The sequence below is a fragment of the Hermetia illucens genome, chromosome 4 (assembly GCF_905115235.1).
Source record: "Hermetia illucens chromosome 4, iHerIll2.2.curated.20191125, whole genome shotgun sequence".
NCBI classification, from domain to species: Eukaryota; Metazoa; Arthropoda; class Insecta; order Diptera; family Stratiomyidae; genus Hermetia; species Hermetia illucens.
Window position 1 is genome coordinate 166053760 of NC_051852.1, and position 288358 is coordinate 166342117.

Genomic DNA, 288358 nt, shown 5'->3' on the forward strand with positions numbered 1-288358 from the left:
TGTGTTTTATTTGTTCTATCCAGGAAAAATGAGATTTATTTCGTCCTGTGCCAGTGCACCACGTCCCGGTGGCTGCCTGGGAGAGGAATCACAGAACAAGTGACTGATCATAGTAATGGATTTCCACTTGCATGGCTTGACTTACGAGGAAAAGCGTTTCTTTGTTCTTTGTGCTGCTTCCCTGGAAAAGCGCATAACTCCCGTTTCCTTGGAGCAGCACCTCAAGTGGAATATAACACATAATTTTTTTCCATTAGAGCAGAAATCACTCCATCCCCATTATAGCTTTTACAAATTATTCATCTGCTCGATTTCATTCATCCACATTTTCATTTCCGCTTTTCATCCAGCCTGAAAGGGCGGCCGCCTGCCGCTGCTGTATCTTTTTTCCATAATAAACTTTTATTACCGAATCGGAAATGTTTTTTATCCAGCTTTTTCCGTTTTCTCTTTAGAACTAATAAAATATGGACAACAGGACGTGAAATTATATGTATGTCGACTACTCTTCAATGCTCGTATTTGGCATCCCCTTATCCTGAAAAATCGCTATATACTCGTACAATTTTTATTTATTTCCGTTAGCAGAATGGCATTCCTTCCCCCCTCCATCTGCAGTCCTCGCCTATTCATTTCTGCATCGTCTCCCCATATTAGTGGGCTGTGTCCTCTTGTTTTTTCGTCTCGTCCTCGTATTGATATTCGCACCCATTCTGCTGCGGCTGGCAAGATACTGATAGTCCTTTGAGCACGGAAATAAATCTTTTCAAACTGTTGCAAAAAAGTGGGACAAAATATCTCACTGCGTTATTTACATTTATTTGATCCCCTCCCCCTTCTATGTACACACAATTGTATACGTCCTTATATTGGAACATATATTAGTGGATAAATCTTGTGAATTTAGAAAGATGAGATAAAGGGAAGCAGGATCCCGGTTAAGGGATAAGCCCTTTTAATGGACGTATTCCCGATAAAAAAGGGAGAGTGTGGAACTAATAATATGTATGTGAAGTAGGGTAATCCGCTAGGAAAAGATGTTGCTTGTCCGGATCTAGGATGAATATCTTGCGGAAATCTTGCATTGTTTCAAGCCGTGCGAAAGGGAATCATTAAATAAATGGAACGGACTTAACATGCCAATCGGAATATTGTATGTGATCCACTGGGAAATACTCGTAATTTAAGGAAGGCAATCTTTCCCTGATTCAAGGACGGGTTCCTTTCAGCTCGGTATTTAGCTCGGATTTTCACTTATCTATGATATATAGCACCTTGCGTTTCTGCGAAAATCTTGAACGTGAATTATTTTCTCTGAAAACAAATTGGATCTTATCCTTTGATGTTAATGTAGCCTGGCGAAAACATGACTTATGTTTATGGAATGGAAAACTTTTCGACAAATTTCCACGCGTTGAGGGAAAAACATTGCACATTTTTAATGTAACAAGTTCAAGTTCGAAAAAGGTACGGATAAAGAAGTCCAAGGAGTAAGTCATGGTCTTCTTTACCCACCGTGGGGTTTGCAGCATTGTAAAGCGGCGACTGCACTTATCAGTCGTCGGATCAATAGCTGCAAAACATTTATATACCTCATACAGGAACCGTGGGTTGTTGGTGGGGCAGTCAGGGGCCTAAACTTCCAACATGCTGACCTATTGTATGCCAATGGAAGCGATCGACCCCGCACCTGCATGGTAGTCTCCAAAGACTTCCAGGCTAACCTGGTTAACGACCTATGTGATGGCGACACCACATAAAAAGTCAACAGGGAGATAAAGAGATACTATGGTGCTCTGCATATTTCCCCTACGACGCAGAAGACGTTCCCAGTGGAACATTCATCAGAGCTATCCAATACGTCAAAAGTAGAGGCATGGGGGTAATAGCAGGATGTGATGTCAACGCTCACCACATATGCTGGGGAAGTTCGAACATCAATGCAAGAGGATCGAGACTACTGGAGTATCTAGTAGGAACCGATTTGCAGATCCTAAATGTGGGCAATGAACTCACTTTCTTCAACGTGGTCAGGCGAGAGGTCATCGACATTACGGTGTCATCTCCTGACATCGCGGCTCTGATCGGAGAGTGGAGAGTATCAAACGATATCACACTCTCGGATCACAGACGCATTGACTTCGTTATGGGCATGGATCTATATCCAACCACTCCATTTCGGAATCCGAGGAAGACAGATTGGGTAATGTATCAAATAGAATTGAGCGCCCGAGTCACGATCCCTGGGAAGTGCATCAAATCCATTGCTGGAATTGAGAAGACAACCCAGATGATCACAACTAGCATGAGAGCAGCTTTCGAAGAAAGCTGTCCACTCAAGATGCCAAAGAAGGGTAAAACACCATGGTGGAACTCGGATTTGGCAAAACAGAGGGGAACGACAAGGATGCTCCTTAATCGTGCTCTGAAGAGTGAATCAAGCACTAGCTGGATTCGCTATAAAGAGGCACAGAAGGCTCTAAAGAAGAGCATAAGATCGGCTAAACGATCATCTTGTAGACGCTTTTACGAAGAGACTAACTCTCTTGAGGCAACCTCAAAGCTGAAGCGGATTCTGGGTAAAGAACGTAGCCAGAAACTGGGTTATTTACGTTTACTGAATGGGAAGTACACAGAAAGCGATGAAGAAACGGCAAATCATTTGCTTGAAGTACACTTCCCAGGCAGCATCCAAAATCTAATCTCGGGGCCAACAGGTGCATACAGCCCTCAACCGAGAGACTGGAATCTGGCATGCAAAGTAGTATCACTGGAGCGAGTGAAATGGGCATTTAATTCGTTCCATAGATACAAGTCTGCAGGTCCGGATGGCATCATCCCTGCGCTAGTAATAGAAGGAATGGATGCCCTGGGTCTACACATTCGGAATATATATCGTGCATGCCAAGCACACGCTTATATTCCAATTAAATGGCGGAATGTGAAGGTGTTGTTCATTTCCAAACCAGGAAAACCCACCTACACAGACGCAAAAAGCTTTAGACCGATCAGCCTAACGTCCTTTCTGCTAAAAGGACTAGAAAGATTAGTAGATCGGTTCATAAGGGATACACACATTCCTAAATGGCCACTTCACCATAGGCAGCACCCCTACCAGAAAGGCAAATCCACGGAGACAGCACTCCATGAACTTACGGCAAAAATTGAAAAGGCGATCTCCGATAAAGAATACGCCTTTGGCGCATTCATGGACATCGAAGGTGCCTTCAATTATGCCTCATTTGCGGCAATTTGTGATGCGGCGGGACAGCATGGAATCGAACCGCTGCTAATCAGTGGGATCCTTCACATGCTAGAGTGGAGAAAAATGCACATATCGGTCGGCCAAAAGTCTATTGAAGCAGGATGTCTCAGGGGCTGCCCACAGGGAGGGGTTCTCTCTCCACTGTTATGGCTCTTGGTGATGGATACCCTGCTGTGGCTCCTGGAGGACAAAAAAGTCTTCGCGCAAGCATTTGCGGACGACCTAGCCGTGATAATTACCGGCAAGTTTGCGGACACAGTATGTGACCGCTTGAATGCAACTTTGCATGTAATCCACAGCTGGTGTCTCCGCAATGGACTCACGGTGAACGCTAGGAAGACTGGACTAGTTATGTTCACTAAGAACGTCAGGTGGGGCAGCTATACGCTACCCACCTTAGCAGGGGCGGAAATGCAGTTGGCACAAACAGTCAACTACTTAGGAGTACATTTCGACTCCAAGTTAACGTGGAAGCATCATATCCAGGAACAATATCAGAAATCCTGCAGATTGCTCTGGTGCTGCAGGAATGCGATAGGTGAGACCAGTTTCCAGATTCGTCATTGAAAAGACATACACTGTCGTTATCACCGAAAGAGAAGAATGGTCGACAAGTGGTCATGAATCTTTTCAGATTACAGACTTAATAATCTTCACCGACGGGTCAGTCACGGAGGATGGATCGAGTGCAGGTGTGTTCTCGGAGAATCCGATTATAGAACTGGCCCGACCCCTCGGAAAAATGAAGGCCATATTCCGGGCGGAGATAAATGCCATTTCATTGGCAGCAGAAGAATGTCTGCGACAAAAATGGAGGGGTCGCACCATTCGAATCTGTCCGACAGTCGGGCGGCATTATCAGCACTAAATGGCAACAACATATCAAGCCAGTTGGTGTGGAGTTGTCATCAGGTGCTGCTGAAACTTGGCCGACTGAACGAAACATTCCTGATGTGGGTGCCGGGGCACTCTAACATGGCCGGTAATGAAGGGGCTGATAGACTGGCTCGCCAAGGGTCTGGATCCACAATGGTGGGGCCAGAACCAGCTCTTGGAAGCCGACTATCTACTGTCAAGTCTACTCTGAAGGGTGAAATTGTAAGGATTCACGCAACCGAGTGGAGAAATTTGGACTCTTGCCGGCAAGCGAAAATCCTTGTGAAGGAGCCTAGAGCCACTAGAGCGGCATTTTTGTTGTCTCTTAAGAAGTCGGACATGAAAACCCTAGTAGGGCTTTTGACGGGACACTGCCCCTTAAACTACCATATGGAAAAGATCGGGGTAGTGGTTTCGACTGTGTGCAGCCAATGTGCGGAGGAGGAGGAGACATCCCTGCACTTTTTATGCAGCTACCCGGCATCCTCAGATCTCAGACGAAGACACCTTGGCAAGGTTTCTTCAATGAAGAATCTGCACACTCTCTGCCTCTTGAGAATGTTCTCAGATTCACTAAAGCCTGCGAACACCGTAGGCGGGAAGCCATTGAATAGGCAACTTACGGGGATAGTACAATGGGCCTAATAATGGCCTGAGTGCTCGGAGCTGCGGCTCCCCCCAGTTAACTAAACTAAACTAAACTACTACCTACCGTGGTGGCATTCACAAGTTTTGTATTTTACCTCCTGAGTAAACTCTGAAAGAACAGTTTTACATGTAACTGCAGGGTCGCTCATGAGGACGAGTGATACGCATACGACCAGAAATCACCAGTGATCCACAGCGACTGTGCGACTTACTCCCGCTACAGTTCAGACACTTTTCAACAGGTTCACTTACGGATTTGGTTTACCCAGTGTCCGTAGCCAGTAACCGTAGCCAGTCCGTAGAGCAGGTGGTATGGTCTCCTATGGGACAGTGCCCTGAGTAGACCGCCGTAATCTTGTATGCATTTGCATGCGTCTGACACAGTTCTCGTGGTCGGATTTTGTGATAAGCGGGCCAAATCCTCCTTGACTTGGCACAGGTGGTGAGCCTTCGCCATCTGACGTCCGTGGATGTTAAGTAGTACGAGTAGATTCCACCCTTGACAGCCGCAGGGAGACACTGACTGCACCCGTCGAAGGACTGCTAAGAGCAGAGCCCCGTCTGGTTAATCCTTCAGCCCGCTCTCTATGTTCCTATGACCGGGAACCCAGAGGAGAGGGACTTTGAGCATGCCATTCAGACTGTTCACCGTGTTTCTGCACTGCCCCATCAGCAAGGGGGATGTCTTCGCTGAGTACAAGGGCATAATTGAATTTTTTAGTGTCGGTCAGAATGGCTATGTTACTCTTGGGACTCGGATCATGCTCCAGCCATCGACAGACTTTCAGTATCGCCAGTACTTCCAATTGGTATACACTGGCAAAACCATACGATTCGCTCGGATACACTGTGTGTATTCGAGAGAACTCCGCACCAATTCCACAGTCTATCTTTGATCCACCGGTGAGGAATACTGTGTCATAACCTTCCAAAACGTCACCGGTCTTTCACTCTGCCCTGGTTGGAAAATCCACAGCAAAGTTTCTCGTCAAGTTTGCGTGTCGCATAGTCCTTGGGGAATGTCCAGATTTCCCAAGGTACTTCGAATAAGATGTTACTGTGGCAGTAGGGCTTTGCTGTCCAGCATCCGGACTCACGTAGTTTGATTGCGGTGCCGTCAAACTACAACGTATTTAATGTGGAGGTCTAGAGGAAGGAGCTGAAAGAGTACATTGAGAGTATCTGCCGGGCAGGACTGCAGAGCTCCGGTGGCACCTGCACACGCGGTTTCTTGAACCCTATTAAGTTTCGTTCTATTGTACTTTTTGCCCAAAGCCTGCCACCAGACAATAGTACCGTAAGTTCTAATTGGACGTATCATAGTGGTGTACATCAAGAGAACCATCCTCGGCCGGAGGCCCCATTTCTTTACAAAGGTTCGTTTGCAAGCATTGAAGGTTGTACAAGGCTTCTTAGCCCTCAGTTCTTTGTTCAATCTACAATTTAGTTTTGGATCCAGAATTACACCCAGATACTTTACATTGGAAGAAAGAACCAACCCTTCCTCATTCAGCCGTGGTAGGTGGTGAATAGCATCAGTTCCGTTTTTCCGTTCCGTTTTGGATGGGTTTATGCCGAGTCTGGATCTTGTGGCTCACAAGCACATCAATTGCAACGCTCCTTCCATGATGTCATTCATGACGGAGGGAAACGTCCCTGACACTAATATCACCCAGCCGTCGTCATACGCCACTACCTTCACCGCTGCTGTCTAATATTCGCAAAAATTTCGTTCATCACTATTAACCAGAGCTCCAGAGATATGGCGCCCTCTGGGGTGTCCCTCTGTTCCCAGGTCTGGCCAAGTGTTGGCCTCCTAGATCCGATTAGATTATCCTGGTACTTAGCATGGATATAATCCAATGCGTAAGACACTCCTCCAATCCAATACTGATGAAGGCTTTCTTGCTGGCGTTGGTACTAGTGTTGTGGAAAGCCTCCTCTGTCTCTAAGATTCGCTGGTGCTTTCAATATTCTCACAATAGTCCAAACTAGACCGCCTCTTGGCGGTCTTAATGGCCGACTTGTACTTCTTCAGGCAGTCCTTTTATGGCTACCAATATTCATGCCTGTAGTAGATGTTGAGGATCTCCCTGGTCAGGTTGCTGAGACTGGACAGATCTTCATTCCACTACGGGGGCAGTGTCTTGTTGCTTTATTTAGCAGAGCACGAGACTTTAACGGTGGTATCGAATGCCTTTTCTAGAGCCTTTTCGTCTGTCGTGCGAATTTTTCTAATTTGCGCACCGGAGAGTTTTGACCAAACTTTCTTCAGTCGATCCTCCTGGGGTCTGTGAAGGGTTTGGAGACTTCTGCGGCGAGATCTAGACTGAAAAATATCCAATAGTGATCTGAGAACTATTTCCGGTCAGATACTCTCCAGTTATCCAACTTAAGCACCCCATTGTCGGTTAGCGAGGTGATATCAAGGGCTTACTTCCAATTATCACAGTTGTTGGGGAGTTGGGGAAATGGTAGGTTGGTATACTTCCTCTGTTACATATCGATAGGTTGTAGTAATAATAAAATTAAAGAACGACTTACCACTCTCAGGTTAGCTTTCTTTCTTGCTATGGTGGTCGTCAAATGTTGTAGTTCTTCTGGCGGAGCTGATCGGTTGTGGGTCATGTAAGCCGAGGAAATATTCACGTTCTCTGCTGGTCCGGACTCAGAAAAGTCTGCAGACTCTTCTTCGCGAGGATACATGCTCTAGGTCTCTCCTGATCAGCGTTTCCTATGCATATGGAATAAATTATAATATTTGATCCTTGGCTTTTTCGGTCACCTTCGAACCAATGCTCCTGTATTAATGCACTTCAAGTGCTGCAGATTTATCTACGTTATGCTCTGCTGGAGAAAAAGTTGATTGATTGTCTGCGGTTCCTCCTCTTTGATAGCTACCCAGTTGTCAATGGGAATCCTAAGGTTTTGAAGGCGCAGGGATTGGACGAGCTTGTCTTTATCCATCCGGATCTTTAGCAACCAGATGAATACACAGTTTTACGTGTAGCTGCAGGGTCAATCGCGAGGACGAGTCAAATGCATACGACCAGGAATCGCCAATGGTCCACAGTGACAATGCACCGTGCCACACCGTCATATTCGAAGGGCTGGCTCGGTATGGTGTTGCCACTGCAACTTACTCCCCCTATAGTCAACAGTTTCATATATAGATTAAGTATGTAAAATATTGGTTTGTATATTTTCAATTTCTTTTAACTTTGATATTCCACAGTGACTTTACAGTAACCAGTTGTGGCCAATGAATCTTTTATCTATCACCAACTGGTTAAATTTTTGGTGACATTCAACATCAGCATGGCATAGTACTTCTTGAAAAACATCGCATTGATAGCCTATCTCAAAGCTAATATACTGATCAACCTATCAGGTCAAACTTGGTTATCTCCGATTCTAGGGTCAGTACTACAAGAATGGTGAAAGCGGTCAACGCTTGTTCATACTTTGTTCTGGTCCACTTTTTGCACGATGAAGACTTCTGAAGTCGCTGTGGTTGCAGCGATTTTCGGAAAACACCCAGGCCATCTTTACCTGTGCGAATTGCTGATTATTGGAAGTGTTAGCAAACACAGCTGACAAAATCCACAAGGTGTATGCGCACCCGCGGTCAGTAGAGTGTCGCGGGAAGCCACAGGTCAAATTGCTGAGCTTCAGCGGACGGCGGCTACCGTGTCCAAACTAGCGGCAACAGTAGAATCTTTGCGTTCAGGTGGTAGGCTACGAACTCGTTCGCGGTCCGCGCTTCTTGCTGTATTTGGCAATATAACTACCGAAAGTAGTCTCTCGCCGCCAGCTAAGCATGATGTACTGCACCACACTGGCTCTCATATCTTCTTGAAGGTGCGTCCATTACCAATCCAGAAGCTGGCAGTTGCTAAGAAAGAATTCGACACTTTTTAAAGCAGGGTATTTGCAGACCATCAAATAGCTGCTGGTCTTCTCCGCTACACATGGTTCCAAAATTCCAACGGTGAATGGAGACCATGTGGCGATTACAGACGTCAGAGAATGCTGAGACCATTCCAGACCGCCATCCTATACCACTCATCCACGACTTTGCGCATAACCTCGCTAACTGCCATGTCTTCACGACCTTGAACTAAGCCAAGGCGTAACATCAAATCCCTGAAGCTCCAGAAGATATGCCAAAAACGACAATATGCACACCCTTTGGACTGTTCGAGTTCACATGGATGCCTTTTGGTCTGTACAGTGCGGTGCAAATTTTTCACAGGTTTATCAACTCTTCCCTGCAAAACATTAACTTTTGTTTCGTGTACTTGGATGATGTTTTGGTCGTCTCTTTCACTGAGTCTGAATATTTGGAACATCTCGAATGCATTTTTCAAAGTCTTCAAGTGAAGCTTTTAGGCCATATGATTTCCCCTGAGAGAAGCCAGCCGGATCCAGACAAGATTCAGACCATCGCAGACTTTCCACAACCTGAAATGGTCAAGGATCTGCGAAGGTTTTTGGATATGTTAAACTTCTATTGCCGCTTCTTTCCCAAAGCTGACAACATCAATGTCTGAGCACTGATGAAGGGAACAAGTGGTTCCCGAAATATCGCTATTTGCAAGGATAAATATCTGCACCAGCGAAAAAAAAAGTTTTTATTATTTCAAAAATCAATGTCTACTTGTTTGGACCCAAGACAAAGAATTATGCATGATTGCGTGGTTAACAGAGGCCGTCCAGCCTTTCAAGCTAGCCAAATGACAACTGGCGGACGCTATACTCCTGATATTCCCTCAAATAGTGGCATCCCTAGCCGTATTCGGCGATGCCTCAGGCATCGCAGTAGGTGCTGCCTTTCACCAAAAGGTGAACTAAATTGGCAGCCGATGAGCTTCTTTTCCAAGAAATTGAATACAGCTGAACAGAATACAGCACCTATGATCTTGAGATATTAGTCGCGTACATGGTAATAAAGCACTTCTGGTACTTCCTAAAAAGAAGGCCGTTCATAGTGTTCACGGGTCACAAGCCTCTTACCGTCGCTTTTAAGCAGAAGCCGACAGAGCATTCCCTGGCCAACTCCGGCACCTGAGCTTTATAAACCAGTTTACTTCGGACATTCAGCACGCGTCCGGCAAAGATATTATAGTTGCACACGTTTTGTCACGCGTTTTAGAGGTTCCCTCGGTCTACAAAGCGTTTTCATACGATCTCTATCGGCATTATTGGCGCCTTGCGAGATTTGAATGGCATCAAGTATTGCTTCACAATCATCCGTAGGTTCATGCGGTGGGCGAAACCAATATCTCTGGTTGACATTTCCGCACAATATTGTGATGAGGCCCTTTATCGGGAATGAATCCCATGCTTTGGAGTTCCAGCCGAAATCATTGCTGGCCAGGGAGTGCAGTTCGAGTCTGCCCTGTTTTCGGAATTAGGCAAACTCCTAGGCTTCAAATGCCATCGGACGATTGCGTACCACCCGCAATCCAATGGAATGCTACAATGCTGACATCGGACATTGAAGGTCAATATAATGGCACACCATTACCCTTCGTGGTCGTAAGTCGTGCCTTTTGTTGTTCTTAGCCTACGTACAGCCCATCGTGAAAAGTTTGCCGCCAACTCCACCGACCTAGTATGCGGGGGGAATTTGACACTTCCCAGTGAACCTGTGTTCCATACCAAGCCAGCGTTTTCCACCACTGGGTTTTTGCCCTTGCTTCGGGACCCCGTGACCAAATTAAAGTCATGATCGCCATCCCATCATTCTTCGACGAAGGCTAACACCCCCAAGGACAAGAACCCAAAGGACGTCTCCACACATGTCTTGGTCCGCGTGGACGCTTCCCCCAAGGGCTTGCAATCACCATGTGAGGGCCCATATGGAGTATTGAAAAGAGCGAAGCACTTCTTTGGGCTTGACGTTGACGGTAGGCCCAGGAATGTCTCCGGAGCTGAGGTCTCGGGGAAGAAAGGTGCACGGCGCAATTGCCCTTAAAATTTTGCGGACGAAGAGGGGTTTTATCGCTGAAACCCAGTATTATCTGGGGGTGGGGTAGTGTGAAGTCACTTAGCGGAGATTCATCCAAGCTCCACGCCAAAGTAGCACAATTTGCCACGACTGCAACCTCACCGGTCTGAGTATTTCGCCTACCTGTTGACAGCAGATTGACAGCCACGAGGCTGGTGGAGCAACAACGAAGAAAAAACAGTCTGCCGTCAACGAAAATTATAGAGAGTAGTCAACACCAATCATTTTTTCATGTTTAGGAACTTCTCTTAAGTTATTTAATTTCGTTAAGCTGAATATGAACATTTGTTTTCCGTTTAATCGAAATGTCTGAACGAAATACATTTTAAGGAATATTAAATGAAGTAAAATCACGACAAGGAGCATGGGGAGGTTAAAACTCCCCAGAGAAAAAAAGGAGGGAAGGTAATTTGAGAAGAAGGAGTTCCGACCAGCTGTCAAACAATTCTTCGTACAGATGAGAAGGACAAGTACAGGGGGCGTATATACAAGACACACTGAACAGGGTGAAGTTAGGCTGAAAGACACGTAGAGCAAGACAACCATAACGTGAACCAGAGGAAGAAAAGACCAGTTCCGTGTGGAGTTGATCTTTAATTGTAATTAGGATCCCACCGCCAGTTAACTTACATGACCCAGTACGGTCCCTGTTGCAGCGGGAAATGAAATTACCTATGGAAAGCTCCAAGTCCAGTATATTATCGTCAAGTCAGGTAACCGAAGTACAAATTACATGATGTTATTGAACCAGCGCGGATAGATTGAAGGCCCCCTCATTGGTTCTTATTCTTTCTTCTTTTTCTTCAGCCTTTGTCCCGTTCACAAGCGGGGTCGGCTCGTCGTGATCGGTTTTGCCATTTGGCTCTATCGAATGCCTGATCTGGCTTTTAAATTCCCATACAGCGTATCAAGCCACCGTTCACTAGTCCAACGTAACATCTTCGTCTCGATTACCGCAAGACGCCGTTCATTGTCTTTTATAGTTGGCCAACACTCAGAACCATAGAGGGCGACAGGACGGACAACATTGCGGTAAATTTTCGATTTGAGACGTTCGTTGATATGTCGATCACAAAGAACACCAGTAGTGGAACGCCACGCTGTTTTGATACACCCGCCATACTTTACTTTTCGGATCGTGGTAGAGTAATTGAACCCAGCGCATGAGCTTTTCTGGTACTAAGTGTTGTCTTAAAGAATACCAGATGAGTTCGTGTCGCACACGGTCAAACGCTTTCTCTAGATCCAGAAATGCAATGTAAAGAGGACGATGCTTCTCATGGTGTTTCTCCATAAGTAACCGCGCAGCGTGTATTGCGTCAGTAGTTCCGCAGTTTTTGACAAATCCGGCTTGATTGACGGTTATTTCAACGATTTCGCGAATACGGTTGTCAAGAATGCGTTCAAAAATCTTCATGTTATGGGAAAGTAATCGGATTGGACGGTAATTTGAACATTTTGCTGGACTATCTTTCTTTTTCCATATTGGAAAAGTGGTACTTTCTTGCCAGTCAGATGGTGTTCTTCCTTCCTGGATAACCCGATTAAAGAGTTCACTGAGCCACAGTGTTGGGTCCCAGCTCTTCGCTTTCCAGAGCTCAGATGCGATGTCGTCAGGTCCTGTGGCTTTCCCCGATTTCATTCTTTTTATTGCCTCCTCGACTTCAGTTGCGCTGATAGTTAAGTCCTTGAGTGTTTTACGTAGGTACCTGTCGTAGAGACTTAATCCTACGGTCTTCGTAGGACACGGATTGATTTTGTGACCACAATCCGAGCCCCGCTGTGACAAGCAACAACGGTATCAGTCTATATCAAGTGCATGGCTTAGTATTCATACTGGTGGATGCAAGACATATCTAAATCTCTACCGAACTAAGGAATACGGCACCCGTGTTGAAATGCAACACCACGCCGAGGCCCGAATGTCTCTTCTCGCTTGATCATAACCACAACCACCATGAAACTCCCACTAGGGGGCCTACCGCAAATAACCGAGTTGCACACACATACAACGGGAGTTCACCCGAAGTATAAGAGTCCAGGGGCTTTCACGGTTCCCATGGTACCAGTATACCCCTGGTAAGGTTTCGTGACCAATTTGCCACTTCAGATGAGTCCCCGTGCAGACTCGGGTCTGATCGCTCTGATTAGACCTTTGGAGCATTCGCCTACTGCATCACGGCCGGCAAGCCAAAGTGAGTACAGCGTCTCCCGGTGCCATCACTATGGAGGTTCTCCTCGGCCACTTGGTTTTGGTTCAGCCGACAGGGTTGCCGCCGAGTCTTCCTCACCGCCACCTCTGAGCACCCATTTGCGCTGACAGGTGGAACTGGTCCAAATGTCGGCAATGATTGCGGAAGTGGAGGATGAGCAAAATTTTCAGTTGAAATCTGCTATCCGTTGCGGCTCGACGGTTGGTAAGCAAAGTACGGTTCTTGTCATTAACGCAACAGAAGTGTTCAATATCCTGTGCACAGTTAGATACTAGACAGCTACCTCACTCCCCCTTGCCCCTCAAGGGGGGAAATCAGTGCGAGTACACACGATTTCAAATTGTTTTGCCCTTAAGCATGAGCGAGATGTACCGAAAACCTGATCAGCTGTGTTTGACATACCGCCCGGACTTGCCAATGTATTGATGAGATTGGCAAGTTTTTGCTTATGCATAAGTGAATACGTGAAACAACTTTTTGCTATATGGGTAGCACGCCGTAGTACCAGAATAGCAAAAGCTCACCGATCTCTCTCTTACCAATACGATTTGACGAAGATTATGCTTTTTCCTTGTTTAGCGTCTCTGATGTGTACAGATAAGCTTCTGCAAGCACATTTGCAAGTGGGGTCATTTTTGTAAGGGTACTGCCTATAGTAGATCTACTGTGATCCTGTGTACGTTCGTTACGGTTTGTGACAAGTCGATATAGATCTCTCTCATCATACCGAGTGTCCAATTTATCGGAAAGATTTTTGTAATGGTTCGCTCGGGTGACAGCGACCGCTTTCTTTGCTTCCCGGTTGGGATTCTTATAAATATGCCAATTAGCAGGCGTTTTATCGTCGAGAAATTTATAGCAGAGGCGTTTCTTTTCACGGACCTTCATTTCAACATCATCGTTCCAAAGCCAAGTATTTCGGTTGATGTACCGCTTACCGGGCTTGGTGACCCCGAGGGTTGCAGTGGTCGCTTTGTGGATCGTGTCTTTCATTTAGTTCCACGATTCTTTCACATTCGTAATGGTCCGCAATCGTATGAGTGAGATCGTTTCTTCTTTCTTTTCACCAAATCGCCACCATTTGATGCGCTGCGAGCTAGTGCGTTCCTCATGCTGTTTTATCGGTGGCTTAGTTCGCAGGACGGTAATCAACGGCCGATGTTGACGTGCGATGGTCTCATAGGGAACGACTTTGCAATCAGTGATGATGGTAAAAAGTTGGCGTCTTATGAGAATATAATCGACTTTCGTTTTACTGTTCCCACTATAAAATGTGGGAAGATAAGACAAATTTTGATAAAAACTTGAGGGGTGATTGCAGGAGAGGATTGTATTCTTCTCTGGATGCAGTTAAAATCCTGGCTTTACTGGCAAGTCATATTCCATTTTAGCTTAACGATTGCCTGATTACACTGTCAGAATAACATATTTAGAGTAATAGAACATTCTCCATCATTTCCAAAGAAAGTACCAGAGTTCATGTTTGAATAAATGTTTATTTATACTTTATTTTCTGTTTCATGTTTTTTTGTGTTTCTTTATTGTTGCCCAGTTCTTCTTCTTCTTCAATATTCTAATTAAGTTGATCCTTTGTTCACATTTTGCTTTCAGTTTTGCATGTCGGCCCTAACTTGGGATTTTTACATATTTAACTTTGCAATAGCCAGCAGCAATGCTTGTATTTTACTTAATAAGGTTTTTTTACAATTTCTTTTTACATTTTTATTTCACTTTCTGCGATAAATTTACATAATAAGAAAATAGCAAATGTTTTTTTTTAATAATTGTATTTTTTTTTTACTTGTTTTTGTATGCATATATGCGGTATTTTATGGTACATTAGTCTATCTCTATCTTATTTTTTCATCTTATTTATCACCACATAAGAATTTCAGTAATTAACAGACCTACTTATTAAATTTACTTTAATTTTAATTCAGTTTAAGAATTTTGTTTGGTAGTACAAAGGAAGAACGGAAAGCTTTCTCTCATTTTCTTATTTTGATTGACTTAATTCAAGTTTTAGTCTTAGATATAAAAAATGCACTTTCATCGCGTCTCTTGTGTACAATCAAATGAATCTTTAGCGAAAATAGAAGAAAGTCAAATCGATAGGTACAGATAAGTTAATGAAGTTTATACATTTGTAAGGTTTCCGTATTTTTTATCTTTTTTTTTATTGCTTGCAGGAGACTCAGCTAGCGCGTCCTAGTAAGGATGCCAGTACGTATCTGTTTCGAATGTGAAATTCTAAGTAAATCATGGATATTTTGCACTTGACTTGTTTTCCACGGGCTCCCGTGCCTACTCGCCTAATTCCTAATACCATTGGGTCATCTTGACAAGGGTCGTCACCGTTCGCACAGTTCTCATATTTTGATTTATTAAAGGTTATAAAAAATGTATCTTTCATAATATACAAATACGTAATGTTTAACTTTAATATTTCCTACCGTCGGACGATGTGTAGTATCAAAAAAGAACGTCGTCAAAAAGAACAATATTCGTATAGGAATAGAAAATCTTATGAATGCTCATATACATAAAATATAAATGTATCTGTAACGATTTAGATAATAATAAGAAAACTCTAATAATTTTTAACCTAGTTTTTTATAGTTATAATTAATATAACGATTATCCTTTAAGAGTCATACGTAGACAACGTGGGGCTTGGATATCTGTCGCGTATCAGGATAATCATAGTGGTCGAACTTTTCGTAGTGGTGCTCAGGCTCCTCCAGGGCCTCCTTGATGGGTAGCTCCCAGGGCTTTAAGGCACGATATTCATTGGCAATCGCCTGTGCCGCTAAATATCGTTCCAGCTCGAACTTGTCCACCTGCTGTTGGTGGCTCGAGTGTTGACTGTGATCCAGGTGATTGTGCTGGCTATGGTTGCGCTGCACTATCCGATCATTCACGTCAACAATCGACTTAAGGTTACGCCCCTCGTGCAGGAGTTTTCGCCGGCGCTTGACGAATTGCAAATAGAATAGTATGCTGACACCGGTCATCACTACAACTAGAATACTTAGAATTGCACACACTATCGTTACTATATGAGCGGGACACGTTATTTCACTCTCGTCCATAGTTCTTAGCAGTTTTCGGATTTTAACTTGTTCCTGCCAAATATCACAACCAATCAGATCACTGTCCAATTGCAAAGAGCTAGCACTGTTGTTCTGCTCTATCGTTCCAGAGGCGGCAGAAGCGCGATCGACCGCTGAGACGTCCGTTGGTGCCTCCTCGATGTTCCCTGTTACCAGGCGCCATAACCACAGCAAGGAGCAGTTGCAGTGCAGGGGGTTGCCTCCAAGTTGAAGCAACTGAATTCGGTCAATGGGGAACTGAGCTGCGTCAAGGGTTATCAGATTATTGTATTGCATCGAGATCTCCATGAGGTTGGGATTTCCGTGAAACAATCTGGGCGGCAGTTCCGTGAACAGGGGGTTGTTGTCCAGGAAGATGGATTTCAGGTGGGTGTTGTCCACGAACGCTCTGTAAGAAGAAAACAGTTTGTATTATATCTGAAGTTGTCGAATCACACCAAAATACACAAAGTCACTGAACAATACATCAAAAGTAAGTAGTAAGGCCTAGGGACACTCGGATCGGTCGTGGAGTTCGTAATGAGGAGGATCCAGACCTCGAAAGAGCCAAGGTAAGGGTACCCAACCTTGAAAGAAGAAATGGCGAACTGGCAAAGGCACGCGGAGATTTTAGAAATCAAATGACAATATTGATAGAGAACAAGTCGGGAAACTGGAAGTTGGAATAGTGCGATTTCTACCAAACTTGGCGGGATCATGCTCCATACTATAGCCTCTTGATTTTTTCAGATTTTCGGGTTGGGTAGTTTCTGAGAATGGGCGCATTAAAGAAATGATCACTTTCGACCCCCCGCACTCCCCACCTTTCAAGCAAATGTCAAAATTGGGATTGGCTTTGGAAATACTAACCAAGACCTTTCATTTGACACCCCACATGACTATATTTGGTGAAAAAAATTTATACCCCGTTTTGCATGTATAGGGACCCCCTTTAAATTGGACGTAGAAGAACGTTACTTACTGTATGTGAGACCGTTCACAGTTTCCACCTTTCCACCGAATTTGGTGTCAATCGCTATAGGCATTTCCGAGAAAAATGCGTGTGACGGACAGACAGACAGACAGACTTGTGTGTAGTTGCCCGATCTCCCATCAGGAGGGTCCCTTCGTGCGGATAAGGGAATGCTCGCTATGTGTAGGAATATGCACGTGTACGCATTTGGAGGTGTGCGTGTATTGACATGTTTATGCGCAGGTCGGGTAAGTGGAAGAAAAATACCCACCCGTGGAGAAAAATGACTATGGAAGAAGAAAGGAGAGAGAAATTTACGGTGCAGGGACCCGGAACCCCAGTACTGGTGGCTTTTGGGAGTGGGTAAAAAGGCTCCTGGTCGTCGACATCCTTTGACTGCAGTGCCTCGGTGGTAGATTACTTGTCACCGTTGCATCGGATACTACAAATAGCCTGGAGAAAGAGGCATTCAAAAGGAGTACATCACTCCTGAGAACGGCTGTTCGGAAAGATGCTCCACAAACTGGTCATTCATTAGCACATAGTTGTGTGACTACAATTGGCCGGAACATGTTGCAGGACTTAGTGTTCGATCCATTTAGAAGAAACTCGACGATCCTACGATCTCCTCCGAAATCAACGTTGATGAAGGAAGGAAATCAGGGAAGCTTTCGGAAGACTAATAAATATGCAAGTGCCCAGTGAGAAAACCAAACAGAGGAGCAGTGTCAAAATACGGATGAATCATCGTTTGCCCTACTCGGAGGAAAAATAGTAGAGTTGCCCGAATTTATAAAGGACAAACACAATGTGCACCACCAAAAACATGGTCCGTACCATTCGTGTACTGTACAATAGTGCCAAGGACGAATAAAATGCGAAATCAAGCGTCACCCAGGCAACACAAGTGACACCCCCTCAAAGTACAAAGGGCGGTAAATTTGAAAAGAGGAGTAGAGAGGGCGCGAACGATTCTTTCGGATCCTTGCAGGACGCGAAAAGACAAAAAGGCCTCCCACCGTCAAAGGGCAAGGCAAACGAAGTTACCAAATTTGTGGGAACTGTGGCGCCGGCTCCAATCAACCCAAGGGAGGTAAAGCCCCAAAAAGGAACCAAAGAAGCATCGATCAAGGGTGGCGGAAAGAAAAATGCGACACAAAAAAGAAGATAACCCGATATCCTCAGGAAGGTGAAATCCGATCCTGAGCTAATAGACCTTGGAGAAAACGTCAGCCGAATCAGACGCTCCAAAAAAGGAGATTTGATACTGGAGCTGAAGAAGTCTCCGGGCAAAACGGTTGAAAATTTCCTCGGCAAGTTGGAGAAGTCTTTAGGAGAAGAAGCAGAAGTACGGGGCAGAAAGTAGGAGATTGTTATACAATGTACGGACATTGATGAAATCACAACGAAGGAGGATATCCGCGACGCTTTAGAAAAGCAATTCGGACCATTTGGCTTGCAAGATTCCGCAATCAGAGAGTTGAGGAACGCATACGGATGCACGCAAACAGCAACTTAGGCTTACCAGCTGACGCAGCGTTCAAAATGCTGGCGGCTAGTAAAGTAAAAATAGGTTGGGTCGTTGCCGACTCAGGAGCAGGTGTCCCTCAAGGGTTGCTTTAGATGCCTGAATTTGGCCGGTGACTGTGAGAGGTCAAAAAGTTGCAGAAAATGTGGGTGAGAAGGTCATATGTTCAGGGAGTGCAAGGCTGAACTTGAATGTATGCTCTGCAAGGGGAAAAAGGGCGTCGAGTGTCGACATATTGCAGGCAGCAGCAGATACCCAGAGTTTAGGAGAGCCTTGAATGCAGTAAAGAAATGAGGTTGGCACAAATCAGCCTCAACCACTGCGAGGCAGCGCAACACCTTCTCTCGCAGACCATCTATGAGAAGGTAATCGAAGTTGCCATAATTAGCAAGCCTTATAATAATAAGAGCGGTGTCTAGACAGGAGATGTGACTGACAAGGCGGCAATATGGACGTGTGGAAATCAAGCCAAGACACGATGACAACGCCACTCGCTGACAAGCGTAGAGCAGCTGGCTGCCCTGCACCGTCAACGCCAAATCATACAACATAGGGGGCCCATACGTACAACATGCAAGAAAGAGACAGCAGCTTTCCTGCTTACACCCCATTCACACCTCATCACACGCCTCAACATACACACCAATTTCGTCAAATGTGGCTTGAGCTCGCGCAGGTGCGGAGCCAAGTACATGCGTTCCGCGATTGTGACTCCCAAGTGTGTCACTTTCTTCTGGTATTTCAATGGAACTCCATTGAGTTTAATACATGCCGTACGACGTAGGTAGCCTCTCAGCATCATCGCGACGGTTTTTTCCGTTAAGACCGCGACACCGACTTTTAAAGACCACGAGTTAACGATGCGCATGTACTCAGTACTCTGCTGCTCAACCTCAAGTCGAGTGTTCCCCTCAACAAGAATGAGGAGATCATCCGCGTAAGCAACACATTCAGCAACGGTCGAAAGCTCACCCAACAGTTCATCCATCATTAGATTCCATTTAAATGGACCTGCGATAGATCCCTGTGGGCAGCCGCGCTCCACGTTCACCCACACACGCTCATTGACACCTTGGACGAATGCTCTTCTGCCATGGAAGGTGGACCTACCAGTACGGAAGCCATACTGCCTGTCAGACGTCAGATGTAATGCTTTCACCCCCAGCCGCTGGACCATAATCCTCTCCAAGACCTTGCCAAGGGCCGGGACAAGAGATATCGCCCTGTACGACCGAGGATTACTCAGCACGACCACCCTGGCAGTCTTCCAGAATGCTGGGAAATAACCCTCCCGAACACAACAGCTAATCTCGGATGAAAATTCCGGGGGGTTTAATGTGAGTACCTACCGTGAAGCCATAATCCCAAGGTCCTCTTCGGGCACGGATTGATTTTGGGACCACAATCAGAGTCCCGCCATGCAAGCACAGCGGTCCTGGTTTATACTGAGTGCAGGCTCAGCATTCATACCAGTGGATGCGAAGCCTATCTAGTACCTCTGCCGCAACTAAGGAGTACGGCGCCCGAATTGTACAGCGCAGCTCCACGCTCGAGCTCCAAGGAGCTCTACCCGCGATATAGGCATAACCACGACCACCATGAAACTTTCACTAGGGGGCCAACCGCAAATAACCGGGCCGAGAACACATCCTCCAGGAATTCTCCTGGAGCATATGCTCTCAGAGGGCCATCGCGGTTCCCATAGTACCAGATAACCTCCGGTGAAGCTTCGTGGCAGAGCCATTTCAGAAGAGTCCCTTGCAGACTCGGGTCTGATCGCCCTCCTCGAGTACGTGGGGACGGAACTCCCCAACGGGTTAACTGGAGCTAATCTCGGATGCAAGAAGTCGAAATTCCAAGATCATATCGGGTGATTTCAACGCGTGGGCCGTGGATTAGGGCATTCGGAGTACGAACACCAGGGGCCGTATCCTGCTCGAGGTTTTCACGAAGCTAGACTTGGTGCTTGCCAATACGAGAAATGTTTCCACTTTTCGTGGGATGGGGTCGGACTCAATAGTCGATTTGACATATGTGAGTATAACATTGGGGAGGAGAATGACATGGTTTGTCGGTGAGCATTATACTCACAGGGACCACCAGGCGATTTTCCTCCAGATCGAATATAGGCCATGCATCGGTATGCGTTCCCGTGAAGCTGGAGGTCGGGCTGGTCTGTGAAAAGATTTGAGGAGGATGCATTCATAGACATGCTTTTGAGAGGCCAAAATGCCCCCAGGGCATCCATCATCATACCGCCCGATTTGCTTCATCGACATGGTAGGAAAGATGCTCGAAAGGGCCTTCTATAATAGACGGCTCCCTATCATTGAATATAAAGATGGACTATCGGAGCGATAATTTGGATTTTGACAAGCCCACTCAACGATCGACGCCGTAGACATTGTTTTGAAGCTAGTTCGAGACGCGATGTCGTCTAATAAATTGAACGTAAAAAATGAGTTCAATTCCGCTAGCTGGAAGTGAATAGAAAGCTCACTGGCTAAAAAGGGTGTCTCTAGTTATTTGACTAAGCTCCTCGAAAGTTACCTCTCGGAGAGGACACTTTGGTACGGATGAGGGATCCAAGCAGTACATCGTCATTACAGTAGTACCACGGGGCTCAGTATTGGGTCCTCCTCTGTGGACCGTGATGTACAATGGGGCTCTTGTCCTTCCCGTGCCAAAGAAGACCACGATAATTGGTTTCGCAAATGATCTAGCTGTGGTTCTCGTCGCGAAATTACCTGAAGACGTTGAAGTGTAGGCTAACGAAACCATTAGCGCCATAAAAGCGTGGCTGGACAGGGGTGATGATTGACGCAAAAATCAACTTCAAGGGAGAAAGCAGCAAATGCCAACGTATCATTAGCGCGGATGATGCCTAATATTGGAGGCCCAAGATACAGTCGCAAATTACTTGTGTCCAGAGTGGTTCGCTCCACACTATTATACGCGGCACCAGTTTGGGAGGAAGCACTAGAGTGTGAGAGTAATCGGAGGAGGGTAAATATGACTTACCGTTTAGTGCCACTAAGGATGCGCAGCGCGTTCAGAACAATATCAGGCGCCGCAGCGTGTGTTATAATGATCCCGATAGACATTCTAGCAAGTAAGACATGTTGCTTGTAGGAGAAAAGAGAAATGAATCCACCTGAAAGGGATGTAGAATACCGAAAGGTGGCAAGGCGAGAATCGCTGGAAAAATGACAGCAACGGTAGGATGACGTGCAGAGGGGTCACTGGACCCACACTTTGATTCCCTGTATTGATGAGTGGATCCAGTGACGACACTGCGGGATAAACTACCATCTGGCCCAATTCCTGTCAGAAGGAGCAGCTAATACCTAGGGAAGTGGGCCCACCGTCTCCAAAGGTAGCCAGGAAAACAGTGAAGTTTTCTTCGAATACTTCTGCAGCCATAGAGAAGCCAGGCTACCTTGAGGACGAACAAGTTTTTAGCAGCGAATCTGCCCATATGGAGGACGTAGAAAACCTTCATGCTGACGGTACGAGAGGCGGTGACAATGGTGGCGGCGGAAATGTCCTAGAAGGGGGTGCTAACCAGGCTGGTTACAGTAGTAATAAGTGCGGGGGTCGAGAGAGTCCAAATTGATGCGGAGAAAGAGCTCGATGAAGTGCTCAAAATGGCCTGAGAGACGTTAATGGAGGTCAAGTTCCTCTTAGTGTCGCCTTTTAGAACCAGGAGATCTGTTTTAGAAAAACAAATTTTGCCGCACTTCCTCGTGCTGATAAGCCCAGAAAGTCGGAGAAGCGATCTGATCGTTTAATTACCAGACAATTCGATATCAGCGCCTGCTGAGGGGCGAAATAGTCCAGTGCCGAAGATACCAGCGCTATGGTCACTCGGCACTGAACTGTCAAATAACCTTGCGATGTATAAATTACGGGAAAGACCATGCCGCAGCCGAATCTTCGCTGACCGAAGTAGAGGGCAAGGAAAAAGCCTTTTGTGTCAACTGCGGAAGCGAAGGGCATCCTACTTCGTACCATGGATGTCCCTCATACCGCAATGTTTAGGTAAAAAGGCAGCAGGCGCCAAAATCGGCCCAAAAGACGAAGGTGTCACCAACGTTGAACGGTGCCGTCCCTTCGGTACCAATTGTCCCGGGGATCCCGTTTGCAGAAGTATTCCGACAAGGGGAAGCTAAGAAGTCCTAACAAGATGCAAGTAACTGGACCGTCTGTGGACTACAAGAGAGGAAGTAAGTTACTTCCCAAGTCGCTCGAGCCGTTATCAAGTGGATGTCGACTCAGGACTCCCAGCATCCTCAACAAAAAAGTCCCAGAGGGATATTCCTCAAATTTAGAATAGAGCAATACCAGATAGAGTATAAATGCGAATTATATGGGTCAGAGAGTCCAACCTGGCCCAGGGCAAATTCTTATTTGGAGTTATACATTGCAGAAGCGCGCCTGAACTTTAATTTTAGGAATTTTTAACGGAATTTACAGGCACTTTCTTACGATAGTGACCATGACGCTATTCTTATTGAGTTTCTGTTTGATGGACGAAGAGCTCGCCTTCTGCCGATGGACAGTGACGTCCACAGGCTGAACTTAAAAAAAACGGATTGGAAGAAATTCCAAGGGAAGTTTATTCGGGGATATCGAGAGGAGTGCCTACCCCTTGATGGGGAAAACGATAGTACAATTACGCCAGGTCACAAGAACTTGACCAACGAAATATCTTCTCAAGCTGGAGAACTTGACGGTGGATATAATTGAACAAGACGTCCTTAAGATTAAACTTCGGAATAATATGGAAGGATATGAAACTGTAGCCATAAAACGGCTCAAAAAAGTGAAAAGCCTTTTTTTCGCTCGCGTCACCAAAATCTATCGGAGATATGGGGACTATCATTATCCCATACTGGTTGAGTTCAAATCACTCCTTAAGGTCGCGCGGGATCCTATCCGCCAATATTACATAAATGAAGTGAATTCCCAATGGCGGGAGAAGTTACATAAAGGGTATTTCACCAAGCGATGTTGTTCCGGAAGAAGTCACGAGTGACTCCTTCGACTATTACCAACCTTGTCGTGGTGAGGAAGCTCAGTAAGGAAGATCGTCTAGGAAACGAGAGGTGGCACCTGACGCCAAGCGGTAATCAAAACTTCAAGACAGAGTGTGACTACCATGCCGAGGGTTGACTGGCCACAGAGGGTACGATGTGGCCGAAAACCGTGAATTCTGGGTACTAGGCGACCCCTAGTTTCAATTAGCCTTGTCTCAACAAAAAGGAACTCTGCCAAGATCGACCTACTGACCCTGATAAAACTGAGGCCAGGCAATTATGAGAAAACAAAAAACAAAAACCTTTTAAAAACCTTCAATTAAATCTCGATCGTGACGATCTAACCCCGAGTGAAAAGGCAACCCTAAGCTCATCGATGGAAAATTTGAGTCAAGACTCAGATTCTCCACTTACTCAAGTGAGAATCAAATTAACTGGGCCCCAGTACTCAACGGACGAGCCATGCAGGCCCCTTCTGTCAGCACTCCTGACTCCAGGCTCCAATCGGTGCCATCTGCTGAGGCTAAAGTCTTGCCCATCGGTGAGTACCTGTTCATGGACAGCGAACAGCCTTCGGGTAAACCGCCTTCAGGCAAACCACCTCCGGGCAAGCCGCCCTCAGGCAAACTACCTTCGGGTAAGCCGCCTCAAGGCAAACCGCCTCCGGGAAACCCGCTTTCGGGCAAATCACAACCCAAGGACTGTGCTAAGTTTGAGGGGAAATGATCGTTCGGGGCACCTGTGGCTAAGGGGAAACCGAACCGACAGCGGTCGGCCAGAAGTCTATTGAGGCAGGATGTCCTTGGGGCTGTCCACAGAGAGGGGTTCTCTCTCCGCTATTACAGCTATTGGTAATGGAAACCTTGCTGGGCCTCCTGGAGGACAAAAAAGTCCGTTGATGATGATGATGATGTTAGCAGCTTCCTGCTATTTGCAGAGGCTTGGTTGCCTAAGTATTACTGGAGCAATGAGTACTACGTCGACTGCGGTACATTAAGCTATCCTAAATCTACCCCCTTTTCACTTGGAGGTGAAATAGAAAGTGGCCAACGACGCATATAGACTAGATACTGGCCAATCATACGGTCATACGTCAATCTGGAAATTCCTTGACAAACATTCGGTAGCCCTGATGCCGGCCGATAATATGGTTTCAAGATTCGTCCTTGAAAAGGCCTACACTGTCGTAATAACCAAAAGAAAAGAATGGTCTATAAATAGCCATGAGTCTTTTCAGATTACAGACCTAATAATCTTCACCGACGGGTCAGTCATCAGGATCGGGCGGTGTGTTCTCGGGGAATCCGATTATGGAACTGAAAAATGACGATCATATTCCAGGCGGATATATCTGCCATTTCATTGGCAACAGAAGAATGTCTGCGACAAAAATGGAGAGATCGCACCATTTGAATCTGTTTCGACAGTCAGGCGGCATTACCAGCACTAAAAAGCAATGACATATCAAGCCAGTTGATGTGGAGTTGTCATCAGGTGCTGTTGAAACTTGGCCGAGTGAAAGAAACATTCCTGATGTGGGTGGGAAGGCGCTCCAACATCGGTAATCGGGAACCCACTGGCTGGTAGGGCCAGAACCAGCTTTTGGAATGCGGCCATCCACTATCAAGTCTACTCTGAACGGTGAAATTGCAAGGATTCACCCAGCCGAGTGGAGAAATTAGAAATATGAACTCTTACCGGCAGGTGCAAATCCTTGTGAAAGAACCTGGGGTAGCCAGTTTAGCTCTGCATTACAGGCCGATCTCATACCGAGTGATGATCTGCTTGATTACTTTGTCTCATGTGTGGAGGTACTTTCCTGTTGAGAAGGGTAAACAATGAGAAATCATTCGGTGTGGATGGTATTCCCAACGTGGTCCTCAGGCATTTACCAGACGTTACTATACGTAATTATTGCATCTTGTTCAATGGTTTATTCTTTCTTCCTTTCCAAGACAATGGAAGCATTCATGTCTCTTCGAAGACTCTTTTATGCTCTACATCTTAGCCGGAAGGTTAACATTATTTGCTATCTCACTTTGGTTAGACCGGTGTTCACCTCCAGGTGTCCTTTCTGGTTTAATTTGAGTACTGGCCAAATGGAGAAAGTAAGGATCTTTGGAAAGATATGTTTGCGTTCGTGCACGGGACTAAATAGGACTGTTTCGTTAAACTATGAGCATTATGTAACTAATGAGGTTTTGCATGGTGAGAGCCCTTGGGTATCGCAGCCGTTCTACTCAAATGATGGGTATTTCGAGACAGGCTTCATTCCCCTCGAAGCTTTCGCGTATCTTGACAGGAATGGTCTTATTCTTGATTCTGCCATTGATCCGGTTATGTATCATATACATAGGCAAGCCACAGACAAAAGGATAGAATATCCCCCAAACTTGATTGTGGGGGCTCCAGAATTCGACTGGAGATACTCCAGAGCGAGAGCAACTGGTAAAAATGAAGAAATTGGAAAAAAAGGGAAAATCCTGGTACTGGTGTCTGCGTGATGCTGGTTAGCGGCGGCCCTGCTCAGTTCTGTCATTTGTATCTTGGTGGGGCTTTGTAAATATGTACACATTGAATGGGTCCTGTTTTTGTCTCCAGTTGCAACATATACATACATATTGTGACGAAAATCACTTTGGAAAATTATGTGTGACGTCAATGTAAATCGTAGTAATGACAATTGGCCTGGAAGGTGGCCATTCGATTTAAGTTATTTTTGTTAGTTCAAAAGATTGTTGCCTATTTCTTGAAAGTAAAAATTATTTTAAAAAAGAAAAACAAAAAACGTCAAACGTCAAAAATATGACAATTCAAAGGGAATATTTCCACAAAGGTATCACCACCCCACTCCCACCAGGTCTAATTTATTCGGAATTATAATGTGACGTCAGCATTCATTAAAATCAACACGAAAATGTAACCACATGTGTTCGTAAGGAAATAAATATGATTGATGACAACTGTTTGACTTCTCACCACAAATACGGGAAACCGAAGCTGACCTGCTGGATCGGTCCCGACAGTCACTCCGGTAAATATATGCTTTTACCATGACGAATTCTGTGCTGGTAAGTAACATGTCCTTTCTACGATTAGCTGGAATAATCGGTCAGGCGCCCTATCCTATCCATTTCACCGCACATTTACATAAAATTACTAAGCACATGAATTATTAATTACGAGCCTTACCCGCCTTGCAGGGACTTCACGGAGGACAAATGTGTGGCCACATATGCATGCGGGTAGATTTTGGTCTGCTATTTTTTTTTCCAGGGAATGCCATTGAACATCTGACAAAATATTTGGGATTTTGTGAATCGTGTTTTAAAGTAATGGAAGTACTTCCTTTTTTGGGGGGAAGCGGACGGTCGATGGCGAATATTTATCCCAAAAACTTACCCTGTGTGAACAGGGCCCAAATGGTAATTTGGCTTGGCTTTCATCGAAAGGGTTGAATAGTTGTTTGTTGATTTGCTTCCATATTTTTGGGATGTTTTCCTGCTGCGGACTATATGGGGTTGGATATTTGTTTATTCACTTAGTCCTGTTGTAAGGACCTGTTGTAAAAAGACCTCATTAATTAGGCCGGGTTGTGATTGCAATTAACCACATAAAATATGCCTCAAAGTCGTGAGTGGAATGTGATTTACTGAAGGACTAGTTTGAGGTGGAGCGGTTTGACACTGATGCCAACTTCGAATGATTAGATAGTTGTTGAGTTGAGAATTGTATAATATCCTGGCGCTGGACAAGCTCAACTTATCATGAAATCAAAGACCATCCTGCGATGGAGGTGGTCGAATAACTTGAGCGTTGCTCAAGGCTCTCGCTTTAGAATGCTCGGACCCGCACAATTCTAGCCTCTTTGCCGATTCTTCACATTTATCCTTGGCCAACAGCTTTGTCAGGATGGCGGCTAACATTGACTTTGTTGCATATGAGCTTTTTTTCCAGGAGGGTCCTCATCTGGTAGTAACAGAGTTGTCAATGTGCTTCTTCCTGATTGATTCGGAACCTGAACCTTGGTCGTCCTCGAACATTGTGATTGGCTCTCTTACTGAATTTTTCATCTCTAGATGGGAGATAGTTGGTCGCCTGGGGAGAAAACTGACGAATAGTGAGCTCCGCCGGATCAAAGCCACTTAAATGTAAAAGTGGATCGCGATTGTGTCGGAGATATTCTGTTTTCCTATCAAGTGTGAAAGTAAACGTGGTCATTTCCCATCCTTGTTCCCGTATTAGTGGTGATAAGTTGTGCGTTACCAGCAAATAAATGCGTCTCGCGCAGGACACTTTGGAAAGTGTCCGGCAATTTCCAATCGTAAACTCAAGAAAAATCGGGAAATTCAACCCACATGAGAGGTAGATTCGAGATTTTTTTTCTATATGACAGCCTTGGTGACCGTCTTGGTGATGCAAAGCGGGACTCTTATCGTAACAAGAGTTGGCGCCCAATGTGGGTCCGAAAGGAGGCATTTCTGCTATCCGCTATTCTTCGCTTGCAACTACTCTGATGCCTAAATGAACTTGGTCACCAGGTGAACATCCTTTTGCGAGTTCGAGCTTGACGCTCAAAACAGGGCTCTTCCGATTTCTTTGCATTCTTTGCTGAAACTATTGCCAAGGTGCCTAAGTGGACACCGGATGTAACATACACTCTGAGTGCTCCGGGAGGAGATCCGGGAATTTAGGTTCCCACAGGAGCACTGCACGGTTCGCTCTTCAGCGACCGCACCCAATGAAAACTCGCCGGGTTGCCGGTCGTATCGGGGTACTTCTACCCCTCGTGCTGGAGCATCGCATTTGCCATCCGCGAGTTCGGGTCAAAGACCAACTACCAACCTGAACAAATTCTCCAAAGGAGGCAATTACCCGGATGACCGGGTGGGTAAGATAGTGTCCGGATCGGGCCTGAACTTCTCTGACTCGATGCCGATTTGCAGTTTCGTGGATTGTGTGGCAACGCTGACGGAAAATATCCTGGGAGGGCCGTTTCACTCTCTAAGTAGGCATCTCCACTCGTTGTTAGCAGAACCTGCCTATTGGCGTAGTCGGCGGAGGGCTGGTCCTTTGCCCTGGAGTCGACTGTGCGACGAACTGCTACAGCGGTTCGGTCAGCCTGCCTCCGATGACGATAGATGGGCTCATGAGCAGTCGGTTTAGGGAGAGGGCGAGCCTTTCGACGAGTATCTCAAGCGCATTCTGCAGCGCGAGCAGGGATGAGCATTCCGCTTAGGAGAGCTCTCCTAAGACAGCGTTTTAGTACCGTAACGCAGCATCATCAGGCAGCTGGAGGACTGGAGTTCCTGAATAGGGAGTATCGATGAAAGGGGAGGTTTAGGACTTATCGGGGACCGAACCCTTCATTCCATCTCTCCACCCGTTTAAGACGCCAGATGGGAGTCCTCATTCCACGTTAGGAAAGGTATTTGCTGCGGACATGTTTAAGGGGTCTACAGCTGACCGGGAGTTCTGGATCATCCCCAGCCTTAGTTAGAGTCTGTCTTTGGGAGTTTATTTTGTTCACGCTTTCAATTTGGCACCTGGCCTTGTTTTGACAAGCGGTATCGTCGAGAGGTTTGGAGGCTGTGGATGACACTTGTGTTCAGTGGCATGTTCTGTCGTCGGAGTTGGTTTTAGTGGGTAAAAATCCCACACTCTGGCGTGCCCAGGCCAGACGACAGATAGACAGACGGATCCACTGCTAGTATGGCCCTGGCGAAGATGATGCCGACCGTGGGAGGGCTACGGCATACCTCTAGGTTGCTAATAGCCAAGGTGATGACCTCAATCATGCTCTATGCGACCCCAGTTTGGAGGGAGGCGATGACAGTTAATACCAACAAACGGAGTGCAGTCTACCGGAGGACAGCCCTGAGGGTATGCTCTGCCTTCAGGACTGTCTCAGATGATGCAGCATTCGTCATCTCTGGAATGAGTCCGATTGACATCTTGGCAGATAAGATGGCGAATATATACAATGCGAAGCCAATCTCTCCCTTATCGCAGACGAAAAACGCTGAGAGGGAGAGATCCATAAATAGATGGCAAGAGCGGTGGGAACGCTCGGGAAATGGTCGGTGGACTCACAGGCTCATTCCTGCCATCAAGGAGTGGTTGGAGAGACGACACGGTAAGATTAATTATAATCTCACACAGTTTTTCACGGGGCATGAAAGATATCCTCAATACCTGCACAGGTTTAAATTGTAGACCTCACCCGACTGTCAAAATTGGGATGGAGTCCCAGAGAACCCAGAGCATGTATTCTTCCACTGTCCGAGATTTGTGGAAGAAAGGAGGAATCTAGAGGAGACTCTAGGAGAGGTGCTGGTATCACATCAAGAAAATTGGGATGCGGTCAACTCCATGATCGCATCTATACAAACCAAACTGCGAAAGGCTTCCATGTCCCGGAGGGGCCCCAGGCGCGACAAGCCTTCTATGGACTGGTGGACGGCAGAAATTGCCGATCTACGGAGGGAGTGTCATAAGCTCCGCCGTTTGGCACAACGTTTGCACGCCAACGAGGAGCCATGTGCCATAAAGGCACAGTATAGATCAGCAGAAAGGAGACTCCGCAGCGTTATAAATAAAAGCAAAGCTCGCGGCTGCCAGAAACTTGTTAACGAGGTGAATGAGGACCCGTGGGGACTTGGCTATAAGATTTTCACCCGGAAAATCGGGGTGCTGCGGAGGCCCTGCATACTTAGTACCGACCAGATGGACCGCATTGTGCGGGCATTGTTCTCCAGACACCCTGTAGGGGTTGATGTAAATACCCTGGAAAGCGCCGAGGATTGAACCCTTTTCACAATGAGAGAGCTCGAGACCTTCGGGCCTCGACGTGGTGTTGCGTGTCAACACGGGTGCCGTACTCCATAGTTCGGCAGAGATTTAGGTAAATCTTGCATCCACCAGTATGAATGCTAAGCCATGCACTTGGTGCACTTGGTATAGACTGGTACCGTTGTGCTTGTCTCAGCGGGGCTCTGATTGTGGTCACAAAATCAATCCGTGTCTGAAGAGGACCGTAGGATTAAGTCTTCCCGACAGGTGCCTACGTAAAACACCATGGGCTTAACTGTCGTTGGAAAGTGGCCAGATTCGCGTTGATCAGTAAGGGTAAAGGAGACCCGGAGCTCCCGTCTGCATACCGACCGCTGTGTATGCCTGACACGGCCGGAAGAGTGCTCGAGAAGCTCATCGGGAGTAGACTCGCTGAAGTGATCCGCGTTGCCGGGGACTTATCCGCAAGGCAGTTCGGGTTCAGAACAGGGAGATATACAGGATGGAAATCACGTCGGGAGTAGCACAGGGATCCATCCTAGGGCCGGACCTATGGAACGCTTCCCACGATAGTCTGCTGAGACTCGATATGCACGAAGAGTCGTGCCTGGTCGGTTATGCAGACGACGTTGCGGCACTTGTTGCCGGACGCACTGTTGAACAGGCGCAAAGCAGACTTGGCATATTGATGCGACGAGTAAGCGGATGGATGACTGCTCACGGTTTCAACCTTGCGCTGGAAAAAACCGAAGTAGTCATCCTGACCAGAAAGAGAATCCCGACCCTGCGTCCCACATCGATCGGCCAGTTGACTATAGAGTCAAAACCTGTGGTTAAATACCTTGGTTTAATGCTCGACTCGAAGATGAGCTTCTTCGAGCAAATGAAAGCAGCAGCGGACAGGGTTGCAGCTGGATTCGCGGCCTTGAGTCGGCTAATGGCGAATGTCGGGGGCCCTATATCAAATAGGAGACGTCTCCTTATGGGAGCAACGCAGTTGGTTCTGCTCTATGGTGCGGACGTATGGGCTGATGCCCTTGACAACGAGGTGCATCGCAAACGCCTTGCTCAAGTGCAGAGGCGGGGAGCTTTGCGAGTGGCGTCTGCTTATCGCATCGTCTCCAAACCGGCTGTGATGGTGATCGCGGGAGTGATCCTCGTTGCCCTTCTTGCCAAGGATCGCAAAGCTATCTACCGGGGAAGGCGCGATCTCCTGATTGTGTGTTCTGCACTGGAGTAGTGGACGACGTTGAACACACTTTTTTCTCTTGCGAGAGGTGGGACGGCTTTCGTCAACAGCTTTATGCAGACACAGGGGGGCTATCTCCAGACAACATTGTCAGAGAGATACTCAAGAGCGCTGGCAGCTGGAATCGTATTGCGAATTATGTTCGGGCTATTCTTATTGCGAAGGAGATTGAATTCGACCGGCAGAGGGATCGGACGGTAAGGGGTTCCCTGAACTAGCAACTCTCTTCCTCCCCTCCCCTCCCGCTGGTGAAAGGAATTCCCTAACTTGAAGGCTTCCAAAGTCGGGAGAGCGGAAGGGTTAGCCCGAAGTAATGTGTCAAACGGTTTCAGATTAGTTCTCTGATGACAGGGAGGTGTTTAGTTGCTAGTCCGACAGCGTGGTGTTGCGGGAATCCAACACTCTGTGCGTAAACGCATTCACCTACCCAAAAAAACAAAAAAACCAAAAAAAAACTGCGAAAGGCAAAGGATTGGAAAAAAGCGCGCTCACGTGCGCCGCGTATAGAAGAAAGGTAACTAAGCTAAAGTGAGCTGACTTCGCCCCGCGATGTAATACCTTAGGGTGGTTCCCCGGGCACGGAGGGAGTCGGGACTGGTTTTAGTGGGTAAAAAGCCCACACGCTGGTGTGTCCAGACCAGTGTCTTTTGATGATTTCCACCTCCACAAAAAAAAAAGACGGACAGACGAACAGACGGACAGCCGGAGAGCTGGATATACGGACAGACACTGAACCGATTTGCATTAGGTTTTGTTTTGCAAACCGATTTTAATAAATTTTCGTTTTCAACGAAACCTTTCTTGGAAAAAAGGCAGACAATCATTTATTGAACCGATTTTAATGAAGTTTTGTTTCATAGCGGTCACATGAAAATTTTGCATGCAATTAAAGAGTTATTAAAGTTACTATTGTTCGCTTTAATTTAAACTGGAAGTAGGTGTGTAATTAGATGCATATTACAATCGAAGTCACTTCATTATCAATCGGTGGGAAGGCCTGTCAATGGCAGACATTCTCTGTATGCCCCCACCATGCCAGCAAATATATTAAACTGCCGCAGAATGTACAACACATCAGAAGGCAAGCAAATACATATGTCGTAATGTGTCCTTTAATATAACACAGACCAATTTGGATCGAATCGTTTTACTCCTGCTAAGTAAATTTTCATTATTCGTCAACTTGATTCCTGTAAGCCCCTGATATTAGTGTAATCGAAATAATAATTGATCTGTGCCTGCTTGCCTATGGTACCATCCAGATCCATATATTGAGGCTTAACCTGCTCTCAAAAGTTCATCAAATCGATTCCCGAACAGCTTGTGATACTCCTAAGACGCAGGCACTCATCCTTTAACCGTATATAATTCTAACTCAACCGGAAAATCTTATGGCAATGATCCAACTTGATTCGAGTAAGGAAACTCCCCACACGGTACCTAGGAGATGCTCGGCACATATATGCACATATCGCCTTGATAGGTTGTCTGTCTATGCAAACATAAAGTTTGAATCGAGCGTTTCTTGTGGACTTGTGTCAAATATTGATTTCGGGAATCAGGAATCAGGAATCAGGACTTGAGCTCGAGGACGTCCGCCCCGATATGGGGAGGGGGGAAGCCCCGCACTAGTAATTGCCAGTAATATAGATTGAAGTGCACGGATAAGCACTCATAGAAGCAGTCATTTTGATTCGGTGATATTTCTTATCTGGAACCGGATTACGACGTGTTCATGTGGAGGAGCCGACGTTCGGGAACAGCCTGGATGGGGAGGTTCGAGCTGGAATCGAATTCATTTTTGTGTGCGGATTCAAATGAAGTTGAGGAGTTTGCTAGAATAAATCTTAAGCAGGTGTACATATTGGAAAATGACTTGAAAAGGTACTCATGGAATTCGTATTGATTTTCTATCTCGCAGGGATGCTGGTAGTTCTGACGGAGCTCTCTCAGGAAGCTCGTACAAAACGCAATTACAAGTTCGTCAGGATATCAGAGTAACATTTTTAAGTGTATTCATTTGAAGAGCAATACATACCGTGAGTCAATCCGAACCAGTCGGTTGAGGCGCTCCAGGTGCAGTTCACGTAAGTGGAACAGGTTCAGGAGTCCTACCGCCGGCAGTTGTTTGAACTTGTTACCACTTAACGACAAATACGTAAGATTCGACAGTTTCGAAAGTTGTTGTGTTGGCACAATCTGCAAAAGAGAAAGTAAAACATCAGTCTGGAGCCCTAGAGTGTGGTGGAAGGATACGATTCAGGCAAGAAAGTTCCTCTTAACAATGCTGCAATTATTTGAACGTAGTCTGAGCAAATTCCCTGTGATCCTTTGAGCATCACTTACGTACGTGATGAAGCGGCGGTGAAGCTAGGAAGGCATGGTATGACTATTTTTCGCAAAGCTCAGTCTATTTGCACGGAAACATCAAATATTCAAAAAGTTCCTTTGCAAAGGACGACTCGTTACTCGCCCATGTAAACTTCGAACGCGTTCTTTATTAACATTGCGGAATACCTAATTTGCTGAGAGTGGGTCCCACAGCCGTTTGTGATGTTCCGCCCGACTAATACCCGCTGTCGGCTATTATCATAAGTCAAACTAAATTCTCCTGCAGTTAGAGGACTTAGTATGTAACCATACCTGTACGTACACTTGTTTCCTGTCGCAACTTCTACTGCTAAAACCTAAGGAAAATATTTGCTCTTGTGCTGTTCTACGCCGACGATCAACATGGCGGCAGTGTATGTTTGGCTTTTGTGCTATTGTGTTGACTGGAGGATCCAAAGCGTCAGGGATTTCAATTATATTGCTTGTATGCATCACAAGGACTTTCGATTTGTGCACAGTGCATAGTACATTACACACTTCCTATGCTAGGCAGAAAGGAACAGCTTTTCAAAAGGATTATGTTGAGGTAATACTGTTTGCTTATGCAAAAGAACAACATGCAAGTATGTGGGGCTTTTCAGGAAAAATCTAATTTAGATGCGGAAAATTGTGTTTGCATTTAATATGCTCCACAAAGTTTGAATTTCCATTTTCGGGAAAACTTTGGGCCATTTTATTCCACAGTCTTGCGTATGAGTGAAGAAATTTTTTCATGGAGCTAATTTGAAAGCCTGAAAATCTTAAAAGGAATCCTCAAAAGAAAATTTTATGAAAAGCGCCAAACATACAGGAAAATGAATGATCTAAAACTAGTGTTGAATGGGTGAAAGGATTGGGAGAAATTTGAGAGCGATAAACCCTTTTTGAAAAAAAAGTACATTGGGAAGGATTTCATTTTCCAGGAGTACCATATAAGAGGGTGACCAAAAATAATCAGATTTTTGTTAGAGAAAATTTATTTCTCCTTCAGTCGCCGTCAAAGTACTGTCAATTAGATGCGTTGCACTTCTCAAGTCTTTGAAGCACCTCCGGAATTCTTCAATTTTGATATCGTTCAGCGCCATGTCATGATGCCGTTTTGACCGCCTCCAATCGATCCAATCATAATGCTGCCGGTCTGTCCGTCACACGCATTTTACTCGGAGACGGTTGAAGCGATTGACCCCAAATTTGGTAGAAAGGTAGGAACTGTGAATGTTCACGCATATAGTGAGTTACATCCTTTCATGTCAAACGTTTCCGGGAAATTTCTAAAACAATAATATACTATTATTAACTTTATTTGTACAGATATTGGGAACGGGATGTATTTTGAGGCCTAGATTTTATAGATTCATTACTGGTAGTATGAGTGAGGCGGGGAGCTGCCTAAATCGAAGGAAGATTGATATCCTTTCTAGGCGGTATCCCGAATTACTGATACCAAGGGACAACATGACAACGAGGTTTTACTTCGATAAGAAGTTTGAAACACGTTGGAGTAACAAGGCAAACTGGGAGAGCGTGGCTGCGACATACGGCTTAAACCAGCAACTGATTACTTGGTACACTGACGGATCCCTCACAGCAGAGGGAGCGGGTGCCGGTGTCATTGGTCCAAGGAAAATGTACTTTGAGCCAATGGGCAGGTACACTAGCATATTCCAGGCGGAAATATACGCCATAGACAAATGTGCCGGTGTTTAATCTGCAAAGGAACTATAGGGGGCAGAACATAGCTATTCTCACCGATAGCCAAGCAGCGATCAAGGCACTTAGGTCCAACCAGGTGAACTCTAAACTGGTATGGGAATGCCTTGAGAGACTGAATACACTCGGCTCGTCCAACAAGGTCAGGATACTTTGGATTCCAGGCCATGCTGGGCTGGAAGGCAATGAGGCAGCGGATGAACTAGCCAAGAAGGGAGCAGGGATGCCTTTACACGGGTCAGAACCCTTCTGTGGAATCGGAAACGGTTTCATGGCTATGAATCTAAGAAATGAAGAGAAACGGTTGAGGGAACTATATTGGGCGGGCCTACCAGGGATGGAGCACATGCGCACAAAGGATTGCTTAAACCTCACCAAAAATAACCTTCGAATCATAGTGGGAATTTTCACTGGTCATTGTAGGCTGAACTATCACCTAGGGAATCTAGGGATATCTACGGATATTGCCTGCAGGTTTTGTGAGGAGGAGGACGAAACCTCTATACACGTCCTGGGACAGTGTCCGGCACTTGTGCAAAGTAGGTCGAGACATCTGGGAGAACACTTAATGCCAGATGCAAAGCTGAAACATCTGGAAGTGGGGGAACATACTAAAGTTCCTAACGGTTACAGGCCTGCTTGAGATACTATGATCAATAGGTACACTATAGCCAGTAAAAGGGGCACAATAGTTCTTCAAGGACGCGGTGCGACTTTCCTTTAACAGAATAATAATACTGCGATTTCTTTCAGATTTTTCGGTTGCATAGGTTCTGAGAAAGAGACCTGTTTCACTTTTTGGGGGATACATCTTGAGCTCCTATCTTTCCTACGTTTCATTCAATGTCAGCAATAGGAGTTCGAATTTCAAAAAGTATTAATCGAACCCTTTCATTTGATATCCCATATGGCTATATTCTGTGAGCAAAAATGCACACCCCCCTTTCGCATGCATGGGGAGCCTCCCTCAAACCCAGCGCAAAACGATGTCACTCGCTGGATATAAAAGGAGTAAATCTTGTATGACAGACTTCACACCGGTGTCATCGATCGCTCTGATCGATATAGAAGGTTGTAATGAACTTAAGGGAATGATTTTATGAATGAATTTATGAATACAAAATGAGTTGTAACTAATTTTTTTTTGATTTGAGGACTTCCTCCCTCTCTCTTCTTCTTTAACCCGTGGAACTTTATTAGGGACATCCTCTGAAATAATGGCTTGAGGATGTCAAGGTTGAAAGAGAACCTCAGGGGCCGCGCCTCAATCACGATCTGAGACTGAAGAAACCATGATCAGGATTGCGATCCGTCGTAGATCTTCCCTCTCGATCGCGGCACTCGAGTCCGGAGACTTACGGCTCCACGCGAGCTATCGAGCCGTTTTTTTTTTATTTTTCATTTTTAGCTCACGTTCTGGTTTTTATTAGGCTAGCACAGAGGCGTGCAAGAACGTGTCGACCGAGCACTTTGATGGAGCTTCAATCTTTGCGGGCGGACCTCTAGGTCGTTTTCGGCCACTTAGGATGATCGTCTGATCCTCCTACTTCCCATAAGTTCATTACAAGATGTCAGGAGAAAAGCTATATTGTCAAGGAATGCAATATGGATCTCAAATGTCTGTTGTGCGAAGAAAAGAAGGGACGGATAGCCAGCATACTGCCGGAAGTAGTAAATATTATGAATTCTGGAAGGTATTCACTGTAATGAAAAAATGAGGTTCATTCGAAAAGAACCTGAATTATTCCTAGGCCGCAGGGTCTTACAAGTAAGTAAACGATACAGGAACCGTCAGGGGGCTTATGGGTCACAGACTCGATTGGTAGAGCGGTCACTTGAGCTTGCGGTAGGCAAGCAGTACAGTGCAGCATGAGTCAGTCGTCCGATGGTTTGGTATGGGAGAAATACGTGTACAAGTGTTACGCTCCACCCAGCCTCACTTGTCTGAGTTTCAAGACATGTTGAACATGGGGGCGAAATACGAAGGAGATTACTGGCAATAGAAAGGGTGGTTGTAGAGAATAACGCAAAGGACCGAAATCTACTAGCAGTTTTTCAGTAGTTATTTCTAGTTCTGGCTAACGAAGGTAGTGTAAGTAAATACTTTTCGAAAAGTAGGTTTCGCTTCAATCGTAGACCTGACCTTTGTTAACCTTGCACTGACACGTTGTATGTCCTGACAAGTTAGCGAGGACTACATCTACGGCGATCACTAGGCATTTATTTTCGAACTATGCAGAGAGCCACACAGCAGGGAAACAGCATACCCAAAGCTGAGAAAGACTTAGGCTGGTCAATAAAAGTGTAGGATAAGCAACCTTTCATCGAACCGTGACTAGGCTATCCTTCTAAGGTGGCTCCACAGAAAAGCCTCTCCATATAACACAATGCGTCTTCAAGGCATGTGAGGTGTTGACGCCTAGGAGATGCACATTCCTCAGACCCAGCTACTGGTTGAATAGTGAACTGACCGGCCTCCGATCGGCCTGCCATCTGACCTGTTCACCTGGCTCGTTAGGTAGGATCTACCAGGTGTAAAAAGAGCATGCAAAGAAGGGAGTCCACAAAAATCTCAAGCTGGCCATCCAACGAAACAAATAGGGATGCTTTATGAACTCTGCTCTGAGGCAGATGTAAACCAATGAGGGAGCGCCTAGAAAGTTATAATGATACAATTCAGAGGCCAGTCACCTCTACAGATCACGTGACTTACCCTCTTGTTGAAAATCATCCAGAGGTTATTCCCCCAGCAAGAGAGAGACACCGACACCTTTCAGAGATTTCTGAAGATAGCGGAATCTCCGACAGTAATCACAGACAAGCTGTTGGAGATGTGCAGAAGAATAGGCTCCGGGTCTGGACGGAATACTGAATAGTTCGTCATGAAATTCAAACCGAACATCCTCGTTGAGTTGTTTGAAGCGAAGGCAGCGTTTCAAATCGGCAGTGTGGGTTCTGTAAAGACAGATCATCCATTGATGCTCTCAAATTGGTTACTAGCTTGGTCGCAGATGCAATACGGAAAGGGTATCAGCAAATATTGCGTTGTAGTTACCCTCGAAGTGAAAAATGCATTCAATCCGGCTAATTGGAGCCTTATGCAGAAGTCCCTCGTGACAGTTGGTGTTCCTACCTATTTCGCAGCCATTGTAGATAACCACTTGCGGAAACAAACGTAATGGTATGATACATGATGGACAAATGCCTGAGTTTGTCATAGGCATTATCTGCCTGATGTCTGAGCCACACTCAGACCTTTGTCTGATTGATACCTGTCTGATGTATGAGACAGACACAGACATTTGTCCAATGGAGAAAAAGATTTTGTCTGAAACAGACATCTGCCTGCCTCATGTCTGAAGCAAACACATATATTTGCCTGACACCAGTGCAAATGTTTGTCTGATACCGGGGTTTGTTTGAAATAGTTATTTATACGAGATAGACATTTGTCTGACACGGACACAGATATTTGGCTGTCTGATGTTTGAAATATTTTTTTTATGGTGTGGGATGAATGAATGCACAGAGTGTTGGATTCCCGTAACGGTACGTCGTCGCATCACCAACTAAACACATCCCTATCGTCAAAGAGCTAGCTGTTTGTCACATTACTTCGTGTTAGTCCTCGTATTCTCCCGCCTTGCGGAGCCTTCAAATCAGGGAATTCTTTTTACCAACGGAAGGGAAGAGGAGAAAGAGAATTGTTAGTTCAAGGAACCCCTTGCCGTTCGGCACTTCGACCAGTCAAGCTCAATCTTCTTTGCAACAAGAAGGACCCGAACCTAATGGGAAACACGGCTCCACCTGTCAGCACCCCTCAGCATCTCCTCGACACTGTTGTCTGCAGAGAGATACTCTGCGTTTAAATAGAGCTGCTGACGAATCCCATCCCACCAGGTGCAGGTAAGGCTGAAAACTTCCATGCCCACTTAAAAATTGAGTAAGGAAATAGTTAGTCTCACCATTCTTTCTTAAGTTACCAATGACCTGGGCAGTCCACCTGCTCTAGTTTCATTTTGCCAAGAGAGTTTCCACTCGTCTAGGTTGGGCCGTCGTTCTTCACAAGCAACCATCTCCCTTGCGCTTGTATACGGCTTAACCTTCCTTAGCAAGAAAGGCAACGGGAATCACAGCCGGTTGAGAGACAGTGCGATACACTAGACACCATCTGCAAAGCTTCCCGTTTCTGTACTTGCGCAAGACGCTTACAATATACCTTCTTGTCAAGAGCATCATCCCATACCTCTCCATTGTTGAGTAGGACAGATTGCGTTGAGTTCATCAGGAGACGTCGCCTGCTTGACGTAGGACTCCAAATATTTACCATTAGCCTCCTTAACGCCGAAACACCAGCTGCAGCTTTGTTCGCTGCTGCTTTGATTTGCAAGCTACTTGATCGCTGTTTTTGACTCGACTATCGACTTCCTGAACGATATGGGACGCAGGGGCGGAATTCTCTTTTTAGTCAGGATGACTACTTCGGTTTTTTCCAGGGCAAAGATGGAATCATGAAGCAACCAACCATCTGCTTACACGTCCCGTCAATATGCCTAGCCTTCTTTGTGCCTGTTCGACAAAGCGTTCAACTAGCGTCGCGACATCATCTGCATAACTGGCCAGGGGTGACTCTTCTGGTTTGTCGAGTTTAAGTAGATTCCCATAGATAGCGTTCCAGAGGTCCGGCGGTGGGATGGAACCCTGTGTTACCCCGACGTGACCTCCATCCGCCGCTGACCCTCTAGCGTTTCATAGAGCAGGGAGCGGCTCCTCAGATAGTCCCTCAATATTCGTAAGAGATAGTTCGGCACGCCTAGTGTGCGTAGAATGTCTTTCTATCTTGCGAAATTAAAGGCATTTCTGACGTCAAGCGTTACGAGGAGCACTATCCATCGAGTTCGGCGGCTAACGTGCCTCCGCTCGTCGAACGACGAACGGCGACTTGCATGACAGTATCAGCTGTGCATCTCCCTGCTCTTAAACCGAACTGCCGTGGGGATAAGTCTCCGACAGCGCGTATCGCTTTAGCGAGTCTACTTCTAATCAGCTTGTTGAGCACTTTTCCAGCAGTGCAAAGCGTACATAGTGGGCGGTATGAAGATGGCAACTCAGGGTCCCCTTTCCTTTTGCTGATCAGCGCAAGCCTCGCCACTTTTCAACGAGAAGGGAAACTGTCCTCTTTAAGGCAACGGTTTAATGCGTCGAGCAGTCATTCTGGCCGATGTTGGAATACCAGTTTGTATACCTCTTTTGGAATACCATCGGTTTGAGGCGCCTTCTTGCTTTTCATAGAGAGGACTGTCTGTTCCAGTTCTTTTATAGAGAAAAGTGGACAGTCCTCGTCGCTTTTCGCGCTGACGTCATCATCCCGTACAGGGGTGCGGGCCGGGCCACAACTGACCTGGCCTTGACTTCGGGTTACCAGTTTGTAACCGAGTCCCCACATGTTCTCATACACTTCGTCGACCACATGCTGCCAGCAGCGAGCTTTGATCCTGTTTATTGCGCTGCGGAGTCTCCTTTTCGCTGATCGGTATTGCGTCATTATGGTGCATGCCTCCTCCAGGTCATTTAGACGTTCTGTTAAGCGGCAGAGCCTGTGACACTCCTTCCGGAGCCTTATAATTTTCACCATCTACCAATACATAGATGGGTTGCCACTGTTGATCTTAAAGATGAATGCGTAGATTATAATGGGGGAGGGAATCCGCCCAGTCCAGTAACAGGACTTGACTTTATCAAAGCTGAGTTGCTTGGCAATCAGTAAAGTGCTACCTGCCGTAAGTGTTAAGGCCGGGGCGTCGTTTCTTATTTAAATTAATTTTGGAGCGCCTTTTGGTTAAATACATCGTCAATAATAGTTGAAAGGAAGCAAACAAAATTTATGAAAATTTAGCTGACTTAGTGGTCAATGTAAAAGCACTGAAATTTAGGGAGCACACAGAGAGACACTTCGAGAAGCTGCCGTAGTTTCCATTCCAAGGTTCAACTTTGGTCTTATTACACCATAAAAATTAAGTTATCTACGAACTAATAACCAAAGAAAACTTACTGTTAAATTATTGTCAGCTACTTCCAGATGCTTTAGACCAATAAGGCCATCAAAAGCTCCCACATCCAGTTCCGAAATAACGTTTCCGCTGAGGCTCAAAATCATCAATTCTTTGAGTCCTCCGAAACTTTCATTCCGCACGAATTCGATAAGATTATCGGACAGATCCAGTGATTTCAGCGATCGAAGATACTCCAAATTTGTGGCAGGTACATCTAGCAATTGATTGTTTCCGTACAGCAATATCTCCAGCGAAATCATATTCCTGAAGACACCGCCCTCCATGCTTACGATGAAGTTACTCGACAAGTCCAGTTCAATAAGGCTACTGAGATCGAGCATTGCGCTCGGGTGTATCGTCTCCAGACGATTGTAGCTTAAATCGAGTAGAAGTAGATTTTTTAATCCCTTAAAGGCGTCCTTGCTCAGACTCGTTATACTATTCCTACTGAGATTGAGGGTCCTAAGCTCATTTTGCAGCTCAAAGTTTTTCGATCCCAACGTTTCGATTACATTCTGCGAAAGGTCCAGCACTTCCAGTTGCGTATAAAAGGTTAAAGCGAAGTCAATATTGCGGATTTTGTTCAGCGTCAAATTTATGTATTTCGACTCAGGATTAAGCTGGATCGGAACCTCATCGAGGCTTGCACTTATGCATGAGGCACGTAGATTCGCATCCCCTACACAGGTACACTTTGACGGACAGAAGCTCCGGACCTGCTTCAGAAGCACTACGATGAACAGTATCGATTGCCATGGGTAGCAAAGATGCATCTTCGGGCGAGTGTTTCCTTTGGCCGATGGTAGTGGACGTGGTGGTCGAGTGCAGCAGCAAAGAGTCCTGTGTAAGAACATACGGCCGTGTGTTCACGCGGCGGTGGATTATTTCATCTGAAAAGAGAAGAAAACGTTCATTTGTGAGTAAATCCATTGAATGGAATTATGTGGAAGCTTGTCTGGGGGTCGTAAATCAATACCCAAGCTCCGGAAGCCTTGCGCAGCACAAGACCTGCCTCGCTGCCACGAGTATAACAATATCATATGCTCCTAATTCAGAAGAGATATTGTTAGTCTAACATCTCCATAAAAGATGAAACTATCTGCGGAGGATGCTTTTATTATCCGGAGGACAGGGTGAGAATGGTTGCTCTAATTACAAAGCTCCATGGCACAAAGTATGCACCTTCCGAGCTAACTTTTATTGCGGTAATAATCACCAGGAACTTCCTCCCAGCACTAGCTTTCTCCGCAACAATGATTGTTATCTCCAGACTACAAAACATCATCTCTCATAACTAATAGCGACTTTAACGATTTCGATGCGTCTACGAAGGCAACTCGCACATATGAAAACGCAGTCACCGCAGCGCTCCTCCGCTCGTAATAGATACTGAGCTATTAATTATGTACCCTACCATGTCAGAAGTCGTTTATGAGAACCTTTTAGCGTCGGGATTATTATTGGTTGGGACTTTCTTGAGAGCAGCCCGTAAATCATATTCAATGAGATCTAGCTTATCTATCCGAGATCAGAATTTAATTTAAGACGAACGATTTTCGACGATTTATCTTTTCCCTGCGACATAGCAGCTCTAGCCAACGAAACGAGCTACACATCTAGGCAGAAGCGTGTATGTGGATTTGGAATTTGATACCGCGAAGTTAGAAAGGAGTCAGAGTTATGATATGTGTGCGGTGGCGGTGTCCACGTGCTAAATCGCTGGGGCTCATTTTCCAGTGAAACTTTCCTCGAATATGCTGGGAACTGAAAACAGGTCGCGATTCGTTGTAGCAACAAAATCGAGTGAAATCTGATATGAACCCCTGGGGAAGCAAAGCATCATTTCCATGAAAGATAGTCCAAGTTAAAGGCAACCTACGAGTAACTTGTAAATTGGAGATAGTCAAGAAATTGAGCCTAGAGTAACGGCCTGTTTTCGCTCTTGTCAAAGCAAGGACTGCTTTTTCAGACGTCTCGGTTGTTAACTTGTAATGACAAAATGGAATTTTTCAAATGTGAATGGATGGAGTTTAAGGGAAGGCGGCCAATTGTTGGAGGATATCATTCGTCATGGACAAGAACCAATGACTTTTCTTTGATGGTGTGGTTCGATGTTTACCATTTTTTTTTTTGTGCGTACAGGGAGGTGGAAAATCTTAGAAGGACACGTCCGCCGCCCGAACGCCGAAACTACAGCGGGCGCGTGTGGGATTCACACCCACTAAAAACCACCCCCGGTCTCTCCGGCCCCAGCCCCGCGGGACCACCATTGAGGTATTACTTCGCGGGGTAGGTTTGCTCTTAGGCACTCATCCTTCTCCTATTTGCAGCTTTCCTCCTTGTTTGTTCCTTCAGCAACTCCTCTTGCATTTGGATGATTGCGGAGCCAACCGCAAGCCACTTCTCCTCGGACTCCAGCATCTCAGTAACCAAGCTCTCCGGGGTCCCGCTCCTGCCCAGCACCTGGTTTAAACTCCTTCTCTCCATCGCAAATCGTGTGCAGTGAAACATCACATGCTCTGGATCCTCCGGTATGCCATCGCATCTGGGACAGTTCGGAGAATCATCCAATCCAAAGCGGTGCAGATACTGCCTGTAGCAACCACTGTGTCCCGTGAGGAACTGGGTAATGTTGTAGTTGGTCTCCCCATGTTTTCGCTCAAGCCACACCCTAATGTTGGGAATGAGCCTGTGCGTCCACCGACCTTTCATAGACTCGTCCCATCTGCGTTGCCAGAGATCAAGCGACTCTGATCTTGCCGCATTTCTACCCTGTGCATGCCCCTCCATACGTCTTGCATTGTACATGACACTCATTTCTTTGGTCAGAATGTCAACCGGGATCAAGCCTGCCACCACCAATACTGCCTCATCTGATGCGGTTCTAAAAGCACTGCAAACTCTCAAAGCTATCCGCCGGTAAACCGAGTTCACCTGCTTCCGTCTCTGGGAGTTTGCAAGCGCCTCTGCCCACACAGGCGACGAGTAGAACAGGATGGAGTGCACCACTCCGGCTAGCACCAACCTCCGGCAATGTTTCGGTCCACCAATATTTGGCAACATTTTTGCAAGTGTCGTGGTGGCACTGGCTGCCTTTTGGCATGCATACTCTAGGTGTTCCCTAAAACTCAATTTGGTGCCAATTATTACCCCCAGGTATTTGATAGCCTGTTGATATTCCACAACAAGGGACCAAGTACCGATCCCTGTGGTACCCCGGCCGTGACAATGTACTCTTTGGGACCCTCATCCGTCCCGTACCAGAGAGTCCTCTCTGAGAGGTAGTTTTCCACCAAATTCGCTAAGTATCCGGGGACACCTATGTCAGCCAACGCCCGTTTAATTCTATTCCAGTTGGCCGAGTTGAATGCGTTTTTGACATCCAACGCCACCACGGCACAGCAGCCGCCAGAAATCAGTGCACCTTTTGCCAGGTTTACCACCATGCCAATTGCGTCCACCGTAGAGTGGGCGCGTCGGAAACCAAACTGGCGTTCCGACAAACCATTGCTGGCTTCGACGATGGGCAGGAGTTTGTTGTAGATGACTCTCTCCATCATCTTCTCCATTGTATCCAACAGGCAGATAGGACGATACGATGCTGGGTTTCCAGGTGGCTTGCCAGGCTTCGGAAGCAACACCAACTTTTGCTGTTTCCACTGGGCAGGGAATATTCCTTCTTTTAGGCACGCCTCGAAGGTGTTGGCGAAAAGGTCGGGCCTAGTCTTCACTCCCAGTTTCAAAGCTCGTTTGGGGATGCCATCCAAACCTGGGGCCTTGTTGTCACCGAACCTACCACATATTTCTCGCGGCTCCTCCACAGTTACAGGCGGTATTATGCCGTCATTTGGCTGGACAAAAATTTGCCTTCCCCTATTTTCGTGGTGAGGGAACAGAGCGGTAACAATCTGTTTCAGGAGGCGCGGACAGGTCACCTGGGGTAATTTCCGCAGCCTTTTCATCACCACTCTGTAAGCCTCGCCCCAAGGGTTTATGTCGGCATGGTCGCACAGCTGTTTGAAGCAGTTCTTTTTGCTCTTCCGAATGGCTTCCTTTAGGCGGCTACGCAATTGCTTGTGTGCCTCCTCTCGACCGTCGCCACCAGGTTTTCCCCTGAGCCTCTGGCAAAACCTCCTTGCCCGAAAACATGCGGCTCGCAAACTAGCGATTTCGTTGTTCCACCAGTAGTTGGGTTGTCTACTGGGGAGCAATCGCCTTCTGGGCATAGTAGCATCGCATGCTTCCGTCACCCATCGAGTGATCTGGGTGGCTTTCTCTCCAGTCGTACCATTCAGGGATATATCGGATTTGAGCACCGCGGAAAATGTGTCCCCCTCGAAAGCGTTCACTGTCCAGCCAAGCATACCACCCGGCATTCTGCGAAAACTCTTTTTCGAGCTCGATCCGCCTTTGATCTCTATGCAGATTGCCTGGTGGTCGCTATGAGTATAGTCCTCACTGACATGCCAAGCGATTCTACTGGCTAAAGTGGCACTCACGTATGTCAGGTCCACTATAGACCTCAGGCTCCTTCCCCGGAAAGTGTACGAAGACCCAACATTCGCCAGTACCACGTCTAGCTCCGCGAATGCTTCGAGGAGAATACGTCCCCTGACATTAATTATCCGGCTGCCCCATTCAAGAACCCACGCATTGAAATCGCCTCCTATTACGATCGGCCAACGTGTTCTTGCATCCAAAACAAGAGCGGCAAGCATCCGCTCATACTCGACGAGTGTAGCGCTGGGTGGAGCATAGCAGCTGTAGATGTGGATGCCCTTCACCTTCGCTCTGATGAAGCCCTCCTCTGGGTGCTCCATTATTTCGTCGAGGCTTGTTCTCCACAAGTCCACAGCGCTGCTTGGCCCGTTTGGTCTTTGACCCAAACGCTACCACCGCGGTTTCGGTATGGTTCACTTAGTATGGCCACATCGATGTTTTTCTCGCGGATGGTTTGCGCGAGCAGATCCTGCGCCGCCTCGCAGTGGTTGAGGTTGATTTGTATCAACCTCATCTGCGATTTGCGCTAAGGGCTCTCCTGTATTCCGGGCACCTGCTGCTGCCTGCAATGTCCATTTAGAAATGGACCATCAGTGCAGACATTCTGCTGACCAGTGTTCCCAGAAACATTGCAATCGTTCCTGGATCAATTGCGAATGAGAGAGCCATGAATTAGATACATCGGTGAGTGTAGGTTCAGGAATGGTGTGGAGGGGAGCACCTCTAATGAGTGTCCAGGCGTGAGAGGAGGAGATCATCTGGATCCTCAGTGAGAACACTCAGTGGTCGTGAGTTGAGAACGGCTTCAACTTGTACGAGGTACGTCGAGAAGTTTTCGTAGGTGAGGAGCATGTCGACGATCGTTCATTGCAGATTGTATTTTACGGATTTTACCCCTTGTAGTGACCGCGGCTGCGCGACGGGAGCGGAATTTCATTCGGCTCTTTCTTAATCAATTTGCTTAAACAATGCATTTAATAGTGTGCAATTGCCTTAAAGTTCGCCGCAGATTGCACATTATTCAATGTATTCAAGCGAATTGATCTTGACAGGAGGGGAATGATTTGCCGCATCCGCAGGCGCATGCGTATGTTGCCGCAACATTGCCTAGCGAGTGAGAAAGGCTATGTAGCGGGAATAGAAGCGGTGCACGAAAAGGCAGCGAGAATGTTGCTGGGAGGAGGTTTTTGGCGGGAAGAAAAAAACGGGGGAGTTTTGTTTGAGATCTAGAGGCGAGTGGTTGAAGGAGATTTGGATTGGATTTTGAGGAGTTGAGTGGAAGAAGGAGAAAAAGGCAGGAGCGAGTTTTTTTCCTTGGACGAGAGAATTTAGGAGGAGAGGGTGAATTTTGAGAAAAGAGGAGTTTTGGTTGAAGAGCTGTAGGAGCGGTTTGAAGAACGTCTTGGTGGAGGAGGAAGTTTTTTGGAGATGGAGAAGTTCTAGTGAAATTAGCGAAGGAAGGTGAAGTAATGGCAATTGATTCACAATAAAGAAGCAAAGGCAACTGGATAACTTTTCACCCGAAAGCAAAAATTGGAAAGGTAATAAAACATAATTGACTTAAGGAAGAGATCGGTGAAGCGTTTCGCTAATGATGTGATCAGACGAGCAATATAAGTGCCTCGATTTAAGAAATCGGTGAAGTGTTTCGCTAATGGTGTGATCAGACGAACAATATAAATACATTTATCTAAGAAATCTTTGAAAAAGTTGTACCTATATTCGGAACTAAAAAAAAAAAGAAAGTGAAACAGAAAAGCTGTAATTAACATAGTATCTTTGAATTCGTGACATAATTTGTTGTTTTTTCCTTTTAGAACCTGTTATACCAGCCGTTAACCGAGCTCGGCGTGACGACTAGAGTAAGTAATTGGTTGGATTTTTCTTTTATTTTATTTTATTTTCTTTTTTTTATTTTTTTTTATTTTTAAATTTTTCATTTGCCTTATTATTTCTTTTTTTTTTGAATTGGTATAATTGTATATTTTATTGTCAACTTTGTGTTAATAGATATTATCCTAGAATTTTTTTATAAATAATGAATTTTTCGTAATCGGAAGTAGTTTGAGGACTCCCTCTCCTTAGATCTCCTTACTCCCGCGGAATTCTTACAGAAGGGACATCCTCTAAAAGAATAACTGGCCGGAGGATGTCGAGGAAGGGTGGGAACCTCACCGGCCGCGCCTCGTCCAAGATCTGAGGCGGAGGGGACGGCAATCGGGAAGGTGATCCGTCGTAGATTTTCCAATACTTGATCGCGGCACTCGGGTCCGGAGACAAACGGCTCCACGCGCGCGGTCGAGCCGTTTTTTTTTTTATTTTCCAATTTAGCTCGCGTTCTGGTTTTATTCGATAGGCCGTCGCGAATTCTTACGTGAAATTCGATTTTAAAATCCGGTGCGGACCCACGCACCGGTAAAGACACGTTATTTTTAGTAATGAAGCGTGAGGGATCAAAGCGCCCAAAGGACCCCCCCACATTCCCGAGCCTGGCTAGCACAGAGGCGTGCAAGAACGTGTCGACCGAGAGCTTTGATAGAGCTGCAATCTTCGTGGGCGGACCTTCACGGTCAAATTTTGCCAAATTGTGTAGTTTTTTTGGGATAGCTCTGCCCTCTAGGTCGTTATCGGCCACTCAAGGGATCGACTGGATCTCGTAACTCCTTAAATATCATTACACCCTACTTCCCAATTTCGACCCATATATTGTGTTCCAGGTGGATTGAATTTCTACTGGGTCCGGTCATTTGCCAGAATTTGGCGCAAATGCTGCGATTTTTGCACACTACTAGTCCGAAGTTGCTGGGGAATGACGTCGTCCTTGAAATTAGTACCACAATCACTAGTAAGTGATTTCCAAATTCCATGGCGACTAGTGAAGTGGCCAAATTCCTCGGTGCTGTAATCAGTGACAGCTTCGAGGTGGACAGCAGATGTTGAGAGATATATGAAGACAACGATCCAGACCCTGTAGGTTCGGGCTCCTCTTTCTTGATAATACTTGAGACTGACACTGGGCTCGCGTAGTCAACTCTTGTATGCTCGAAAACTAATAAAGGTTGTACTCGTTTCGCAGGAAGTTGGTCCATTAACTGGTGAGCCCGTATTCGTCGTATACGTGTGCAGGTCATGCATTTTTGGATGAATGATTTTATCGGGGCTCTGCCTCTGATGATCCTGCAGTATCTACGAATGTAGTTGAGAATGATCTGTGTTCCTCCCTGTAGATTGCGTAGATGCCAACGCTCATTGCGTTGGCGATGATGAGACCTGACAGTATGCAGTCTTTCGGAAGTATAATAGGATATTTTCTATCTTCGTCAGGCTGAGAGTTTTGAAGTAGACCATCGACTCGTAAGAGCCCGGTTTGGTCAGTGCGAGCGTTGAGACGTGATAGTACATAAGACTTGGGGAGAGGCTTGCCATGGGAAATTTCTAATAAGAAGTATCCTTGTTATGTAGTACGAATCCAATGGGTGAGAGCCTCTTGCAAATACGCTGGAGTGAGAGCCGAGACGCTGAGTTTGAATCTGCGCGAAAGAGGAACTGGTTGGCAAAGACGTTGAAGTGCCATCAAAAACCCGCTCTCAGGAGGCTATAATTGTGTAGACATGATCCGCAGACATGATATTAAGCAGTCGTGCTTGGCATCCGTAAGGCAAGTCGTCAATGGTCAGGTCCAAATCTGTCATTAAGTCCGCATAAGTTATCGGATCCGGACCCATTTTTAGGTCTATAAAAGTTGCCAGTTCTATGCCAAGCATTATGTCCTTAATCTAAATGTGCTGCATGAGTTGCGGCAGGCTGATGTTTAGGTGCTCGATGCATTAAGTGCGTGTTGGGGTTAGAGGGTCAAACTGCAGACAATCGTTCTCAAACCAATCCTCCAACTTGTGAAGTAACATAGGCATTCTGCGTGAAGGGATCAACCGAACCCACAGAATCTCACCTCGTGGCCTCAAGCTCATCAGAGCTCCAATGACCCGTGTCACCCTTAGAAGATTCGACGGCAATACCTTTCAATATATAGCCGCAAAGGCCGTAGAATCTACGGCGGCTTCTGGAAGGCAGTCACCTACGAAATACTCAGTCCCAAAACCAAACACGTGAAACTACCAACTCTTGAGGTACTCTGCCGAGGACAATAAACTATACTCTACAAGGTAGGAAGGGAAAATGAGGCAAAGCAACACTGGCTTCTGGGGAAAAAGGCATGGATTCAGGAAGGGTAAGGCCTCTTCAATATTAGCTAGGTGAGAATGCGGGCAAATAGAGTAGAAATGGAATGAGTAAACCCCTTGGTGCCCAGCAAGCGGCCAACAATAAAAAGAGAGAGTTCTGGAGAATTCTTCGACCACAGCCCCAACCTTGACGAAAGGAGAAGAGTCTACAGGTCATAAACCGAACAATGGATGAAGGTATGCAGCCAGAAGCGGCAGAAGAAAAAATATCGTCATCAACTAAAAAAATTCAGCGGGAGGGGGACCTAAATGAGGTTAATATAAATTAACCTCAACCTCACTACGAGGCAGTTCAATACTCTCTGTCGCAAACCATTTGAGAGTCAAATATGGACGTGGCAATAATATGTGAACCGTATCGGAATTACGATAGTGCTACGTGGGTGAAAGACTCATCGGGAGACTCGGCGATATAGGTATTTGAACGCAAGCCATCCAAGAAACAATGGCATTCGCAGGAGCCAGCTTTTAAGGGCAAAATTCAACGGCGTCCATATCTACAGCTGATATGATCCTCCTAGTGATACATTAGCGCAATATGAGGAGATGCTAGCCAGTTTGGTGTTGGACGCTAAGGACCACAGCCCCAAAATCATTGCCGGCAATTTTAACGCGTGGGCCTTAGACTGGGGAAGTCGATTGACGAACACCAGGGGCCAAATCCTGCTTGAAACCTTTGTGGAGGTAGACTTTGTACTAGTCAATGCTAGATGCGTGCCCACCGTCCGAGGCAGAGAGTTAGGCTCGAACGTTGATCTGGTGTACCTCAGTGCCTCGTTCGCGAGAGGGATGGTCTTGCGGGTGAGTGAACACTATACGCACAGTGACCACCAGGCCATCTTTCTCGATGTCAGGAATGATCGAGTAAGCGACAGAAGCTGAAAAACCGGGATAGTTGGGTGGTGCACTGGAGCTTTTGTGGAAGAAACGGTCCTGGTGGCATTAGGAGGAGGTCATATCGCGAAGAGCACGACGCCGGAAAAAGTGAGCCAGCTATGTCAGCGGGTAACTGAGGCATGCGTCTCTAACAATGCCGCGAGGCAAGTTCTAATGCAATAGGAAAGCAAACTACTGGGGAAACCAAGGAATCGCGCTGTTGAGAGCATCATGTTTGCGAGCGAAGGGGCTTTGCCAAAGGGCAAGAGAAAAGCCTGAACTTCGGCAGTCGGAAAAGGAATACCGCGATATTTAAAGTAGCCTTAAGAGGGTATACGAGAAAGTAAGCGGAATTGCTACAAGTAGTTGTGCCTTGAGGCAAATGCGAACCCGTAAAGGGAAGTTGGCAGCTAAAATCAAGCCCACTTGGTAAATAAGCACATTTGAATCGTGCATGGTGGAAGGAGTATTTCCCGCTCAGTGGAAAAGGCAGAGGTTGGTTCGGTTACCGCAGCCCCGAAAAATCACCTGGCGTACCCGTAGGTATAAGCACATTTGAATCGTGCATGGTGAAAGGAGTGTTCCAGCTCAGTGGAAAAAGCAGAAGTTGGTTCTGCTACCGAAGCCCCGAAAACCACCTAATGCACCCTCTTCATATCGCCCTACCTGTCTTTTAGACACTATGGGGAAGACGTTGGAGAGGATGATATACAAAAGGCTACTCCCCTTCGTCGAGCTAGTGGTTGGTCGATCGGAACGGCAGTATGGGTTTCGCCAAGCACGGTTCACTGTTCAAGCAATAGCAACGGTAATGTACGTGGCTCGGAAGGCATTGGCCGCCGGTAAGTGTTGCGCAGTGGTGACGCTGTATGTCGAAATTGTCTTTAACTAAGTCAACTGGGGTTGGATTAAGAGCACCCTGGCTAAACTGAGTGTTCCTTGTTACTTAGCTGGGATAATCGCGAGTTACCTTTCGGAGAGACTTCTTTGGTGCGAGACGAACCGAAGGAATATCTTATCACAGTAGGTGTTCCCCAAGGTTCCGTACCCTCTCAGGGGTCCTCAGCGACCTTTAACGGGTCGCTCAATGGTACGAGGTGTGACGTCCCGAGGTGCCCAAGTAAGTCGTGCTGACCCCTTGTCTCATTACGCTCATTACGCCGACGAAAAACAAGACATTTGCGGAAGTCCTTAGTGAAATTCGTTACAGGATGAAGCCTGAAGACAACGGAGCAGAGGTGTCTTCCATACGGAAAATGAGGGCTGGCGGAGTCCTGGTCGAACTGGGCCCGGCGATGACTAACAAGGGTACGTTCCGCGAAGCCGTGAAGGGATTATTCGGGGGGGCGGGGGGGGGGTGGTTCTCGCCCGTCGCCTGTGTCGCAGCTGACACCATCACAAATTTTGTGATGAACCTGATAACGACCACGTGTGAAGTTTTCATGCTCCTAAGGAGCGCTAGCCGCAACAAACTTTCACTGTACTGGTCGAAATTGCCCACCTACGGAAGGATTGTTATAAGCTCCACCGTTTGGCACAATGTACACAGGCCAAGGAGGAAGCATCCGCCATAAAGGCACAGTATAGATCAGCAACAAGGATACTCTGCAGTGCGATAAATAAAAGCAAAGCTCGCCGCTAGCAGAATCTGATTAACGAGGCGAATGAGGACCGGTGGGGACTTGGCTACAAGCTTGTCAGTCGGAAAATCAGGGCTCTTCGGAAGCCCTGCCCCGGGAGTAGCACAGGTATCCATCCTAGGGCCGGACCTCTGGAACGCTTCCTACGATAGTCTGTTGAGACTCGATATGCCAGAAGAGTCACGCCTGGTCGGTTATGCAGACGTCATTGCGGCACTTGTTGGCGGACGCAATGTGGAACAGGCGCAAAGCAGACTTGGCATATTGATATGATGAGTAAGCGGATGGATAACTGCTGACAGTTTCAGCCTTGCGCTGGAAAAAACCGAAGTAGTCATCTTGACCAGAAGGAGAATCCCGACCCTGCGTTCCATATCGATCGGCGAGTTGACTATAGAGTCAAAACCAATAGATAAATACCTTGGTTTAATGCTCGACTCGATTATGAGCTTCGTCGAGCTAATCAAAGGAATCTCGGTTTTGAGTTGGCTAATGGCGAATGTTGGGGGTCCTATATCTACTATGAGACGTGTCCTTTTGGGAGCATGGTGGTGATCGCGGGAGTGATTCCCGTTACGGGGAATAAGCCAATTGCCAATAAGCGTAAAGCTATCTTCTGCCGTAAGGGTGAAAACTTAAGAGAGGTGGTTGCCCGTGAACGCACCCTTACCGAGTGGCAACTTTCTTTGCAAAATGGACCAGGGGGCAGATGGACTGGGTGGCTCATCGACAATTTAGACCCATGGCTGAAGCGAACGCATGGTAAGATTGACTACTTCCTTACCCAACTTCTAAGTCGGTATAGAGGTTTTCAGTTTTACCTGGATAGGATTGAGAAAGTGCGATCTTCTGATTGTGTGTTCTGCAATGGAGTAGCGGACGACGTTGAACATACTTTTTTCTCTTGCGAAAAGTGCGACGACTTTCGTCAGCAGCTTTATGCAGGCACAGGGGACCTCACTCAAGACAACATGGTCAGAAAGATGCTAAAGAGCGCTGGCAGCTGGAGTCGTGTTGCGCATTAGGTTCGGGCTCTACTTGCTGCGAAGAAGATTGAACTCGACAGGCGGAGGGACCGAATAGCAAGGGGTTCTCTGAACTAACAACTGCCGTCATTCCTTCCCCTTCCGTTGGTGAAAGGAATTCCCTGATTTGAGGGCTCCCAAAACCAGGAGAGCGGGAGGACCAGCCCGAAGTAATGTATCAAACGGTTCCAGGTTACTTCTCTGATGACAGGAAGGTGTTTAGTTGGTAGTCCGACAGCGTACTGTTGCGGGAGTCCAACACTCTCTGCGTAATCGTTAGCCTAGCCTACTCCCGAAAAAAAGGCTCTATATTGGGACCTCTGCTGTGGAACATAATGTTTGACGGAGTGCTCAGCCTTCTTGTGTCAAAGGAGGCAACGTTGATTGATTTTAGGGGCGACCTGGCAATGGTAGAAGATGCAAACCACCCACAGGACGTGGAACTGTATGGAAGTGAAACCATTCACACCATTAAAGCATGCCTACAAATGGTGAAACTGAACTTGACGGGGCGGTCCTTATTACCAATCGAAAGAAAAACAATATTGCTAAAATCCGGGCTGGTAACCAGGAGGTCGTTTCAAAATGAATCAATCGATCGATGCCAAGTTGAGCTTCAAGGAGCAAGTGGATTATGCGCGCGAAAAGGCAGAAAAGGCTAGTTCATCTCTAGCGAGGCTTGGAGGATCAAAATCTAGTCGCCGAGTGCTTATTGCAGGGATGATGAAATCCATCCTGCTATACGCGGCTCCTGACTGGGCGTGCGTACTGGATAACATAGTGAACCAGGGCAGGGTAAGTTCGGCATACCGGCCAATCGCGCTGAGGGTCTACAGTGCATGTAGGATAGTATCCGGTTAGGCAGCGTGTGTCATCGCGGGTATGATTCCCGTGGATCTTTTAGCGAATGAGGCACATTGTCTTCACCGGAGAAAGAAGGCGAACCCGGCCCAATTGATTGCGGTACAGGAGATAGCTGCAACGGTGGGATAATTTCGAGAAAGGCCGTTGGACCCATACACTGATCCCGTGTATTGAGAGATGGGCCAAGCGGAAGCATAGAGAATTGAATTACCACCTGAGGCAGTTCCTTATGGGGCACGGTGGATACAGGAAGTACTTACATCGCTTCAGATTGAGTGAGTGCCTAGACTGTCCCAAATGCGGCGCTACATCTGTCTATCTGTCTGAGATTCACGAACGAAAGAGGAATGTTAAACGATGGTCTCAACGTAGTTATCGGACCCCACAATTTTGTGGAGAAGATGCGGAAATCAGTAACTGTGATATAAGAATAACTGCAAGAACTGGATCGAACCCGGAAAACATGACGGACGCGTGACTTAAATCTGTTGGTGTAAACCAGAGCCTTTCTCGAGAAGTAATACTTCACAGTGGTCCTGCGGGGATAAGGGCAGAGAACTGGGGGTGGTTTTAGTGGGTGAGAATCCCACACACTGCTGCAACCTGGCGTGGTCCCTACCTCCACGACCCTTCGTGTTTTCACTCTTCTCGAAGCAAGGGCTGCTTTTTCAGACGTCTCGATTGTTAACTCCCTATTTGGAGTGCGGAACATAATAAAGTGATGTTCACCATGACTAGACCCTTGTGTTTGGAAACAGTCATTGGGGGGAATTGGAATAATGATGTGCACCTAATTGTGTTTAAAACGGTGTGCAATTTGTCCAAATCTTAATAATCACCGAAGTACTCCTAAATGGAATATGTCTCCATTGGAATAATTTATTTTGCGAATTTGCCACACAAAACCGAGGGTTATAATTACGCTGCAAGTAATGAAGAGTCTGTTACACGTTGTTGAACTGCTCAAGAGGTCTGACTGGTGATAGTAGGAATCAGCCATGGAGGATTTCGATGAGCTCACCTACGCTTACCCGTTGCAGGCTCGGTGTTACTGCACGCTCCCAGCCGCACTTTGCATATCGAATCCATATGTATGCAATATTAATAACCACAGCGAATGGGGAGACCTGAGTGCTTCCAATGTGCATAGGCGAAACGTCAATTATTTCCAGATCCTACAAGTGAATTTTTCTGGATAACTACCTGACAAAGTGATAGTCCCTGCATAGACCGCGTCAAGTATTATTCTTATCGTTAGCCTTCGAGGGAGAAGCACTGGAGAGGGTAGAGGGTCGTCTGGTTCCACTGACACTCGGCTGACGAACTCTTCATTTTACATTTGTAATATTTGCTGCATTTACAAGACATCTACCCCCTTGGGAACAGGCCAGGCCAGCCGCAGATGCAGGGAGGCTGCGTCTGATTCTGGGATCATCTCGCTCGATTTTCGTATTTATCTTGTAATCAGCCAGCAGGTTTTTGATTGCTTTTCATTTGCATATAAAGCGTTTGATGGTTATCACGTTATTGATCATTACGACGTGGAGTGGCTTATGCTTTATGACGACGACATACCCATGGCCCGGTCTCAATGGAGTCGCGTCTCCACAACTCAATGTTGTGTTTTCCAATTTGCCGACGACTCGTGAAAATTATTGACGATGAGGTTGGAGTTGAAGGAGATACTATGCATCATGGTTTTATGATTTTACAATTTGCAGCATTAAAGGAAGCCTAGCAACGAGCCGATGTTCAGACACTATGGATAAGTGCCCATTTGCACCGAGGTCTTGGGAGGTTCCTAATGGCCAACGATTCTTTAATGGATTTCAATTTACCTGGAAAGGATACTTGATGAAACTTTGATTTACGGGAAGCATTCCCACTTTGTTGCGTTCAGAACTCTTCTAAGGAAATTAAGGCGGCAGTTTTCGTATTTAACTACCCAGACTTCCTTGGTACTAACAATGCTCCCAAACTAACCTTTTACATATTCACGGGGAAGTCTGTGGGAGGCTATAAAAATCAAATCTTCACGGGAAACCACATTATAAATTATAAAATCTTAAAACTTATGATGCATCTTCTCTGGTGAAAGACAAATCAAGTTGCATTTCCCGATATGGCGGTTAATTTGAATATCTTTGGACAATTTGTAAGTTTTACGGGAATATCCGGTTGAATAATGGAAAACCATCATCTACGAATTCGGCCCACTCGATTGTATCTTTTTATTTCCCAATAATTTTCAAACTAAACATAATTAGTATCTTCCTTTGTTGTTATATATTATCTACAAATTTGATTCATTTACTGTTAATTAAGAAGATTTCTACGTTGAGAGAAAGCTTGGTAATTTCGTTGCAAAGCGGTTTTGTTACAAAGCGAAAGATGCTTTCATCTTATGAAAGAGGAAAACTCTGAGGAGATAATTTCTGGAAGCATGTTTTGGGATGCACTCGCGCTATCACGTTCGTCACATGCTTTTAATAAGATGCAAAGTTTCTTGAAATGAGTAATTGCATTTTAGGTGCAGCATTTAAGCAACTTTGATGATAAATGCATTCTCAGTTCGGTGACACTGAAATTATATTCAGAGCTAAATCGTGTAGTTCTACTTCACGCACTATAAAAGGACAAGCATAGGAAGATTGGAAGGAGGGGAAAGAGTGAGTATTGCAGCAAATGCAGAGACGGAGGTACATAGCAAATTGCCCTTTGTGCTTCATCAATCCTTCTTTACTGTCAAACGATTCCACTTCATACGAAACTAAGAAGCTCCTAATCGACCCGTTTTGGGAATGCCCTCAAAGTCTATCCAGCTTGTCTTAAAAACCGAACTGAAAGGGGCAGAAATCAATGGGTTGGTAACCTGCCGCTCCAATAGAAACACCCTCCCCGAAGGGTATCGAGGGTCTTCAGAATCCTTGCATTCCCCAGCTCGAAAGGGAATTCCGGCAATATAAGCTGGAGACTCTGGACTTCAGTGAAATCGGATGTTGGGACTCCCTCCTTCTCCCTTTTGTGGCACTCCACACACGCGAATCTTGTGTCTGACTTGTGACTGATGACTAACATAAGGTGCACTCTTTTGACCTGAAACCCGGTTTCTGACAGACTTCCGGCTGCAATATTCTGGTCCAGGTTAAGAAGCATCACAACTGTACAGTGCAATGTACCAAAGGAGCTTTCTAATATAGTGAAAGGTACTAGGGGTTCAACGTGGTTTACAATAAGTGCACGCACAACAATCCCACCACTTCTGCCGCAATTAAGGGGTGCGGCACAACTCCACGCTTGAGCAACCACAATCACCATGAAGCTCCTATAAGGGGGCCGAGAACATTTCCCCCAGGAATTCTCACGGAACATATGCTCTCAGGGTCGTCACGGTTCCCATGGAACCAGATAACCTTCGCTGAGAGTTCGTGATAGAAGCCACTTCAGATGAGTCACCCGCCTTAAGTACTTGGGGGAGGCAATCTCGAATGGGTTGACTAGACTCAGTCTTGTGTAGAGAAGCGCAACGAAACCTTTCCGCCAGTCAACTGCCGCTCTGTGATTGGATATGCAACCACTCCTCTGAGTTTGCCCCCCAAAGAACACAACCCTGACTGGAGGCAAGATTTTGCGAGAAGAAAAACTCATTCAGGCTAACAACAACGCATGAGGAGGATGACCCCCTCAATCCCACAGTCCCCCATCGAATTTCCTGTGGCAAACACACATTTTACGTTCTCATATATGACCAGACTTTTCCCACATTCATTCCATCTAATCCTTCATTTAGATGTAATACTCTTATCTAACAACTTTTAGACCGCAAGCCGAACCTATTCCTTCCACTTGACTACTACTGATTAAGTCTGTTTAAGGTACGCCTTTAGTGATCCTCTATGGCTTAGCACGCCGGATTACCTCTAGATCAAGAGAGGAACATCTAACAATATCTGCATGGAGTCGTTCGAAACTGTGTTACATACAGGAAGACATGCCACAGTAAGTGGTATTGCTGACAAGCGAAGAGTAATTTCCTATCCTGCAGAGAGACCACGCATTAACGATATCGACGTCGCTGCTCGAGCTCAATTCGACTATCCACTCAGCAATCATGAGGAAATCATATGCGTAAGCGTTGTTCAAACACTGGGGACAGGCAAAAGTTCGATACTAGAAGCCACTAGGATAGATCCCTGTTGGTAGTCGTGCTCCACATTAACCCAGACAGACCCACTGACATCTTAGACGAATGCATTCATACTATGAATATAGCTCTTCTACGGAGTTATTTCCTGGCAATCACACACCCGGAGTTTCGACAACACAGATCACTAACTCAGGTAATCAAATGTGGCTTTGAAATCTAGGGATTCCTAGGGCTTATTCAACACGCATTAAAGTGTCGTCAATGGACCTGCCTGTCTAACATCAGACAGAATGTTTTCACCCCCAGTCGCTGGACCTTGCCTGCCGGGCGGCAGATATGGTCCTGTATGACTGAGGATTTCTCCTATCCTTATCTGGTGACCTTAGGAGTGCAACAACTATGACAGTCTTCCAGAATGCAAAGCAATATCCCAATCATACAGACACTGGACATGAGATGGGATTGCCTGCCAGGTGGCGTTGCACATCTTGCCTGTCATCCCATCACACCCAGGTGACTTCCGAGACTTGAGTCTCGTCATGCTTTTCTCAATCTCGCAACATTGCAGATGAGAAATTTTCTAACCCCTCCCCCCTTTCAGCAGGAGATACCAAGGGCTCGGACCTCGGAAATAGTTCACCCACTATCAAGCTATGTCGAATAGGCTCTCCTTTCACCTTAATGCCGACAAAGTCGTGACTTCGTTCCCCATTGTGTATCTGGTAGACCCTGCCCCAAGGGTCGTCGTCATGCTAACCAGCCTCCAGTCTTCTTTCATGGATTGTCTCACTACTTCTTTGTAACAGAACACATCTCGTCTGTAGGCGGGTCTAAATTGGTCGACATCAGCAAGGGGATTAACATCACATCACGCGATGGACTTCCCCCCGCTTATTTCGAAGAGTATTCGTCTTCCACGTGGTTTGCTTCGTTGGAGCTTCCTCAGCATGTTATCGTTGACAGGACACATCGACTCATTCAACAACTGAAATTTTTAATCCACTGACAAAAACAAATACTCATAGAGCAATATATTTCACCGAGTTATAGCCACGCATATTCCAACGTATTGTATGCGGAGGACTAACACTCCCATCCACACCTCTATTGATCAGCACACCCTCAATAGGAGTATGGCCATTCACAAGGTTACTGACACAACACCCATCTAACAATCTCCATGGCCAGACAGCGGCACTATCATTGACGCCGCTCTCAAACGTATAAATATTTTACAGGACAGTCGAACAGAGCAAATCGCGCTTCAACAACTTTTCGGACATTACCTCTTCCCTATGTATAGCACCGTGGCGAGTCAAGTACTAGACAATCTAGCTGTGATACATAGGGAAGACCGCATTCGCATCCATATGCGTAAGCGAAATAAGATAGTGGGACTCTGAAGAGTACTCCTCTTCCCTATTGCCGTGATTGGCAATGGGCTTTTGTACTCTGGAAAGCCGAGTAGAAGCAGACGCAAACTCGATGTCGAGGTGTCAATAATAGCTCTCGGAAGTCCGTCAGGAGCCGGTTCTTCTAACTGAAAGATTCCTGTCCAGGTTAAGGAGCGCCCCAATTGTCCAGTATTATACACGAAAGGAGCCTTCCGAGATAGTAGAGAAAGATGCTTTACTGGAATTACGTGCAGTTCAGGAGAGGTTTCCTGAAGGTGATATTGTGACCGTGATGGGTCACATGCATTACTGCAATTACGTGCAGTTCAAAAGAGGTTTCCTAAAGGTGATATTGTGACCGTAATGGGCAATCTAGATGCCAAAGTGGGTTCTGACAACACCTAGTTCGGACATGTGATGGGAAAACACGATCTTGGATCCCGTAATGGCAATGGTGAGAGGTTACTGGATTTCTACAACTTCCACCGCCTCATCATTGGTAGTACATTGTCCGAGCTCAGAGCCTGCCATAAGGTCAGTTGGGCTTCAAGGGACAGTCGCCGTACGAGTAATTAGATCGATCAATTCGCGATCAGTAGCAGGTTTAGGAGTTGTCTCCAGAATATGCGCACCACCAATGGTGTTACCGGGCGAACCTGACGCTTCGTGGAAGCCTTTTGCTAGCATCCCCCGATTCGGCGAAAGCTTTCAGTCTCGGCAAGGAGATCAATTTGAGCGCGCCTTGGACGTCGAGCTTGAAGGAGTGTTCCCGTCGTTTCAGGACTTTAAAGGGACCTTCATATGGAGGGTGCAGTGGCCTCCGAAGAGCGTCCACCCTAATGAAGACCTGCAAGCATGTCTCGAGGTCACTGGGGGTGTTGACCTACGGCGTCGTGGGCCGCGAAAATCGAGGACCTTAGATAGTATCTTAAATTCATTTGTAGACGTGGTCTCCAAACTGACGGCCACTGTAGGTACTTTGCGTTCGGAAGGTAGATCTCGATCGCAGTCACGATCGAGGTGTGCTTCTCGAAAAGAGCATTCTGATAGTCACATCCCGGTACCTCATCGGCCCCGACAATTTGCTGGTACCACAGTAAATTCGGAGCTAAAGCTATTAAATATACCACCGGCTGCACGCACCACCAGTTCATGTTTACGCTGTGCCGCTACAATTTGATGTTCGCTTACATTTGCATGCGTGTTGGGTCCGTCACTTCTTGCAGGGTTGGAGAGCTCGAGGTCGACCGCTTTCATGAAACTGCTATCGTTCGACAGTGGGAGAGCTATCTTCCTGGTCAGACGGCAGTTGCCTGTCTGAGAATGTCGATGAGGATAGGACTGTCATCGAGAATTCCCTTTTCTTGTGTGCTGTCCATGGTCGTAAATCTTTCGAGGCAGTTACTGCAGATCTGATGCTTCCACTCGTAAGGAAATCTTTCGAATCGGAGACCTTGCCCAAAGAGTGGAAGAAGGTGACGATTGTTAAGATTATCAACATCTTGAAAGCTTGATTGACTGAGAGCAGGCTGGTTCCCGCTCCTCATATTCCTGCGTTAACCACGTCAACACCCTACTGATCATCTTAGAACAGTGCGCGGAGCTTAGATCTTCGCTGAACCTTCATTCGCTGCCCTTCATTGATTTCGAGAAATCTTTCGATCGCGTGAACAGGAAATGTATTTCCCGTGCTCTATGCAGGAGGAGCATTTCGGAGAAACTGATAACACCTGAGCTAAATATCGGAGGATTTTGAGGCACAAAGCAGGGTCTGTCAGGGTTGTATTCTGTCACTGATATTATTTATCCATGAGTCCGTTCAAACCTAGACCAGACCGAAGTGAATTTTGTTGAAGATGCTGGGAGTCCTGAGCCCGCATCCACTTGATGATGAACTTGGATGTTTAACCCAAAACGAGGAATCCATGGACCAAAAGAGAGGAAGTAAGTTGCTTCCCAAGTGGTCCGATCCATCATCAAGTAAATGCAGACTCGGGACTCCATGCATCCTCAATAAAAAAATTCAAGTGCAGGTTTAGTGGTACCCGCTGATCGAGAGGCGCCTGTTGGGCAGGGGAGGGCAAAGGAGCAAGGAGAACGGAGTTTTGACAGCGGTACCATATCGAATGGAAGGGGAATTTATCGAAAGACATTGTAGCTCGTCGGGTTTTCCATAGTTCATTGTTTCGTGCGGTTTTCTCTGAATTGTGTAGGCATGATAGCCGGAAAACTTGCAAAGTTAGCCACTGAGCGTGATGTCTAGGTCGAGTGGAAAATTTGGAATCGCAAAAGGCCACTTACAGTGTTGAGTTCTTTCCTACATCAGTTTCGCAAAATGTTTTGTTAGACAAGGAGTTGTGAGTGAGAAAAAGGGTGATTTGCTGTGCGGAAAAGGAAAGTTCGTCGCTGATTACCAGAGGGTTCACTCGTCAGGAAGAATTAACTCCTTACATCAGCCGGTGTCGAGGCCGGTGTTATTATGATAGTTATTTCCTTTCTTTTTTTAAGTGGTTCTTTCTATCTTCTATCACGCATAAATGTAATGAATTAACTCTTTAGTCAATTTGAGGACTTTCTTCTTTTCTCCTCCTCCTTAACCGCGTAAAACTCTAACACAATAGAGGCATCCTCCAGAATCGTGTTCGGAGGGTGTCAAGGAAGGAAGGGAACCTCAGACGTCGCGCATCAATAACCATCTGAGGCAGAATGAACAGGAATCGAGACTGTGATCCTTCGTCTACCTTTCCACCTCGCTCGTGGGACTCGGTGCAGAGATTGCCGGCTCCATGTGCACGGTCGACCCGCCGCTTTTTTTATTTTCATTTTTTTTTTTCAGGTTTTGGCTAGCGTTTTGGTTTAGATCGCTAGGCTTACGCGAATCCTTACGTTTGTGTAGTTATTTTCAAGATCCGGTGCAGACCCACGCACTGGTACAGACAAGTGAATTTTGAATAATGACACGTCAGTGATGGTATCGCTCAAAGGACCGCCCCCCCATTCCCGACCTGGCTAGCACAGAGGCGTGCAAGGAAGTGTCGACCGAGCGCTGCGATGGAGCTTCGTATTTGCGGTTTGGACCTTCCCGGTCAATTTCGCCAAGTTTTTAGGTTTTTGGGTTAGCTCTTCCTTTTAGGTCGTCTTCGGCCACTCAGGATGGCCGTTTGACCATCGCAATCCCATAATTTTCATTACACATTCCTTTATTATATACTTGTTGGAAGAAAATCTTGAACATTCCTCTGAGGATTAAAATACAATTGCTTAAGCTCTCGAAGTCAGACTAGTTTAAGGACTGAAGTTATTGATATTGCAAAATGTCCTTGTGGCGCAAGCGTTTGCCATAATTGAAATGCCTGGACATACCCCAACGCTGCAATATGGAAGATCAATTTGAAAGAGTCCACTAGCGCAAGGGGCGCAGAGACAGGCGACAATTTTTGGCAACAGCAGTTTAAGTCATGCTGTGGCTCCTGGAGGACAAAAAACTCTTCGTGCAAGCATTTGCGAACGACCTAGCGGCAATAATTACCGGCAAGTTTTCGGACACAGTATGTGACCGCTTGAGTGCAACTCTGCATGTAATCCACAACTGGTGCCTCCGCAATGGACTCACGGTGAACGCTGGGAAGACTGGACTAGTTATGTTCACTAGGAACGTCAGGTGGGGCAGCTATACGCTACCCACCTTAGCAGGGGCGGAAATCCAGCTGGCACAAACAGTCAAGTACTTAGGAGTACATTTCGACTCCAAGTTAACGTGGAAGCATCATATCCAGGAACAATATCAGAAATCCTGCAGATTGCTCTGGTGCTGTAGGAATGCGATAAGTAAGACCTGGGGACTTTCACCCAAACGGATATACTGGATGTATACATCCATAAAAAAACCTATTTTGATGTATGCATGCATCGTTTGGTTGTCAAGATTGAACTTTGCTAACAGCAGGAAGCTGCTAACACAGATTCAGAGACTTGGTTGCCTAAGTATTACTGGAACAATGAGTACTACGCCGACTGCAGCACTTGAAACTATCCTAAATTTACCCCCCATTCACTTGGAGGTGAAACAGAAAACGGCCAACGCGTCATTGGCTCGTTACCATTGGGGCGTGGAAAGGCGGCCAATCAAACGGTCACCTGGAAATTCCTTGAAAAACATCCGGTAGCTCTGATGCCGACCGATCATATGGTTTCCAGATTCGTTTTTGAAACGACATACACTGTCGTAATCACCGCAAGAGAAGAATGATCGACAAGTGGCCATGAGTCTTTTCAGATTATAGACCTAATAATCTTCACCGACGGGTCAGTAATGGGGGATGGATGGGGCGCAGGGGTGTTTTCGGAGAATCCGATTATAGAACTGACCCGACCCCTCGGAAAAATGACGACCATATTCCAGGCGGAGATATATGCCCTTTCATTGGCAGCAGAAGAATGTATGCGACCAAAATTAAGGGGTCGCACCATTCGAATCTGTTCCGACAGTCGGGCGGCATTATCAGCACTAAATGGCAACGGCATACCGAGTATCAAGCCAGTTGGTGTGGAGTTATCATCGGGTGGTGCTGGAATGAAACATCCCAGACGTGGGTGCCGGGGCACTCTAACATTGTCGGTAATGAGGAGGCTGACCGACTGGCTCGCCGAGGGTCTGGATCCACAATGGTGGGGCCAAGAGGCAATGGATCTATGTTTGACAAATCCGTGTTGATATAATTGGACGATTCGCATATACAGATATTTTGGAAACCGCTTGTTCCCTTTTTCAGTGCTACCTCATGCAGTGGAATCGATTATCTCAAGTGTGTCGGCCACAACACTACCGCCAATGCATAAGAGATTGTATGTTTCGGCGTATTTTTGTATGTTTACAGCGCCTATGTTCTTCCAAATCTTCTTCGAGGAATCTGACCTACCTGTTACCTCTCCAATTTGACTATGTCCACACTTTGCATCATGGCTTCAAGGGGTTCAGTAACACTTGAACGCCTCTAGAAAAAGGACGCTGACGATAGTGTGTGTACTTGTGAAGTAGGGAAGATGCTCAGCTTTTGACCGCTCAAACCCCGGTTGTCCACTGTACTTGACAGTCCCGTTGACGAATGTGGGGGTAATCGGTGTAATTAGGTTACACCATAACTAATCATCGATGTAAACGACTTCCATCTACCCTTCCACGCATTCTTCACGTTCGTTTCAGTTTTCTCTGCGTTTTAGGCTGGGTTACCAAACAAATGTATGAATATCTGAAATCAGAGGGCATTCGAAGAACTGGATTTAATTCTCTCAATACCTAATCAAGCTCTGTACAAAAAAGCTCCAAATTAAGAAATGCATTTAGGGCTGCACTAGATCTCGTGCTCATAGCACCGGTGATATCAAGATATACAGTTCCTTACTCTCTATCGCATTACGGAAGCATAGGTGAACACGATAGCAGAATGATGCGCATTATCACATGACTGCTGAGTCCTCATATCGAAGCAAAGGTCAGTCTGTGCAGTCACAAAGTTCTTGGAAGGGTAGACTCTCATGAACAACCCGTTTGCGTCGGTGAAGGACACAGAGGATCATAGGGTAGGTTCTCAGGTACTATGTCCTAACTTTGTAGCATAGTTTCAATTGAGGTTTTTCGGAACATTTGACATCTTCCGACAAAGAGGCTTTGGCGACGCCACTTCCACCTTACGCAATAGAGGAAGTGAAGTTGGCATTGCGCACCAGACGTAACCGTTATTTTCTGATTTGGTGCATATAAAACCGTTACCATTGGGTTAGATAATAATCAATCTTCGCCAACAAGTAAGTGACGAACTCAGGACTCCATCATATTTTTAAAAAAAAAAATAGATCAGCCTCGGCTAGATTAGGCCTGAACTTAGACGCGGGCTTTTAGCACGAATATAATTCATACCCATGACGACAAAACTATCTTCCCGGCCATGGTCTTGTACTCGTAGCTTGGCGGTATGTCGATCTGAAATGGCTGCATGCCATGTATATCGCGATACTATCTGCCGAGGAGCAAGAAGTCAGCTCTGCTTTCCCATACCATTTGACCCATCACTTCGTGAGCAGTTACACTCCTGTGCGCTTTTATTTGCAAGATTTGCAATACGTTGGTCAGCTTTCCATTTTCTGGACCTCTCTTTTCAAGACCCAGGATCGCTTTGAATCAGGATTTCACAATGTCCTGCTCGTTTCTTACTGAGATATTAGGCCTGGTTATGGTTTTAGAAGAAGCTCGGACAGGTGATCACTACAACTTCGTGCTTCTCACAAAGTGGGTTTTGCTAGAATCCCGACTGACACAAGGATTACGTTGCTTCCGTCATTACCCCGTAGGGTTTAATGTTGGGCCTATTTCAGTGAAATATTGTGCATAGTGACGGTCTTAATACTCTGTTTGTTGGGGCGATTTTTTGTGACTGTAAAACATGTTGAAGATGAGATACGTCAAAAGCTGAAAATTGCCTTTAAAGTGCTTTGATGATGGTCTTGAACGATGTAGAGTACGTCATTGCTGGAACAATACCAGCGATAAGATGACTTAATATGTGATAGGGAGCCCAGTGTCTTTGATCTTAAGCTAAGTAAGGGATAACAGTGATAAGAGGGATCAGAGGACGATCATTGCGTTGATCCTACAGACTGCTTCTCAATGTCAAGGTCTGGATAAAAAGCATGGATGGAGAAATTAACTATAATCTCATCTAATTTCTCATCGAAAATAGACGGTGCCATAGATATTGGCAAAGTTTAAACTGTATAGTTTACCTAAACGTCTCACCTCTGGCATTGTCCCGGAAGACCCGGAGTATGTCAATACGTCCCAGATTAAGGATGAGAAAAACAGTTTGGAGGAGACGTCGGATAAGCAGGTAGTATAGGAACAAGTAGTTGAGGAAAATGTATGCTAGGCTGTATTCCGTGTAAGTCGCGGGAAATGGAAGACGCTTAGAAGGTCCAGCAATAACCAATAGAAGAGAACTAGGTCCGCCCTGCAAATATTGCTTTCTGGTAGTTTTACAGGGATGAGAACAGTGGGGAGGTTAATTTGGTTTTTTTTTTTTTGGAAGATTTATCTCTCGAGGAAAAAGCTGTGACAGATCAACAAATTGAGAATCTTTAGAAGAAGCTGAGATAACATACCTCGAATATCTACACTAAGCTCGTTTTTCGATGTACTTTGTTTTCTTGGCTACAATGGTTATTTGGATTTTTGAGGATTCCCAATTTTGAATCTTTGATCCCCTAGAAGAGGATGGACGATTCCCTACCTTATATAACGATGAAATTGATCAGCGATACCATGTATGTCTGGTTGTGGCCAGAACGTCAGACAGGGATATTAAATTGGTGGACTTGGTCGCACTAAGGCAAGACTACTCCTGATACCGGTTGTTGCGCCGTTGATAATGTTGATGAATTGTGCTCCCGAATATAATATTTAGGTACCAGATCCTAAGTCACCTGCGTAAAGATACTTTTATTCAATATTTGTCGCAAGAAAATCTCGAACATTCCTCTGAGTATAAAAGGACACCTGCTTACACTCTCGTAAATAGACTAGTTTAAGGACTGAAGTTACTGATATTGGAAAATGTCCTTGAAGGGCAACCATTTGCCATAATTCAGATTCTTTAATTTAGCCCCACGTTGCAATATGGAAGATCAATCCGAAAGAGTCCACTAGCGCAAGGGACAGAAAAATCGTGATTCAAAGCTTCCTGTTGGCTTCCAAGTACTCTGTAAGGTAATTGGCGCAGAGACAGGGAACAATTTTTGGCAACAACATTTTAGGTCCTGCTAATGTTTTCAACCTTGGCAGGTCAAACAGTGCCGTCTAAATATCTCCTGCAGGGACGGATGGCACCCCAGATAACAAATTTATCAGAGCTTAAAATTTATCACATGTCACAGATAGAACTTTACACATAAATATAAACACGAACAAGACTGCTGAAACCAAACAAAGTGTAAGAAAGCCATCACTTGAAGTATCTTAACTGATTCCATAGAAAAACTCAGCATATCCGTTTGATTTTTTCCAGTCGCGGTCGAAATGATTTATCACCAAGAAATGACAAATCCACCGACTTGAGAGAGGACCCTTTTGTTGTTCCCCAAGAATGCGTCTTCATTACAATTCAACTCTTCTCCAGAAACTCCATAATAAGCCAGCAATACATTTGTTCGGGCAGCAGTTATGACGCGTAGCGTGCCAGTAACAATCTTTAAACATTTTTTATTAGTCACCGATTGCATGTTCATGTCAAAGATTTACCCTCCAGCTTCAAACATTCCGACAAATTGAAAATTTATGACGGAACGTGACTGAATTTTTACGCTCCTTTACTATATTTTTCCTTCACTTTAAACTACCCACAATTGACTTAGGAGTCGACCTAAAAAATTAAGAAAAGGGGGAGCCAGGGCCTAAACTGTATGGTGCCTGCGAGGAGGATGGTCATCGATTTTCGCTGCCCACTTAATTTTAAATGCATGTCATGCACAAAGGGATTTTATTTTTAATTTTTTAACACTTGATTGCATTATCGTCTCCACGGCGCGGATTACGAATGGATTAAATCAACGAAGCGAAATAAATGATTCATGATGGTTTCACTTTGTTGCGTGCTCTTGGACCGGTTGGCTCAGTGTGTGCTGCAAACAGACAGACAGACAGCCGAGCGAGTCAGCCGTGAGTCGTGAGCCCCAAGAGAAGAATCAAAGCCATACCAGTCAATCAAATTCCATTCAATTCAATTCAAAAGCTGATTTACATTCAAAAACAATTTAGCCGGACCCTGTGACCCTAATTGACAGGTGAGACGATGATGCTTTAATGTTTAATGTCAGATTATGGCTGGAATTTATTAAAAAGGCTTCCCGGAGCTCCTTTTGAATATATTGGGAGTATCTGCTCGGCTTGCCGCGTGGGCATCTTTTCCACATTAGGCCCTGGGAAGTCGGTTCCCAGCCGTGGAAATGGTTAGCTCGGGAAGCAGATGGGACTCTGACATGCAGGCGAGAAGGGAGAGATCTCAAGATGGGAGTTGTTTATTTAAAAAACATAATCAATTCAATAAAAACTGAAAGATATTGCATTTATGGCGTTAGACAACATAATGGAAATTAGTTTACGTTTCACATTAATAAGAGTCGTTCACGAGGGCTTTCAATGAAAACAATGGAGGAGGCACTTGGCGCAGTATTGAGCACTCTGCGGTTATTAGAGTTATTGACTTTTATCAAAGATAATTTCTTCGATGCTATTAGACAGCATATTTGGGAGAATCAGAGTGAAATTAAGAAAGGCCTGAGATGTGACTGGGACCTTTTGTTGACCTTTCTTTGTGTACACTTTATGACTTGCTGAGTATCCTATTTAATTTCATTCACTAGCACTAATGGACGTTTTGTGTGCGGATGAACTATCGAATCCAGCAGATATTCAAAACTTTCACCGTTTTGTTATTCTCAGTTGATTGAGTGGCTTAATAAAAAAGTTGATACAGATAAGATACTCTTGTTCCATCCCTTTGGCTTCGGAGAAACTTCGTACACTGAATTTGCGTTTACTTTCGATAACTATTATTTTATAAGAATTGGAGGAGGCAACATGGCAACTATATGGGGACTGAAGTATCGCGAATCACCTGGCCTTACTATGCTTCAGGACATTGTCGCATAATTCGCAAGTCTTCATACGACTCCCCCAGAGCAGCAAGTCTTCATACGACTCCCCCATAGAAGTTAGAAAGCAGTAGTGAGTAAGGGGAACTTGGTTTTAGAATGCCGACTCTGAACGCCTGGACTGAAAAACACTGTCGTTAAAATGGACGTAGTAAATGCCAGTCACTATACCCCCAATCCAAATCCGTCAGCGTCGGGAGTGCCTCAAATTGCAAGGACCGGCTACGGGAGGTCTCCGCGGAAATCCTCTGGAGCCAGCGCCAGCAGGTAGTATAATTCTGAGCAAGATTGTGAGCAATAAGGAGCCCGGTATCGCCGACGATTGGGATGAAAAAGACATCGCTAAATACTAGATTATTATCGACGAATACGACAACAAATACTTGGGAAACCAGTAAAGTGCAAAATCAACCGCCCCCATTGATTGATCAAGAAAACAAGATGGGCAAAGTGTGCAAGGGCTCAAACACTACCGAAGATCCGCATAGATAAGGACAAGGTCATCCAATCTTCGCGTCTTCAGAGCTACAGAATCGATTTAAGTAATGATCAAGGAGGAACTCCAAGTTAATTGTCAGCCTTTTCTGCTCAGCAGAAATGAAGATTGCTTGGAGTCTCTGAGGAAAGTGGACTACAGAGTGTAGTTCGGAAACAGGAACGGCCCACCTTGCAGGACGGCGACCTGAACGCAGTCAACGCTGCCAACACCTCACGAAGGATTTCAAGTTCGACAGTCCGACAAGATCTTAAGGTCCCCCTTCTTAAGTAAATTATGACGAATATAGCACAGATAAATATACATCACTCAATGTGTGCCTCAGCTGATCTGCCGGACTTCCTTCGAGCGGGAAACATTGGCCCCGGACCGAAGGCCAATCAAAGGGCAAAAGGCTTCAAAGTAAATATTACAATTTATTCCACAGCATAAGGGATACTGACCATGACCTAATCGTGGTGAAGCTAAGCAAGCGGCCTCCATGACTCACGGCTGATTAGCTCTACCAGAACAGCTACCACATCTGACTCCGTCATCCCAGTCCGTTGATTGGCTTCGACGTCAACGCACGGTAAGTCTTCTCATTCACTTTGTTGTTAACACAAAACTGTCGGTGTATAATAGCGATACTCCACCAACTTTCCCACCTCGGAGAACTATGACGGTTGGATGGCGAACCTTGATATCACTCTACTAACAGAAAATGGGAGTAGAGATCCCTTTCCAATCACAGTTAAGTAGTTTTAAGTATAAATATCTTTTGCTGCCGTTACCTTTCACTAAAGTAGATAAATTCGTTGCTGCGAATATCTCCCTAAATTCATTGTTTTATTTTTGTATTTTGGAGACATTCTCAACAGGGTGGAGCTGGACACCCTTAGTTACGAGACTTTCCCAATCATTTCTTTAGATTGGATGGATTCTAGGAGCGGGCCCTTCCTTATTAAAAAAAAACCTTTCTTCAGCTTCTTCCTCATTTGCTCAGTGTATTCCTGCTTTTCCATGACGATAAAGCTTCCTTGGCCGGCTTCCAAATAATAACGGTTTTTTTGTATGATTGTTTAGATATGGTTATTTAGGATTTTGACGTGAGCTTTCGCTTTGCGTGATTTTGTCAGGAGGATGTCGTCCTAGATGCATTTACTTTCTTCTCAGTGCACATGCTTTATCTTCGCTTCAATGCTAACTATGATTTGTCCCTTCGGGATGGTTTTATATCTGATGGCTTAATTGAGTTCGTTGTTGGACGGTATTACTGGTTACTAGATGAACTTCCTTTGTCACCCGTATAAAGTTTCTGATCGAATCAGGTTACGTCATTTCCCTGCTTCCTCGGACTCTCGCCCAGAGGAAGTAATTCCAGTGCAAGTCTTTCACTCTCCATAGAGCCAACGCATCGCGGATCGCCACCTTCGCTATACATATGATGACAGTGAATTTCGGTCTGCGACATCCGTACTCCTAGGAGCTTTACCCTGGCAGATATACAATCAGCGATCATCGGAACATACTTCTTGTTTTAGCACGGCTTCTCTATCGATATCCAAGGCAATAAAATACAAGATTTATTGACTGAGCTTGCTTCGTACGCCAACGTGAAGCTACTTCCGTCCACAGCGTTTCCATCATTTTGGAAATTGCCATACTTTCGGGAGAACTCGCACGTCGCTACACGGCTAATGTAGAAGAATTCAGGAACGTCTGGTCTCCACCGAGCACAGCCATCACCTCTACCTTCTCCTTAACTCCCAAGACGTCGATCACAACTACATTCGACCTCTTCGAATTTGTCCAGTTACCTACCCTTGCAGGACTATCCATCCACGCGGTGCTACTTGGGCGACATATTCGTGACTTTGGACGACTATGATCAACATCTTCGACAAATTGGAGAAACTTTTCCACCGTGTATCTCGCGTCCACTACCTTTCAGGCTGAACAAATGCGTTCTAGGCAAGGTCGAGTACATCGTCTCTTTAGAAGGTATCATCCGTTAGAGCGAATTTTCCAAGGCCAGAAACTGCTGCCGAGCTCCGTCGATCCCTTAATTTTTACCGCCATTGCATTCCCAAAGTAGCTGGCATATTAGCTTATACTTATACTGAGGGAGAAGCTATGTTTCATATTAGCAAAGCAGTCATGGCTTAGCTCAGACAAGCGAGTCAACTAGACTACATTCAACAGCGCCAGGTCTTCAAGTCTTCCAGTCTTCAAGTTCACCAAGGGAACGGACAACAAGGTATCAGACGCTGTTTCGCGCACATGCGCCATCGTTATGTCCTCAACATTTAATATGGAAGCCGTCGCTGAATCCCAAGTGAGCGACGAGAAATGCATCATCTAGTTGGAAACTCCGGCCTCAACACTTCAACACTTGGACATCAGTGACCAACCCCGTGAATAGTCCAAAATTAAAACAGACACAACTCGTTACCAATTCCTTCGATCGACATCAGTTGTTTCGGAGTCCAGTAATGGAATCGCCACCTCAATTCCAGAATCGCGAGAATCACCATCATCGGTATCGCTACCCATGCAGCCCATCACAGAATGACGAAACAGCTAAACTACAGAGTACCCCGATGACATGAAAGGAGAAGTCTTGAAGAAGGTTTGGTGCTTTCTAGTAGCAGTGACAAGAGCTAAACCTGGCGGATTCTGCTTTAGATTTTAAATTCATCTAAGATTATATTTGGTTATAGCATGAGATTTTTTGATATCAGTACTTCACCTAAAGTTTCCTGTAGATTTCTCCTCTCGTCTCTAAATCTCGGACTGTGGAAGAATATGTGCACTGGGTCCTCGGGGACTCTCTCGCAGTTTTGACAATTGGGCGAATTTTCCAATTCGAACCTGTACTGGCGATATCCCCCATGCCCCGTCAAAAATTGGGAGAGATTATAAATAATCGCCCCATGTTGTCTCCCCATGTTGATGGTAGGGATCAGCCTGTGAGTCCACCGGTCCTTTCCCAAGTGGTCCCAATGCTCTTGCATCTATTTACAAATCTCTCCCTTTCGGCGTTCTTCGTCTGCGACAAAGGAGAGACTGACTTCAAATTGTATATACCCGTCATCTCATCTGGAGATGACGAATGCAGCCTCATCTGAGACAGTTCTGAAGGCAGAACACACTCTTAGGGCTGTCCTCCTATAGACCGCATTCAGATTATGTATGAGCATTACATAATATGCGAAATGTCTTTCACCAAATAGGGATAGCATAAAGCAAGATCGGGCTGACCACCCGTAAGTAGCCTACAAGTATATCGTGGCCCTCCCTCGTTCGGTATTATTCCATACTCATCGTGGATCCCTTGTCACAACCATATTGGACGTGTTGTTTAAAGCTTAACTTTGTATCTATTATCACTCCCAAGTATTTGCTGGTCGGCTTAAAAGTGACAATGTAATTGTCAATTCTAATTCGGAAGTAATTTCGTTTCCGCCCCTTTGTAATGAGGACCACTTCCGTTTTTTCCTCCGCAAGTGCCAGTATAGCGCTCTGCGCCGCTTGCGAATACAACCAATGCTATATCATCGGCATAACCCACCACCGAGGCCTCCTCCGGAAGCGGAAGGTTAAGTGCATCATTGTACATGATGTTCCACAGTTCTGGGTCAGGTACAAAGTCCTGTGGGACACCTGCGAAGGCAACGTGTTCCTTGGGTCCATCATCGGTGTCATACCAGAGTATCATTCTTCATGTCGAAGGTCAACACCACGCAATAATTACTGGTACTGCCCCTTCCATGATTTGCATTTTCGGCCAAGCCAGTAACCATTTTGATGGTATCGATGGTAGATCTGGCTTTACGGAATCCATACTGCCAATTTGAGAGGCCTCTCCGCTTACCCGCTCCAAAATGTTCTCCATAGTGTCTAGAAGACATATTGGTTTATAAGAGGATGGTTTACCTGGAGGTTTACCAGCCTTAGGCAGCAGTACCAGCTTCGGCCGCTTCGATGTTGTTGTGAACATCTCCTCGGATATGCACGTTTCGAACAATTCAACGAACATGTCCGGTCTGAATTTACCACGGGCTTAAGTGCTCTGTCCGGTATGCAGTGCAGACCCGGAGCTTTGTTATAACCTATTCTGCTGCTCCAACAGCATACAGAGACCTCTGAAATGTATCAGTGCCAGTCTTTTGTTGGGGAAATAACATGATGATTTTTAACAAGAGAGGGCACGTGATCTGTGGGGATGGGCGTCCTCTCAATCATCCCATTACAACTCTATAGGCGTTCCAACACATATTCACAACCGCTTCCGAGCAGAACTCCTTAAAGCATTCCCTCTTACTCAGCTCAATAGAAAACTTGAGGTTTTTGCTGGCTACCTTGTAAGCCTGTTCGTTTGGTTTGGTGACAGGCTGATCAAAGGCCGGCCAATTCACTATTCCACCAATAGTTAGACTTTCTACTGGGAAATGGGCACCTCCTAGGCATGGATGCGATACATTTCTTGGCAATGCATTGTATGACATGGAGAGCTCATTCCGTGGGAACGTCTGCCTTAGTAGGTTAGCCTAGCTATACATCCAAGAAGCTTTCTTCATCCAATGCTTTTGTAGACTAGCCTGATTCGCATCTCGGCTTTAAGTATCCTGCTTCCCTGGTCTGTGGCTCCCTCCTCAGTTCAAAGATAATCGCCTGGTGATCGTTACCGGTATAGCCCTCGCTAAGGTGCCAGGACATAACACGTACCAGTTACCAGGGTTAACAAAGGTCAGATCTACGACTGAGAAAGATCCAGCTGGGCAAAAGTCTTTAATATACTTTGGCTCATTGCGCTACTCTCCCTGCTTTCCCACTCGAGGGCCCAAACGTTAAAGTCACCGGTAATCATCGTCTGTCTGCTATACGTATTTTTCTCGGAAACGGTTTTAGCGATTGACACCAAATTTGGTGGAAAAGTAAGAACTATAGACGCTCATGCATGCAATAAGTTACATCATTCTAAGTCGAAATTAAGGGCGCGGCGGCGGGGATCCTCATACATGCAAAAGGGGGGTGTAATTTTTTATCATCAAATATAGTCATGTGGGGTATCAAATGAAAGATCTCGGTTAGTACTTTGGGAATCTGGTTTTAGTTTTGACATTTGGGGAAAAGGTGGGAAGTGCGGGGAGTGCGGGGGGTCGAAAGCGATAATTTCTTTTACGGACTTATTCTCAGAGACTACCCAACTCAAAAATCTGAGAGAAGTCAAAAGGTTGGCATTATATGGTGCCTAGGCTACGAAATACCCTCCAAGGTCAAAACAGGGTGGGAGCCCCAAAGGCTGTGTCTCCTTGAGGACTGAGACAGGAGACACGTCGGTTAGGGGTGCATTCCGCCTTGGATCTTTCCTCCCGATTGCGACAATCGAGTCGCGAGTTTTCTGGCTGCACGCGTGCAAACGAGAAGGTATTTTTTTAATTATAAATTTTCAGCCTCGTCTTCACTTCAGTTTTCATTTGACGAAATATCCTAATTTGCATTTCAGGGCACGTGAAATTTTTGTAAATAACCTGAAGGGGATTGAAATATCAAAAAAGGAACCTCTTCTTCTCCGCATTTCCAACCTTGGCTAGTTTAGGGGCGTGCAAATACCTGTTGACGGAGCATCAGAGCACACAGGTGAGGCGGACCTTCCCGGTCTACTCCGCCATTTTCTTTAAGTTTTATGATCGCTCAGTACTTATGGTGGATCTTGGTAAACCTGGATGATCCTTGGGTCGCCTCCATTTGTCTTTACACATTATAATAGGTTTCTGATTTTGTTTTCACCGTCTAGAATCTTTGGAAATGCATTCCTAAAATTGAGGTAGAAACTCCAGTCCTTCATATCCGTTAAAACAAGAAAAATGTATCTTTTCCCTTCACTTTCCCACCACTCAAAGTCCTTCAGTTGCTAGAATTCATTTGAAAGGTTAAGCTGCAGTTGTCCTTGGTAACTTCGAACACGAATAATACACAGGATTGCTTTCTGTTCGACCATTAACCTTCCCGGAAAACTTCCTTGACATCGGACACATTGGAACTTGTTGAAAATTGCGATTCATGTACTTTCAGTTACACTATCAAATAATTGGAAAGCGTTTGCTTTCCACTCTTGCGTTTGAGAGCATATTCAAGGGAGTCATTTTTCAACTAGGGTAGGGTCATTGGGTTCTATTTAAACTTTTCCTGTAGAGATTCCCGCTCGAATAGTTGACCAATACCGACCAAATTTCACTTTTTGAGGTATTAACTTTTCACAATTTTCCGATTTTCCATCTGCACATTGCCAATGGAAACATTAGCGGATGTAGTGTTTTGGGAGATTAAATATGTCAAACTTTTCCATCCGCAACACGTGGGTCATACCAAGTTGAGGAACGCAGAATATCCATGGGAGCGTATTCTCCGACAAATGATTTTACTTTGAATAAAATTATTCGGAAAATGAGTAATTCGAGACAATCAAACGGAACTCCACGGACAGAGTATTTCATCTGGGACCAGTGGAATGCGACGGTCGGAGGTGGTTCCTTTGTGTCACATGTATCTAAATTCTAGAAATACCCGCGTATAAATAGATGGACCGCCCCCTTCCCGAATAATGATGAGAAACGTACAATTTCGCTGCGGGTCGAATCAGAATAAACGCCAAATAAATTAGCCGCACTATGCTCCTCCCGAAATCGTTCATAAATCTGCATAGAAGCGGAATTTCCCGAAATTTATTTGTCACTGGGAAAATTCTAATCCTGGCTAACATAGTAGCGTCGAATTCGCCGTGGTGTGGTATCCGCTGCTATGAATACGGACTGGGTGTGTGTAGATGTCCCTACATATTTGTTTATGCTACGGAACAATAGGATATAAATGCAGAAGTGAACGAGGAAAATCGTTGAACAATAGGATTTGAAGGATGCTCCCATAAATAAACAATTGAAATCTGCTAACCGACCTGGACATATTGCCGGTTGCCGTCAGTGGTGTTTTTATTGTCAGGAACTATTGCAGGCATCGGCCGGACGACCCTTGCCGCTTTCAGGTACTCATTCGCACGTACCATTAATATGATAACCAACAAATGCGGTTTTTCGGTCCGAAACTCAGCACAAAGGATGCCGTGTTATATTTTTGTCAAGTGTGCTTCCCCGGAATCCACCTCGAGCCAAAATGTCAAACGCTTAAGCCGCACACATGTGAAAAGGGTTGCGAAAAGCGTGCACTGTAAAAATAGAAGTTGATCACATCCCCTTCGCAGCCAGACGTTTTGTGTCGAGGTCCTTTTAATGAATACCTTCAACATTAATTAATGACTTGAGTGGAGTGTTTGTGGGTCCACACATAATGCCTCGGCACAGTGCTCCCTTGTGGTGATACAATAACGATGAAGTGACTGAGTACAACACGTACCCAGAAGGAAACACATATTTCTCCCAAGATCTGGGAATGAGCAGCTACTGAACAACACTCGCACAGGATACTATATAATGCCTACAATGGGTATTGTTCGGTGTGAATACTGGCATACTTTGAAGTCTCACTGTGTCAGGAGTTGCCTTCAAGGGACTGTGTCTCTCATTATTAAAAGGTTAATTAATTCGAAATTAGTTAGGATCTTATCTCAGAAAGTACTTTATCAGCTTTCTAGCTAAGCAACAACTATTTAGACGGCGAAAAGAGTTCCAAGGAATTCCCAGGCGTCTTTCTTGACATGCACAACACGTGGCAAACAACAATCGCTGTGTCACTCATTTGTTCTTGTTTCCGCATGTGGGTATGCCTCCAGGTGAACTGATTCATTTGTATAAAGCAAAAAATATGCAAACACAAGCTGCCTCCTTCCAGAGGTCTTCCCACCGTTTCCCTGGAATTGAGGATGGATATTAAAATTGAGCCAGGCAATAGTGGCTTTTTGTCAAAATTTGCTTCCCCTGCAAGGCTCCACAGGCCAGAGGACATCAACAAGCTTGGTACATTTCACATTCACTTCAAACTTCCCGACTTTTCCTGGGCAGCATGCATCGCACCCCCTAAATTAATTCGAAAACTTTCCGCATAATGAAAATGAACACTTCATCGATTTTCCAATGGTTTCACCTAGAGCGAGGCCGGAAAACACTCGCAAGATTAAATGAAAGTCATCTGAAATCAGAAAGAGTTAATTTATTTGGTTTTCATGCTGTGCTGTGGAGGTGGCGGTGCTGAATTAATAGTTCCTTGTAGGGATAATTTCCCCGAAACAACGAGCAGATGACGCAAACTTTAGACTTAGTTTTGGGGAGTTTTGTTGTTGCCATTGTTGCTATTTGTCGTGGAACAGTAACAGATGGCTTAAGTGCGCTCCCACGACGGAGGAGTCCTTCTGGGTTCAGGCTTGTTTTTCCCGCGAGTGCAAGAGCATTAAAGTAGTAAATAAAACAAATGGGAAATGTGATGTCTGCGCTCTGCAGCCTGGAGCAATGAGAAACTACCGCTGAAGCGCCACAACGTGTTACTTTTAAACTTTATTTTTTCGGCTCCTGGGTTGATTGATGTGCTTGTTGACTGTTTGTTTGAATACGAAATGGATTGCCTCTATGTGTTCTTACAACATGAAAATTGGAGAAACATTTTTGGTTGAGAGGGAAATTCAAACACACACTGAAAAAGGTCTTCTTGGAAAAGCCGATTGTGCAGCTGCTATGGGCGAAGGGGTGAAAGATGATCCGGTCTGTTCTATAATAAACGGATCAAATTTTGACAGCCCATACCATGATACCTAGGAAGGGTAATCATGAAATTTTTAGGGGACGTTTTCGAGCAGAAACCTACCTAGGGCTAAGCACTTTAGAAAAAGGTAGACGGGGAAAATACAAAATGATTTTCGATCAAAAAGATCGCTAGACCTTAACATACAAGATGCTGACAAAGAAAGTCAGAGGAGTCAGTTTACTTACTCAGCCTTAAAATAAGAGATCCAACCATTCTACAAGGTCAATATGATGGTATTCCTCCGTACTTCAGCCGATATAGCAAATTTTCTGCAAAATAAAGGGGTGGCAAAGGACTACCGTAAAGCGCGCTGAATAGTACCCTTAATAGCCCGTCAAAGATCAAGCGAACCAAAAAGTACCTCCTTAGATTATTACGAGGAAGGCGTTCCCACACGATACCCTGGTTCAGACTACCAGGTAAAAACGCTGAAGAGCAAACCTACTGAATGCGTTTATGCGCAGGGTATTGACCTCCCGCAAAGGTTCACCTTTGAACTACCAACTAAACACCTCCGTGCCGTCAGAGAAATAGCATGGAACCGGTTTTTACATTACTCTTGGCTAGTCGTCCCGCTCTCCCACCAGACTAAGCCTTCAAATCAGGGAGTTTCTCTCACAAATGAGAGACACATCACACATCACAGCTGGCTTAGAGACAGTGCGATACGCAGATACCACCCGCCAATTTCGTTATTTCTGCATTTGTGCAAGGTGATAACAATACACCTTCTTGCAAAGAGCATCAACCCATACCTGCGCCCAGCAAAACAGAGGAGACTTGTCCTAAACTCGAAAGGACAGATAGCATGCTAGATGTAGGACCCGAATTGACTGATTGACTAGATTGACTAGTTGGGCTTTTTTCCAGCGCAGGCCCAGACTGAAACCGTTGCAGTCATCCATCCAAATTTGCTTGGTTCAACAATAAGTCTGGCAAAAACTGCCGCAACATAACGTAAAAAGATTTTTTTTTCAGGATTGACGGGTCCTAAGTCCGTATCACTGGATGTCGGACCGGACCAAAGGGGGAGTAACTTACTCCCTATTTGTTTTGGTCCACGGACCCCTCCTTTAAAGCTTAGCACCCAAACTTCAAAAATATTAGGCGAAGACGGTGCCTCACCTCTGCCCTGGGAGCAGCGTGACGCAGCAGCTCGCAGATGTTAAATGCTCCTTTATATGATTCGCAGAACACAGCATGACTGCAAATTATAATCGATGGTGCAACAATTCGTATTGGATCAGGGCCTTGATGTGTATTAAAGAACTTCATTCAAGACCGTAACCGTATAAAACTGTACACTTTAGCAGGCAATGTGGTCAGCTTTGCTTCGCCCAAGATTATCACCCTGATTTGACTCAGGTACTCAGTCACAGTTGAGTTGGCAGGTATCCCCTTTCCAGTCACGATAACAAACTCCTCTGCCATCCGTCCATGAGTTCCAGGATCTCCTAAGTGTAGGTCAGGTGTCTAGGAACTGGGGTAGGGCCTTCGTCCTCGAGGGTACACCTGTTCCTGACTATTACGGCCACGATGCACTGTAAAAGTTTAAACAACACGAACGAGGAGATAGCGGGCATGTAGAATGAGTTGACTGAGTTTGTACACAGCACGCAAATGCATTACCCGCCCCAGCGACCAGCGAAGGACACAACAAGAGCTAAAATGACCGACGAGACACTGGGATGCGCAAACAGAGAAAAAGACTCGCAAAGTGATGCTGTCCCTGCCAGGGAGACGGCAATCCAGACAGTGCCACGCAGTGCCGTTGTTGCGGAAAGAGGCACAGTGGAAACTGCTGAAACTGACCAGATGGTTTCGAATATAAGTCGAGTGGGCGCGCTGTTGACTATTCTGGTGAAAGCTGAAGAGGAAAGGCGTATCAAGAAATCTGCAGCAGTTGTGAAACGCATGCGGCCTGTGACTTTCCACCAGAAAAGTTTGGCCACAGAGAGGCGAATTCTGGTTGGGGGTAACTTTAATGCCAGGGCACTTAAATGGAGCATGCCTCATTCAGGCTCCAGAGGGAGACGAATTTTTGAAATGCGGCTAGAACAGGACTTGTAGTTTTGAACATCAGCGCCCAGGCTGCGAGGGAAGCATCTCGGACGTTAAGAGTGGTGAGTTCTGGAAGACTTCTCGGCAAACGACCATCAATACATTGCCTTCGAAGTTGTTGACAAAATCTCTCGTTGTGCGCCACCTCGGCGCTCTTTCTGCGCATGGAACGTCGTGAAGGTGAACACCAGGAGGTTTGTCGAAACTCTTGGAACAGGTGGAGCCGCGCTGGAGGGTACTTCTGAGGTGTGGCACTGCAGCTGACACTGTGGTAAATTCATTTATAAACCTGATAACAACGGCCTGTGGAGCTTCCATGTCCAGGGAGCATCGAGACGTGGCAAACCATCTATAAATTGGTGGACGGCAGAAATTGCAAAGCTCCGGAAGGGGTGTCACAAACTCCGCTCGTTGACACAACATCAAAACGATCAGGAGGAGGCATGTACCTTAAAGATAGAGAAGAGATCAGTCAAAAGAAGACTCCGAAGCAAAATAAACAGGAGTAAAGTTCGCTGCTGGTAGCACCTGGTCGACAAGGTGAATTGGTACCCGTGGGAACTCGGTTACAAAATGGTAAATCGGGGTAAATCGGGACCCTGCCAAAAACCCTGTTTACTTAAGGCCGAACAGATGGACCGCATTGTACGGGTACTATTCCCTGCGCACCCCGTATTGAATAATGACGTCGGCGCGGAGAACGTCGAAGCCTTTTCACTTTTCTCTATAAAAGAATTAGCAAGGGTATACCACTCTATGAAAAACAAGAAGGCGCCAGCTTGTGTTCCAACATCGGCCAGACCTTGCCTGAAAAGGGCATTTTTTCCTTGGAAGGCGGCGAGGCCTGTGCTAATCAGCAAAGGAAAAGGCGGTCCAAAGTTGTCATCTTCATACCATCCAATTTGTGTGCTGAACATGACGGGAAAGTGCTCAAAAAGCTAATCAGAGTAGACTTACTGAGGTGATACTTGCTGCCGCAGACTTATCCCCAAGGCAATTTGGTTTTAGAGGAGGGAGATCCAAAGCTGATGCTGTCATGCAAGTCTTGGATGGCGTTCGTCGAGCGAAAGCACACAGCCGCCAGCTCGCCAGGTGGTCCTCCTTGTAAGGCTTCACGTCAGAAACTCCTTTCATTCCGTAAGAGGAAAAGACATTCGAGGCACACTAGACAGTACTTTACACGTGCTATACAATCTTTTACGGATATTGAGGGACTATATGGGTAAACGCTCCCTACTCTATAAGATGTTAGAGGATCAGAGGAGGAAGGAGGTAACGTCGGGGGTATAGCAGGTATCCAACGCTTCCGATGATAGTCTATTTGAACTCGACATGCCAGATGAGTCGTGCCGGATCGGTTATGCAGATAATGTCTTAGCGCTGGTTGCTGGACGCACTGTTGAGCAGGCCCAAAGCAGACTCGGCATATTGACGCGACGGGTAAACGGATGGATGACTGTTCAAGGTTTCAATCTTGCATTGGGAAAAACTGAAGTAATCATCTCATATCCATCGGCGAGTCGATAATCGAGTCAAAACCAACCTTAGAGTACCTTGAACTGACTTTTGACTCAAAGGTGAACCTTTACAAGCAAATCAAAACAGCAGCGAACAAAACTGCAGCTGAAATTTCGGCCTTAAGTCGGCTAATGGCAGATATTGGGAATCCTGTGTCTAGCAGGCGACATTTTCTGATGAGTTCAACGCAGTCTGTCCTCCTGTACGGCGTTGAGGTATGGACTGACGCTTTTGGCAAGGAGGTATATCGTAAGTGCGAGTACAGAGACGGGGAATACTGCACTGTCTCTGAACCGGCTGCGATGATCATCGCGGGAGTGATCGCCGTTGCCCTTCTTGCTAAGGAGCCTAAAGCGATTACAAGGGGAAGGGAGAAGAGACAAGGGAGGTGGTTGCTCGTGAAGAATGGCAACGCACCCTAGATGAATGACATCTTTTTTGGAAAAATGGCAACTTAGGTGTGTGGCTGGATTGGAAGCATGGTGAGACTGACTATTTTCTTACCCAGTTCTTAAGAGGCATGGAGGTTTTCAGTTTTACCTGCACAAGATTAGATCACATTTTTGACATGATCTTCTGATTATGTATTTTGCAATGTAATTGTGGACAATGTCCATCACACCTTTTTCTTGTAGAAGATGGGATGAGATTCGTCAGCAGTGTTGCGTTCGGGTCGTTCTCGTTGCAAAGAAGGCAGGGCTTGACCTTGTTCCTTGAACAACAGTTTCCTTCCTCTCTCTCCTCCCGTTGGTGATGGAATTCCCTGATTTGAAGACTCCGCAAGGCGAGATAGTTCTGGGGTTAGTTTGGAGTAATGTGACAAATGAGATTTTGGATTGTCGCCTGGAAAGTGCACTTCAAGCAAATGGCTTGCCGTTTCTTCATCGCTTTCTGGGAACTTTCCGCTCTGTAAACGTAAATAATCCAGCTTCTGGCTACGCTCTTAAACAAGGATCTGCTTCAGCTTTGAGGTTGCCTCAAGAGAGTTAGTCTCTTCGCAAAAGCAATGATCGTTTGGCCGGTCCTATGCTCTATTTAGAGCCAATTTAGTGGAATCGCGAGATGCATCTCGGTCCCTGTCACAGTGGAAAGTGGAGTACCCTTCGGGGAGATCGGAGTTTAATATGGCATCGTTCCGCGAGCATGCTGAGTCAGTGGGGATAAATTGAGGGCCTTTAGCTTCGCTCAATAAACACGGCTTCAGTTACCTTGCTCGGGGAGGTAGGCGGGTTGTCCTGAAATTTACCCGCGAATTGGTCCGCTTGTATGTCTTGATGAGCATACCTTCAGGCCAGAAAGAAGGATTACCGACGACGATAATTGAAAGACGCTACCACCCGGTCGGTGTTGCTGTCTTTTGTTAGTTTAACATAGGACAGAAGAGAAAGTAAATTAACTTTGCTCATTATATACTCCAGTACATCGTCCGTAGAAGTAGAGTGTCGTTGGAGACGACCTGCTGAGGAGGTTGCAGATTTTGTCCCGTTGAAGCCGCGATGAAGTGAGACAGGATCGGAGTGTCGGTGAATCGTAATTCGCCGCATAGAGGCCGCTGAATCACAGATGCAGAACCAGTTGAAGGAACCCGGAGTAGACGTCGCACAGATAAAACGAGCTGCGAGGAACCACTTGCTTGTATTGTGTTGTTTTGATTATTACGTAAGCGGAGTAGCATGCCAATTGGTGACCACAAGATTCGAGGTGGCAAGGCTTCCGTTGATTAGCAAAGGGAAAATGGACCCTGAGTTGTCGTCTTCATACCACCCACTTTGTATGCTCGACACCGCTGGGAAGGTGCGTGAAATGCTCATCAAAAGGAGACTCACTGAAGCGATACGTGCTGTCAGAGACTTATCCCCACAACAGTTCGGTTTTAGAGCAGGTAGCTCCACAATTGATGCTGTCATGCAAGTCGTGGATGCCGTTCGTCAAGCGGAATCACACAACCGACGAGTTTGACGGGTGGTACTCCTCATAACGTTTGACTTCAGAAAAGCCTTTAATTCCGTAAAATGAAAGGACATTCTATTCTGTGCTTTTCACGCGTCGAACAACCTCCTACTGATATTGAGAGACTATATGAGGAACCGCTCCCTGGTCTATGAGACACTTGAGGGTCGGAGGAGGATAGAGGTCACATAGAGCACAGGGATCCATCCTAGCGCTGGACCTCTGGAATTCTTCCTATGATAGTCTGGTTGGACGTCACAAGCTAGAAGAGTTGCGCCTGATCGTATATGCAGATTCTGCCACGGCGCTTGAACTGACCTTGGATTTTGGAGCTTCTTTGAGCAAATCAAATTAGCGAACAAGGTTGCAGCTGGAGTTTCGTCCTTAAGTCGACTAATGGGAAATATTTGGGTTCCTACGTCTAGCCGGCGACATTTACTGAAGAGCTCAACGCTGTCTTTCCGACTCTACGGCTCAGAGGTATGTGCTGACGCTTTTGGCAAGGAGGGATATCGTAAGGGTTCCGCGGAAGTACAGAGACAGAGAGTTAGCTTTGCCGGTAGGGTCTGTGTATACACCGTCTCTGAACTTGCCGTAATTATCATCACGGGAGTAATCCGCGTTGCCCTTCTTGCTAAGGAGCGTAAAACTATTACAAGCGGCAAGGAAAAGAGACAAGAGAGGCATCCTAGATATATAAAGTGAAATGAAACTAGAGCGAGATGGACTGCGCGGCTTATTGGCAACTTAGGTGCATGGCTAAATCGGAAGCATAGTGAAACTGACTATCTCCTTACCCAGTTCTTAAGAGGGTATGGAGGTTTTCAGTCGTACCTGCACAAAATTGGAAAGGCACGATCTCCTCTACAAAGGAGTTGTAGACGACCCTCGTCACACTTTTTCTTCTTGTAGAAGGTGGGATGGGATTCGTCAGCAGCTCTATTTACACACAGGGGATCCATCCATCCATCTCTCTCCAGACTAGATTTTCAAGGAGATGCTGAGGAGCGCTTTGTAGCTATGTTTGAGCATTACTTTCGGATTCTTCTCGTTGCAAGGAAGATAGGGCTTGACCGGTGGAGGAGCCGGATGGCAGGGGGTTCCTTGAGCTAGAGTTTTGTTCCTCCTCTCCCCTCCCATTGGTGAAGGAATTCTCTGATTTGAAGGACCTGCAAGGTGGGAGAGTTCTGGGCCTAGTTTGTAGTAATGTGACAAACGGTTCCAGGCTAGCTTTCTGATGATGGGGATTCTTTCTAGGAAAATCTAGCACAATATGAAGACTAGTATGGATTTTGCTTTTGACATCATAAAATGCAATGAAGGAATACCAAAAACCACACCATTCTTAGACGACTTTACTATTGTCCTGGAAAATATGTCCTATTTCCACGTTAAACAAAAACCTTTTAGTTTTTCGAATTTTGAGTATCAGGAAATTTGGAATCATTTCTCCAAGTCGATATTCAACTTATTTCTCGGTAGAAGTTTTAGTGCTGGAACACTCAATAGTAAAACCACTAAACTTGTGAGGCTAAAGATGGATTCAGCACTAAAAGCTTTGATAGTTCTTGACTACGTCTGAAGCTACCAGTGAAAATACTGCAGTGGATACCTCGAGAAAAGGGATCGAACCTTCAAAGGCGGATGCGGAAGCTTGGAGGAAGGTAGAACCACGGAAAAGAAATGAACGGAGGAAGATTAGACCGGAGGTGATTTCCATTTCCAAACGAGGCGAAGGGTCATACGCCGACATTCTCCGGAAAGTGAAGGCAGACCCCGAACTCACCAATTTGGGAGACAACGTCAGCCGTATTAGACGGTCGCAGAAGGGAGATCTTATGTTGGGACTTAAGAAATCCAAGGATGTAACCGTGGACAAATTCTTAAGCCAAATCGGGAAGACTTTAGGGCAGGAAGCCGACATAAGAGCTAGCAGGCCGGAGATCACTATAATCTGCAAAGATATAGATGAAACCACGACGAAGGAGGAGGTTCGCGAAGCGTTGGAGAAACAGTTCGATCTTGCCGGACTACAAGAGTCAGTGGTGAAAACGCTAAGGAAAGCCTATGGGGGAACACAAACCGTCATCATCAGCCTACCAGTGGAGAACGCACTCAAACTGTTAGCAGCAGGGAGAGTGAGAATAGGCTGGGTTATGTGTCGCCTTAGGGAACAGGTGGCGTTAAAACGGTGCTTTAGATGCCTTGGCTTTGGTCACATTGCGAAGTCATGCACTAACCCAAATGACAGGTCAAAGCAATGCAGGAGATGCGGAGTTGAAGGCCATATCAGCAAGGACTGCGGAGCTGACCCAAATTGTCTACTGTGCAAAGGAAAGGAGGGTGTGGACCATAGGCACATTGCGGGCAGCAGCAGGTGCCCGGAATACAGGAGAGCCCTTAGCAAAAATCGCAGATGAGGTTGCTACAAATCAACCTCAACCACTGCGAGGCGGCGCAGGATCTACTCGCGCAAACCATCCGCGAGAAAAACATCGATGTGGTCATACTAAGTGAACCATACCGAAACCGCGGTGGTAGCGTTTGGGTCAAAGACCAAACGGGCCAAGCAGCGCTGTGGACTTGTGGAGAACAAGCCTTCGAGGAAATAATGGAGCACTCGGAGGAGGGCTTCATCAGAGCGAAGGTGAAGGGCATCCACATCTACAGCTGCTATGCTCCACCCAGCGCTACACTCGTCGAGTATGAGCGGATGCTTGCCGCTCTTGTTTTCGATGCAAGAGGACGTTGGCCGATCATAATAGGAGGCGATTTCAATGCGTGGGCTCTTGAATGGGGCAGCCGGATAACTAATGTCAGGGGACGTGTTCTCTTCGAAGCATTCGCGGAGCTGGACGTGGTACTGGCGAATGTTGGGTCTTCGTACACTTTCCGGGGAAGGGGCCTGGGGTCTATAGTGGACCTGACATACGTGAGTGCCACTTTAGCCAGTAGAATCGCTTGGCATGTCAGTGAGGACTATACTCACAGCGACCACCAGGCAATCTGCATAGAGATCAAGGGCGGATCGAGCTCGAAAAAGAGTTTTCGCAAAATGCCGGGTGGTATGCTTGGCTGGACAGTGAAAGCGTTCGAGGGGGACATGTTTTCCGCTGTGCTCAAATCCGATATATCCCTTAATGGTACGGCTGGAGAGAAAGCCACCCAGATCACTCGATGGGTGACGGAAGCATGCGATGCTGCTATGCCCAGAAGGCGATTGCTCCCCAGTAGACAACCCAACTACTGGTGGAACAACGAAATCGCAAGTTTGCGAGCCGCATGTTTTCGGGCAAGGAGGCTTTGCCAGAGGCTCAGGGGAAAACCCGGTGGCGACGGTCGAGAGGATGCAGACAAGCAATTGCGTGGCCGCCTAAAGGAAGCCATTCGGAGGAGCAAAAAGAACTGCTTCAAACAGCTGTGCGACCATGCCGACATAAACCCTTGGGGCGAGGCATACAGAGTGGTGATGAAAAGGCTGCGGAAATCACCCCAGGTGACCTGCGCGCGCCTCCTGAAACAGATTGTTACCGCTCTGTTCCCTCACCACGAAAATAGGGGAAAGCAAATTTTTGTCCAGCGAAATGACGGCATAATACCGCCTGTAACTGTGGAGGAGCTGCGCGAAATTTGTGGTAGGTTCGGTGATAACAAGGCCCCAGGTTTGGATGGCATCCCCAACCGAGCTTTGAAACTGGCAGTGAAGACTAGGCCCGACCTTTTCGCCAACACCTTCGAGGCGTGCCTAAAAGAAGGAATATTCCCTGCCCAGTGGAAAAAGCAAAAGTTGGTGTTGCTTCCGAAGCCTGGCAAGCAATCTGGAAACCCAGCGTCGTATCGTCCTATCTGCCTGTTGGATACAATGGGGAAGATGATGGAGAGAGTCATCTACAACAGACTCCTGCCCATCGTCGAAGTCAGCAATGGTTTGTCGGAACGCCAGTTTGGTTTCCGACGCGCCCACTCTACGGTGGACGCAATTGGCATGGTGGTAAACCTGGCAAAAGGTGCATTGATTTCTGGCGGCTGCTGTGCTGTGGTGGCGTTGGATGTCAAAAACGCATTCAACTCGGCCAACTGGAATAGAATTAAAGGGGTGTTGGCTGACATAGGTGTCCCCGGATACTTAGCGAATTTGGTGGAAAACTACCTCTCAGAGAGGACTCTCTGGTACGGGACGGATGAGGGCCACATAGAGTACATTGTCACAGCCGGGGTACCACAGGGATCGGTACTTGGTCCCCTGTTGTGGAATATCATGTATAATGGGGTGCTTGCTCTTCCCGTCCCAGAGGAGACTACGATTGTCGGCTTTGCTGATGACCTACCTGTGGTTGTTGCAGCAAAACACCCAGAAGATGTGGAGGTTTACGCAACAGAAACAGTGAGAGCGGTAAAGTCCTGGCCAGGCTGACCTTGGCGGACGCGAAAACGGAAGCGGTCTTAATAACGAAACGCAGAAAAAATAACACTGTAAAAGTGGAGGTCGGTGGACATACGGTCGTATCAAAGCCGGCTATCAAATACCTGGGGGTAATAATTGACACCAAATTGAGTTTTATGGAGCACCTAGAGTATGCATGTCAAAACGCAGCCAGTGCCACGGCACTTGCAAAAATGTTGCCAAATATTGGTGGACCGAAACATTGCTGGAGGTTGGTGCTAGCCGGAGTGGTGCACTCCATCCTGCTCTACTCGTCGCCTGTGTGGGCAGAGGCGCTTGTAAACTCTCAGAGACGGAAGCAGGTGAACTCGGTTTACCGGCGGATGGCTTTGAGGGTTTGCAGTGCTTTTAGAACCACATCAGATGAGGCAGTATTGATGGTGGCAGGCATGATCCCGGTTGACATTCTGGCCAACGAAATGAGTGTCCTGTACAATGCAAGACATATGGAGGGGCATGCAAAGCGTAGAAATGCGGCAAGGTCAGAATCGTTTGATCTCTGGCAACGCAGATGGGACGAGTCTGCGAAAGGTCGGTGGACGCACAGGCTCATTCCCAACATTAGGGTGTGGCTTGAGCGAAAACATGGGGAGACCAGCTACCACATTGCCCAGTTCCTCACGGGACACAGTGGTTGCTACAGGCAGTATCTGCACCGCTTTGGGTTGGATGATTTTCCGAACTGTCCCAGATGCGATGGCATACCGGAGGATCCAGAGCATGTGATGTTTCACTGCCCACGATTTGCGATGGAGAGAATTAGCTTAAACCAGGTGCTGGGCAGGAGCGGGACCCCGGAGAGCTTGGTTACTGAGATGCTGGAGTCCGAGGAGAAGTGGCTTGCGGTTGGCTCCGCAATCATCCAAATGCAGGAGGAGTTGCTGAAGGAACAAAGAAGGAAGAAAGCTGCAAATAGGAGAAGGATGAGTGCCTAAGAGCAAACCTACACCGCGAAGTAATACCTCAATGGTGGTCCCTCGGGGCTGGGGCTGGAGAGACCGAGGGTGGTTTTTAGTGGGTGTGAATCCCACACGCGCCAGCTGTTGTTCCGCCGTTCAGGCGGCGGACGTGTCTTTCTAAGATTTTCCACCTCCGTGTACGTACAAAAAAAAAAAAAAGATCTTGACTACATATTAACATAATTCTGTGTTTAATTCAAAATCAAATCTTGTTGTATTTTGGAAAGGCGCCCCTATCAAAGCCCACCCCTCAACGGTGGGGGTCGAAAAATCCACCTCATACAAATTCTGCACATATTTTGCCTTAAATTCTGCACATTTTCATATTTTCCTTTCGCAGCTACTTGAAAGTGGAGGACACTTGGCCGTCTCCCAATGTATATAGACGTCTGAAACTTTGTTTAGGTACTCTCCAAATATACACAATATGTGGATAAGCACTAAACGAGCGAAAGTGACCAAATACAACTAGTGCGTCACTAAAAGTTTCTACCCCATTGCTGGCAAGCACTCCCTCTTGATACGTACTTAAAAATTCCAAGGATCATCGTTGAGGCCATGCATACGCTCATCCATTTTTAATATGCAAATCATCTTGTCTGACACTTTCACAGCAAAAGCAACATGGATGGAAAACGTGTTAGTTTCGTCCTTTCACCCGGAGAAAGTACTCTCACATGTGTAGCCGTACCCACAAATTTTTATGCAGGTGGAAAAGTAATTGAAAACTTGCCCTGGTAAACTCGCTCCGCTGACTAATTGGCAGGAGTTAAAAAACAATTTCCTTCTATGAATACGTACATAGCCGTACCCGGACATGATCCAAGGCAGGCAGCCACCCAGCAAGTGAATATTTTATCAGTGTCAAGAGGATCTTTATCAGCATCCTTTCCAGCCTGAAAATAATTACCCGACCTTTGAGTGAAAGGATGAACATGATTTAGCTCTTTTTTATTCTGGCATGCCCAGGATACATGCACACAAAACCGCTTGCACGCATACGGAGGAGTAAACAGGGCGGCAAAAATAATACACCTACGTCCTCTCAGCAGGGTACATCGTCATCCGTGACATAAAGTGCTTTATCACATTAGAAAATCTTCCAACAAGGTAACAGTAAATACACCTGAAACACTTAGGCAGTCTACAGGATACAAAATACGTCGGGGCCTCCCAGTTGGGGAGTACTCGAAAACCTTTATTGGACCTGAAATATATCAAAAAATTGTTCGGCTCCGCTTTTCCCGGTTCACTTTTATTTTTCTTTTTTCCGCAGCGCACCTAAGCGATAATGTATCCTCTAATGGAAATTAATGTAACCTATATTTTGTGTGTTTCTAGGTGTAGTATCTGGGGAAAAGGCGGCATAATGAGGGAGCACACGCGTTCCGCCCTAGCATCTGCCGGTAAGAAAGGCTCAGAGTGTGTGCAACCCTGCGAGCAGGAGCTATTAAAAAGTGATGGAAACTTGTCTTCCTTTAAAAGTACGCAGTCCTGCTGTAACTCGAGCCCCATTCAGGATGAATGTACGCCTTTTACCATCTAAAATATGCATGATCTAGGCAAGGATACCGCTTGCTCCTTTACAACCCCGAATGCAATGAAAAGGTTAGTGCCGACGAAGGAAGACACAACGCATAAAAGTGGACACTGCATTCCGAAGGCGTTTTGAATGTTATCAAAGGACTCTCTCAGGTGTGGTGTTTGACTCCGTTGCAAGTCCAGGAGGAATTCAACTTCTGACCCGAGCAGACAGGGAAATATGGTACGTCAATTCCACCACCCATCAATCCAATTGTTCTGCAATTTGTACATATCAACCCCACCCCGAAATCTTCAAAGAAATTACAAAAATTCGAATCAGCGACAATTTAACGTTTTTCATCCCAAGGACAATCCCAAGTTATTTTCTTTGTTGGGAAAACTGACGCTCGGTTAATTTGTTTCAGCTTCGTGACAGGAAAGTACAGAGGACGAACAGGCAGAGTAAGTAATATTCGACTGAAATGTTTTTGAAGGGGAGCAAATTCCAGGAAGATTGTGGAAGAAGGACGAGTGAATACCTTAACTGGAAGAATAAACACAAACATTGAGTTTAAATCAATTCAAAGAAGTTTGGAGCCAAGATTTGAAGCGATTGAGGAACACATTCACAAAAAAAAGTATAATTTTGTATCATTGGATGGGAGAAAGTGATTTAAAGGATTCACAAGTTTATCAGAAATTTAATTTTGCGCGTGTGATGAGCTATCTTAGTTATGCCATGCGAAAATAATGGAATACTATGACAAGATTTAGGAGTTGTCTTGTGAATGCACGTGAAGAAAGCGGTGTTGACATCGACCTGAAAGGAGACCCTCATCTGATGATTCTTTGTTGCCGTATCGCGGGTTCTACTGCTCACGGAGATGGAGAAAATCAACCATCGAGTTCAGCACCAACCGGGAACCTAGAACTTTGAAAAACCCGCTCGAAAATATTCTTAGGCACTACGTATCATAGCAGCACCGTAGAGAGAAAATCTGGTCCAGGAGCAAAAATTATGTGGACTTTATTATTCATTTATTTCAGTAAAGTCCCTATTTCGAGCTATGACAAAATTCCATGCCTGGAGACCTGCTTCTGACAGTAAGTACGAGGGTACATCCTCAAATACAAGCGGGACTCACTTTTTTAAGATTCCGAAAGGATCTTATATCTGGAGGAGGCCTGAAGACCTGCTTCTGACAGTAAGTACGAGGGTACACCCTTAAATACAAACGGGACTCACTTTTTTAAGATTTCGAAAGGATCTTATATCTGGAAAGGTAGCCAGTGCCTTTATTGAAAATAGGGGAACAACCTCTAGAACCCCTTAACATCGAAAGAAATCATGACCGAGAAAGAGGAGTACGTGTCCTTGGAGCAAAGAATTATAATTGGGTTTTAGGCCAGGAAGGAAGTGAATCCAACCGAAATTTTTGAGCCCGCACAATGCGGAGAAAGTACCCTTTCAAGGACCCGAGTGTTTGCGTGGCATTAGGAATTCTCTGAAGGGCGTGAAAAAGTCGAGAATCTGAGCTACTATCGCCGACCAAAGTTGAGTGTTACCCCGGAAAATATTGAGCCTATCCGCAAGCCCATAGAGCAAAATCGACAAACTTCCTTATTTGAAATCGCTGAGCAAGTCAACATGGATATGTCTAAGAAACCGTGATAGACGACTTGGAATTTTGAAAAGTCTTCACTAGTTGGTTGCCATGTCTCCTATTGGAAGACCATAAGCGGCATCGATTGAAAGTTTCCCAGTGGCTGTTTGAGCCATTCCAGCAAGAGAGAGACGCGATTTTGAGTAGAATCGTCACCTATGACAAAACTTGGCTGTAAGATTTCATACCCGAGTTGAAAAACGCCGGTATGCAGGAGAGAAAGTGAAGGCCAAGGTGAGATTGTCATTCGGTAAGGTAACGGCAACTGCTTTTTTTTCATCGGAAAAGTATTATTCATCTTGATTTCCTCCATGATCAACGCACTATTAATGCGCAGTAATACTGCAAAGTGCTGAATGCCGAAAAGAGTTGGCATTTCTGCAAAAAGGGAAGGAAAGGCAAAATACGTCAGAAGCGTCCCTACAGCCCGGACTTGTCTCTTGAGATTTCCATCTTTTTTGGGCCACTAAAAAAAGCGTTTTAAGGAAAACGATTTGACGGCGACGTTGCAGTAGAGGCGTTCGGACAGAGAAGACGAATAACAACAAACAAGGGGGACCCCGCTCTGCACACAAATTGGTTCATCAGACGGAGACACAACCTCGAAACACTGAAAGCCAGGTGATTACACCCAAAAAGGGAGAAGTTGGGGCGTCAAGTAGTGGAGCCAAGGTCAACATTTGCCTACTGTAAAGACTACACCCAACAAAGGCCGCTGCTCAAAAAATAGGGACTTGGAACGTTTGAAATCAGTGTATCAAACGTCTCGAAGAAGACAGGCCTCAGTGGCGCAGGTTCTAAATGGTGCCTGCGTTATCTAAAGGAAGGCCTGACACCAGAAGAGACCCTTGAGAAGGCTCAGTATGGAGCTACGCCATCAGAGAGGGGAAATCCCGAATAAGTTAGAAGTAAAAGCAGGTGTCAGGAAGCCCATCATTAGCTATGCTAGTGCGGTCAAACACATTCAACTGGCCATACTGTCAAAAACCTTTCTGGAACAAATACTGCTTCGTGAGTAGCAGGGAACTATTGAGGACCTTGTCCAGGCTGGCAAGGAGCAGAATTGTTGACATATGCTGCGGATGATATACCAGGAGCACACATGGTGATAGTGTTTCTCCTTAAAGTCGCGCACTAGGAACGGAAGATCTTATGGGTCTTCTAATTGCTCAGAATGAGGATCTCTCCCTTCTAAGATGGGGAGTCATCCGAAGCAAGGTGGAAGGCAAGGATAGACTCCTCACGATTGGGGTAGTTTACCGATCCTTGGAGGCAATCAAACGTCTAAGTCGCCATATCAACTATAGATTTGGCAATATATCTGTGCACATGCACAGGGAAAGCCGAGGAAAAAGTGTCTTTCCTCGGAGGGAACAATCAACATCATAAACGGCGTAACAATCTGTATTCGGTCTAGGCCTGCCTTAATAAGGAACTCCAGACACCACGGTTTTGCGCCGAGGTCCACCAATTCGATATCCCTACCTTCATTTGTTTTGCAGACGACATAAAAATCACGGTGGTTGCACGCCTTCTCGAAGAAGTTGAGTTCACGCGAATAAGGCGGTTTATAAGATAAAGACCTGGTTGGAGAACGCTGGTCAATCGCTCACAAAACATATAGGTAAGATAGAGTTAGCACTTATCACTAAGCGGAGAAAGGGCACTTCCATGTAGATCAAAGTTGGAAATAAACAATGGAAAAAGTCAGAAAAAGGCTGCTAGGCCCACAGAATTATAAGGAATATTTGGAGAGTGATCAGCGAAGGAGATTTCGACCTAGGAGAGCTCAAAGGGCCGCAATGGAGGCTATAATCGGGAAGCATTTACCACGTGAAAATCTCATGGAGCATATGTTGAAGTTGGGAGGGATGATAGTAGCCATCTATAAGAAGCTTAAGCAAGAAGAACTAAGTATGTAGGAGGAACAAGTGAGGAATATGAACGGGAAGAAATGAAAAATAAAAGAGTCGCGCGGGGGCAGTGAAAGGAGAATGATGTGGTTTTAGTGGGCAGAAGCCCCACAAAACCGCCAGGCAGGAGTTAACGATAGAAGGCAAACAGACAAGAATGGAAGAATGGACAAATTAGAGGAATTCACGTCATTGTGAAAGGAACTATCCTTCGTGACTTTAGCAGAAACCCATTTAAGAGATATTACTGGAGACATTATCACACCTGAAAATGGTACCAGCGAACCCTGGACCAGTCGGAGAGGAAAATTCGTCAGCGATACCTTAATCAAGGTCTGCAGTAACATCCCTGTGAGGAATACATACAACCAACAAATTTCAGACAAAAAGGTTCATGACACATTATTATCGGGAACGGTTGCAAGGAAAAGTTTCACAGGTTGTGAAGATGAAATCCCAATTTCTGGTGGTATTCAGAAATGGAGAAATGTGGGATAAACTGCCTCGAAGCTAGGTCTCTCTCTCCCATGATAGAAGAATCTGACCTGAATTTCAGAAGCTACATCTGGAATACAAAAATGCGACGAGAAAATTGCGGGTGGTTATTATGAAGAGCAAAACCGAGCCTTTGAGGCGGACATGTACCAAAGCCGATCATAATCCATATGGTAGCGGTGTCATTGAAAGGCAAACGTTTACCACCGATCGCTTGTCCTAAATTGTTGAAGAATATAGTGCACATTGACATCCTTACTCGGGCGTCGAGCTTGGATTCAACTGACCATAGTAGCTACTAGACCATATGCGGCCACTTGTCCGTTTGTGAGTTGCCGATGATGTCCTGAGTAGTAAATGGCTGGATTTCCTGTTGCAACATATGCGATGCATATGATACGATACGATACAAGAGCTCGCGCTCTTGTCAACTAAGGAAGGATGGAGACGGGTCCGATTTCTCAGTCACTTTCAAGGTCGATGACACCATCTTCTAGTCGAGGGCTCCCCAACTCGACACCATATGCGAAAACAACGGAGCGCCCCAGTTAGCGTCTGGTCATTGGACAGCTGACATCACTCACCAGAGAGACAATTTAACAGCCTCGGAATATCACCGCCTTTCAGCGAGACCTCTCTCTCTCTCGACCTCTCAAGGATGCTATCAAGGGCATGACCGTTCTACTAGCGCAACCATCTGCTCAGAAAGGTGCCGTTCTCCTTCATCTACCACGGAATATTTTTTTGTCCCCGAGAAACCAAGGGCAATACCTACAACATCTCCAGCACTTCCTCGTGGTACTCCATGTATCAAAGCTCCAGCCCAACTGGAGTGAATGTCAAGTTGGCATACAAAAGGTTATCTTCGCCAGTTATTACGTCAGCCATAGAGGTTTTCGACCACCAGCGTGGTTCGTTAACTCTTCACATCTTAAACATTACCGTAGAATGCTAAACTATAACCGCCGCAGCATCTCGCAAGCCGTCGATCCCCAGGCGCTGCTTCAGGAGCTTCTCAGGGCTTGTTCTACAAAGAAAGTAGCATTTAATTGGCTATCTGTAGCCGAGCCTGTATTTGAACCTTGCATGCAAGGCATCCTTGCAGCTGCTTCTTCCAACGTCGGAGCAGAAGGGATCCGATTGACCATGAGTTGCGCTAGGCTTTTTCTTCAGGAAGCCATCGGTATGCGAACGGCAATACACTACCTACGACCGGGAAGTCCTAGCAGTTCTGCAGCCAGAAGATTTTTTCAACCTATTCGTGAGGGTTGTCACAAATTCGCACCGATCATCAGTATTTGCATTGACACAACGGGTAAGACTTCGTTGCATCAGAGAAGGCAAATTCAGTTCATTAACCAATTCGAGTCTCGCATGGAATATACGCCAGGCATTGAAGACATTGTCGCCAATGCTCTCATGCGCGTGGAGACAATCACCTGCTAGCCACTCCGCAACTTTGGTCTACGCTCGAGATCCTCATCGCTTAGCTTGCATACCCACAAAATGTCGTACGACCCTCAGCGGAACGGTATAGAGGAGCACATGTACCGGTCACTTAAAGGCGCGTTTAGGTGCAATTCGGAGACACCTTGGCTCCAGATGCTGTTTACAGTATTGCTCGGCATACGTACTCTCCTTCAAGGAAGACCTGAAGGTTGTATCGTCTGAAATAGTCTTCAAAATATGCATACCTCGGTTTAATTCTTCCTGCCATGGAGTACATCCGCTAGCATTCTATACGCTGTCATACCCAACTTATATCGGGCATTCCATTCGTTTGTAGAGAACTCCGTCCATTTGTTTTTAAAAACCAAGGTACCTGCGATTATGTTCTCCGCGACATAAACACCATTGAGTAGCTTCTTGGACGCCATTGAGTAGTACTCGTGAACAGTCGTACATTGATCCGCATTGACTGATCAAGAGACGTATCGGGGTTGTTATAACCCTCTTAATGGATCATTTAAAGCTGGTGACCAACCATGTTAAGTGTATCTTCAGCACCTGCCAGCCCAGTTTTTGGAACCGTATCAGGGCCAAATGCCAGGATCGTCACATAAGGAAGAACCGTACTTGCCAGCCGACTGGCGTGGGGAAAGTAGCAACCGAAGATGGTGGTTTTAGCGTATAACTGCGTGGCATGAGTAGATTTTAAATCTTTCCACATTTCGATGATGGAAAAAACACAATAAACCTTTGTTCTGCATAAAACCCTTCAGGGTTTGTGCCTACCACCCACAAAATTAAAATCACCTTTTTACAGCAAAGCTGGTCGAGGGGACAGATTAGAAACTGATGGTCGACATCAGCACTCGATCACTTGTACAAGGAAATATTACGTAGATCAATGCCGACATTTATTCTAATCCTTAAAATTACAAATCAATAACTTAAAGCCAAGTATTCCCATATATAGATGTACCCGGGATCATTTTCTAGTCCAAGGCCAACCCGAAATTAGCCCAAAAGCCAGCCCGAAGTTAACCTAATGCAAGCTCAAAGCCAGTTCGAAATGAGTCTAAAAGTCAGCCCAAAACCAGCTCGAAGCCAACCTCAAGCCGAAGACCGAAGCCAACCTAAAGCAAACAAAAAGCCAGCACAAAACTAGTCCAAAAGTCAACCCGAAGCCAACCTAAATCAAGCCCCAAACCAGTCCAAAAGTTAGCGCGGTGCTAGCCCAGAGCGAACCTAAAGCAAGCCCAAAACTAGCCTTGTACTCGGTGTCGACAACTGCCACCGCGACTTGTACTACGAAGAGCACTAATATTAAGTGATGCGGTATTACAATAACACTTTTGCAATGTGATGATGCTTGGTGATGGGATGATGCTAGGTAATGGGATGATGCTTGATAATGCGAGGATTTGGGCAATGTGATGATACTTGGTAATGTGATGATGCTCGGTAAAGCGGTGATGCTAGGTAATGGTATGGGGCTTGATAATGCGAGGATGCTGGGTAATGTGATGATGCTTGGTAATGGTATGAGGCTTGATAATGCGAGGATGCTGGGTAATGTGATGATGCTCGGTAAAGCGGTGATGCTAGGTAATGGTATGAGGCTTGATAATGCGAGGATGCTGGGTAATGTGATGATGCTTGGTAATGGTATGAGGCCTGACAATACGAGGATGCTGGGTAATGTGATGATGCTTGGTAATGGGATGATGCTAGGTAATGGGATAATGCGTGGTAATGCGATGATGCTGGGCAATGCGATGATGCTTGGAAATGCGGTAATATTAGGTGATGTTGTAATGTTTGGGTCGCGCTCGGTGATAGTAATGTGATATCGTACTGTAAGGTGATATCACTTTTGTAATATTCTATACATCCTCTACCCATCTCTAGTATAGTTGTTTGACCTTTACAATTTTCATCCTGAGCTCGGATTTTTTTTATGATTCTGGAAACGCCCGTTGGAAAAACTGTCAAGTATCAGATATTGCGGAATACACCAAATGTTATTGAACCCTTGGCGACAAAACCTTGGAGTGATTATTTGGCAGCTTGACATCCACCACTTCTACAAGGACTATAAACTTGAATACCTTGGGCACCTTCAGTTTCAAATAAGACCCTGGTGACCGGGCCAGCCAGGGTGGACATTCTTCCCGGACTACTCGTGGGACCAATACATGGACTCAATTGATAAAAAAACCAAAACGACGATAGAAGAGGAGGCGATGATGCCAGGCGGATCATCGGAGGACGAGCTGCTGGCCTCCAGCCAGGAGACAATGGCCGTCAAGAGCAGTACACTCGGTGCCAGCCGTAGCACCGTTATGCACCGCAGGGACCTCCCGGAGCGAGGCGTCAGACGGACTAGTGGCTTCCAGCCTGGAACCCACTGCCGTCAGGTTGGGTGTAGCGAGTACCAGACATAGTACTCCTGACCCGAAGCCCTCAGCGTCGGGGGATCCCTCGAAAGCAAAAACCGACAAGAATGTCGGTCGCCGGAAACCGGCTGAGAAGCGAAGGTCCACGGGTGTCCTGCTCAAGAGTCAGTACCAGAAGGCCATGCATATTCTCGGCAAGATTGCCAAGAATAAGGAGACTGGTACTGTCGACAAGCGGGATGAAAAAGACCTCGCTAAATACCAGGCGATTGTTGATGAATACAACAGCAAACGTCGGGCTGACGAGCAGAAGGCGAAGCCCATCGCTCTAAAACGCAACCGATCTCAAGACGAGGTCGAACAAGATAAGAAGCGGAGCAGAGTGGGCAAGAGCGCAGACGCCAAGCAACAGACGAAGGAAATTGTACAGCAACCGTCAGCCGGCGGGCCACGTACTGCGAAGCCCTTCAGCGATGTGGCCAGGAGTCACTTATGGGTGGCGCTGGCGGATGGCAATTCTGCTAGCGGCAAACTAACGCTGGAGGTGTGGACCAGTGTGGAGGTTAGGCTGTCGGGCATGGTCTATGAACATCTCGTGGAAACCGGAGGCAAACACCCGGGACTCACTCCCCACTTTGATTCATCTCAGGTGGTCCGTGGGTTCCACGTAATAGCTTGCATGGACCAGTTCTCTAAGAACTTTCTCGGCTCGTGCGTCGCTAAGATCAGCGACGCTTGGGAGGGCGTTAAGCTCAAGATTATCCCTTACGACGAGATTCCCAGGAGACTGGTCACTCGCATTTGGTTGCCGAAGATCCGCATGGAGAAGGACAAGCTGGTCCATTTCCTGCGCCTTCACAACCCCGGGATTCCCATGGACGACTGGGTTGTTATAAAGGAGGAGGAACCTCAGATTAACAGCCAGCCCGTACTACCCCGCATAAACGAGCAGTGCCTGGAGGCACTGAAAAAGGCCGATTACAAAGTGTGGTTCGGAGTCAGGAATGCGAAAGTAAAAGTGTTCCGCTCTGCAAAACCGGACGACGACCTTGACCCAATCGACGCCGCCAACGAGCTGTTGGAGGAGATGACGATCGACGGTCCGACAGGGGCTGACAAACCCCCCACGCAAGCAGATCATGCTGAGGGTAACGCAGATAAATCTGCAGCACTCGAAGTGTGCCTCGGCTAATCTGCTTGTCTTCCTCTTAGAGGAAGACATTGACATCGCATTAATACAGGAGCCCTGGGTCGGAAGCGACCGAACCATCAAAGGGCTCCAAAGCAAATATTTTAATTTATTCCACAGCACAGGAGACGCTGATCAGGCTAAACCTAGAGCATGTATTCTTGCGAGGAAGAGTCTGCACGCTTTCCTGTGCCCGGACCTGAGTTCCAATGACCTAGCTGTGGTCAAGCTGGAGCAGGTGGGGGCAGAAAACGTGTATATTTCCTCGGCGTACATGGCTCACGACCGATCAGCTCCGCCAGAAGAACTACAACATCTGACGAACACCATAACACCAAAGAAAGCCAACCTGCTGATAGGTTGCGACGCAAATGCAAGGTATACGCTTTGGGGCAGCTCTGAAATCAACGAAAGAAATGAGTCATTCTTTGATTTTATTATTATCATACTTTAAATCTATCGGTGTGTAACAGAGGCAGTACACAAACCTTTCATTTCCCCTGCTCGGAGAACTCTGACGGTTTGGAGGAGGTCCTTGATATCACCCTAATAACAGACAACGGGATTCTTAGGGTGGAGGACTGGAGAGTGTCTGACCAGAGATCCTTCTCTGACCACAGTTGGATACTCTTCAGTCTAGATCTCGCCGCAGAGGTCTCCAAGCCCTTTAGAGACCCCAGGAGGATCGACTGGAGAAAGTTTGGTCAGGTAATTAAGAACAAACTCTCCGGTGCGCAAATTGGTAGGATTGGCACGACAGACGAACTGGAGTCAAAGGTCGGGGCTCTGGAGAAGGCTTTTGATACCGCCTTCAAAGTCTCGTGCCCTGCTAAGTACAGCAAAAAGACCCTGCCACCGTGGTGGAACGAAGATCTCTCTAGTCTCAGGAAGCTGACCAGAGAAATCTTCAACATCTGCTACAGGCAAAAATACTGGCAGCCATACAAGGACTGCCTAAAGAAATACAAGTCGGCCATCAGGACCGCCAAGAGGCGGTCTTGGCTAGACTATTGTCAGAACATTGAAAGCACTAGTGAATCCGCGAGGCTCAATAAGATTCTGTCCAAGGAACATAAGAGTCCATTCTTCCTTAAAAAGTCGGAAGGCTCCTGGACGGAATCTTCTAGTGAAACCTTGGAGCTGCTGGTGCAAACGCACTTTCCCTGCAGCGAGGAGGACTGTGAGTCAAAACCTCGCTTGGAGGGTTTGCGGCAACCCCAGCTGTGCGAGACTATCAAATCGGGAATTACCGGGGATAGGATCGGCTGGGCTATAAACAGCTTCTCCGCATACAAATCTCCAGGCCCAGATGGCATAATGCCAGTCATGCTACAGAAGCAGCAGGAAAGGGTTGTGCCGTGGCTTGTTGAGATTTACCGGAGCTGCATCACTTTAGGATACGTACCGCAGTCCTGGAGGCGCGCACGGGTGGTTTTCATACCGAAAGCGGGCAGGCGCGGTCATGAGTCCGCGAAGGACTTTCGGCCAATTAGCCTGACCTCTTTCGTGCTGAAGACCCTAGAACGCGTCCTGGACATTCACTTTAGGACGATTATGGAGGGAACGCCTTTCTCTAAGTCCCAGCATGCCTACCTCGAAGGAAAATCCACAGAAACCGCCCTCCACGAGGTAATTGGCACGGTTGAGCGGTCGCTGCAGTACAAGCAGTATACCCTTGCTGCCTTCTTGGATATAGAAGGAGCTTTCAACAACGTCAGTACCAACGCCATCAAGGAAGCCTTGACCGGTATTGGATTGGAGGGGTATCTCACGCATTGGATTATATCCATGCTGAGTACCAGGATAATCCAGTCCGATCTGGGAGGCAACCACTTGACCAGAGCTGTGAACAGAAGCACACCCCAGGGTGGTGCTATCTCGCCGGTGCTCTGGTTAATAGTAATGGACAAAATTTTACGTACATTGGACAGCAGCGGGGTGAAGGTGGTGGCGTATGCCGACGACTTGGTGATATTAGTATCAGGGATGTTTCTGTCAATTATGAGCGACATCATGGAAGGAGCGTTGCGAAAGGTGTGCCTGTGGGCCGCAAGATGCAGACTCAGCATAAACCCAACCAAAACGCAACTGATGCTATTCACTACCAAGACAAGGATACCTGAATTCCATCTACCACGGCTGAATGAACAAAGATTGGTTCTTTCCTCTAATGTGAAGTATCTGGGTGTAATCCTGGATCCTAAGCTAAATTGGAGGTTGAACATACAACTGAGGGTTAAGAAGGCCTGTATAGCCTTCTATGCCTGTAAGAGAACCTTTACGAAGAAATGGCGTCTCCGGCCGAGGATGGTTCTCTGGATGTACACCGCTGTAGTGCGTCCGATTCTGACGTACGGATCTATTGTATGGTGGCAGGCTTTGAAGAAGAAATACAATAGAACGAAGCTTAATAGGATTCAAAGAACCGCGTGTGCAGGTGCTACGGGGGCTCTGCAGTCTTGCCCGGCAGATGCTCTCAATGTACTCCTGCATCTCCTCCCCCTTGACCTCCACATCAAATATGTTGCAGCGTGCAGTGCCGTCAGACTACGTAAGTCCGGATGCTGGGTAGCGAAGTCCCACGGCCACAGCAACATTCTAGATGAAATACCTCGAGAAATCTGGGCATCCCCCACGGACTATGTCACACGCAAGCTGAACTTCACGAGAAACTTTGCTGTGGACCTTCCAACCAGGGCAAAGTGGAAGACCGGCGGCGTGTTGCAAGACTATGACAAGGTATTCTTTACGGACGGATCAAAGATAGCCTATGGAGTCGGCGCGGGTATCCAAGTCGTATGGTCTCCCAGGTTTCACCAGTGTATTCCAGGCGGAAGTACTGGCGATATTGGAAGTCTGTCGATGGCTGGAGTGTGATTCGAGCCCCAGGCGTAACATAGCCATTCTGATCGACAGCCAAGCGGCCATCAAGGCCTTGTACTCAACGACGACATCTTCCCGGTTGGTGGGGCAGTGCAAGACACGCTCAACCATCTGGGCGGCACGCTCAAGATCACTCTCCTCTGGGTTCCCGGGCATAGGACCATAGAAGGGAATGAGCGGGCTGACGGATTGGCCAGGCAAGACTCTGCTCTTGGCAGTTCCTCGGGGAATACAGTCGGTGTTCCGCTGGCGGCTGTCGGGGGCCGAGTCTACTCGCACTACCTAGCAGCCGCGGGCCTAAGATGGCGAAGGCTTACAAGCTGTGCCAAATCAAGGAGAATTTGGCCCGCTTATAACATAGCCCGATCACGAGAGCTCCTGTGCCAGACGCGTGCAAATGCATTCAAGATTACGGCGGTCTGCACGGGGCACTGGCCCATAGGGGATCATGCCGCTAGGCTCGGCTTACCCTACAACTCGCATTGCCGAAGCTGCGGAGAAGGAAGGGAAACCCTCATGCACTTTCTCTGCGATTGCCCGGCTCTGGCTCGGGTTAGGCTGCGGACACTGGGTAAACCATTCTTTGGGGACCTCAGTGAGATTTCTAGTTACAGGGTCGGAGAGCTGCTTTCCTTTGTGAATGCTTTGAAGATCCGAGCCAGCTGGACTCCGCTTCCCTGTTCCTATAACAACAGTCACGGTCTTAGGAGTTTGTGGCATCAAAACGGCACACCAAAGCGCTAATTGGGCTCCTCGGAGCGGCCACTGATACCTACCTACCTACCATAAACTTGTTGGCATTTATGAATGTAACTTTACTTTCCTGTCCTGCTTAGATGCGCATTAGGATTTGTGTGAATATGTTCGCCCTGTTTATTGTAGCTCCTCCCATACATAACTAAGCCTGAGGGACTCATTTAAAAGTAAGATTGAGTACAATAGACTACCTGCAACGTGTAGTTCAAAGATAATTGTGGGCGGTTATGGTGGTTAGGGATGGTTGCCTACCTTTGGCTTTTATTCCAGGAGGTAGAAGATAGTTTTAATTAAAAGATGACTGGACCAAATTGTAGTCCTAATAGTCATAAAATAAATAACGAAGGAGCAATTTCATGTCCTTTACAGAAGCTACCATGAGGGATGGAAAATTTTAAAATGAAAACGTTGGCTTAACTACTCAATTCCGATGAAACCACCTCAGTTGGACAGTTCTCCTAAGGGTGAAACTCTTTTGATACTGGAATATTCTTGCAATTACAGTTCATCTGTTTTAAATCTGGATCGAATCAGATCGTCGGCTCTTCTCCCATCAGTTTAAATAAAATTAAATTCTGTGTGGAGAAGGTACACATGTAAAATCGGAACTGCGATTTCCAGGACTAAAGGACAACTTGTTCAGTAGATAATTATTATCATTTAATTGATTCGCGGAAATCCCCGTCGTTTACAATCATGCCGGTACCTGTGTGCAGTGTCAGCATGCGTAAAGTTCGATGTATGTAAAATTTATTATGCGTTAATTAATTTACCCGTCCAAAAAGAAGATATAAATTTAAAACTCATTTAAATTCCTTTACTGAAAGGTAGACGTAGCTCTACAAATTGCTGGATGTATGGACCCGGGTGCCGCAAAGGCTTGCACTGAAGTTTCCCAATCGAAATCCGGCCATTGATATGGAATTCTGTTTGGGATTCCGTTGCATTAATAACGATCGACAGGTAGTGGATAGAGGAGGAAAGGCCGGGCCAATTGGGAGACTCAAAAAAGGTTGAATTCAAATTTTCAATCGAGTTCCACTCCATTACCAGTTTGCCTACTTAAACACTTAATTGATGGGCTTGGATGTAGTTAGGAGCGTAATTGGCCACTTAATAATTGCTCAATATTTAATTTATTCCAAGTGGAAGAAAGCAAAAAAGCACTTAAGAATGGGAAAGAAGTAACAGCTCAAGAGTCCATCAAGTCTTGCGTAATTTCAGTTAGAATAGTTTCGGGACTTGCTAGATTACATGGTGCGGTCTCACCCAACCGCTCATTACTTTTGCGGTGCAATGGATGTGAAAAAGTTGCTCTACTCCGGTAAAAAGTGATGTATCCAGGCTATCATGACTTTTCAATTTATCACATTGGGAACTATTGCGATTCGGAGTAAATTTTGAGGTTTACCAGTGTGAGCGCTGGTCAGAGGCAGGGTTTGAATAAACTGTGGACAAGGGGTTGTTGGGGATAATGAAGACCACCAGCTCAATTCGATTAAGGAAAACAGTTTACTGAAATACGGATGAACAATGAATTTAATGAACACAATGTTGAACTAGATAACGATGGTGTTGATGATAGTAGCGACCCTTCGGTATCATCATCATCAACGGCGCAACAACCGGTATCCGGTCTAGGCCTGCCTTAATAAGGAACTCCAGACATCCCGGTTTTGCGCCGAGGTCCACCAATTCGATATCCCTAAAAGCTGTCTGGCGTCCTGACCTACGCTATCGCTCCATCTTAGGCAGGGTCTACCTCGTTTTCTTTTTTTACCATAGATATTGCCCTTATAGACTTTCCGGGTGGGATCATCCTCATCCATACGGATTAAGTGACCCGCCCACCGTAACCTATTGAGCCGTTTCACCGTTCCAAACCATCTTACCGGGTTTGCCTCGGAAAATAAGGCAAGCCTCTTCAAAGCACTCTAAAAGTGTGCTAACCAGAGTTTCCAATTGATCGTCCATCGTCAAAAGAGTCCTTAGTCAGCTAAGGAGCTTCACTTTTTTGCTAAGAAGTTCATTGAACTTTCCGTTTTTCTAGAATCCTGTCTTTGTATCACATCCTGTTGACCTGCAATAGTCAATTCTAAATAACGGTGATGGCTGCATTTGCTACTACCCCAACAAATATGCTAAGCGTTCGCATCAGAACAGAGTACAAGGCCACTTGAATTTGCATAACCTATTCCATTCCTTGGTTCCTGTGTCGGTGGAGGACATAAAGAATCGTTGGATAAGTAAGCGGAAGCAATTATGACGTTTCTCCTATTGTCATTAACCTGGTATTAACAATTTTGATATCAGGACTCAAGCTCCCGATCTCGAAGTTCTTCCATCAAGGAAGATCGTAGCCCCTTTAATACTACAGATTTTATGAAATCGAACCCATGGCTCTGTAACAGAAATATATAAGAGTAGTTCTGCTACTTTGGTAGCCTTACTGCCAGGAGATAGGAAGAGGCTTTAGCATGACGCACGCTTCCGTCGAAAGTGTCGTTTTCTTGCGTCCGATTTCTGTAGATATTACCCAAGACGCTTCGCCTTCCTTTGCACTACGGACATTTGTTGCCTTCACACTATCAGTTTTTCTTTTTTCCGCTTTTTCTGATAAAGGCGGAACAGAAGGTTCTGATAGGCAATATTTATCCTGACTTTTCTTGCTGCCGACCCTTTCTATTCCGTTTTCTGGGAGAATTAATTAGCATTTCCACCGGTAGACCGGCCGTAGTCAGATTTCCTGTTCTTCTTATTATGGGAACTGCTGTACTCTCCTTTCTAGCTGAACGCGCCGTGAACCCTCCTCTAAGTGAAGAGCATGTCATTCACTGATTTCTCCGTAGAACACGTCATCATCATCATCAACGGCGCAACAACCGGTATCCGGTCTAGACCTGCCTTAATAAAGAAACCCCGGACATCCCGGTTTTGCGTCGAGGTCCACCAATTCGATATCCCTAAAAGCTGTCTGGCGTCTTGACCTACGCCATCGCTCCATCTTAGGCAGAGTCTGCCTCGTCTTCTTTTTCTACCATAGATATTGCCCTTGTAGACTTTCCGGGCTGGATCATCCTCATCCATATGTATTAAGTGACCCGCCCACCGTAACCTATTGAGCCGGATTTTATCCACAACCGGACGGTCATGGTATCGCTCATAGATTTCGTCATTGTGTAGGCTACGGAATCGTCCTTCCTCATGTAGGGGGCCAAAAATTCTTCGGAGTATTCTTCTCTCGGACGCGGCCAAGAGTTCGCAATTCTTCTTGCTAAGAACCCAAGTCTCCGAGGACTACATGAGGACTGGCAAGATCATTGTCTTGTACAGTAAGAGCTTTGACCCTATGGTGAGACGTTTCGAGCGGAACAGTCTTTGTAAGCTGAAATAGGCTCTGTTGGCTGACAACAACTGTGCGCGGATTTCACCATCGTAGCTGTTATCGGTTGTGATTTTCGACCCTAGATAGGAAAAATTGTCAACGGTCTCAAAGTTGTATTCTCTCTCTTATTCTTCTTCGTGTTTGACCAGTGCGGTTTAATGTTGTTGGTTGATTCGTCTTCGGTGCTGACGTTGCCACCATATATTTTGTCTTGCCTTCATTGATGTGCAGCCCAAGATCTCGCGCCCCTCGCCGCCTGCTCGATCTTGATGAAGGCAGTTTGTAAGTCTCGGGTAGTAGTTGGATGGACTTGAAGAGGATCGTACCTCTTGCATTTACCTCAGCATCACGGATCACTTTCTCGAGGGCCAGGTTAAAGAGGACACATGATAGCGCATCCCCTTGTCGTAGACCGTTGTTGATGTCGAATGGTCCTGAGAGTGATCCTGCTGCTTTTATCTGGCCTCGCACATTGGTCAGGGTCAGCCTAGTCAGTCTTATTAATTTCGTCGGGATACCGAATTCTCTCATGGCCGTGTACAGTTTTGCCCTGGCTATGCTATCATAGGTGGCTTTAAAGTCGATGAACAGATGGTGCAACTGTTGTCCATATTCCAACAGTTTCTCCATCGCTTGCCGCAGAGAGAAAATCTGATCTGTTGCTGATTTGCCTGGAGTGAAGCCTCTTTGGTATGGGCCACGAGACCCTTCGGTATCCCTTCCAAAATATGCTCCTTTCAACCTCTCAACAAGGATGTTCGTCTTTTAGCTGTTTATCTGGCGACGCTCTGTCGATTATGCGATGTGGATTGATGTACGGAAGCGTTAGTGATTTCTTGTCTAACGAACAGGGGAGATCATGAACGAAGGTCCTTATGAATAACCATGCTATTGATATCGGGAAAATTTCCTGGTCTAATTTTAGGTAAAAAAAATGCGAGGATCACATTCACTCATATTAACATCAGGGAACCACCCACTCCGCAATTACAACGTGGTTTCAAAAAATGAGTCGGTTTGTGAGGCATCGAGATCATCCAGTAGCATAGTGCGAAGAATGTCAGCTGAACGAATGTTGTCCTTATGACATATTACTGCCGACCTCAGAATGCGGAGCCAGGGTACAATAGCACCATTCAAAGCTTGGTGGTAGTGCGTCCCGCTGGTTCGCTTTCACCCGAGTAGTTTGCTGCTTACTCAGCTCCTTGTTCCGGAATAGGAATGCCTTGGATGGTCAAACAGTACCTAAAAACCTGAGATGGTACAAGTACCTCAACAATGTCAAAAATAACCGTATTGGAAACGATAATTGAGAAACCCCAAATGACGGAAGTCGACTTTCAACTTTTGAAGGTTGACAGCTAATACACGTGCGGAATCACAGCCATATGTCACGATGCATACATAGTTGGCCAAACGATATTTTTTTATAGTCTCGTAGGTGGTCTGACTCCTGGGGTGAGCGCACCAATGGTACTTGCCAAAGATAGTGTTGGTTAGTGTTTCCGGAGCAAACGGTCTGATTACTGTAGATATGTCACAGTAGATTGGACGGTTGTCCAGCATCACGGCTGCAACGATGTTGAATTTAATTAAAGGAAGATCTTCAAGGTGTTCGCTTGTATTGCCGCTAGATGACGAGGAAGTTGACTGTAATCGGGACAAAGATCGGCAATTCAGTTCAGTTCACCGGAGATGTGCTTGATTCTCATTGTAAACTGAGGAATAAATGAGAGTTCCCTACTTTGGGTATGACAATCCTTATCAGTTTTCTGTTGAAAAACAGAAACCAATCAGTTTATACTATGATACATAAACAGCGTCTTCCAGTAAGAGCCGTAAGCGAGGAATTTACGGTCGTACGTGCTACATAGCGTTTCTGCTCGAGTCAGCTTTCGCTGGAAATACGTTAAGGACAACCATCTATCGTCGTGTTTCTGTTCAACCACCTTAGATGCATCAGTAGCAACTGCTAAGGGTGCATACAGTCGTAAGTGGACAAGCAATGTTGTTTCAACTATTAAATCACTACATCGCTGCGAAGCCTTGTCAGCTGGCGCACCAATTCGTTCAATGGTGCCTGCTGGTGAACTGACTTCGAAAAGAATTGTCAAATTCAGGGTCTCTAAGACGTTTATAGTTTTTGAACGCTTCTACCAGTAAAGGTAGTACGGATTGGATTGGTGTTGCATCCAAGATATTTGCTTTCATTGCTACCAAAAACGCATTACGATAGATTGATCACTTCGACGAACTTTCCGAGATGTTGGGATATCAATTGAAGGTCTAGCATGGACTACTCAGCGATTTGGTGCTACAATTTCACCACGTCGTACGTTGTTACGTTGAAACGACTGGGCGGCGTTCCAGAAACCAAATACCATAACAATAGGTTCTAAAAAACAACGCCTGTTTTAGCAACGTCGAATTTGACAATTTGAATTTGACGATACGCTTTCAATAGATTCATTTTGTTGAAGATCGTCTTTTCAATTAGTCCAGCAATGTCTTGGATAAGTGGCTTCCAGTGCCTGTTTGGGCTTCGTGATTGCATTTAGTCGCCTGTAATTATCAAATGCTCTACTCCGGTAAAAAGTGATGTATCCAGGCTATCATGACTTTTCAATTTATTACATTGGGAACTATTGAGATTTGTAAATTTTGAGGTTTACCAGTGTGAACGCTGGTCAGAGGCAGGGTTTGAATAAATTGTGGACAGGGGATTGTTGGGGATAAAGAAAACCACCCCAACAATTCGATTAACAAAAAAAAACAATTTTGCAAAGTACCAATGTCGAACTAGATAACGATGGGGTTGATGATTGCAGCGAACCTTCGTTATCCTGGTTATGCTGGTTTGAACCTGCTGGTTTCAACCTCTCAATGAAGACGTTCGTGTCCTTCTCGTTTATCTGACGACACTCGATCGATGATACGATGTGGATCAATGAGCGATTGCGTTAGTGGTTTCTTCTCTAACGAACTTGGGAGAAGATGAACGGAGGTCCTTATGAAGAACCTTTGCCCTATTCGAATGGTGTGCTATTGGTATCAGGCGAAGTTTCCTCATATGTTGTCTAATCCTATGCAAGAAAATGCGAGGACCACATTCACCCATGTTAACGCCTGGGAACCATTCTCTCGGCAATCGCAACGTCTTAACAGAGGTATCGAGATTTTCTTTGAAACTACATCCTAGCGCCAGCAAGATAGTAGGAAGGATGTGAATCCTTTGAGCGTTGTCCTCATGGCATATGATTGCTGACTTAAAGAGTGTCATGCCAGCGTTCAATAGCACCATTCCAAGCTGATGCACAAAGCAGACTCGAACCGACTGCCTCGATTAGTAGTGATGGCCAATCTCGGCTTCTCGATCCGGATTAGGAAGGACCTTTGGCTAACGATAGAAACGCTCCAGGACGGTCAATATTGTTTGACCCCTAAAATAGTTATCTGAGAATGTCCAAATGAATGTGTTGAAAACGTTGATTGGGCATCCTAAACGGCTGAAACTCGATTTTAGTACGCTTTCCGACTTTTGAACGCAGCTGTCAGCTGGCACAATTTTTTTGAAAGTTTTGTAGGTGGCTTGACTCCTGCGGTAAACGCACCAATGGTACTTGCCATAAAAGGTGTTGTATAGTTTTTTATTGAGGATGCTGAGAGTTCTGAGTTCGCACCTACTTGATGGCGGACCAGACCACTTGGGAAGCAGCTTACTTCCTCCCTGCAATGACTCGTCCACTGGGGCAGCAATTTGTTCAATGTTGCCTGCCTAGTTTACTGCTTTCATCATTCCGATTAGGCGAATTCAAGGTCTCTACGACTTCTGGCGGAGCGATACCGAAACGATTGGTGTTGTAGACAAGATATTCATTTTCGTTGCTACCAAATATGCATTTCTCTATTTTGACTGCTGCAAAATTGTCACCACATCGTACGTCGTTAAAAAACATTGAAACGGCTGGATGGCGTTCTAGAAACCATAAATTTATTTTGAACGGGGCGTTTTTTCGATAAGTCCGGTGGGAAGGAATTGGATAGGTGGCATCGGGTCCCAGTTAAGCTTCGAGACTGCATTCAGTCTCTTGTAAACTCCAAATGGCCTCCAGGTTCCATCTGTCTTCGGGACCAGATAACAAGTTAACTGTGGTGCTTAAGTAGATTGGGCCCAATTATTAGGCGATAGATGTCCGCGACCCAGTGACCGCTTCCAGGTCATGTGGTTTAATGATGATGTTATCGGCGGCATATAGCTGAAATAATGCTGGTTGACACTCAGGCTTTTCTTGTTTCTGAGGAACAACATGTACATCTGCGCCACTGTCGATTAGGAAGTTTAAACCCGTGGCAGTGTCGAAAATATGAAGGCCATCAAAAATGGCTTATTGTCAACCGCCGGGCAGCATCGTTTTTAAGTTTTTGCTTGCTCGGCCTTAGACGAGAATCGATCATAGCATCGTCGCGCAACAACTCCGAACGTGTCATGGTAGTAATACCATGAAAGATGTTCAGCTTTTCGCGATGGCGTTTGATGTTGTCCAATAAGAACTGCAGCTGGGTGGCCTACTACACTGGAGTTTATAGAGCAATTTCCGAATATTTGACAATTCCTCTCTAATGCCGTCTTGCGAAGACGACGGTTAATTTAGGAACGGCTGATAAGGTACAAAGTCCACGCATTTGCATGATTCGATTTGGCATTTCCCAAATCATAATAAGCCACTCAATCGACAGCCCTCACGCGTATCGTGCCTAGGAGTTAAGAGCGGGTCAGAGGGCTTTTCATCCCCAATTTTCGTTTTTTTTGTGGTTAAGGTAGTTGTATGCGCTTAGGCACAGACTGTTCGACTCCGCAACGGTCCATCCCGGACTACCAATCAAAAAACCTCTCCGCGTCAGGAAACTAGCCTGAAACCGCTTGTCACTTTACTTCAGGCTAGTCCTCTAGCTTTCCCGCCTTAGGAAACGTCAGAGAATTTTTTCCACCAATGAAAGGGGAGAGGAATGAGGGAACTGTTAGTTCAAGGAACCTCTGCCATCCAGCCTCTCCACCAAATAAGTTTTATATTCTTTGCAACAGGGAGGACCCATCTGTCAGCATTCCTTAGCATCTCTCCCACAATGTTATCTGTAGATTGCTTCCCTCAGTTTAAATAAAGTTGTTGACGAATCCAATCACACTGTGCAATAGGCAGACGTCACCCACAAAACTACCCGTTCCTGTATTAACGCACAGCACTACCGATAAACCTACCCTTTGGGGAACCTCAGCGCATATTTCCATTCCATAGAGTAGAACAGACTGCGCCACAGTCATTAGCAGACTGCTAAATGGAGAATTCCGATGTTCATCATCAGCCAACTTAAGGCCGAAACATCAGCTGTTCGCCGCTGATTTAATTTGCTCGAAAAGGCTCATTCTGCTGCTTCGCATCAGTTCAATGGTACTTTTGGCAACAACTGTCGAAACATCATCCGCGCGACTCTTCTGATATGCCGCGCCTTTGAAGACTACCGTAAGAAGAATTCCAGAGGTCGGGCTCTAGGATAGATGGAACCGGCGGTTTCTCAAATATTTCCCCAGCTCAACACGCGGAATATATTGTCTAGTGTGCCTCGATTGTCTTTCCATCTTACGGTCGTTAGGGTGATCATCACCCGTCAAGCTCAACGGCATTGTGCCTCCGATTAATGAACCGCATTCACTACTTGCATGACAGCATCTACTGTGTTTCGCCTTGCTCTGAAACTGAACTGAACTTGGGGATAAGCATGTACCGCTTCCACGAATTTACCTCTGATGAGCTTGTCGAGCATTTTTCAGGCCATGTCAAGCATACAAAGTGGTCGGTATGCAGATGGTCCTTGGCCATTCTCATTACTGATTTGCACAAGGCTTTTTCGGGCAAACATTAGTCTGGCCGCTATTGGAACGCCAACTTATATACCTCTGCCGGAATATCATCGGGTCCTTTTCATTGGAAGCGCTGCTATTTTCAACTGTTTTATAGAGAAAAATGGGTAATTCTCGGTGTCTTACACGCTGTTGTCATCAACCTGTATGGAGTAGGCAAGTAAGGGTTCTGCAGAGCTACGATTTTTTACAGTGCACCAATAGAAAGGAGGTTTGCCACATATCGATGCCCCGCTCGCACATTGAAGCTCCACAGGCTGTCATTATTAGGTTCATAACTAAATCTATGACAGTGTCATCTGGAGCGCCACCACCTTCAGAAGTGTCATCTAGCGTAGCTTCATCTGTTCCAAGAGCTGCGACCAAGCTCGATGTTCATCGTCGCGGCATTCGATGGACAGGATGAGCGCTAAACTGGCACACACCGAGAGGCGGTGATGAATTGATGGTCGCTTAGCGAGAATTCTTCCAGAACTCGCAAAGGTTATATCAGGAATGCTTTCTTCGCAGCCTGGGCGTTGAAGAGTTAGGGTTGATCCCGTGTCGCTTGCCGATAAGTGTTAGGCAAGAACCCTAAGGCGGTTGCGGTCTCGGGCTCTGAAGACTGGCTGGCAGTATGTGCAACGCTCTCATCAGACATGCCGAGCACAATTCTCCTTTTCGTCGATGGTATTCACTTTATGCCTTCCTAGCCGTATCTGGAGCATGCTGCCTTCCTGTCATGTCCCCGGCAAGGTGCAGTGTGTGCCCACAATCTAAGCATCTGAAGCAGTTGGTGAAGTCCGCCCGAATTTGTATACTGTATACTACCCAACCCATTCTGATTATTCCGCTCCGCAACTGTTACTATAGCGAGCTTTTGCGATCCAGAATTCGCACTGATAATACCTATCCGGACGTTGGTTACCTCTGAACATTCGGGTTTGATGGCCTCTCTACTTCGGCATTTAATGCGAACCAGACGAAATCTCAGATTTTCAGAGAGCATTTTAGGTTGAAAACCAGAGCTTTCCCTTCTAATAGCTTCTTGACCGCTTCACAGAACATACCTTTGTTATCTTCGGACCGAATTCGACGAGGACTCGCCACCTTTTGTTTTCTGAATGGAAGTGTGCTCCACGGTCTTCAGGCTTGACCCTATAACAGATCTCAAAATTAGTTTATTTATTTATTCAACGGAGAATAAACAGGATAAACTCCAATTACTTATTGCCCTCAGGGGGAGGAGAAAGCAATAATCTTAACCTAGGCTTAAAACTACTTAAAGAAGAGAAGATTAAAGGACCAAGCTTTTGCGGAGCAGTCCATCAGACCCGAGGAAAGTTTAAAAAATGTGCACAAATATAGATAGGATTTATGCTGTCGTAGGAAACCGAGGTTCAAAAAGCAAAGCCGGGAGGGGTAGTCTGCACAAGGGAGGTTTTTCTTAATGAAGAAAGAATGGGTTACTTTACGTTGCATGTTTTCAAGGATGAGACGATCACAGTTACGGGAAGGTGATCAGATCACGGAGCAGTACTCGAAGGTATTCCTCACGAGGCTGGGGGGTAAAGGAAACCCGAAGCTCCCGTCTGCATACCGACCGCTGTGTATGCTTGACACGGCCGGAAAAGTGCTCAAGAAGCTCATCAGGGGTAGACTCGCTGAAGCGATCCGTGCTGCCGGGGACTTATCCGCAAGGCAGTTCGGGTTCAGAACAGGGAAATCTACAGTGGATGTTGTTATGGAGGTCGTAGATGCGTTTAATCGAGCCGGGGCACACAGCCGCCGATCCCGACGGACAGTGCTCCTCATAACGCTTGATGTCAGAAATGCCTTCAATTCCGAAAGATGGACAGATATGCTAGGCACATTAGAGAAGTCCTTTCACGTGCCAAGCTATCTCTTGCGTATATTGAGGGATTATCTGAAAGACCGCTCCCTGCTCTATGAGACGCTAGAGGGCCAGGGGACGATGGAAATCACATCGGAAGTAGCGCAGGGATCCATCCTAGGGCCGGACTTCTGAAACGCTTCCTACAATAGTCTGCTGAGACTTGATATGCCCGACGAGTCGCGCGGGGTCGGTTATACAGACAACATTGCGGCACTTGTTGCCGGACGCACTGTTGAGCAGACGCAAAGCAGACTTGGCATACTGATGCGACGGGTAAGCGGATGGATGACTGCTTACGGTTTCAACCTTGCGCTGGAAAAAACCGAAGTAGTCATCCTGACCAGAAGGAGAATCCCGACCTTCCGTCCCATATCGATCGGCGAGTTGACTATAGAGTCAAAACCAGCGATTAAATACCTTGGTTTAATGCTCGACTCGAAGATGAGCTTCTTCGAGCAAATCAAAGCAGCACCGGACAGGGCTGCAGCAGGAGTCGCGGCCTTGAGTCGGCTAATGGCGAATGTCGGCGGCCCTATATCAACTAGGTGAGATTGATTACTTCCTTACCCAACTTGTAAGTGGGCATGGAGGTTTTCAGTCTTACCTGCACAGGGTTGGGAAGGTGCGATCTCCTGATTGTGTGTTCTGCAATAGAGTGGCGGATGACGCTGAACACACCTTTTTCTCTTCCGAGAGGTGGGACGGCCTCCGCCAGCAGCTTTATGCAGACACAGGGGAGTTCTCTCCAGACAACATTGTCAGAGAGATGCTGAAGAACGCTGCAGCTGGAATCGTATTGCGCATTTTGTTCGGGCTCTTGAAGATTGAATTCGACCGGCAGAGGGATTGGACGGTAAGGGGTTCCCTGAACTAACAACAACTCCCTTCCTCCCCTCCCCTCCCGTTGGTGAAAGGAATTACCTGACTTGAAGGCTCCCAAAGCCGGGAGGGCTAGCCCGAAGTAATGTGTCAAACGGTTTCAGGCTAGTTCTCTGGTGACAGGGAGGTGTTTAGTTGGTAGTCCGCCAGCGTGCTGTTGCGGGAGTCCAACACTCTGTGCGTAAACGCATTCACCTACCCTACTCCAAAAAAAAAAACGAGGGGGGGGGGGGAGTATGAAACCTGACAGTTTTGCTGCTCGATTGGTGACTTCGAGGCAATGGATGTCGAAGCGGAGCTTATTGTCGAAAGTGACTCCTAGGTCTTGAGTGAAACTTCCGTATGATAAGGGTTGACCGTTAAGAGAGTAGAAGGAAGTGGGTGAGGGTTTAAGCAAGTAGCACATAGAGTGACAATTTCTGACGTTAAACGTTAAACCATTAGCAGAGCACCAACGAACCAAAGTGTGTAGGTTAGATTGAAGGGAAACACAACACGTCCATAGGCGACGGTAAAGTAGAAAGCAAAAAGGAACAAGTAGGAAGGGGAGAAGCTCGTTCATAGAAAATAAAAATAATAAAGGACCCAGAGTAGATGCCTATGGGAGGAGAGGAGAAGGAACTAAACGCGGCAAGATTGGTTGGAAAGGTAAGAGGTAGGCTGTATGAGAACGCTTAATGATGAGAGTTTGGACAGAAGTATCTTGTGATTTACAGTTTCGAAGGCTTTAGTAAAGTCAATGTAAATAGTATGCGCTTATGTCATGAATTTAGATATTTAGTGACAAAGTTTGTAAAGTCGAGCAAGTTGGAGGCAGTGCACCTCCGCTTAACAAAGGCGTGTTGCTCTTTCACTATGTGGTGGCCCAAGTGGACGGACAAACCACTGGCTGACATATCTTGCCAAGATTTTGGAACAGGAGGAGAGGTGGGAAATGGGATGGTCATTCTCGGCAAACATACGGTTGCCACTTTTGTGAATAGGGACGATGTGAGCCTCTTTCCAGAAGCCGGGAAAATGAGTCCCTTCGCGGCTTCTGTTAAGGATAGGAGAGGGGGGAGGGGAGGGGACTGACCAGTTTCAAGCTTTTTTAAAGAGGTTTGGAAGATCATCGTAGCCAGGGTCGACACTGTCATCAAGTTTGCCAATGAGACGGGTAAAGAGGGAAATGGTAGGCAATGCGGAGTAGGCTATATTCACTAGCGGGAGGGAAGAAAAGGAAGGAGAGGGAACATGGACTGAATGAAAGAAACGGCGGAGTAGTTCACAAGATAGTTGAGGGGAGTTAGCTGAGTTGCCTGAGAATTTGATGAACGAAGGGAATAACTGGGCAGGACAGCAGGAGTTGCGAATGTGTGACTAGAAAGGTTTGAGGTTTCCGCGCTTCAGAGACTCTTCAACACTGGTCAGACCGTTTCTGGACTTGCGTCTTAAGGATTTGCGCGGGGAGGGCACAGTTTTGAAAAAACTAAGTCAGCATAGACTCTAGAAGACTGCAGCTTCTTCCTCGCAGCGTCACGTTTTTTGTGGACTTCAGGGATGAACCAGACAGGGTAAGACCATGGAAGACACTATAGGGTCATAATGCATTTGTCCACTTAACCAATTCTTAGAAGCAAGCACCAAATTTCTGCTCACGTAAAGACGTTTGGCAAGGAATCAATTAATCGTCACCTTCCAACGTAGATATTCAATGCAACAATGGCTAGAAATGGAGGCTTCTTTTGAGAGCGTTCTATGATAAAAAAGATAAAAGCAAACCGCATGCGTGCATCAATTCTGTGCGCCATGGAATTTTGCCTCGTGAAAGAGGGTTACCTCCGAGTATCTCATTGTCTATGAATGACGGTACATGGACAATCCACCTTATTCTAAAATTTTTTAATATATTACATCTCTGTGGCGGCCCAAGTCGTCTCTCAAAACGAAACAATCTTTTATTGTCTATTCTTAATGCCGCGTTCTGAGCCACTTAAAAGCCCAGCTCTTAGTCTAAGTCAAGCTACCCAGAATAATTAAAAGCGATAGGAAAAAATCTGACAAAACGACTATAAATCTTATAAATGAAATTACCATTATCAACTAAGCCTTTTCACGCCTCTCAAGATCGAATTGACTACGAAATGAAACCACTAAACGTGATCTCGAGTTCAGAATTGAAAGTCAGAAAACCCAAAGACGTGCACCATCTTCGCGGCATCTTAGGAACGGCCATTGTGAGTGTGGTGATGTATGGACTTGAAATGAATATGATTTTTTCATCTTTCATCTTTGTTAACGTTATAAATTTCAGAAATACTCTTAAAGCGGATTAAGATTGAGATTAATATTGGACGGAGCGCTATGAATGCTCCCAGATTAATGTAACAGCTTATTCTAAGTTTCACGAAGATTTCGACGTTCCAGAAAATGGTCACTCCAAGTACCCGGCATCCCGCATTCAGGGGGTCATTTTTTCCCAGTCAAAGAGTTGAAGAAGAGCTAGTTGAATTCGTATCTATTTTATGGGTGCTCGCAGCTAACCGCATGTAATTTTTTTTCTCAAAAGATGCCTTTTTTTGTAAAAGTACTTAATTATCTGACTTTTCTTTGAGTCCGAATGGAGATGAATCCAAAGTGCTTAAGCTTTGAGAAGTGAAGATGGACTAAGTAGACTTTTCCGCGCTCGCAATCGTACAAAAGATATTCACGTTGACCTGGTTTAGTGCTTCTTTGCTGCAGCATTGCGGAGTAGGCACTCAATTACGAGAAGCCTGTTCTGATTCTGCGGCTATATTTTCTCACAGGGAAATTAATTCTTTCTGGTTGATAAAAACCGCGGACTATATAGACTTACTTCTTACGTGCCATACCTGATGGGCTGAGTATCTCAAAGCGGTCTCAAGAGTAAAGTACGTTAATTGATACATCTGCCCTGAAATAGGTCCCATGCTAGTCACTGCGAACTTCTCCAGGATAACAATAATGACATTTTCCCTCTCCGCACCAACGAAATTCTATCGGATACCTTCACATTCCACGGGTGTAAATTCTCCTGAGGGAAGAAAATCTAGAAAGTCATTATCGGAAACGAATTGGATACATTTCCACTTAATCCAATGGGGTTTGTTTCACTCTCCAACGGAGACCATCCCATAATTCTGTGTGTACGACGAGAGTACTACACCCGAAAGAAAATAAGGAAAAGTGTAACTGTGTCTTGGAATCGTCTTGAACTGGAAGGAAGGCTCGTGGCGACCGGAGAGATGAATCCGGCAAAAGATTCAGATTCGTCCGGGAGGAGGCATTTTACTACTCCGTGAATCTGTTTGTAATTTGCTTTCAAGCACAATATTTAAATGTGATTTATGGGTATGACGGGTGCTAAAACTTTATGATGCCTCTGCGCCTCCTTTTTGTGTGAGAAGTGAGACATTCAGACGAATCGAATGACCTTTTCTTTTTAGGGCTAATGCATCTTGATTAGATTGAATGCGAAGATGAATGGTGGCATTCCAGATAATGAAGTTTTTTTTTAAAGTAGAATTGTTTCATTAGTACATAAATTAGCATTAAACATGAAGGGACTTTTTAGCTTTTATGACTACTTTTTATATGAACGTTTTACTGAAGGCTTCTAAGTTACATAGTCATTATGAGCAAAGGGGATCATAGGTTGCAGCTACCAATCAGCAAAGAAAATGTAGCAACGCTGGTTAGCAGATATTGCTGCAGAACGGATATATCCCTACATAATACCAGATGGAGGGTAGTTTGGCAACTTTTGGAGAAAAGAACGGTTCGGAGGTGGTCATATTAAAGTTGGGAATCATACCGAGAATAAATCCTCTGTAGGAAGGTAGGTAGGTATCAGTGGCCGCTCCGAGGAGCCCAATTAGCGCTGTGGTGCACCGTTTTGATGCCACAAACTCCTAAGACCGTGACTGCTGTAATGAGAACAGGGAGGCAGAGTCTAGATGGCTTGGATCATCAGAGCCAGCCCGCAGCATTCACGAAGGAAAGCAGTTCCCCCACCCTGCATCTAGAAATCTCCCTGAGGTCCCCAAAGAATGGTTAACCCAGTGTCCGTAGCCTGACTTTAGCTAGAGCTAGGCAATCGCAGAGAAAGTACATGAGCGTTTTCCTTCCTTCTCCGCAGCTTCGGCGATGCGAATTGCCGAGCCTGGTGGCATGGTCCCCTATGGGTCAGTGCCCCGTGCAGACCGCCGTAATCTTGAATGCATTTGCACGCATCTATAATATTACAGGAGTTCTCGTGATGGGACTGTGTATAAGCGGGCCAAATCCTCCTTGACTAGGCGCAGGTCAAAAGCCTTCACCATCTGAGGTACTCGCGGCTGCTAAGTAGTGTAAGTAGATTCCACCCTTGACAGTCGCCAGCGAGACACCGACTGCGCCTGCCGAAGGACTGGTAAGAGCAGATCCCCGCCTGGCCAATCCGTCAGACCGCTCATTCTCCTTTATGTTCCTGTAACGGGGAACCCAGAGGAGAGTGACTTTGAGCATGCCACTCAGACTGATCAGCGCATGGACATGGTTTTGGCTAACGAAGGTGCTGTAAACACCTTTCAGAAACGGGGGTCAGGCTCGGTTGTAGACCTGACCTTTATCAGCCCTGCGCTGGCGCGTGGTATGTCCTGGTGCGTCAGCGAACGCTACACCCACAGTGATCACCAGGCAATCTTCTTTGAAACATGTGTCGAGCCTCAGGCCAAAGAGCTATCATGCCCGAAACCGAAAAAGGTTTCAGGCTGGTCTGCAAAATCTTTGGATGAACAGACCTTCATAGAGGTGTGGTTAGATCAACCTGCTAAAGCAGGCGCCTCTACAGAAAGAGCCGTCCATCTGGCCCAATGCATCGCCAAAGCATGTGACGCGTCCATGCCTAGGAGGTGCTCATTCCCCAGTAGAAGACCAAACTACTGGTGGAATGATGAACTGACCAGTCTTCGATCAGCCTGCCACCGAGCCAGAAGAGCGGCTCAGAGGGCGGTAGGTAGAGTCGATCAGGGGCAGAAAGAGTGCGCCTATAAGGCAGCCCGCAAAACCCTCAAGCTCGCTATCCGGCGAAGCAAGACGAAATGCTTTAAGGAGCTCTGCTCAGAAGCGGACATCAACCCGGGGGGGAGTGCTTACAGAATAGTGATGGGACGATTCAGAGGCCGCTCCTCTCCGCAGATCACGTGTCCCACCCTCTTGCTGAAAATCATCCAGGGGTTATTCCCCCAGCAAGAGGAGATCATGGACATATTTCAACCATCTCTGAATGTGGCGGCAATTCCTCCAGTCACCAGAGACGAACTGCTGGAAATCTGCGGTAGAATAGGAGACAATAAAGCGCCGGGCCTGGATGGAGTACCGAATAAGGCCTCTAAGCTTGCCGTGAAATCCAGGTCGGACATGTTCGCTGAACTGTTCGAAGCGTGCATGTCCGAAGGAATATTTCCGGCGGCTTGGAAGCGACAGAAGTTGGTACTTCTGCCTAAGCCTGGTAAACCTCCAGGTGAACCATCGTCATACCGACCCATATGTCTTTTGGACACGGTGGGGAAAATGTTAGAGCGGGTAATCTATAATAGATTACTCCCGGTTGTTGAGGGCCAAGGCGGCCTTTCAGATCGGCAGTATGGATTCCGAAAAGCCAGATCAACCATTGTTACTGGCTTGGCCGAAGATGCAATTCACGGAAAGGGTAGTACCAGCAAATATTGCGTGGTAGTAACCCTGGTCGTGAAAAATGCATTCAATTCGGCCAATTGGAATCTAATACGCAAATCCCTAGCGAAAGTTGGTATTCCCGCCTATCTCGCTGCTATCGTCGATAGTTACTTAACTGAAAGGAGGCTATGGTATGACACTGATGACGGACCGCAGGAGTACGTTGTTTCCGCCGGTGTCCCACAGGGCTCCGTATTGGGCCCACTACTGTGGAACATCATGTACAACGATGTACTTAATCCTCCCCTTCCGGAGGAAGCCACAGTGGTGGGTTACGCTGACGACATAGCACTGGTTGTTGTCGCAAAGCATCTTGAAGATGCTGAGTTATACTCAAGCGAGGCAATCAGTGCTGTCAAATGCTGGTTGGAGAGCTCTGGTTTGACGCTTGCGGAGGAGAAAACAGAAGCGGTCCTCATCACGAAGCGCCGGAAGAGAAATTACGCCTGTGTTAGAATCGGGAATCATATCATTACTTCCAAGCCGACCATCAAATACTTGGGGATGGTGATAGACAGGATGCTCAGCTATAAGCAACACGTACAGTATGTTTGTGATAAATCATCCACTGCCAGTATGGCCCTGGCGAGGATGATGCCGAACGTGGGAGGGCCACGGCATACCTCTAGGTTGCTTATAGCCAGGGTGGTGACCTCAACCATGCTCTATGCGACCCCAGTTTGGAGCGAGTTAACAATAGCAAACTGAATGCAGTCTACAGGAGGACAGCTCTGAGGGTATGCTCTGGCTTCAGGACTGTTTCAGATGATGCAGCATTCGTCATCTCTGGAATGATGCCGATTGACATCTTGGCAGATGAGATGGCGAATATATACCATGCGAAGCCAATCTCTCCCTTATCGCAGACGAAGAACGCTGAGAGGGAGAGATCCATAAATAGATGGCAAAAGCGGTGGGAATGCTCGGGAAAGGGTCGGTGGACTCACAGGCTCATTCCTGCCATCAAGGAGAGGAGTGGTTGGAGAGACGACACGGTGAGATTAATTATAATCTCACCCAGTTTCTCACGGGACATGGAAGATATCTCCAATACCTTCACAGGTTTAAATTGGAGATCTCACCCGACTGTCCAAATTGTGATGGAGTCCCAGAGGGCCCAGAGCATGTATTCTTCCACTGTCCGAGATTTGTGGAAGAAAGGAGGAATCTAGAGGAGACTCTAGGAGAGGTGCTGGTACCAGATAATCTGGTGCCGAAAATGCTAGCACAACAAGAGTATTGGGATGCGGTCAACTCCATGATCGCATCTATTCAAGATAAATTGCGAAAGGCAGAGGAAAGGAGAAAAGCGCGGTCACGTGCGCCGCGCATAGAAGTAATGGGATTAAGCTAGAGTGAGCTGACTCCGCCCCGTGATGTAATACCTTATGGTGGTTCCGCGGAGCAGGGAGGGAGTCGGGGGTGGTTTTAGTGGGTAAAAATCCCACACGCTGGTGTGTCCAGACCAGTGTCTTTTGAAGATTTCCACCTCCCCAAAAATAAAAAAAAAAGACTGATCAGCGCGTTTCTGCACTGCCCCACCAGGTAGGAGGAGGATGTCGTCGTTGAGTACAAGGCCTTAATGGACGTTTGGCTGTCGGTTAGAATAGCTATGTTACGCCTGGGACTCGGATCATGCTCCAGCCATCGACAGACTTTCAGTATCGCCAGTACCTTCCACTTGGACTACACTGGCGAAACCTGGAAGACCATACGACTCGGGAACACTGCGTGTATTCGAGAAAACCCCCGCACCGACCGCACAGACCATCTTTGATTCATTGGTGAAGAATCATCATCATCATCATCAACGGCGCAACAACCGGTATTCGGTTGCATTTGCACGCATTTGGTACAGGAGCTCACGTGATCGGGTTATGTTATAAGCGGGTCAAATTCTCTTTGATTTGGTACAGCTGGTAAGACTTCGCCATCTAAACCCCGCGGCTGCCAGGTAGTCCGAGCAGATTCCGACCCTGACAGCCACCAGCGGGGTGAGAGCTGCCAAGTGCAGAGCGACCAAAGGGCTGCCAAGTGCAGAACAGAGCCTGTCCAATCCAGCCCGCCGATTCCCCTCAATGTTTCTATGCCCGGGAACCCAGAGGAGGGTGACCTTGAACGTGCCGCCCAGATGGTACAGCGCATCTCTGCATGCCTGGAAGATGTCGTCGCTGAGTACAAGGCCTTGATGGCCGCTTGGCTACGTTACGCTTGAGGCTCGAATCTTGCTCCAGCCATCGAAAGCCTTCCAATATCACTAGTACTTCCGCTTAGAATACACTGGCAAAACCTGGTAGATCATACGACATGGATACAATGTGTGTATTCGAGAAAACCTCCGCGCCAACTCCACAGGCTATCTTTGATCCATCGGTAAAGAATGTTGAGTCATAACGTTGTAACACGCCGCCGGTCTTCCACTTTGCCTTATTGAGAAGTCCACAGCAAAGTTTCTCGTGAAGTTCAGCTTGCGTGTGGCTTATGCCGTGGAAATGCCCAGATTTCCGGAGTTACTTCATCTAGGATGTTACTGTGGTCGTAGGACTTCGCTGGCCAGCATTCGGACTCACGTAGTCTGACGGCTTTGCACGCTGCAACGTGTTTAATGTGGAGGTCTAGGGGTAGGAAATGCAGGAGTACATTGAGAACATCTACCGGGCATGATTGCAGAGCCCCAGTAGCACCTGCACACGTGGTTCCTTGAATCCCATTAAGCTTCATCCTATTGTATTTTTTGCTCAAAGCCTGCCTCCATAAAAAAAACAGTACGTTAGGATCGGACTCACTACAGCGGTGTACATCCAGAGAACCATCCTTGGCCGGAGACCCCATTTCTTTGCAAAGGATCCAGGATTACACCCAGATACTTTACATTAGAGCAAAGAACTAATCTTTCTTCATTCAGCCATGATAGATGGCATTCAAGTATCCTTATATTGGTGGTGAATAGCGTCAGTTCCGTTTTGGTTGGGTTTATGCCGAGTCCGCATCTTGCGCCCCACAGGCACACCTTTCGCAACGCTCCTTCCATGATGTCGCCCATAATGGTCGGAAACTAATATCACCTTCACCCTGGTCCTCTCCAATGTAGGTAAAATTTCGTCCATTACTAACAACCAGGGCACCGGAGAGATGGCGCCACCCTGGGGCGTGCCTCTGTTCACAGCTCTGGTCAAGTAGTTGCCGCCCAGATCCGACTGGATTATCCTCGTACTTAGCATGGATATAATCCAATGCGTAGGATACCCCTTCAATCCAATACTGGTTACTTAACCCGTGATTTTTTTTGAATGGAAAGCATGCACGGAAATAAACCCGAAGTTGGATACTATCTATTTAGTTCCTTCACCAGCAATAGGCCCTTACATACTGGCTCACCGAATTTAAAAAAGGGCTCAAATCTTTTTTTAACATGGTGAGGGCATGCAGTTCGGTTGTGGATAAATCGCTAAAAACATAAATGCCTTAATATATGCATGTGTTCGGGTATGGAGCATACCGCGTCAACCACACCTACTCACCATCGCTGGCTCTTGGTAATAGATTCTCCTCGCGACCTTCCGAGATATTTCTATTCTTCCTAGCTTTAAGACCATCTGTTCGTCAATCATCCCGAGATAGTGAATTCCTATGGACAACTTTGCCAGTAATGGTTGGATGGACACTACGTTCATGTCTTTGCGACAAGTGTAGTCCTCAATTCGCATTTTCCCGAGACAATTTAAAAAGGGAATGCATCTACTAATATGCAACATTTGCCCTTTTTCTTCCATGTTAACAACTCTTACCTTTCACAATATATTTTATAATAAATCTATCATCGATTAGGGTGGACAGATAACCATCCTGAGTGGCCGAAGACAATCTAGAGGAAAGAGTTATCCCAAAATCGAAACGAAATTGGCTAAGTGACCGTTAAGGTCTGCCCGCAAATACTGAAGCTGAAGTTCTTGCACGCCTCTGTGCTAGCCAGGCTCGGGAATGTGGGGGAAGGTCGTGAGCGCTTCGATCCCTCCTGTGTCGTTTTTAGAAAATTAACGTGTCTATACCAATGCGTGGTCCCGCACCGTATCTAAAAATAACCAAACAAACAAGACGCCTAACGAGATAAACCAGAACGCAAGCTAAACCTAGGAGATAAAAAAAGGCTCAACCGCGTGCGTGGAGCCGTGAATCTCCGGACCCGAATGCCGCAATGGAGGGCGAAAATTCACGACGGACCACAGACCCAATCATTGTTGTTGCTTGTCGACCTTGCACTTCTGGCACGCAATGCACAGTCTGGCCCAAGAGTTTACGTCCTTGTTCATGGATGGCCAGAAGTATTTTTCAGTGACCAACCTGTTCATCGTCCTGATGCCTGGATGCGCAAACTCGTGTATTGCGTAAAATACTTCCCTGCGTCGTTTTTCGAAATTCGAGACAAAGTGTCTGCAACAGCATTGTTTTTTCAGACACGTGTTGCATATCAGAAGTAAACTGGTATAACTCAAGTGCCGACATTGGCGAAGGGACGCTTTGTCGGCAAACACGGTGAACGGCCAGCGCTCAAAGTATTTGATAGAGAGGTACGTGGCGACTAGCACACAATCGTTGAGCTGGGTTGAATTGCTACGAAAAAAAGCTCAACGGTTGCCAAATTTGATTCACCCGTTGATGAAGAGTGGCGTCTACCGTTGTATTTGAGGCATCGGCGGACAGAGCTACGGGTGCATCTGGCTGAGGAAATGCCAGTAGGGTTGCAGCAATAAACTGTTGATTGACCGACTCAAACGCATGGACGGCCTCAGCAGAACACGCAACCTTGTCTACAGTTTTGGACCTAGACAAGTAGGCGTTGAGGATCGCTTAGTGATGATCAACTTTGGGCAAGAAACGACGAAGAAGTTTAACATGCCCAAGAACCTTCGCAGATCCTTCACTGTGGTTGGCAGGAATCACTTAATCGCTTCAACCTTGACTGGGTCACCTGGATTTCGTCAGAGGTAAACATTTGGCTGAGAAATTTTACCTGTCTCTAGAGGAATCTGCATTTTTCAACGTTTAGAACGATTGCGGCCTCAAGAAGACGTTGAAAAATGCACTCGAGATGATCCAAGTGGTCAGATTCGGAAGAAGAAGCGACCAAAACATCATTCATATTAACGAAACAAAAGTTGAAGTTTCGCAAGACAGAGTGGATGAAATTCTAGAAGGTCTGCGTAGCGTTGCACAAGCCGAAAGTCATCCTAATTAACTCGAAGAGTCCGAAAGGTGTGCAGATTGCCGTTTTCGGAATGTCTTTGGAATCAGCAGGGATTTGTTGATGGTCGTGAGGTCGTAAAAACACGGCAGTTCGTTAGCGAGTGCGCAAAATCATATATGAGTGGAATGGGATATCGGTCTGGAACTGCCTGAACAATTTGACCCCTAGAATCTCCACACGTTCACCATTCACTGTTTGACTTAGGAACCAAATGAAGTGGAGAGGACCAACAGCTATTGTATGGTACGCAGATACCCTGCTTCATTAAGTGTTTAAACTCTCTCTTCGCAACAGCTAGCTTCTGGGGTGACAGTGGACGCACTTCTTTGAGAAGATTGGAGAGCCCGTAGTGTTGCTGTGATGCTGCCCATCGTGCTTAACCGGCTTGGATAAACTATCTTCCATTTTAATGTTGCGATACTTTCTGAGGAGTACGCGAATGCGGTGATGGCAAGGTCCTCGGAAATTATCGAAAGAGTGTTATTTTGGCAGGTAAGAATTTTCACTGACGTCTGTAATGAGGTTGTGGTGTCTATCAAAGCGTTATTCTGCAAGTTAACTGGCAGCCCGATCTTCTTGCATTGATGTTCGAACTTCCCTAGCATATGTGGTGAGCGTTGACATCATATACTTTTGGCATATTGGATAGCTCTGATGAATGTTCCACTGGGAACGTCTTCTGCGTCGTAGGGGAAATCTAGTCATAGTTCTCATTTGAAAGTCAGGTTCACTTTCTTTCATTTGTGATATATTTGGTTTCTAAGACTAATTTCAAATAATTTCAAGCTCCCTGATTTTCATGAACAATAGCTCTAGGCGTACAAGGTGTGCCAACGATCCTGTTGGGAACCATACTGTGACACAAGTGTTGGGGGATGATCAAATGGCCTTTCGAGTCCATTATTGTTAACTACGAGGGGATGGCCATCAACCGTTTCTAGAAACTGGTACATTTTGAGCGATTAGGTCCTTTTGCCTCTTAGTGCAGCTCAAGTTGACAAGCATTGGCAGCTACTTTCTACGAGCTGGTTCGGGAAAGCTGGTTGAATCCTTATACTCTCGTCCTTCGCACTTCATTAAGCACATCGATACTGTCTCCGGGATGGATTTGCAGTATCCAACCATTCATCGATAATGCACGAAAGAAATCAATATGGGCTGGATTACCTACGAAAAATGAATCTCGGAGCGAATTATTCGATCGCCTGCATGAAACCAAAGAGGGAAGGAATTGCGTCCGCTTTTGATACTTCTTTCATGCATGCACTGTTCGACAGTAGCTTCCATTGTATTTTAGGATCACGCGGCCTACTTAAAGTGAGTTGTGCTCTTAGTTACTTGTGCTCCTGGTGGGAGGAAGGAAGGCTATAGCAGAAACTTAAATAATTAAGAAACAAAACTCCGCCATAGCCCGTCCCAAGCCCGGTTGTGAAAGAAGGGGTGATTGCACTCGATTGCACTTCAGCAGGTTAGTATAGGCAACGAATGAAGTGAACTGAGAAAATTAACATCTTTATCACCCGCTCCTACGGTGGACAGGTCCCGCAATACAAGTATGCAACTGTGAAGCGGGTTATAACCCTATATACCAGTTACGTTTTATTATATAACAGTCATCATCAAGAAGCGTGTTTGACTGGAGATCATCGCGGAAACTAGTAACCAAGAGTCAATGGAGGCAGAGGTGGCGGCATTAACAACACCATACCACACTTCGGACAAGAATTTCAGTACTCATCGAGGGATTCTCCTTCACTATCCGACTGAAGTCTCCACTGAGCTTCCAGATGAATCGCATAGAATTTTTGAAAATGGATCCCAGGTATTCCCAGGCTTTAGCAATCTCATCAATGATGAGATTGCGTCTCTTGTGTCACTTGTGCATTGTGGTGGTTCGTTTGCGCGTTATTGGTTTGAGTAGTCGTATAGATCCACCATGGAAAATTTGCCTGGAACGTCGGTGTGACTTATTGAGGCAGGACTTTATCAGAGTGCCTCAAATTAGTACTGGCAACTCTAGCAGATGGGGTCCAGCATGGTAAATATGCTAGGAGGGCTACAGCTGAAGGCACCCGACATCCTATTATATCCGGCAAGCATTTTGCGGAAGTTATCAGAGAGGAGGTTTGGCGACCCATAAACAGCTCAAGGAACTGAAGGAGTTCTGGTCTTGATCGAGTGCTGACTTTCTAGTACAAAAAATTTACCAGTATCCATCATCGGTTGGCACATATCATAAACCATGTCGTCAGTTGGTTTGAGGAATTTTTACCCTTCTTCACTGCAGGGATTGCATACCTTATCCCTAGAAAGTACAGGATGCTGGATGCCACAGATACAAGACCGATTACTTGCTTACCGAGCCCCTACATAACGTCTATGTATGGGTCAATGTACACCTCAAGAACAACAACATTTTTCCTGAGGAGCAGGAGGGCGACGAGTTGGATGAAAACGCTGGAAAGAGCAAGTCATTTTCGGGTCAGTAGTTGTAAGACAACGACAAAGGATTCACGATTTGCGCATTTAGTCGATACCCTGTCCCAATATAAGGTTGATGTAACAGCGGTTTCCTGGAGAAGACCGCTACACCATATATTATAGCGGCCATCCAGTAAACCATGTGCTCAGAGTAGGTTCCTTAGTCAGCCAAAAAATGAAACCTGCCGTTATTGGCTTTGAAAATATAAGCGAAAGGCTATGCACTCTGCGTTTGCGAGGCAAACGTTCACGCCCCTACAGAAGAGACTGCAGAGTCGGAGAAGGATACCTTCTGCGAGGCAGTTGATTGGACCCTCGAAGCCTGTCCCAAGTATGATATCAAAATCATACTTGGAGATTTCAACAGTCAAGTAGGGGCGGAGCCCGTATTCAGGCGATACGTCGGCTCCCACAGATTACATAGGGATACGAATGATAACTGCGGATTATTCAGTTAGCATTATCGCACGAAATGGTTGCTAGAAGTACCTGGAGGCCCATGTATGTTTGTGTACCGCACAAACATACGTGGGCCTCTCCAGACGGGACCGATTTTGTCTCTGCGGCAGGCGATGGAAAAACTGTTGGAATATGGACAACAGTTGCACCATCTATTCAGCGACTTAAAGCCGCCTATGATAGCATAGCCAGGGTAAAACAGCCCGAGGAAGTCTGCGCCTAATATGGTAATGCTAATGTCAGCCAGAAAAAAGTTCGGTGCAGTCCGAGACTCACCGTAGTTGACAGAGGAAAGTACTTAATCGCTTCAACGTTGTCTGGGTCAGGCTGGATTCCGTCAGGGGTTCTGTGGCCGATAAATTTTTCCACCTGTCTATAGAAGAGTTCGGAGGGAGAACTGAAACCTCAGCATCCGTGTCGACCAGGGAGCAACGTCTACTTAAGGAGTCGAAGATTGTAAGGTGACGTGGTACTGCGCTACGGGTAGCCGTCGCCGAGGCACCCAGTGAGCCTGGTTTTTAGTCGGGCTAAACGTGCATTCAGTAGTACATTTAGTCGCTTGAGCTTATTATTTCCGACGGTACCAACAAATCGTCGAGGCCAAAGAGGGTCCTAGCGTACGTCTACCCCAACGCCTTTTTCGAGAAGGAGACCTCGACCGTGACTGCGATCGAGATCTACATCCCGAACGCAAAGTACCAACCGTCGCTGCAAGCTTTGTGACCGCGTCGGCCAGTGTCGTCACCATGGATTTAAACCCCTCGAGCCTTCTCGAGTTATGTCTCAGGAAACTTCGGTCATGGCAGCCAACCCCTCCAGCGATCTAGAATCCGCGGGCGCTCTACGGGAGTCGTTGCAGCCAGAGGGATTTCAGCAGCTCTGAATCAACCTTATCCCCATCCCACTGCCACATTTCACGAGGCAACTGGCTGGGGGTACGGTCGTCTAACGTCAGCTCTATTGTTAAATAAAATTTGGGCTGAGTGTTAAATAAATCAGGCCACTTAGGAATTTCAAGAACTAGCACTTTCTAGATACAACGAAATTGCCTCGAAACGCACGTCTGAATGAGGTCTTCTTTTACAGAGCTCATTTTGGATGACCATTACATGTTTGTCAGTTACAATTGTTGGAGATGTTCAATATCTAGCTCTCATCACATTACTACGCTTTGCCCACTTAGTATGCATTCTGACCAATGACAATATTTCTTGTTCTTCTGGCATGCAGGCTCATTTTCATGCGGTTTCAGATGTCTCAGGCAGAAGCACATATTGTTCTGAGCTCACATTCTATTCTTGCATTAAAATGCAAATCTTGTATCTCGAACCTGCCTGTGGTTCCATGATGAAAAGGTTCCTTAGTGGTCAATGGAACAGGTTTCATGTATTACTAATAAAATATGTACTTATTAAATTTCGATATGCCCACAAGTGTCCCCTCTCGCAAATGGGACTGGACAAAAATAACAATAATATTACAAAAAATAACAAAAGGACAAATGTCGATGCAGAATTCAATGGAATTGAATGTGTGTGACATAAATGCTAATCGAAATGTTAATTGTTACGTGTTTATTTATGCAGAAAGATCTTTTCGGGACGGCATGGACTAAAGGTAGATACGCTTTTTGATTGGTATCTTTGGAACTACTTTGAAGTGGATGAAGTAAAACAATCGATGCGGAATGATTCATTTGAAGGTGGTTTAAGGATTCAATCAGTGCATTGACGAAGTTTGCGAGTCTGTAATATTGATGCAAATTGGACTTCCTACTATTGTCTTTTGAATGTTGTGGGGGATGAGGAACCTGCTAACTACAAGTGAAGACGTTGATTTCAGCTAGTGGCTTAATAGAAACCGGAAATTCAGGGGGGTCTGCCAAATAATTTGAATCTTTGAATATTATTTCACCTTTTGAGAATCGACAGGAAACGTTCTTCTTATTTATCAGGAAGGGAAGTGTCTAACAAAATTTCATAAATCATCGTGATCATTGATTCTTGAATGTCACCTCCGCAAAGGTAAGAAGTTTAAAAAGCATCTTAAGTGTGAAGCTTAACTCTTCGGAAAAATTAGCTGCAAAGTATTAGCTTTTTTTCAGACGCCGCTCAACTGCTACTCTGGCAGCAATGTGTAGCTAGAGGTTGGTTGCTCACTTTTTATTCATTCGTAAACACAGAATAACTACGAAATATATCGACCGAAAATCCCTAAGGTTCGAACCTTGCGTTACCAGGCAATTTTTTTATTTGTAGGGTCGAGAAAACCCCGGGGCAATATCATTCCGCAACCGCCCCAAAAACTCAGTCGAGCATGCACTACTCGTACTCAAATCGGACGTCCTCCTCGGCCTCAACCGGAACGCTCCGACCATAGCCTGTCTCCTCGACATATGGCAATACGGACTCGCATACAAGTTTTCTGAAGTCCTCCAGTTCCATCCGCACCTCTGCAAGCTAATTCTTAGCTTTCTTGATGGGCGGAAATCCCAAGTCCAACTCCGTGAACACCTCTCCTCCCCATATTCTAGCCCGGCTGGCATCCCTCAGGGGTCAGTCCTTTTCGCTACCCTCTTTTCCCTGTTTACCGCAGACCTTCCTAAACCAACTCCACACCCAAATCCAATCCGAATCCTTCAATACGCGGATGATCTCATCCTCTACACCTCCACCAGAAACATCCCTGCCGGTGAAGCCCGCCTGAATTCCTATTTGGACGAGCTCTACCGGTATTTCACCCGCTGGAAACTGTCCCTAAATCCACAAAAATCCGAAACCATCGTATTCCGTGGTACCGCTAAGATGACGCCGAAAATGAGGAACGACATTTCGACCCTATCCCTGAAGATCCACAACGACACCATCCCAACCGTCAAAGAAGTCACCTACCTTGGGGTGACAATCAATTCCCGCCTATCCCACCTCCCACATATCACGAAGGCACTGAACCGTGCAACAGGTGCCTTCAAATCCCTCTACCCAATCCTGAAATACACTAGCCCAACACCTCAGAAAGTCAAGCTGTTTTGCTACAGCGTATCCGTCTCCTCCTCGTTTTCGGCTTCATCTTCTGGTCCGACCAAATCGAACGAATCCGCTGCAAAGAGCGCAGAATCCTCCGCCACTGCACCAATATATACAAAAACGAAGACCGCTCGAAATACATCTCCAACCAGATCCTCTACGACTCCTCCCAAACGCCCCGCATCGACGCCGTCCTAGCCCGTCATGCCCTCAAATTCCTTGAAAAAGCCATATCCCACCCAAATCCACTTATCTCCCAGGCCATGCAGATCGAGATCGTCGAAGAGAATCTTCTACGAACTCATCTGTTCCCACAAATCCTCTTATCTCTCCAGTCCCGTAACCCCCTTTTCGACTCCGGCGGTAGAGTAATCTTCTACAACGGTATCTACTCCTCATCCCAGTTTCCAAAACCTACCCATCCTTAGCGCCACTCCTAGCTTCCTTTCCATGTCCATTTGTGATTGGACTGCACTAATTGAGGAGGTAATAAAGAGCGATCACTTTCACTTTCGTCTTATTGTTCCGAGGGTAGAAATGGAGTAGCACCCGAACATGCCCCCTACCCAATCGTAGTTTGTTTTTCTCAGAATTACGTTGTCAGCTTAGGTTGATGGAAAGCTGAGGCGTAAGGAATATTCGACATAGCTATTAAGTTTCCGCGGAGAATCCTGGGAGAAATTTGGTTGGAAAGATGGTAAAACGTGGAGGCAATTAAGCAATCAAGCTTTTTTGTTGAGAATGCTGGGAGTCCTGAGTCCGCATCCACTTAATGACGAACCGGACGATTACAACCAGAGTCCCAGCGTGACTGCCACCATAGTTCAGCATTCATACCAGTGGATACAAAGCAGTTAAAGGGTACGACTCCTGGTTGTAAAGCAGTGCTCTACCCATTGAACCCACAAGAAACTTTGCCTCCGATATGGGCGTAACCATAACCATCATGAGCTCCCACAAAAGGGCCAACCGCAAATACCGGGCCGAGAGCACATCCCTGGAACATATGCTGTCAGAGGACCGGTCAAATTTCCATGATACCATCTAGCCTCCAGTGAGGATCTGGGGCTTAAGCCACTTCAGATGGGTTCCTTGCAGACTAGAGCCGGTTTGCTCTGCTGGAGTACGCGGAGATGGCACTCACTGGAAATATGATCGAAAAAGTTTCTCAAGATTGAACTCCTTTAAAGACTAAGCACTTAAACGTTATTACTACAATAAACTGGGATCTCTGGGCTGTTTTATTTCATGAGTTAATTGCAGTATATCCAGCATGTAGTAGTAGACATATATTTGTTCTGGTATCAACATCATCCCAGTCTTCATCCTGGGAAGACTTGCAGCTCCAAGCAGTCAGGTCTATTATTTCGCCCGTTGTACCATCCTCTAAAATCACCAATGCGACCTCCTATAGCCTGTGGTATTCGTAGACATTTTCCAATCTTCATCTAATATGTGTGGAGGCAATGCAGCTGTATATGAAGTCCAAGACTCTCGCCTCATCTTTTTCGAATTGGCTAAATATAACTGAGATCGCCACGTTGATTTTTATCTAACAGTTTAAGAAACAGTGCCCCGGAAAACCTTGACTACGGTTCCCGACATTTTTGCCTTCTGATAGGAATTCAAATTTATCCATTTGGCCGCATGAGCTCTTAAACTTCACCCTTCAAAGTAGACTTGAGAATGGATGGTCTAACATCAAACGTTGCTTCTCGTCTCATCATTGGTAAGACAGATCCTTGCCGAGTCAGTCAACCTACGTATTATCGGCGATGTTCGATTGTTTTGCCTCTTCGGCAATACTTCGTTTTCCAAGTTTTAGCAGCTTAATATGGCGTTGTTATGGTTGTTGTGCAGATAGATCAAAAATCATTCTAGTTTCCCAGCAAATAGAACTAATCCTTTTGGTACAACGACAAGCGGGAACTCCAGATTCAATCTGGAGGCCTCGTTCTGTTATCTCACAGGAGCGGGCTGTTTCATATGACAGCTTTCCTGCGGGAAATTCCTTAGGTAATCAAATCGCTTTAACGTGGAAGACGGGGCAGCAACCCTGTCGGCCAAACCAAAACCAAGTGGCTGTGGAGAACCTCCTTGTGGTGGCATCGGGAAACGCTGTATTCACTTTATCTTGGCCGTGATGCAGTAGGCGAATGCTCTATGGCCTAATTAGGGCGATCAGACCCGAGTCGGCAGGCAGTAGGTCACGAAACCTTATCAGAGGTATACTGGTACCATGAGAACCGGGATAAGCCCTGAGTTCTCATGTTTCAGGAAAAATCCTGGAGCATGTGAATTCAGCTCAGTTGTTTGCGGGAGGGGGCGGGGGGTTTGTAGGAGCTTCATGGGAGGTGTTACGTTCAAGCGAACTAGAGACCTTCGGGCCTCAAACGTAGTGTTGCAGTTCAAGACCGGTGCCGTACTCCAAAGTTCGGTAGAGATTTAGTTAGGTTTTCCATCGACCATCGGAGAAATTGACTCGTGCACTCAGTATAGACTGGTATCGTTGGGCTCGCCTTAGCTGGGCTCTCATTGAGGTCACAAGACCAATCCGTGTCCGTGGGATTAAGTCGACTGGACAGGTGCTCACGTTAAAACGATACAGATGTAACTGTCAGTGCAACTGAAGTCGAGGACGACAACGCATCTGAGCTCCAGAAAGCGAAGAGCTGGGAGCCAGCACTGTGGTTCAGTGAATTTTTCAATTGGGTTACCAGAAGGGTAGAACGTTATCTGACTGTCAAAAACGTACCACAGTTCCAAAATGGAATAGGAAAGGTAGTGTAGCAGAATGTTCAAATTTCCGTCCGATCCGGTTGCTGTTACATATCATGAAACTTTTTGAACGCATTCTTGACAACCGTCTTTACGAAATCGTTGAAATAACCGTGAATCAAACCGGATTTGTCAAAAACTGCGGAACTACTGGCGCAATACACGCTGCGCGGTTAGTCATGGAGAAACCCCGTGAGAACCATCGTTCTCTTTACATTGCATTTCTGGATCTAGAAAAAACTTTTGGTCGGGTGCAACAAGAACTCATCTGGTATGCTCTACGACAACATTTAGTGCCAGAAGAACTCGTTCGCTGGATTCCATTGGTCTACTTCGATCCGAAAAGTAAAGTTCGAAGTGTGGTGGGTGTATCAAAACCGCTTGGTGTCTCTGTTGGTATTTATCAAGGAAGCGCCCTCTCACCACTCTTCTTTGTTCTTGTTATGGACACCGTCACACGGGATATCCAACGTCCAGCGCCCTACACACTGCTTTATGCAGATGATGTTTTCCTAGCATCTGATAGCAAAAATGATCTCGAGCAACTTGTTCAAAAGTGGAATGATCGCCCCATGCAACACGGTCTCAGATTGAATTTAAACAAAACTGAATTTTTGACGACCGATCCCCATGAAACAGGCACAATCACTGTCAGCGGCAGTGATCTGCCCAGAACTGAGCGCTTTAAATACCTCGGGTCAACGCTATCAGCCAATGGAGAACTGCGTTATGAAATTGCTTCACGCATTAACGCAACCTGGATGAAGTGGCGTTCCACAACTGGTGTCCTTTGTGATCGACGTATCAACGAACGTCTCAAATCTAAAATTTACCGCAATGTCGTCCGTCCAGTCGCTCTCTATGGTTCTGAGTGTTGGCCGACCATAAAAGACAATGAACGGCGTCTTACGGTAATGGAGACGAAGATGCTACGTTGGACTAGTGGCGTCACACGTTTAGATCACATCCGAAATGAGGATATCCGCGATCGTTATGGGGTTGCACCGATCGAGGAAAAGTTGCGAGAGAGGCGTCTTCGATGGTATGGTCACGTAGTTCGTGCAAACGAGAATTCACTTGCCAAGATTGGTCTGAACATCGTCGTCGATGGTAAACGACCAAAAGGCAGAGCTAAGCAACGGTGGCTTGATACGCTGGATGGGGATTTGAAAGCCTCGAGATTGCACCCATATCAGGCATTCGATAGAGCCAAATGGCGAAGCCGATCACGACGAGCCGACCCCGCTTGTGAACGGGATAAAAGCTGAAGAAAAAGAAGAAGAATCCCGACCTTGTACACTAACTCCTTTATCTTCTTATATATGGTTGCCCTTTAGTGGGGCATAGCCCGTGAAGCACGTCATGTTTGTTGAAATGCAGTTCAGGTTCTGGTGATGCGTGCATTCCTCCTCCACCCTTCTTCGTTTTGTATTCCTGGGGTGATCCACTGGTTGGGGACCTTTGGACAGTGGGTTCCACTGCACGACGTATCCAGCGACTATTTTTTCTTCTTGCATTTGAAAAGTGGCTTCGAAAACAACGATTTGAAAATGACGGGGACCTCAAGATTGCAGTTGTCAATTCCCAGGCGGCAAAATTCTATACAGAGGGTTTAAGGAACCTGGCGTAGCATTACGAAAAGTGCCTGGAACTGACTAACGATTATTATGTGGAAAGGACAAAATAAATAAATTCCCAGGAGCTAATTTTTTAAGACCAAGCGGTCATTGCTTTTGGAATACGCCTTGTATTAATGTGATTTGCCAAAAATTCATGTATTTTCGTGGTGCAAAAGCCATGATTTGTTTTTCCGCAAATCCGGGCATTTTTCGGATTGCTTCACGTAAAAGGCATTGAACTTGTATCTAGTACTCCTTATTGACCGTTTGATCTCGTGGCGAGAATTCATGACGCAATATGCTATTAAAATGCAAGAACACAGTGAGCATCACCTTCACGTTCGACCGTACTTGTCGAGCCTTTTTCTGTCTTGGCGATCCAGAATGCTTCCACTGGGAAGATTGGACCATAGTTTCCACGTCATAGTTTCCATGTAATATTTTACACACTTTGCTATATTTAATTTCCCCTTTTACGCAAAATTTTATTCAAATTCTTTGATCCATTTTTAACGTTTTATTAAAATCGCTTCACTGTCTGGGTGTCTGTCTGTCTGTCACACGCACTTTTCTTCAAAACGGCTAAACCGATCCAAACGAAATTTGGTAGACAGATGGGAACTATGAAATCCCACGTATACGGCGAGTGACATAAATTTAGGTGGAGTTTTAAGGGAGGGTATAGAATTTTTTTTCATCGAATATAGTCACATGGGGTATCAAATGAAAGATTTCAATTAGTACTTTCCGAATTTAATATTAGTTTTGAATTGTAAATTTTAAAGTGCCGGAGTAAGGACCCAAAATGTACGCACTTAAAGTGAGACAGGACAGGACGCTGAAAAAAATCAGGGCGGTGCACTTAGATGAAATCTAGGCCTCAAAATATGTCCCATTCCGATATCTGCTCAAATAAACTTACTATTAGCATATTACCAACTTTTAGAAATTTTCTGAAAAACCCCCTTCAATTCATCCTACCAAGCATAGAGAACCATATTTTGCATACACATGCCAAATTTCATGGAAATCTGGTCATTAACGTCAAAGTTATAGCAGTTCAAACTTAGCAATTTCGCGCGAATTGATTGCTTCTAAGACCATGCAAATAAGATGCTGACGTTATAATTAACAAGAATAATTGACATTCGGATGAAATATTAGAGTCGCATTTATGAAGAATCTACTTCCTCCCAGGACTTTTTTGTATTTGTTCTACGTTAAATTTTTTGCATTTACAGGGGCACCTACAGGGGCTTTCCATCAAATGATTTATCAAAATCGCTTTCTAAAAAATAGAGAGCAATGGACTTTTTAACTATGTGACACGGAGCTGCTATGCACTCACCGCTCCTCACATCTTCAGCCTTTGTCCCGTTCACAAGCGGGGTCGGCTCGCCGTGATCCGTTTCGCCATTTGGCTCTATGAAATGCCTGATCTGGATGCAATCGCCAGGCTTTTAAATCCCCATCCAGTGTGTCAAGCCACCGTTGTTTCTGCCGGCGGCCTTTTAGGCGCTTACCATCGACTTCAATGTTCAGACCAATCTTGGCGACTGAATTCTCGTTAGCGCGAATTACGTGACCATACCGCCTCTCTCGCAGTTTTTCCACGATCGGTGCAAATCCATATCAATCGCGGATATCGATCAAAGCGTGTCACGCCGCTAGTCCAATGCAACATCTTCGTCTCCATTACCGCAAGACGCCGTTCATTGTCTTTTATAGTCGGCCAACACTCAGAACCATCGAGAGCGACAGAACGGATGATATTGTGGTGAATTTTAGATTTGAGACGTTCGCTGATACGTCGATTATAAAGGACACCATTTGTGTAGCCCCACTTCATCCAGGTTGCGTTTATGCGTGGGACAATTTCATAACGCAGTTCTCCATTGGCTGACAGAATTAACCCGAGAGAATTGAATCGCTTAGTTCTGGGCAGGTCACTGCTGCTGACTGAACTGAGCGATTTAGATATCTCGAGCCAATGGAGGGCTGCATTATGCTCTTCACATAGGGAAAGAAAAAACCTTTTATACCCGAAGCGTTAAGCTTTCGGTTTCCCAACTTTTTTTTATATTTATTTTCAGGTTTAGCTTGCGTGTTGGTATTTCTATAGGTGCACCCGAATCCCGGCGTTTGTTTTTCAAGATCCGGTGCGGACCCATGCACCGGAAAAGACACGTGCATTTTGTGCAATAGCACGTGAGGGATCGAAGGACTTAGAGGACCTCCCCACATTCCCGAGCATGGCTAGCACAGAACTGTACAAGCATTTGTGGATGGAGCGCTTCGATGGAACTTCAAGATTTGTGGGCGGACCCTCACGGTCAATTTCGCCATCCTTTTAGATTTTTGGGACAGCTCTGCTCTCTTGGTCGTCTTCGGCCACGAAAGATGGTGTTTTGACCATCGACTAACCGATTTGGTCATTACAAATGGCATGGGATTATGTATGCTTCCTAAATATGGTTGGAATCACGTAAAAAAATCTTTCAAAGAAAATCCGTTTATTAGCATCGGCGATAAATATCTAAAGGGTACAATCTAAGTTTGCCTCAAGGGAAGTAGTCTTTCTTTTGTTGGTAAAGGAAACTTTTGGATGAAAGTGGAAAGTGTATGCACATTCACATATCTCACTAATTGTAGTCGCCCTTGACAGAAAAGGTTGGATAACAATTTGGATCAAGTACCTGCCGATTTCTTCTAGAGCCTGGGATAGTCTGTAAGGCATATGCCCAAGGGAGTACATGGGAGTATAAAACATTGAAAGCCTTTACGATGATGGTGTTAAAATTTTGTTTCTTTTTCCGAGCATCAGCGAGCCGCATTGATGTAAGTTTACAATGAATGCAAGCACGCTTCAAGGGAAACGCAAGGCTCTCCAAGGAGCAAACTAGCAAAAAATATACAACACTATCACGCAAGCATTCATGTAAGTGCCCAGGAGAATGCCATAAACATGTGACGATTACCACTAAATTGCAAGCGAAGGCAATTCTTGAAGGAGCAGAAAAAACGAACACGGGCGAAGTGTGTATATTTTAATTATGGAATGAAGGCTACACAATGTAATTACAGTCACGCATACATTTCTTTTGTTCCCAAGGCATTTTCCTTGCAGATTCAGACAGACGCCTACCGCCCGGTCCTCCATCGCAAGGAAAGTTTTCCCTCGAGAAGATAAGCGGATTTGTCCTTTGCTTCCATTCATTGAATTGTTCGGCCCCATTCAGTCAATGATTGATGGAAGCCTCACCTCATCTCGTCTCCCAGGAACTCTTGCGAATGCCTGCAAATTAAATAGATTGGGGATATCAGGAGCTACTGCTGGTGCTTGACTTCTTTCACCTTCGCATCTTTCGAAATGCCGAGGTGGAAGTCTCATTTCCAAACAGATATTAACAAACGAGCTGGCGCGAATGATTTAGAGGCGAACTTTTCTTTTGGCGGAAGCATCTAAAATTTCAGCTAAAGATAATCTACTAAATAACAAGCAGCATCTTGTCTTGTTTAATAGACCGTTTGTTTTTAAAGTTTAATCCACATGTCAGCTTGGCGACAGCTCTTTATCGTGTGGGGTGGGCCCGAGCCACTTGAACAACACAAACCTGAGTAGGCATTGTGAAAGAACACCAACAAAAAATAGTCACATCCAGAACGACATAATGTTATTGTTCCGCTTTATTCAGAGCTCCGGAATGTCGTGTTCTTTTCAGTTGGTATTTCGACATCTTAACATGTCAGCCGAGAGAGGTGAAGCCTATTCTTGTGTAGATTCAAGTATCTTTTTCTATTATTTGCTTTCTGACTTATTACCGCTTCATTAAACATGGATATAATTTTAGAACGTACACGTAACACACAGCAGAGTGGTTTAAGGGGACAGGAAAAGATGAACTCGGGAAATGTTTTGCCTGCAATTAGCACCAGATCTTCAAGCCCTAAAGATACTTTCTTTTTCGAAAAGGGGTGGTTTGCGTGACGGTTGAGTTGAGTCAAAGGACAAAGGACTGCATCAATGAACTGAGGGTTGCTTCAGATCGGTGGGCTAGTCTCCGCCGATATAGTATGTCCTCGTACGTGTTCCTAACCACAACTCCCGAGCTCTGTCCCTGCTAACTTCTCGTTTCGCCTAATTTCAGTCCAGCTACCTAGAGCACGCTCTAATTGCATCTTGACGATGTGAGAAAAAGTTAATATGTCCCGGAATAAAAACGAAAAAGCCAAGCATCCAGGCGACGACATCTGATGAATGACTGACTGGCTCATTAATTTTAAATTACCGAAGTTCCCAATCCCTTTTCCCTATCCCATAAGTCACTCCGTAGCCATTCAGAAAAGATAATACTCTCATTAGTTTGTCACAGGCTGGTTGTGGTTACATGTCAACGACGAAGACATTCCCTGGTTTTCCCTCTCTCTGCCTTCGGAGTTTTCCCGTCGCCGCCTTTCATCTGGGAAGCATTGTATATTTACTTTCCCCCTTGGTGTTTTCTGTGTGCTCGAGAATATTATCAACTGACGTTGTATAGTTGATAATTTCCGAGTCATTATTTTCACAATTGGAATTTCAATGTCTGACGAACGTGCCGCATTGTTGGCTTGTTGTTCGGAGACAATTCAGAAGTAGTTGGTACTACGGAGGCTATCTTCCGGACCTCCGCGTACTACATGCTGTGCACTGATAATGGGTGTTGTATGGCTGCGGCAGTTGGGCCCCTTCCGAGCCTCACATCTGAGAAATCGATGGCTTCTTAAGATTATTTATCACCAAATATTTGACAATGCACTTAATGTTTGAAGTTCGTGTGTGAGCCTCGATTTTGAATGTTTACCTTTTCTGTTGCTGAGCACTTAACATTTCGGGTCGATATTTCAACGTTTCCCTGAAAGGAAAGAAATTTTCCGAAACGTAAACATTTCACAGTCCCATCCCAGTATCATGTCAATGGAGGAGCACATGAGACATTTTCGGGTAGAATATGGTTGAGTTGTTATCGCTTGAACGGCCCAATGTTTACTTTATAGGCACGAATGCATGAGCCTTCCTTGGTCAATTTCAAACCAAGAAAAAAACTCCGCTCAAGATTATAATTTCTCATGGCTTTCCACTGAGTATCTTAAAATGCTAACGAAGCGAAAGGGTGTCAAATAACATATTGTCTGAAAGTGTCGGTTTACTCTTTCTTATCATCTGGTGCACCCCTGGAGTCGGATTTTCAGAATCAGTGTCGGTTTTCTTGCCTTGTAGCCTGCAAGATCCTTCCTTTTTCAATTTTTCAAGTGGAAACCGATTTCAGGGAATCGTTATAATTTAAGGGAAAAGGATAAGTGGTTTACTGGTTCTGAAATTTAGACGGCATCTGTAGACACTTTTAGCGACCTACGTGGGTGTTTTTTATAAATTCAAAATAAAAGTTTATCACATTACGACGACTTTAGTTTTTTTATCCCAAACATGTCTTTCCTTTTGCCTACAGGGGGCACAATTTAAGCAAAAACAAAGACATTTTCTTCCTGTTGAATCATTAATATGTTCATATGCATATATAGATGATTGTAACGCATATTGAGCCGGTTCTTCATTCAGCCTCAAATCTAAAATTTACCGCAATGTCATCCGTCCAGTCGCTCTCTATGGTTCTGAGTGTTGGCCGACCATAAAAGACAATGAACGGCGTCTTGCGGTAATGGAGACGAAGATGCTCCGTTGGACTAGTGGCGTCACACGTTTAGACCACATCCGAAATGAGGATATCCGCGATCGTTATGGGGTTGTACCGATCGTGGAAAAGTTGCGAGAGAGGCGCCTTCGATGGTATGGTCACGCAATTCGTGCAAACGAGAATTCACTTGCCAAGATTGGTCTGAACATCGAAGTCGATGGTAAACGACCAAAAGGCAGACTTAAGCAACGGTGGCTTGATACGCTGGATGGGGATTTGAAAGCCTCGAGATTGCACCCAGATCAGGCATTCGATAGAGCCAAATGGCGAAGCCGATCACGACGAGCCGACCCCGCTTGTGAACGGGACAAAGGCTGAAGAAAAAGAAAGAAGAAAATTATACGAAACGGATTCGATATTATCTTAAAGAAATTGCCAAGTTTACCAGTATTTCGGGAACATCTTGTGCCTTTTTCGGTGCCGGGTCTACGACTTGAAGGTGGTGCTTATACGGCTAATATTGTGGATGGATGTAGGTGGATCATCCTCACCTTTAAGAAGGTGACGTTGCTAAGGATGTCCCTCGTGGTGTTCAATGCCATACCTAAGCTCCCGTGGAAAACTATCGCTGCGCATTTGTCCAGCATAAGGGAAAGTTTCCATGGGGATAAATACTGGGGAAACACATCCAAATAAGAATTTATATTAAATTGACAGCGTACAAAGTCCTTCGTGGAAACATAAAGGATAAGGTCATCTGTACATTGAAGCACTATGATAGAGTTTCGGCTGCAAGCTGGTTTCAGCAGGTCTGCTAGGAGGAGACAGAAACACGTGGCTGAAAGGACCGAATTTTGGGGAATATCGGCTAGGCATGTATGGGTTCGGGAAAGCCTGGCCCTGATGTAGCAAGCTAATGATTACCTTGTAGAGGTACGGTTGGAAATGATTGATTTAGAAAGCTAAAACACCATGTTACCGCGCAAAATCAAAGGCCTTTCTTAGGTCTATTAGGCAACCTAACGTGAGCATTTTAGGGTCAATGCCAAGAAGGCGGTTTGGTTTTAATATGTGTTTTTGGAGTACGCATGCTTGACCGAGGATCGATTGGCAAATTGGAAAACTGAATTCAATAGTTCTTTTCACACTGTTCGTCAACTAGTGAGCTTTTTCGGTTGAGTAGTTTCTAAGAATGGGCCCGTTGAAGAAATGATCACTTTCGCCCTCCGAACTTCCCACTTTTCCAACAAATGTCAAAACTAAGACCAGTTTCGGAGAGTACTAACCGAGATCTTTCATTTGACTATATTCTGTGAAAAAAATATACAACCCCCGTTTGCATGTATGGCGACCACCCTATACCCTTAAATACTACTTAAAAGGATGTAACTCACTGTATGCGTTAGGGATCACAGTTACCATCTTTCCACCAAATTTGGTTTCAATCGCTATAACCGTCTCCGAGATAAAGGCGTGTGACGGACAGACAGACAGACAGACGAATGGACAGACAGACACGGGAATCTCTGGCGAAGATTGCTGTTCCCGCTTATCTTGCAGCTATTATCAACAGCTACTTACAAGAACGGAGGCTTTGATATGAGACCGATGACGGACCCCAAGAGTATGTTGTCTCCGCGGGTGTCCTTATCACCAAGCGCCGTAAAAGAAATTTTGCCCGTATTCAAATTGGGAAACATATCATCACTGCACACGTGCAGTATGTCTATGACAAAGCATCCACTGCGAGTGTGGCCCTGGCAAGGATAATGCCGAGCGTGGGAGGGCCACGGCATGCTTCCAGGTTGCTTATAGCTAGGGTAGTGAGTTCGATCCTGCTCTATGCCGCTCCAGTGTGGGGAAAGGCATTGCAGGTTACATTTACCGGTAACAAACTGAGTTCAGTCTACAGAAGAACAGCCCTAAGAGTGTGCTCGGCATTCAGGACTGTCTCAGATGATGCAGCATTCGTCATTTCTGGAATGATGCCCATTGACATCTGGGCAGATGAGATGACGAATATATATAATGCGAAGTCTATATCACCTTTATCGCAGACGAAGAACGCCGAAAGGGAGAGATCGCTAAATAAATGGCAAGAGCGTTGAGAACACTCGGGAAAGGGTCGGTGGACACACAGGCTCATCCCTGCCATCAAGGAGTGGTTGGAGAGACGGCACGGTGAGATTAATTATAATCTTACTCAGTTTCTCACGGGGCATGGAGGATATCGCCAGTACCTGTTCAGGTTTAAATTGGATACCTCACCCGACTGTCCAAACTGCGGTAGAGGTCCAGAGGACCCAAAGCATGTATTCTTCCACTGTCCAAGGTTTGTAGAGGAAAAGAAGAACCTAGAGGAGACTCTAGGAGAGGTGCTCATACCAGAGAATGTGGTGCGAAGAATGTTAGCATGTCAGGAAGACGCGATGCGATCAACTCTATGGTCGTATCTATCCAGAGCAAACTGCGAAAGGCAGAGGAGATCAGAAAAGCGCGGTTACATACGCTGCGTAGAGACGAAAGGGGACCAAGCTAAAATGAGCTGGGTCCACCCCGTGATGTAATACCTTATGGTGGTTCCGCGGGGCAGGGAGGGAGTCGGGGGTGGTTTTAGTGGGTAAGAATCCCACACGCTGGCGTGTCCAGGCCAGTGTCTTTTGAAGATTTCCACCTCCCCAAAAAAAAAAAAAAAAGACAGACAGACAGAAGAAGGGCATATTGCCAAAGAGTGCAATGCGAATCCTAAATGCCTGCTATGCCGAGAAATACAAAGTTTAAGAGAGCGATTTTAGCTTTCCGTAAATAAAATTCCTACAGCCGAATTTAAACCATTGTCAAGCAGCTCAGGAACTGCTCTCTCAGAGCGTGCTTGAAAATGAAATTGACGTTGCCATTATATGCGAATATTACAAAGACAGTGGTGTCTTTGTATCAGACAGAAGCGGGAAACCGGCAATCTGGACTTGCGGAAACCGAGAGAGCGAAAATACGAGCAATAGGCCAGAAGACAGATTCATATGAGTTAAGGTAAGCGGCATTCACACGCTAGATGAATTCAAACTGATGGTGGAAAAATTAGCTTCCGAAGAAAGCCGCCACAGCCCAATAATAATAGCTGGCGATTTTAACGCTAGGGCCGAAGATTGGGATAGTCGCGAAACAAATGCTATAGGCCGAATATTGCTCGAAGTATTTTCACGTCTGAATGTCGTTCAGGAAAATACTGGCGGCGTCAATACTTTTCGGAGACGGGATATCATTAGCACACTCTTCCCACAAGTTTCCAAGTGAATCGAACCTACCCAGTGTCCAGATAGATACCGGTGAAATTCCCGGTTACCAGGAAGAAGAAGTTTTAGAAACCGCGAAGAACATTGCCGAAAATAAAGCCCCACGTTTAGCCGGCATTCCGAATAAAGCACTGACAGTGGCCCTCGAAACAGTTCCAGGGTGGTTCGCTGAAACATTTGCAACGTGCCTCATAGATGGAATTTTTCCGGAAAAGTGGAGGAAACAGAAGCTTGTGCTAACCCCGAAGCCAAATAAACCTTTGGTTGATCCTTCGTCTTATAGACCTATATGCCTGGTAAACGGCATCGGAAAACTTTTCGAACGAGTCATCTTCAATAAGCTTGCATCAATCACAGAAAAGGAGGGTGGTCTCTCAGACAGGCAGTTCCGATTCCGAAAAGCAAGATCTACTGTCAATGCCATCAGCATGGTAACGGAAATTGCGGAAAAGGCAATGGAGGCCAATAAATCTTACTCTCGATGTGAAGCATGCCTTCAATACGGGAAAATGCGGTTTTAGCCAAATTGGGCGCTCCTAAATACTTAGTGCACATAGTCATGAAATTTCTCCGGGAGAGGATATTGTGTTACGATTCGGACAATGGACCTAGGATGTATACAACAATCTGCGGGGTTCCACAAGGATCACCCCGCGGTCTTCTCCTGTGGATAATAATGTATGACGAAACCCAAAGGAGTGACAATCATTGGTTTCGCAGACAATATTGGAGTGACTATCGTGGCAAAAGATATTGATAAGAGGCGAGGCAATTTTTGAAATCTGGTTTTGGCCAGAGGAAGCTGGTCTAACACGCATGGTTGTTGGGTGCCAACAGAGCCAATTTCAGCTTACAGAAGCTGTTTCGCTCGAAATGTCTTACCATAGGGTCAAAGCTCTTACTGTACAAGACAATGATCTTGCCAGTCCTCATGCATTTGTCGGAGACTTGAGTTCTTAGCAATAAAAATTGTGAACTCTTGGCCGCGTTCGAGCGAAGAATCCTCCGAAGAATTTTTGGTCCCCTACATGAGGATGGACTATTCCGCAGCTTACATAACGACGAAATCTATGAGCGATACCATGACCGTCAGGTTGTGGATAAAATCCGGCTCAATAGGTTACGGTGGGCGGGTCACTTAATCCGTATGGATGAAGATGATGCAGCCCGGAAAGTCTATGGTAGAAAAAGAAGACGAGGCAGACCCTGCCTAAGATGGAGCGATGGTGCAGGTCAGGACTCCAAACAGCTTTCCGGGATATCGAATTGGTGGACATCGGGGAAAAACCTGGATGTCTGAAGTTCCTCACTAAGAGAGGCTTGGACGTGTGGCACACGGCCAAACGTTTTCTCTAGATCCAGAAATGCAATCACTGTGTTTTTCCAAGAGTTACTTCGCATCGTGTATTGTGTCAGCAAGTCCGCAGTTCTTAACTAATCCGGCTTGATTCACAATTATTTCAATGATTTAGCGAATACGTTTGACAAGAATGCGTTCAAAAATCTTCATGGTATCGGAAAGTAACCGGATCGGATGGCAATTTGAATATTCTGCTTGACTCCCTTTTTTCGGTTCTCTACCTTCCTGACTAACCCGTTTGAAGAATTCATTGAACCACAGTGTTGGGTCCTAGCTCTTCGCTTTCTAGAGCTCGCTTCCGATGTCGTGAGATCCGGTGGCTTTCTCCGATTTCATTCGTTTTATTGTTTCCTCGACTTCAGTTGCGCTCACTTGAAGGTCCTGGGGGTTTAACGTGAGTAACTGCCGTGTAGGCATAATGTCACGGTCCTCTTCGGGCACGGTTTGATTTGGAGACCATAATCAGAGTCCCGCTATGATTGGCAAAGTGGTACTGGCTTATACTAAGTGCAGGCTCAGCATTCATACCAGTGAATGCAAGGCCTAGGCGCACGAGTTGCACAGCGCAACTCCATGCTTGAACTCCAAGGATCTCTGCCCGCGATGTAGGTATAACCACAACCACCATGAACTCCCACAAGGGGGCCAACCGCGAATAACCTAGCCGAGAGCACATCCTACAGGAATTCTTTTGGAGCATATGCTCTCCGAGGGTCATCACTGTTCCTATGGTACTAGATAACCTCCGATGACGCTTCGTGGCGAGAGCCACTTCAGATTAGTCCCTTGCAGACTCGGGTCTGATCGCCCTCCTCGAGCACGTGGGGACGAGTTGCGCTCATAGGTGGAATTGATTCAAATAAAACGAAAATTATCTGAGTCTGGGGTGAAAATAACTAAGTGGATGCGGATTTAGGATCCCTTAATCCTTAAATGAATTTTAGCTCTGGCTAAACTTTGTTTTAAACTATAGACGGATTTACGTTCAATATAATTCGCACTCACGTTGTGTCCGCGATCCGCTTTGGTTACGTTGCTTCCAGGACAGAGGTAAGGTAGCGTCTGACGAGTTGTCTTTGCTCTGATAGAAACCGCAAGCCGTCTTTACCCACAATTATTATTCCTTGATTTCATTGGAATTTCTGTTCTTGCCTTTTCAGAAAATTTCCGAATCCGAGGGAGCCTTCGCTTTTCCATACCCTTTTTGTCAGGCCTTCTTAAAGCCCGGCTGCGTTAAGGAAGCTAACTCAAAAGTTTTTGAAAACAAGTTTTTGAAACAAAGTTTTTGAAAACAAAGTGCTTAGAAGCATAGTAGACCCTTCTTGGTATATTCGAAATGAGGTTTTGCATAAGGACTTGCGAATACAGATGGTTAGTGAGGTTGCCAAGGAGGATGCAATGAGACAGAGTTAACAATTACTTTCACATGAGAATAACATAGTCCAAAAATTGACAGATATCATAAGTATGACGAGGCGACAGAAAAGGGTATAGCCGCATGACTTACTATCATTAAGGGCACAGTGTTTAAGGATTTAAGCTTTTGAGGACCAGCCAGTTCCACGGCAAGGCGACAGAAGCTGCTGGGGTTGACCACAAGGTCGTCTCCCTATAAATGCGAAGTAGAAATATGCAAACGAAGCTGCTGGATGAGGAATTATCAGTCGCAATTTGGCAAGGGGTGGTCTAATGGATGAAAATTCCACACTTTCAAGTCACGTAAACAGTAGGGGGTTAGACTTTTGAAGATTTGCACCTTTAAAAAACATTTATAGTGAAAGATTTGACTACGAAGCTCTATGTCATTACAGATGATAGGGACGCACATATATAGAAGAACTTGAATATTTTTTTTAGAATTTAGGTCCCATTTTTTTCAATTCACTAATTTTGGAATTCAGCCTTTTCTTTGCCTCGAATTACCAATAAAGCGCACAATATATTCCAAAAATATTTGCAAAAGAGGTATGCTCAGAAGCTAGGCTAAAATGGGCAGTGGGAACTTTTAAACCACTAAAATCTCCCGGAGTAGATGGCATTTTCCCAGCACTTATCCAGAGAGGCGTAGGAATTATCTTAGAGTCTCTCCTGAGGGTGGTATAGGGGTAGCATAGCACTGGCATACATACCAAGGGCATGGAGACGGGCAAAAGTGGTCTTTATTCCGAAAACGGGTAAAAAGGATCTTTTTCACCCTAAATCTTTCAGACCAATTTGCCTAACATCGTTCGTACTCAAAACGGTGGAGAAGGTCATAGACAACTATATTAGAACTAACGTTCTAAAGCGTAAACCCCTATATCACTGTCAGCACGCTTAGTGGGCAGGACGGTCGACTGAAACTGCCCTGTATCAGCTGACAGATGGACTACAGGATGCCATAGAAACAAAAGAAATTGCACTGTGCGCGTTTTTGGATATCGAAGGAGCATTCAACAACACATCGCACACAGATACAAGATTCCCTGAGCCGCAATGAAGTGGGAAACACCCTGGCATTATGGATGGGCAAAATGCTAGAAAGCAGGTAAATAGAGGTACCAACAGGTACAAATTCTATTATCATGAACACCACTCAAGGCTGTCCACAGGGTGGGGTACTATCGCCGCTGATGTGGAGTATGGTAGTGGATGAACTACTGGACGAGTTAGCAAATACTGGAATACAAGTCCAGGATTACGCGGACGACATTGTTTTAATCTGTAGGGGCAAATATGAAGATACCCTATGTGATAGAATCCAAACTGGACTAAGGGTTACTAGTGCCTGGTGCAGGAAGGTGGGACTGCAGATCAACCCAACCCAAAACCACAATAGTACCATTCACTAGGAGGCGTAAGCTTGATCACCTGAGAGCCATAACATTACATGATATGGAGGTGAAACGAGAAACACAGGCCAAATATTTGGGAATTACGCTAGACCAAAAATTACTTTGGAAGACACATATCGGAAACTCTTGTCGGAAAGCCACGAGGGCTCTGATGACTTGCAGATCCATAGCAGGAAAAAAATGGGGTAGCAGCCCGAAGATACTACGTTGGATATATACTGCAATAGTAAAACCAATGATTACCTATGGAGCGGTAATCTGGGCAGGAAGAACTCAACTCAGCACACAAGCCAGCGAATTACATAAGCTCTAAAGGGTGGCTTGCGTGTGTATCAGTGGGGCAATGAGGACATGCCCAACGGCATCCCTGGAGGTCCTTCTGGGATTAACCCCTCTCCATCTGCACATGCAGATGCAAGCAAGGAGATCAATATTCAGGATGGCCGGTAGTATGAATGAGGCGGGCAGCTGCCTAAATCGAAGGAAGATCGATATTCTTTCTAGGTGATATCCCGAATTACTGATACCAAGGGATAACATGACAACGAGGTTTCACTTCGATAATAAGTTTGAAACACGTTGGAGTAACAAGGCAAACTGGGAGAGCGTGGCTGCGACATACGGCTTAAACCAGCAACTGATTACTTGGTACACTGACGGATCCCTCTCAGCAGAGGGAGCGGATGCCGGTGTCATTGGTCCAAGGAAAATGTACTTTGAGCCAATTGGCAGGTACGCTAGCATATTCCAGGCGGAAATATACGCCATAGACAAATGTGCCTCCTTTAATCTGCAAAGGAACCACAGCGGGCAGAACACAGCTATTTTCACCGATAGCCAAGCTGCGATCAAGGCACTTAGATCCAACCAGGTGAACTCTAAACTGGTATGGGAACACCTTGAGAGACTGAATACACTCGGCTCGTCCAACAAGGTCTGGATACTTTGGGTTCCAGACCATGCTGGGTTGGAAGGCAATAAAGCAGCGGACGAACTAACCGAGAAGGGAGCAGGGATGCCTTTACACGGGCCAGAACCCTTCTGTGGAATCGGAAACGGTTTCATGGCAATGAATCACAGAAATGAAGAGGAACGGTTGAGGGAACTATGCTGGGCGGGCCTACCAGGCAAGGAGCTGTTCAGGGTGCGCACAAAGGATTGCTTAACCTCACCAAAAAGAACCTCCGAATCATAGTGGGAATTCTCACTGGTCATTGTCGGCTGAACTATCACCGAGGGAATCTAGGGATATCTACGGATACTGCCTGCAGGTTTTGTGAGGAGGATAACGAAACCTCTATACACGTCCTGGGACAGTGTCCGGCACTTGTGCAAAGTAGGTCGAGGCATCTGGGAGAACACTTAATACCAGATGCAAAGCTGAAAGATCTGGAAGTAGGGAACATACTAAACTTCCTGACGGTTATAGATCTGCTTGAGAGACTATGATCAATGGGTGCACTATAACCAGTAAAAGGGTCACAATAGTTCTTCAAGGACGCGATGCGGCTTTCCCTTGACAGAACAATAATAAGGGGGTTAGATTTTTGAAGATTTTTCAGTTCAATAATTTTGAATTCAGCCTTTTCTTTGCCTTGAATTACCAATTACCGTAAAGCGTGTATTCCCAGAAACAGATCCGATTCGGAATCTTCTTCAAATATATTTTCTATTTTCAGACCAAATCTGAGCTTTTCATCCGAAAAATGTTTGGTAAACAATAAATTTCCCAAATCCACGTCCTTGATTCTGTTTCTTTTTGAAAATGTCTTGGAATCCTTTTGAATAACTTTAAGGAAAATTGGGAGTCAATATGCTAACAGTGATTTATATTTCATGAAATCATGTAAGTGCTATCGTCCGCAACTTGGTAACCATGAAGCTGACAGCCCCAGGCTGTCATACTTTCTTCAAGACAACTTGCGTATATAAACATAAATTATGATTTTCGGGAATCTTTTGGTAAGAAATACCTCTGGATTAATTCTAGAAAGTTGGTCTAAAGAAAGCCTTGTGACGTCATTTTGAAGTTTGGAACTCGGGAAGTGGGGCAGAAAGTACCAAGGCCTTGGAAAAATTTCAGCTAAAAGGGTCAAATGGAAATTCTCGTAATTTTTTTTGGGAATCACTCAAGAAGTTATCCCTGCAAAATTCCAAGGAGAACTTCCTACGCATTCTATTAAAATCAAAATAGACGAAGGAAAAAATATGATGGGACTTTAAGGAAGATGAGAAAAATTTACTGCTGGAAATAGCCTTGTGAAAACACGCTAGCCTAACCACAATATATATGCATGAGCCTTGATTTTTACAGAGTGGCCTTGGGCGCTTTCCATTAAGGTACATAAATTAAGCTTCCATGGCGATATGAAACGTAAATAGGTATGCAAGGAATTCCTGCAATTTCAAGTTTACGAAAAGTTTTCAAAGACGCTGCTGGGGATACCATAACCCTATTCGTATCTGAAGTCCAACGTCAAAGATGCAATCACTCTGGAACGTGCAAACAGCGGAATCCACTCGGCAAGAAGCCAAGCAAACCGCGAATCCACTGTTACATGTCCTACTGCCACTCAAAGTAATCACAAACTTGTTCACTCCGTAACGCGACACCGACTCTTCCACTAGTTAAACCTAGTTGAATCCACCATAAACTCAAACAGTTCTCAAGGCTAAAGGTCGGGCTATAAAGTTACCTTTCAACTCCCAAATAATTAATAATGAATAGAGCGAAGCTAGCGTTGGCTGCCTGCTCGCTTTTTATGCCATTCCCACGGCATGGAAGCCGAACCTGGGAATCTCAGAGCTACTCAAAGTATTTCAGCTATTTAGTTTCGATTCATCGGAACTCGGTTGAACTCTTTAACACACAACCTCAGAACCTCAAAAGGGGGGAGGGGGGGGGGGGGGAGCTCGAAGGCATCTGACTATTAATTAAAACTTACCTTATTCGAAAATCCTTTTGAAGTTTTCGAATGCCTGTGTCGCGTTCCAAGTCGATCCCGCGGAAATGTCTCATAGATAGTGGATCCTTCCCCGTTAATGTGGTATCCGCATTTCAGTGGTGACGATTTTGATAATTGCCAGGAGTCGTTCCGCCAGGTCTCGAGGTGGTTCTAATCATTATCACTCGCTTGCCGCGTTACACAACTAATAACAGACACCAGCACAACAACAACAGTATTAATCTGCGGGGGATGGAAAATTGGCCCAGGAAAAGGCCCACAAACACACTTCTCGTCGTAATACGATTTTCTTAATTGCTTCTAGTGGTTGGGGGTGGTTTTGAGGTGGCGTTCGAGGGTGGTCAAGCCGGACGTTCGTATTCACTACTCATTACCGCGGCGAGCGAATCGCACTCACAATCGCTCCAGTTCCAGATGCAGATTCGTCTACATTCGTCCGGCTCAGGTGCATTGACTGGACCCGAGGGGGTGGGTGGTAGCACGGCCTTGCAAGCAGCTTGCAATGGGCAGCCGTTCTTCACGCGAGCGGGTAATGAATAATTTGTGCCCGAAAAAGGATCGATCCAATCGAACAGGTGGCACGTAATAGGGGGCAGTATCACACGAAGGACACCTAGCCAAGTCCAGGCTGGCAGCGTACTATGCTAATGAAACGTGAATCAGCCCGAGCGAATCACCTAAGCGAGGGTTGCGAAGCGTTTCGTATGTCCAGACACCGACTATCGGAATCGCATGAATACCAGAGACGCGTCCTCTTACAATAGAAACCTGGTCTGAACTGAACTCAAGTCCGCTGACTGAAGTGTGTCTAGTGCTCTGACTTGGGCTAGAGATACGCATGACTGGTATCTGTATCTGGTATCTGAAATGGTTTGTTGCTGTTCGTCTGTTATCTGGCCGTGTTGTGTAGCGTGCTACAGCTCGCATGCAACATTTCGTAGGGGAACACCTCCAGTCAGTTGGAACGAGTGAGACGCACGCCCATTGGAAGCAACGAGAACGTGGCGATGGACTTGCGATGGAACCTAATTTGATATTCGGATGTTTGTTTTGATATTGGGTTTTGTGGCCATGCAGCAAGGTAGAGAGGTATGCACATCGCTGGTCCGTTTTCAGGTCTTCCGAGTAGCTCTGATGGCTGCAAACTATATACAAACTATCCTGTCCTCTCGAATGAATTCCTTCAGTCAACCCCTCCTGGCTCTGGTGGAACTTCGCCGGTTGCAATCAATCAACAAAGAGCGGAGAGTGCGTTGCGTTATTTAATGTTCGCCATAATGCAATGGTTGTTGCAATTTTCAAAATAGTACAGAGATATCCTTGGGATGAGCTTTATGCGTGGTGTGTTCGCAGTTTAACGACGGGACAGACAGACAGACAGACAGTCAACCCGGCCATCAGTACAATGCAGACAAACTATAAATACGGATTTTATGTGCATATGATTAGAAGTTTTACAATTTACAGATTGTTTCTGCCGCATTGCGGCCTCAATCGTCAGCGTGGATCATTTCGCTTGGGAAAAAAGAAAATCGCGGAAAATCAGTCGTGGATGCATTTAGATGTCAACAGAAGTAATCATTTTAAATTTGATGCGGTCGTTGTCGTTTCAGAGCAATCGTAAATTGAATGGACTTTCCTTGAAAGGGGAAGCGAAATGAGGGCTGATTTGCTGTTTGTGGTTGATGGGGACTGCTTGGCACAGGAGCTTAAGGATAACAGGTAATGGGAAATGATTTAGTAAATTAACCAAAAATTTAAAGTAGGTTGGGATGATTTTATGAAAAATTTGTAATGAGTTTTAGACAGACCCGTCTGGGGAAATTTTTCCCAATTTTATATATGCCAAAAAAAAATAATATTTGAAATTTCCCTGATTACTATTATTCAGACTTTATTTATTTATATTAGGATTGTATATGTTCACACTTTATTTTGCGATTATCTAGGTTTTTTGTCAATTCAGTTGTTACTTTACTGTTCTTATGCCTTTTACTGGTCGGCGGACAAAACTCGAGTGTTTTTATGAGAATGTTGACAAATGTCTATTTTTGACATTTGTCACCCCAGTCTCATGTCAGTCCGTCAGCTGTTATTTCGGCCATTGAATGCAGTGGCGGAGGCGAATTCATACTGGTGCCTAGATTCGCGCCCCCGATGTGTCGCCGCATCGCTCCGCCCCCAGCCGAAAACGCGCGGGTTCAGCGAGCAAACCGACCACGTGATCCCGCCAATGGAGTCACTGAGCGCATCTCACGCTTCGCGCGCTTTTTTGAAGCGACCACGGGCTTGTCGAACTCTTTCAGCCTTGACAAGGAGACCCACTTGGGCCCGCCTCGGACGTCAAGCTTAAACAAGTAGTCGCCTCGGTCCAAAATTCTAAAGGGGTCCTTGTACGGTGGTTGTAGCTGTCACCGAGGAGCGTTCACCCGAATGAGGACCTGTCAACGCGTCTGGAGGTCCCTGGGAGTGTTGACCTCCGTTGTCGCGTGTCTTGAAGATGGAGCCAGTCGCAACTTCAAAATCGCGTCTCTGAGCAAACGCAGCATTCCAGAGTCGTTTAAACCTGCTCTGATGTCCAACATAGGGCCGGCGCAGAGTTGCAGATTCTCCCTGTAAACCATCCCCGCGGGGCTAGCCGCGAGCTTCTCTCGAGGAGGACGAAAGGCAAAGACCGCGACCACGACCTATCATCGCGAGCCATTAAGGCGGCCTTCTGCATCCGGTGTTAACGTTCCTGCATACCATTGGATTGTGGATGGTATGCAGTAGTCCTATGCGGTTTGAAGCCAAGGAGATTTCCTCAATCCGCGAAATGAGAAGATTCGAATTGCATTTCCCGGTCCGTGATGATTACGACTGGAACAGTAAAGCGCGCAATCTACTCTCGACAGAAGACTTTTTTTTGAGAAGGTGGAAATCTTCAAAAGACTCTCGCCTGGACACGCGTGAGTGTGGGATTTTTACCCACTAAAACCACCCCCGACTCCCTTCCCCTACCCTTGGAACCACCTTTAGGTATTACATCGCGGGGAGTTAGCTTACATTAGCCAGGTGTTGTTCCGTCTACCCGCGGGGTTCGTAACTTGCCAGGAAGATTGGGATATGATCAATTCCATGATTGCAGCAACACAGGATAAACTGCGAAAAGCAGAAGAAGTGAGTAAGGCCGTAACAGCGCTCTACTCACTTTTGCTTTTCGCAGTTTATCCTGTGTTCCTGCAATCATGGAATTGATCGCATCCCAATCCTCCTGGCAAGTTACCATTCTCCAAACAAAAGTTTCCGGCGATAGCACTTCACCTAGAGTTTCCTCTAGGTTCTCCCTTTCTTCCACGAACCTAGGACATTGGAAGAATACGTGCGCTGGGACCTCTGGAACCACGACGCAGTTTGGACAATTAGGTGAGGTGTCCATGGCCGGTGGCTCACGCTTTCTCACCAGCCACTCCCCGATGAGAGGGGTCGAGCTGTAAATCCAACAACCCTTTTCTGCCTGGTCCCATCGCTGTTGGCATCTACTTATGGATCTCTCCCTTTCGTTTTTTTCACCTGCGATAAGGGAGAGATGGAACTGGTTGCCAGGATGTCAATCAGCATCATTTCCGAGATGATGAACGCTGCATCATCTGAGATGGCCCTGAAGGCAAAACACACCCTTCTGGGTGTTTTTCTGTAGACCTTACTCAGTTTATGTGCATTGCCTAAAACATGCAGCGTTTTTCCCCAAACTGGGACTGCATACAGCAAAATAGAACTCACCACCCTGGCCATGAGCAGCCTGCAAATATACTACGGTCCTTCTACGTTCAGCATCATCGTTACCAGAGTCATATTCGTGGTGGATGCTTTTTCGCAAGTATGCTCAACGAACTGCTTGAAATTAAGTGTTCCGTCTATCATCATCCCCAATGATGATACGATTTCCGATTCTAATGTAGGCGTAATTTCTCTTACGGCGCTTAGTGATGAGGACCGCTTCCGTCTTTTCCTCCGCGAGTGCCAGTCCAGTGGCCAAGTTTGAGGACCTTATTCGATATACCTCGGGTCAACGCTATCAGCCAATGGAGAACTGCGTTATGAAATTGCTTCACGCATTAACCCAACCTGGATGAAGTGGCGTTCCACAACTGGTGTTCTTTGTGATCGACGTATAAACGAACGTCTCAAATCTAAAATTTACCGCAATGTCGTCCGTCCAGTCGCTCTCTATGGTTCTGAGTGTTGGCCGACTATAAAAGACAATGAACGGCGTCTTGCGGTAATGGAGACGAAGATACTACGTTGGACTAGTGGCGTCACACGTTTAGATCACATCCGAAATGAGGACATCCGCGATCGTTATGGGGTTGCACCGATCGTGGAAAAGTTGCGAGAGAGGCGTCTTCGATGGTATGGTCGCGCAATTCGTGCCAACGAGAATTCACTTGCCAAGATTGATCTGAACATCGAAGTCGATGGCAAACGACCAAGAGGCAGACCTAAACAACGGTGACTTGATACACTAGATGGGAATATGAAAGCCTCGAGATTCCACCCAGATCAGGCATTCGATAGAGCCAAATGGCGAAGCCAATCATAACGAGCCGATCCCGCTTGTGAACGGTATAACGGCTGAAGAAAAAGAAGGTCTTAAAATATTTTAAAAATTATTCGGTCAATCAAGACCCTTTTATTGCGTAACTCTGCGACACCATGATGGTCGCCGGCGGCGAAGGTAAGGGGAATTAGAAGGGAGTGGGGAGCGGCGATTTCATCTGGTATCAATGCCTTCCGATGGCTGATATTCACTTGGCGTGGTCAAAGGATAGTATCGGTCTCAGGGCGAAACGTGAATTGTCACCTACAATGGAGCATAAAATCTAGGAAACGCCTGCTGAACCGACGCCAACAGCTCTTCTCCCAAACCCTATCTCCACCTCCACGTGGTGACTGCTGGTAGGGCTTTCCTAACGAAAATCTGCAGACGAAGAATTATGAACGCCAGCCTCCAGCACCTAGAAACTGGACAAATTGTATGAACTGGTCTACCAGAATTAAAAGAGGGACAAAGACGGCTACGGTTTCCTACCAGGGCAGAGGCAACTCTGCAGACGCTGCCTTACCTCTGCCCTGGGAGCAACGTGACCGAAGCGGCTCGCAAATGTTATACGCTCACGTATGACATCTGCAGCTTTAGCGTCTGAAGAGTTGCCTCTTCTCTGGTAAAAAACCGTAACCGTCTTCATCCCTCTTTTAATTTTGGTAACTTGGGTGTTAAACCCAAAAAAAGGAGTCCGTGAACCATCAAAAGTGGGAGGAAGTTGCTCTCCATTTGGTCCGGTCCGGCATGAATTGATGCTGACTTAGAACTCCCCAATCCCGAAGAAAGTGGTCTACCAGGTTGGGTGCTGGGTCGGGGTGACAATTCCTGACGATCTTGAAGGAAGAACCTCGAAATTTGGCGAAATTTACCGTGAAGGTCCGCTAGCAAATACTGATGCTCCATCGGGGAGCTCGGTCGTCACTTGCTTGCACGCCTCGATCCTAGCCAGACTCGGGAATGTGAGGGGGACGGTCCTTTGAGCGCTACGATCCCTCACGTATCATTATTCAAAACTCGCATGTCTATTCCAGTGCGCGGACCCGCACCGGATGTTGAACATAATCGCACAAACATAGGAACCTTCTTTGATTTGAGGATTCCTTTCTTTCCTCCTCCTTGCAGGAACTGCAAGCTTCCATGATTAGGAATATCCTCCAAAAAAAATGGCCGGAGGGTATCAAGGAAGGGAAGGAACTTCAGGGGCCACCCCTTAATAATCTGAGGCGGAAGAAACAGGGATCGAGACTGTGATGCTTCAATCGCTTGCCTTCACTTGCACGTTGTATCCGCCGCTTTCTCGCTTAGGTAATGTTGCTGTCGTTCGACAGTAGTAGAAATATCTTGTCAATTGTCAACACCATCAACAATGGAGAATATTGATCCATCTTTGGCGCTATTTAGATCATTCGCGACATCGCGGAGGGGCAAATTACAAGAAGTGAAACGTAATATAGCCCATGAAAAAAGGAAATTTGCTGCTGCGCTGGTAAGGGAGACACAAACTTTGGCAACGTCTTTAGATCGCTGACCAGGTCAATATATTTTGGAACACTACGGAAAGTTGGGGGTAAAGTGAGGAATCCATTGACCATTTTTAAGCGCCGATAACTCTGTTAATATTAAGAATTTGGAGAACGGGAACGAAATTCGTGATCTCTAGACTTAGAGTAAGATTTGACCAGCAAAGTGATCCATGTGTTCTTCATTAAATTTCCGAGGACTTCGCTCAAGGGTTTCGTAAGATGGTTGCAACGCCATGAACATCTGGCAGGAGTCAATTTTCGCATGGTCGGTGGGTACTGGTGGTTTCAGTTTCCTTACTGTGTCCTTGAGGTCCAACTAAATGTCGGGCTGTTAGGAAGTCTCAGGTTTTCTTCTTCACGATTGGCTGTTCGGTGTCCAAGTAAAAGGGGGCGGGGGGGGAATTCACTTGCAATTGTAAGGACATGCATTTTTGAACGTTGAGTACTAGATAGGCCTCAAGGCCCTCGGGGGAGTACATAGATCACACATTAACAAATATGTGATTTGTTATTCATTATTGTTCATTGTGAATTGGGCAGTGGGACTTCTTGTTTGCTTAATGGCTCACTGAGTAAGACCTTGTAGTGGCGGCGCTTTGCGACGTTTATAACATTTTGTTTGGCTTGCCCACAGACAATCTGATGGGAGAATGCATTTAATAGTATGCAATATTCAGTAGTTTTTTATCGTCCTAACACTCCTTAGCTTTTCCAATTTACTCCTTTCAATTTATCAATTCCCATCCCTACATTTCAATTTTAACTTTCAACTTCAAGGACTGCCGTGTTGTTGGGTGCATACTCTAGCCGTTCTTTTGTTTCTGAACGGGGCGTGGGGTGTTGTTGTTCCCGCTGAGCTGGCACGAACTTCTCAATTCAAGACCATGTTTGGGGGTCAGTATGAGCGGAATCGACACCGAGACCGGCTGATGGATGGACAGCTGATCAGCTGAATCCAAGAGGTCATAGGGTATCTGAGGGCCTTAAGAAATTGTGTTGCAAGACACTGCTATGGAAACTTTGAAACTAATAAACTTTTTAATTCAAGGCGGGGGAAGTTTTCGTTTTCGTCGTAGAAAGGAGACTCGGTAAATTTCTCAGGAATCAAATGTCTGCATTCTCCTACTTCCCTCTAATCCCAAAAAAACTTTTTCTAATTGGGCATACTCCAATATAGAGAGAATGTCAAGAAAGGGAGGGTACCTCGAATACATTTAAGGCAGGGGAAACTTCGATTGAGTTTGCGATCCATCGTGGATCCTCCCTTTCGATCGTGACACTTGGGTCCGAAATTTTACGGCATTACATGCGCGGCGAAGTCGTAAATTTGCAGGATACGGTGCCGACCCACGCATCGGAAAGTACACGTGAGTTTTTGTACAATGACACATGAAGGATTGAAGGGCTCAAAGGACCACCTACCCCCCCCCCCCCCCCCCCTACATTCCCGAGTGTGGTGTTTTTGTACAATGACACATGAAGGATTGAAGGGCTCAAAGGACCACCTACCCCCCCCCCCCCCCCCCCCCCCCCCCTACATTCCCGAGTGAGGCGTGCAAGTAAGTGACACTTCGAAGGAGCTTCAATATTTTATGTTTTTTGGATAGCTCTTCCTCCTTGGTCGTCGTCGGTCAAATAGAAATTGGCGCCCAATGTGGGATTAAAAAAACTTGTTAGGTTCCGATTACTTGAACCAGTGGAAGATAGGCTATTCCGGCTCACAACTTCGTTTTGTTGTGTTTGATAGAGAAACACAAGTTCCTCAACATTCTTCCCGGCTAGGCTCCACGTGCAATTGACTTCATCTTTTAGTCTTTGTCCCAGAAGCAAGTACTACTATGCCTCAGTTTTCCTTCCCATCTTGTTGAGTAGAGTTTTCTGTCCTATCCCTAATAGTATACTACAAGGGCTGGTCGTTTCTCGTGTTCGTCTTTGGGACTTAGTGTCTCGTAGGTGATTGCCTTCCAGAAGCCTTTAGATCTACGAATCCTTGTGGCTATATGTTGAAAGGTATTGACGTCCGAGCCTCTGGAGAGTGTCTTTCCCTACTTTTATGTAAATCGGGTATCTCTTCGTTTCAGTAAATGAAAAATTGAATATTCTTTCTTCTTCGTCGAGATGAAGTGACGGGTGAGATGAATCTTTGATGGAATATGGAAGCAGTTGGTTAAATGCTGTGCCGTTCCGTCCTCGTTGTTTCACCCTCACTTTGTTTTCTGATTCCAAACGAGGAAGATCGAATTCACGTAATCCTTTTTATTTTGATTTGGTTTGCCTAATACTCTTCCACGGGGGCAACACGATTGATGTTTCTCCGTAGATAAGCACTGCGGGGAGGAGTTTCCTCCATGTTGACAGCAAATTTTTGAGGTTCGGATGACATTTGGTTATCTATTTGTTTTGCGGGCAGACTTTCAGACCTTATTAAAATCGGATTATTGTCTATCTGTCCGTCACACGCATTTTACTCGGAGACGGTTATAATGATTGACACCAAATCTTGTGGGAAGGTGGGAACTGTGAACTCTCACGCACACAGTGAGTTACATCCTTTTACGTCGATATTAAGGGGGGTCGTCATACATTCAAAAGGGGGTGCACATTTTTTTTTCACCAAATATAGTCATGTGGGGTATCAAATGAAAGGTCTCGGTTAGTACTTTCCGAATTTCAGTAAGAGTGATTAAGGTGCAAACTCATACTAGATATATTTTGTAAGGTTGTTGAATATCAGCTTGATGACGTCGTTAATCGGGTTCGAATCCTTCTCCTCTTCTTCAATGGCACTCCAGGATAGACTTCTTTCGTTAATCAGGTTTGAATCCTTCTTCTTCTTCTTCAATGGCGCGATAGACCAAATAGGTCCCTCTTCTCCAGGATAGACTTCCTCGAGTCATCTTGATCCTTTGATCACGTCCTTCAGTTGGCAAATTTCAGCAGCTTTTTATTGGCCTCGTCCACTGGGTCCTCCACGGCGTCCTTCGGGGGTGCCTTGGAATGCACTGTTAGATATTCGCTTGTCATTCACCCGTTCTACGTGACCGACCCACTGCAATTATCGTAGTTCTACCACCACCGATGCTGCTGGGTTGTCATAGAGCTGGTGCAACTGATGGTTGTATGTAATTCGGCCGTCAGTTCCATCTTTTACCGGTCCAGGTATTCTACGCATAACTTTACGTTTGAATGTGTCGATGGACTTCTCTAATGCTTGCGTTAGAGTCCACGCTTTACAGTCGTACAGTAGCACAGGTCGTATTATGGTCTTGTAGATTCGGGGCTTTTCATTTGTCCAAGTTTTTAAAAGGAGTTTATGGAGGAGATTATCCAGGCAATTTCCTCTCCTCTATAATGGTTCGGCTGGAATACCATCGAATCCTAGGGCCTTGTTCAGTTTTTGGTCGTGCAGCGCTGCCTTCATCTCTTCCATAGAAGGAGGTTCGACTGGTGTGTTGTCTATAACTCCCGGGTTTGTCAAAGCTGTACTTCTCGTTGGCGCTTCCATTGCTTTGAGCAGCTTCTTAAAGTATTCCAACCAACTTTTCTTGATGTCGTCCTAGAATGCTTCCATGGTCATCCTTACAGAGACTTATTCAAGGCCTATAGCCTCGTACGAAATATTTTGAGTTCGGCTAGTGACGTATTATTGAAGTATTTGGATAGCTCTGTAGGGTATGCAGCCGTTATTCGGCTGTCTCTAAATTCATCAACGTCGAATTTCTGAGACCTGCTCTGCTTAGCGTGATATGTTTTCGCTATTCGACATCGAAAATTCGTCCTTACTAACATGTGGTTAGAATCACAATTGGAACAACGTAGTGACTTTACATCCGTAATGGTCAATTTGATTCAATGTACGACCATCTTATCCTTTGCTAAAACTACTTAAAGTAGAGAAGTGAAAAGGACCAAGCTGTTGTGCATTGTAATTTCGGCATAGCCTAGGAGTCAGGAAATGAAAGTGGACTTCGAGCTCAGCGAAGGGCACGTTGAAAATGTCTGCGCTACTTGTGTTATAAGACGCAGGACGGCAGGTGATGTCGTCAGCGGCGGAGCAGTCCATCAAACCCGAGGAAAGTTTAAAAAATGTGCATAGATCCAGATAGGATCTACGCTGTTGTAGGAAGGGAAGGTTTAGAAAGCGGAGGCAGGAGGGGTAATCCACACGAGGGAAGCTTTTCTTAAAGAAGAGAGAACGGGTGAATTTACGTTGCACATTTTCAAGGGCAAGACAATCACAGTTACGAGTGGGTGACCAGATCACGGAGCAGTTCTCGTGGGTATTCCTCACGAGGGAGTTGAAGAGGGCTAAGGAGGGTTGGATGGAGTCAAAATCAGAGGAGGAGCGAAGTATAAAACTTGACAATTTTGCTGCTCGATTGGTGACTTCGAGGCAATAGGTGTCAAAGCGGAGCTTATTGTCAAAAGTGCCTCCGAGGTCTTGAGGAGAACTTAAGCAGGATAAGGAATGTCCGTTAAGAAAGCAGAAGAAAGAGATGGGTGAGGATTTGAGGGAGTAGCAAATAGAGTGACACTTTCTGATGTTTAGTGCTAAATCATTAGTCGAGCACCAACGAACCAGAGTGTCTAGGTTAGATTGAAGGGAAACACAGCCCATAGGCGACGATATAGCGGAAAACAGCTTAAGGTCGCAAGTAAGGAGAGGGGGAAGGTCGTTAATAAAAAATAAAAGTAACAAAGGACCCAGAATAGATCCCTGTGGGACGCCAGAGGAGGGGTAGGAGGAGCGCGAAGTACAGCCGTCAAAAGAGACCCCGCAGGATCGGTTGGAAAGGTAAGAGGCAAGCCATAAAACAAGTGGTATGGGAACGTTTAGAGGCGAGAGTTTGGATAGAAGTATCTTATGATTTACAGTGTCGAAGTTCTTGCCGTGAATTTAAACATTTGGCAAGCAAGCAAGTTGGAGGCAGCGGACCTACACTTAACGAAGCCGTGTTGCTCTTTCACTATGTGGTGGTCAAAGTGGTCGGACAATCAATCGCTGACATACCTTTCCAGGATTTTGGAACAGGAGGAAAGGAGGGAAATGGGACGGTAATTCTCGGCAAGCGTACGATCGCCACTTTTGTGTATGGGGATGATGAGAGTCTCTTTCCACAAGCCGGGAAAATGATTCTCTTCGAGGCTTTTGTTGAAAATAAGAGATAGGAGAAGAGAGGTGGACTTATCAGTTTTGAGCAAAAAGAGGTTTGGAAGACCATCGTAGCCAGGTCCGGTATTGGCGTCAAGTTTGCCAATGAGGTACTCGACAAGGATAGGGGTAAGAAGGGGAAAGGTAGACGATGCGGGGCAAGCCATAGCCACAATCGGGAGAGATTCGGAGGAAGGAGGGGAGCATAGACTGAGGAAAACTAGCGGCAGAGTAAATTCCAAGATAGTTGGAGGAAGTTAGCTGAGAAGCCAGAGAATTTAATGGACGGAGGGGACAACTGGGCAGGACTGCGGGTGTTGCGAATATCGGACCAGAAAGGTTTCAGGTTTCCGCGCTTTAGTGAGTCGTCCACACTGGGCAAAAGATTTGACTGAGGAAGGTTGAGATTTGAAAAAAAACTAAGTCCGCATAGTTTCTGAAGAGAGGAACTTCTTCCTCGCAGTCTGTTTTTGACGTAGTTTTTTGTGAACTTCAGTGGTGAACCAGACGGGGTAAGAGCGTAAGCATTTAGGAGAGGAGGAAACGTAACAAGGAAGAAGATTCGATAAAATGGTATAGAAGGTGTTGAGTGCTTGGTCACACGTAAATGGAGAGAGGAGGGGGTTCCAGTTGATTACCTCCAGGGCTGAGTTCAGATCTTTGAAGTTCGCCTTACGATAGTTGAACTTGGAAGGCTTGCGAGCGAAAGGAGAGTGAAGTCGGGATATTTGAGCACCGAACTCGAGAGCAGGATGATGGGCGATGTAAGACGAAGCATGAAGGGATTGGGAAAGGCAACGCACAGAAAGGACAAGGTCAGGAGTGCGAGTGTGTACATATGTATGCCTCATCAAAAGGGGGCTGAAAAATGAATGAGTGAAATTTCAAAACACAATTACATTACCAGACAAGGCGACTGCCTGTTATAACGAAATTAATGAAAACAATTGATTATTGTTGTTCATCCAATCAAATTTGTTAATACTCCAATTTACCCTGTCACCATGTCAACAAGAAAACCAGAATGTCCGGTTTCCTGATGTCCTTCCTGTCATGTATATTGAAACGATATTGACTGCAAATTATCTGCATCTCTGACTATAATTATGACGACCATGTGCTAAATTTCAGTAGCTGCAATTAGATCAGGAGGCACAAGGACGTGTTTTTATTCCCACATTTCTCACGTATACCAATTATGGCTGGAACAATAAAAGAGTGTGCTCATTACTTTTTTCAAATGTTCGTCTTTTCTGAATACATTACGGCTTGGGTGTGCTTCCAAGCAGGACTTAAACTTGTGGGTGAAAGTGAACTTAGCTATTTTAGCCTCCCACCCTGAAGGTCGTCTATGCAACAGGAACATATATTTTTTAATTGCATTCGCTCCAAATACAACTCTATCCCACAATCGTGCCTATTCCCTTCTCATTATATTACAGAAAACAGCTCCGGCATTATCCTGGAATGGAAGCCTTTAAAAAATGCAAATAAACGTGGAACAACTGACATTAATCCTCAGTTGTATGAATGAGTTCTCGGCAGCAAAAAGTCGATAATCCTTATGGGAAAAAAACTTTGGTGCTGTCAGTCAAGAAAGCAAAAGGGAAAAAGCTGAAATTTTGCATTTAAATTTCTTGGTGTTCTAGCAATTTTTTAGCAATTTCACTCCACCATCAGATAAAAAAGGTGGGCACGGAACTGGGAGTGTTGGTTGTCGGGGGTGCGATGGGGGCCATGATGGGGGTGCACTGGAGCTGCTGTACGCCACCGATGAAAGCATGATGAAAATTGAAATTAATGACTCTTTGTTCGAAGCTCTCATTGTTTATCTAATTTGCAAATTCATCATCATTCAAAGCAAATGACGGCATTCATTATCCTCAGTTCATTATTTTCAAAGACGACATGATAAATTATTGACCTTTTCCCCGAGAACTTATTGGTTCGTGTTTTTATCCTGATCCGTGTCTGCTTTTAAGAAATTTTCAACTATTGAAAGGAGATTATCGCCTATTTGACTATGCGATAGGACTTTTGCCAAGACCAATAGAGTTTTATTGAAAGTTGATGGAACGACAAAATTCTATTAAAGTTGGTTTGTTTCTGTCTGTCATCTTCTCTTTAATAAAAATAGAAAATAGCGGGAAACACTGTGGGAAGTTTGATCCAGAAAAACTCCTTTTCCCTATCTGAATAAGCCGTTGAGACGACCTGAGGTTTCCTCTAAATGAAACAGATTCTCCTTGCTACCGTTTTTTTTTTGTGCGTACACGGAGGTGGAAAATCTTAGAAAGACACGTCCGCCGCAGTTCCGCCGCCCAAACGGCGGAACTACAGCGGGCGCGTGTAGGATTCACACCCACTAAAACCACCCACGGTCTCTCCAGCACCAGCCCCGCGGGACCACCATTGAGGCATTACTTCGCGGGGTAGGTTTGCTCTTAGGCACTCATCCTTCTCCTATTTCCGGTTTTCCTTCTTCTTTGTTCCTTCAGCAACTCCTCCTGCATTTGGATGATTGCAGAGCTAACCGCAAGCCACTTCTCCTCGGACTCCAGCATCTCAGCAACCAAGCTCTCCGGGGTCCCCCTCCTGCCCAGCACCTGGTTTAAGCTCCTTTTCTCCATCGCAAATCGTGGGCAGTGAAACATCACATGCTCTGGATCCTCCGGTATGCCATCGCATCTGGGACAGTTCGGAGAATCATCCAACCCAAAGCGGTGCAGATACTGCCTGTAGCAACCACCGTGCCCCGTGAGGAACTGAGTAATGTGTTAGTTGGTCTCCCCATGTTTTCGCTCAAGCCACACCCTAATGCTGGGAATGAGCTTGTGCGTCCACCGACCTTTCGTAGACTCGTCCCATCTGCGTTGCCAGAGATCAAGCGACTCTGACCTTGCCGCATTTCTACGCTGTGCATGCCCTCCATATGTCTTGCATTGTACAGGACACTCATTTCGTTGGCCAGAATGTCAACCGGGATCATGCCTGCCGCCGCCAATACTGCCTTATCTGATGTGTTTCTAAAAGCACTGCAAACCCTCAAAGCTATCCGCCGGTAAACCGAGTTCACCTGCTTCCGTCTCTGGGAGTTTGCAAGCGCCTCTGCCCACACAGGCGACGAGTAGAACAGGATGGAGTGCACCACTCCGGCTAGCACCAACCTCCCGCAATGTTTCGGTCCACCAATATTTGGCAACATTTTTACAAGTGCCGTGGTGGCACTGGCTGCCTTTTGGCATGCATACTCTAGGTGTTCCCTAAAATCAGCAAAGCCGACAATCGTAGTCCCCTCTGGGACGGGAAGAGCAAGCACCCCATTATACATGATATTCCACAACAGGAGACCAAGTACCGATCCCTGTGGTACCCCAGCTGTGACAATGTACTCTTTGGGGCCCTCATCCGTCCCGTACCAGAGAGTCCTCTCTGAGAGGTAGTTTTCCACCAAATTCGCTAAGTATCCGGGGACACCTATGTCAGCCAACGCCCGTTTAATTCTATTCCAGTTGGCCGAGTTGAATGCGTTTTTGACATCCAACGCCACCACGGCACAGCAGCTGCCAGAAATCAGTGCACCTTTTGCCAGCTTTACCACCATGCTAATTGCGTCCACCGTAGAGTGGGCGCGTCGGAAACCAAACTGGCGTTCCGACAAACCATTGTTGGCTTCGACGATGGGCAGGAGTCTGTTGTAGATGACTCTCTCCATTATCTTCCCCATTGTATCCAACAGGCAGATAGGACGATACGACGCTGGGTTTCCAGGTGGCTTGCCAGGCTTCGGAAGCAACACCAACTTTTGCTTTTTTCACTGGGCAGGGAATATTCCTTCGTTTAGGCACGCCTCGAAGGTGTTGGCGAAAAGGTCGGGCCTAGTATTCACTGCCAGTTTCAAAGCTCGGTTGGGGATGCCATCCAAACCTAGGGCCTTGTTGTCACCGAACCTACCACATATTTCCCGCAGCTCCTCCACAGTTACAGGCGGTATTATGCCGTCATTTAGCTGCACAAATGATCTCCCTTCTGGGACCGTCTAATGCGGCTGACGTTGTCTCCCAAATTGGTGAGTTCGGGGTCTACCTTCACTTTCCTGAGAATGTCGGCGTATGACCCTTCGCCCCGTTTGGAAATGAAAATCACCTCCGGTCTAATCTTCCTCCCATAACTTTTTTTCCACGGTTCTACCTTCCTCCAAGCTTCCGCATCCGCCTTTGAAGGTTCGATCCCTTTTCTCGAAGTAGCCACTGCAGTATTTTCACTGGCAGCTTCAGACGTACTTTTCATGAACTCCGCCTTTCTGGGAGTTGAGTCCTTTTTTCTTTTCGGGGTTTGCTGGCCTGTTGAGTCATTCAGCTTCTCGCGCAGCCTCTTCCCCGGTTTCTCCCCTTTTGTGTTTTGAACCGGCGTTACTTGAGTTGTCTGGTTCACCTGGGCCTTGCCGTACGTCAAACGGATGCCTCTTATCATGGCCCTTATATTTTGGTGAATGTTCCTGCGCTCCTTTATAAACTCCCACAGCTCCATGATCTTTTTATCGAGGGCAGTAAAGGCAGCTTCAGACTGATCATTGCCCAAAACATCGCTCGGGTGAATCGGCGTCAGTGATTCCTCCTCATCGAAGACTCCCGCTATACGCTTCCCACTGGGGGTAACGATCGTGGGGGCTTGTGCCCGTGTGGGAGGGGATCTGCGAAAAATCGAGCTCCTTCTGAACGGGTCCATCACTGGAGCCAGTTCAAGTTCCTCCCGTACGCTTGTAACATTAGATGCCACAGTAGCCAAGGTTCCCACTACTGGGGCACTGCGGTCGTTGGATATCGACGGCCGGGAGCCCGCTTGCTCACTCCCAAAAACCGCCGGTACTGGGTTTCCGAAGCCCTGCACCGTAACTTCATTCTTCTTCTGCTCCTCCATGTTTGGTTTTATTTCTGGGTATCCTTCCCATAGCCAATTTTTATCCACGGGTGGGCGTTTACTTCCCACCTACTCGGCCAGCGCATAAACATGCCCATACACGCACATCTCCAGATGCGTGCATGTGCATAGCCATGACACATTCGCCGAGCATTCCCTTATCCGCACGAAGGGACGCGCCTGATGGGAGATTTGGCAATTCCTTGCTATCTATGTTATCAGTCAATGGTGAACCGTGCTATGAAATTGTTTCACGCATCAGTGCAATTTGGATGTTGTGGTGACGACATCACAATGAACACTTCAAATAAAAGATTTCCCGAAGTATTGTTCGCCCAGTCAAAGGCAAAGAACGACGCCTCGCGGTAATGGAGACAAAGATGTCACGTTAGACCAATGGTGTAACATACATGATCACATTCCGTGTAAGGTTATCCGCGATGGATATGGGGTTGCACCGATCATGGAATGGTTCGAACGTTGACGTCGATGGGAAACGAAACAACGCTGGTGCCCTACGTAACACAATGAGTCAATTGTAAGACATTTTGACATACAGTATTCTGAGTAAGCGCCACAGTCTCGACTATAATGGACCATACACACAGGCTCCGTCTTAAATGCGCTGGACATATGATATTGGACCGAAAAGTTGCCATCCTGGTCTTGCCCTTATCCCCACTTCCTTATATTCACTCATTCAGTGTGGGCTTATACCCTTTTGAATTATTCTGGAGCATCATTCTGCCTACAATAATTCGAACGGTGGCCGTGCAGGGGTGCGGATGATGCGCCAGAATAAATTGAGGAGGGTATGGAAAGGGTCCCCTTTGGATCCATGGGGGAAATTATGAGAAGGAAAACTTCTAGAACGATCATCCTACAACCAAAGTGGGCTTATAGAAAAGGAAATTATATTTCCCAGGTGATTGAGGAACTCCCAAGGACTATCGGCTTAGAACTTGTGGAAAGCTGGGTTTAGTTATAAAATAGGTCTTTCTTGAAGTTCCTGGACGTCACAACCTACAGAGAAGTCGAATTCTTCCTTTGACGAGAAACGACGTTGATCAAGTCTTGGAGGATGTCCTCCTTTCCTCATAGAAGTTCCTTCAATGTTAATTTTTTTAGCTGTCATCTTTAAGTCATTATAGTCTTAGAGAATTTTAGGACTTCAGCGTTGAATAGAGGACTCTCCATAATAATTGGGAGCAGATTGATGAAAATTTCTTCAGAAATAACTACAGAGGCAAAATATAATTAGAGGCAGAGGAGTATATTAAACATTTGATTTAGACAACTATCCTGTGCTGCGGCTCCCGTCTGAGTTTGTTCACTATAGTATATCCAATTGAAGGGAAGGCAGGAAGGCAGGCAGACGATCCTCTGAGAACTTGCCAGTAAGTAATTGTTGGCATACCAATTGATATACAGATAGTCGTGCACTTGCAAGTGTTTGCTCATCTTTGGATCTTTGACGTGTGGATCTAACATATGTAGGAAGCCCTACAGAAACCTTGACGGTAATGTATGGGTCACTGATTCGACTGGTGAAGGGGAGATATGACCATGTGGTCGCGAAGCTACACAATGTACCATGAGTGAGCTGATCGGTGCCTTTGTGCGGAAAAAAATAAACCGTGTTGTCTGTATTTGAAGAAATGTAAGACAATCCTGTTTAGAATGCAAGGGACGGTCGAAAGTGATCGCCGAGGTCTTCAACACTCAAATGGGGCAGCGTAAAAGCAAAAGCAGTCTATAAGAATCTTTGCCAGCCCTGTGCTCGCGCATGACAGGAAACCAGCATGGTCGAAACTGAGAGCACCATCAGGCAGGTCTGCAAAAGCGTAGATGAGCAGATGTAGGTAGACCAACCTGATAAGATACGTCCCTCTACGGAAAAGCTTTCCATGCCACAAGATTTTTAAGTAAAAGGCGCGACTACAGGTGGGACAATGAACTGGCTAACCGTTGATCAGTCTTTCAGCGAACCAGATTAACAACTCAGAAGGTAGAATCGATTAGGACAAAAAGTGCATACCCGTAAGGAAGGGTAGAAAACCCCCATGTTTTACGTAGTTAAGGTGACGGACCGATTCAGAGGTGTTTTACCTGCCAAGCAAAGAAGGGGCACTGGCGGCTCCCTGCCACCTCTGAATGTAACGGCAAGTCCCGCAAGTACTAGATACCAGTTGCTGGAGGTCCGCAGTAGAATAGACTAGCGACCTGTTCGCTAAGTTGTTCGAAACGTGGCGGCCTAAATTAGCACTGCTGCCTAAGGCTGGTCAAACCCCTAGTGTAGCATTCTCTTATAAACTCGTATCCTGCTGGAAATGTTACAGCTGGTCATTTAGAATAGATTACTCGCGGTTGTAGAGTGCTTAAAAAGTCTTTCAGATAGGCATTATGAGCTCCGTAAAGCCAGATCAACCATTAATTCTGTTAAACAAGTTACTAGCTTGGCCGAAAATGCAGTTCACAGAAATAATAATTCTAACAAGTATTGGGTGGTAGTGACCCTGGAAGTGAGGCATACATTTAATTTATTGTTATTTCGAACACTTTTCAGAAAGAGAGGTCAGGCTCTCAGCCCTGCGCTGGTGCGTGGTATGTCCTGTTGCGCCAGTGAAGACTACATATATGGCGATCACCAGACAATATTCTTTTGAGGTATATGTCGAGTCACAGAGCAAAGACCCATCGTGCTCGAAACCGAGAAAGATATCAGGCTGGTCTGCAAAAGCTTTGGACGAACAGACCTTCATAGAGCCGGGGTTAGAACAACCGGATAAAGCAGGCATCTCTACGGAAAGAGCTGTCTATGTAGCTCAATACATCGCCAGAGCATGTGACGCGTCCACGCTTAGGAGGTGCCCATTCTCCAATAGAAGAGTGGCTCAAAGGGTGGTTGGTAGAGTCAATCTGGGGGAAAAAAAGTGTGTCTATAAGGTAGCTCGCAAAGCCCTCACGCTCCCCATTCAGCGAAGCGAAAAGAACTGCTTTAAGGAGCTCTGCTCAGAAGCAGACGTAAACCCGTGGGGGAGTGATTATAGAATCGTGATGGGACAATTCAGAGGCCGTTCATCTCTGCAGATCACGTGTCCTATCCTCTTGCTGAAAGTCATACAAGGGTATTCTCCCAGCAAGCGGAGGGCAGCGACACATTCTAGGCACCTTTGTATGTGACGATAATTCCGCGGTCACTAAAGACAAACTGCTGGAGATCTGCAGTAGAATAGGAGCCAATAAAGCGCCAGGCCTGGACGGCCCTAAAGCTTGCCGTGAAATTCAGACCGTACCGCCTGGTAAAGCTCCAGCTGAACCACCTTCATACAGACCCTTAGTATGTCTTCTGAACACTGTGGGGAAAATGTTAGAGCGGGTAATCTATAATAGATTACTCCCGGTTGTTGAGATCCAAGGCGGCCTTTGAGATCGGCAGGATGGGTTCAGTAAAGCCAGATCAACAATTGATGCCATCAAATTGGTTACTGGTTTGGCCAGCAAATATGCATTTAATTCGGCCAATTGGAATCTAATACGGAATTTCCTGGCGAAGGTTGGCTATCTCGCTGCTATACTTGATAGTTATTTAGCTGAAAGGAACCTCTAGTATGACACTGGTGATGGACCCCGGGAATACGTTGTTTCCGCGGGTGTCCCACAGGGCTTCATATTGGCCCCGCTATTGTGGAATGTCATGTACAACGATGTACTTAATCTTCCCCTCCCGAAGGACACCACGGTGGTGGGTTGCGCTGACGACATAGCGCTGGCTTTTGTAGCAAATCATCTCGAAGATGCTGAGCTACACTCAGTGCTGTTACTATACTACGGTATACCTCTGGCAGCATCGTCATCTCGAGAATGATGCTGATTTACATCTTGGCAAACCAGATGGCGAATATATACAATGCGAAGGCCTTATCCCAGACGAAAAACGCTGAGAGGGAAAGATCCATAAGCAGATGGCAAGAGCGGTGGGAACGCTCAGGAAAGGGTCGGTGGACTCACAGGCTCATTCCTGCTATGAATGAGTGGGTGGAGAGACGAAATGGTGAGATTCATTATAATCTCACCCAGTTTCTCACGGAGCACGGAGGATATCACCAGTACCTGCGCAGGTTTAAACTGGAGACCTCATCCGACTGTCCAAATTGCGATGGAGGACCCCACGAGATTTGTGGAAGAGACTCTAGGAGAGTTGCTGGTACCAGAAAATCTGGTCCCGAAAATGATAGCACATCAAGAGGGTTGGGATGCGGTCAATTTCATGGTCGCATCTACCATATCCAGAACAAACTGCTACAGGCAGAGGAGAGTAAAAAAGCGCGGTCTCCTACGCCATGTATAGAAGAAAGGTGACCAAGCTGGGGTGATCTGACCCCGCCCCGTGATGTAATGCCTTATGATGGTTCCGCGGGCAGAGAGGATTCGGGGGTAGTTTAAGCGAGTACACGAATTTCACTTTGAAATTTTTGCGGCTAGCTAACTAGGCTAATGATCTATGCAATAAAATAATCGATTCTGAAAACATTCTAGCGTGGTGACCCCCCCCCCCCCCCTTTTTGAAAAGCTCTTCACCGAACTAAGAGATACGGCACATAAGAAATCTGTTGGCGATGTGTACGTAACCACAACCCCCATGAAACTACAACTAGGGGACCAATCGTAGATAACCGAGCTGAAAACACATTCCCGAGGAATACTCCTGAGACATACATATGAACCCGAGGTACTCCCTCATAGTACCAGATAACCTCTGGTGAGGTAATTTCAGATGAGTCCAAGCCCTTGAAGCATTCGCCTACTGTATCACAACCAACAACTTAATGTGGACACTGCGTTCTCCGGTCCCACCACCAGGATTCGGTCGACATGATTGCTCCCCGTCTATCTCCTCGCCTTCTATGAGCACCTGACGAATATGTGCAGTGGGAAGTAAATTTTTCCTTTACTGTAGAGGAAGAGCGCCGAAAGAAAGTGATTCGTAAATAGATAGCAAAAACGTTGGGATACACAGGCTGATCGCTACCACCTAGAAGTGGTTCGGAAAAATGGTACGGTGAGATCAGTTATAATTCCACCCAGTTCCTCACTTTTTACCTTATCTCTAAAAGCTTAACTTTTTCTGTAGGGAGGGGATGGTGGGGGTAAGAGAGGCTCGCATTGTTCCTATGTAGGTGAGAATAGAACTGAATGAGGTCGTTGTGGTGGGATTGACATTTGGTAATGGAGTTAAGGAGGAACAAGTCTATCCGAGTGAAATTTATCTCGTCGTACACCGCTTGGTTGCAGTGTGGATTGGACTGGGGAAGGGAAAGGCGGAAGGACCTCCCTTCACCTATACGTAGTCGTTCCGTTTGGGCTGAGGAGACGTCGCACCATGGTGCGAAGCCATACGTGATCAGAGGTCGGATAAGCTCCTTAATTCAGAAAAATCTGACTTTAGGAAGGTGACGGAATCTTTCTTGAGGATGGGGATAGGATTTTCAGCCCAGCTATGGTTTAGGAGAGGGTGGAGTTTACTTGTGGTACGGGTGATAGCCGATATCTGAGGTATTTAGTGGAACGGACGGAAGACGATGGCTTCACATTTGTTGGGGTTGAGAATGAGTTTCTAAGAAAGAAGGAAGGAGGGTTTCAATCGTGGTATTGATGTGATTTCGGGCAGCTTGTATGCTTCGGGAAGAAGTATAGAGGATCAAGTCGTCAACGTGGTTTTGACAGATTGGGGGGAATTAGTAGGGTATTGAAGTGGGATGCTCGCGGTGTATAGAGAAAATAGGATTGCTGACAGTACTGATCCTTCTGGAATGCCTGCAGGAGGGCTGTATGGGTCGAATAGTGTTTCATTGATGCGGACAAGGGATTGACGATCGGATAGATAGTTCAGAACCGCACAATTGTGGGTGAAATTTGTATGTGTGGGACAGTTTGAAGATGAGGCCTTCGTGCCAGACAGCGTCGAAGGCTTGCTGGATATCGAGGAGGCTGGCTTTGCTGGGGTGTTGTTGCTTAGTTGGGAGAGGCTGTCAGTTTTGAACGATGGCGTGGTCGGAAATATGCTACAGGATGATGTCGTGGAAGACGTTCTCGCAAATTTTCGAGGTGGAATTGAGGAAGGAGATAGCTCCTCGGGGAGGAGACTTTCGTTTGCAAAGTAAAACCTTACTAGAATCGGTTCAATGTCTGTCTGTCCGTCTGTCAGTCTTTTTGTTTCCAGAGGTGAAAATCTTCCAAAGACAATGGTACACGTGTTCCAACGTGTGGGATGTTTACCCACTAAAACCACCCCCTAACTCCTGTCCTCTTCTCCGCGGAACCACCACAAAGTATTTTTTCGCGGGGTGGACATGGCTCTAGCTTTTCCCTTCGCCCATCGATTGCATTCAAAACCGCGCCTTTCTTGCCTCCTCCGCCTCTCTTAATCTGCACTGAATCCGCCCTACCGTGTCATTTCCTGTATTCCAGCTCACCTGACATGCAAACATTTTTCCAATTATGTATATTTTCCGGTGCTAGTGGTTTTCCCAATGTCTCCTCTAGAATCGGGTCTATCATAGATACGTGCTATCTCATTGACCAAAATGTCAATCGGCATCATTCCGGCTACTTCATAGGCCACTTACCAGGTTTAGACAACAACACTAACCTTTGTTTTTTCCTTGTTTCAGGAAAGATCCCATCCACCAAGCATGCTTCAAACAACTGTATGAATATTTCTGGACTCGATTTAACGGCCAGCTTATGGGCATTGTTAGATATGTCGTCGAGGCTAGGCGCTTTGTTGTCTCCCAGCCAACCGCAAATCTCCAGTACTTCTTCCGTCGTTACTGGGGGTATTATAGCCACATTTAAAGATGTCTGCAGACTGTAACCCCCTGTGTTCTCCTGAAGAACAAAACCCTGTACAATTTTCAGTAGGACATCGGGCCATGTCATTTATGGAGCTGCCTGAACTATATATCTCCCCATCAGCTTCAGGTTTCTTCGGGCTTCCTTGTAAGCTTGCTGTTTCAGCTTCTGGTCAATCCTACCCATTGCTCTCTGAGCCGCTCGTCTGGTCCGATGGTACGCCGACCGAAGATCTGACAATTCTCTATTCCAACGGTCGGGTCGCCTACTAGGGAAATTATAACGTCGTGGCATCGATGAGTCGCATAGCTTTGCGATTCACTCCGCAATATGGAGGGGTCTTTTCGTGTACATTCAATAGTATCCTGATCCAACCACACATCTATTAATGTTTACTCGTCAATTGCTTTTGCAGACAAACCTGATGTACTCCTCATTTATGGACAAGCAGATTTCCAACCGCTTGACTTGCTCTTCAGATCAAAGACTATTGCCTGGTGATCACTATGGGTGTACTGTTCACTGAAGTTCCACGACATATCGCAAGCTAGGGAAGGACTAACAAAAGTCAGATCCACAACAGAACCGTGTATTCGTCAGCTCTTGTACTCGTCAGTAAACTTCTCCATTCTGTGGTCCATTCATTGAAATTACCGGCGATGACTTTTGTTTTCCGTCCTTTTGCATCGAGAACCAATCTATTCAGCGTGTCCTCAAATTCGGCCAACGTCAGGCTTGGAAGAGCATAGCAGCTGCAGACGTATATGCCATCTATTTTTGCCCATACGAACCCACTTGTGGAGGATACATTCCTGTGTGGCTTGGTTCCCACACGCCCACAAGGCCGCCGCACCGTTTAGATCGGCTACCCATACACTATTGTTAGAGTTTCTATAGGAATCGGTAACTATAGCCACTTGCACCTCTGATTCATGGGTGGTCTGCGAGAACAGATCTCGCGCGAACTTTCAGTGATTGAGGTTGATTTGGATCAACCTCATTTTCTCGTTGCACTTAGCGCCTTTTTAAACTTGGAAAACTTGCCGCTTGCGGCAGTATGCCCGCTATCCAGGTGCTCCTTTCCATCACACAACATGCATTTAGGATCCTTTTTGGAATCCTCAGCAATGTGACCTTTTTCACCACAACGTCTGCATCTGATAGATCGATGAACTTCACTTGTGCATACTCTCGCTAGATGTCCGTACGAGAGACGCTTGCAGCATTTCTTCAATGAAATTTGTTCTCTAAGGCGACAAACTACCCATCCAATCCGGACCTCCCCGATATCCACCAGCTTGTGCGATGCTTCTGCTGGCAACCTGATAGTCGCCGTCTGTGCACCTCCATACGGCTTTCTAAGGCTTACAATGGATGCCTACTGCAAGTCGTTCCCCAAGTAAATTTTTGACTTGGGTGCTGAAGTCTTTTGCTTTGTTCTCTTTGGACCTTTTCAGTTCCAGCATCAGATTTCCCTTTTGGTTTCTCCGGTTCTTGCTTACATCAGCCCCCCGCCCCCTTTGACATCAGGGTCAGCTTGCACTCTTCTTAGTATGTATGCATAGGACATACTACCCGTGCTTGAAATGATCCCCATTCTCTCCTTCTTCTTTTTCGCCTTCATTGGTCCAACCTTAGTCCCACCGTCGTGTACCTTTCGATACATCGGCTCCCTTAGTGTTTTAGGCACAATTTTTCCACCTACCAAGGCTTTGGGCATCTTCTTCAAAGCGGGTGGTACGCCTTTTTGTTTTTTGGGATTCTGCTAATGTCCTGGATTTGCCGTCTTCCTTTCCCCGAATCCTCTTTTTCCTCTGCCCATTCGCAAGTATACGGTTGGGTGTCACCTGCGTTGACTGCGTCACCGTCAAAACAACAATTTTAGGGCTCTCCTTCGAATCCTTCTCATCTTTCCGCGATTTCTTATGCAGAACTCTGATGGCTCCCACCATATACTTGATTGCTTGGCGCACATTGTGTTTATCTTTGATGAATTCCCGCAACTGAAGAAAGGTTGACTTTTCCAGGTCGAACTTCAGTTCCAAAGCCTCCATTCTTCTTTCCGCACATTTTCTAGCGTCACCGGGATTCTTGTGGACCAGGTCTTGATGTGCTCGGTTTAATCACTTCCTTGTATAAGCTGCTTATAGCATTAGATGCCACGGTGGCTAAGCTGTTCACCACCGAGACACTGCAGTCGAGGAATAAAGACGACCGGAAGCCTGCTTCCCCACTCCCAAAAGCACTCCGAGCCACAGCACTGTAAGTCTATACACCTTCTCTTCTTTCATATTGGCTTATTATTCTGGATAACCTTCACACATTTTTCTCTGACATACCTGACCTTCGTCTGCGTACAAGTACATATTCATACACATCTACCGAGCATTCCTGAAGGGAGATCTGGCAACTCTTCACAAGTCCGTCTGTCTGTCTGTCACACACATTTTTCTCAAAAACGGCTATACCGACCAACACGAAATTTGGTGAGAAGGTAGGAACTGTGAACGCCCAGATATTTAGTGAGCGACATCTTTCTACGTTGAAATTAAGGGGGGAGGGGGTCTCATACATGCAAAAGCGGGGTGTAAAATTTTTTTTCACCGAATATAGTCGTGTTGGATATCAAATAAAAGGTCTTGATTAGTACTTTTCGATGCCGAATTTGGTTTTGACATTTGTTGGAAAGACGGGAGCGAGAGGGGTCGAAAGTGATGAATTCTTTAACGAACCCATTCTCAGAAACTACCCTATCGAAAACCCTCATTGTGTTATGGGAGGGCGTGGATCTGTAACTTCGATTTCACCTTAGTCCCTAATATTTCATTAGCAATCTAGACGCCATTAAGCACTCATTTTAACTGTCATCGATCAAAAGGATTTATTGCTTCACAAATGCACTTAGCTACCCACAAAAATGCCTCATTCAATTTAAAACTCTTCACAGACGCAAACAAACATCTCGCTCGGAAATTCCCAAACCCAAACAAAATATCAAACACAAAATTATCTAAATGCAACCCTTTTATATCATCATTTTATGTCTGTGTAGGCACGTTCTGGTGTCAGTTTTATGATGCAAGTACTAAATGCACTAAAAGACTTTTTGTCGACCGCTCAGGCATTTTCCGACATACCCTCCAATGTGTAGCCGCACAATAGATAGATATATCTTTTAGTCATTCACCCATTAAGGTGCACGCTGCAGTCAGGAAGGTAAGAATGCGCTCTGCACTCATAAGTGCCACATTCTATTTTTCCGAAATCTTAAAACTGTCTTATGGAGTCGTGAAGTCAAGGAACGTACACTATGCGACATTTTATTCCGAAATTAGATATGTCTGGCGCCGGGGGTAATTGTATAATTTCACAGTCTTTAGCTTGACGTCCCGATCCGCGATGCTCCTATTTGGTTGGTCTGAAATAAAATTATGGTATTTGCATCAGAGACATGCATGTGCATCTGATTTGCTTTGATGTTGGCCATAGAGCCAGGCAATCTGCATGACGAGGAGGGACCAGTTGCTACCGTCATGAGGTATTTAGCGTGTTTGCAACCCCCTTGTGGAAGAGATGCTCCCAAGAACAAAAGGCTATACTCTGGTTAATAGAATACTGAATTCACAATGCTCCTCTTCATTATTTTCTTCAGAGAGCACCTGACTCTACCAGTATCTTTCGTTATTAATAGATCTTTGAACTACGTGGAACCTGTAAGCCCCGAGCGGGTCTGCATGCGATATTTTCTGCATCTCTGAGCACATCTGTCCGATTCAAAAGAAAAAATTAAAAGAACTCGAAATCACGTCCCCAGTCTCCCGGAAGCTTCCAAACGGCGAATAATTGCAGAAGTTTGAAAAGAATCACGTACCCATGAATCTTTAATTAATCACGGAGGCGTATAGTATCTCTGTATCTCCTGAACCGAATCTGCTGCACAGCAGCCAACTGCGAAACTTTATTGCCAATATTTATCTGAAACGAAAATTTCGTTACTTATCTGAAGAATGTAATTGTGGAAAATTTTAAAGTATCGACCATTTTCCCACTCTTTCGCTTGCCAACTCAAACAGCTCCCCTGCGATGGGGGTGGGGGCGCCAAGTCTAAGCCCCGCACAAACTCGCATTTAATTAAAAACTTTTACTGCATCGGATCCCAGGTGTTTTTCTTATTCCGACCAACATTCCGCGAAATGCTTTTGTTGGAATTCTGTCTATCATGCCGACATCCAGAACACAAAAAGATGATAACAATAATTTTGGCCATCTATGTAAATATTATCCTTCAGGATATCGAGTTTATAGCTCTTGTACATGTTAGGGAGTGAGTGCACGGCGAAAAAAAGTAATTGTTTGCTTGCGAAACGTGACTGGAAAGTTTCCTTACGAAAAACGAAAGATTTGTCCTCATCGGGATCCTGTGAATTCTGTAAGGAGATGAAAAATTGACAGAATGAATTTCACTTTTCTTTTTTTTTTCGCTCCCAAGCTCCACTAGGAAACGACAGGAATAAAGGTTTCCGGGTGTCTTTTTGTGCCTGATACCACCGAGAAAGGGAATAACTACCGAATTGGAGCAAATAGAATACAAATTGATCTAATGGTTGCCCAGATTAAAAAGAAGACCTCAATAGGGAAAATGTGGTGGATTCTAATTCGTCATGATTTAGACGAAATAATAAAGGAAGCCAAACCGTTTTGCGTTCTGGGATGAAATAAAATTGAAAATAATGACTTGGATGGGCGTGTATTGAAGCGGAGAACACTTGATGGCGTGTTTCGAATGTTTGAGCATATTCTGTGGAAGAAAATTGGGCAATTTTAAGGATATTCCTGGGCTGCGTTTCCTATTTAAATTACATAGCCAACGGGGGGCTGATTTAGATGGTATTAAGGCTTATGGGGACTTAGCATTTGCACATATGCGCAAATATGCATATCGATAATAAGAAAATAGAATTATTGCACCAGATACGATACGCAGATACGAATTGCTCAAATTTTTCCGGTAGCAGACCAATTTCCATCATGGCTAAAGGCTCAACTCAGCTGTGAATGAGTACCTGAGTCTAATCAGGGTGATAGTGCAGCCAGAGACTTCTCTAGTGGTAGCTGAAGCTGGGCCATCGCAACGGAAAAGCCTGAGAGTTTCTTCCTTTTCTCTGCAACTTCGGCACAAATTGTAAGTCATCCCATCTCCGGCGGCATAGCCCTCAATAGGCCAGTGTCCTGTCCAAACCTACATAACCCTGTATGCATGTGCACGCGTCTGGCCAAAGAACTCTCGCGATCGGGTGGACCTAATTCTTTTTGACAATAGCTGTTTAATAATACGAGCAGATTCTAACCGTGAAAATCGCCATCGGGATGCCGACTGCGCTTGCCAAGGGACTGTTGAGCGTGGAGCTTCACCTGGCCACGCCGTCAACCCGTTTATTACCCTCTGTGTTCCTTTAATTGACTACCTAGAGGAGAGTTTTTCAACGTGCCATGTGGTTAGCATATCCGCTATCTCACGAGGAAGATGTTACCACTGAATACAAAGTCTTAATGGCCGCTTTCAGTCGGTAAAAATGACTATGTTACTCTTCCGACTTGGACCATTCCACAAACATTGACAGGTTGCCAGTATCGCCTGTATGAGTTGGCGCCGCTGTTGAATGTCCGTCTGCTAACAGTTCTGGCCAAGTGGCTACCTCCAAGATCAGATTGGATTATTATGGCTCTAAGCAGACATCCCTCCAATAGGATTCGAATCAAAGCCTTTTAGACTGTTTTATTGAATGCCCCTTCTTTATCCAGGAAGGCAGGTAGATTATATTGCTTGTAATAAAACTGCTCAATCAGTTAGCATGATCGCATGATAGTGGTGAGACAGATCTATGGCTGCGCCCACTCGCTTTCCGTACAAAAACCACCCGCGCACATCTCCGGGTGCGCGGTATATATCCGAAAAAATCTGTCCTAGCCAATGGACAACTCTTTCTTGTTGTTTCTGGATCATCACTACCATTATATCGTCTGGGCCTGGACATAATATACGGGGAAGCTGTCTATAGCCGATTTTATCTTCGGTATCGGTTTCGGTTTCGAAAGTCTTTTCCAGAGCCCCCGAACTTTCACTCTAGGTCGTCTGTCATGCCAATTTTGCCATTGCAAGCACCGGAAATTTTTTCATAATAACTTGACCAAACTATCTGCAATCGATCCTCCTGGGATATCTGAAAGGCTAACAGACTCCTACAATGAGATTTACACTGAAAACCATCCAACTGTGTTCCGAGAGAAATCTCTGATCAGATACTCTCCAATTCTCCACACTGAAAGTCCGATTATCAATTCTCTCGTTAATTTTGGGGCTGCCCCAAAGCACTTGATTTGGAGTTGCTATTAGGTAGCGATGATGGTCATCATATGATGTAGCTCACCTGGTGGATCTAATCGGCCGTGAACCATGCAAGCCATGTAAGCCAAAGGGAGATATACACTGTCTTCGCTAGGTCATCATCTAGGCCTGCCTTAATAAGGAACTCCAGACATCCCGGTTTTGCGCCGAGGTCCACCAATTCGATATCCCTAAAAGCTGTCTGGCGTCCTGACCCACGCCATCGCTCCATCTTAGGCAGGGTCTGCCTCGTCTTCTTTTTCTACCATAGATATTGCCCTTATAGACTTTCCGGGCGGGATCATCCTCATCCATACGGATTAAGTGACACGCCCACTGTAACCTATTGAGCCGGATTTTATCCACAACCGGACGGCCATGGTATCGCTCATAGATTTCGTCATTGTGTAGGCTACGGAATCGTCCATCCTCATGTAGGGGACCAAAAATTCTTCGGAGCATTCTTCTCTCGAACGCGGGCAAGAGTTCGCAATTTTTCTTGCTAAGAACCCAAGTTTCCGAGGAATACATGAGGACTGGCAAGATCATAGTCTTGTACAGTAAGAGCTTTCACCGTATGGTGAGACGTTTCGAGCGGAACAGTCTTTGTAGACTGAAATAGGCTCTATTGGCTGACAACAACCGTGCGCGGATTTCATCATCGTAGTTGTTATCGGTTGTGATTTTTGACCTTAGATAGGAGAAATTGTCAACGGTCTCAAAGTTGTATTCTCATATCCTTATTCTTCTTCGTGTTTGACCAGTGCGGTTTGATGTTGTTGGTTGATTCGTCTTCGGTGCTGACGTTGCCACCATATATTTTATCTTGCCTTCATTGATGTGCAGCCCAAGATCTCGCGCCGCCTGCTCGATCTGGATGAAGGCAGTTTGTACATCTCGGGTCGTTCTTCCCATGATGTCGATATCGTCAGCATAGGCTAGTAGTTGGGTGGACTTGAAGAGGATCGTACCTCTTGCATTTACCTCGGCATCACGGATCACTTTCTCGAGGGCCAGGCTAAAGAGGACGCATGATAGGGCATCCCCTTGTCGTAGACCGTTGTTGATGTCGAATGGTCTTGAGAGTGATCCTGCTGCTTTTATCTGGCATCGCACATTGGTCAGGGTCAGCCTAGTCAGTCTTATTAGTTTCGTCGGGATACCGAATTCTCTCATGACCGTGTACAGTTTTACCCTGGCTATGCTATCATAGGCGGCTTTAAAGTCGATGAATAGATGGTGCAACTGTTGTCCATATTCCAACAGTTTTTCCATCGCTTGCCGCAGAGAGAAAATCTGATCTGTTGCTGATTTGCCTGGAGTGAAGCCTCTTTGGTATGGGCCAATATCCGGCCTAGCAAGATAGCAGAGAATATCTTATAGATGGTACTCAGCAACGTGATACCTCTATAATTGCTGCACTGTGTGATATCTCCCTTTTTATGTATGAGACAGATAATGCTTCGTTGTCAGTCGTTAGGCATTGATTCGCTGTCCCATACCTTGAGCACAACTTGATGAACCACTTGGTGTTACTGGTCGCCTCCATATTTAACCAATTCAGCTGTAATTCCATTGGCCCCAGGCGACATATGATTTTTTAGCCGATGAATTGCACGGACTGTTTCTCCTAAACTTGGTGGTGGCAGTATTTGTCCGTCATCTTCAGTTGGCGGGACCTCCAACTCGCCGATGTTCTGGTTGTTCAGTAACTCATCAAAGTACTCAACTCATCGCTCCAATGTGCCCATTCTGTCGGAAATCAGATTTCCCTCTTTGACTCGTCAGGATGAGCATCGAGGTGTATAAGGCTTCATCCTGCTGACCTGTTGGTAAAACTTCTGCGACTGGTGCGGTTGCTCCCTGTACTTTTCTAGTTCATAGACTTGTTGGTTCTCCCAGGCTTCCTTTTTCCGTCTGTGAAGTCGCTTCTCCACTCGTCGGAGTTCGTGATAAGTCTCTGCGCGTGCCCGCGTTCTTTGAGAATGCAACATTACTCGGTATGCGGCATTCTTCCGTTCCGTTACTAGCTTACATTCATCGTCAAACCAGCCGTTCCGACTCCTTTTGCGGCTGGGGCCAAGTATGTTTGTGGCCGTATCCATGATAACGTTCTTCAGGTGATTGTGAAGATCATTTGTTGATGCTTCATCTCCAGGTCCTCTGTTGACTGCGGTTATTGCGGCATGCATTTCCCTCTTATAGGTGTCGCGGAGGGTTGTGTTGTGGATGGCTTCAGTGTTCACTCTCACCTGATTGTCAGAGGGGATTCTAGGTGGTATTGTTATTCGAGCTCGGAGCACCATGCCAACGAGATAGTGATCCGAGTCTATATTGGCCCCTTTATATGTTCTGACATTCATCAAGGCTGAGAGGTGGCGGCGTTCGATCAACACGTGGTCAATTTGGTTGAAAGTGGTCCCGTCTGGAGAGGCACACGTATGTTTGTGGACCGCTTTCCGCGCAAACCAGGTGCTTCCAAAAACCATTTCGTGTGACCCTGCTAATTGAATAGTCCGCAGTCCGTTATCATTTGTTTTTTCGTGTAAACTATGGGAGCCAACGTATCGCCTGAATACGGGCTCCTTCCCTACTTGGCTGTTAAAATCCCCAAGTATGATTTTGATATCATATCTGGGACAGGCTTCGAGGGTTTGTTCTACTGCCTCGTAGAGGTATCCTTCTCCGACTCTGCAGTCTCCTCTGTAGGGGCGTGAACGTTTATGAGGCTTATATTTCTAAACTTGCCTCGCAAGCGCAGAGTGCATAGCCGTTCGCTTATGTTTTCAAAGCCGATAACAACAGGTTTCATTTTTTGGCTGACTAAGAAACCTACTCCGAGCACATGGTTTACTGGATGACCGCTATAATATATGGTGTAGTGGCTCTTCTCCAGGAAACCGGTTCCTGTCCATCGCATCTCTTGCAACGCTGTTACACCAGACCTAGCTGCTGGTCAGCTTCATCTCTGTACAGGGAGCGCACGTTCCATGAGAAAATGCGCAAATTTTTATTCCGTGTTCGTTGCTGGGTCCGTCGTTTTAAAATCCGTCCTGTCCGAGGCTCCTGTTGTGGCTTCGTAACGAGTTGTTTTCCGTGTAGGGTTGTCAGCCCTACCCAACCCCCAACCTGGAGGACCAGTTGGTACAATTTGTCCCGTTTTTAGGCGCGGGAGACTCGCCTTCATCCTTCTCCGTCTGCAGCTTTTCGTTAAGAAAGAGCTCCCAGCGGTCACCATGTGGAGGTGGAGATAGGGTTTGGTAGTAGAGCTGTTGGTGTTGGTTCAGCAGGCATTTCCCAGGTTTTATGCTCCATCGTGGGTACCAATCCACGTTTCGCCCTGGGACCTATACTACCCTTTGATCACTCACCTCGCTAGGTCGCCGGAATTTAAGTCTGGATACAAGGAGGCATATGCTCGAGATCTGCCCGATGGTTGGATCTTTTTGGATCCACAGCTATTGATACGTTGATATCTTCCTCTCGGAGGAAAATCAACAGATTAACTAAAGCGCACTTCGAATGCTGTAGGATTATCTGCGTTACGCTAAGTATGACCTGTTAGTCTTCGTTGGGGCATTGACCTTCATGTCCCTATTGGCATTGTTGATATTGTCCAGGTCGTCATCCAGGTTCGCGTAACGGAACACTTTCACCTTTGCATTCCTTCGTTTGAACTACATTTGTCGTCCGTCTTTTCCAGTGCATCCAGGCGCTTTCCATTTATGCGCAATAGAAAAGGTAGCGAATTCAGCTGCGATTGTTCCTTCTTGACCACTGCTCGGTGCCCATGGGGTTGCTTCGGTTTTGAAGACGCATGGCTTGAACGAACTTGGCCTTATCCATGCGAACCTTCTCTGTGCTCCAGTTCTCTGCCACGTAAGTAACACCTGGCCACGTCACTGAAGGGTTTCGCAATGCAAGCCCCATCGGCTTACTATTTCGCTGTTTGCAGAGATTGCTTGGCATCCTTGTACACTCTGCTCCTTCAGTTTTCTTGTTCGTCCTAACCTTAAGATTGATTTCGGCGTCTTCTAACTTCCTAGGCGTTTGTTTTTGTTTTCCTTGACAATCACCTGCTGTTTAGGGAGAATTCTTCCATCCCGCTCGTCTTGATTCTTCGTAGTCATGTCCTGAATATGAAGAGTCTTTTGGTAATAGTTCTTGAGCAGGACTCCAGCGGACTTCCGCTAGTCGACACTTTTGGCGGTCCTTGTTTCTTGGGATACTCCCGATATTGACGGCTTCATTGCTTTGTTATCTATATTTTTGTTCTATAATTTCTAAACTTTCCGCCATGTCTAACCTCTTTGCATCCGTTATATATTTGACCAAATTTGATTTCTCTCTCAAGAGGTGTTTCTAGATTCCTCCTGTTTGTCCCATGCATATTTGCTTATAGTTTGAGCAAGAAATTTTGTATACCATTTGGTCGATTAGGCCTTTCGTTGATCCCAAAAGTTCGCCAGTTTTTGCTTCAACGAAAGGAGGATTTTGTTAAATCCTAAAGTTATTCTCCTTTTGGTTTCTTGATCGCGACTCAGCTTAGTGAGCACTTGCCGCTAAGGCGTTCTAGTTTGTTTGCTAATCAAGCTGTTGATGGTCCGGATTGTCTCCCTTTTACCACGTCTTCTGAAAAAATGGGAAGGGCGAATCATGCTGTGTGTTGAGGCGACTTTGTACTGATGAGCGTGGTTTGAATTGTCGGGGATGACTTGTTTGGTGTCTGTCGATTTCCTCCAGCTCTTATTTCTTTTGTTTTCTCCTCAATGGCAATACCACATCTAGAGTGAACTCGATATTGAAATGCAGTCTATTGAGCAAGCCGAGCGTATTTCGACTTCGCTTATAAAACGCTTGTCAGTAAGTGAGACAGCTAAACTTAACCACTTACTGACAGAGGTAACGCTAGGTGACCGTGCGCCAAGCCAAATACTGCGTGAAATGAAGAAGTTAGGTGGTGACAAAGTCGGCACCGAGCTGCTACAGTCTTTGCGGCTGCACAGGCTCCCAAAGAGCTCACAGATCATCCTGGCATGTACGGATTCGGGGTTGCTATTAGTCATCATTGCGGACAAAGTTCATGAGGTCGACGTGTGACCCAAGAGTGGCAAGGTGTCTCCCGACAACTCAATATAGGTAGTTCAGCTGCAGCAGATAGTGGCATAATTAACCGCCACCATCTGTGAGTTGGCAGAGGCCGTCGGTGCTTTGCGTTCGGGAAGCAGGAATAGATTAAGGACTCGATCCGCCTTCCGAAATGAGGGATCGAATAGTAGGTCGCCGGGACCTTCGCTAAGTAACAGAATATGCTGGTACCATCGAAAGCAAAGAAATGTACCAGCTTCAGCAATTTCGCACCGGAAAAAACAGACTTGCCGGGGGTTCTGGTGACTGCTACCCGAAATGCAGCACCACGTCGCCTCACAATCTACGACCCCTTGAACAGGCGCAACTACCAGTTGTGCGGAAGGAATTCTAAGAACTTCTTAAGCAGGGTCTTTGCAGACCTTCAGATATTTTTTGGTCTTCGCTACTTCACATGATCCCTGAATCCAATGGCGAATGGAGAACTTGTGGCGACTCAGACGTCTAAATGCTCAGATGGTTCTAGACCAATACCCCATCCCACTTGTCTACGGTTTTGCGCAATCTATCGCAAACTGCCGTATTTTCTCGACCTTTGACTTAGGCAAGGCGTACCATCAGATCCGTTGAAAAGTTCAAATTTCTACAATCGGAGGTGAGATCCGGATCCAGTCAAAGTGCAAGCGATTTCGAGCTTTCCGCTTCCAAAAACTGACGCTTTATCACGTGTTGCAGAGGTGAAGATCCCCCCCCCCCCCACCGTCGATCTTCCGGCAATTGCCGAGGCCCAGAAAGACGGCGCGGACATTTGGACCAAGATTCGGCTAGTCACCGCATATTATTTTTGGTCGTCCTTGAATAAGGACATTAATTTTTCGGACAGGTTGCAGGTGTTGCAGCACATGTCGACAGTCCTGCTCCTTTCCTGCCTGGTAAATTTGGAACTACAGTCCTAAGTCACACTGCCGTGTCCTCCGTCCCGCAGTCCACCAGTATGTGACCTGGTCGAAATCGTATCCCAGTGAACACAAATTTCACAGTCCATCCCTTGTACATCTGCCTGATGACGGGGTCTTCGATAGTTCCTTTTCCTCACGAATAAGTATTTGCTCGGGAAACGGTTTTGGCAGTGCCACCAGTCCACACTAGCGTAGCTAATGGGGAGCTCATGATTCCTGCTTTTACTCCTGATCTACTTGGGTTTTCTCCCGTCTTGGATTTAGGGTTGGGTTTTTTAGGAGCATTCCCCTCATGCGGGCTAATCTCTGCTGCTCCCCGCTTTTTTGGCTCCTATGGAGAAGGCTTTAGTCTGTCCTGAGCCTTCTTAAGGGTCTCTTCTGATTTCAGGCCTTCCCTCAGATGACGCAGGTATCATTTAGCACCTGCGCCACTGAGGCCAGTCTCTTCCTGACGTTTGATATATAGATCTCAGATGTACTTTTTTTGCTTGTCCTTGCTTTTTGAGCAGCGGTCTTTGTTGGTTGTTGTCCTCACAGTATACCAATGTTGACCTTCCTTTTAGCTTCTTGGGTGTAATCACCTGGCTCTCAGTATTTGGGAGATGTGCCTCCTCCTGGTTGGCCGCTTCTTTGGTTGTAGTTTTCCTTTTTTTAATATTTCACCTGTTACTAAGGTGACCAGGTACCCAGTAAACCCTGACTGCAATCTATTCAATCGGCACCGTTCGCATGACACCCTGGATTGGGGGAGGTGTTTTTTGACTCCCTAGTTTAGATCCGTAGAGTTTTGTTAATAATAGGGTCACCTCGTGCGGGGTGCGGCTACTACCACTTACTAACCGTCTTGATAGACGAGAGGCTTGGTCCCTGAAAAGCCACACATCATCCTAGAAGAGAGACAGCTCACTCTCAGAGGGAAGTAGGTTGACCTCAGGAAGGGTATATTTTGCGTCAGTTTATCCTGCAGTGTACTGCTTGACCCCATTTACATAGCATCAAGTACCTACTTACCACTCATATATACAGTCAACAGCTCCAGCCAATAAAGATTTGGGCTCGAATTAGTTTTCTTGCAACTTTAGATACAAAGCTGACTTTTCCTTCACCGTATTACGAAAATAGCTCTGTGAGAATCTAAGCGATTAGTATCGCCCCGGAACAACTGAAGCAATTAATAAAGTTTGCCGTGACAAAAGTCGATGACGAAATCCTCAATTTCGATGGCCATAAATTGTCCCATATGCATGGATAGCCATGCGATACTCCACTGAAAACCGCCTACGTTTAGTCTCGGATAAAAAAGTTATTCATTTGGGTCTGAGAAAAACTGCTCCACTGACATGAAAGGCGTAATCGCAGTCATTATGTGCTTCATATTATTCTTTCTTGCGTCTCTCGCCCAGAAGATAAACGACCTTTATATGGGGAGCATTACCTTCATGCATAAGACAAAAAATATGTCGTGCGTATGAATAGATTCAAAAATGAGGCGTTTAGACTCGCATGTATTCATCTGTCGCAAGTGATGCGTGTACCAATATATCACTGCACAAGGAATTGTGCATGTAACAAGCCTAAGCCATATTTCATGCCAACTTTTGTAAAGCAACACGCTTCCATCTCTTCCTCGCGGCTTTGAGGGCCTGGAAACCCATTGTGTTGGAAAAATGTAGGTTTCTAGATCTGTGAGAAAGGCTAGGCCCCGTGGTCTCACTGCTGATTCTGCCTGACAGCAGTCGTGGCCTACCACCACCAGCAATGTTCATTTAGGACAACGCACCCACTGAATCCCAGAGAAAATGTATTCAAGGGAGGCCAATTAATACGATTCGCTAGGTATTTATAAAAATAACGAAACAGGAGCCAATAGATACGCCACTCAATTCCACCGAAACGGCCCCGGCCTGTACTTATGCCCAATTTATCTAACAGATGATATTCGCAGCAGAGATAGAGTAATTTCCTTCATTATTCATCTTGTTCGTTATCTTTATCTGACTGTTACAATTGAGTTAATTTCAGATATTGGACATGACCTTATCAAGAAAACGACGAGCCCCAGCACAAGAGCGCGTCTTGCTAAGACATTTATTAGGAATAATTGCCCCGAAGAAAACATTTGTCTGAAGCAGAACGTAATGAGCCAAGATAGCGTAATCTCCTTCGAATATTTACAAACCCTTTGCCTAATACCATCATTTTTTCGGCGTTGGCTCCGTTTTGTCTTCTTCTCTTGTGCAATGACCATCTTCCTTATATAGTTGGCTTAATGAAAGCCTCAAGGATAACTCTTAAAAAGTAAAATACAAACATTAATTAATCAAGCGTCCTTTTTAATTATTCGAGATAAATGGATCCATTAGAATTTGTACGAGAAATTTGTATCTGCTATCGTCTTGTGTTTTTTGTGTATTTTTTTCGAATCGTTCGAGCCGTTTGGGACAGAAACTTAATCCGGAAGGGAACGAGATTAGATACACAATAAAACTTGACTTAATTATCTTTGTAAGTTGTTCATTACTGCAGCGGGGATTCCTTGTTATGTGACTTGCGTATGTTGGAGGGAATGGAAGCCGGAGCATGTTGCTATGCTATTGCAACCACCCCCTTGGCCGGCAGACAACATTGGTGAGAATCAGTTTCGAGAAATCATCCCTGAATTTATCCAGCTCACCCTAACGTGACCAGGGGAGCTTTGGAGGCAATCCGTTGAGGGCGATGCGAGCATCCACCGGCTCAACCCGCCTTCCGATTTGGCCTACCTAGACACAAATTATTACAGCCAAGTCAAGGCAATATTCGAGGACCACAGGGCTCAGATCACTGAAAGGCTCAAGGCATCTCAACCATCTGACGCTGAATTCGAGCCAGCCACAGCAAGTGCTATCGAGGAGCCGTCGAAAGTCAGAGACAACAAGTACCTGGTCTAATAATGGATACTACTGAACTCAACGCAACGCATCATCATCAACGGCGCAACAAACGGTATCCGGTCTAGGCCTGTCTTAATAAGGAACTGCAGACATCCCGGTTTTGCGCCGAGGTCCACCAATTCGATATCCCTAAAAGCTGTCTGGCGTCCTGGCCTACGCCATCGCTCCATCTTAGGCAGACCGTGCCTTCTTTTTCTACCATAGATATTGCCCTTATAGACTTTCCGGGTGGGATCATCCTCATCCATACGGATTAAGTGACCCGCCCACCGTAACCTATTGAGCCGGATTTTATCCACAACGAGACGGTCGTGGTATCACTCATAGATTTCGTCGTTATGTAGGCCTTGAAATCATCTATACTCATGTAGGCGACCAAAAATTCTTCGGAGAGTTATTCTCTCGAACGCGGCCAAGAGTTCGCAATCTTTCTTGCTAAGAACCCAGGTCTCCGAGGAATAAATGAGGACTGGCAAGATCATTGTCTTGTACAGTAAGAGCTTTGACCGTATGGTGAGACCTTTCGAGCGGAACAGTTATTGTAAGCTGAAATAGGCTCTGTTGGTTGACAACAACCGTGCGCGGATTTCATCATCGTAGCTGTTATCGGTTGTGATTTTCGACCCTAGATAAGAGAAATTATCAACGGTCTCAAAGTTGTATTCTCCTATCCTTATTCTTCCTGTTTGACCAGTGCGGTTTGATGTTGTTGGTTCATTCGTCTTCGGTGCTGACGTTTCCACCATATATTTTGTCTTGCCTTCATTGATGTGCAGCCCAAAATCTCGCTCCAATCACTACCTGCTCGATCTGGATGAAGGCAGTTTGTACGTCTCGGGTGGTTTTTCCCATGATGTCGATATCGTCAGCATAGGCCAGTAGTTGGGTGGACTTAAAGAGGATCGTGCCTCTCGTATTTACCTCAGCATCAAGGATCACTTTCTCGAGGGTCAGGTTAAAGAGGACGCATGATAGGGCATCCCCTTTTCGTAGACCGTTGTTGATGTTGAATGATCTCTTGAGTGATCTTGCTGCTTTTATCTGGCCTCACACATTGGTCAGGGTCAACCTAGTAAGTTCTATCAATTTCGTTGGGATACCGAATTCTCTCATGGCCGTGTACAGTTTTACCCTGGCTATGCTATCATAGGCGGCTTTAAAGTCAATGAATAGATGGTGCAACTGTTGTCCTTATTCCAACAGTTTTTCCATCGCTTGCCACAGAGAGAAAATCTGATCTGTTGCTATTTTCCTGGAGTGAAGCCTCTTTGGTATGGGCCAATGATGTTTTGGGCGTATGGGGCTATCCGGCCTAGCAAGATAGTGGAGAATATCTTATAGATGGTACTCAGCAACGTGATACCTCTATAATTGCTGCACTGTGTGATATCTCCCTTTTTATGTATGAGACAGATAATGTCTTGTTGTCAATCGTCAGGCATTGAGTCACTGTCCTATAGCTTCAGCACAAGTTGATGAACCACTTGGTGTAACTGGTCGCCTCCATGTTTAACCAATTCGGCTGTAATTCCATCGGCCCCAGGCGACTTATGTTTTTTTAGCCGATGAATTGCACAGACTGTTTCTCCGAAATTTGGTGGTGGCAGTATTTGTCCCTCGTCTTCAGTTGGCGGGGCCTCCAACTCGCCGATGTTCTGGTTGTTCAGTAGCTTATCAAAGTACTCAACCCATCGCTCCAATATGCCCATTCTGTCGGAAATCAGATTTCCCTCTTTGTCTCGGCAGGATGAGCATCGAGGTGTGTAAGGCGTCATCCTGCTGACTTGTTGGTAGAACTTCCGCGCCTGGTGCGGTTGCTCCCTGTACTTTTCTAGTTCACAGACTTGCTGGTTCTCCCAGGCTTCCTTTTTCCGCCTGTAAAGTCGCTTCTCCGCTCGACGGAGTTCGTGATAAGTCTCTGCGTGTGCCCGCGTTCTTTGAGAATGCAACATTACTCGGTATGCGGCATTCTTCTGTTCCGTTGCTAGCTTACATTCATCGTCAAACCAGCCTGCCACTTATTGGAGTGAAAGCTGCACCCAGCCAGGACTTCTATAACATAAAGGTGTCAATGCTCCAACGCTACGAAACACAACTTCGTGAAATGAAGGAAAAACTTTGGGCACCGCCACTGACCAGCAACTTGCCTCTTACTCCGCCGATGCTTACCATAGCACGGAGCAATGGATATAAGCGGCCATCATCCGGCTCAAGCACATTCTGCAAGAAGGGAAGAAACGAGACATTGCAAGGCCATCTATCTGCGAAACGAGCCTAAGGTTCCCAAAAGAATCATTCCAAGGTTCGATTTAGATTACTTAAAGTTGCCTCAGTTCTACAACTTGTTCGGTCAAATGGTGCATAGTCAATCCATAAGTAACTCCCAAAAGCTGCGGTATTTGAAAAATAATCTGCAGGGTGAAGCCGAACGCCTCACACGGCACTTTACCACCTCGGAGGCCAATTATGATACCGCCTGGTCGCAAAGAATCGACACAATAACAAGCGCCTTCTGGCAACAACCTTCCCGAATTGCCTCTTATCCCAGCTAGCTCCTATTGTTGAGGCCGCCGCAAATTTGAAAACGCTTGACGATACTACCAAAGAATGTCTGCTAGGTCTGGAGAGTATAGGCGTATCAACTACTGCTTGGGACCCAATTCTGGTCCACTTGCTCCTTCGTAAACTGGGCAAAAACACGCGGAACCTGTACCAGGAAGGGCTGAAGAATTCTAGGGAATTACAACATCTTTGAGGCATTGCTAGCCTTTATTGGTGGCAGGTTTGAGGCTTTGGAATCGATGCACGACAAAACCAGGCCCTCGATACAACCACAACAGGCACTGGCAGCTGCTCATCCAATTTAGCCGTAAAGGGAAGTTACTGCCTTACCCTTAACTGAATATCAACAAAGAATAAAAGCAACGCCTGCAATAGCACTAGGAGGTGCAAACATACGCTGCTCCACGATCCTCAGCTAATCCAAGGCTTCCCTAAGGAAGATGTCGAGGTTTCCTTGGATTTTGATCAGGACGGTGATCAACAATGTAACGCCTTGGGCTTAGGATGGTCCCCCAAACATGATGTCAACTGCGTTCGCGCCTCGGCACAAAGCGAAGCGTTTGCTCAGACACGACTCGCCTATTCGATCCTCTCGGGATCATGGACCCGGTTATCATCATTGCGAAGATATTCATACAGAAACTATGGAAAGAAGGTTTTAACTGAGACGAGTCCCTGCCTCAACATCTTCATCACCTATGGCCTGCCTTCAAAGAACAACTCAAGGCCAGCAACGGTGTTAAATTTCCAAGTCATGTATTTTTCGGGTGCAACTGAGACGGCGTATGGGGCAGCAGTCTACATACGATCCATAGACCAACAAGGTATCATACTGGTGAGGTTATTATTCGCCAAATCACGGTTTGCGGAGATTGTCCCAGCGTGACTCAAAGCGTCATCCTCATCATTTCACACCTTCGTAGCGAATAGGGTCGCCGCCATTCAGGCTTATACAATAGCTCAGCAATGGCGCGACGTGAACTCCAAACAAAATCCAGCTGACTTAATCTCGCGAGACATTTCCTCAAGGAATTGAAGGATTTCGCTCGTTATGATGAGGTAGCAAAAAATAGTCCATTGTCGACCCTTGTCCCCTTCATAGATGACGACGGGTTTATATGCGTCGGAAGTAGACTGAAGGCTGCCGAGAGATAATATTACGCGGAACATCCCCTACTCGGACCGTATCACCGTACAGATAATGACAGCTATCCACATCGAGAATCTACATATCGGCCAGCAAGCATTGTTAGCCATAACGCGGCTACGCTACTGGGCAATAAAGGGCAAGTAGACGGCACGCACTCAAGCGAAACCGAAGTTGTTATTTCAAATGATGGGGATCCTAGCTCCACGTAGAATAAAACCCTCTCATCCGTTCAACAATTCAGGAGTCGACTTCTTCAGGCCTATTTGGATCCATTATAAGGTCCGCGGAAAAAAAACCCCAGAAAACGTATGTAGCCATATTTTGCTGCTTCGCCACCAAGGCCGTCCATCTGGAGGTTGTCACAGACCTAACTATTGTAGCCTTTATAGGAGCTTTACGCCGCTTTGTACCCCTCAATGCACCTCCTGATGATGTTGGCGGTTCGACTCAACCTAGTCTGCTAACGCAATGGAAGCTCACGGCGCACATCAAAAAAGAATTCTGGGAAAGATGGTCCCGCGAGTACCTGAATTACATCCCGGAAGGGTTGATGGTTTTACGTTCCAAGGTGTCGACAACCTGGTTAGGGTAGTTGAGATCCGCATCGCCAAAGGGATTGCCAGGCGACCTGCCCGTAAGGTCGCCCCGTTTCTAACTGAGTCCACGGTAGACATCATCGATCAAGAAGAAGCCACTTCAGAAGCACGTGAAGACTAAAAATACCGGACCAAAAAACATAAAGGGCCACCAAAGACAAACCGAGTCAACCACGACCGAAGACCTTTTCAGGCGGAGTAGCAACTCTTCTGCTAACATGCCTTTTACTACCAATAGCCCCATTCAACACTACCACAGGCTTCTACTTTGACCCACAGGGAATAGGTCACATCATCTCGAGCAATTGGGATTTTGTGATATATAACAACACGCAGCATCTCGCAAGGATTATTTACCGCACGGTGACTACGCGACTTACTTAAGAATTAGGACGCCTGCATGACGTTAATCCAACAATTTGAGCAAGAGAAGGGCAACCCGATTACTAACACCCGTCAGCCGCTGTCACAAGCGGCTCAGTACGACACCGTAGCCATCTTCGTCCCTCTTTTACTTTTTGAACCTTGAGTATTAAATTTAAAAAGGGGAGCCCGGGGAGCATAAAGAGTGTGGGTATGTTTCCCTCCCTTTGGTTCGGTCTGGCATTAAGTGGATGCGGACTTAGGACTCCCCGATTCCTAACAAAAGTGTCTAGCTCTGGGTAAGGTTTGGTCCGAACTGTTGGCGTATTTACACTGAATATAATTCGCACCCTTTTCGTATTTTGAGAATTTTAAAAGGGAGCGTATAACATCATGCTTTGGTCATGGTGCTCTCAGGGCAGAGGTGAGACAGCGTTTGATGAGTTGCCTTTGCCCTGGTACGAAACGGTAACCGTCTTCGTCCATCTTTTAGGGGGTAGGTAGGTATCAGTGACCGATCCGAGGAGCCCAATTAGCGCATTGGTTTTGATGCCACAAACTCCTAAGACCGTGACTGTTGTTATAGAAACAGGGAAGCAGAGTCCAGCTGGCTCGGATCTTCAGAGCCAGCCCGTAGCATTCACGAAGGAAAGCAGCTCTCCGACCCTGCAGCTAGAAATCTCACTGAGGTCCCCAAAGAATGGTTTACCCAGTGTCCGCAGCCTGACTCGAGCCAGAGCTGGGTAATCGCAGAGAAAGTGCATGAGGGTTTCCCTTCCTTCTCCGCAGCTTCGGCAATGCGAGTTGTAGGGTAAGCCGAGCCTAGCGGCATGGTCCCCTATGGGCCAGTGCCCCGTGCAGACCGCCGTAATCTTGAATGCATTTGCACGCGTCTGGCACAGGAGCTCTCGTGATCGGGCTATGTTATAAGCGGGCCCAATTCTCCTTGATTTGGCACAGCTTGTAAGCCTTCGCAATCTCAGGCCCGCGGCTGCTAGGTAGTGCGAGTAGACTCGGTCCCCGACAGCCGTCAGCGGAACACCGACTGTATTCCCCGAGGAACTGCCAAGAGCAGAGCCTTGCCTGGTCAATCCTTCAGCCCGCTCATTCCCCTCTATGTTCCTATGCCCGGGAACCCAGAGGAGAGTGACCTTGAGCGTGCCGCCCAGATGGTTGAGCGGGTCTCTGCACTGCCCCATCAGCCGGGAAGATGTCGTCGTTGAGTACAAGGCCTTGATGGCCGCTTGGCTGTCGGTCAGAATGGCTATGTTACGCTTGGGGCTCGAATCACGCTCCAGCCATCGACAGACTTCCAATATCGCCAGTACTTCCGCCTGGAATACACTGGTGAAACCTGGGAGACCATACGACTTGGATACACCGTGTGTATTCGAGAAAACCCCCGCACCGACTCCATAGGCCATCTTTGATCCGTCCGTAAAGAATACCGTGTCATAGTCTTGCAACACGCCGCCGGTTTTCCACTTTGCCCTGGTTGAAAGGTCCACAGCAAAGTTTCTTGTGAAGTTCAGCTTGCGTGTGACATAGCCCGTGGGGGATGCCCAGATTTCTCGAGGTATTTCATCTAGAATGTTGCTGTGGCCGTAGGACTTTGCTGCCCAGCATCCGGACTCACATAGTCTGACGGCACTGCACGCTGCAACATATTTGATGTGGAGGTCTAGGGGGAGGAGATGCAGGAGTGCATTTGCCGGGCAGGACTGCAGAGCCCTCGTAGCACCTGCACACGCGGTTCTTTGAATCCTATTAAGCTTCGTTCTATTGTATTTCTTCTTCAAAGCCTGCCACCATACAACAGATCCGTACGTCAGGATTGGACGCACTACAGCGGTGTACATCCAGAGAACCATCCTCGACCGGAGACCCCATTTCTTTGCAAAGGTTCTCTTACAGGCATAGAAGGCTATACCCTCAGTTCTATGTTCAACCTCCAATTTAGCTTAGGATCCAGGATTACACCCAGATACTTTACATTAGAGGAAAGAACCAATCTTTGTTCATTCAGCCGTGGTAGATGGAATTCAGGTACCCTTGTCTTGGTGGTGAATAGCATCAGTTGCGTTTTAGTTGGGTTTATGCTGAATCCGCATCTTGCGGCCCACAGGCACACCTTTCGCAACGCTCCTTCCATGATGTCGGTCATAATGGACAGAAACATCCCTGATACTAATATCACCAAGTCGTCGGCATACGCCACCACCTTCACCCCGCTGCTGTCCAATGGACGTAAAATTTTGTCCATTACTATTAACCAGAGCACCGGTGAGATAGCACCACCTTGGGGCGTGCCTCTGTTCACAGCTCTGGTCAAGTGGTTGCCTCCCAGATCGGACTGGATTATCCTGGTACTCAGCATGGATATAATCCAATGCGTGAGATACCCCTCCAATCCAATACCGGTCAAGGCTTCCTTGATGGCGTTGGTACTGACGTTGTTGGAAGCTCTTTCTATATCCAAGAATTCAGCAAGGGTATACTGCTTGTACTGCAGCGACCGCTTAACCGTGCCAATTACCTGGTGTAGGGCGGTTTCTGTGGATTTTCCTTTGAGGTAGGCATGCTGGGACTTAGAAAAAGGCGTTCTCTCCATAATCGTCCTTAAGTGAATGTCCAGGACGCGTTCTAGGGTCTTCAGCACGAAAGAGGTCAGGCTGATTGGCCGAAAGTCCTTCGCGGACTCATGATCTCGCCTGCCGGCTTTCGGTATGAAAACCACCCGTGCGCGCCTCCAGGACTGCGGTACGTATCCTAAAGTGATGCAGCTCCGGTAAATCTCAACAAGCCACGACACAACCATTTCCTGTTGCTTCTCTAGCATGACTGGCATTATGCCATCTGGGCCTAGAGATTTGTATGCGGAGAAGCTGTTTATAGCCCAGCCGATCCTATCCCCGGTAATTACCGATTTGATAGTCTCGCACAGTTGGGGTTGTCGCAAACCCTCCAAGCGAGGTTCTGACTCACAGTCCTCCTCGCTGGATGGAAAGTGCGTTTGTACCAGCAGCTCCAAGGTTTCGCTAGAAGATTCCGTCCAGGAGCCTTCCGACTTTTTAAGGAAGGATGGACTCTTATGTTCCTTGGACAGACATCTTATTGAGCCTCGCGGATTCACTAGTGCTTTCAATGCTCTGACAATAGTCTAGCCAAGACCGCCTCTTGGCGGTCCTGATGGCCGACTTGTACTTCTTTAGGCAGTCCTTATATGGCTGCCAGTATTTTTGCCTGTAGCAGATGTTGAAGATTTCTCTGGTCAGCTTCCTGAGACTAAAGAGATCTTCGTTCCACCACGGTGGCAAGGTCTTTTTGCTGTTTATAGACTTGTTGGTTCTCCCGGGCTTCCTTTTTCCGTCTGTGAAGTCGCTTCTCCGCTCGACGGAGTTCGTGATAAGTCTCTGCGCATGCCCGCGTTCTTTGAGAATGCAACATTACTCGGTATGCGGCATTCTTCCGTTCCATTGCTAGCTTACATTCATCGCCAAATCAGCCTGCCACTTATTGAAGCGGAAGCTGCACCCAGCCAGGACTTCTATGACACAAAGATGTCAATGCTCTAACGCTACGAAACACAACTTCGTGAAATGGAGGAAAATTTTTGGGCCACCGCCACTGACCAGGAGCTTGCCTCTTACTCCGCCGATGCTTCCCATAGCATGGAACAATAGATTCAAAGAGCCATCATCCGCCTCAAGCATATCCTGCAACAAGGGGAGAAACGAGGCATTGGAGGCTCATCTACCAGCGAAACGAGGCATAAGCTTCCCGAAATAATCATTCTAAGGTTCGATTTAGATTACTTAAAGTTGCCTCACTTCTACGACATGTTCGGTCAAATGGTGCATAGTCAGTCCATAAGTAACTGCAGGGTGAAGCTGAACGCCTCATACGATACTTCACCATCTCGGACATCAATTATGATACCGCTTGGTCCCTGCTACAGGATCGATACAATAGTAAGCGCCTTCTGGCAACAGCCTTCCTGAATCGCCTGTTATCCCAGCCGGCTCTTATTGTTGAGGCCACCGCAAATTTGAAAAAGGTTGACGATACTACCAAAGAATGTCTGCTAGGTCTGGGGACCTAGCGATACTACCAAAGATTGTCTGGTAGGTCTGGAGAGCTTAGGCGCATCGACTACTGCTTGGGACCCAATTCTGGTCCACTTCTTCCTTCGTAAACTGGACAAAAACACGCGGAGCCTGTACCAGGAAGGGCTGACGAATTCTGGGGAAATACAACGTCTTGAGGCATTGCTAGCCTTCGTTGGTGGCAGGTTTCAGGCTTTGGAATCGATGCACGACAATACCAGACCCTCGATACAACAACGACAGGCACTGGCAGCTTGCTTACCCAATTTAAGCGCAAAGGAAAGTGGCTCCATCTGCAGGGGCCAATACAGGACTCAGCAGCTTACAAAGGACCGGACAGGAGGACAACACGCCGGAGATACGGCCAAGTGGGTCATCAAGCGAATACCTGCAATGAAAGCGAGAGTTGTGTTATCTGTAGGAATCGTGGCGCGTCTGGTGAGAGCGTCGCACACACTGCGGGCTCGGGACGCTGTCCGATCTTCAGGGCGGAATTGGAAAGGGCTAGGGTGCGAACGGTATGATCCGCATTTTACAAATTAACATGCACCGGAGTCCAACCGCTCACGAGTTGATAGCACAGTTCGTTGCAGAAGTAAATGCTGATCTAGTGCTAATTAACGAGCAATACTGAAACAGGGACCCGGCTTCATGGCATCTCGGCTTATCGGGCACCGCTGCCATCTGAGTTCGGGACGACGTTCGACTTCATGGTCTTGCCGAAGGCCGAGGGAACGGGTTTATCTGTATCCGGTGTTTAGGAATAACGTTTTTTAGGGTTTACCTGACACAGACCGAGACGATACCGGACTTTTGGCCCCGGCTTGATTCTCTGGAGGACGCCGTTTCGAGCACGGAGGCACGATTGGTATGCGGTGATTTTAATGCCAGGGTCAGTCAGACTCCAGCGGGAAACGGGTTCTGGAAACGGCGGTGAGAAACGGGCTCGTAGTTTTAAACACCGGATCCACGCCAACGTCTCGGCGCACAGGCTGTGAAGGAAGCATTTCTGATATCACTTTTGCGTCACAGTCTCTGGCATCATTGGCTGCGAATCCTAGAAGGCTTTTCGGCAAGTGATCACAACCACATCACATTCGAATAGGTTGACGGTACTTGTCCGCGTGCACCAACGCGACGCTCCCCTGCCTGTGGAATGTCGCGGGGGTGAACATCGGAAAGTTCGTCGAAACTCGCAAAGCCGCGCTGGAGGGCGTTGCGAGGGTTGTAGGGTTGCAGCTGACACCATCGTAAATTCAGTGAGTCCAAAGCCTTAATGGCCGTTTAGCTGTCGGTCAGACTGGCTATGCTACGATTAGGGTTGGGATCAAGCCCCAGCCATCGACAGGTTTCTAGTATCGCCAATACTTCTGTTTAGAATACACTAGAAAATCCTGGGAGATAGTGCTACCAGGCTACTCTGGGTGTATCCAACAAATTTTTCGCACCTTACTTATTATGATAACTTTCGTTCTGTTGTACTTTTTGCTTAGCGTCGCCACTACACTGTAGAACCGTACGTCAGGATGAGACGGACCACGGCTGTGTACCTCTTCTCGACCGAAAACCCGACTTACAGGCATAAAAGACAATATCTTGTTTCTTAATTCACAATTCTATATTCAATCTCCAATTCAACTTAGGATCCAAGATCACCCGCATCTAGATACCTTTTATTGGAGGAAAGAACCGATTTTTGGTTCATTTAGTGATGGGAGGTGAAATTCGAATACCTTGTCTTGGTGATGAATAGCATCAGCTCCTTGTTGGCTGAATTTACGTAGCCCACAAGCCCACCTTTCCCAGCGCTCAATTCATGACTTCACTCCTAACTGTGGGAATCATCATTGAGACCAACATTTCCATGTCGTCGGTATTCGCCACCACCTTCATCCCGCACCTTGCTAAGATGGGTTGAATTTCGACCATCACTATCAAACAAAGAACCAAATGTTTAGATTAACTGGGTACCTTCCAGATCAGACCGGATTATCCTAGTTATCAGCATGGACATTGTCACATGTCCTTCATGGCGTTACTATTAAGGTTGTTGAATGCTTCCTCTGGATCCAGGAGCTAGAGTATGCTGTTTGTACTGCAGCAACTGTTCAACCATGTTGATTCCCCAGTGAAGAGTGGTTTTTCTGGATTTGCTTTGTAGGTAGAGAGGGTAGGGCTGAGATATGGAAAAGAGAGCCTTCTTCATAATCACAAAAGAGGTGAGACTGATTCGCTGAAAGTTTTTCGCGAACTCATGCCCGCGACTGCACACTTTCGGTACAAAAACTGGGCGACTCCAAAAGCGTGGTACGTATTCTAAAGATATGTAACTCCGGTGAAACTTGACAGGCCACAATACAACTCTTTCAAGCTCTTTTTGTAGCATAACTGGCGTTACGCCATCTGAGACCGAGAATTTATATGCGGAGAAGCCGTTTATAGCCGAGTCAATTTTATCCTCAGCAATTACTGATTTAATGATTTCACACTACTGGGGCTGCATACCCTCTAAGTAAAGCTCTGACTCACGGTGCTCGTTCCTGGCGAGGAAGTTCGTCTGAACTAGCAGTTGCAAGGTCACACCAGGAGATTATGCCAGGGACCTTCCGACTTTTTAAGAAAGATTGGGCTCCTATATTCCTTGGCCTGGTCTCACTAAGTCTTGGAGATTTGCTAGTGCTTTCAATGTTCCGATAATAGTCCGAGAAGGATTTGGTTGTCTTGATGAGGTACTGGTACTCCTCTAGGTAATCCTTGTATAGCTGTGCGCCTGTAACAGATATTGCAGACTTCCCTGGTCAGCTTCCTGAGGCTGAACATATCTTCATTACCACTTTGGCAAAGTCTTCTTGCTGTATTTAGCAGGGCACGAGTTTTCAAAGCGGTTTCGAATTGCTTTTTTAGAGCGCTGCCCTTTGACTTCAAAATCGAAGTCGAAGCAACACCATTGTCCTCGAACCCAAATGATCTATCTGCTCTGACCCCAGGACACTTTCTCATAGGAAAGCTCTCAATACACCTCCTGATGATGCTGGCAGTTCAACTCAACCTAGTCTGCTAACGCAATAGAAGCTCACAAGCGCACATCAAAAACGAATTCTGGAAAAGATGGTCCCGCGAGTACCTGAATGAATTGCAGCAACGCTACAGATGGAAATAAAGACTGGAGAACATCCCAGAAGGGTTGATGGTTTTTCGTTCCAAGGCGTCGACAACCTCGTTATGGTAGTTGAGGTCCGCACCGCCAAAGGAATTGCCAAGCGACCTGCTTGTAAGGTCGCCCCGTTTCCGCGGTAGACACTTCAGAAGCACGTGAAGACTAAAAATACCGGACCAAAAGAAAACACAAAGGGCCACCCAAGACAAACCGAGTCAACCACCACCGAAGAGAGGAAAGGCCTTTTCAAGGGGACTAGCAACTCTTCTGCTAATATGCTTTCTACTACCAATAGCCAAATCGTCTCCCGCGATTCTGACACAGGCTTCTGCTTTGACCCATAGGGAATAGTTGGCATCATCTCGAGCAATTGGGATTTAGTGGTATATTACAACATGCAGGGCTACAAATGAGAAATCTCGCAAGAATTATTCGCCGCACGGTGACTATGCGACTTACTTAAAAATTCGGACACCTGCATGACGTTAATCCAACAATTTGAGCAAGATAAGGGCAAACCGATTATTAACACCCGTCAGCCGCTGTCACTAAGGACCCCCTTCAACTTCATCGATAACATAGCATCTGGCCTGTGCGGGGTGCTAAATTCGGAATATGCGGAGAAAATGCCACGAACCATCGAGGAACTCAGGGTCTCGTTGTCCCTGAGATAGGCTTATAAAAAATCCAACAGTGATCATTGACGCCACCTTAAACGTCATAAAAGAGACTGAGACAAGCTTGCATAAAAAATTTGTGGACTTCCGGGAATCCATCGAATTATTGAATATCAATACCTTTAAATTGTCCAACGAGCTCCAGAAGCAGTGACAGACATCTTTATCAGAGGCGCTGCTTCACCTCTGCCTTAAGAGCAGCGTAACCGAAGCGGCTCAGTAGGACACCGTAGCCGTCTTCGTCCCTCTGTTACTTTTTGAACCTTGAGTATTAAATTTAAAAAGGGGAGCCCGGGGACCATAAAGAGTGTGGGTATGTTTCCCTCCCTTTGGTTCGGTCTGGCATTAAGTGGATACGGACTTAGGACTCCCCGATTCCTAACAAAAGTGTCTAGCTCCGGGTAATGTTTGGTCCAAACTGTTAGCGGATTTACACTGAATATAATTCGCACCCTTTTCGTATTTTGAGAATTTTAAAAGGGAGCGTATAACATCATGCTTTGGTCATGGTGCTCTCAGGGCAGAGGTGAGACAGCCTTTGATGAGTTGCCTTTGCCTTGATACGAAACGGTAACTGTCTTCGTCCATCTTTTAGGGGGTAGGTAAGTATCAGTGGCCGAGGAGCCCAATTAGTGCATTGGTGCGCCGTTTTGATGCCACAAACTCCTAAGACCGTGACTGTTGTTATAGAAACAGGGAAGCAGAGTCCAGCTGGCTCGGATCTTCAGAGCCAGCCTGTAGCATTCACGAAGGAAAGCAGCTCTCCGACCCTGCAGCGAGAAATCTCACTGAGGTCCCCAAAGAATGGTTTACCCAGTGTCCGCAGCCTGACTCGAGCCAGAGCTGGGCAATCGCAGAGAAAGTGCATGAGGGTTTCCCTTCCTTCTCCGGAGCTTCGGCAATACGAGTTGTAGGGTAAGCCGAGCCTAGCGGCATGGTCCCCTATGGGCCAGTGCCCCGTGCAGACCGCCGTAATCTTGAATGCATTTGAACGCGTCTGGCACAGGAGCTCTCGTGATCGGGCTATGTTATAAGCTGGCCAAATTCTCCTTGATTTGGCACAGCTTGTAAGCCTTCGCCATCTCAGGCCCGCGGCTGCTAGGCAGTGCGAGTAGACTCGGCCCCCGACAGTCGCCAGCAGAACACCGACTGTATTCCCCGAGGGACTACCAAGAGCAGAGCCTTGCCTGGCCAATTCGTCAGCCCGCTCATTCCCCTCTATGTTCCTATGCCCGGGAACCCAGAGAAGAGTGACCTTGAGCGTGCCGCCTAGATGGTTGAGCGTGTCTCTGCACTGCCCTACCAACCAGGAAGATGTCGTCGTTAAGTACAAGGCCTTGATGGCCGCTTGGCTGTCGGTCAGAATGGCTATGTTGCGCTTGGGGCTCGAATCACGCTCCAGCCATCGACAGACTTCCAATATCGCCACTACTTCCGCCTGGAATACACTGGTGAAACCTGGCAGACCATACGACTTGGATACACCGTGTGTATTCGAGAAAACCCTCGCACCGACTCCATAGGCCATCTTTGATCCGTCAGTAAAGAATACTGTGTCATAGTCTTGCAACACGCCGCCGGTTTTCCACTTTGCCCTGGCTGGTAGGTCCACAGCAAAGTTTCTCGTGAAGTTCAGCTTGCGTGTGACATAGTCCGTGGGGGATGCCCGGATTTCTCGAGGTATTTCATTTAGAATGTTGCTGTGGCTGTAGGACTTCGCTGCCCAGCATCCGGACTCACGTAGTCTGACGGCACTGCACGCTGCAACATATTTGATGTGGAGGTCTAGGGGGAGGAGATGCAGGAGTGCATCTGCCGGGTAGGACTGCAGAGCCCTCGTAGCACCTGCACACGCGGTTCTTTGAATCCTATTAAGCTCCGTTCTATTGTATTTCTTCTTCAAAGCCTGCCACCATACAACAGATCCGTACGTCAAGATCGGACGCACTACAGCGGTGTACATCCAGAGAACCATCCTCGGCCGGAGACCCCATTTCTTCGCAAAGGTTCTCTTACAGGCATAGAAGGCTATACAGACCTTCTTAACCCTCAGTTCTATGTTCAACCTCCAATTTAGCTTAGGATCCAGGATTACACCCAGATACTTTACATTAGAGGAAAGAACCAATCTTTGTTTATTCAGCCGTGGTAGATGGAATTCAGGTATCCTTGTCTTGGTGGTAAATAGCATCAGTTGCGTTTTGGTTGGGTTTATGCTGAGTCCGCATCTTGCGGCCCACAGGCATACCTTTCGCAACGCTCCTTCCATGATGTCGCTCATAATGGACAGAAACATCCCTGTAACTAATATCACTAAGTCGTCGGCATACGCCACCACCTTCACCCCGCTGCTGTCCAATGTACGTAAAATTTTGTCCATTACTATTAACCAGAGCACCGGTGAGATGGCACCACCCTGGGGCGTGCCTCTGTTCACAGCTATGGTCAAGTGGTTGCCTCCCAGATCGGACTGGATTATCCTGGCACTCAGCATGGATATAATCCAATGCGTGAGATACCCCTCCAATCCAATACTGGTCAAGGCTTCCTTGATGGCGTTGGTACTGACGTTGTTGGAAGCTCCTTCTATATCCAAGAAGGCAGCAAGGGTATACTGCTTGTACTGCAGCGACCGCTTAACCGTGCCAATTACCTCGTGGAGGGCGGTTTCTGTGGATTTTCCTTTGAGGTAGGCATGCTGGGACTTAGAGAAAGGCGTTCTCTCCATAATCGTCCTTAAGTGAATGTCCAGGACGCGTTCTAGGGTCTTCAGCACGAAAGAGGTCAGGCTGATTGGCCGAAAGTCCTTCGCGGACTCATGACCTCGCCTGCCGGCTTTCGGTATGAAAACCACCCGTGCGCGCCTCCAGGACTGCGGTACGTATCCTAAAGTGATGCAGCTCCGGTAAATCTCAACAAGCCACGGCACAACCCTTTCCTGCTGTTTCTGTAGCATGACTGGCATTATGCCATCTGGGCCTGGAGATTTGTATGCGGAGAAGCTGTTTATAGCCCAGCCGATCCTATCCCCGGTAATTACCGATTTGATAGTCTCGCACAGCTGGGGTTGCCGCAAACCCTCCAAGCGAGGTTCTGACTCACAGTCCTCCTCGCTGGAGGGAAAGTGCGTTTGCACCAGCAGCTCCAAGGTTTCAATAGAAGATTCCGTCCAGGAGCCTTCCGACTTTTTAAGGAAGGATGGACTCTTATGTTCCTTGGACAGAATCTTATTGAGCCTCGCGGATTCACTAGTGCTTTCAATGTTCTGACAATAGTCTAGCCAAGACCGCCTCTTGGCGGTCCTGATGGCCGACTTGTACTTCTTTAGGCAGTCCTTATATGGCTGCCAGTATTTTTGCCTGTAGCAGATGTTGAAGATTTCTCTGGTCAGCTTCCTGAGACTAGAGAGATCTTCGTTCCACCACGGTGGCAGGGTCTTTTTGCTGTACTTAGCAGGGCACGAGACTTTGAAGGCGGTATCAAAAGCCAGAGCCCCTCCAGAGCCCCGACCTTTGACTCCAGTTCGTCTGTCGTGCCAATCCTACCAATTTGCGCACCGGAGAGTTTGTTCGTCCATCTTTTACTCCGTAAAAAAAGTTAAAGGTACGCGAGATGGTAAAAGCGTCCATGTAATTTAGAATTAGCACCGAAAACACAACCATCGCTTTCGGTTTCTTGGTGTTGCACCGAAGAAACATTCCTCTGGTAGCGGTAAACTAACCGCTCTCTTGTCCCGGCAAAAACCAGTTTCAAATATGGTAATTACGTGGCGCACACACACTCCTGATTAAATGATCCTTTCAGACGTTGGCCAACTTTTCAATTACTGGCCGCAACAATAACCCTCCCAAATGCACAATGCTCCGACTTCACAAGAGGAAAGAACAAAGGTCGAAGGATTGCGGTTTCCCCCGACATACGTACGTACACTACACAATATCCAGGAGAACTTTAATGCACTATTCATTGGTCAAGTTTCTGATTAGGTTTTCCTGAATTGGTTACGTGACAGGACTGCAAACTTGCCACATCGTCCATGCTGGCCGCCTGAAAAGGATCTCCCAGCAGACAGTGTGTCACTGGGATGAATCTATCATAGGAATGGAGTCGCTTAGCTTCATTGAGTCAACTTTACCCAAATTGATAATAAGACCGAGATGTTCATCGAAAATGAATTGGTCTGGGAAATTATTTTATCGCTGAATTATTTATTATTGGCGTAATATTTTAGGGAGTCGTTTCAATTTCCACGGGACTTAGTTGGAAAGCCAGCTGAAAGGGACGCTATGAGGTAGCTTTTGCGAGGGTAGTAGCAACTGAAAGTATGGAAAACTGTGGATTATTTCGTCCCATCACGAATCAAATAGTCGAGGCCAATTATTTGCGCAATTGAGCAGCTTTCACTCATTAGTAAAGGAGTTGAACTACGCCCGCCATTCAAAACAAAGGACCCTCAATTACGCGAAACTTCCTTCCTTCGTCAAAGATTTACTGTCAGACAAGGCTGTGACGAATAATCAAGTCGATTAAAGCAACACATTTTCACACTTTGTAGACGAACTCCCGTCAAACAAAGGACTAAATTCCTAATGTGCCAATGTTCCATTCCAGCAGCTCCTTGACCGTCCTGGTCCCACGATATTTTTCGAGCGTCGTTAAGTTAATCTTTCTAATACGTAGACGTATTTAAGTAGTCGATTAAAGGAGCTTACATTCGAGAAATTATGCTAATGGCCGACTTAAAATATAACCGCTTGGAAAAGTCAGGACATATTGCACTACCCCCCAGAGGGGGTGATATATTTAAGACTTTAGCAGTTTAGAAGTGGAGTTTGTTTTTGTTGGGAATGAAAACTGATTTGCAACGGAAAATATGGGGCAACGCGTTCTTGAAATGAGAACTACCAATGAACTATCGGAACCTTTGTGGTAACTTTTGTAACAAAATGAAGTGGAGGAATTGAAATGCAAACTTTACTAGGTTGAGTAGAATGGAAAGTTCCGAACAAATGGAACGTTTTTAGAAGGGTTTAAATATGTGGCAACGATTTCAATATGGCTTTAAGTGTTGCTTATCCTTGAAGCATTGATTACAAATAGAGAGCATAGTAATATGAGGGGAAGGGAGGCTTTCAAGATATGGACTGGCCAAGTTTTTGAGCACATTAAATACGACTTTCTACTATTAGGAGATCCAGGCAGCCTTTATTCATTACAACCTCATTAAAAAATTGGCCCCTGTTTCTTGAAATCCTTGTCTAGTGTGTTCAACCATCGCTTTTTCGGGTATAATGACTTCAAGGATTGTACTAGGGCCAAAAACCATTCTAGTTGATTGAAGTAAAAAAATCTGGTATCCTCTAAACCTCAAAAAAGGTAGCCAAATTGGCCATGAAAGCTCTCTCGAAAATACTGAAGTATGACTACTTGCACGCCTCTGTATTAACTTTTTTTTTGTTTTGTGCATACACGGAGGTGGAAAATCTTAGAAACACACGTCCGCCGCAGCTCCGCCGCCCGAACGCCGGAACTACAGCGGGCGCGTGTGGGATTCACACCCACTAAAAACCACCCCCGGTCTCTCCAGCCCCAGCCCCGCGGGACCACCATTAAGGAATTACTTCGCGGGGTAGGTTTGCTCTTAGGCACTCATCCTTCTCCTATTTGCAGCTTTCCTCCTTCTTTGTTCCTTCAGCAACACCTCCTGCATTTGGATGATTGCGGAGCCAACCGCAAGCCACTTCTCCTTGGACTCCAGCATCTCAGTAACCAAGCTCTCCGGGGTCGCGCTCCTGCCCAGCATCTGGTTTAAACTCCTTCTCTCCATCGCAAATCGTGGGCAGTGAAACATTGCCTACTGGGGAGCAATCGCCTTCTGGGCATAGTAGCATCGCATGCTTTCGTCACCCATCGAGTGATCTGGGTGGCTTTCTCTCCAGCCGTACCATTCAGGGATATGTCGGATTTGAGCACCGCGGAAAACGTGTCCCCCTCGAAAGCTTTCACTGTCCAGCCATGCATACCGCCCGGCATTCTGCGAAAACTCTTTTTCGAGCTCGATCCGCCCTTGATCTCTATGTAGATTGGCTGGTGGTCGCTGTGAGTATAGTCCTCACTGACATGCCAAGCGATTCTACTGGCTAAAGTGGCACTCACGTATGTCAGGTCCACTATGGACCCCAGGCCCCTTCCCCGGAAAGTGTACGAAGACTCAACATTCGCCAGTACCATGTGTAGCTCCGCGAATGCTTCGAGGAGAACACGTCCCCTGACATTAGTTATCCGGCTGCCCCATTCAAGAGTCCACGCATTAAAATCGCCTACTATTATGATCGGTCAACGTCCTCTTGCGTCCAAAACAAGAGCGGCAAGCATCCGCTCATACTCGACGAGTGTAGCGCTTGGTGGAGCATAGCAGCTGTAGATGTGGATGCCCTTCACCTTCGCTCTGATGAAACCCTCCTCCGGGTGCTCCATTATTTCCTCGAAGGCTTGTTCTCCACAAGTCCACAGCGCTGCTTGGCCCGTTTGGTCTTTGACCCAAACGCTACCACCGCGGTTTCGGTATGGTTCACTTAGTATGGCCACATCGATGTTTTTCTCGCGGATGGTTTGCGCGAGTAGATCCTGCGCCGCCTCGCAGTGGTTGAGGTTGATTTGTATGTTCTCCACTGGTAGGCTGATGATGGCGGTTTGTGTTCCCCCATAGGCTTTCCTTCGCGTTTTCACCACTGACTTTTGTAGTCCGGCAAGATCGAACTGTTTCTCTAACGCTTCGCGAACCTCCTCCTTCGTCGTGATTTCATCTATATCTTTGCAGATTATAGTGATTTCCGGCCTGCTAGCTCTTATGTCGGCTTCCTGCCCTAAAGTCTTCCCGATTTGGCTTAAGAATTTGTCCGCGGTTACATCCTTGAATTTTTTAAGCTCCAACATAAGATCTCCCTTCTGGGACCGTCTCCCAAATTGGTGAGTTCGGGGTCTGCCTTCACTTTCCTGAGAATGTCGGCGTATGACACTTCGCCTTGTTTGGAAATGAAAATCACCTCCAGTCTAATCTTCCTCCGATAATTTCTTTTCCGCGGTTCTACCTTCCTCCAAGCTTCCGCATCCGCGTTTGAAGGTTCGATCCCTTTTCTCGAGGTATCCACTGCAATATTTTCGCTGGCAGCTTCAGACGTACTTTTTATGAACTCCGCCTTTTTGGGAGTTGAGTCCTTTTTTCTTTTCGGGGTTTGCTGGCCTGTTGAGCCATTCAACTTCTCGCGCAGCCTCTTCCCCGGTTTCTCCCCTTTTGTGTTTTGAACCGGCGTTACTTGAGTTGCCTGGTTCACTTTTCCAATCGGTGACTTCACTACTCGTTCATCCTGGGCCTTGCCGTACGTCAAACGGATGCCTCTTATCATGGCCCTTATATTTTGGTGAATGTTCATGCGTTCCTTTATAAACTCACACAGCTCCATGATCTTTTTACCGAGGGCAGTAAAGGCAGCTCCAGACTGATCATTGCCCAAAACATCGCTCGGGTGAATCGGCGTCAGTGATTCTTCCTTATCGAAGACTCCCGCTATACGCTTCCCACTGGGGGTAACGATCGTAGGGGCTTGTGCCCGTGTGGGAGGGGATCTGCGACAAATTGAGCTCCTTCTGAACGGGTCCGTCACTGGGGCCAGTTCAAGTTCTTCCCGTACGCTTGTAACATTAGATGCCACAGTAGCCAAGGTTCCCACTACTGAGGCACTACGGTCGTTGGATATTGACGGCCGGGAGTCCGCTTGCTCACTCCCAAAAAAACGCCGGTACTGGGTTTCCGCAGCCCTGCACCGTAACTTCATTCTTCTTCTGCTCCTCCATGTTTGGTTTTATTTCTGGGTATCCTTTCCATAGCCAATTTGTATCCACGGGTGGGCGTTTACTTCCCACCTACCCGGCCAGCGCATAAACATGCCCATACACGCACATCTCCGGATGCGTGCATATGCATGGCCATGACACATTCGCCGAGCATTCCCTTATCCGCACGAAGGGACGCGCCTGATGGGAGATTTGGCAACTCCACCCAGGGAGTACTAACTATGCTCGGGAATTTGGGGGGATCCTTTTGAACACTTCAGTCCTTCATCTGTCATTTACCAAAATTTGACGTGAACTGATAGGTGGGACTTGATAGTCCAGCATTGCATCACTTTGGCACCAACACGGTCAACAAAGCTGTCAACCAACCAAGGTCTCCTAACAGGTTTGCCTGTCATGACTAACTCTGCGGGACAATATATGGAACCGGACGGCATGTGCTGGAGCTAACCTGAATGGTAGCAGTTGGTCGAGATGTGGGCTAAGGTTCTTGGTTCTCACATATTATCTCCCTGTCAGTACACAGAGACATAGGATTCAACAAAACAAAACTCACCCAGAGTAATCTCGAGGCAGAGTGAAACCACTGATGATTTCAATCCTAAAGGAGCTAGAATGACTAACGGCTTGACAAGGAAGAAGACTAACTTACAAAAACCTAACGCGTAAGGAATAGACGGGGAAGGATCAGCTCCGAGCCGATTCGGACATCTACGCGACGAGTGGCCCCCGTCTTCTTTAATAATGTCTTTAAACTTTAAAAGTTTCGATGTGAAAAAAACTCCAACGTCCCGGTACATACCCCACTTGGTAACCTTCCTTTATCTTCTCTCTCTTTTTCGAAAAATCAATTCTCCTGCCATGCAGCGCGGCAAAGCAGAGCAGGACGCCACCAAACAAATTTCCCTTCTGCGGCTGAAGTCCGAAAATTCAAATTAAAACTTTTGAAGTTTAATTTCAAATTTGAATACTCGAACCTCAAAAGCGGCCAGGAAAATTATATCAACATAACGAACCACAGGTGCTTCGTCGGTCCCACGGCAAGGAGGAGAACCTAGAGGAATCAGTCAGTAACGCTTGAGCCGAGCATTGCCTTCAGCACCGAAATGCACCCGTAAACGCGCCTAATGGTCTCCCTTTAAGCGGCCTGGACGTTATCTTGGTCCCAAGTGTTTGTCGAGTTCAGTTGAGAAGATTTTGTTCAGAGATAGGGACTCCCTGCTCATTCAGGAGCCGCCTTTGAATTGCTCCTCTCGATCAATCCACTTCAACATGTCGATCTGAACCTTCCGGATGAGGGCAATCGCCTTTAGCGACGGTTGCATCGCTGATGACGCCTTTTCGGTCGTCGCGGTATCAGCTTTGTCAGAAGCGACAGGTCGATGTGACGCAGCTTGGCTCCGAGGAGCGTATTGAGGTTGGAGCTGCCTAGGAGTGTCCTGAGAACGAGCGGACGAGTGGTGCTCCTCGTAACGCTTGACGTTAGAAACGCTGGAAGGACATCCAAGCCACACTAGACAATATTTTCCACGTGCCGAACTATCTCTTACGGATATTGAGGGACTATCTGTTGTCCTTCTTGCTAACGAGCGTAAAGCAATATACAAGTGTAAGGAAGAAGAACCAAGGGAGGTGGTTACTCGTGAAGAACGGCAACGCACCCTAGATGAGAGGCAAATATCTTGGTAAAATGAAGCTAGAGGCAAGTGGACTGCGCGGCTCATTGGCAACTTAAGTGCGTGGCTGAATCGGAGGCAGACTGACTATTTCCTTACCCAATTTTTAAGTGGGCATGGGGGTTTTCAGTCTTACCTGCACAAGATTGGAAAGGCGCGTTCTCCGGATTGTGTGTTTTGCAATGGGAAAATGCCCTCTTTCAGGTAAGCGTTGAATGCACCGAGCAGCAGGTCTGGCCGGTGTTGGAATACCAGTTTGTATACCTCTGCTGGAATACCATCGGGTCCTGGTGCCTTCTTGTTTTCATTGAGAGGACTGCCTGTTGCAACTCTTTTATAGAGAAAAGTGGACAGTCCTCTGCGCTCTCCGCGCCGACGTGACCATCCCATACGGGGTGCGCAGGGAAGAGTGCCCTTACAATACGGTCCATCTGCTCGGCCTTAAGTGAACAGGGTTTCCGCAGAGCCCCGATTTTTCGGTTTACCAGTTTGTAACCGAGTCCCCACGGATCCCCATTCACCTCGTCGACCAGATCTTGCCAGCAAAGCATCAAGCCTCCGACGAAAGTCCGGTATCGTCTCATTCGGCGTAAGGTAGACACTAAAAAAACGTTATCCCTGAACACCGAATCCAGACAAAGCCGTCCCCTCGGCCTTGGGCAAGAACCCCCAGGAGGGTGCCGTCCCGAACCCAGATGGCAGCGGTACCTGATATGTCTGGGTGCCATGAAACTGGGCTCTTGTTTCGGTACTGCTCACTGATGAGTACTAAATCAGCTTTGGTCTCCGCAGCGAACTGCGCTAGCAACTCGTGAGCGGTTGCACTCCGGTACATATTGATTTGTAGGATACGAATCATGTTCACCGTATCCTAGCTCTTTCCAGTTCTGCTCTGAAAACTGGACACCGCCCCGATCCCGCAGTGTGTGCAATGCTCTCATCAGTCGCGCCACGGTCCCTGCATAGGACGCAGCTTTCCTTTTCATTGCAAGTGTTCGCTTTATGGCCTGCCTGACCGCATTTACGGCATGTTGCCCTTCTGTCAGGTCCCCGACAGTTTGCAGTTGTGTGCCCACAATCCAAACATCTGTAACATTTGGTTGGGGCGGCCCGAATTCGTATCCTACACACTACCCAACCAATTCTTATTTTCCCGCTGTTTAGAAGCTTCCTCGCGTATTGTTCGGCAACGTCCACCACAGTGAGTTTTTGGCCTCGGGAGTTCGCGGAGGTGATACCAATCCGGACATTGGTTACCTCCGGGCATTCGCGTTTGATGGCCTCTTCTACCTCATTCTTTTCCGTGAGACAGTCAAGGTCTCGGTTTTCCAAAGCACACGTGGGCTGGAAACCAAAGCTTTTTCTCCTAGAAGCCTCTTGACTGCTTCACAGAACGTGACTTTATTTATAGTCTTTGGGCCTAGTTCGACTAATACTCCACCATCCTTCGTTTTACGTATGGAAGACACTTCCGCTCCGTTGTCTTCGGGTTTGATTTTGAAGCGGATTTCGCTGAGGACTTCCGCAAAAGTCTTGCCTTCCGCCGACTTAATAAGCAATGCGGGCGGTCTAGTCCTCCTTCGTCTCCCTACCTTTTCTTTTGGTACTCCGTCCTTCGTGTCCGCCTTAGTTTTAAGCAGAGGTTTATCTGATGGCGCGACGAGTTGTTGTCTTTTGATGCTCTTCGCCTTCTTCTTTTCAGCCCTGGAGAGTACCTGAGGGGAGTCTCCTTCAGATGTCCCTTCCTCCTTTCGTTTTTTATCAAGTTCGCTCTGCAATGGGCTGCCAGCCATCCGTTTGGTACTCGTGGTGTTCTCCTCGCGAAGCGCGGTTTTTTCTGCTTCCTGCGGATTTTGTCTTACTTTCCATGTTCGCCTATAGTATGAAATCCTGTCCAGGAGCTTTTCCAGTTCCATTAGCCCGTTATTCACCCCCTTGCCGACGTTTTTCTGGAGGAACGTCGCAGATCGCATGTGCTTCACAACTGCCGTGCATTTCTTAATAAGTCTTTCCTCTTCAGCTTGCGCCAGAGTAATTGACAGTCCTCCCGCTCGACTTATATTCGAAACCATTTTATTAGTTTCGGCAGTTTCCACTGTGCCTCTTTCCCCAATTATAGCACTGTGCGGTATGGTCTGGGTTCCTATCTGTGTTGCAGGTGCCGCATCACTTTCCGAGTTTTTCTCTCCGTCTGCGCGTCCCGATGTCTCGTTTCTCGTTACTCTCCATTTCCACTATCTCCTCGTTTCGTTCGTTTTTATTCTCCATTTGAGTTGTTCACCAGCGCATCGTGTGCAAGGGAGCGGGCCGCAATAGTCAGGAACGGGTATACCCTCGGGGATACAGCCCCTACCCCAGTTCCCTGAGGCCTGACCTACGCTTAGCTGATCCCGGAATTCACGGACGGATCAGCGCTCGCTCGGGACAGCGCGGTCTACTAACACCGGTTCAATGCATACTACTCGACCAGGGTCCCGAAGGGGCTGGCTCCTGATACACGCCACAGCTACCACCTTGGCAGAGCTAGGCTCACATCACCCCATCGACGTCGACAGGGAGTTGTCGACGGCTCCGAGGACTCCCAGTGTGTCCAGGCGTGTATCGGTCATTAGCAGTTCGCTCTTCACCGAGAAACTTTCTCGAGGCTACTACCTAGGACGCAAGTATTATGCCAGCTAGGGGGTCAGAACTACTTGCTCGGGCACCTCGGGGACGCCACTCACCGTATCGTAAACGATCCGTGAAGGATCGTTGAAGATCCCTGAGGGATTCTTGGGGGGGTTCCTTGAACTGACAGTTCTCTTCCTCCTCCCCCCCCCCCCGTTGGCAAAAGGAATTCCCTGCTTTGAAGGCGCCGCAAGGCCGGCGAGTTTGGGAGCTTGTCCGAGCTAATGTGACAAACGATGAGCAGGTGTTCAGTTGGCAGTTGCCACTGCCCTCCCCCGCCCCCCCCCCCCCCCCCCCCCCCCTAGCGTAATACACACTCAGCTTGAGACTCCATATTTTGTTTCTTTTGATGCCTCACTATCGGAAAAGCCATTCGCCCTATTTTTCTTCGCCTGTCTCTTTATTAATCTTCATTATAAAATTTGCCAGTGAATTTTTTTTCAGTCAGCCTTCCCCGTATTAATATTCCTTCTCGACTAGCAGAATTTAAAGTATCTCAGAATAAAGTGTGAGAATAAAATTTCGTACACCTAATCCTTTCCTCAAGCCTGTTTCTGTCTTTCTTCCAATTCAACTTGAGATTCCGCAACGGATGTTTATTTTCTCAGTTCCGAGCAGGTTGAAGTATCTTGAGCGATTTATCCAGCTCCTTGTTGGGTACATGATAGCTGCGTGTCAGCCAAGGGGTGTATTAGACAAATTCTCATTCTGCTATAAAAATACCTTCCTATCAACTAAGCGCGCTCTTGGTGGCAAATATTGTGATTGATAAGACTGGAATCTTCATTTCTCTGACAAATCTTCATCAAATGGCAGCAGAAACTCCCCCCATCCAAGATCATTTGTTAAATTCCTTCCAACATTGAATGCGTGCCGGAGTCGCAGTGCAGCTGCTTCTTTACATCCATGGTCCTCCCGATTTTCCCATCCGAAGCGCGGCTCCTATCTACGTGCGACATGCACATAAACATAGACGATAAGCTAACGACGGAACATCTATTTTAGGATGTACATCAATAAAATGTCCTTATACCTTTGCCAGCCCCCCACCCACACGCATGCCGTGTCGCCCGCCTATCGATTATTCTTAAAGTGTGACTTTGCCCATCAACGCTTTAAATATGGGGAAGTGATAAGGAATTCCTTGGTATTTACCTCAGACCGATGGAAGGTACCACTTAGGAGCAAGATGTAATAAAACTGTTAGCGCGATGTCTTTTACGTGAGAGCTTGAAATATTCCCATAATGACCCGGTGCCCGGCGTGGTAATCAGTTAACTAAGGGCGAGATATTGAATGCTCGATAAGAGGTTTATGACGACCTTCATTTCCGCAGTTGCAGGAGATATTGATATTGCTCGTTTGCGGGAGCCAACTTTTTATTTGGACATAAAACCTGAACGGCTTCCAGGCGACAAACTACCAGAGCACTCAGACCCTCAGCATCCGATAGGTTCGTGACTAATGATTAATTGGCGAAAAGGTCCTCGCTGTATTCTGATTTTTACTACGAATCCTTGGCGAAAGTAACAGATGTGCTTCTCGGGTGGAGTTTACAGCCTTTTTCCGTGGAAAAACTTCGCAGCAACCTAATCAAGATCTCCTAAGAACCGAGCCCCCGCCACCACATAAATAACTCCGCCTGGGATGTCACCCGGCAGCATCACGATGTAAAAAAATATTTATCTGCGCCACACCAAAATTCCGGCTCGAAATCGTCCAAAATTGTGTGAAATATTCATTGCTTTAGTCATTTCACAAACCATTGAAAAATGTGCACGAAGTATGAAATCCCAAAGATTTATGTGGGTGCTGTGAATTCGAGATAATTGCTCCGTAATGAGTGTATACTTTAGACATGTGTACACAGTTAATGTTGCGTGGGATTGCTCCCAATTTTTTCTTCCTCAACTACCGCCAAGAAGGGACGACGGAGATAGATTCGCAAGTAATGAGGGAAATTAACAATCAACGAGTGCTGGAGGGGCTTAAAGCATTTCGACTCCTTTCATTCGAGACTGAGGATTTTTTCGTCTATCTAGGATTTTAGATGCAGTGACATTAAAGATATTGCGGGGGTGTCCTTTTGTAAGTTCGAGCTTGATGCTCAAAATGGGGCATGGGGTCTATTAGTTAGTTAGTTTAGTTAACTGGGGGGAGCCGCAGCTCCGAGCACTCAGGCCATTGTTAGGCCCATTGTACTATCCCCGTAAGTTGCCTATTCAATGGCTTCCCGCCTACAGTGTTCGCAGGCTTTAGCGAATCTGAGAACGTTCTCCAGAGGGAGAGAGTGTGCAGATTCTTCATTGAAGAAAACCTTGCCAAGGTGTCTTCGTCTGAGATCTGAGGATGCCGGGCAGCTGCATAAAAAGTGCAGGGCCGTCTCCTCCTCCTCCTCACATTGGCTGCACACAGCCGAAACCACTACCCCAATCTTTTCCATATGGTAGTTTAAGGAGCAGCGTCCCGTCAAAAGCCCTACTAGGGTTTTCATGTCCCACTTCTTAAGGGACAACAAAAATGCCGCTCTAGTGGCCCTAGGCTCCTTCACAAGAAATTTCGCTTGCCGGCAAGAGTCCAAATTTCTCCACTCGATTGCGTGAATCCTTGCAATTTCACCCTTTAGAGTAGACTTGACAGTAGATGGTCGGATTCCAAGAGCTGGTTCTAGCCCCACCATTGTGGATCCAGACTCTCGTCTGTCAGCCCTCTCATTACCGGCGTTGTTAGAGTGCCCCGGCACCCACATCAGGAATGTTTCGTTCAGTCAGTCGAGTTTCAGCAGCACCTGATGACAACTCCACACCAACTGGCTTGATATGCTGTTGCCATTTAGTGCTGATAATGCCGCCCGACTATCGGAACAGATTCGAATGGTGCGACCCCTCCATTTTTGTCGCAGACATTCTTCTGCTGCCAATGAAATGGCATATATCTCCGCCTGGAATATGGTCGTCATTTTTCCGAAGGGTCGGGCCAGTTCTATAATCGGATTCTCCGAGAACACCCCTGCACCCGATCCATCCTCCATGACTGACCCGTCGGTGAAGATTATCAGATCTGTAATCTGAAAAGACTCATGGCCACTTGTCGACTATTCTTCTCTTTCGGTGATTACGACAGTGTATGTCTTTTCAAAGACGAATCTGGAAACCATATGGTCGGTCGACATCAGAGCTACCGGATGTTTTCCAAGGAATTTCCAGATAGACGCATGCCCGTTGGATTGGCCACCTTTCCACGCCCCAATGGTATCGAGCCTATATGCATCATTGACGGCTTTCCGTTTCACCTCCAAGTGAATGGGGGGTAAATTTAGGATAGCTTCAAGTGCCGCAGTCGGCGTAGTACTCATTGCTCCAGTAATACTTAAGCAACCAAGTCTCTGAATCTGCGTTAGCGGCTTTCTGCTGTTCGCGAAGTTCAGTCTTGGCCACCAGACGATGCATGCATACATCAAAATGGGTTTTATTATGGATGTATACATCCAGTATATCCGTTTAGGTGAAAGTCCCCAGGTCTTACCTATCGCATTCCTACAGCACCAGAGCAATCTGCAGGATTTCTGATATTGTTCCTGAATATGATGCCTCCACGTTAACTTGGAGTCGAAATGTACTCCTAAGTACTTGACTGTTTGTGCCAGCCGGATTTCCGCCCCTGCTAAGGTGGGTAGCGTATAGCTGCCCCACCTGACGTCCCTAGTCTTCCTAGCGTTCACCGTGAGTCCATTGCGGAGGCACCAGCTGTGCCAAGCGGTCACATACTGTGTCCACAAACTTGCCGGTAATTATTACGGCTACGTCGTCCGCAAATGCTTGCACGAAGCCTTTTTTGTCCTCCAGGAACCACAGTAGGGTATCCATCAACAAGAGTCATAACAGTGTAGAGAGAACCCCTCCCTGTGGGCAGCCCCTGAGACATCCTGCTTCAATAGACTTCTGGTCGACCGATATGTGGATTTTTCTCCACTCTAGCATGTGAAAGTTCCAACTGATTAGCAACGGTTCGATTCCATGCTGTCTTGCCGCATCACAGATTGCCGCAAATGAGACATAATTGAAGGCACCTTCGATGTTCATGAATGCGCCTAAGGCCTATTATTTTTCGGACATCGTCTATTCAATTTTTGCCGTAAGTTCATGGAGTGCTATCTCCGTGGATTTGCCTTTCTGGTAGGCGTGTTGCCTATGGTGAAGTGGCCACTTAGGAATGTGTGTATCCCTTATGAACCGATCTTCTAGTCTTTCTAGTCCTTTTAGCAGAAAGGACGTTAGGCTGATCGGCCGAAAGCTTTTTGGGTCTGTATAGGTGGGCTTTCCTGGTTTGGGAATGAACAACACCTTCACATCCCGCCATTTAATTGGAATATAAGCGTGTGCTAGGCATGCACGATATATACTCTGAATGTGTAGACCCAGGGCATCCATTCCTTCTACTACTAGCGCAGGGATGATGCCATCCGGACCTGCAGACTTGTATCTATGGAACGAGTTAAATGCCCATTTCACTCGCTCCAGTGATACTACTTTGCATGCCAGATTCCAGTCTCTCGGTTGAGGGCTGTATGCACCTGTTGGCCCCGACATTAGATTTTGGATGCTGCCTGGGAAGTGTACTTCAAGCAAATGATTTGCCGTTTCTTCATCGCTTTCTGTGTACTTCCCATTCTGTAAACGTAAGTAACCCAGTTTCTGGCTACGTTCTTTGACCAGAATCCACTTCAGCTTTGAGGTTGCCTCAAGAGAGTCAGTCTCTTCGCAAAAGCGTCTCCAAGATGATCGTTTAGCCGATCTTATGCTCTTCTTTAGAGCCTTCGGTGCCTCTTTATAGAGATTCCAGCTAGTGCTTGATTCACCCTTCAGAGCACGATTAAGGAGCATCCTTGTCGTTCTCCTTTGTTTTGCTAAATCCGAGTTCCAGCATGCTGTTTTACCCTTCTTTGGCATCTTGAGTGGACAGCTTTCTTCGAAAGCTTCTCTCATGCTAGTTGTGATCATCTGGGTTGTCTTCTCAATTCCAGCAATGGATTTGATGCGCTTCCCAGGGATCGTGACTCGGGCGCTCAATTCTGTTTGATACATTACCCAATCTGTCTTCCTCGGATTCCGAAATGGAGTGGGTGGAGGTGGATCCATGCCCATAACGAAATCAATGCGTCTGTGATCCGAGAGTATGATATCGTTTGATACTCTCCACTCTCCGATCAGAGCCGCGATGTCAGGAGATGCCACCGTGATGTCAATGACCTCTCGCCTGACCACGTTGAAGAAAGTGGGTTCATTAACCACATTTAGGATCTGCAAATCGGTTCCTACTGGATACTCCAGTAGGCTCGATCCTCTTGCATTGATGTTCGAACTTCCCCAGCATATGTGGTGAGCGTTGACATCACATCCCGCTATTACCCCCATGCCTCTACTTTTGGCATATTGGATAGCTCTGATGAATGTTCCACTGGGAACGTCTTCTGCGTCGTAGGGGAAATATGCAGAGCACCATAGTATCTCTTTATCTCCCTGTTGACTTTTTATGGTTAGCTTGTCTATGTGGTGTCGCCATCACATAGGTCGTTAACCAGGTTAGCCTGTAAGTCTTTGGAGACTTCCATGCAGGTGCGGGGCCGATCGCTTCCATTGGCATACAATAGGTCAGCATGTTGGCAGTTTAGGCCCCTGACTGCCCCACCAACAACCCACGGTTCTTGTATGAGGTATATAAATGTCTTGCAGCTATTGATCCGGCGACTGATAAGTGCAGTCGCCGCTTTACAATGCTGCAAATTTACTTGGGAGATGTGGCACCTCATTTATGTTTCAGATGTAGATGCCGGAAGCTGCATGTCCCCTTCAATGGTTTTAGGAGCCGACACTTGTAACGTGACGGTCCCCAGCCCATAGTAGAGCCGGCAAGCCGATTTTTCCCGAACCTTCTTAACATCAGGTTCGGGAACGCCGATAGTGAGAAAAGTTACCGGCCTACCGGCTCCCTCTCCTAGTTTGCTGCCTAGCAGCATCCAGGTGGAGGTCTTGAGGTTATTCTGCACACCAAGTTGTTCCAGAACTCCCGCACCATTCCGCTCTTCATCTGTAAGCCAGAGGAAGCAGGTTTTCAACGATGACAGCTTAGAGATCCTTTTCACGGTTGGTTGCGCACCCTCCCACATATCGTTGAGGGAGGACCAGTTGTGCCTGAGCCACTCGTTCGTGTCTTCGTCGGCAAAGTTTAGTCGTAACAATTTACGGTATACACATACCGACTCAAAGCAAAGCTTAATGCCTTATGCATGCATGCAGTCCTTGCAGTTTGGAGGAGTTTCCTCCTAAGCTGTTCGCGCTGCTCAGTATCGTAACCGGATGGATTAGAGTCGTCATAAAAGGCCCATCCATCAGTTTCGATAGTCTTGGCTGCAAATGAAGGCCAAGCCGTTGCTAGCCAAGCCCTTTTTGTTGCCTTTTGTGTTGAAGAGTTGAGATCGTCCGAGAATCGCTGCCGCTTCGGTTTCGCTTTAGCCGCAGGTGCGCCGATCGATCCTTTCGCTTCCACTTTGACACAACCCTTGGGTAATGATTTGCCCGGAGGCGGTTTGCCCGAAGGCGGTTTGCTCGGAGGCGGTTTGCCCGGAGGCGGTCTGCCCGGAGGCGGTTTACCCGAAGGCTATTTGCTGTCCGTGGACAGGTGGGCAGGACTTTAGTGTCAGCAGGTGGCGCCGATTGGAGCCTGGGGTCAGGAGTGCTATCAGATTAGTTCCCACCTGAGTAAGTGGAGAATCTGAGTCTAGACTCAGGTTCTCCATCGATGAGCTTAGGGTTGCCCCTTCACTCGGGGTTAAATCGTCACTATCGAGGTTTAATTGTATTTGTTTAAAAGGTTTTTGTTTTTTTTTTTCATAATTGGCTGCCATGGCCTCAGTTTTATTGGGGAAAGTAAGTAGATCTCGGCAGAGCCCGTTTTTGCCGAGACAAGGCTAGTTCTAACTAGCGGTCGCCTGATACCCAGAGTTTACCGTTTACGGCCACATCTTAACCCCTGCGACTATTCAGCCTCCGGCACACCCAGTCACACCTTGGCTTAGGGTTTTGTTAACCGCGGATCTTCCTTACTGAGTTCCATCCCCACGACAAGGTAGGTAATCGTCGAAGGAGCCAAGACAAGGCAATGATCTTGTCAGTCCTTATGCATTTCTCGGGGACTTCGGTTCTTAACGAGAAAAATTGCGAACTTTTGGCCGCGTTCGAGAGAAAAATCCTCCGAAGAATTGTTGGCTCCCTACATGAGGATGGACGATTCCGTAGCCTACATAACGACGAAATCTATAAGCGATACCACGACCGTCTGGTTGTGAATAAAATCCGGCTCAACATCCGTATGGATGAGGATGATCCAGTCCGAAAAGTCTATAAGGGCAATATTTATGGTAAAAAGGGAAGATGAGGCAGACCCTGCCTAAGATGGAGCGATGGTGTAGGTGAAGACGCCAGACATCTTTTAGGGATATCGAATTGGTGAACCTCGGACCGAAACCCAAAAATCTGGAGTTCCTTATTAAGGCAGATCGGATACCGGTTGCTGGGCCGTTGATGATGATGATGAAGAGGGAAGACAGAATAACAACGGAAGATGACCCTTGTTCACGGAGGCCTTTAATTTCAATTGACGAATTTTATATGGCCAAAGTGAATACCGTTCTGCGTTCCAATCGAGCAGAGGAGTGCGACATCTGATTTGGGTCAAGTCAGTAGATTTTGACCTCAAAATTGGGGATGAGAAGGATTGCAGCCAAGATCATTCTACGATTGATGGCAGAGGATCAAAAAGCACATCGACTGGAGGTTTGACAGAAGCTCTTGGAAATGGCCAACGCTAATGGAAACTTCATGAGTTGGGGTTTAGAGTTACGACGTGGAAACCAAGGTTATATCGTCCCAGTGGTGGGGTCAACCGTTAAAGTGTTGCTCACTGTTTCCTTCGATTCGAAGGGTGTCATCCATCATGAATTCCTACCACAAGATAAGACCCCCTCCAAACCCTGAGAACTTTACGCCAAGAGTTTCGTCGGGAGAGGCCAGAATTGCTAACAACAAGGGAGTGGTTTTTCCACCAAGACAACGAACCTTGTCACACCGCCCACCATTCTCTCGATAACAACCCTTCCCTATCGCCCCTATTCTTCTGTTCAGGATCCAAGTGACTTCTGGCTATTCTCAAAACTGAAATAACCAATGAAAGGACAGCGGTTCCAGACGATTAAGAAAATTAAGGAAAAAACGCTGGAACAGCTGAACAGCCTCCTTGAAACAGATTTTTCCAGATTCAGATGGAAAGGGGGGGGGGGTATTTTGGAGGGGATAAATTGTAACAATGTAATTATTTGTAATAAAGAATTATTGAGAAGGTCCTGGAACTTTTTGATTAGACCTCGTAGTTTCTGATTTGTTTTTATTTTCCCAATGATGGGCTCTCTCTATCATGGTGGCGTGGTGGCGCCAATGTAAAGACATTTGGTGGAGTCTGCGACGTTGTGATGATTTCTAGCCAATCTTTCATATGTGAGCCGCCTCAATTTATCAAGCTCATTTTCCTTAGATTAAAATATGCACACCTTTCGCATCTGCAACAACTTAATTAAATATTGAAACTCATAATGCGGAGAGCTGAGAATATTAATAGCTCGGTCATGGATGATTACATGCCGTCGTGTGAAAAATTTGCATCATAAACAGGAATGAATGTCTACAAGTCCAACTATTAGGTTTCGTGAAAATTAAGATCATAATCTCCTACTCCGAGCATGCAGTGTGCAACTATTAAACTTACATCCAACAAGTTACTCAACTCGAGCACTGCCCACGTATCTTTTCTCCAGCACTAAGTACCAAACTATATTGCAAAGTTGTGCACGCTATCTGCAAGTTTACAAGCCATAAATGAGACATGGCGATTAAAATTCTACCGAAGGATTATTGGCACAACAGATTACGTATAGAGTTATCACTGTCTGCTCTCCAGCCCAGCCCAACTAACGGATACTGGAGTCTGCAAGCAGCAGATACTCTCCGATTATAGTCACAGATTTGTTAATTAATTTATTGGTACTTGACTGGCAATTTTCTGGAGTACGGCTTGGCTCAATGGCGCTTTTATGGCCCGTCCCATGAAGGTTCACATAAATCCATAACTTGCGACTCTGGCTAGATGATCCCGTGTTTTTATCTCCGCAATTTCAAAGTAATCGCACAAATAATTTAAATGAAGTTAAGGCGTTTTCCCCTCATAAATGCGCTTAGCGGTTACCACTTTGCACCCAATGCGAGTAGTAGATACATAGTAAGCTGGAGTCGCTTTTATTCCAGGACATGTAACGCAAATACAAGCAATAAATAAATTCTTTTCACCAACAACAACCAACAGCGCTATCTTCTTTGCTAAGAATGTTGCAGCAATGGTTCGTTCATTAAAATCCAGGCTGGGAGCAAGTCCTCCCCGTTCATTTTCGAGCTCAAGCTTGTTGGCAAATTTACAATGAATGCGGAAATCCTTTCTTTTATTTCCTAGGATCAAGAAAATAACAAGAAGACGAATGACGGTACAAAGATACACAGACATATATGTATGTAATCTTATTCTCGTAGATACAATGAAGGGCGGAGAAGGTTCAAGATTCGCCAGGCAGAAATTAGAGCCGAGTACAGTGAACTTACTGCATGTGTAGCTGGAGGTGGTAAAGGAGAGCGTAGTAGAATTTTAATGTACTTCCTCTTCCTTGATTGCTGAATATCAAATGAAACTGCAATGTATCTTCTCCCCCTTGGACACCACCTTATCATGGTGGGGGAGCCTGTAGTAGTTTAGGTGTCCAAAATATGAATATGGAAACGAAGGATATAAACTCTCCAAGTGGTCATAAGTCACAGACTTCGAATCCACCCGTGACCATGAGCAATCAGGTCGCGGTCGAGGCGCGGATTTTGGAGGCCTCACATTCACACTCGCCTATAGATAAATCTGTAGAAGGCATGCTTTCCGACTCAGTGGAAAGCTTGCATTTAGTGCCTACGGCGAAGTTAGCCAGAAAGGATACTACGGAAACTCTCAAACTGGGAGAAACCGGAAATCCGAGAACGGCCGCCCGTCCGCGGTACTGCAGCCCAAATCTACCCGCAAACGGAAGAGGAAGGCTCGGCAAAAGGGAACTACAGGCTGAATCCTGCCTGTCAGAACCTTCTCCTTCACCCTTACCGGGAAGAGCGGAAGAACTGGAAGCTGTGACGTGGACGCTACTGATTTAATGTCAGTATGTGGAAATGGATCCAAGCGGCTAGGACACCGTCAACCTGGAAAGGCCCCAAGCCGACGGCAGAAGAGAGCACTGCGAAGAAAGATGAAGCACCTTGGGAATGAGAACATGGACGTGGCTGTACCACTAGGCGCGGTAATGTCCAGAGAAATCGGACACAAGGAACCGGAATCTTCTAAACTGGAAACCCCGGTAAGATCCACAATGGACACACCAGACTCTTCTGTCAGCGGTAATGCGCGCAAGAAGCGTAAGACCAACAATTCTGCTATGGACAACGCTTTGTTGTACTCCGCACCAGAGCTTATATCCACGCGTCTCGCGGGGATTAGGACCGGTGTGCGGGATGTGATCAAATCAGCGAGAGAGATCCCAATGAAGCTGGTCCCTTCCACAAGAATACGAACACGAACACGGAAACGAAGAGAACGTATGCGCAAGCTGCAGCCTCTGTTCTGACTGCTGCCGTGGGAGTTTCCTCCAGGGATGGCAAAATGTCAGAGAGACAATTTACCATCCTCCGGGAATGCCTGTGGAAAAGATGCTGGAGCCTGGAACGAAGCCACGATTTAACAATCAAGGTTTTCGTGATTGGCTTCTCCATTTGGAGTGCACTGACGAGGCTGCCTTAAAGTGGCTCCACCAGGCAATCCCAACTTTGAGTTCCGATGGTCGGCCTAAATTCACTATTGTGAACACTGAGCTACGCAGGACAGAACATGTCGGATGTTGGCTACCGGGCCCTCGAAGGAAGGCAAAGGACATCATCCGCATGCTGGGTGAACAGAACCCGGGCATGGACTTTGGACACTGGAGGGTAAAGTTCACGAATGCCAGGAAAGACAAATCTACAAACGTGGATAGTTTCAACTTGGTATTCGAACTGGACCAAATGAGTCTGAATGTGCTTAGGGGAAGTCACCATATGGTGCTCCACTTTTTCCTATATAGATGGAAATTCAGTCATATCAGGAAACTGTTGGGCATCATCTCCATTTTGAGAGCGAAGAACAATGATGGTCTTCGATTCACACAACATAGAGCAAATTGCAGCATCTTCGGTGCGCTCGCCCACAATGGAGCTGCGCACGGTGGATAGTGCATACAGGGGCGGGACCTCCATATGGGGGCTCGCACTGAGGAAGGGACTATAGAGTGAATCCGAACTTCTCCTACACCTTCCAAGGAACAGGCGGAAAGAAGGGAAGCCAGAGACGTGAACGGAACTGACTTGATGCCAATTCGAGTGATCGAATCTATGCAACCCGGACACCGCAAATCAATTAAGGTGTTAAGTGGAAAACAGACGAATGCTCTGCGGGGTGAGATGAGATCTTTCATGGATGAGAACATGGGAACTGCGGTACTTCCAAGTACGGCTTTTCTCAGAGAAATCAATCACGAGAGGGTCGAGTCTCTGGCGGTACGGTGTGGGGGAAACCGCGTCACACGCGGACTGCCGCATACGCTTCTAACTGTTTTCTAAACACAATAGACTAAGTTTATGTCGAAAAACATAAAGATTGGTCAAATCAACTTGTAGCATGCCAAAGCTCCCTCCTATCTGTTGGCAGCGAGAACGACAAAGCTACAGGATTTCGCCTACATCTTTCTGGCGCGAGAGCCGTGGATTCGATTTGACAGAATCTGTGGCATTGGATCGCTAAAGGGGGCTAGGATCTTCTACGACGAAAGATCCATAAGACCGAGAGCTTGCGTCCTGATGTCAATACGGTTAGAGGCAACCATGCTGAGATAGAACTGTTCCTAGGACTTAGCTACGGTCATCATACAATACCAGATAAATGGCGGGAGGCAAAAGATCCCAGTTGCCTCCGCTTATTTACCCTATGATTTCTTGTATCCTCCACCGACGCAAGAGCTTTAGGGAACTGGTGGCGTATGCAGAATCAAGTGGTGTCGAGCTCTTAATAGGTTGCGATGTGGATGCTCAACATATTTGTTGGGGCAGTAGCAAATGCAATCCAAGAGGGGAGAAGCTATTTGATTTCATCACTTCAGCTGGTCTTATGACTGCAAACGTGGGGTGCGCGCCTACATTCGTGGGACCGAGAAGAAGCGAAGTAATTGACCTGACAATCAGTACCTCAAAAGTGTTAGAGTTGATTACACACTGGCGAGTGCTAGACGAGGTCTCACTGTCAGATCACCGATATCTAGAATTCAATCTGACTATTGCGGGCGAACAATCTGCAGTACAAATACGGAACCCTATGAAAACGGATTGGACCAAGTTCAATGAACTTCTTGGCAATAAAGTACAATTCCCTAGGCGACTAAGGACTCCTTTGGCGCTGGAAGATGAATTGAAAACTCTGAACTGCACACTTTTAGAGTGATATGAAGAGGCTTGTCCTATTTCCCGAGGCCAAAGCGGTAAAATGGTTCCTTGGTGGAACCGAGAACTGCAAAAACTCAGGAAATCAACCAGGCGACATCTAAACCGTGCTTGCAAAAGTAACAAGAACGAAGACTGGTTAAATTTCAGGAACACACAGCGTGAATATAAGAGGCTCGTTAGGTGTTCAAAATGAGACTCCTTTAGAGTGTACTGTGAGGAACTGGAAGGCGAAAGAGAGATTTCAAGGCTGAGCAGAGTCCCCAAAAGGAATGAATCCGCCAAGCTGGATTCTTTTAGAAAACCCGACGGTATTTTCACGAGCTCTAGACTGGATTCAGTATAGACCCTCCTGGAAGTACACAACCCGGGAGAACGGGTGAGAGAATTGGTAGGGGGAGAGTTGACGGTTCTTGTAACTCCTTCAACACGCAAGTGTGGCAAGGGGAACTGGAATACTGCGAAAGTGGTTGTTACCCATGAAAAGGTGAGAGCTGCCATACTGTCCCTTGGACATTTCAAAGCACCTGGTATGGATGGCATCTATCCGGCAATGCTAAAGGAAGGTATGGAGCACTTAGAGCGACTTTCAAGAAAGATTTTTCGAGGATGTCTAGTTCTAGGCTATGTGCCTTCCTCTTGGCAAAATGTTAAGGTAGCTGTCATATGGAAACCTGGGAAAGATGACTTTTCTAATCCAAAGAACTTCAGACAGATCAGCTTAGCTTCATTCTTGCTGAAAGGCTTGCAGAGACTGGTGAAGCGTCACATTCGTGGAAACGCACTTAAGTCCCACCCACTTAATGAAAGCCAACATGCTTACCAACGTGGAAAGTCCTGTGAGTCTACCCTTCATTTTTTGGTCACAAAGATAGAGGATGCAACTTTGAATGGCGAGTACCCGATGGGGTTGTTCGTGGACATTGAAGTGGCTTTTGACTTTTGACTCCTTTTCAAAAACTTTGTGATGCTGCCAGAGAGCATGATGTTGATGATGCTTTAATTTAGTGGATCCATGCTATGCTAACGCAGAGATTGCTGTCCGCTGAGGTGGGTGTCGATCGCTACCTGACTGCAGAAGCAACAAAGGGCTACCCCATGGAGGTGTGCTTTCGCCACTTCTGTGGAGTATGCTGATCGACTCACTACTATGCGAACTGCAAAATTTGTGAATACACGCTCAAGCTTATGCTGATGACGTGGCTGTGCTTGCTGTTGGTCGGGATCTTAGAACGGAGTGTAGGAATATACAACGTGCCGTTGATTTGATAGACAGCTGGTGCCTCAGATATGGTCTGTCAGATAATCCAAATAAAACCACAATGGTTTTATTCACAAAAAGGAGAAACTGGATGAACTTTGCCTCTCTGAGATGAGGGGAACTACCCTTCAACTCTCCGAGGAAGTGAAATATCTGGAAGTCACTCTAGACAAAAAACTTCTTTGGAGCAAACATGTAGAGGTAAAGATGAAACGAGCTCTCACAGCTTATGGGCTGTGTAGGCGGAACTTTGCCTCGACATGGGGACTCAGGCGTCATGTGGTAATGTGGATATATGTTGCCATCATTAGACCGATGTTCGTATATGCATCCGTCGTGTGATGGGTTAAGGTGAGACAAAAAGTTTTCACCGTAAACTAGTCGCACTGCAAAGAACTGTTTGTCTGGGTATCACTGGTGCCATGAGCACGACATCCAGCGCAGCTCTGAATGCGCTACTCAATTTGCAGCCCCTGGATATATTCATTCAAAGCACTGCAATGAGAGCAGCTCATAGACTAATTCGGTTAAATCTATGGGGAAACAACGGATGTGGGGGGGGGGGGGGGGGGGTGCGGCACAGAGCATTGGAAGAGTTACCGGGAGGACTGAATCCAGTTCTCACAATGCCTTCCGATTCTCGTGTCCCCATACATCTGTTTGGTAGAAGATATGAAGTTACCGTGAAGCGTAAAGAGGACTGAGAAGAATCAGAGGAATGCGTGGCGGGATATACGGAAGTCTTCTACACCGATGGCTCAAAAACAGAAGAGGGTTCTGGAACCGGAGTCTACCTGTCGAATAAAAACGAGAAGTGGGTTTTTCCTTTGGGACAATACGCAACGGTTTTTCAAACCGAAGTTTATGCGATCCTAAGGGTGGCAAACTGGGTGATTGACGAGCGGTTGAAGCGCAGACGCATCGCAATCTGCAGTGGCAGCCAAGCTACATTGAGGGCATTGAGCAGTCCTTTGATTACCTCGAAAATCGTTCAGGAATGCAGAAACCTGTTTGAACTCTATGTTTAGATTCAATACGGTGGAACTACTCTGGGTACCTGATCACTGTGGCGTAGAGGGAAATGAAATCTCGGACGCTTTAGCGAAAGAGGGGTCAATGTCCCCTATGCCGGGACCGGAACCAGCAATTGGGGTATCAGTAGCATTGGCTAAGTCTGTTCTCAAAAACTGGGAACAAGCTTCCCATAATGACAGGTGACAGATCCTAAATGCTGTTTGACACACCAAACCGAACATACGTACCGCAAAGTTTATCCTGTCGAAAAGCAGGAGGACTTGCAGGTGTATTGTGGGCATTCTGACAGGCCATAGATATGTGTCCCTCCTGTAATGAGGAAGCCGAATCCACGGAGCATTTCTTATGTCAATGCCCCGCCTATGGACGCATCAGGCATCAGATCTTTGGTGCCGATGTTCTCCAGTTGCGAGGGGTAGCATCACATCCACTAACGGAAATCCTGCGATACGTTAACGAATCCGGAATATTCCATTAGACGGGAGTAGAGAGTGCAATGGGCCAACACGGCCTGCGTGCTCAGAAGCTGTAGCTTCTCCCCCGCCATACACACAGACACATACACGTACTGTATCTTCTTCAGCGACAGATTCAGTTGATAATTTCCCAGAAACAGTCGTGATCGCAAAGAAGTCGCGCTAAATCTACGTAGTCCTGAACAAAGTGTCCTTGGCCTACTTCAAAACTCATTCATTACACAAAACTTTTTTGACCAAGTCGACTCAGATACATCGAACTTCCAGTACTTAATAGGACAGATACTCGACAATTCGATTTTTCCTAAGGCTCTATCCAGATCTACATAGCTACCAAGGACCTTGTTGGCAAGAAAGTCAACCCAACATCCTAAGAACACGAGAAACGTAAAAAGATACACTTTAAAGTGCGGAGACACTATGATACTTTGATATACGAGGATAGATACCCCGAAGAGAGCCAACCAAAATCGATTGGCCAAGTAAAAATCTGGCAACGACCACCGACAGATAGAATCAGAGAAAAATCCGCATCTGCATACATTTCCCTCTGCCATAAAGAAAATTAACTGAAGCGGAAAATATGCAAATTTTGGTCTTTACCATTTCAAATGAATTGTTTGCCTTTTTCCCGGTTATTTTTCAAATTGAAAATGCCCAATCGCAAAAATTGTATTGTTTTTCTTTTGCATGATGCCCTTGGCATCTGTATCTGTATCGAAATCTTTACTGAGGCGTTTTTTACGTTTCTTCCTCATTTTCTTGTTATCTAAAATTAGCCGAAGACGACTTTGTGGAGTAATAGGAAACCGAATATTGAAAGTTTCTTGTTGTTTTTTTCCGCTCCGCGCGCATTGATTGGAGAAGGCGAAGGAGGAGTTGGCTGAACCCTAGGTTAAGAGTTTCTTAATTATTGTTTCCCTGTGCCATAGATTCGCTGATTTTATTTAGGTTGCGATTGATAACATCAGCAAAGAACGGAGAGGAGATGGCCAACTGACTGTTCTTCGGTTAGTAATGGTTGAGTGGTTAATTGGTTGGGAGTTAGGACTCGGGAGCTATAAACTTTGGCTTCTCCAGGGAAATTCGCAAAGCTTATTGTACAGAATGTGCCCAGTGATAAGATGTAGAAAAGGCTATCGAGATTTAGGATGGGAATCGTGTAATTGGAATTTCAAAATGTTATCTCATACATTACCAGGAGCATCCCGCTGGGTATACACATATCGTAAGGTCCTTGATATTGGAATGCGTCAGTAAATAGCTTCTGTATTTCTACGATTTTCTTCGACCTCTATGTTGAGATTACGCTCCTTCAGTAAACAAATCTATGAAATATCTTCCACGTGTAGTCAATGTATCAATTTTCCAAGCTCGTGGAAGGAGCTCAGAGCATCCAATGTTACCAGCATTTTAAAGTTGGAACCAAGGCCTTCGTCTACCGCATAGAACTGCCCACACGCCAAACAGTGGGTTCTTAAGACATATCATGGCAATGAATCCCTATGTGGGCACAATGCGTCAACCACACCTACCCGCCATCGCTGACGATGATTTGTGAGTTGGCGCTTAAGAATACATGCAAAGTCTTCCCTTCTTTTCATAAAACGCGACTAAAAGGGATGGAAATTTCTAGGCTAGCAGCTCCCAAATTTCGAAACAAAAAATTGCTGCCGAAACGTCAAAAACCCCTCGAATAGGGACTGACCTCACGTCGAAGGCCTTCAGCTATTGCTGGAATGTGGTACCGAGGGTCCTCAGAGCTCCAACAATACAAGCTGGACATTCTGGGGGGGGGGGGGACTCTGGAGAGTACTCTTCTCCCTCATGTGGCAATATCCTTTTTTACCCTAGAAAGTCGAGTGGTAATAGACGCGAATTCGTTGTCGGGTTATTTCTGACGGCTACCGCGGGGCACGCTGTCATAACTAAAGAGCCGATTTCCGAGAGACTTCTGACTATAAGATTCCGGGCCAAGCTAAGCAGCATCACAATGGTATAGCGCTATACGCCAAAGGAAACTTCTGACTTAGTGGACAAGGACGCTTTCTACGAGCAACTAGAGGAGTGGCTTCCTAAAGGTAACTGACAACACCTTGCTCGGGCATGGGATGGGGAAAAACGGTCCTGGCGACCATAACAATAATGATAGGACGTTTGTAGATTTCTACTCTTTTCTCGGGTGCTATGCAGGCTGTCGACCACGTCCTGAACGACCATCCTAAGGTTTGGTTGACTGTGGAATCGTGGAAGCCGATCGATAAATGGAAGGATTTGAAGGCGCTTTTGACAGGTGCAAGTGACGCCCTCGAGCTCCGACACCGAACAAAATCCCGAGAGGTTCAGAGCAGTATACGCCGACAAATGAGAGAACGTGCTAATGCGCTAGTCAAGATAGCGGAAGATGCCCCAGAGCGCAATGATTTTAGAAGTGTATACCTCTTCAGGAAAGAGCTTGCTTGTGATCGCAAATCATTCGATGGTCCTATAAAGGGCGTTAACGGTCGACTGCTCATCTTCGGTGACGACCAAATGAAGAGGTGGAAAAAACACTTCACCATTGTTCTTAACCGTATTATATCCGATGAGGTTCCTCCTCTTCAGAATGAAAGGGCTAGTGACCATAACATTCGGATACCCATGATTCCTCCGGGCAGAAAAAAACTTTCGGCTGTTAATGCACTGAAAAGGAGTAAAGCCGCTGGGATTGACGGCCTTCGCAGCGAATTATTTTTACACTACTGCACCTGCAACATGCCGTACGGAAATCTTGAGAATCCAAAACCTTTCCCAAAAAATGAAGAAAGGGGATGATCATAAGGGCACTCGTTTGGGTGTTTTCTGGCGGGGTATCAGCGTGCTCCCTGCCGTCGCAAACACAAAAGCTAAAATAATCCTGGCACGCATCAGAAAACACATCGAAATTTTGGTTAGCAGATTGCAGCCTGGTTTCAGTTCCGAATCCGCCTGCAATAGCCACACCAACACCCTGCGGATCATTTTTTAACAATGATTCATCTGCTCTTCATCGATTTGGAGAATGCTTTAGGTAGTGTGAACAGGGAGTGTATCTGAAGTGCTCAACGCAGGAGGGGCATTCCAGAGAAACTAATAGCTATTATTAAAGTGACATATGATGGCGAAAAATGTCATGTTCTGCAAGATAAAATCTCAAAGGATTTTGAGGGCGAAAGTGAAGTCCACCAAGGTTGTATTTTGTAACCGATATTATTTCTTCCTGACATCCTTGATTACATTCATGCCTTGTCCGGAGGACGTGGAGGAATTCAATGCACAAATGTACCATGCAAATGACATTTATTTGTTCTTCCACTGGCTCATGCCTCTTGAAAGAATGGCTTTGGGTTTAGAAAAAAAGGAAATAGAGTTAGACTAACAATAAGCACTAACAAAACCAAGGCTCTCAGTCTGACGGGTCATCGCACTCTCTCTATCTGTTTTAATGGGGAGGGCATCAAAGGCGTTCATCAATTTATATATCTAGGGAGCGTGGTTTCTGGAGACGGTGGCACCAAACTTGATGTTTCTCGATGCACTAATAGCGCAAGACCCATTTTTCCAGCCTTGCCTAAAATACGCAAATTCAGTTATCTCAACACAAAGATCAAGGTGTGACTGTTCTGTGCTAGTGTTCTTTCTGTGTTGCTATATGGACATAGGATATAGGCACATAGGAAATAAACCCCACTGTTATTCAAAAGTTCGAAACCTTCGTTAACACCCGTCTGCTACGTACCATCGGAGTACGTTGGCTTCCTACTATCACAAACGTAGAACTTGGCCGATGCACAGGCCTGACAATGTGATGTGGGCGACCATTACTTTGCTAGTTACGCCATGCTGAGGAATCCACTCTGCCTTCCCAAGGACACTTGGCGCAGATCAGTGAACGAGGTGTGTTGGCGCGTTTTGAATTCCGCAGTGGTCGTCGAGAGTTCCTTGGCTTTTGTTTGTTATTTGCTCCCTCCGGTTTCTGTCAGAACGTTTCCTCCTTGTGACTGCGGAGGTTATTGCTTCGGGGGTCGTGAGTTCGTTTGGAGCCACAGTCGTTTGTCCGCTTTAGTGTTTGGGCCTTTCTCTCGTTCCACTTCCCGGACTTTGCTGATAATGTCGCGCGAGGAGAAATCCGCGCGATACCACCGCTGGTGGTAGTCGCGGTTCGCATGCATCCCTTTTGGCAGCGCAATTGCGCAATTTGCGCTGGTTGACGTCACAGCGGATGCCACCTGGTTCAATTACGCCCTCATCGGTCTCAACGAGGACACCATTGGCCTCGTTACGGACATGCTGGAGGACTGCTTCTACGCCCGTCTAAAGGGGCAGATGATATGGCGACTTTCAGTAAGTGAGGAAGCGAATCACTTGCTGAATGAGCGGTAGGCGACCCTACCCTCAGCCAGCTGCTTCGAAAAATGAATCAGCTATAAGGTCGGCTCAGAGCTGCTCAAGTCTCTCTAGCTTAAACCCATGGTGACGAGACTGGCCGATGCGGTCACAAAGCTCGCCGCGGCGGTTGGTACTTTGCGTTCGGGAGGTAGACTTCTATCACAATCACGGTCGAGGTCTGCTTCCCGAAAACGGCATTCGGGTATTCGCACGCCGGGGACCTACTCGGCCTCGACGGTTTGTTGGTGCTATCGAAAATGTGGAGCTTAAGCGACTAAATGTACCACCAGATGCACATTTAGCGCAATAAAAAATAAGGCTCGCTGGGTGGCTCGGCGATGGCTACCCAAAGCGAAGTACCGCGTCGCCTTATAATCTTCGACCCCCTAAGCAGATGCTGCTTCCTGGTCGATATGGGTGCTGAGGTGTCGGTTCTCCCTGTATCCCGTCCGAACCCACAAATTCCGCAAAATCTACGACTGACAGCCGCAAAATCTTTTGCCATCCGTACATATGGCTATAGTCTAAGTCTCGGACTGTGCAGAACATTTTCGTGGCGATTCGTTGTGGTGGACATTAGCATCCCCATGTAAGGCACAGACATCCTGTGCCACTATGGGCTGCTGATGGATTTGCAGAACAAGGCTTTGATAGACCCCACAACCTCATTACATACGTCCGGTTAAATTTCTACATGCCAAGATGACACCCTTTCGATAATTTTCGAAGGTGTTGCCGATCACCGCATTCGCGCGCTCGTCAGGAAGTACCGCAACATTACTAGGAAAAATAGCTTCTCCCAGCAGGTTAAGACGATGTGCAGCACCACATCAACCCTACCGGCTCCCCAATCTTCTCAAAAGTCCACTTTCACGCCCACAACCTTGCTGTTGCGAAGAAAAAGTTTGAAGACTTGATGAAACGTGGTATATGCACACCACCCAACAGCTGTTGGTCCTCTCCGCTTTATTTGGTCCCTAAGCCAAACGATGAATGGCGACCATACGGAGATTATAGGCGTCCGAATGCTCAGATACTTCTAAACCGATATCCCATTCCACTCATCTACAATTTTGCGCACTCGCTGACGAACTGTCGTGTTTTACGACGTATTACCAAATCCGTGTCGCTCCCGAAGAAATTCTAAAGACTATTCGCACACCTTTCGGACTCTTCGAGTTCACCAGGATAACTTTTGGCTTCCACTCTGCCTGAGGAATATAGATTCCTCCAGAGCCAAGTAAAATTTCTTGCCCATCTCGTAACTGCTGACGGTATCCAACCTGACCCAGACAAGGTTGAGGTGATAAAGAACTTTCCACTACCAACTACGATGAAGTATCTGCGAAGGTTCTATTGTCGGTTCTTACCCGTGGTCCCTCACTACCAAGCGATCCTGAACGTCTACTTGTCTGGACCTAAAACTAAAGACTCCCACGAGGTTTCGTGGTCCGCTGAGGCCGTCTATGCCTTTGAGTCGGCCAAACAATAGGTTGTTGATGTAACACTGCTGGGACTTCCTCAACCGGATGCACCCCAAGCTGTGTTCATCGATGACTCAGATACAGCGCTAAGCGCCGCCCTTCACCACCGTTGAGTTTCTTTTCAAAACAGCTCAGCCCAGCTCAACGTAATTACAGCGCTTACAATCGTGAACTGTAAAATACTTCCGTTTCTCCCTTGAGAGCAGGTCTTTCACTGTGTTCACGGACCACAAGTCTCCTACCTTCGCGCTTAGATAAAATTCCGACAAAGGGTCCCCAAAGGACCAACTTCGGCACTCGAATTATATCAGCCAGTTTAAGTGTGATATCCAACACATGTCTGGAAAAGGCAATGTTGTTGTAGATGGTTTGCCTCGAATTTTCCGAAATTCCAGTCACAGTCCCTGCCAGGATCGATTATCCGGTAATCGCTGAGGCACAAAAAGACAACGCAAGTTTCAGAGCCTGATGGCGAACTACAAATACAAATTCAAGGAGTTTCCTATTTTCGGCACAAACTCTTATTTACTCTGCGAGACCTCAGATTAGGGAGCCAGGCCATTCATTCCGACCGATCTTCGCAGGGAAGTATTTAAAGCAATAAACGATCTTGCACATCCTGGGCTTCAGGGCGATGAACCGGTTAGTCACTGACACATACTTCTGGCCGTCCATGAATAAGGACGTGAACTCTTGGGCCAGACAGTGCATCGCGTACCAGAAGTGCAAGATCAACATCAACAAGCACGTTAGAAAGGAAGTAAGTGTATTCCCTAGGCCAACCAAGCGCTTCCACACCATCCATCTCGATATCATCAGACTTTTGTGAGACTCGAACGGATTCAAGTACTGCCTTGCAATTATCAAAAGGTTTACGCGGTGGCCTGAAGCAATACCCCTGTCTGGCATTACGGCGCTATCATATGCCCAAGCCCTCTGTCGAGAGTGGATTCCTCACTTCGGTATTCTAGCCGTTATCATTACGGACCCGGGAATGCAAATCGAATTTAGTCTTCTCGCGGAGGGACGTGGTTTCTAAGCTGCGACCGACTCCACCTTTCCGCGCGCGACAACTGAGGTCAACACTCCCAGGGACCTTGAGACGTATTCACAGGTCCTCTTTAGGGTGGACGCTCCTCCGATGCCACTGGAACCATCATTAGAGGGCCCTTTTGCAGTTCTGGAACGAGGCGAGTACTCCTTCAAGTAGGGCGTCCAAGGCGAGCCCATGTGCGTGTCCTTGTCTAAGCTGAAGACTTTCGACGAGCCGATGGCTGCTTCGAAAAAACGCGTCAGATTCGTCTGGTGACCCCCATTGGCAGGATCACGCGGACGCTTGGTTTAAGCTTCATGGACACCTGGACTATGCGCGAGAGAAAGCAGCTAAGACTAGCTCATCACTCTAGCAAAGATGATGCCTAATTTTGGAGGACTAAAATCTAGTCTCTGGTTGTTTATCACAGGAATGACGAAATCTATCCTGTTATACACGGCGCCTGTCTGCACGTGCTCACTTGATAACAGAGTGAACAAGAATTGTACTGAGAGTGTGCACTGCATATAGGACAGTATTTGGTGAAGCAGTACGCATCATTATGAGGACGATTCCCTTGGATTTTCTAGTGAATGAAGCACACTATCTGTGTCGGAAAAGGAGGGCAAATGCGGCCGAAGTGACTTGGGGCTTCCGAAAAGCCACTAGGAAGAAGCTGTGCATGAGTTGGCAGCAACGGTGGGATAATTCCCAAAAAGGCTGATGGATCCATAGGCTGACCGGTGGATATAGTAAGTAAGTACTCATCAGTTCGGATTGGATGAGTTTCCAATCTGTCTCGAATGTGCCGCCCCTCCCGAGAACCCGGAACATGTTATGTTTCATTGATCGAAATTCGCATTTGAAAGAGAGAGGTCAAATGACGTCCTTAATGCGGTTATCGGAATGCATAATTTCGTAGAGGAGATGCTCAAGCCCCAAGCAAATTTCGGTGCGATAAACGCAACAATAACGGCGATACAGGAAAAGCTGCAGGAACAAGATTGAGCGCGGAAAGCACGACGGACGCGTGTCAACCAGAGCGTTCCTCGGGAAGTAATATTTCACGACGATCCGCGGGGATATGGTCAGAGAAGTGGGGGTGGTTTTAGTAGGTGAGATTCCCACACACTGTTTCAACATGAGCAGCAGCGCCTTTTTAAGATTTCCACCTTAGCTTTTAACAAAAAAGGATCATTGTAGGAACACCTACTGGTTATTGCAGGATAAACCACGTACCATCTGGCGAAGCTAGAGATATCTGGGGATACTGTCTGCAGGTTCTGTTAGAAGAGTGATCAAACCTCCATACATGTTCTGGGATAATGTTCGGCATTTGTGCAAAATAGGAAAGCTGAAATTTACTTCGTGGTCCCTTTGCTGATTCCACCATCTATCTTTTAGGAATTCAAATTTAGACCAAAATTGGTCATTTTGCTGGTACTTCAAATTTAAACTTTGCCCTTGATGTACCTTCTTTACGCCCACTTCACTACAAGGGCAATTACGCTTTGAATAACTGAACAAGAATTCCTGTCACACAAACAATCGAGCTGTCGGATACGGCTCAACCCTTTCAAATGGGAGCCACTATAAAGAAACTTTCAACACATTTCACCCCACAATTTAGTATCAAATGTATCATTGCGTAATCCGAAGAAAATTAGAAACGAGAAAGCTCACCCTCTTTGATAACTTTTCCCGGACATTATACTCGAAAACATCCATCCTGACCACATCTGCAGGCGTACGTTACATGTGTCCTTATACACCAGGATATGTGTACTACGATACATGCTTCCATGCAGAGGAAACTTCATCAAATAAAACTATACTCTTGGCCACAAATCTTTTTCTTGCTCTTTAAGAGGATAACTTTGCCCTGATTTCATCCATACATCCCACATAAGAGTATCTTTTCTACCATAAATACAATACACGTAAAATCCTTGCTAAAGATATTATTAAGGCATTTACACTTGTCAGTGGTAACCCTGATAAAAAGATTAAATCTTTTGAAAACGAAAATAGAAAAGTTTTACGGAAACATCATTCCAAGAAGTTTTTGTCTATAAACGTATAAATCTAGGATGTATGAATGTCGGCAGGATTCGAGTGTGCATGGCCTCATGGCAGGACTTATCTCCTTCTCAAATGTTTCTTACAAGATAAGTAAGAAAATTGAGAACTAAATAATGCTGGTATAAATAGTCTGGTAAAGATACGAATAACTTGGTAGGGAATGCGAAACACCAAAGCATCTTAACAGCTGTATTTGCTTCCGAGATATGATAGTTGGGCAGGAAGCAGTGAAATATTACGGAAAGGACGAAAGGGCATTTGCTATCGAGCCCAAAAATTTGTAAGCGGTCGTCCTGGTCTATTGGAACTAGGCGAGATTAAGGATATTAAGCCGCTGCGGACAATCTTTCTCGTGAGGCTGTCAATAGTAGTCACCCTCCTTTTGGCAGGTCCAGTGACAACCGTAGAATGCCTGGTCGGTTTCAGCAGGCAAAGTGGAATTATCCCCAAAAAATACATGCAGTGCATGGTCTCTGGGATTCAAGCAGTGAACTGCAGGATAGACTGACGCGGAACATAGCTCCCTGAGGCCAAACTATCTCTCTCTGAGGGTGAGCTGTCTCTCCTCTAGGGCGATGTGTGGTTTTCAAAGCCTCTCGTCTACCAAGACCGTTAGTGAGTGGTGATAGCCACACTCTGTACGAGGTTATCCTACTATTAACAAAACGTTATGGATCTAGACTGGGGAGTCGAAAAACACCTCCCCCAATCCAGGGTTTCGTGCGAATCGTGCCCATTGGATAGTTTGCGATCGGGGGTAACTGACGATATTCGAACGGACCCTCACTAATACCTGGTCGCCTCAGTGAGTAAGTTAGACATTGCCGTGCTACGGGGGGCTGTGGAATGGCGCACCTCCTAACCCCCATAATTTTGGGAGTCAAATGAAGAAGAAGGGAGAAGTTGGGACGTCAAGCACTGGATCCAAGGTTAACATTGATATACTGCGTGGACAACAACCAGCAAACGCTAGAAGTCAGGAAGGAGACAGTTTTCAGTGGCGCAGGTGCTAAATGTTCCTTGCGCTATCTGAAGAAAGGCCTGAACCCGAAGAGGCCCTTAGGAAGGCTCAGCATAGACTTAAGCCATCTCTACCGGAGTCGAGAAAGGGGGGAGCAGCTGAGATTAGCCCGCATGAAGGAAATGCTCCCAAAAAATTCAAACCTGGACCCAAGGGGGAGAAAACCCGGGCAAGCCAGGGGTGAAGGCAGGATTCAAGAAGCCCACCATTAGCTATGCTAATGCGGCCAAGGGCATTCGACTGGCCATACTGGCAAAAATGTTTCCAGAACAAATACTCACTCGTGAGGAGCAAGAACCCGTCGAAGACCTTGTCGTCAAGCAGATGTGCAAGGGATGGATTTCGAAACTTGTGTTCACCGGGATACGCTTTCGACCAGGTCTTAGACTGGTGGACTGCGCGACAGAAGACAACGCAGAGCGGATTAGAACCATAGTTCCTAAATTGCCAGGCTGGGAAGGGACAGAACTGTCAACACGTGCTGGGGATGATATACTAGGAACACACATGGTGACAGTTTTTCTCCCAAAAGCCGCGACAATAGAAACGGAAGATCTTATGTGCCTCCTAATCGTTCAGAATGAGGATGTCCATTCGCAAGGTGGAGTGAAAGGGTAAACTCCTCACGATCGGGGGATGACCGATCCCTGGAGGCAATCAAACGTCGGAATTGCCATATCGATTGGCAACATACCCGTGTATGTGCAAGCCGAGGAAAAACACCTCGGGGAAGACACCGGGTGAAAAGCATACCGAGGTCCTCGAAGAAGTATCGAAAGCCATAGAGGCGGAAAGGATTGTATCGACCAGGGAAGTAGACCTGCTGCCCAGTGAATACCGAAGCTGGACGACCTAGACCTAGGACTCTTAGGGCTCAGGGTGGACAGCGACGCGCAGGAAAGCGTTATGTCGGAGGAGGACGACGATACTCCGACAGTGGAGAAGAGCTAGCCCAGATAAACCTTCACCATGCGAAAACTGCATCTGCAGTAATTGCAAGGGCAAGTTCCAAGGAGAACATTTGAATAGTGCTGGCTCAGGAGCCCTAGGTGTACCGGGGGCAGATTCGCAGCCTGCAAGGAGGAAGCATGCAAGTAATTTGGGACTCCTCTTGTGAAAAACTAAGAGCTTGCATAATTTTTAAACGTAATTTAAAATATATATGTCTTTCAGAGTTCCTGCCCGGGGACCTTGTGGCTATCCAAGTCTCATTGGAAGCCGGGAGGAGCACTCGAGAGGCAGTCGTGGCATCGGGATACTTCTCAGGAGACGAAATCCGGGCTCCACCAGAACAAGTCGCTAAACTGATGAAGAATTGTAACAAGAGGATGTTACCACTTCTTCTCGAAACAGAGGTCAAATATTTGGAAATTACGCTAGACCGAAAATTACTCTGGAAGACACATCTCGAAAACACTTATCGGAAAGCCACGAGGACATGGCATGCCTGGAGGTCCTTCTGGAGTTAACCCCTCTCCATCTACACATACAGATGCAGGCAAGGAGGGCAATATTTAGGATGACCGTGAGTATCAGTGAGACGGGGAGCTGCCTAAAATGAAGGAAGATTGATATTCTTTCTAGGCGGTATCCCGAATTATTGATACCAAGGGATAACATGACAATGAGGTTTCACTTTGATAGGAAGTTTAAAACACGTTGGAGTAGTTAGGCAAACTAGGAAAACGCCAATGGACAGGTAGGCAAGCATATTCCAGGCGGAAATATATGCCATAGACAGATGTGCCTCCTTTAATATCCAAAGGAACGACTAACAAGAGTACGTTCTGCGTAGCGGCCAAGGAACTATTCGGGGAGAAGGCTCTTGTTTCCAACCTAGAGCCCATGTGCTGGCTAGAAATCCAGGATCTTGATGCCTCACAGAAAAGGTCGTAATAGAGGAGGCGCTAAAACGAGAGTGTCCAGAGGTAACCAATGCCCGGGTAGGTATTACTTCTGTAAATGCTCGAGGCCAAAATCTCGCCGTGGTTGAAGTCCCCGAGCAATATGTGAGGAAACTCCTTAGCAGCGGGAGAATCAAAATCGGATCGGAATCGGATAGTATGCAGGGTGCGAATGCGGATAGTCCCCACTAAGTGTTCCAGGTGTCTGCAGTTTGCAAGGGTCGGGACAGGAGGACGGCATGCCGGAGATGCGGCCAAGTGGGTCATCAAACGAAGACCTGCAATGAAAGCGAGAGTTGCGCTCCCTGCAGGGATCGTGGCGCGTCTGGTGAGAGCGTCGCGCACATTGCGGGCTCGAGACGGTGTCCGATCTTTAGGGAGGAATTGGAAGGGGCTAGGGTGCGAACGCCATGATCCGCATTTTGCAAATTAACATTCACCGGAGTGTAACCGCTCACAAGTTGCTAGCACGGTTCCCTGCGGAAGTAAATGATGGTCTAGTGCTGATTAGCGAGCAATACCGAAACAAGGACCCGTCCTCATGGCATCTCGACTTATTGGGCACCGCTGCCATCTAGGTTCGGGACGACGTTCGACTTCATGTTGGTGTTTAGGGTAACGTTTTTTTAGCATTTACCTGATGCCGAACGAGACGATGCCGGACTTTCGGCGCTGGCTGGATGCTCTGGAGGACGCCATTTCGAGCACGGAGGGACGAATTCTGGTAGGCGGTGATTGTAATACGACGATTTAGGGCTCTTGAATGGGGCATGACTCAGTCAGACTCCAGAGGGAAACGAATTCTGGAAATGGCGACGAGAACCAGGCTCGTAGCTTTAAACACAGGATCCACGCCAACGTTTCCGCGCCCAGGTTGTGAAGGAAGCATTCCTGACATCACTTTTGCGTCGGAATCTCGGGCAATATCGGTGGACTTCTCGGCATCTGATGACAAGTATATCACATTTGAAGTGATTGACGGTACTTCTCGGCGTGCACCAACGCGACGCTCCTCCTGCCTGTTAAATGTCGCGGGGGTGAACATCGGGAAGTTCGTCGAAGCTCTTGGAGCAGGCAGGGTCGCGCTGGAGGGCACTCCGGGGGGTGGTAGTGTCGCAACTGACACCGTCGTCAATTCAGTGATGAACTTCATAACGACGGCGTGTGAGGCTTCCATGCCCCGAAGGGGCCCCAGGCGCGACAGGCAGAAATTTCCGACCTACGGAGGGAGAGTCATAAGCTCCGCCGTTTGGCATAACGTTTGCACGCCAACCAGGAGCCATGTGCCATCAAGGCACAGTATAGATTAGCAAAAAGGAGACTCCGCAGCGCTATAAATAAAAGCAAACCTCGCGGTTGGCAGAAGCCTGTCAGTGAGGTGAATGGGGATCCGTGGGGACTTGGCTATAAGCTTGTCACCTGGAAAATCGGGGCTCTGTGGAAGCCCTGTTTACTAAGTAACGACCAGATGGGCATTGTTCTCTGTACAGGTTGATGTAAATAGTGCCGAATGCGTCGAGGATTGCCCCCCTTTTCATAGTGAGAGAGATCGAAGAAGCGGTTCTTACTATGAAAAACAAGAAGGCGCCAGGCCCTGAGGGCATCCCGGCGGAAGTTTACATACTGATGTTCGGCCAACGGCCAGAATTGCTGCTTGAAGTGTTCGACGCTTGCTTGAAGGAGGGCATTCTTCCTTGTCGTTGGAAAGTGGCCAGACTCGCGTTGATCAGTAAGGGTAATGGAGACCCGGAACTCCCGTCTGCATACCGACCGCTGTGTATGCTTGACACGGCCGGAAAAGTGCTCGAGAAGCTCATCACGGGTAGACTCGCTGAAGCGATCCGCCCTGCCGAGGACTTATTCGCAAGGCAGTTCGGGTTCGGAACAGGGAAATCCACAGTGGATACTATTATGGAGGTCGTAGATGCGGTTCATCATGCCGAAGCACACAGCCGCCGATCTCGACGGATAGTGCTCCTCATAACGTTTGATGTCAGAAATGCCTTCAATTCCGTAAGATGGGCAGATATGCTAGGCACACTAGAGAACTCCTTTCACGTGCCAAGCTATCTCTTGCGGATATTGAGGGATTATCTGAAAGATCGCTCCCTGTTCTATGAGACGCTAGAAGGCCAGAGGAGGATGGAAATCACGTCGGGAGTAGCGCAGGGATCCATCCTAGGGCCGGACCTCTGGAACGCTTCCTACGATAGTCTGCTGAAACTCGATATGCCCGAAGAGTCGCGCCTGGTCGGTTATGCAGACGACGTTGCGGCACTTGTTGCCGGGCGCACTGTTGAACAGGCGCAAAGCAGACTTGGCATATTGATGCGACGGGTAAGCGGATGAATGACTGTTCATGGTTTCAGCCTTGCGCTGGAATAAACCGAGGTAGTCATCCTGATCGACGAGTTGACTATAGAGTCAAAACCAGCGATTAAATACCTTGGCTTAATGCTCGACTCGAAAATTAGCAAATCAAAGCAGCAGCGGACAGGGCTGCAGCTGGAGTCGCGGCCTTGAGTCGGCTAATGACGAATGTCAGGGGCCCTTTACCAACTAGGCGACGTCTCCTTATAGGAACAACGCAGTCGGTTCTGTTCTATGGTGAGGAGGTATGGGCTGAAGTCCTTGACAAGGAGGTGCATCGTAAACGCCTTGCTCAAGAGCAGAGGCGGGGAGCTTTGCGAGTGGCGTTTGCTTATCCCACCTTCTCCGAACTGGCTGTGATGGTGACCGCGGAAGTGATCCTCTTGCCCTCCTTGCCAAGGGGTGCAAAGCTATCTACCGCCGTAAGGGCGAAAACTTAAGAGAGGTGGTTGCTCGTGAAGAAAGTCAACGCGCCCTTATCGAGTGGCTACTTTCTTGGCAAAATAAGCCAAAGGGCAGATGGACTGCGTTTGAGGTTTTCAGTCTTACCTGCACAGGATTGGGAAGTCGCGATCTCCTGATTGTGTGTTCTGCAACGGAACTGAACACACTTTTTTCTCTTGCGAGAGGTGGGACAGCTTTCGTCAACAGCTTTATACAGAAACAGGGAAGCTCTCTCCAGACAACATTGTCAGAGAGATGCTGAAGAGCGCCGGCAGCTGGAATCGTATTGCGCATTATGTTCGGGCTCTTCTTATTGGGGAGAAGATTGAACTCGACCGATGGAGGGATCGGACGGTATCGGAGTTCCCTGAACTAACAACGACTCCCTTCCCCCTCCCCTTCCGTTGGTGAAAGGAATTTCTTGACTTGAATGCTTCCAAAGCCGAGAGAGCGGGAGCGAAGTAATGTGTCAAACGGTTCCAAGCTGATGACAGGGAGGTGTTTAGTTGGTAGTCTGACAGCGTGCTGCTGCGGGAGTCCTGAGTCCTGTGCGTACCCTGAGGGCACTATACTGGTCGGGCCTACCGAGGGTGGGGCATTCCAGGGTGCTTATTGGGGGATACGAACCCATGCGCACCAAAGGATTGCTTAAACCTCACCAAAAAAAACCTCCAAATCATAGTGGGAATTCTCACTAGTCACTGTCAGCTAAGGAAGGTAGGGATATCTACGGACTCTGCATGCAGGTTTTGTGCGGAGTGTGATGAACCCTCTTTACACGGCCTGGGACACACACAATAGTTCTTTAAGGACGCGATGTGACTTTCGCTTCACAGAATAATACGCATGGTCTCTGCTAGAGGATTGCATCTTAAGTAGCTCAAAGCGGAAATATTGCAGGCATTCGTCCATTAATCAGGTTCACGTTTTTTAAAGGGCCTAGTTTCCCTGGGCAGGCACTTCTCTCACAAAGCACGATTCCCTGAAACGTTCACCAAATAAATCAAAACATTGTTACCATTTAATTGAAATTTACATGGACGTGGACAGTTGTTGTGTTTGAATTTGATTTTCTTTGATTGCCAAAGTTTGCCTCGAAGCAGGTCGGCCTGCAGCAGCCTTCTCGCCTCACTCGAGCTGCCTCCCAAGCACGTCTTTTAAGGTAAAACCTAATTAGGAAATTTCATAGTACGAGTACACTCCATCATCAAGTGCTCGAGGTTATTTTGTAGCCCACCAGAGACATGGAGCGAGAGCAAGAACGGTGCCGTGCCAGTCCATGATTCTCAAGGAATTGCTGCTTTGCAGTTGGACATGGACAATCTCCTCTTCTGTTAATTTCTTCGGAATCGAAATTAGTATGCAAATTGAAATGTCTCAAATGATTGCCGTCCTCCTCATGTATGTGCGGAAAGGGATCTGTCTGTGCTAAAGACACAACCTTCAATGTCAGATGTTCCGGAATACTCTCGTAAATGATAAGGATCCTCTTTGCCACTGTCGCTCCTTGAGCCACTGTGCTCCAGTGGATGCAAAAGGCGGTGATAATAGCGGTACTACGGAATATGTGGCACAGTTGGTTCATGTACAAAATTATATTTAGAATAAGAGGCTTCTTTGTTGCCCTAAGACTTGAAGTGTTTCCACTGAGGATAGGAGCAGGCGAGCTGGTCCTTGCCCAAGCAAAGATTGAGTGTCCTCACAGAAAACGTTCATTAAAACGAGCTTCTTAAATTTGCATACTTTCTGGTTCGTTTGGTATTAATCGGGGCATGAGAATTTCATCTTTTCTCTCTGGTCCATGGAGCTCCAGCGGAATAGAGTCCTTGAATGAATTGCACAGGATAATTGCTGTATTAAAAATGGGATAACAAATATGAAAATCTGAAGACGAAGGCTATGGAAATGATAATGTAACAAGATACAATGGAGCTACCGGGATGAAAAAAATCCCAAAACGCTGTCGATCTAGAGGCACTTCCAAGTCCCTGCCTGCGCCACTTTTTCATATTTACAAAAACACATCCCATCCCTTCTCGTTGTCCTGGCGAAATTTATTGTTATGGTAAAACCCCCGGAAACTTATCTGCACAGAAACTGCTGCCTAGCCATGATTATTCGATTTCGAATGCATTTCATTTTACGGTAGCAAGCGTGATCCTGTGCTCGCTAAGGGAACGAAAAAAAAATCGGAAAATTCATCCCTTAGAATATGGACCGGAAAATATTGTGGAATACGACTTTCTTATGACCGACATATCTGAAGCTTTGTCGCTTTTGTTTTGGGCTCTTATGTGCGTGTGGGGGGGGGGGGGGGGGGAGGGGCGTAAAATATTGAATGGTCAGTGGAGTGGAGAGTATTGACTTGGATGCACACTTCGGGGGAAGTCAACAATATGAATAAAAATTGTTTGAATATAAATGGGTGGAGGACCAATTGGATTTCATGCCATTTGGTTTCACTGGACACCTTTCACAAGTCAAGGCTGAGTTGAGGCCAACAGACGTGCGTTTGGATACGGAAGTTACAGAAATCAGTCATGCAAGGCTGATTTAGGAGACAAGGAGGTGGCTCGTTTTCTCATTTGCAAATTATATGTTTGAAGTCATGGAAGCTTCAAAATTTTTGACAAGGGATGATTTTGAATGATTAAAAGGATCATTTTGAACCCTTTACGAAGCAAGCACTCCTATACTTCTGTCACCTACTAAGTTCCTCCGCCTAACAAATCCTGTCGAAAACAAATAAGCAGGCTCGGCGCTTCTATTCTGAAAGGTTTTGTGTATTTTTGTACATGCAATGGATGACGGAGTTGAAGGGGGCCATTTTTTGACTCCATGAGAGATCAAGGGTTACTGGGAGGGTTCGTCGGGTTTGGCTGATTTCTGTAGATGTCAAACTGCACCTTTCCACCCCTGTTTATTATTTTAACATATTCGTGGATGTTGTTGAGACATGCCAACACTGAGGTTGTGTCCTGTCTTTTGAAGACGCCAAAGACATCATCCACATATCTTACCCTAAATGAGGAGAGTATTCCCTCCTTTTCCATCCTCTCTTCTATTTTTTGCAATCCATTGCAACTTCTGAAGTTATCTTGTAGAATCTAGCCCTGAAGGTGAAGTAGGTTTCGCGGCCTGGCCTGATTATGCTGCATAATTCGATAAGTACTGACACGACCTCCTCGCGGTGACCGCTGGAAACCGGCTTCGAACGGGTCAAGACTGTGTAGGTCCGGGCTAGGAGTAGGCTCATCTTTTTTTTTTTTTGTGCGTACACGAAGGTGGAAAATCTTAGAAAGACACGTCCGCCGCCCGAACGGCGGAACTACAGCGGGCGCGTGTGGGATTCACACCCACTAAAAACCACCCCCGGTCTCTCCAGCTCCAGGCCCGCGGGAGCACCATTGAGGTATTACTTCGCGGGGTAGGTTTGCTCTTAGGCACTCATCCTTCTCCTATTTACAGCTTTCCTCCTTCTTTGTTCCTTCAGCAACTCCTCCTGCATTTGGATGATTGCGGAGCCAACCGCAAGCCACTTCTCCTCGGACTCCAACATCTCAGTAACCAAGCTCTCCGGGGTCCCGCTCCTGCCCAGCACCTGGTTTAAGCTCCTTCTCTCCATCGCAAATCGTGGGCAGTGAAACATCACATGCTCTGGATCCTCCGGTATGCCATCGCATCTGGGACAATTCGGAGAATCATCCAACCCAAAGCGGTGCAGATACTGCCTGTAGCAATCACCGTGCCCCGTGAGGAACTGGGTAATGTGGTAGTTGGTCTCCTCATGTTTTCGCTCAAGCCACACCCCAATGTTGGGAATGAGCCTGTGCGTCCACCGACCTTTCGTAGACTCGTCCCATCTGCGTTGCCAGAGGTCAAGCGACTCTGACCTTGCCGCATTTCTACGCTGTGCATGCCCCTCTATATGTCTTGCATTGTACAGGACACTCATTTCTTTGGCCAGAATGTCAACCGGGATCATGCCTGTCACCACCAATACTGCCTCATCTGATGTGGCACTGCACTGACGTGGCACTGCAACTTTCAAAGCCACCCGCCGGTAAACCGAGTTCACCTGCTTCCGTCTCTGAGAGCTTGCAAGCGCCTCTGCCCACACAGGCGACGAGTAGAGCAGGATGGAGCGCACCACTCCGGCTGGCACCAACCTCCGGCAATGTTTCGGTCCACCAATATTTGGCAACATTTTTGCAAGTGCCGTGGTGGCACTGGCTACCTTTGGCATGCATACTCTAGGTGTTCCCTAAAACTCAATTTGGTGTCAATTATTACTCCCAGGTATTTGATAACCGGCTTTGATACGACCGTATGTCCACCGACCTCCACTTTCACAGTGTTATTTTTCCTGCGGTTCGATATTAAGACCGCTTCTGTTTTCGCGTCCGCCAAGGTCAGCCCGGACTTTTCTAGCCAGGACTTTACCGCTCTCACTGTTTTCGTTGCGTAAACCTCCACATCTTCTGGGTGTTTTGCTGCAACAACCACATCTAGGTCATCAGCAAAGCCGACAATCGTAATCCCCTCTGGGACGAGAAGAGCAACCACCCCATTATACATGATATTCCACAACAGGGGACCAAGTACCGATCCCTGTGGTACCCCGGCTGTGACAATGTACTCTTTGGGGCCCTCATCCGTCCCGTACCAGAGAGTCCTTTCTGAGAGGTAGTTTTCCACCAAATTCGCTAAGTATCCGGGGACACCTATGTCAGCCAACGCCCCTTTAATTCTATTCCAGTTGGCCGAGTTGAATGCGTCTTTGACATCCAACGCCACCACGGCACAGCAGCCGCCAGAAATCAGTGCACCTTTTGCCAGGTTACCATGTTAATTGCGTCCACCGTAGAGTGGGCGCGTCGGAAACCAAACTGGCGTTCCGACAAACCATTGCTGGCTTCGACGATGGGCAGGAGTCTGTTGTAGATGACTCTCTCCATCATCTTCCCCATTGTATCCAACAGGCAGATATGACGATAAGACACTGGGTTTCCAGGAGGCTTGCTAGGCTTCGGAAGCAACACCAACTTTTGCTTTTTCCACTGGGCAGGGAATATTCCTTCTTTTAAGCACGCCTCGAAGGTATTGGCGAAAAGTTCGGGCCTAGTCTTCACTGCCAGTTTCTAAGCTCGGTTGGGGATGCCATCCAAAGAGTAGGCTCATCTAACTGACAAGGATCCTTTTGCCTCCTGGTCATCTGTTAGGGGCAAGTATATCTGCTGGGAGGATGAGCCGAAGCAACAGCCTGCACTGGAAAAGTCGCCAATAGAACCCCAAGCTAACAGCACAGGCCGAGGGGTGTGTGTCCAATGGGAAGCTTCGTCTTTTGTATGCGAACTCTGACTACTTCAGTTTCAAATAAGGCCCTTACTCTGGTGGCGAGGCTAGCTAGAGTGGAGTGCTTCCCGGACTACTCGCGGGTCCAAGAAGTGGACTCAATTATAAAAAAAAAACAAACAAACCGATGATTGAAGAAGAGGTGGTGATGCCGGGCGCATCACCGGAGGAAGAGCTGCTGTCATCCAGCCAGAAGACAGTAGCCGATGAGAGCAGCACAATCAGTGCTAACCGTAGCAACGCTGCGCTGCAACCAACCGCAGGGACCTCCCGGAGCGAGGTGCGCGTGAACTAGTGGTTCCTACCCTGGAATCCACTGCCATAAAGCTGGGTGTAGCGATTACCACACATAGTACTCCCAATTAGAATCCCTCGACACCGCGGATCCCTCAAAAGTAAAGACTGACAAGAACGTCGGCCACCAGAAATCGGCTAAGAAGCGAAGGTCCTCTGGTGTCCTGCTCAAGGGGCAGTACCAGAAAGCTACGCAAATTTTTAGTAAGATTACTAAGTATAAGGAAACCGGAAGTGTCGACGAACGGATTGAAAAGGAACTGGCTCGTAGGTGATTATTGAGGAATATAACAGCAAACGCCTGGCAGACGAGCAGAAGGCGAGCCCACCGATCTCAAGACGAGGACGAGCAAGATTGCAAGCGGAGCAGAGTGGGCAACAGCTCGGATGTTAAGCAACCTCTGTAGAAAAGTAAGCAGCAACAGCCAGCTGACGAACCACGAACTGTGAAACCTTTTAGCGACGTGGTGAGGAGCCACTTACGTGTGGCGCTGGCGGATGGAGCTGTGGACCAGTGTTGAGACCAGGCTGCCGGAGATGGTCATTGAACATTTACTGGACCTCAAACAGGAACACACGGGATCCATCCTCTGCTCTGATTCGGCTCAGGTGGTCCGTGGGTTCCACGTGGTAGCTTGCGAGGACCCGTTTTCCAAGGGACATGCTCGGTTCGTGCGTGGAAGGCGTAAGCCTCATCTTCGTCCCTTACGATTAGATTTCCAGGAGACCGTTCGCTTGCAACTAGTTGCTGAAGATCCGCATGGATAAAGACAAGCTCGTCCAATCGCTGCGTCTTCAAAACCCCAGGATTCCCATGAGCGGCTGGATAGTTATAAAGTAGGAGGAACCGCAGAAAAACAGCCAACTTTTTCTGTTCCGTATAAACGGAAAGTGTCTGGACGCACTGAAAAACGTAGATTATAAAAAGCTGTTCAGAGTCAGGAATGCAAAGGTAAAAATGTTCTGCCCTGCAAACCGGACGACGACCTAGATCCAATCGATACCCCCAACGAGCTATTGGAGGAGGTAATAATCGACGGTCCGACGGTGACTGAAGAACCCCCCACACAAGCAGATCATGCTGAGGGTAACGCAGATAAATCTGCAGCACTCGAAGTGGGCCTCGGCTAATCTGCTTGTCTTCCTCCTAGAGGAAGACATCGACATTGCACTAATATAGGAGCCTTGGGTCGGAGGCAACCGAACCATCAAAGGGTTCCAACAAGTATTTAAATTTATTCCACAGCACAGGAGACGCTTATCAAGGTAGATCTGGAGCATGTATCCTCGCCAGGAAGAGTCTGCACGTTTTTCTGTGTCCGGACCCGAGCTCCAGCGACCTAGTCGTGGTCAAGCTGGAGCAGGCGGGGGCAGAGAACGCTCTAGGGCAGTGCGGAAATCAACCGAAGTTGTGAGTCATTCTTTGATTTTATTATTACTTGAGACCTATCGGTGTGTAACATTGGCAGTACACCAACCTTCCATTTCACCAGCTCGAAGAACTGTGACGGTTGGAAGGAGGTCCTTGATATCACCCTACTAACCGAAAATGAGATTCTTAAGGTGGAAAACTGGAGAGTGTCTGACCAGAGATCCTTCTCAGACTGCAGCTGGATACTTTTCAGTCTAGATCTCGCCGCAGAAATCTCAAAACTCTTCAGAGGGCCCTGGAGGATCAACTGGAGAAAGTTTGTGTCAAGTATCATAATTAAGAACAATTTCTCCGGTGCGCAATTTGGCAAGATTGGCACTCCAGACGAACTTGAGTCAAAGGTCGGGACTCTGAAAAAGGCATTCTTTACCGCCTTTAAAGTATCGTGCCCTGTTAAATACAGCACGAAGACACTGCCATCGCCGGTTTGTGCATTCGCTTATAATTTCCAGAAGCCCTGAACCTTGTAATGTAAACTGGGTTGTGGCCTCTTTGCAGCGTAAGTTTGAACATTACGTGCCGCTTCGTAGGACCTCCTTCAATACTCATGAGGATGGTGACAACTTAAGTGATTTCGGTATGTCATTCCGGATTCAGAAGAACAGAACAGCAGGTTAGAAGCGAGGTGATTTTACAGTGCTGGGTATCCACTAGGACGTCTAGTATAGCGGCTTAGATCCGCTGAAATTCCGATGCAACCATTAACGCTTGGGCTATTGAGGGGGAGAAGACGTTTGCCAGTTATTGCCTTCTTACGGATCCTGTTGATGTCCAAGATTTATTTAGTTCACGTGTGCCTCCCATTCAGATAATTGCTTATCCAAAATTGCATGATCCCTCCGAATCACATTTACTGTGGCATCCCGTAAGGGATGCGTGATTGCCGATCAAGTGGAAGAGGTGTTGCTGCTCTTCCTTGATGTTTTGAATAGTTTGTGACAGCATAGTCAGAACCCAGGACACCAAATAAAGCCTTTGCCACGTTGCCCACAGGATTCACTGGACCTCTCTTTGATGGGGAGACCAATGGTTTGGGAAGCAAAAGTTTGCTGTTTACTTCCAATTCCTCGGTTTGAAGACAGACGAATGTGACCTTGTAGCAGTCATCACTGTGGATGAGTGCTAGGCAGGTTGTCGCCAGGAAGCGGTTGCAGCTCTTGAGAGCTTCGAATTTCTTTCACAAGGGCTGCAGATCATAAAAGGCGAGTAGGGTTAATTTTCTGGATGGTCGGGCCCAGGTTTTCGAAGTAGACGCCTGGGTGGTATTCAAATGGTCTGACCTTGATGGAAGTGGCTCGCTCAGTTAGCGAAACTAAACATCATAATGACACTGTGACTATTGCCGATCCGAGCGACGGTCGATTTATTTTGTTGCGCGGACGTCTGTTAGCTTAAGGTCTGATGAGGCGGCTGATGAAGCACGCCCTTAGTCGAAGCCTCATTTATGATAAGCGGAGCTAGTTTGTGGATCAATCTGCGGGCCACTGCGTTAACCGTGCCAACGTCCACAATTCTCGTCATCTTTGATAACGTTGACGATTCCTCCGAACCTTGATGGTAACCATTATCCCAGGAGCAGGGCATTCTTACATTGAGCCTGCCATTTATGTTTGTGTTGGAGTTGGTTAAGATACTCCGTAAGATGACATTCCAACGAGCCATGGGTCTACAATTTCGCGTGGTTGCGTGGGGATCGACGATGATTTTGAGTGGCTCTCTGATTAAGAACTGCCCTGATGTCAGTCTGGTTAAATCGTTTGGATCTACTGACATCGAAGTAAGCGAACGTGAATTCAGTATCGCCTCTATTTCAATAGCCGTGGCCTCCAGCTTCTCATAAGTGCAGGAGGCTGAGTCTAATTTATGACGGAGTTCGTGCTTGACAGTCGTCTCCCGTATGCCATAAAAGTCTGGTGAGGGAGGTGGAATAAATGGACAGTGAATGTTACTGGCACTGGCACACGGAGATGTTGTACTCCCGAGACTGCTCTGTTTCCACCATGTTTGGGATTTCTTCGAGGTGGAACTTAGCATCAACGAAATTGATTACATTGTCCCAGTAAATATACTCACAGTGACCATGTCTGCCAATGAACCTCTTGGGTGCTCTGATGAATTCCTGAATCTTGAGGTCTTTTACGACTTTTATGTGCATTCCCTTTGTTGGAAAGCAGGATAGACAGCGATGTAGTACTTCTATGGTCTTTACCCCTTGAGTTGTAATGATGCCAAATGGGTTCGCAGAGGTCAACGACGTGATTGGAAGTGTAGAGAAATGCCTGCGGTGCTAGACGATAATGTTGTCAATGGATGGTGAAAGTGACGATCATATGCCAAGATGACGGGATGTTTTGCCGCCTATGATAACTCTGACGCCTGTAGCCGTTCTCCTATCTTGAGGTTGTTTTGTTTCTCAAGCGTCTTACCCCCTGAAGTTTTGCCCCATACTACTCATACTACATTCATCATCATCATCATCATCAACGGCGCAACAACCGGCATCCGGTTTAGGCCTTAATAAGGAACTCCAGACATCCCGGTTTTGCGCCGAGGTCCACCAATTCGATATCCCTAAAAGCTGTCTGGCGTCCTGACCCACGCCATCGCTTCATCTTAGGCAGGGTCTGCCTCGTCTTCTTTTTCTACCATAGATATTGCCCTTATAGACTTTCCGGGCGGGATCATCCTCATCCATACGGATTAAGTGACCCGCCCACCGTAACCTATTGAGCCGGATTTTTGACCAGTGCGGTTTGATGTTGTTGGTTGATTCGTCTTCGCTGTTGACGTTGCCACCATATATTTTGTCTTGCCTATTTCTGTCTTGCCCCGATTGCCGCTTGCTCGATCTGGATGAAGGCAGTTTGTACGTCTCGGGTGGTTCTTCCCATGATGTCGATATCGTCAGCATAGGCCAGTAGTTGGGTGGACTTGAAGAGGATCGTACCTCTTGCATTTACCTCAGCATCACGGATCACTTTCTCGAGGGCCAGGTTAAAGAGGACGCATGATAGGGCACCCCCTTGTCGTAGACCGTTGTTGATGTCGAATGTTCTTGAGAGTGATCCTGCTGGTTTTATCTGGCCTCGCACATTGATCAGGGTCAGCCTAGTCAGTCTTATCAATTTCGTCGGGATACCGAATTCTCTCATGGCCGTGTACAGTTTTACCCTGGCTATGCTACCATAGGCGGCTTTAAAGTCGATGAACAGATGGTGCAACTGTTGTCCATATTCTAACAGTTTTTCCATCGCTTGCCGCAGAAAGAAAATCTGATCTGTTGCTGATTTGCCTGGAGTGAAGCCTCTTTGGTATGGGCCAATGATGTTCTGGGCGTATGGGGCTATCAGGCCTAGCAAGGTAGTGGAGAATATCTTATAGATGGTACTCAGCAACGTGATACCTCTATATTGATGATACCCTTGGGATAATGGGTATCATCAAAAATAGGAAGAATTGTCAGAGTTATCAAAGGTGACGATGGTCTGATTGTGGGGATCCGCGACATTCTTATATTGAGTCTGCCATTTGTGTTTGTGTTGTAGCTAGTTAAGATACTTCATTACCATTGTCGCGAGAAATTTATTTTGGTTAGGAAATGAGAGGCTCTCCAATTAAGAAATGAATGTCCTGGCGGCAGTGCCGTTAAGTGGTATGGATCTGCTGGCATCGGAGTGAGCTGACGTAAATTCAATATCGCCTCTGTTTCTATGACCATGGCTTCCAGGTTTTCATGGGTGAGGGAGGCTGATGCTAAGGTATGACGGACTCGATGTTTGACTGCCTTCACTGCCCCCTTCTCCAAAGTGTGGTGAGCGTGGTGTAATAAATTCAAAGCCAATATTACTGAAACTGCAGATAGGGATGGTGTGTTCCCGAGACTGCTCTATCCCCATCATCTTTACGATTTAATCGAGCTGGAACTTGACACCAATGAAATTGTTTGCATTGCTGCTGTGAATGTGCCTACAATGACCACGTTTGCCAATGAACCTCTTGAGTTCTGCGATGAATCCCTGAGTCGTGATATCTGTCACGACCTCCTGGTGCATATCCTTTGTGGGAAAGCAACAGAAGAGAGCGATATAGGACTTCTATGGTCGTTTGCCCTTTAAGCTTTAATGAGTCCAAATGAGTCCGCAGAAATTAAGGAGCTGGCTGGACACGATGGCTCGGCAAATTACCCATCCTTTATGTCAGGAGTTGTGGAGTTGTGCATTGGACGCAGTCCTGGAGAATGGATCGAGCGAGTGTTTTTCGTTTCACCGGCCAATGAGTTTGCCCTCTAGTGTAGAGGAATGCCTACGGTGCTAGATGATCATATTGTTTATGGAAGTTGCAAATTATTAGTTTGTTGAAAGGATGGTTATCTGGCAAGATGATAGGATGTTTTGCCGCCCATGATAGCTCTGACGCTTGCATTCGTCCACTTATTCAGAGGATGTTTTGTTCCTCAAGCGTCTTACGCCCTTAAATCCTGCACCATACTAATTGTCCTGCAATAACTTCACAATAGTTGCGGAGGCTTCAACGAGCTCAGGAGTGCTGGGAGATTTGATGTGACTTTCACTTAGTCCAGTCTATTGGCACGTATGGATGAAAGGTAATATATAGACGGCAATGTGTGGCAGCTTCGAGAATGAATTCAGGTGCTTAGCTTGATAGATGACTTCAGTCGCCGAGAGACGTGGCTTGTTTCCTTTCCTCCATAGATTACAGGAGGCTCGGGTTTTCTGGGGCTACTCCTTTCGATAGCAGATCTGAAGGGTTGTCACTGGTTCCAACGTGCCTTCTATTGATGACTATGGTTAGCTCTTGAATGCGGGCTATTCTATTGGCAACAAACATATGGAAAGACGACGTATCAAAATTGATCCAGGCCAATACGATTGTTGAATCTGTCCATAAAAAGATATTTTCAGTTTTTAGTCACAGATCTGTCTTTATTCGGTGAGCCAGTGCTGCTATCACCTTGGCTGCACACAACTTCAGTCTGGGCAATGTGGATTTGTTAGTGGTGCTACTTTGGATTTTGCACAGAGCAATCGTATAAGGACCGTATTGGTTCTGTCGACCGATCACGGCTCCATATGGGCTCTCGCGGTGGCCACTACCAGCCCCATGAGGTCTAGTGAGCCGAAAAGGTGGGCAATGTCAGAGCAAACGATGTGCTTAGTGACACCTCGAAGATCATTGTAGTTCTAGACAGTTCTGATGCAAAATTCGTCTGATTTCGGGAGCCACCTTAGTCCAATAGTTCTATGTGCTACTTGGCATCGTCACTGAAGTTCAATTTGAGCTCTCGATGCTCCAAGGGGATGGTTTGGAAGGACTGTGGCTGTACACCACTTCTTCAGTTGAAAACCAGCTGTTTCAAAGGCCGAGCCGAGCTGAACCTATGAGGAGGCTTCTGGCTATGTAGGCATAACCCTAGGGTCTTTTTAGGACACAAGTTGCCTTAAAGACTACAGCCATAGCTCTGTCGTGAAGAAAACACTGGGATCGGCAATCATACCAGTGGAGGGGTCTATCCAACGCCTCTACCACAATCAAAAGGGTTATGATCCCGAACTGTAAAGGGTAACTCCACGTATAGAACCCACAAGATCGGCCCGCGATATGAACTTAGCCAAACCCACAATGAAACTCCATGAAGGGGACCATCCCCGAAAGCATATCTTCGGAGAATTCTCCTGGAGCATAAGCTCTCTCACGAGATCATGGTGCCACTTCAAAAGAGTCCTTTGCAGAGTCGGGTCTGATCGCTATTCTTGCGTACAAGGGGTGCTTCAGGGAAGACAATAGCGTCTAACACTATCTGAAATTATCAATCACTCCTGACCTCCGGTCAAAACACAATTCACTATCTTGGCTAAGAATCGTTACCTCAGCCCTTAGCTTGCTTAGAAAGCACCCCTTGAACCCATTTCAAATAATATTTCGCAAAAGAATTTAACGTTAAAATTCAAAATAAATTAACAGCTACTGGAATACATCCTTAGGCGTTTGTTCATGATTTTAGATTCCTATTTTATCTGCGAATATTACATAAAATGCATGGCTGTATCTGGGAGCACTCATTCTCCTGATAGTTGTCCATTAGATGGTGCCTTCGTAGCCCCTTCAGAGGTAGCAAGAACGTCCATAACATTTAATGCCTCAAGTAATTAGCATACCAAAGGCACTGTTTAATAACACAAGGGTCTCGTGTTTATAGGTGCATAATTTATCTCAGAATATTAAGATTAAAGCTCCACATAAAATAATGGCTTAAGCACTTACTGGAAATTTTTATTGCCTGCATTATGTTCATCAATTACCATGCACTTAACATTTGGAGAATTTGCCAGAATCAACAGCACCTCTTTGGGTAATTGGGAGCCATTTAAACGGAATTCCTTGGAAGGTAGAGATACTTGTATCTATATATAATCGGGGCAGTTACTATGTACAATCAATTTGCGCTTGAAATGATTATCTTTTACGAAATCAAAAAAATAATTACGCCAACCGGTTTTGACGCTCAGATACTACCAAGCTTACTCCGGCACTCGCCTAACATCTAATTAGGAGTTTTTGGGATGATGCTGGCTAAGTTAATAAATCACTTTTGACTGTATTATGACAGATGAGTGGCATCTCTAGTTGCGCGCTGATCCCCATGAAGTATTCAGAAATGAAGGGATTAGTTCGGGTATTATTACGCAACATGCACAATAAGAATTGATGTGGATTCCCTCCCAGATTACCAGACAGCATCCAATAATGATAATTGTTCTATGCAGTTGAATTATTTAGATGGAACCGCATTTTGTATCTTTTCGGGTTTTCGAGGAAAAAAAGATCATTTGAATGGAAGAAAGGTGAGACTTATATTTCCATCGAGGCGAAAGGAGGTCCACTATCAATCCTCACAGCGAGCATACGTGCGTTACCAGCTCCTTTTTGGATAACAACAATAAATAAACACCCCCTTTAGCTCCGCATTAAACAGCACATTTATCAGATACACATACCTTTCTATTTCAATCTAAGTTATGTCCGATGTATGTATAAATCATGGCGAGCAACCCTTAAGATATTTTTTTCATAAATTGACCCTTGCCATGAATCCATTTCTAGCCTGTGGGTTCCATAAAGTAGGGATTTTTTCAAGTTGGTAGAATGCCGCTTGCGTCCCCTCCGGCGCTGCCTTTCGGTGATTCGGTACGTCAACCCCTAGGACCTGCACCACATCCTTAACTCCTGAACATTTCAACATTCTCTAGTGGAGATTATTCGATGGAAGGAAAATCAGAAGTCATAAATCAAACCTTTCTACAAGATTCCTCTCGACTTTAATTAATTTCCTCAGTCGGACAGAACTTGAGTGAGAGCGTTTGTAATTGGTGCGTACGTAAAAGAGTGGCAATCTTGTGTGCTTTCTGGGACGGCTATGAATGTTTTATAGATGGCTCTTGTTTTCTCACCTTGTCTTCGGGGTCTAGGTGAGTAAGTTATTCCTGGCGAAACATGAGGTTCCAACGGAAAAGGTGCTCTTGTTCATGTTATGAATGGCTGGATGCCTCGCTTAAATTGATTTGTCCAGGAGGTGCTCAGTGGAACTTGAATTTCTTGACGGCTGTGAGTATTGTTGATTTGATTAGTTCATTCAGAAAGGTGCCAAGTATTTAGTCCCAAGAAAGAGTGAATCTAATCTCCTCGTAGGCGAAGTATCTCAATGTACAAAGTGATATTGACAATTAAGGTGGATTTTTATTTTAGCTTTACTTGCATTCATTAGAATGTCAGGGGTTGAAAAGGCAGTGAGCAAGCGTCATCGTCCTTTGGGTTTTCATCCTCCATACATCCTGCAGCGTTTCATCCGTTACTATTACAATTACGGGGGAACCGTGAACTAGTCCTTTCTTGACATCAGCATCTTCGTAACCCTTCCCAGCGTTTGGTTCAGATTTCCGCGTGAACCTTGGCCAATGAAACACGATATGCTCTTCATTCTCCATACACCCAACCTGAAGTGGTGCAGGGCGACCATGTCCCATGAGGAGCTAGGCACTGTCATAGTTGGTCGCCGATCAATCATCATCATCAACGGCGCAACAACCGGTATCCGGTCTAGGCCTGCCTTAATAAGGAACTCCAGACATCCCGGTTTTGCGCCGAGGTCCACCAATTGTTCTTCTTTTTCTTCAGCCTTTGTCCCGTTCACAAGCGGGGTCGGCTCGTCGTGATCGGCTTCGCCATTTGGCTCTATCGAATGCCTGATCTGGGTGCAATCTCGAGGCTTTCAAATCGCCATCCAGCGTATCAAGCCACCGTTGCTTAGGTCTGCCTTTTGGTCGTTTACCATCGACTTCGATGTTCAGACCAATCTTGGCAAGTGAATTCTCGTTTGCACGAACTGCGTGACCATACCATCGAAGACGCCTCTCTCGCAACTTTTCCACGATCGGTGCAACCCCATAACGATCCATTTCGGATGTGATCTAAACGTGTGACGCCACTAGTCCAACGTAGCATCTTCGTCTCCATTACCGCAAGACGCCGTTCATTGTCTTTTATGGTCGGCCAACACTCAGAACCATAGAGAGCGACTGGACGGACGACATTGCGGTAAATTTTAGATTTGAGACGTTCGTTGATACGTCGATCACAAAGGACACCAGTTGTGGAACGCCACTTCATCCAGGTTGCGTTAATGCGTGAAGCGATTTCATAACGCAGTTCTCCATTGGCTGATAGCGTTGACCCGAGGTATTTAAATCGCTCAGTTCTGGGCAGATCACTGCCGCTGACAGTGATTGTGCCTGTTTCATGGGGATCGGTCGTCAAAAATTCAGTTTTGTTTAAATTCAATCTGAGACCGTGTTGCATGAGGCGATCATTCCATTTTTGAACAAGTTCCTCGAGATCATTTTTGCTATCAGATGCTAGGAAAACATCATCTGTATAAAGCAGTGTGTAGGGTGCTGGACGTTGGATATCCCGTGTGACGGTGTCCATAACAAGGACAAAGAGGAGTGGTGAGAGGGCACTTCCTTGATGAACACCAACAGAGACACGAAGCGGTTTTGATACACCCGCCATACTTGGAACTTTACTTTTCGGATCGTGGTAGAGCAATTGAACCCAGCGCACGAGTTCTTCTGGCACGAAGTGTTGTCGTAAAGCATACCAGATGAGTTCGTGTGGTACACGGTCAAACGCTTTCTCTAGATCCAGAAAGGCAATGTAAAGAGGGCGATGCTTCTCACGGTGTTTCTCCATGAGTAACCGCGCAGCGTGTATTGCGTCAGTAGTCCACCAATTCGATATCCCTAAAAGCTGTCTGGCGTCCTGGCCCACGCCATCGTTCCATCTTAGGCAGGGTCTGCCTCGTCTTCTTTTTCTACCATAGATATTGCCCTTATAGACTTTCCGGGTGGGATCATCCTCATCCATACGGATTAAGTGACCCGCCCACCGTAACCTATTGAGCCGGATTTTATCCACAACCAACCGGACGGTCATGGTATCGCTCATAGATTTCGTCATTGTGTAGGCTACGGAATCGTCCATCCTCATTTTGGGGCCAAAAATTCTTCGGAGGATTCTTCTCTCGAACGGGGCCAAGAGTTCGCAATTTTTCTTGCTAAGAACCCAAGTTTCCGAGGAATACATGAGGACTGGCAAGATCATAGTCTTGTACAGTAAGAGCTTTGACCCTATGGTGAGACGTTTCGAGCGGAACAGTCTTTGTAAGCTGAAATAGGCTCTGTTGGTTGACAACAACCGTGCGCGGATTTCAGCATCGTAGTTGTTATCGGTTGTGATTTTCGACCCTAGATAGGAGAAATTGTCAACGGTCTCAAAGTTGTATTCTCCTATCCTTATTCTTCTTCGTGTTTGTATTTGACCAGTGCGGTTTGATGTTGTTGGTTGATTCGTCTTCGGTGCTGACGTTGCCACCATATATTTTGTCTTGCCTTCATTGATGTGCAGCCCAAGATCTCGCATCAATTGACGCCTGCTCGATCTGGATGAAGGCAGTTTGTACGTCTCGGGTGGTTCTTCCCATGATGTCGATATCGTCAGCATAGGCCAGTAGTCGGGTGGACTTGAAGAGGATCGTACCTCTTGCATTCACCTCAGCATCACGGATCACTTTCTCGAGGGCCAGGTTAAAGAGGACGCATGATAGCGCATCCCCTTGTCGTAGGCCGTTGTTGATGTCGAATGGTCTTGAGAGTGATCCTGCTGCTTTTATCTGGCCTCGCACATTGGTCAGGGTCACCCTAGTCAGTCTTATTAATTTCGTCGGGATACCGAATTCTCTCATGGCCGTGTACAGTTTTACCCTGGCTATGCTACCATAGGCGGCTTTAAAGTCGATGAACAGATGGTGCAACTGTTGTCCATATTCTAACAGTTTTTCCATCGCTTGCCGCAGAAAGAAAATCTGATCTGTTGCTGATTTGCCTGGAGTGAAGCCTCTTTGGTATGGGCTAATGATGTTCTGGGCGTATAGGGCTATCCGGCCCAACAAAATAGCGCAGAATATCTTATAGATGATACTCAACAGCGTGATACCTCTATAATTGCTGCACTGTGTGATATCTCCCTTTTTATGTATGAGACAGATAATGCCTCGTTGCCAATCGTCAGGCATTGATTCGCTGTCCCATACCTTGAGCACAAGTTGATGAACCACTTGGTGTAACTGGTCGCCTCCATATTTAACCAATTCGGCTGTAATTCCATCGGCTCCTGGCGACTTATGATTTTTTAGCCGATGAATTGCACGGACTGTTTCTCCTAAACTTGGTGGTGGCAGTATTTGTCCGTCGTCTTCAGTTGGCGGGACCTCCAACTCGCCGATGTTCTGGTTGTTCAGCAGCTCATCAAAGTACTCAACCCATCGCTCTAATATGCCCATTCTGTCGGAAATCAGATTTCCCTCTTTGTCTCGGCAGGATGAGCATCGAGGTGTATAAGGCTTCATCCTGCTGACTTGTTGGTAAAACTTCCGCGCCTGGTGCGGTTGCTCCCTGTACTTTTCTAGTCCACAGACTTGTTGGTTCTCCCAGGCTTCCTTTTTCCGTCTGTGAAGTCGCTTCTCCTCTCGACGGAGTTCGTGATAAGTCTCTGCGCGTGCCCGCGTTCTTTGGGAATGCAACATTACTCGGTATGCGGCATTCTTCCGTTCCGTTGCTAGCTTACATTCATCGTCAAACCAGCCGTTCCGACTCCTTTTACGGCTGGGGCCAAGTATATTTGTGGCCGTATCCATGATAACGTTCTTCAGGTGGTTGTGAAGATCATTTGTTGATGCTTCATCTCCAGGTCCTCTGTTGACTGCGGTTATTGCGGCATCCATTTCCCTCTTATAGGTGTCGCGGAGGGTTGTGTTGTGGATGGCTTCTGTGTTCACTCTCACCTGATCGTCAGAGGGGATTCTAGGTGGTATTGTTATTCGAGCTCGGAGCACCATGCCAACGAGAAAGTGGTCCGAGTCCATATTGGCCCCCCTATATGTTCTGACATTCATCAAGGCTGAGAGGTGGCGGCGTTCGATCAACACGTGGTCAATTTGGTTGAAAGTGGTCCCGTCTGGAGAGGCCCACGTATGTTTGTGGACCGCTTTCCGCGCAAACCAGGTACTTCCAACAACCATTTCGTGTGACCCTGCTAATTGAATAACCCGCAGTCCGTTATCATTTGTGTTTTCGTGTAAGCTATGGGAGCCAACGTATCGCCTGAATACGGGCTCCTTCCCTACTTGGCTGTTAAAATCCCCAAGTATGATTTTGATATCATATCTGGGACAGGCTTCGAGGGTTCGTTCTACTGCCTCGTAGAAGCTATCCTTCTCCGACTCTGCAGTCTCCTCTGTAGGGGCGTGAGCGTTTATGAGGCTTATATTTCTAAACTTGCCTCGCAAGCGCAGAGTGCATAGCCGTTCGCTTATGCTTTCAAAGCCGATAACAGCAGGTTTCATTTTTTGGCTGACTAAGAAACCTACTCCGAGCACGTGGTTTACTGGATGACCGCTATAATATATGGTGTAGTGGCTCTTCTCCAGGAAACCGGTCCCTGTCCATCGCATCTCTTGCAACGCTGTTACATCAGCCCTATATTGGGACAGGGTATCGGCTAACTGCTTATCAGCTTCATCTCTGTACAGGGAGCGCACGTTCCATGAGAAAATGCGCAAATCGTTGTTCCTTTGTCGTTGCCGGGTCCGTCGTTTTAAAATCCGTCCTATCCGAGGCTCCTGTTGTGGCTTCGTAACAGGTTTTTTTTCCGTGTAGGGTTGTCAGCCCTACCCAACCCCCAACCTGGAGGACCAGTTGGTACAATTTGTCCCGTTTTTAGGCGCGGGAGACTCGCCTTCATCCTTCTCCGTCTGCAGCTTTTCGTCAAGAAAGAGCTCCCAGCGGTCACCACGTGGAGGTGGAGATAGGGTTTGATAGTAGAGCTGTTGGTGTTGGTTCAGCAGGCATTTCCCAGGTTTTATGCTCCATCGTGGGTACCAATCCACGTTTCGCCCCGGGACCTATACTACCCTTTGACCACCATCGCCAATCAAGCCATAACCTAATGTTGGGAGAGAGCCCATACATCCCCAGACCCTTCGAAGACTCGTCCCATCTGGGTTTCCAAAGATCATACGGCTCTGACATTGCCGAACTCTTGCGTTCTGTGTACCTCTCCATACATTTTACATGGTGCAGAATGCTCATTTCTTTCGCTGGAAGATCGGTTAGGATCACACCCGCCACCATCGGTACTATCTCAGCTGACGTAGTTTCAAAAACACTGTAAATCCTCAAAACAATCAGCTGGCAAATCAAATTCACCTGCTTTCTTCTCTAAAAGCTTGCAAGCGCCTCCGCCTTCTTGGGTGCCACGTAAAGCAGAATAGACCTCTCACTCTGCGTAGAAGCACTCTTCGACAGTACTTCGATCCTCCTTACTCGAAAACATGTTGCCCTCAAAGTTGCGATTTCTTTGTTGCACCAGCTGTTTAGCTACCTATTGACGGGCAGTTACCTTCTGGGCATAGTAGGATTGCATCCTTCTGCCGCACATTGGGTGATCTGGGTGGCTTTTCAAATATCCATATTATTTTGGAATATATCGGGCTCGAATGCTGCGGAAACTGTGACCTCTCAAAAGCTTTCGCCAGCCACCCGGAAAAACCAGCCGGTATCGTGCAACAGCTTTTTTGTAAGTATAGTTTTCACTAATTTGCCAAGTAACTTTTCTGGCTAAATTGTCACTCACGTATCTCAGGTCCACTATATATACTCCAGGCAGCATCTTCTCAAAGTGTATGAAGTACCGACATTCCAGTTCCGCAAATGCTTCACACAAAACACATCCTTTCACATTGGTTTTCCGGTTACCTTTTTCAAGAGCTTATGCGTTAGAATCCCTCGCAATGCAGGCATCCTCTTGCGTCCAAAGCGAAGTTTTCATCTTTTATCCATACTCGGCAAGTGTATCACTGGTGGAGCCATCGCAGCTGTATATATGAACTCCATTGGCTTCGTTCTGAAGAATCCCCCTTCGGATACTCCATTTTTCCTGTAAGCCTTGTTTTCCGCTGGTCTGTAGCGCTGCTTGTTGTGTTGAATCGTTGATCCAAATACCATAACTGTGATTTCGCTCTTTATTGCAACACCGATATCTATCTCACTTCCTGTGCCACTTGTTGGAATTGAAGGGAAACCGACGAAGATTCACGATATTGCTTGCATCGGCTTCTTCAATATATCAACTCAACTTCAAGGTCGGGTTTGAGCTTCGGAAGTCGCTGTGGTTGAAACGTCTTCCGGAAGCCACCCAGGACATCTTAGCCTGCACGGACTCCAGATCCTTGGAGGTGTTAGCGAACGCCTCGGATAAGATCCATGAGGTGCGTGTGTGCCCCGTGGTCCGTGAATTGTCGCGGGGGGCTACGGGCCACATTTCCGAGCTTCGGCAGACGGGGGCAACCCTCGCGGCTACCGTCTCTAAACTAGTGGCAACGGTCGGAGTTTTGCGTTCTGGTGGTAGGTCCTGAACTCGTTCGCGGTCCACCAACCGAAATTGACAATCAAGTAGTGGGGGATCTCAACGGGTCCTGCAATTTGCTGTCTTAAGGAAAACTTGCCACCTGCGCTACTATCAGTCTTTCAATCATTTTTTAAAAAGGAGCCGCCCCTCTTATTCGCTTCTTTAAAAATTCAGAATATAACTACCAAAAGTAGTCTCTTGCAGCCAGCTACTCATGATGTACAGCACCCCATACGCATTACTCGCTCTCCGCTGTTTTCTAAGGTGCGTTCATTACCATCCCAGAAACTCATTGGTGCTTAGAAAGAATTTGACACACTTTTAAAGCAGGGTATTTGCAGATCATCAAATAGCTGCTGGTCTTCTTCATTATACATGGTCTCAAAGTCCAACGGCGAATGGAGACCACGTGGAGATTACAGACGTCTGAATGCTCAAACCATTCCAGACCGCTATCCCTTACCACTCATACAGGACTTTGCTCACAACTTCGCTAACTGCCGTGTTTTTACGAACTTGGTCTTAGCTAAGACGTATCATCAAATCCCTATAGTTTTTGAACATATTCCGAAAACAGCGATATGCATACCCTTCGGACCTTTCGAGTTCACACGGGTGCCTGTTGGTCTATGCAATGCGGCGCAAACTTTTCAAAGGTTCATCCACTTTGTTCTGAGAAACCTTAACTTTCGTTTCGTGTACTGGGATGATGTTTTGGTCGATTCATCCTCCGAGTGTGAGCATTGGGAACATTTCGAATGCATTTTTCATCGTCTCCTTGAGACTGGTCTGGTTCTTAACGTTGAAGAGTACAAACTCCTTCAACATCAGGTAAAGTTTTTAGGCCACACGATTTCCCCTCAGGGAATTCAACCAGATTCAGACAAGATTCAAGTCAAGTTACAGACTTGCCACAATCGAAGATGGTCTGGGACTGCGAAGATTTTTGGGCATGTTAAACTTCTACCGTCATTTCTTGCCCAAAACCACACAACATCAAGCGATCCTCAATACCCTAGATGTCTGGACCGAAGACCAAAAACTCACGCATGATTGCGTGGTCTACAGAGGCCGTCCAGGCATTTGAGCTAGCCAAACGACAGCTGGCTGACGCTATACGCCTGCCATTTCCTCAAGCAGATGCACCCCTAGCCGTATTCGTTGATGCCTCAGACATCACGGTAGGTGCTGCCCTTCACCAAAAGGTAAACCAAATCTGGCAACCGTTGAGTTTATTTACCAAGAAATTGAATACAGCTCAACAGAACTACAGCACCTACGATCGTGAGCTACTAGGCGCACACACTAAAGGACTTCCAAAACTCCCTAGAAGGCAGGCTGTTCACAGTGTTCACGGCCCACAAGCCTTTTACCTTCACTTATGCCGAAACCTGACAAAGCGTCTCTTCGCCAAGTCCGGCACCTGAGCTTCATAAGCCAGTTTACTTCGGAGATCCAACACGTGTCCGGGAAGGATAATGTTGTTGCAGGCGCTTTGTCACGCATTTTAGACGTTAAAATTCCTGCCATGGTCAATTTTTCGACAATCCTCGAGGCACAGAAGGATGGCGAGGTGCTTCAGAACCTTAGGGACAGCTCCAAAATTTCGAGAGCTGCTCAACCTTCGAAATACTCTGCGAGACCTCTGAAAAGAGGCCAGGGCCACATATTCCGGACGCTTTTCGGAAGGAAGTATTCCAAGCAGTACATGATCTTGTAGGCATCCGGGCAACGAATCTTTTTGTCACTAACAAATATTTCTGGCCCTCAATGAAAAAAGATGTTAGCGCTTGGGCCAGGCAGTGTATTGCGTGCCAGAAATATAAAGTGACTAAAAACGTATAGAAAAAAGTAGGCTCATTCTCTCGGTCTGCAAAGCTTTTCACACGATCCATATCGACATTATTTGCCCCTTACGAGATTCGCATGACTTCAAGTATTACCTCACAGTCATCAATAGATTCACTTCTTCTTCTTCTTTTTCTTCAGCCTTTGTCCCGTTCACAAGCGGGGCCGGCTCGTCGTGATCGGCTTCGCCATTTGGCTCTATCGAATGCCTGATCTGGGTGCAATCTCGAGGCTTTCAAATCCCCATCATCAATAGGTTCACGCGGTGGTCTAAAATAATAACTCTGGTTGAAATCGCGCAATCGTGCGCCAAGGCCCTTTATTGGAAAAGGATCCCACGCCTTGGTATTCCGGGCGAAGTTACTGACCAGGGAACGCAGTTTGAATCTACTCTGTTCTCGGAATCGGGCAAACTCCTGGACTCCAAATGCTACCGAACGATTGCGTAACACCCGCAATCCAATGGGATGCTGGAACGCTAGCGTAGAACACTGAAGGCCCCTATAATGGCACACGATGAATCATCGTGGTCGTATATCCTGCCTTTCGTTTTACTTGGTCTACGTAGAGCCATCGTGAAGAGTTCGCCGCAGCTCTGCCGAGCTAGTATATGGGGAGAATTTGAAACTTCTCAGCGATTCCGTGTTCGATACCAAGTCAGTCCTTTCCACTACTATGCTTTTGCGTTTGCTCCAGGATACCGTGGTCAAATTAAAATCACCTCCGCCTTTCCATCATACTTCGAAGAGGGTTAACACCCCAAGAACCTGAATGTCTGTACACACGGCTTGCTGGGTGGATGCTTTCTGGAAGTCCTTGCAGACACTATATGAGGGCCCATATGAAGTATTGAATGAACAGAGGGAAGCACCTCCTCAGCGGAGACTCGTCTGAGCTCCGCACCAGAGTGAAGTAACTCACTACGAAGCGAAACTCACCCACCTGAATGGCTCCCCTACCGATTGGTAGCGGTTTGACATCCACAGGGTTGGTGAAGCAACATAGGAGAATTAGTCTGCGGTGACAGGAACAAAGAAGATCACGAATTTTATGATTTATTTTTAATTTCAATGATTTTTGTTTAATGTAAAAGGGACAATGTACATGATTTGTTATTAAAATAAACCTGGTTGAACAAAAATCTGCTGGAGTTGAAATAGCTATCGCTATAGAATTGATCAGAGACTAGATAACTGACGCATTTCCAGGACCGTTTTTTTCAGATCCTAACTTCATGTTCAAAATGTTTCCTTGTCAAAAGCCTCAGTGAACCTGCGAGCTTTCCTACTTTTTTCACTTCTGTTGGGCTTTCGAATATCCCCTCCTCTGTTTCCAATATCGCAAAAAAAGGCCTGGTTGTCACTGTGGATGCAGTGTTCACTCACCCGTTAGACAATGCTTTTCATCAATGAAGTACTGATTAACGAAGTAGGTAAGGTTAACGATCGAAGCTAACCCTCTGCCTCGAGAGGAGGGCACGCATCTAATGTTAACTAGTATAACGTTTAATTCTGAAAAGTAGGATTTGATATCTGGAACAATAATGGAGGAACCGTAATGCACCGGATTCGTGCCAGGTCGCCAGGTGTGCCGGCGTTAGTTCAGTGTATCGGCGGAGGCGTTCACACTGCCGGTGATGCAGTCGTGATTCACGTCTCCGCTGTGCCAGCACATCACTCTGCCCCCCGCTGAAACCGTGCGAGTTCTGCGGAGGAACCCCGGACATGATCCGACCAATGGTGTTTTCGGGCAAACTTAACGCTTCGCAGTGGCTTTTTTGGAGCCTCCCCCGGTTCGGCGAAGGCTTTCAGTCTCGGTAAGGCGACCCATTATGGCCCGCCCTGGACGTCCAGCTTGAAGGATTGAAGGAGCGTGGGTGCAGCGGCCTTCGAGGAGCGTTCGCCCTAATGAGGACCTGCGAGCACGTCTGGAGGACCTTGGGAGTGTCGACCTCCGGCGTCGTGTGTCGGAAAGGAGGAGTCGGCGCAGTTTGGAAACTGCGTCCCTGAAGAGGCGCAGCAAGTTGGAGTCGCTTAACTCTGCTCTAGTATCCAGCATCACAGGGCAGGAGTCGCAGATTCTTCCCGAGAACTCCTCCCGACGGGCCGTGTGAAGGCCGAGGAGGACCACCACCGATCATCGCGAGCCATTAAGGCAGCCTTTAGTGTCCGTTTACATCCTTGTTTATGGATGGCCAGAAGTATTTTCCGGTGACTAGCCGCTTCGTCGTCCGGATGGTTGTACTCCGTGGAATACTTCCTTGCGAAAATCGGCCGGAATAAATGGCCTAGGTCCCTTGCCTTTGGTCTCGCAGTGTAAGTAGGTGTTTGAGCCGAAGATAGGAAACTCCTTGAACTTGTATTTAGAGTTTGTCCTCAGGCTCTGAAGCTCTCCATCGTCTTTCCCCGCCTCGTCGATTGCCGTTTAATCGAGCGCAAGGGGACTGTGACCTCCGAGATCCGAGAGAAAGCGTCCGCAATAACGCTTTCTTTTTCAGGCACGTGTTGGATGCCGGAAGTAAACTGGCTGATAAAGCTTAGTTTTCGAAATTGGCGAGGAGATGCTTAGTCGGATTTTTGGTTAACCGCGAACGTATGAGGTTTGGTGTCCGTGAACACAGTGAAAGGCCTGCCCTCAAGGGAAAAGCGGAAGTATTTAATAAACACGTTGGCAAAGAGTAGCGAGTTTCGGAAAGAAGCTCATCTGTTGCCAGGTTTGGTTCACCTATCGATGAAGAGCGGCGCCTACCGCTGTGTCTGAGGCATTGGTGAACACGGCTAGGGATGCATCTGGAGGAAGAAATGCCTGAAATGTGGTATTAACAAGCTGTAGTTTGACTGGTTTAGACACCTGGGCGACCTCAGGAGACCACGCAAGTCGAGATGACCGTTCTCTCTATATTCAATTGTTGGACACTTGTACAGTACAGGCCACCCCACCAAGACAAGGTGGTGTCCGAGGGGGTGCAAGAATTCGCAGAGCAGAATTTGAAAGAGGCGAAAGGAAATTTAGTTATCTATGTAATGTGTTAACATAGAAAAGAAGCTAATCCGTACCAATATTTTGTCGGCCCAGCTATATGGAAGCAGCAGATGGTGAATGAAAGCAACCATTTGATCTAAAATAATCTCAAATGAATGCCTGCATGGGCATGTGAATGAGTTACCTGTGCATGAATTGATTAGAAAATAAAGTAGATGGAGGAAAGATAATACCTTAACAAAAGATGAGCTACTATATGCGGTAGAATTCACGGAGTAAGATACAACAAGTCGGGAAACCGGAAGCTAGACGCTTCAGGTATGAAAGGTTTTGTGTATTTCTTTTATAAAGAGATTTGAGTGTGCATTTGTCCCATTAACATATAGCACGTAAAATATGCATATATTATGTGAGAGTATCCACTTTCAAGTGATATTGGCATTCATAGTCTTGAATTTGCAGAGGGGCGACAGTTTATCAGTATAACTGAGAATGGGTTCGTTAAAAAATGGTCACTTTCAACCCCCGGCACTCCCCACCTTTTCAACAAAGGTCAAAACTAAGACCGGCTTCGAAAAGTACTAACCGAGACCTTTAATTTGATACCCCACATGACCCCAAATTTACACCCTCCTTTTGCATGTATAGGGACCCCCCCTTAAATTCGTCGTAAAAGGATGTAACTCATAATATGCGTGAGCGTTCACAGTTCTCACCTTTCTACCAAATTTGGTGTCAATCGCTGTAACCGTCTCCGAGAAAAATGCGTGTGACGGACAGACAGACAGACAGACAGACAGACAAGGAAAAGGAAGGAGGCCAATCCGACAAGCAATTCGGGTTTCGTAAGGGGAGATCAACCATCGATGCAATCAGCATGGTGACTAGCCTGGCTCGCGCTGCAATACAAGATGACAAATGCTGCGCAGTGGTGACACTCGATGTAAAAACTGCATTCAACACTGCAAAGTGGACGAAAATCGTAGAGGCTCTAACCAAACTACAGGCTCCAAAGTACATTGTACGCATCGTTGTTGCATTTCTTCTTGGAAAAAGATTATATTGCGACTCGGACGATGGAGAGAAATTATTCCCAATGACGTGCGGCGTACCACAGGGGTCTGTCTTAGGTCCCTTGCTGTGGTTAATTATGTACAATGGAGTGCTGACGCTACGCCTTCCTAACGGCGTGATAACTATTGGCTTTGCGGACGATATCGGGGTAACAATAGTGGCAAAACGCTTAGACGAGATAGAAATCTATGCAAATGAAGCGATATGGGAGATGAATTTCTGGTTGATAAAGTCCGGTCTATCACTTGCTGAACATAAAACGGAACTAGTGCTAATCAGCAAAAGAAGGAAAGACACGACCGTGAAAATTAAAGTTGGTGAAAAAACAATTTACTCCCAAGAGTCGCTTAAATATTTGGGAGTAATGATTGACAAAAGACTCAACTTTAAAAAACACATTGAGTGCGCTGCAACTAAAGCATCTTCCATCGCTGTAACGATCTCGAAGATACTACCGAACATTGATGGACCAAGACAAAGTCGACGTCATCTTATTTCAAGGGTAGTTAGTTCCGTGCTACTCTACGCAGCTCCAGTTTGGGCAACCGTGCTGGAAAACAAATCAAACTGTGGAAAACTAGGAATGGCGTATCGACTAAGTGCACTCCGGGTATGCAGTGCTTATCGAACGACATCAGGAGAAGCAGCATATGTCCTGGCAGGGACAATCCCCATAGACATGAAGGTCGGGGTCTCTACGACAATATTTATGCAATCGGTGAGTCTATTGTACTTCGACGGCAACTAGCACGACGGGAATCCATCGCAAAATGGCAAAAGAGATGGAACGAGGCACAAACTGGTCGTTGGACCTACCGTATCATTCTACACGTTCGAAGATGGATGGAAAGGAATCACGGGGAACTAAGCTACGAGCTAACACAGTTTTTAAGTGGACATGGAGGTGGGCTTATCTTTATCGATTTGGACACGACAAGTCACCATGGTGCCCAAGATGTGGTAACGTGGCTGAGAATGCGGAGCATGTTGTATTTGAGTGCCCAAGGTTTACAGCACACCGAACTAGGCTGGAGGCGATCGCAGACAGGCGCTTAACACCTGGAAATATAGCGGAGTTTATGTTGGAATCAACGGAGGCTTGGAATCAAGTGGTAATTAAGCTGAAAATGATTCATCAACAGCTAAGGCATGAAGAACTGCGAAGAAAGCAAGAAAGGGAGCGAACCATAATGCGCCGCAGTTAAGAACTGATCCAGCCCCACGATGCAATGCTTATAGCAGTCCCGTGGGGAGAGTGGAAGAAGAAGGAGGTGATTTTAGTGAGTAGAAGTCTCATATAACTGTATGGCAGGAGCCAGCAGTAGGTTTTGAACCTTTCCACCTGCCAACGATGACAAAAAAAAAAGACAGACAGACAGACAGACAGCACTTCGCGAAGGCATGCACCAGCAGCATTGATCGATCCGATCGATGCAGAAGGTGTGGGGAAAAAGGCCTTATTGCCAGAGAGTGCAATAGGGACCCCAAATGCCTATTGTGCGAAGTAAAAGAGGGACAGGATCACCGGCATATTGCCGGAAGTGGTAAATGTCCGGAATTTAGGAAGGCGCTCACTGCACTGAGAAAATGAGGTTTATTCAAATAAACCTGAATCATTGCAGGGTCGCTTAGGATTTACTTTAGCAGACCACGTTCGAATCTGAGATGGAAATCGCCATTATAAGCGAACCGTATAGACACCGCCACGGTGGCATATGGGTCAAAGATTCGACTAGTGGAGCGGCGATATGGGCTTGCGGTCGACAGGCCATACAATGTACTGCAAGTCAGGCAGACAGTGGCTTCGTGTGGGCGAAAATAAGTGGTGTATATGTATACAGCTGCTACGCCCCGCCAAGTTTGACACTGTCTGAATTCGAGCAAATGGGCCCTAGAGTGGGGTAGTTGGGGATCAAATGCTAGGGGGCGCAGTTTATTAGAAGCTTTTGCGCAGATGGGTACATAATTTTGGCTAACGAAGGTGCTGTAAACACCTTCCAGAAAGGGGGGTCAGGCTCGGTTGTAGACCTGACCTTTGTCAGCTCTTCGCTGGCGCGTGGTATGTCCTGGTGGGTTAGCGAACGCTACACCCACAGCGATCACCAGGCAATCTTCTTTGAGACATGTGTCGAGCCTCTTGCCAAAGAGCTATCATGCCCGAAACCGAGAAAGATTTCAAGCAGGTCTGCAAAATCTTTGGATGAGCAGACCTTCATAGAGGTGTGGTTAGATCAGCCTGATAAAGCAGGCACCTCTACGGAAAGAGCCGTCCATCTGGCTCAATGCATTGCCAAAGCGTTTGACGCGTCCATGCCTAGAAGGTGTTCATTCCCCAGTAGAAGACCAAACTACTGGTGGAATGATGAACTGACCGGCCTTCGATCAGCCTGCCACCGAGCCAGAAGAGTGGCTCAGAGGGCGCTTGGTAGAGTCGAACAGAGGCAAAAAGAGCGCGCCTATAAGGCAGCCCGCAAAAACCTCAAGCTCGTCATCCAGCGAAGCAAAAGGGAGTGCTTTAAGGAGCTCTGCTCAGAAGCGAACATAAACCCGTGGGGGAATGCCTACAGAATCATGATGGGACGATTCAGAGGCCGTTCATCTCCGCAGATCACGTGCCCCACCTTTTTGCTAAAAATCATCCAGGGGTTATTCCACCAGGAAGAGGAGAGCACCGACACATTCCAACCACCTCTGAATGTGGCGGCAATTCCGCCAGTCACCAGAGATATCTGCGATAGAATAGGAGACAATAAAGCGCCAGGCCTGGACGGAGTACAGACTAAGGCCCTTAAGCTTGCTGTGAATTCCAGGCCGGACATGTTCGCTGAGTTGTTCGAAGCGTGCATGTCCGAGGGGATATTTCCAGTGGCATGGAAGCGGCAGAAGTTGGTACTTCTGCCTAAACCAGGTAAACCTCCAGGTGAACCATCCTCATATCGACCCATATGTCTCCTGGACACGGTGAGGAAAATGCTAGAGCGAGTAATCTATAATAGATTACTCCCGGTTGTTGAGAGCCAAGGCAGCCTTTCAGATAGGCAGTATGGGTTCCGTAAAGCCAGATCAACCATTGATGCCATCAAATTGGTTACTGGCTTGGTCGAAGATGCAATTCACGGATAGGGTAGTACCAGCAAATACTGCATAGTTGTGACCCTGGATGTGAGAAATGCATTCAATTCGGCCAATTGGAACCTAATACGAGAATCTCTGGCGAAGATTGGTATTCCAGCTTATCTTGCAGCTATTGTCAACAGCTATTTACAAGAACGGAGGCTTTGGTATGACACCGATGACGGACCCCAAGAGTACGTTGTCTCCGCGGGTGTCCCACAGGGCTCTGTACTGGGCCTACTGCTGTGGAACATCATGTACAACGATATTCTTAATCTTCTCCTTCCCACGGTGGTGGGTTACGCCGATGAGATTGTGCTGGTTGTTGTCGCAAAGCATCTCGAAGATGCTGAGTTATACTCAGACGAAGCGATCAGTGCTGTTAAGGGTTGGTTTGAGAGGTTTGGTCTGACACTTGCGGAGGAAAAAACGGAAGCGGTCCTTATCACCAAGCGCCGAAAAAGAAATTTTGGCCGTATTCAGATTGGGAATCATATCATCACTTCTAAGTCTGCCATCAAATACTTGGGAGTGGTGATAGACAGGAAGCTTAGCTATAAGCAACATGTGCGGTATGTTTGCGACAAATCATCCACTGCAAGTATGGCCCTGGCAAGGATGATGCCGAACATTGGAGGGCCACGGCATACCTCTAGGTTGCTTATAGCCAGGGTGGTGACCTCGATCTTGCTCTATGCAACCCCAGTTTGGAGGGAGGCGTTGTGGATGTCAGGGAACGCTACCAAACTGAGTTCTGTCTACAGGAGGACAGCCCTGAGGGTGTGCTCTGCCTTCAGGACTGTTTCAGATGATGCAGCATTCGTCATCTCTGGAATGATGCCGATTGCAATCTTGGCAGATGAGATGACGAACATATACAATGCAAAGCCAACCTCTTCCTCATCGCGGACGAAGAAGACTGAAAGGGAGAGATCCATAAATAGATGGCAAGATCGGTGGGAACGCTCGGGAAAGGGCCGGTGGACGCACAGGCTCATTTCCGCCATCAAGGAGTGTTATTATTTCAATTGTGTACAAGTATTCTTAAAAGCCCCGCAGAAAGTATGGACTACCTCCCTTTACACCGAACCACCCTCTCATTATCGGATATTTCTTTGCACTTCTTACTTATTTTTTCTAATCTTTCTTTCCCCCATAGACTGGTGATGATTTTCCAGTTGAGTAGACTCCATACAATTTAATTTTCCGGACTAACAGATAAATGTTCAGGAGAGACTACGAACAAGAAAAAATTCGCTTCACTACAAACGTGTTAATTATCCTTTTCATTATGGTGAAGGGTTCAAATTTAATGACATTCGACATAGGCGAAATTGCTGTCGGCACACGAACTCTCCAGATATATCATTGGCACTGCAACTTATGTCAACTTTCAACCCTTCCACCCCTGGCACATAGCGTGGGGTACGTACTTAGAAAGTTGTTTCCCAAACAATAATGAATGCCAAGTGTAATCCTCTTATAGCTGGCTTTGCACAGAATTGAATGGCATCGGCATGCTGAAAGCCTTTTGAGTGCCTATGCATTCTGCATAGTGTCTAGTACCTGCTCTGGCCCCGGCGTACGTTGGGGTGTCTTCTGAAAGGGAATAAACACTAAAACGGGTTAATATTCAGTTCTACGGAAATTTAATCTGGTTATGGCCCTAGATATGAATATAATATGCTGCAATGCTTCCAGGTCAAAGTGTAAGTTGAGTATGCAATCTGGTGCGGAACTGGATGGAGACAGTATCGGGTATCAATTTGGAGTACATTTGGGCGCGTATAATTCGAAAATAACGAGCAGCTCCAGGACAATGGCATCCAATAAGCAGATTCTAAAGCCTGAGTTCCATTGTCGCAATTTCAAAATGGACTATCCGTCTCCAAGGCAGCTTTGATAATCTGACAATCAGGAGTTCCACTCCGAATCCTTGGAATTGTGGATTGCCACGACCCTCGGGCAGGCAGGCCCACATAATTCCATTATCATATTTAATTAAAGCAAAATTGATGTCTGCAGAAACAATTCAAATCATATTTTAACAATAATGTAATCACAGGATCCTTGTGAATTCCTTATTCCAATGAATTATTACCAAACCAAGCGAGCCAACAAAGCAAACAATTAAAATTCTGCGACAAAGTTTTTCCTCCACTGAAACTGGTGTCTTCATCGCTCCCATTCCGACATAACCGAAACATTAAGAATTCAGAAAGGATAAAGTCCTAGTCAAAGAGCAAAAAGGAATAACTTCATGAGCGGTGGAGCGATGGAGCCATGGAGCCATGGAGCGGTCGCGGTCGTTCCTTGGCGAAACTTTTACCCTGAATCGTGATAACGATTTCGTAACTTTACAAGTTTCATTTGTAATCAGAAGAAATGTAACAAAGTGATTAGTCGGAATTTTCAACGCACCATTCATTTATGCATTATTCAAATCGTATTCAAATTTTGAACGGTTCTTGGCGGGGACGTGAAGGAAGTCGAGAGCTATGGCATCCCCCATCCGTCTCCTCCCTTATCTGCAGATATTTGGATGACTTTGCATCAAATTAGTTGGTTTAGATTCACTTCTTCATTCAACTGTGGATTTGCTGCATGAGCACTTCCTGCAGTTTGTAATGATCCTGGCATCCCTTCTTTGGGAACTTTCAATTCCTACAAACTTTATTGAAATTAAGTAAAAAGACACTCCCCCTTGGACACCACCTTGTCGAAATAAATTTCGAATGCTGCGGATCCTGCCACGCCACATCACTCCGCCCCCAGATGAAACCTAGGGGGTTTCGGCGACCGATCCCAGAACTCCGTTCACCGTTAATCCACAAAGCGGACACGACGCTGTTTCGGGACGCACACGGGTTTCACTCTGGACAAAGGGACTGCCTTTTTGTGTCCACCGATCTCGAGCTGGAACAAATGTTCTATCCGCTCGAGAACGCGGCCCTCATATGGAGGCTGCAGCGGCTTCCGGACGGCATCCGTCCTGACCAGAACATGCGTGCACGTGTCCAGTTCCTTGAGCGAACAGGCAGGTGTGGACTAGTGTCGAGTGGGTGGTGGCGCTTTGATGCGTCGGAGATTGTCCCTCAGCAGACGCACCAACCCCGACTCTGTGAGACCCGATCTCTTGTCGAAGACCGGATCGCTTGGGAGTTTGGGTTCTCCCCGTATACCAGCTCCGCGGGGCTGGCAGCAAATTCCTCTCGGCGGGTTGTACGTAGGCCGAGTAGGACGAGAGGCAAGACTTGAGTCCAGGACGGATCTTCGGGTGCCATAATGGCGGCTTTCAGCGTCCGGTGCCAACGTTCTAGCATCCCATTGGATTGCGGGTGGTATGCAGTAGTCCGCTGGCGTTTAAAACCCAGGAGTTTGCCTAACTCCGAGAAAAGGGTGCATTCAAATTGCATTCCCTGGTCAGTGATGACCACTGCAGGGACGCCAAAGCGAGGGTATCCACTATCGGCAGAGGGCTTCGGCACAAGATTGCGCCGTAATATCTTTCAGAGGTATTGCCTCAGGCCACCGCGTGAACCTGTCGATGATTGTGAGGCAATACTTGTAACCGTGCGAGTCTCGCAAAGGACCTGCTATGTCGAGGTGTATCGTGTGGCAGCGCTTGGTAGTGCTGGGGAATGAGCCCACTTCTTTCCTTACATGCCTGGAGACTTTACACTTCTGGCATGCGATGCACTCTCTGGCCCAGGAATTGATATCCTTGTTCATAGAGGGCCAGAAGTATTTTCCGGTGACCCACCGATTTGTTGTCCTGATGCCGGGATGCGCCAAGTCGTGAACTGCGTGGAACACTTCCTTGCGAAATGTGGCCGGAATGTATGGCCGAGGTCCCTTTTCCGAGTCTTCGCAGCAGAGCGAGAGGTTTGAGCCGAAGATGGGCAACTCCCGAAATTTGTATTTGGGATTGGATTTGAGGCTCTGAAGTGCTGCGTCATCCTCCTGCGCCTTGGCAATAGCCGAGAAATCGAGTGAGGCGGGGATGTTAACCTCGGAGACACGAGACGAAGCGTCAGCAACTATGTTGTCCTTGCCGGACACGTGCTAGATGTCTGACTTAAACTGGCTTATAAAGCTCAGGTGTCGAAGCTGACGATGGGACGCTTTGTCGGGCTTTTGTTTCAAAGCATACGTGAGAGGCTTATAGTCCGTGAACACTGTGAACGTCCTGCCTTCTAGGGAGAAAGGGAAGTATTTGATCCTCAAGTACGCGGCGAGCAGTTCGCGATCGTAGATACTGTAGTTCCGTTGAGCGGGATTCAACTGTTTCGAGAAGAAGCTCAACGGCTGCCAAACTTGATCCACCTTTTGGTGAAGGGCAGCACCTACTGCGATGTCAGAGGCATCAACAAAAACGGCTAGGGGTGCATCTTGCAGAGGAAATGCCAAGAGTGTAGCATCAGCCAGTTGCTGTCGGGATTTATTGAACGCGCGGACAGCCTCTTCAGACCACACAATCTCTCGTGTGTCTTTTGTTTTGGGGCCAGACAAGTACGCGTTCAAAACAGACTGGTGATGGGAGGCCTTGGGCAGGAAACGACGGTAGAAGTTTAGCATGCCCAAGAACCTCCTCAACTCCTCACTGTCTTCGGACGCGGGAAGCTTGTAATTGCTTGCACCTTGTCTGGGTCGGGCTGTATTCCTTCAGGGGAAATGGAGTGGCCGAGGAATCTCACCTGTTTTTGAAGGAATTTGCATTTCTCAACGTTTAGGACTAAACCGGCCTCAAGGAGACGTTGAAAAATGCACTCGAGATGGGCTAAGTGCTCAGACTCAGTGGAAAAAGCAACCAAAACATCATCCAAGTATACGAAACAGAAGTCGAGGTTTCGCAGGACTGAGTGAATGAACCTTTGAAAAGTTTGCGCCGCATTGCACAATCCGAAAGTCATTCGGGTGAACTCGAAGAGTCCAAAGGGTGTGCATATTGCCGTCTTTGGAATGTCTTCAGGAGATACTGGGATTTGGTGATAAGCCTTGGCTAAGTCCAAGGTCGAAAAGATGCGGCAATTCGTGCGGTGATGCGCAAAGTCGTGGATGAGTGAAATTGGATATCGGTCAGGAACAGTCTGTGCATTTAGCCTTCTGTAATTCCCACAGGGGCGCCATTCGCCATTTGGCTTAGGGACCATATGCAATGGGGAAGACCAACAGCTGTTTGAGGGCCTGCAGATACCCTGTTGAACAAGTTGTTCAAATTCTTTCCGCGCAATAGCCAGTTTCTGGGGTGGTAGAGGACGCACCTTCAAGAAGATCGGGGAACCAGTAGTGTTAATGTGGTGCTGCACATTATGCTTTACTGGTCTTGAGAGACTACACTCGTTAGCAATCTGGCTGAACTTTTGGAGGAGTGTCCGAACACGAGAGTCGGTGATGTCTTCCAAAAGAACGGAAAGGTTATTGTCAGCGTGAGATACCATTTGGCCCGACGAATTAAGGTTGGTCGTGGGGTCTATAAGGGACTTATTTTGCAAGTCCACCAGCAACCCATAGTGACACAAGAAGTCCGCTCCTAATACAGGGAAGCTGACATCCGCCGGGATGAAACGCCACGAAAACGTCCTATGCAAGCCAAGACTCACGTCTACTTGCCTGTACCCGTATGTGTTGATGCGGGAGGAATTTGCTGCCGCCAGTTTGAGGGGTTGTGGATAAAGTCGATGATGCCGGGATACAAGAAGAACCGAAACCTCCGCACCCGTGTCGACGAGGTAGTTGCGCCTGCTGAGGGGGTCGAAAATAGTTAGGCGACTTGGCGCTGCGCTCTGGGTGGCCGTCGCCAAGACCCCCCGCGGACCTAGTTTTTTGCGGTAGGCGCGAATTTACAAGGTAGCATACATCTTGTCGCTTTATCTCCGAAGTTACGATGGTACCAGCAAATACCTTTGTCCGCAGGCTGCCTTGACGACCTGCTACCCGAACGCGCTTTTCGTGTGGCAGACCGTGAGCGAGCTCGCGATCTGGCACTCGAACGCTGAACGTCCAACGTCGCCCGCATCTCGGCCACGCTGGCTGTTAAAGCGGCTATCTCGCACCTGGAAAGACCCCCAAGCCGGCGGCAGGAGAGAGCACTGCGAAGGAAGATGAAGCACCTTGGGAATGAGGACATGGACGTTGCTGTACCACCAGGCGCAGTAACGTCCAGAGAAATCGGACAAGGCAGAAGATCCACACGAACACGGGAAGGAAGAGAACGTATGCGCAAGCTGCAGCCTCTGTTCTGACTGCTGCCGTGGGAGTTTCCTCCAAGGATGGCAAAATTTCAGAGACAATTTACCATCCTCCGGGAATGTCTGTGGAAAAAAATGCTGGAACCTGAAACGAAGCCACGATTTAACAATCAAGATTTTCCTAATGGGCTTCTCCATTTGGAGTGCACTGACGAAGCTGCCTTAAAGTGGCTCCAGCAGGTAATCCCAACTTTGAGTTCCGGCGGTCGGACCAAGTTCACTATTGTGAAAACTGAACTACGCAGGACAGAACATGTCGGATGTTGGTTACTGGGCCCTCGATGGAAGTCAAAGGACCTCATCCGCATCCATGGGTGAACAGAAACCGGGGATGGAGTTTGGGTACTGGAGGGTAAAGTTCACGAATGCCAGGAAAGACAAATCTACAAACGTGGAGGGTTTCAACTTGGTATTCGAACTGGACCAAATGAGTCTGAATGTGCTCAGGGGAAGTCACCATATGGTCCTCCACTTTTTCCTAGATAGACTGAAATTCAGTCATATCAGGAAGCTGTAGAACATCATCTCCATTTTGAGAGCGAAGAACAATGATGGGCTTCGACTCACACAATATAAAGCTAATTGCAGGATCTTCGGTGCGTCCTCCCACAATGGAGCTGCGCGCGAAGGATAGTGCATACAGGGGCGGAACCCCCGCATGGGGGCTCGCACTGGTGAAGGGACTACAGAGTGAAAGAACTTCTCCTACACCTTCCAAGGAACAGGCGGAAGGAAAGGAAGCCAGAGACGTTAACGGAACTGACTTGATGCCAGTTCGAGTGATCGAATCTATGCAACCCGGACACCGCAACCCAATTAAGGTGCTGAGTGGAAAACAGACGAATGCTCTGCGGGATGAGATGCGATTTATCATGGATGAGCACATGGGAACTGTGCGTACCCCCGTATACTTTAAACAAAGTCACAGCTCTTCACTGGGGCCAAATAAAATGCATTCTTTGTCTCTCCCTTATTAGGGCTCAGTGCTCTTGAAGACTGATTTACACATATTACCTTATGAAAACGGCAATTTTTTCAATTATAATCATCGTATTCTGCCACGAATCTTATCCAAAAGATGACAAATGTCAAATATCTTGAGATTTTCGATGTTCAGATGTTTCTTAACCCGTTATTCCTATTTCAAACGTAGGACTTTCGACGACGCGAAGAGCCCGCCTTTAGAAGGCTGCAGACCCCGAACAGCCGGAACTCCATCCCGGGAAGCAGGATTAAACGCAGAAGGACGACAAGCCCGAAGTCATCACCTTCTATGTGATTTTTACGGTGTCGCTCCTGAAAGCAGCATCTACCCAATCACAACACCACTTCATCTCAGCATTTGCATCTGCATACGTGACTTTTCCCATTAGCCAGAAGCTCCTCTTCTCCCCTTTGGCAATGTGAATTGTACGGTATGCCGAGCCTGGTAGCATGATACCCGGTGCAAACCGCCGTAAATCTTGTATACATTTGCATGTGTCTGGCACAGGAGTGCGTGATCGGGTTTTTTTATAACCGGGCCAAATCCTCCTTGAATTGGCACAGATGGTGAGCCTTCGCCATCTGAGGTGTGCGGCTGCTAAGTAGTGTGAGTTGATTCCGCCCTTGACAGTTGCCAGCGAGACACCAATTGTACGCCGAAGGACTGCCAAGAGCAGAGCCCCGCCTGGCCAATCTGTCAACCGGTCCATTCTCCTTTATGTCCCTATGACCGAAAACCTTGAGTGAGCCACCCAGACCTTTCAGCGCGCTTCTGTACTGCCCCACTAGCTTGGAGGAATTCGGCCTTAATGGTCGCTTGGCTGTCGCTCAGATTGGCTATGTTACCCTCGGGGTCGGATCATGCCCCAGCCATCGACAGGCTTCCAGCGTTGCTAGTACTTTCGCTTGGATACACTGTGTGTATTCGAGAAAACCCCCGCACTAACTCCACAGACCATTTTTAGTCCGTCGGCGAAGAATACTTTGTCATAGCCTTGCAACACCCCGCCGGTCTTCCACTCTGCCCTCGTTGGAAAGTCCACAGCAAAGTTTCCAATGAAGTTCAGTTTGCGTGTCACATAGTCCGGGGGGAATGTCGAGATTTTCCGAGGTAATTCGTCTAGAATGTAACTATTTCCATAGGGTTTCGCTATCCAACATCTGGACGCACGTAGTCTGACGGCACTGCACACTACAACGTATTCAATATAGAGGTCAAGGGGAAGCAGATGCAAGAGTACATTGAGAGCATCTGCCCGGCATAACTGCAGAGCTCCGGTAGCACCTGCACACGCGCTTCTTTCAATCCTGTCAAGCTTCTTTCTATTGTATTTTTTACTCAAAGCCTGACACCATAGAAAAGAGCCATCGGTTACAGTGTAACAATGACCATTCCACCGTGTTAATTACCGTGTAGAGAGCAGTTTCTGTGGACTTTAAGTGGACGTCTAGGACGCACTCTAGGGTCTTCAGCACTAAAGAGGTGAGGCTGATTGGTCCAATGTTCTTCACGTATTCATGGCCACGCCTGCCCGCTTTCGGTGTGAAAACCACTCGTGCGCGTCTCCAAGACTGTGGTACATATCCCAAAGAGATGCAGCTCCGGTAAATCTCGACAAACCAAGACATAACCTTTTCCTACTGCAATTAAGGTGCTAAGTGGAAAACAGATGAATGCTCTGCGGGATGAGATGCGATTTTTCATGGATGTGGACATGGGAACTGCGGTACCTCCAAGTGCGGCTTTTCTCAGAGAAATCAAACACGAGGGTATCAGGTCTTTGGCGGTACGGCGTGGAGGAAACCCTTTCACACGCGGACTGCCGCATACGCTTCTAACTGTTTTCCATAACACAATAGACTAAGTTCATGTCGAAAAACATAAAGATTGGTCAAATCAACCGGCAGCATGCAAAAGCTTACTCCTATCTGTTGGCAGCGAGAATGACAAAGCTACAGGATTTCACCTACATCTTTCTGATGCAAGAGCCGTGGATTCGATTTAACAGAATCTGTGGCGTTGGATCACTAAAGGGGGGTAGGATCTTCTACGATGAAAGATCCAGAAGACCGAGAGCTTGCGTCCTGATGTGAAGACGGTTAGAAGCAACCATGCTGAGATAGTACTGTTCCAAGGACTTAGCTACGGTCATCATACAATACCAGATAAATGGCGAGAGGAAAAAGATCATAGTTGCTTCCGCTTATTTACCTTATGATTCTTTGTATCCTCCACCGACGCAAGAGCTTAGGGATCTGGTGGCGTATGCAGAATCAAGTGGTCTCGAACTCTTAATAGGTTGCGATGCGAATTCTCAACATATTTGTTGGGGTAATAGCAAATGCAATCAAAGAGGGGAGAAGCTATTTGATTTCATCACTTCAGCTGGTCTTATGACTGCAAACGTAGGGTACGCCCCTACGTTCGTGGGGCCGAGAAGAATCAAAGTAATTGACCTAACAATCTGCACCTCAAAAAAGGGCAGAGTTGATTACACACTGGCGAGTGCGCTACCTAGAATTCTATCTGACTATTGCGGATGATCAGTCTGCAGTACAAAGGCGGAACCCTAGGAAAACGGATTAGACAAAATTTAATGAACTTCTTGGCAATAAAGTAGAGTTCCCTAGGCGATTAAGGGCTCCTTTGGCGCTGGAAGATGAATTGAGAACTCTAAACTGCACACTTTTAGAGCGCTATGAAGAGGCCTGTCCTATTTCCCGAGACCTAAATGGTAAAACGGTTCCTTGGTGGAACCGGGAACTGCAAAAACTCGAGAAATCAACCAGGCGACTTCTAAACCGTGCTTGCAAAAGTAAAAAGAACGAAGACGGGTTAAATTTCAGGAACTCACAGCGTGAATATAAGAGGCTCGTTAGGTTTTCAAAACGAGACTCCTTTGGAGCGTACTGTGAGGAACTAGAAGGCGAAAGAGAGACTTCAAGGCTGCGCAGAGTCCGCAAAAGGGATGGGTCGGCCAAGTTGGATTTTCTTGGAAAACCCGACGGTACTTTCACGAGCCCCAGACTGGATTCAGTAGAGACCCCCCTGGAAGTGCACCACCCCGGGACAACGGGTGAGAGAAGTGGCAGGGGAAGAGTTGACGGTTCTTGCAACCCCTTTAACACGCAAGTGCTGCAAAGGAAACTGGACCACTGCGAAAGCGGCTGTTACCCATGAAAAAGTGAGAGCTGCCATATTGTCCTTTGAACATTTCAAAGCACCTGGCATGGATCGCATCTATCCGGCAATGCTAATGGAGGATATGGAGGACTTAGAGCGACTTTTAAGAAATATTTTTCCAGGATTTCTTGCTCTAAGCTACGTCCCTTCCTCTTGGCAAAAGGTTAAGGTAGTCTTCATACCGAAACCTAGGAAGGATAACTATTCTAATCCAAAGAACTTCAGACAGATCAGCTTGACTTCATTCTTGCTGAAAGGTTTGGAGAGACTG

The 288358-nt window shown here is 46.6% G+C and overlaps 1 protein-coding gene across 1 annotated transcript; it reads right to left on the reverse strand.

The window, feature by feature from the left end:
• Positions 1–14502: 14502 nt before the first annotated feature.
• On the reverse strand, positions 14503–154933 carry LOC119655846 (leucine-rich repeat and immunoglobulin-like domain containing-NOGO receptor-interacting protein 4). Its single transcript, XM_038061961.1, has 4 exons — positions 154128–154933; positions 41821–42711; positions 33727–33887; positions 14503–16516 (listed from the first exon to the last, which is right to left on the reverse strand). The coding sequence occupies exons 2-4, from the start codon at positions 42673–42675 to the stop codon at positions 15667–15669; spliced, it is 1866 nt and encodes a 621-aa protein (XP_037917889.1). The 5' UTR covers positions 42676–42711; positions 154128–154933; the 3' UTR covers positions 14503–15666.
• Between the last annotated feature and the right edge of the window lie 133425 nt (positions 154934–288358).

Bases quoted from the DNA above. Each gene is read 5' to 3' on its own strand.
- LOC119655846 (XM_038061961.1), bottom strand. From the start codon at position 42,675: ATGTTCTTACACAGGACTCTTTGCTGCTGCACTCGACCACCACGTCCA. The intron at 33,888-41,820 runs GTAAGTTTTCTT...TCTCTTTTGCAG, and splicing joins TAGCTGACAATAATTTAACA to ATTGTGCCAACACAACAACT. The intron at 16,517-33,726 runs GTATGTATTGCT...TTCTTCTTACAG, and splicing joins CTGGTTCGGATTGACTCACG to AGCGTTCGTGGACAACACCC.